This window comes from Trichosurus vulpecula, chromosome 1 (genome assembly GCF_011100635.1).
Source record: "Trichosurus vulpecula isolate mTriVul1 chromosome 1, mTriVul1.pri, whole genome shotgun sequence".
Lineage (NCBI taxonomy): Eukaryota > Metazoa > Chordata > Mammalia > Diprotodontia > Phalangeridae > Trichosurus > Trichosurus vulpecula.
In genome coordinates this window covers 471,494,338-471,782,695 of record NC_050573.1, presented here as the reverse complement: position 1 = coordinate 471,782,695, position 288,358 = coordinate 471,494,338, and the positions used below count along the sequence as shown (strand labels likewise).

Sequence of the window (288,358 nt, the reverse complement as noted above, 5' to 3'; positions counted from 1 at the left end):
TAGTATTTCTGATAAAGGCCTCATTTCTAAAATATACAGGGAACTGAGCCAAATATATAGGAATACAAGCCACTCCCCAATTGAGAAATGGTCAAAGGATATGAACAGGCAGTTTTCAGAGGAAGAAATTAAAGATATCTCTAGGCATATGAAAAAAATGCTCTAAATCGCTACTGATTAGAGAAATGCAAATCAAAACAACTCTTAGATACCACATTTCTCCTATCAGATTGGCTAAAATAACAAAACAGGAAAATGATAAATGCTAGAGAGGATGTGGGAAAATTGGAACATTGTTACATTGCTGGTGGAGTTGTGAGATGATCCAGCCATTTTGGAGAGTAATTTGGAACTACGCCCAAAGGGCTATAAAAATGTTCATACCCTTTGACCCAGCAATACCACTTCTAGGGTTGTATCCCAAAGAAATCACACAAGCAGAAAAAGGACCCGTATGTACAAAAATATTTATAGCAGCTCTTTTTGTGGTAGCTAAGAATTGGAAATCAAAAGGATGCCCATCAATTGGGGAATGGCTGAACAAGCTGTGGTATATGAAGGTAATGGAATACTATTGTGCCATAAGAAATGGGGATGATATGGACTTCCTAACAACCTGGAAAAACCTACATGACATAATGCTGAGGGAGTGGAGCAGAGCCAGGAGAACATTATACACAACCACAGATATATGGATTCTGTGAGGACCAACCCTGACAGACTTCGTTCTTCTCAGCAACACAAGGTACAAAGACAACTCCAAAGGACTCACGATGGAGAATGCTATCTATATCCAGGGAAAGAACTATGATGTATGAATGCAGATTGAGGCACACTTCATGATAGCTTTCCCCCCCCCCATTTTTTTTTACCTTTTCTCTCTTTTGTTTTTGTTTTTGGGTAGGTTATTTTTTTTTGGTCCTGTTTCTTCTCTCGCATGATTTATTTCATTGATCACAGTTCTTCTCCATAACTTGACTAGTGTGTAAATTAATTCAATGCGAAGTTATACATGGAAGCTATATGAGTTTCCATGCCATCTAGGGGAGGGAGGGGGGAGGGAGGGAAGAAAATCTGGAACTCAAAATTATGTAGAACCGAATGTTGTAAACTAAAAATAAAAATTATTAAAAAAAAAGAACCTAGATATCATCTTTCAAGAAATTATCCAGGAGAACTGCCCTGATATTCTAGAGCCAGAGGGTAAAATAGAAATTGAAAGAATCCACAGATCGCCTCCTCAAATAGATCCCAAAAAGAAAACTCCTAGGAATATTGTCACCAAATTCCAGAGCTCCCAGATCAAGGAGAAAATACTTCAAGCAGCCAGAAAGAAACAATTTGAGTATTGTGGAAAACACAATCAGGATAACCTAAAATCTAGCAGCTTCTACATTAAGGGATCGAAGGACTTGGAATACGATATTCCGGAGGTCAATGGAGCTAGGATTAAAACCAAGAATCACCTACCCAGCAAAACTGAGTATCATGCTCCAAGGCAAAATATGGATTTTCAATAAAATAGAGGACTTTCAAGCTTTCTCAGTGAAAAGACCAGAGCTGAATAGAAAATTTGACTTTCAAACACAAGAATCAAGAGAAGCATGAAAAGGTAAACAAGAAAGAGAAATCATAAGGGACTTACTCAAGTTGAACTGTTTTGTTCACATTCCTACATGGAAAGATGATGTGTATAATTTATGAGACCTCAGTATTAGGGTAGCTGAAGGGAATATGCATATATATGTGTGTGTGTGTGTGTGTGTGTGTGTGTGTGTATGTATGTATATATATTCATATGTATATGTGTGTGTATGTATATATGTATGTGTATACATATATATAGACAGAACGCACAGGGTGAGTTGAATATGAAGGGATGATATCTAAAAAAATAAAATCAAATTAAGGGATGAGAGAGGAATATATTGAGGGAGGGAGAAAGGGAGAGATAGAATAGGGTAAATTATCTTACATAAAAGTGGCAAGAAAAAGTGGTTCTATAGGAAGGGAAGAGGGGGCAGGTGAGGGGGAATGAGTGAATCTTGCTCTCATCAGATTTGACCTGAGGAGGGAATACCATACACACTCAATTGGGTATCTTACCCCACAGGAAAGAAGGAGGAGGAAGAAAAAAAAGGGGGGGACGATAGAAGGGAGGGCAGATGGGGGAGGAGGTAATCAAAACAAACACTTTTGAAAAGGGACAGGGTCAAGGGAGAAAATTCAATAAAGGGGGATAGGTTAGGAAGGAGCAAAATATAGTTAGTCTTTCACAACATGAGTATTGTGGAAGGGTTTTACATAATGTTATGCATGTAGCCTATGTTGAATTGCTGGCCTTCTTATGGAGGGTGGGTGGGGAGGGAAGAGGGGAGAGAATTTGGAACTCAAAGTTTTAAAAACAGACGCTCAAAAACAAAAAAGTTTTTGCATGCAACTAGGAAATAAGATACACAGGCAATGGGGTATAGAAATTTATCTTGCCCTACAAGAAAGTAAGGGAAAAGGGGATGAGAGGGGAGTGGGGTGACAGAAGGGAGGGCCAACTGGGGAATGGAGCAACCAGAATATATGCCATCTTGAAGTGGGCAGGAGGGTAGAAATGAGGAGAAAATTTGTAATTCAAACTCTTGTGAAAATCAATGCTGAAAACTAAATATATTAAATAAATTAATTAAAAATAAAAGAAAGAACCCTGATCAATGCAGTGTTAAAGTATGAGTCCAGAAGACTAGTGACAAAATGCACTACCTACTTCCTGACAGATGAGTCATCAATGAAAGATTCAGAATAAGACACATTTTCAGATGCAGCCAATGTGGAGAATTGTTTTTCTTTTAACTATGTCCATTCGATAGAAGAGTTTTGCTTTTGTTTCTTTTTCTTTTTTTTTCCAATTTTCAGGAAGTGGGTTATGGAATATGGGAGGACAGGGGTTAGTAACAAGGCTAGCAAAAATTTTTAAAGAAAAAATTAAGTAAGAAAATATTTTAAAAAGGTATAGAACAGAAAGTCAATCAAAAAAACAAACTGGACAACTTTGAAGAGAACATGTTGAATTTATTCTATACTACTGAAAAAGCATGTTGCATGTGAATTTGTAGTTTCACATATAATTCTCTTTTCTGTTCTGCTTTGCACATGGAAATATTTGCCTTATTTAACCTTCATTTAAGTTTAGAATATAGGATAAGAAGAAAAAACCCTTGGTATATGTTTGCTAAGTTGGATATCTTGCCAAGTTTTCCTCAAATTAATTTTATCCTCCATAGCATTTGTCTAATATATAAGATGATAGGGAAAGGACTTGAACCTATGATTTTCACCAATATGAGGAACTCACAGATGAAGAAACTCCCTCTAGCAATATAAGTTAGTATCTTATCTGCAATTTATACTCTTAAAGAACTGACTAAAGCGCTTAGAGATTAGGACATTTGCCTCATACTAACAGTACACGTTAGAGGGAAGACTTTCAAGGGCTTTCCTACCAGGTCTTCCTTGCTTTGAGGCTGGCTCTCTAGACACTAAGCAGTGCTGCCTACTTGGTACTATTCATGATCCCCTAACATCTTTCTCATTATTATTTGACAAAGAAGTGTATATTCTAACCTGTTGCTGCTATTAGCAGCTGTATCCCTCCATTTGGTAAGTCAGATGTTAACCTTTCTGGCCTCCTAGGGTATTCTTGTTGTAATTAATTTACATTCATTAAACACTTTTTATAACCCCACTTATTATAGCAAGCCATCCATTTATATCTTAAGGGGACACTAGATTAAAGAGTTTGAGAAGCACTCATAAAGGAAAGGTCCTCTTTGAGAACAAAGGACAAACAACAACAAGAAATTTTCTACCTAGTCCTTATTCAGTTCTGTTTCTCCAATAATTTATTTAATTCTCAAGGCTCTATAGTATAGGGTGGTTTATTTTGTTTTGTTTAAATGAGGGTTGAAAACTCCTTATATTCCATTAACCTTTGGTTTTTGCTTTTGATTGTTATTTAAAAGTACCAGAATTTCTAATATATCTTGTTTTCCCAAATTCTATTCTATTTGATTCATTATTGCTGTTGCCCCTAATTGAGTGATAGTTTTCTACTGATTGTACCAGCATTAATGTAGTCTTTTAATATCTTTCCAGAAGTCTTCATTAGTTTTCACAAGGCACTTGTGCCATGGTGGTATTCCTAGATAGCTCTACCTTTTCTCCTATGCTTCTCTCACCGTGGCAAGGGTTGTAGCACATCAATGTGCCATGCTGACATTTGTTGTGCAATTTTGCCTAGCTGCTACAGCACAGGGAAAGTTTTGGGCAGCTTTTGATCATGCCGAACAAAGAATTTTTAATCCAAATAGTTTGTGTTTGAGGATTTCTTGACTTTCTAATTCATTCCTCTCTCCAGTGATACAGATTGTAACCATCCAATTCTGGCCGTTTTTAAAAATTATAACTGTTTTTATTTATTATGAAGTTTCAGCACCATAAAGAGAAATTTCTATACATAAATAAAAACATGCAAAAATAATAGTAGTTTATATGAAACTATGAATTCTACCTCATACCACTTGCTTTGAATATATAATTCTATACTTTCATTTCAAAACAGTTCTGCTTGTCATGTTAGTAGTTGAATTTCCGTTCTGTGAATTTACACAAAATATTACAATGGCCCTTTAAGACATCATTTTTACTATTATCACATTGTCAGTAACTCCCACCACTTTTCATTAACCTCCCTTTTCTTGTTCCCAATTAAAATCACAAAAAGGAGGGGTGGGGTTGGGGGCGGGGGGAATAGGGCAGAAAGTTCAAACAATTAAATCCACGAAGTGGCTTGGTCTAAAAATGTATGCTTTTTCCATCTTGCATCCATCCCTTGTGTGAAGGAGGGTAACATCTCTAGAGTATTTTCGTGTCTTTGTGGAGACTCGGTTGTTCCAAGTTTCAAAAGTTGTTTCTCTCTGCATTGTTATTGTACCACTTTAAATTCTTCTGATTCTGCTTATTTCACTTTGTATCAGATAATACTACCCAAGATTCCATGAAATCACCTCTCATTTCCTTTCTAGATTTCTAGATCTATGGGAAGGGATTCAGGAAATCTAGGTTTTAATGTTGACTCTATTGCTAACTCTTCAAAGCGTTTAGTTTCCATGAAACTTTATTTGTCAAATCAAGTTAAGTTGGCAAACACCTCATTAAGTACCTCTATGTGCCAAGGCACTATGCTAAGAGCAAAGAATACAGAGAAAGGCAAAAGAAAGTCAAAGCGCTCACAGCTAATGGCAGGGACAACATGCAATCAACTACGTATAAACAAGATATATACAGGATAAATTGGAAATAATCAACAGATGGAAAGCACTAGCATTAAAGAGCATCAAGAAAGACTTCTTATAGAAGGAAGCCGGGGAAGCCAGAAAACAGAGATGAAGAGGGAGAATATCTCATACCTGGAGGACAGATAGAGAAAATGCTCCAATTCGGGAGATGCAATGTCTTATGCAAGGAGCAGCAAAGAGGGCAATGTCATTAGATAGTAGAAGAAGTAGAGAGGAGTAAGATGTAAGAATCTTGGAAAGGTAGGCAGGAATCAAGTTATGAAGAGCTTGAAAGCCACCCTCCCCCCACAAAAAAAAGATTTTATATTTAATCCTAGAAGTAACAGAGAGATATTGGAGTTCATTAAATGAGATGACGTGGCCAGACCTACATTTTAGGAAGATAGGAGGACAGACGGGAATTGGGAGAGACTTGAAGCAAGTAAACCAGACAATAATCCAGACATGAGGTGATGAGTGCTTCTACCAAGGCAATGAAAGTGTCAGGATAGAAAGAGCATATGCAAGAGATATAATGAAAACAAAATGGACAAGACTTGGCAACAGATTGGATATATGGGTTAGAAAAAATGAAGAGTTGAAGATGATACCAAGTTATGAGCATTGGTGACCAGAAGGATGGTGACACTTTCAATAATAATAGAAAAGTTAAGAAGAAGGAGGGAACAGCTAGATGGCGCAGTGAGTAGAGCACCAGCCCTGGAGTCAGGAGGACCTGAGTTCAAATCCAGCCTCAGATACTTGATACACTTATTGGCAGTGTGACCTTGAGCATGTCACTTAACCCCAATTGCCCCGCATTCCGCCCTCCAAAAATTAAAAAAAAAAGAAGAGGGGAGAGTTGGGATTGGGGAAATAATAAGTAATTCAGCTTTGGACTTGTTGAATTTAAGATGCCTATAGGATGTCCGGTTTGAGACATCCAATAGGCTAATAAATATGAAACTGGAGGTTATGAAAATGGTTAGAACTAGATAGGCAAACTTGAGAAACATCAGCATAGAGATGATAGTTGAATCCATGGGAGCTGATGAGATCACCAAGTGAAATAATTGAGAGGGGAAAGAAAAGAAGGACTAGAACAGTCATGGAAGACACTCATAATTTGTGAGCATGACCTGAATTAAGATCCAGCAAAGGAGGCTGAGAAGGAAGCTCAGATAAGTAGTGAGTCAGTCCACACATGTTTATTAAGCTCCTACTGCATGCCAGGCAATGTGTTAATTACTGGGGAAACAAAAGAAGCAAAGGTAGTCCTTGCGAGCTCACAGTCAAATGGTGGGGAAAATGCATAAACAAATATAAACAGATATGCACAGGATAGATAGGAAATGATTGAGAGGGAAGGCACTAGTATTAAGAGGGGTTGGAAAAGACTTCCTACAGAAGAAAAGATTTTAGTTGGGATTAAAAGGAATCCAGGGAAGTCAATAGGCAGATATGAATTGGGAGAGTGTTCCAGGAATGGGGGACAGCCAAAGAAATGCCTGGAGCCAAATAAAGGAATATCTTTATTCATTGAACAGCAGGGAGGGCAGTTTCACTGGTTCAAAGATTAGAGGTCAAAATGAGAATGAAGCAGCAAAGGTCACAAGAGAATGAAGAAGCAGAGGAGAGAGAGTATGAAAAGATAGGGGAATTTCAAAATTCATTAATATGAAAATGGCGCTTATGTGGGTGATGACAAGATCAAAGGTATGAACATCTTTGTACGTAACTTAGGTGGGATAGAGAAGTAGGTCATGGAAAAAAAAATAAGTTGAAGAACAGCTTAAGGGAATATAAATGTATATGTTGATGTCACCAGTGATAGTGCAAGTAGATTGAGCCCTGGCCTGGAGTCAAGAAGACCTTTGTTCAAATCTAGCCTCAGACATGTACTGGCTGTGTGACTTAACCTCTCTTAGTCTCCATTTCCTCAGCTATAAAATTGGGGTAATAACACCTCACAGAGTTGGTAAGAGGAGCAAATGAAATAATATTTGTAAAAACACTTAGCACAATGCATGGCACATGGTAAGCTCTATATAAATGCTTATTTCATTCCTTCTCTTGCCTTCCCTTCCTCAAGTATTAGAGCAGGCTCTGAGCCAGGCACTTTGCTCATTGAGGGAAGGACAGTATCCTGGAGATCTGCAGACAACAGCTTCCAGAATCTTAACTGGGTGGTAAGGATGGATTAAATCTCAAAGGAGAAGTTACCAAGCGATGGTGGTAGAAGCAAAGACTGAAAGGGGCAATAGGGAGCAAGGAGTATATTCCATCTCTCCCCCCTCAACCAGTAAGTTAGGAGATATGAGTGAAAGCACAACTGGTGCTTAAAAGTGTGGCCAGGGAATTGTATCCTCAGAGGGAGCCAGTCTCAGTAAGTGAGAGAAGATGGAAGGATGAAACAGGGAAAATTCTAAAATGAAAGGAAATTTGTTATCTAAGGAGCAAAGCAGAAGAGCAGATTAAGGGAGGCAATGGTTAGGAGCAAAATAAACTTCTGAAGAGGGACAGGATAAAAAGAGAGAGAGAGGAAGAAACAGAAGAAAATTAGATGGAGAGAAATGCACAGTAATCATAATTGTGAATGTAAATGTAAATGGGATGAGCTCACCGGTAAAACAGAAGTGGATAGCAGAATGGATTCGAATCTAATATGCTTCAGCTGGACTAAAAAAGGTAATACCACTACTAGGTCTATATCCCAAAAAGAGATGAAAGAAAAAGGGAAAGGACCTATATGTACAAAAATATTTATAGCAGCTTTTTTGTGGTGGCAAGGAATTGGACATTGAGAGGAAGATGGTCAATTGGGGAATGGCCGAACAAGTTGTGGCATATGATTGTGGTGGAGTGCCTTCGGGCTATAAGAAATGACAAGGGGCATGGTTTCAGAGAAACGTAGCAAGACCTATATCAACTGCTACAAAGTGAAGTGAGAAGAACCAGGAAATCATTGTGCACAGTAACAGCAAAGTTGTAATGAAGATCAACTATAAAAGGCTTGGCTACTCTGATCAATACAATGATCCAAGAAAATTCCAAAGCACTCATGATGAAAAAATGCTATTCACTTCCAGAGAGAGAACTGATGAATTCTGAATGCAAATCGAAGTATAATTTTATCACTCACTTTATTCTTCTTGCTTTTTAAAAAAAATATATAGTTAATATGGAAATACATTTTGCATTATTTCACATATATAATTGATATCATATTTCTGGCTTTCTCAGTAGGTGGCAGAAAGAAATGAGAGGGAAGGAAAGAATTTGGAACTCAAAATTTAAAAGGAATGTCAAAAATGAATAATAAATTAGAATTTTTTAAAAAAAAAAGAAAAAGAACAGAACTTGGAATCACTGGATCTGAGTTTCTATTCATGACTCCCTGTAAGATCTTGGCCAAGTCATTTCATTCCTTTGGGCCTTAGTTTCCTTATCTCTTCTAGACTGCCTTCCAGCTCTAGGTCTATGATCTTGTAATTATGTCTACCCTAAGTTTTCTCTTCTGTAGGATAACCATTCCCTATTTCCTTCAAAAGATCCTTAAATGGTACGAACTCAAGGCTCTTCACCATCGTAGTTAGCTTCCTCTGGAGACACTTCAGCTTATTAATGTCCATTCTAAAATGTGGTACTCAAACACAATACTCCATATGTGACTTGAATAGAACTAAGTACATTAAGACTATCACATCTTTATTCATGAATGCTAGAGATAACTTGTAATGATTTAGATGAAGGGTCCTCAAACTACAGCCCTTGCCAAGAGCCAAATACGGCTGTGGTCTGTTTTTGTGCAGCATGTGAGTTAAGAATGGTTTTCACGTTTTTAAATGTTTTATTAAATGCATTCTTAGCTTTGGGCCATATTAAAACAGTTTGTAGCCCTCAATTCAGAGGATCAGTTTTAGAATCAGAAAGTTATATATTCAAACTTTGCCTTTGATACACACTAGCTGTATGATGACTGAAAAATCACTTAACCTTTCAGTGTGCCTAGGCAACTCTCTAAGGCTACAAGTTACACATGCATAGGTGGAGGGAGCTGGTGTTTTGAATCCTGTCATTCACTGTTGGCTATCCCTCCAAACCTGTCATCTCCATACTTGACAAAGAATGTGTTTTGCTAGTGGCCTTAAAAGAGATGTCCACTTAGATTGCCTGAAGGGTATTAGCCTGGCCTTAATCACGGGACTGAGAGATTCTTGTTGCTGAGACATGTGGTTCGCACTCCAGCCCTGGTGAAGATAAGCTCTGTTCCTCCACAGGTCAAAGCCCTAGTCCCAACCTGGGTCAGCAGTTTATGCATCTAGTGGAATGAGGAGGTCCTCCCAGCCAAACCCTCACATTCAAGTACTAAACGCATCGCGCTCATCAGGATATTGGAGCAGCTAACTGGCTGAGTGATCTCTGTTCTGAACTGGGAGAGTGGAGGGGTGGGGAGAATGAGGGGCAGGTTCATGAGCTGAGGGGGAGAGGTACAGATCACTGGAGCATGTATTCAATGACTCTTGCTCTCCCCAAAAAGGATGGGAGGTAGCAGTGAGGCAGCCCGTCCTTCTCTGTCCATGGAGGTGTGGCAGGCAGGGCACTTAGTTACAGCTCTGGCCCCAGCTCGACCTGTTACCTAACCAGCTGGTTCATCTGGATTCTGCCAAGAAAGCATGACTGCAAGGGACATTCCAGGAGACACCAGCACTGACAGTGAGTGGGTAGACAGCAGTAGTTTCAGAAGCAGTCAGCAGTGCAGCAATAGTCAAACCTAACTGAGGACATGTAAGAGAAGGAGGGGCAGAGGCTAGGGGTGTCCTGTACAGGGGTCTAGGTGATTCCTGAAGGACAGGGAATCTCTGGGCATCAGCCAAGCATGGTAGACAACATAGCAGTCCAGAGACAGTCATTGATTGCTCCCCTGGCTAGGGGTTTCAGTGAGGTTTCTATAGGGTTTCTTTCTAGGTCATTGTGCACTTTGACTATCTGGATGGTAGTGGGGTGCTCCCTCTCACTTCAAAATGGGAAAGAGGGAGGGACGCTTCTTCTTGACCTCAAATCGAGGATGGAGCATTTTCTCCTGAACATCTGAGCCGCTAGAGAGAGGCCTTATCTCCAGATGCAGGGTGGTGAAGGGCCACCCAATGCCCCAGCTTTGTGGCAACCTTGGCAGAATTGGAAGACTATCAGAGTACACAGTCAAGGGAGGCCAAGGCACAAAGGGTTTCAGCAAGGCAGCTAATAAGTTTCTATAGCAAATTAAAACTTTCTCAAGCCAAAGTTAGAAGTCAGGTCCCAAGTAGTGAGATAAGATTTAGGAGACATTAGAAAATCATTCAGTTTAAGAAAGATCATACAGAGAAATCTATATTTTACTATAGCATGCTATTTACTTGGTTATTCAAGTCATAGACTGGGCAAGTCATTTAACTCCTCATCTGTATTAATTAACATTAACATCTCAGGTTTGGGCCTCATGTTTCTCATCTGTAAAATGGGGATGCCTTTCAGGGTTGTTATAAGACTCAAATGAGATGATATTCATAAAGTGTTTAACACAGTACCTGGCAATAGTAAGTAATATATGAAAGGTAGTGATGATGATGACGATGATGATGATGATGATGATGTAGTAAAAATCCTTAGGTCACCAATGGCAGCATTTGCATAACACTTTAAGGTTTGTAAAGTGCTTTGTAAATATCTCATTTGGTCCTCACAACCCTGGAAAGTAGGTGTTATCCCCATTTTGCAAATGCAGAAACTGAGGTGCGGAGAAGTAAAGCAACTTGCCCAGAGTCACAGCTAATTAAGTATCTGAGGTCAGATTTGAACTTAGGTTTTCTTAATTCTACATCCAGTACTCTATCTGCTCTGTCACCTACCTGTCTCCAGTACAGCAGATGCTATCTTCCAAATTGATGTCAAAACATTAATGAGTACTCCTTGGGTCCATCCATTCAACTATTTCCAAATCAATCTAAATATACTATTGTCTACTTTATGTCTCTCCATCTTTTCCACATTTTTTCCATGTCGTCTCAAATCCCAAGTAGAACTAGATACCATCAAATGTTTTTCTAAAATCTAGGTGAACTATTTCTACAGCATTCACATTATCTACCAGTTTAGATTTGGTCTTGATGAAATAGTCCCAGCTTTATGATTATTGCTTCCTTTTCTACATGCTCAGTAACTCTTCCTTTAATAAATATTCTCAAAATTTTCCAAGAAGCAAAGTTAATTTTGTTTGCTCATAATTAGCAGGCTCCATTCTCTTCCCTTAAAAAAATTTTTTTTAGCATTTTCCCTTTTCCAGTCCTGTGATAAGTCCTCCCGTTCCCCATGATATTTCAAAAAATACTGACAGTGATTCAGCAATCATATCTGCCAGTTCTCTCAGTACTCAGGGCTAACTGGGCCTGCTGACTCATTATAGATAGCTAGGTATTTGCCTATGTCCTTAACCGTCTTGGGTAAAAGCTCCCTCTTAGCTTTTTGTATTCGTTCCATCATTTCCTTGGCATAGAAAACAGAAACAAAATAATTGAGCAGCCCTTCTTTCTCTTTGTATTTAGTTATCATCATATTCATGTCAATTGGCAGCCTTACATCTCTTTTCATCCTCCTCTTTTCCCCAGTACACCTTAAAAAAACTATACATATCCCTTCCAGCCATGTGTCATCTGCACATTTGATAAATATGTCTTCTATGCCCTTATTTAACTTCCACACAAGAAAATTTAAAATCACAGAAGTGTGAGAACCAGAGAGGTGAGGTGTGGTCAGCAGTATTTAGGTGAAGACATGGCAGCCTAAAAAATAGAAGTAAAATAAAATTTAATTTATTTTACATTTCAAAAACAGAGCACTAATGACCTCCTAGTTAAACAGAACACAATCATATCAACAATATGTCTGTAATATTTATGTATCAGTAAAGCAATAGATGATAATTGTCAAAATGCCCATGTGGTTCTGTATCGCAAAGTATATGAGACTCTCCACATAGAAGGTAGAAGAAGTAAACCATTTATTCAGACATCAGAGAACCATAACCCACAAGCTATTTATCCAATCTATCAGAGCAGTAAAACATTCAATACACAATATCACAACATGGAGCCTCGCCACCCCAAAACCTGTCTGACTCCCTGGGGGGTCCTCCCCAAAACAAACTCACAGTGCAGCTAAGTCAGTCTGTTCGGCTCTAACTATCACAACAGCGGCCATTAGCAGTCCTTAGCAGCCATAACTGCTCTCTCACTCCCTCACTCTCACTCAATCTCTCTCTCTCTCTCTCTCTCTCTCTCTCTCTCTCCCTCTCTCTCTCTCCCTCTGCATTTCCTGTGACATAACTTCCTTTTCCTGCCAGGAAGCTCCTCCCACCACATGTGACTCAGGCTTCCTGTGATGTAAGCAGGTCACATGGCCTATTAATGACTGGGAAAGATCTTCAAATCTAAATTGCTATTACAATTTACTATGTCTATTTACTGTTATTAATCTGTAATAGTCAAAGCTCTGTGAGCTTAGTGGGGATTCAGAGCAGAGAAGTAAAGTTTGCTTGTGCTTATTAAATCTTCCAAGGGCAGTATTTGTCAAACTTGTTGATATTATTGTTACATATAGTTATGTATGGTTATTATATATTGTTATATATATTTGTAATATGTGGTATTATTGTTATATATGGTTAAACATGATTGTCTTTTTAAGTAAATAAAAATATTTAATTCATATTTAGCATTTAATTCATTCCATTGTTTCATAAATCATTGAGTGCTTAAGAACTGTTTAAAATGCTATCACTTTGGGGGGTCCCATAAAGAGATAGATGCTTTTTATAAATGTAAATGTGAATTGTGATTGAAGTTTCTTTGGTATTGATTGGGTTTCAAGAAAGCCTTAAAGTTAAATTAGTTAAATTAAATTAAATTAGTTAAATTAAAGTTAAATAGAAAAACTATTATAATTCTTGAAACCTGACAAGAGGAAATTGGTAAAATACCTCCTTATACATGAATTACCTGAGAATAGTAAGGCAGCACTGAATTAGTAGAAAAGGCCCTGACCTAGCTTTCAAATTTCTTTCCTATCCTGCTCACATTTATTACTCCTTGTGCCTTGGTTTCTGCCCATTAAAGAGTTAGTTTATTCACCTTCTGGAATTTAGACAATTCAAAAGAAAAATAACAAACATTCTTACAGTTTAAAACATGGTGATGAATTCTTCCTCTAGGGATTATACACACTTTGCATAAAGGTAGCAGTCACTCTTCTGATCTTCCAGAAAGTATGTTACTGAAGGACATACCCAAATAGTATATGGCAAAGCTGGGGTTTAAACCCAGATAGTCTATCTTCAAATTCAGTATTAATTGCAGAATCTTAGGGATGGTAAGAATCATGACACCATCCTAATCTAAATCATCTTTCTATTGTAGTTCTCATGTAATAAAAACCTAAACAGACAACTTTAAGGATGGTGTTTTGTTTGTGGGGTACTTTATTTATTTGGGGGGGTTTCAATTTTTCAATTTTGACTTCGTTTTATTCAATTTCATTTTTGATCCCTCTCTATGTCAAGCTGAAAGTCCTTGAGTACATAGGAATTTATTTGTTGGAAAGAAATCTGGTCTCTGGACTCTGGACTACTTCTCTGCTTTCCTAGAAGGAACAGAACCTCTTCTGCAGTCACTTCATTATGACTGAAAATTGAATTGGGGTGGAAACTTCCTTCTAAGCCTCTCCCCAAAATTCTGCCATCATCTCCCATTACATACTCCACTAGGAAGCCCACCCAGTTTAACCCCAAACTCCCTCTGTGATCACCCTGTAGGCAGAATTGGATGCTCTTTGGAAAGCATTTTTTAATTGCTTTGAGATAACAGATAACAAAATTTTGAGGAGTTCTCCTAAACATTTTGTTGTTGAAATCAGCCCCTGTGAGAACCTTATGTTGTGTCTATTTCACTGTCTATTGTCTCACATATATGCTGCAGTATCTGGAAAAAAATCATAAATGTAGGCTACCCAAACAAATTGATTATTTTTTTCTCCCATAATTAAATCAAGATTCTTCATCACTTAAAATCAAGTCAAATGTCAGGCAACTAGGTGATGTGGTAGATAGAGCCCAGGGCCTAGAGTCAGGAAGACACAATCTCAGATCTGGCTTAAAATACTTACTTAGTTGTGTGACCCTGGGCAAGTCATTTAACCCTTTTTGCTTCAGTTTCCTCATCTGTAAAATCAGCTGGAGAAGGAAATGACAAACCACTCTAGTATCTTTGTCAAGAAAACTCTAAATGGGGTCACAAAGAGTTGGGCACAACTGAACAACGTCTATGTTTATAAAATATGCATTCTTGTGGGTATGTGGGGTGTAGCTCTAGAATTCTCACTGAAGAAAACCATTCTACCAATGCGTTGCCACTTAGATGGAGAGAATTACTGGGGCATTGAGAGATTAAGTGACTGTAGTAAGCTAACACAACCATTACACATAAGAGTAAGAATTTGAATCCAGATGGTCTTGATTCTAAGGCCTGTTCTCTATGTGTGATTTAAAAGTTTCATTTTCTAGTCATTTCATTTTTGAATTAAGAGTATGAATCATGAAAGAATTCACATATTACTCTTAGTATCATGAAAACAAATTCCATGAATTTACATTAATAAATTATTTTTTAAGAAGAAGAAGAGGTAGGCAGAGAATTGTAACTCTAGTACCTAAATGACTTTCTGGCAGTCGTGAACTTTTCAGAACCAAAATCCCACTGAGAAAATTAGCTTTTATTTTTATATTCACATGGTTCTCTTTAAACTCATGAAGAGTGATATCTTCCTTTTTTTCTTGATAACTTCATGTACCACTGTACAGGCCTCCACAGGTGAATTCTTTGCCTTTAGCAAATCCTCAGTCCAGCAGACTGATTAAAGACAGCAACAGTTCACAGGGAACATTACCTGGGGTAGCAGCTTTGTACCATTTATCTAAGTCAGGATTTGAAAAGATGACTATTTTTTTTCAGTTTTTCTTCAAAGTTGAATGATGCAAAGAAGATCTGACATCAAGAATCTGATTCCTTTGTTTCTTTTTTTTTTAGGAAGAAGCTAGATGTATTCTCCTAAAGCATAGAAAGAGCATAAATGAGGCTTTAAATGCCTCAATGAGGAGGATGGTTATCACACTGCCATTCCTACTCCACAAAAGTGTCTCCATATAAAAATACCACTCTCTTTCAGTCCCTAGGCAGGATAGCCTTTTAGGTGTGATCTGTGTCCAATAAAATTGTGGACGCCACCTCAACAATAATTGCAAAGATTCTGTTATTCTTTAAGGTCACTCACCAAAGGAGATGTGGAACCTGCTTACTTTTTAAATTGTATAATATAGAGAGTTTTTTGTTTTGTTTTGTTTTGTTTTACACCCACAACTGTCTACTTTTAGAAGGATTAGCTACAAGCCAAGACCAAAGGAGAGGGAGTATTAGTGCATGATTTTTGTTTGCAGATGATTGTGCACTCAGTACAGCCTCTGAAGCTGAGATGCAACAAAGAGATGCATCACTTCTCAGCTGTTTGTGCTAATTTTGGCCTAACACCAAGAAAACACAGGTGTTCCATCAGCCACAACCACACCATCTACACGTGGAACCATTGGTTGCAGCAAATGGAGAAGTTTTGAATGCTGTGGATAAGTTCACTTACCTTGGTAGTGTACTTTCCAGGGATGTACACATTGATTGTGAGATTGACACATGCATTGCCAGAGCTAGCTCAGTGTTTGGGAGGCTCCAAGGGAAAGTGTGGGAGGGAAGAGGTATTAGACTGACTACCAAACTGAAGGTCTATAGAACCATTGTGCTGACCTCATTGTTGTATGCCTGTGAGACCTGAACAGTCTACCAGCTCCATGCCAGGAAACTGAATTGCTTCCATTTGAATTGTCTTAGGAAGTTTCTGAAGATCACCTGGTGGGATAAGGTACACTGAGGTCCTCACTTGAACTAAACTGCCAAGCTTGCAAACTCTGCTTCAGAGAGTGCAACTCCGATGAGCCGGTCACATTGTTCAAATGCAAAACGTACACTTGTCAAAAAGACTATTTTATGGAGAATTCACACAGGGCAAGAGTTCACATAATGGTCAGAGGAAGTGACAAGGACACTCTAAAGATCTCTCTTAAGAACTTTGGAATTGATCATGTAACATGGTAGACACTGGCACAGGACAACTCAACGTGGCACGCCCACATCAGAGAAGGTGCTCTGCTGTATGAGCAAAACAGAATTGAAACAGCTCAAAGGAAATGCAGGATGTGCAGATTTAGGGAATCCGCCCCAAATGTTCACACGGACTATTTGTGCCCAACCTATGGTAGAGCATTCTGAGCTCATATCGGTCTGATCAGCCACATTCCAAAACATTGAAACTTGACTCTAACATAGTGGTGTCATTTTGGTCCTCTTCGAGAATGAAGGACAACAACCAACCAGCTACTACAAAGTGCTCTTTAGTCTATCACAAGGGTGGGGAACCTGCAGCCTTGAGTGCACATGTGGCTCTCTAGGTCCTCAAGTGCAGCCCTTTAACCAAATCCAAACTTCACAAAACAACTGGATATGGTCAAAGGGCCACATTTGAGGACTTAGAGTGCCACATGTGGCCTGAAGGCTGCAGGTTCCCCACCTCTGGCCTATAGAAAGACAAAGACCAGGGGTTAATTTTCAGGGTAACTTATATTTCCATTACCCACAAAACTATGTAGCTTGCCTTCCTTTAATGCAAAGGAATTAACAAATTGGCTAACAAAAGCACATCTTTGGTTGCATGATAGAAGTGTACCTAATGCTCTAATTTTTTAAGAAAATGTCCTATAAGGAGTTCAATCTCTTCTCTGTAGTGCTCTTTCCACTACACTATGTTTCGTGCTATGATTATGCCTACCTTTCCTACTTCATTTCCAGTCTACCCTTCCTCTACCCTAATCCATACTGCATACCCTAGGAACAATAGATGCCAGTGATTAAGCAAAGACCCAGTCAGGAAATAAGCAATCTTTTTGAAGGATAGAGAAGTTGATCAGTGAAATATTGTAAAGAACAGAAATTGTACCACGGAACTGGAACGAGAGGCCAATAATTTTACTTTCATTTCTGGCAAAATTCTAAAACATATTTTCAAAGGGAATATTAATGAACATCTTAAAAATGAAATAGTAATCATAGTCAGAATGACTTTATCAAGACCAGATCATGCCAGACTAACTTAATTTTTGTTTTGGAGAATGTTTCTAGACTGCTGGTTTAAGAAATTACATAGATATAGTTTACCTAGATGTTTGCTTGTAGAAAGATTGAAGTGATTAGGATTAGATAAATGCAATTTGGAATTAGAACTGTTCAGATCAGTGGAGCCATACAGTAGTCTTAAAGTTTCTTTTTTTATTAAATTTTTTTCAGTCATCAAAAATCTTTCTTTCCTTCCCACTCCACCCCCATTGAGAGAGAAAGAAAAACACAAAACCCCTCACATAAACATGTACAGTCAAGCAAAGAAAAATTCTCACATTAGCCATGTCCAAAAATCAAAAGGTGAATAATATGTTTTATCATGAGTTCTCTGGAATCATGGCTGGTCATTGCATTGAACAGAGTTCTTAAGTCTTTCGAAGCTTTGTCTTTTTACAATACTGTTGTCACTGTATAAACCAAAATCCTCCTGATTCTCTTCACATGGCTCTACATCAATTCATACAAGTCTTGTTAGGTTTCTGCAAAGCCATTTCTTTCATCTCTTCTTACAATATAATAGTATGCCGTCTCATTTAGATACCACAACTTGTTTAGTCATTCCCCAGTTGGTGGGCTCCACTTCAGTTTCTAATCCCTTATGACCACAAAAAGAGCTGCTCTAAGTCCTTAGAGTTTGTTTTCTTTAGGACTTTTCCCTCCCTTAATCTATTCTCTTTATTTCCCTCTCCTTTCTCCCATTTTCCTCCTGTTTCCCTATTAAACGAATTATATTTCCGTACCCAACTGTGTGTGCTTTTCTCTGCTTTGGCCAGTGCAGATGACAGTGAGGTTCAAGTATCGACCACTCCCCCCACCCCTTCCTCCTTGTTTTGTATATACTTCTACTTGTAAATCCCAATAATATGAAACAATTTTCCCTACCCTTCCTCTCCTTTTTCCTCCATAGTGTATTTCTCTTCACTTCCTTTTTCATCCTTCTTTTTAAGATGATGAAATCATAATAGAATCATTTCCAAACCTACTGTCTAATTTAACTCCTTCCATGACCACTAGTGATGTTAGGGTTCTGATGGTACATATGTGTCATCTCCCCACGTTAAAATATGAATAATTTGTCTTCATTTAGTGCCCTAATAATGGATTTTGGCTATAATGTTCCTGAGAATTTTCGTTTCAGGGATTTCTTTTAGGACATGTCCAGGGGATTTTTTTTTCTATTTACACTTTGCCCTCCTCTTCTAAGAAGAGATCTAGGCTGTTTATTTTTATGATTTCTTGAAATACAATGTCTAAGCTTCTCTCTCTCTTTTTTTTTTTGGTCTCAGTTTTCAGGTAGTTATATGATTCTTAACTCTTTTCTCTTCAATGTGATTTCCAGATCAATTGTTTTTGCTATGAGGCACTTCACATTTTCTTCTTATTACAGTGGAAATAGCACTGAATATGGAGTTAGGGAACCTGAGTCAGTTCTCATATCTAGGCCTCAGTTCCTCATCTGTAAAATGAAGGGGTTGGAATAGATGGCTGCTAAGGTCGTTTTGGGCTCTAGATCTATGATCCTATAATACCACAGGTACAGAACATGAATAAAAAATATATTATCAAGTATCACATTTTTATATGCAAATGTTTTAGTTGCTTCAAGGGTGAGAAAATAAACTTTTGTATGAGAAAAGAGATGGAAGTTAAGTACCTCTCCTCTTATATGTAAACAGTTTGGTTACTGAAAGGAGGAGAAAAAGAACTTCTGTTCATGGAAAACAAATATCCACATGTGAAGAAACAGCTTTTCTGTTTAACAATGAGGAGAGACAGAGATTATTAAGAGGATTGAATAGCAAACTGTTTTTTACAGGAGCATCGCAATCCCTTGGATCACTTGCATAGGATTGTTTTAGAGTTTGGCAGGTTAAAAGTCACAAAGTGGTAAATCAAATAACTGTTTGGAGACTATAAGAAGATTAAATAAGTACTGTTGATTTCATGAGTGACAGAAAGTTGGGTTTTGTGAGTTTTACCTCCTAAGGAAAAGATGGCACTGGGAGGCTCTGATTTGGGTTATTAAAAGTGAGGAACCCAGCAGGAGAGGAGTTAATGGTATCACTGGGACTTTTTTTGTGTAAACTGGAAGCACAGCAGTGAAGGCTCAGGAGCTAGAGTGGTGATTAATAGGAATGCATGCTCCTGAACAACTGGTGTACCCCAGAATTCTGAGATAATTTGAATCTTAGCTGCAAGTTGGTGGTCCATTTCCAGGAACCTCAGATCTGCTGTTGTAGTGGTAGGTAGGTTGGGGTGAATAAACCAACAGAGAGAGAGAGAGAGAGAGGGAGGGAGGGAGGGAGAGAGCCATACTCAGAGTTTCACTATAAAGGATTATATTTGGATTCAAAAAAACAACTTTACAAATACAAGATTGGGGGGCAGGGGCATGGTTAGATCTGGGGAAGTAAATAAACTATGAGCTCAATATAAGTCAACCATGATATGGCAACCAAGAAAATGAATGTAAAAATAAAATGTTTTGAGGGAAGTATAGTGTCTGAAGATATAATATACTGCCCTGATTATACCACATCTTACTTATTATATTCTCTTCTAGGCTCCGCATTTTAAGAAAGACACTAATAAGTTAGAGAGAAGGGAAAACAAGATAGTGAAGGTCCATAAGTACATGATAATTTTACTATATTTTAAAAGGAATAGCAAGCAGTATGTAATAGATTTTCAGTTTCATGTGCAACCATCTTTTTTTTCTTTTCTACTATGTTATGGAAATGCTTGTTTTATTTAAGTTCAGAATAAATATTTAAAAAAAAAAAAGATAGCATGGTGTTCAAGAGGTTGCTATCCAGCTCATAGAGTGAATGGAATAGAATAAGGTATAAGAAGACTAGAAAAGTAGGAAGGGGCCACATTAAAGGCCAAAGAGAAGAATTTATATGTGATCCTAGAGGTAATAGGGAGCCACTGGAGATTATTGAAAAGAGGGGTCATATGGTTAGACATGCACTTCAGAAAAATCATGTTGGCAGCTGAGTGGAGAATAGACTAGAGTGGAGAAACACTGAGGCAGGGAGGCCAATTAGATTGTGATCTTCAGTAGTCCAGGTGAGAAGCGATAAGGGTCTCAACTAGAGTTGTGGCTATATGAGTAGAAAAGGGAAGCTATTCAAGGAGTGGCATGAAAATAAAAACAACGAGATTTGATGAAGCAACTGGATATTTGGAGTGAGAATGAGGAGTAAAAGATGGCAGTAAGATCTCAGGACTGGGTGACTGAGAGGGGGATGGCAGTGCTCTCAAAGATGATGGAGAATTTAGAAGGAGGTAGTTAGAGAGAAAGATGAGCTTGATGTGTTGTGAGCATGTTTTCCCTCAACATGTGTGCCCAGGCCACCAATATTTTACTACATGTTGTTATTGCTTGGTCATTTTTCAGTCATATCCAGCTCTCTGTGACCTCCCCCTCCCCTTTTGAGGTTTTCTTGGCAAAGATATTGAAGTGGTTTGCCATTTCTTTCTCTAGCTCATTTTACAGAAGACAAACTAAGGCAACTAGGGTTAACTGAGTTGCCCAAGGTCACACAGCTGGTTAAATGTCTGAGGTCAGATTTGAACCCAGGTTTTCCTGACTCCAGACCCAGCACTCTATTTACTGTGCCATCTAGCTGCCTTTTACTACATGCATATTCCTCTGAGTGTGCTTAGATCATTCATTTTCTCTATATTTGTGTTCCTCCACGTATGACTATATATGTTTACTATTTGTATGCCCTTCTAAAAATGTGCCTTGATCATGCATGTTCTCTAAGTGTAGGCTCCTCTTTCATAATCCCTAAACATTCTTTCTTTTCCTACTAGTGTGTATTCTTAGTGAGTGTCTATTTATAAAAATGTGTGCCCCACAATTGTGAGGAGAATGGTCTTTTGCTATTTTTCTTACTGTGCTATTTTGATAAGTGCCTTTGTTTTGAACTAATTGTTTCCCAAGGCTTGTTAAAAAAAAAAGTACATAAGTGAGAGCTTGTGAGCTTAGACTTTGAGTGGATATGAAGCTACACAGTACCTTGAAGCCACCACTATTGCTATTCTAGGGGTTCCATGTGTAAGCAGGGGATGGCTTATGTGTTACAGCTGTAGAGGAAAGAATTATTGAGTGACTTACTAGTCTACAAGATAGTCCCAAAGATCGGTCAGGGTCCTGCAAAGATAATCACTATTGTCTATTGGGAAATTATTTTAATTCCTTCATGAGTAAGAGGAAAGGAAGGGTAGAAAGAAAACAAGAGGACTTTAAGAAGAATCCCTTCCTCAATTATAATAAGGCTGTTGGAGATAAATAATGCCTCACACTATGACTCAGATGAGGAGGAAATTGGGTACTGGCATCACTAGAAAGACAGGAAAATCACCTGAGTCTGTCTGGCCCAAGCAAGTAGGTCTATCCAGACAAATGAGAGCTAACTCCAAAATAGATCCTTTCTTGTCTAATACTTCAATCATGGTGATACCTAGGGAACAGAGGGTACTTATCAAGTGTGGATAGAGTGTGTGAGCCTGAACCACCGAAAAGCTCAAGGCTATAGGGGCTATAGGGCAGTTATTCTGAAAACGTTCGTCTCTCACCTAGACCATTGCAACTGCCTCCTAACTTGGTCTCCCCATTTCAAGTTTCTCTCAGCCATCTTTCATCCAGATGCCAAAGTGATATTCTTAAAGCACAGGTCTGACCATGGCACTCTTTCCTTCAAAAAAACTGCAATGGCTCCCCTAGCTGGTGGCGCAGGGAACAGAGCATTGGGCATGGAGTCAGGAAGTCCTAAATTCAAATGTAGCCTCAGACACTTACTAGCTGTGTAACCCTGAGCAAGCCACTTAATTTCTATTTGCCTCAGTTTCATCAACTGTAAAAATGAGGATAATAATACCACCTATTGCTGTTGTGAGGATCAATGAGTTATTTGTTAAAAAAAAAAAAAAAAGCACTTAGCCCGGTGCCTGGCATGTAGTAAGCACTATGGAAATACTTATTCCCCTCCCCTTTCTTCTCTCTTCTTTCCTTTAGGATGAAATGCAGATTCCTGTGCTTGGTATTTAAAGCCTTCTACAATCTACCTTTCCAGGTTTTTTATACATTATTTTCCTTCACATACCATACTCTACATTCTCAACAAACTGGACTACCCGAAGCTCTTTACATACAACATTCTATTTCTCATGTCTATGCCTTTGCACAGGCTGACCCCTAGACCTAGAATTTACTCCCTCCTCACTTCTACTTTTAATATCTTGCTTCCTTCAAAGTTAAGTTCAAGTTCCATTCCTATATAGGGCCTTTCCTGATCATTCCAGTTGCTAGTGAGTTGCTCCAAAAGAAAATGCCTCATATTTATTCGATATTGTATATATGTATATCTATTATATTATATTGTATTTTCTTATATGGGTATTTTTATGGGTACAGCTATGTAGTGGAGTGGATAGAGTATTAAAAGAGTAATCAGGAAGACCTGAGTTCATATCTGTCCCTAAACACCAGTTGTGTGACCCTGGGAAAATAACCTAACCTCAATCTACTTCAGTTTCATCATTTGCAAAATAAGGATTATGATAATCCTTATTATAATACCTCCTGATGTTGCTGAAGGGAAAATGCTATACAAATATATAAAGTGCAATATAAATGCTAGCTATCATCATTATTATTATTATCCAATGCCTGTTGATTCATTTATTGGTTAGTAGTCCTTTAAGGAAACTTATATGGTGCAAGAAATCCTTTTGATATCTGAAAAAAAATTTTGTCTGAAATTTTTTTTACTTTGCCAATATATTCTGTATATATACATTTCTATTAATTAAGCTTTATACTATCTGCAACTAAAGTATAATTACAAAGAAAAATTTATAGGCTTTCCTCTGTATCAATAACAGTTCTCTGAATCTCAGTGACAAATGTAGTGAATCCTATTTTCTGGATGCAGAATTTTTACTTTGTGTTTCTTTGTTTCTACTACTTAAACTGTCTACTTTTATCTTTTCTTGTATGAGTTTCAATTGCTCCAGGGAATTTTCTTTTCAAACTCATCATATATTTATTTGTTCATCATGAAAGGATTTTTCTTTCACTTTTAAAAATGAGGGGAGATGAAAACTTTGGGACAATTAAATTAAATTTAGTTGTGGAAAATTTCAAATGATTATCTGCAACTGTTCTTGAGTTTTCCCATTAGAAACAGTTTAAAGGATTTTTTTTTTGTCAGTGGGGGGAAACCAGCTTATGTTATGTACTTATCAGAATGAATGATGTTGACATAGTAGATATTAGGGTACTTTTCACTTCTGCACAAGGATTCTAGTTTCTAGTTTACAGCCAATAAATGAAGTAAGTAGTGTGCTATGACACAATTCATGAGCCTCAGTTGATTAACAGTGATGGTGGCAGATCCCAACCAAGCGAAGACTTGAGGTAAGCTCACTCTAACTACTACTTTGCATCCATTGATTTAATTTTCCTTTTGTTAATTTTTATTTGTCCTTCAGTTTGACTGGAGGAAAAAAAAGTGGTTGTCTAAATATAGAAGTTGTACTCAAAAATATGCAGCAATTTTGGGCATTGTTTCATGCCTTCTAGCCTCTACCCCCTAAATGGGTTCATACTGCACAATTAAGAAAATTCCTTAAACTATCACAAGTTAGATTGGTTACTGGATTGATAGGTTTAGCCTTTCTACCATGATCTTTTGGGCCTATAATCATCTTCAAACCTGTTGGCCTGCAATCCCAATCTTGGAGGGCAGCCAAGTGGCATACAGTGCTAGGCCTGGAGTCCGGAAGACCTGAGTTCAAATCCAACCTCAGACACTTAGTAGCTATGTGATAGAAAGATAAATTAAAACAGTGAAGACAGAAACCTTACATTCTATCAGGCGAGCCAACATGTATATATAGATACAAAATAAATCAAATGTGTTTTAGAGGAAGAAGGCACTCATATTTTTTGGGAATCAAGAAAGGCTGCATGTAGAAAATGGCATTTGTGCCAGGCCTTGAAGGGAACAAGGGGATTATAAGAGACATAGTTGAGGAGATGATACATTCCAGGCATGTAGGACAGACAGGACTAAAACATGGAAATGAGATATGGAGTACTACATATGGAGACTATGTAAGAAGGTCAGTCTTACTGGACCATAGAGTACATAAGGGAGACTAATGTGTAATAAGGTTAGAAAAGTAGATTGAAACCAGGCCATGAAAATCTTTCACTGACAACCAATGGAGTTTATATTTGTTCATAGAGGACATTGGAAGTCATAAGTGTGAGAAACCTGATAAGAGAGGAAGAAACGAAATAAGTATTTGTTAAGTTCCTACTACGTAAAGACACTATGCTAAACTCTTTAAAATATTTCATTTGATCCTCACAACAATCCTGTGAGGTAAGTGTTATTATTATCTTCATTTTACAGTTGAGTAAACTGAGGCAGATAGAGGTTAAATGATTTGCCCAGGGTCACGCAGCAAGTGTCTGATGCTGGATTTGAACTTATATCTTCCTACTGCAGATCCAGCATTCTTTCCTACATCTAGGAGACACCACTTAGCTGCCTCTTAGAAGAAGCATTAATATATGGGCAACTATTAATGTAGTAAAAATTTTGCACAGTGAATCATATGCATGGGCAGCTATTAAAGGAGTAAAAATGTTGCATGGTTAATCATATGCAAAGCAGTTTCAAATGGTTCCACTTGTAGACAATATTATGGTAAAGAAAACTGTCTCCACATGTGGAGACCTTTGTCACCAACAAACTGAACAACAAATCTTCCTGTTTTGCTTTACAAGAGGATGAAGTAACAGATATAATTAAAATTGTTTATTTGATTCATATGTGTGGTATATCATTGAAACTGTTGCTAGAGATGATTTGTTACTTTGAAAACTTATGGATGGTAATGCTGAAGCAGGAGAAATTTTCAATAAAATTGACAGATCCATTAAATGAAATTACATAATTGACAGAATTGTATTCATTTTGCTCAGACAAAAGTTAATATCAGTATGAAACACCAGAACTATATAAAAATGTGGCCCTTAAGAAATTCTACGCATTGTTTGCTAAACAATCATTTGTATCTAGAAATAAGAATGTGGAGCTGCACGTGGCTTTTCAAGTGGTTATAACAGTCATCAACTTTATAAAAACAAAAACAGCCCTTTAAAAAAAGACTTTGCAAAATTGTGGGATGATATGGGAGCAAGATACTTCCCTGTTGTTACAGATGATACTAGCTTTCTCTTGCTGGAGATCTTCGAAATCTGAAAGAGCAAAAAGAATAAATCTCCAATTTTTTTAGTAAGAATGATAAAGATGAATAAGCTTATTTTGTATGAAAATATTCTACCTGAAACTTGCCTATTTGATATGTATTTTTTGAAAAGTGAAGTACTCTCTAAATAAATCATTGTGAGGCTGTCAAATCATACTCTGATCCAGAAAGGTAAAGTGATTTGCATTTATGAACATGTTAAGCTATAAATAATGGAGCAGCTAAGTGGTACAGTGAGTAGAGTGCCGGACTTGGAGTCAGGAAGTCATCTTTCCTAAGTTCAAATCTGGCCTCAGAAATTCACTAGCCGTGTGACTGTGGGCAACCCAATTAACTGTGTTTGTCTCAGTTCCTCATCTGTAAAATCTGTTGGAGAAGGAGATGGCAAATCATTCCAGTATCTTTGCCAAAAGCAACCCACAATGAGGTCATAGAGTCAGACACGAATGAACCAACTGAACAACAAACAAGCGATAGATTTACAAAATGATTTTTGTCATATTTTCTAATGTTAAAAACATTTACCCTATAAATTAATTAGGAAGAAAGCAAAGATGTGTTTATTAATCACTTGACCAATCTATAGATGTGTCTGATTTTATTTTAAAATAGTGGATATTGGGGCGGAGCCAAGATGGTGGCTGGAAAGTAGTGAACTCCCTGCCAAGTCCCTCCAAAAACCTATAAAAAATGGCTCTGAACCAATTCTAGAACTGCAGAACCCACAAAACAGCAGAGGGAAGCAGAGCTCCAGCCCAGGACAGCCTGGATGGTCTCTGGGTGAGGTCTATCCCACACGGAGCTGGGAGCTGGGAGCTGGGAGCTGGGAGCAGAGCAGAGCCCAGCGTGAGCTGCTCAGACCAACCAGACCAGGAGCCGGCTGGAGCGGGCCCTAGCACCCTGAATCAGTGAGCTGCGGCAGTTACCAGACTTCTCAACCCACAAACAACAAAGACAGCAGAGAAGGTTCGTGGGAAAAGTTGCAGGAGTGGAAGGAGTTCATGGTTTGGCCACTGCCCCCAGGGCAGCAGAGGTGGGGCAGCTACACCTGCTGCTGCTTCCGGCCCCAGGCCCACCTGGTGGGAGGAATTAAGTGGTGGATCAGAGCAGGAGTGCACAGCATGCTGAAGATCTAATCTCAGTCCAGGTTGGGGGTTTTTGGGGAAGGAGGAGTGCTGGTGTGGCAGAGCTGGCGCATCACCCCCAAACGTGGAACATAGAACTCTTTAGTCTACAAGCAGTCATACCCCGCTGAAAAACTGAAGGGTCAAGTTAGTTGGTTGGGAATATGGCCAGGCAGCGAAAATACACCCAGATTCAGTCTCAGACTTTGGATTCTATCTTTGGTGACAAAGAAGACCAAAACATACAGCCTAAAGAAGTCAACAAAGTGCAAGAGCCTACACCAAAATCTTCCAAGAAAAACATGAACTGGTCCCACGCCATGGAAGAGCTCAAAAAGGATTTGGAAAAGCAAGTTAGAGAAGTAGAGGAAAAATTGGGAAGAGAAATGAGAAGGATGCGAGAAAACCATGAAAAACAAGTCAATGACTTGCTAAAGGAGACCTAGAAAAATATGGAAAAATACACTGAAGAAAACAACACCTTAAAAAATAGACTAACTCAAATGGCAAAAGAGCTCCAAAAAGCCAATGAGGAGAAGAATGCCTTGAAAGGCAGAATTAGCCAAATGGAAAAGGAGGTCCAATGGACCACTGAAGAAAATACTACCTTAAAAATTAGATTGGAGCAAGTGGAAGCTAGTGACTTTATGAGAAATCAAGATATTATAAAGCAGAACCAAAGGAATGAAAAAATGGAAGACAATGTGAAATATCTCACTGGAGAAACCATTGACTTGGAAAATAGATCCAGGAGAAATAATTTAAAAATTATTGGACTACCTGAAAGCCATGATCAAAAAAAGAGCCTAGATATCATCTTTCAAGAAATTATCAAGGAGAACTGCCCTGATATTCTAGAGCCACAGGGCAAAATAGAAATTGAAAGAATCCACCGATCGCCTCCTCAAATAGATCCCAAAAAGAAATCTCCTAGGAATATTGTTGTCAAATTCCAGAGCTCCCAGATCAAGGGGAAAATACTGCAAATAGCCAGAAAGAAACAATTTGAGTATTGTGGAAACCCAATCAGAATAACCCAAGATCTGACAGCTTCTACATTAAGAGATCTAAGGGCTTGCAATACAATATTCCGGAGGTCAATGGAGCTAGGATTAAAACCTAGAATCACCTACCCAGCAAAACTGAGTATCATGCTCCAAGGCAAAATATGGATTTTCAATAAAACAGAGGATTTTCAAGCTTTCTCAGTGAAAAGACCAGAGCTGAATAGAAAATTTGACTTTCAAACACAAGAATCAAGAGAAGCATGAAAAGGTAAACAAGAGAGAGAAATCATAAGGGACTTACTCAAGTTGAACTGTTTTGTTGACATTCCTACATAGAAAGATGATGTGTATGATTCATGAGACCTCAATATCATAGTAGCTGAAAGGAATATGCATACATATATATATATATATAAATATATATATATATATATTTATATATATGTTTATGTATATATATATAAGTGAATGTGCATGTATGCATATATGTATGTGTGTATATATATATATATATATTAAGAGAGAGAGAGAGAGAGAGCAGACACAGGGTGAGTTGAAGATGAAGGGAAGATATCTAAAAGAAATAAAATCAAATTAAGGGATGAGAGAGGAACATATTGAGAGAGGGAGATAGGGAAAGATAGAAGGGGGTGGATTATCTCACATAAAGGTGGCAAGAGGAAGCAGTTCTGTGGGAGGAGGGGAGAGGGCAGGTGAGGGGGGAATGAATGAATCTTTCTCTCATCAAATTTGGCCTGAGGAGGGAATACCATACATACTCAATTGGGTATCTTACCCCACAGGAAAGAAGAGGGAAGAAGAGAAAAAAGGGGGGGGGGATGATGGAGGGGAGGGCAGATGGGGGTGGAGGTAATCCAAATCAAACACTTTGGAAAGGGGACAGGGTCAAGGGAGAAAATTCAATAAAGGGGGATGGGTTGGGAAGGAGCAAAATATAGTTAGTCTTTCACAACATGAGTATCGTGGAAGGGTTATACATAATGATACACATGTGGCTTATGTTGAATTGCTTGACTTCTTAGGGAGGGTGGGTGGGAAGGGAAGAGGGGAGAAAATTTGGAACTCAAAGTTTTAAAAACAGATGTTCAAAAACAAAAAAAAAAGTTTTTGCATGCAACTAGAAAATAAGATACACAGGCAATGGGGCGTAGAAATTTATCTTGCCCTATAAGAAAGGAAGGGAAAAGGGATGGAAAGGGAGTGGGATGACAGAAGGGAGGGCTGACTGGGGAACGGGGCAACCAGAATATACATCATCTTGGAGTGGGGGGGAGGGTAGAAATGGGGAGAAAATTTGTAGTTCAAACTCTTGTGTGCGAAAAACTAAATATGTTAAATAAATAAATTTTAAAAAATAAAAAAATAAAATAAAATAGTGGATATTTCTAAATATGAATGAATAAGGAGCCTATTTGCCATGGACAATTTTATATTTGGTACATTTGAACAAAAATAGCTAATATCTTTGTGATAGTGCTTTGAAATAAGTATTTGAATCTGAAAAATCTTATGTTTTGACTTCAAATAAATAAAAGAATTCATTGGTTAGCAATCAATCAACAAGCATTTATAAAGTTTCTAATATGTACCAGGGACTAATATGCATTAGGGACTAGGTATACAAAGACAAAATGAAATATTCCTTTCTTTCAAAAAAACTTATATTCTATCAAGGAGAAACCATATGTATTTATATAAGTATACTTCTACGATGTGAAATAAATACAAGGCAACCTAGGTAGGGTAGAAACTAGTGATTCAGAGGTTGAGAAAAGGCTTCAGGTGAAGGTGTCATTTGAGGTGAGTTTTGAAGGAAATGTGGGATTCTAAGAGGCAGATCTAAAGGCCATTTCTAGTATGGCTGACCACCAGCACAAAGTTAGAATCGGGAGATGGAATGTCATTTGCAAGGGATGTCAAGAAGACCAGTGTTGTCATACCCTGGAGTGTAGTAAGGGTAGTAGTGGATAGCAAGGTCAGGAGTTTAGGTAGAGTCCAGGTTGGGAAGGTCTTTAAAAGTCAAACAGGAAATATGTTGCCATTGAAACTTATTGAGTAGAAAAATGACTTGTTCCTTCTTTCACTTTAGGAAATCACTTCAACAGCCATCACAGGTTGGATTACAGTGAAGAAAGGAGTGAAATTGCACAAGAGCAATTAGAAGACTATTGCAATAATCTAATCATGAGAGGATGAGATCTGGCAGCCAGCCAAGTAGAGAGCCAGGGACTGATGTAAGACACCTTGCGGAGGTAATAAAGATTTAGCTATTGATTAGATGTTATGACAAGAGGGAGAGGGTGTGGTCAGGGATAACCCTGAGGCTACAAACCCATGTGACTGGAAGGATGATGGTGCCTTTGACAGAAACAGTGAAGTTCAAAAGACTTCTTTGGGTATGGGGAAAAGATAGTAAGTTCTGTTTTGAGCATGTATTTGAAATGCCTCTTGGGAATCCATTTTGAAATGTCCAATTTGGAGATGTATATACGGAATTCCAGAGAGAAACTAGGGCTAGGCATATTAATTTATTAGTCCTCTGAGTAAAGATGATCATTAAACCTGTGTTAGCTAATGAGAGAGAAGATTGAAACTATAGCAATGCTACCACCATCCATTATACTTTTTCATGTGAAACATTGTTCTCATGTAGATATTATAAAGACAAAATACTAACCTCAATGAGTGCTTAAAAAATAAGTAGGAGTTTTGTCAATAAAAATATTCCCTACATATGTGCCTTTCCTTAAATGTTTCCTGTTCACATATCTTTTCTAGGTGTATCTCCATCTATGCATGCTTCCTGGGCATTCCTGTTAATTCCATGTGTACTTCAACAATCAGGACCTTTGCTGACACATGTTCCCTATTTATGTACCCTTAATGAATGATAACTATATTTACTCGCTCTTCCCTGTGTGTGTGTGAGAGAGACAGACAGACAAACAGACAGAGACAGATAGAAAGACAGAGACAGAGACATAGATAGATAGAAAGACAGAGAAAGAGAGACATAGTCAGAGAGAGAGAAATAGAGAGATAGGGAGACAGAAAGCCCAATGTTTATGAACAGTATGTTCTAGTGTTACTTTTCTTACCATGCTATTTCACTGTATGTCTTAGCTTAAAATTATTTGGTCCTGGACTGGAGGCTAAAGAAAAAAAAATTAATACCTCAATGGGCACTCATTGGCTGTGGCTTCAAGTGTATGTGGTTCCATAGAGTGTTTGAACTTGTGGTAGGCATCCATGGATGCCTGTAGAGGAGAAGTAAATGACCCAGTTGTATAAACAAAACAGTCTTAATGCTAAAATTATCTTGAAAAAATATATTTTTGGATAGTTTAAAATGCACTTCTGAATTTTATAGGGTCTCAGGAATATCATCATGAATATCATTTATCACTGTACTGAAATTCACTAGAAATGTCAGCATTATTTTCCAAAACTCACAAGGTCATTCTTGAAATCCAGGGAAAAGATTTCCTAGATACAGGCAACTCAAAATCAAATAGTAGATACTTTGAGAGAAATAAGAAATTCAGAAAGGAACTGAATAAGGGAATGGTATTTGCTCTGAGGTCCTCAAAGTATTATTAAAGTGAGGCATAAGATAGGAATCAATGGGTTAGCATTAGAGTCATAAGTAGAGATTCTTACACTTAGGGCAAGAAGCAGAAAAGGCACCTTGAATTGGGGGTGGGGCAGAGACAAGACTCTGGGACACTGGAGCAAGGGAAAAGAAAACATCCCTGTAGATTGATAGTTGCTTCCAATCCAAGGCAGTATAATCTAATCAAACAAGCATTTATTAGGTGTCCACAATGTGCCAAGTACAATAGTAGCTAGGGATACAAGGACAAAATAAACAAACAAAAAAAACAGTTCCTACTCAAGGTATTATATTGTATTATTTTCTAATACAAATAAGTAAGTACACATAATAATTTGAGGAAATAGAGAGTACTAACAACTAAAGGATAGGAAAAGTTTCCCTAGGGAAATAGCACATAAACTGAGCCTTAAAGGAAGCTAAAGATTCTAAGAGGGGAAAGTGAGTGAGGCTTGCTTTCTAGGGATGGGAAAAGCCTATGCAAAACCATAAAGCCATAACATAGCATACCAAATTTGGGAAGAACATGAAGGCCAATTTGGTTGAAACATAGAATATATGAAAGGAAATGATGTAAAATAAGTCTATAGGTGGAGGTTGGAGGTAGATTTTAAAGGACTTTAAATGCTAAGCTGAGGTTTGTTTTTGGTTTTGTTTTTTATCTGTGAAGTAATAGGGAGCCAATGACAGTTCCTAAGCAGTAGAAGAAAAAGCTTTGAAGAGAGTTGGGAAAGCAGTGACATATTGAGTTTTGTTTTGGGCATGTTGAGTTTGAGATGTCTTTAGGATATTCACTTTGAAATATCCAATAGGCAATCAGTAATGTTGCTAATGTGGGGGACTGAAGCTCAGAGAAGAAACTGAGGCTGGAAATAAAGCCCTTTGTCATTTGCATAGAGGTGATAATCAAATCAATGAAAGCTGATGAGATCATCAAGAGAGTATAGCGACTGAAAAGGAAGCACCTTTAGGTGACACCCAAAATTAGGAGGTGAAATACAGATTGCTTATAAGCCAGCAAAGGAGAATGTGCAGGTAGAAGAGGAGGGAGATCGTTGTGTCACAAAAACCAGAGAGAAAAGATAAACCAGGAAGACGCAATGTTCAGCAATGCCAAATGCAGCAAATAGATTGAGAAGGATAAGGATGAAGAAACCATTAGATTTGAAGATTAAAAGATCTTTGGTAAACTATGAAAAAAACAGTTTCAGTTAAGTGATAAGATCAGAGGCCAGATTGCAAAGAGTTGAGTGAATAAGAGGAGAAAGTAGAAGTAATGAATATAGGAAGCTTCTTGATGGCGTTTGGCTGAAAAAAAATGACAGCTTAAGGGGATGGTAGGACCTAAAAGCCTTTTTAAAAATAGAAGCATGAGGGACAGCTAGGTGGCGTAGTGAGTAGAGCACTTGCCCTGGAGTCAGGAGGACCCGAGTTCAAATTCAACCTCAGACACTTGACACACTTACTAGCTGTGTGACCTTGGGCAAGTCACTTAACCCTGATTGCCCTTCCTTCCCTCCTCCAAAAAAAAAGTCTGTAATTAAAAATAGAAGCATGACTATATGAGACATCAAGAAATAATCAAAGTCAAAAAGAATGAAAAATAGAAAAATGTGAACTATTTCATATGAAAAATAACCAACTTGGAAAATAATTCAAGGAAAGATAATTTAAGAATAATGGGACTATCTGAAAGCCATGATTAAACAAGAGCCTAGATATCACATTTCAAGCAATTACAAAGGAAAATTGTCCAGACATCTTGTTCAGACATCAAAGAATTGGAAATTGAAGCAATAACCATCAATTGGGAAATGGCCAAACATGTTATGGTATATGATAAGAAATGACAAAGGGGGAATAGGTTAAGAAAAACTTGAGAAGACTTATACGAACTGATGCAAAATGAAGTGAGCAAAAACAAGGCAACAACCTTACAGCAATATCATAATCAACTGTGAAAGACTTAGCAGCTCTTTTCAATACAATGACTCATGGCAATTTCAAAGGACTCAGGGTGAAAAATGTTACCCTCTTCCTGAGAATTAATTAATTCTGAGTGCAGAAAGAAGAATAATTTTTTCTTTATTTTTCTTGATTTTTTTTGCAATATGGCTAATGTGGAAATATATTTTGCATGACTTCATATTTAAAATGAGTATTATATTTCTTGATTTCTTGATGGGTGGAAGAGGGGTGGAGAGAAGGAGAGAATTTAGAAATGAAAAAAAATTTCAATTCCAAAAAAAGAAAAAAAAATCACAATTGAAGGGATTTTAGAATCTAAGCCATTTATTTTATAAGAAAAATGAGGCCCATAACATTTAACTGATCAAAATTTATAATGAATAAATAAATTTTATCATGAAAACTATTCCTAAAATAGTACTTTTAATATTGTACAATATTATTCAGCTCTTATTAATTGCAAAATAAAGCATAATTACAGAAAAAATAGAGGAAATTTGGCCACATAAAGAAGAAACCACTAGATATAGGTTGAAAATTAGCAAAGGGTCATAATTGAGACTGCAATCTTCTAGAGAAGATGGAAGGGAATGTGATGAAGAACATATTAAAGGAGTTAGCCTTTACAGAAAAGGGTCACCTCATTATAAAAGAATGGGGAGAGGGGGAAGGAGGAGACTCTTGGGGGTTATGTCAAGACTCTGAGATGAAGAGAATAGAAGAAGAATTTAATGTCCAATACCCTCAATTTTCTCAGTAATGTATGTCAAGGTCCCCAGCTGAGAATGTGGCAAAGAGGGGAGGTGTGAGAGGCTTGGGAGTGAGAAAGGGAATCAATTAGGAAAGAATTAAAAAATACCATACTACTTTAAAAGTCCAGATGAAATTGTATAACACAAATTTAGAGTGTATCCAGGCAGCACAGTTGTGTGGCTTCCTGTGGGAATCATATTTTTTTTCTAGTTTCTCTTTCCCCACTTAACATTCATTATCTACTGCATTATTAGTATCACCATCTTCTTCAAAGAACATATTGCAATCAACATTCAACTTGTCTCCTAACAACTTTGTTTAAAATTGTAGTCCTGCCACTTACTACCCGAGACTCTTGGCAAGTTATTTTATTTTGGGTAACTTCAATTTGCCCCCCATGTAAAAGGAAGTAGCCAAACCATTAGAAATAACCTCTAAGGGTCTCTTCAGTTCTAAGGCTCTGAAAGTATGAATTGCTCAGACTTAGAGTCAGTTCAACAAGAGTTTATATTATACAAAAGACTCCCTGTAGAGCGAGGGTCTTCACCTCAGTCCATAAACCTGTTTTTAAAAATATATTTTTATAGCTCTATTTCAATATAACATTTCTTTTGCACTATTATGTATTTTATCTTATTTACTTAAAAATATTATTTTAAGATATGGTCCATGGTTTCACCATATTTCCAAAGTTGTCTCTGACACACAAAAAAGCTAAGAATCCCAGCTACAGAGAAACAATATATCTTAGGTATGAATTCTTCTATTATACACTTCACACCAATGGGCTCTATGCACGTAAAAAAGTGAAAAGAGCTGAAGCCAGCTTCTGTCCTTCAATGTATATTTTATGTCATTTCCTGAGTTGACTGAATTGATGAAGAGACCATGAATAAGCTAGCATTTGGCATGAGGGAACATACAGGAGAGGCAATGTACTTTAGAGCTATAGGGCAAAATTCCGCTTCTGACAACGAATAGCCGTATAACCAGAGACAAATCATTTAACCTTTATGAGCTTTAGCTTCTTCATGTGTAAAATGAATATAACAATATCCATAGTAGGTTCTTCAAAAATAAGTGTTGAAGATCAAATCAGATTCATCAGGTAAAGAGGTTTGCCTACTTAAAGTATTATGTAAATTTGTGTAAAGAGGAAAAGAGAAACATCAGGCCTCCTGGTCTGCTCTAGCTACAGCACACCAAGGGGACCTGTTGTTTATCTCCATTACATACAAACTATTATTAAATGATAAACTGAATAATATTAAAAGCTTATATTTATAAAGTAATATGTGGTTTGTACAAAGTGCTTTAAATATATGGTCTCATGGATTCTCATAAAAGCTACACAATGTAAGTGTTTTTATTATTCCCATTTGGCAGGAAAGAAAAAATGAGGTTTAGGTAAAGTGATTTGCCCAAGTTCACACAACTGCTGAGTGTTTGTTTGAGCCTAAGCTTTCTGACTCTAGGTTTGACAACACTCTATCAATTATGCCACAGCGTCCCGTTATAAGCCTAACCTATTTTGAGCAATAGGAAGTTGATCAGGAACAGACTTCCTGAAAATTGAGCTTCCTAGCCCTCTCACAAGATATTTCAAGAGATAAAAGTTCAAATCTCATTTCTAATACTTACATATTTGGATATGAGCAAGTCACTTAAGGCGTTTGACTCTCAGATTCCTTACCTGTAAAGTAGAGCTACAAAGATTTGTATTGTCTGTAGTATCTGTTTGGGTACTGTATTTGCTTCGTAAATCTTATAATATTATAAAAATTGATGTCATCATCATTATTACTATAAGAGCAGATTGCCTTCCAACAAAAAAATGTTTTCTCATTTGGATACCATGATTAGAAACAAAAAAGAGGAAAATTGCTATTTTAACAGCATTATAAATTGGGCTAAGAACAGTTTATTCCATCTGGCAAAAACAACAATTTATGGCAAATGTATTCAGATCAATGGAAACAATATCCACATGAACTGAAAATTATATATTGTAACAGAGCACCATTACATTAAAAAAGCAAAAGTCACTTTGTACAGATTAGAGGAAGTAATGGTCAAGTTCTTCAGGTTTCCCATATCATTCTACAATTTGGGTTGCAAGCAAACATTAAGAGCATTTCTCCACAAGAGGGAGCCAGAATCTAGAAAATAAACTTGTAACATGAGTGAAGGTTTCATCTGAATTCAGAGACTGTCAGAAAGAGACATTAAAAGGGTACAATACAGTCCTGACAAAAAAGGCTTGCCATTTCGAACCTAATTGTGTGATGCAATACAAGGATGCATCTACAAACAGAGGTAAGCATTCTATATTAGGGAGTTTTGGTGAAATCTTGGTTGCAGAAGACAGATGAGGGTTGACACTTCCTTCTCAATGACAGAGGAACTGCAGGTATAGAATGTTGCATAACGTCAGATGGCAATCGTTGTCAGTTTGTTTTGTGTCTTATCTGTTTTTATTTGTTTCAAGGAAGAGTTCGTGGGAGAGAGAGGAGAATCTATAAATAACTAAAAAAGGGAGGGGGATCAAAAAAACTTTTTAAAAGGAGATTTGATGGAGGAATAGGCCAGATGGCAGAGTAGATAATAATTATGATAACATCAATTTACATAATGCTTTAAGTAGGCAAACATCTTTACCTACTGGATCTAATTTGATCTTCAACACTTCTTTTTGAAGAACCTACTATGAATATTGTTATATTCATTTTACACATGAAGAAGCTAAAGCTCATAGAGGTTAAATGATTTGTCTCTGGTTATACGGCTATTCATTGTCAGAAGCAGAATTTTGCCCTATAGCTCTAGAGTACATTGCCTCTCCTGTATGTTCTCTCATGCCAAATACTAGCTTATTCATGGTCCCTTCATCAGTTCAGTCAACTCAGGTAATGACATCAAATATACATTGAGCTGAACTCTCCCAATATTCCCCTGCAAACAGCTTTAAAATAGTGCATCATTCTGTAGCAGCATAGCCAACAAAAGGTCAGAGTGAGACTCTTTCCAATCCAAGATTACTTAGGAGGTTGGAAGGAAAGGTCTGTGACATTAGGGTGGGGGCTGAAGCTGCGAGAAGCATAACAGCAATACCAACTGTGGAGACTGCAGCAGTGGTGATAACAGCAGCAACAGTGACAGCAACAGTCCTGGGAGCTCTCACCATCCAGAGACAGAGAAACAGTAAGGAGATTGGACAACTGGTCAGAAAAATATTATAAGAGGACGCCGTGTGAGCACTGGGCATAGGACCAGGTGTTACTTGGCAATTTCAGTGCCCTTTACCCATTTCCAAGTCCCTGTTCCAGGATGGAGAGGACTGCTTATGAACCCAAGGAAACAGGGACCCTAGTCTCATTTCCAGAACAGAGGGAAAGCAGGGTCCCTAGTTCCTGGTAGCAGTTCCAGGGCAGAAAGAGAAGCTCTAGTACTTATGGTATCAAGGGAGCTAGAGCCCTTCCTGGGTAAGGACCAGAATAGAACCTGGGTAAAGAACAGAGCCAGGGGAGCAATGACCACACCTTTCCCCAGATCAGAACACAACATGTTGACAGCACTGAAAATTTAACAGACACTGCTTCCTCCCCCCTCCCCCCAGAACTATCTGTGAAAACAACAGGGTAAAAAAACCTAATGTTTGGGTCAGTTACACCTCACCCCAGACATGAGCAGAGCCCAACTCTAATATAAAGTTCAAAGTCAAGAAATAGGCTAGAAGAAAATGAGACTAGACATCATATTTCAAGAAAATATGAAAGAAAACTGCCCTAATATTTTAGAACCAGAGAGTAAAATAGAAATGGAAAGAATCCACTGATCACCTACTGAAAGAGATCCCAAAATGAAAACTCCCAGGAATATTCTAGAATGTCCAGGTGGAGAAGAAAACATTGCAAGCGGCGGAAAGAAATCATTCAAATACCATGGTGTCATAGTCAGGATCACACAAGATTTAGTAGCTACCACAATAAAGCAGTGGATGGCTTAAAATATGATGTTCAAGAGGGCAAAGGAGTTAAGAATCACCTACCCAGCAAAACTGAGCATAATCCTTTATGGGGGGGGGGGGATGGATTTTAATGAAATAGAGGACTTTCATATATTACTGGTGAAAAAACAGAACATTTAACATTCAAACTCAAGAATCAAGAGAAGCATAAAACTGGTACAACTATTCTGGAGAACAACTTAAAACAATGCCAAAAGGGCTATAAAACTGTTCATACCTTCTGACCCAGCAATACCCCAAAGAGACTTAAAAAAAAAAAAAAGGAAAAGGACCTATGTACAAAAAATATTTATAGCAGTTCTTTTTGTCATGATAAAGAATTGGAAATTGATTGGATGCCCTTCAATTGAGGAATGGCTGAACAAGTTGTGGTATATGTTTGATAAGAAATGATGCAGGGGATGGTTTCAGAAAAATCTGGGGAATCTTAGACTAATGCAAAGTGAAGTGAGCAGAACCAGGAGAATATCGTACACAGTGACAGCAGTAGTGTAACAATGATCAGCTTTGAAAGACTTAATTATTCTGATCAATGAAGTGATCCATAACAATTCCAGGGGACTCATGATGAAAAATGCTATCTACCTCCAGAGAGAGAACTTATGAATTCCGAGTGCAGATTAATTTTTTTTCACTTTTTCTCGCCTTTTTTTTTTTTTAACAACATGGCTAATCTGGAAATGTTTTGCATGACTTCCTATGTATAATGGGTATCATATTTCTTTTCTTCTCAATGGGTGGGTAAGGACTTAGAGGGAAGGAGAAAATTTAGAAATAAAAAATTTTTAAAGATAAAATAAGAAAGGGGAATAAATTTTTTTTTTTACCTTTTAAAAAGGAGAATTATTGGTATGATAATTTTGGAAGCCATTGAACTAAAAGTCACATGTACTTCTAGACAACAGATAATTTGCAACATAGAACAGTATAATTTATAACCAGGTATTTCTTTATAATAACAGAAATGATTGTTGATTTGATGAAGAAGGGCAATTTTCAAATGTTGGTGTTTGATAAAGGGAAAGACAATTTTCAGCATTAAAATTACTTCTTCAGTGATAGTGTTATAGCCTTAAAGGTCTCTGTTAAAATATGAATATTTATAGGAGGCACAACATATTAAGCCATTATCCTCCATTAAAACATTAGTATGCATTAGCTTTTATTTTCATATTAATATTTTCATATAACATCTCATGCTTGTAAATATGCAGAAAGACTGCTTCTATGCTGGGCAAAAATAACCAAAGATAAGCATTTTTGTTGTTGGCACAATTGCTTAATAAAGGAAGGAATATTGCCCAGATACTTCACCTGTTTTTTGCTCTTGCTCTAAATTCATTTAAACACCAAAGAAAAGATGGGGATTGAATTATTTTTGTCACCCTGATGAGGGCACAGTCTCTGGGAATCCCTTGAACCCTTGAACTCTCCTTGAATCTTCCCACTCGACCTGGCCTTGGCCTGAGGCTATAACCCTTAAGCCCAAAGTCCAGCTGTTTCCCATCCTTAATCCTGATCAAAATATCTATACCCTAGCTCTGTTACCCTAGCCCTTTATGGTCTGCCATTTCCATATAGCCTTCAGCTATTTCCCCCACCCTGGAGTCTGACCTCATCCCAGTCCCTTCAAGCTCCTCCTTAGACTCCTCCTTAAGTCCCTCCCTAGACCCCTTCTCTGGTCACCCCAGACCACCCCTCAATCCCTCCCACAACCTTTGTGTATATAATCTCCATCTTGCCTCCATGAAGGGGTCAGATCCAATCTAGCTCAGATTGATCTGGCCCGCTTTCCTTACAGGCGTCGCAAGGGGTGGGATGTCTTGGGGCAGGCTTATTTGGCTAACTCTTAATAAACTTTATCTTTTCCCTTGGCTGAGAAAGCTTGAGTCGAATTCTTTCGGCAGGACCCGGTGCATCGGTACTTTGGGGTGTCGAGCACCTCTCACCCCAAACCCTCATCAACCCCAGCATCCACAGAGCTTCTTTGGATTTGGGGGAAGGTGGACAGGGCCCCCAAAATCAGTTGTTAGTTTAACACAAGCTTATAATCAGGCATGTTAACCAGGGTTAAATGGAATTTCCTAGCCCTAACTCATGTGGATGTCTACCATCATCAACTTTGTATCAGCACCAAAGGTATCTAAGAGAATAAATGTAATCTTAACCTGGGAACATACTGTGGCTTCCTCATCTAGTCTTTGCTATCAATTAAAGAAGCCTAAGCCTGCCCTTGCCAATGAGAAGCTTCATAGCAATTGGAACTTAGCAAACAGCAAAGAACCAAGTAAATGGCCCTGAAGAAGACGGTAGCGGAGAACAGCAGAATGATGCAGTAAAGAGTATACCCCTGAGAGGAATGATTATTAATAACCAATGATTTGGGAAGATGCAGAGTTCTCCCCCTTTTTCCAAAGTCCTCATTTGAAGGCTCAACCCCTGAAGGACAGACCTGATAATAGCAGATAACATTCTCCTCAATCTAGGTGTTGCTACCCCACCCAACCTTACTAGGAATTTAATCTAAGGTAAAACTCCAACTCATTGTTTCTATTCAGGCTTGGGTGGGGGATGTAGATCCTTTGTCTAGATTTCCCTGGAGGCTGGGAGTGATTTGGAAATAAATGACAGGATCAAAGTTACAGCCCCCAGCCCCTCTCAATATAATATTCATTCTCTTTCATTACTTGTTGACCAATAAGTCTATTGCCACCCTCAGGAATAACCACCCTTGAAAGGGCATATAATGGTGATTGAGTGGGTTCCATGAAGGTTCTTTGGAATTTGACTATGTCACTGACCCATTTCATTGGTAATACGTTATCATTATTAATAAAACTATTAATTACCCAGAAACTATTTCTCTCAAACTTGTAAATGTCACACCCCCTCTGGGCTTCCTTGGCTGATATGTATTCCTTCTGTGCGTGTGTGTGTGTGTGTGTGTGTGTGCCTGTGTGTGTGTGGTAGGTGGGTGTGTGTGTGTGTATGTGTGTGTCTGCGTACATGCATTTGCCCACTTCTTGCTAGTGGTATGGTGATTTGTAGGAGAACATACCTCAAGAGTGGAATAAGGAAAAAGCTTTTTCTTGGAACTTTGTTTGCTGTACTGTTTGATTAAAGTATCTTTTTTTGGAATTCATATGTCTCCTGTCTGAAAAGTAAAAGTAAGTGCATTGATGGAAGCTTTCAAGCTATAATGTTGAGTGGGTGCTGATGCACAGAATAGCTCAGGCTAAAAGTAGCTTTTCTGAGGACCCTTACGTGGGGCTGGGGAAAGTCATAACTACTTAAACATATCTGATTTCATCATCAACAGATTCAACAGCAAACACTGATTAAGCACCCATTACGTGCAAAGCTTGGAACTAGCACGAAGGACGGATAAGAAGATGAAATAAGAGGAAAAAATTGGTATATCCAAAACAGAATTCATCACATTTTCCCCAAAACCCACCCTTCTTTCATCCTTCCACTTACTTAGGTTCACAAACTTGGAGTCATTCTTGACGTATTGTTCTTCACCTCTCATAGCCAAATTTTGTCTGTTCTATTTCTAATACATCTCTCACCTTCAATTCTCTTCACTCTGATTCAAATAGCTTCACCATTAGTTTAGGCCCTTATCACCTATTATTCTTTAAAAGTTCAAATGTGACAATTCTATTTTTATGTGGAAAAGAAATTGTTATAAAGACTTACAGAGTTTTTCAATCTTCCATTTATTTGTGTTTTTTTTCTTTCCAGCCACATTCTGAAATATTCTCAGAATGCCTTTGCTTATTTGAGTTTCTTATGAGGCTTTAAAAGTTAGTTTTACACTCTACTATTTCTATGTTTATGAGACAATGCTACTTAATCCTCTAGCCTCTGCTCTAAGATTATATAGATGAGTTTGTAGTTTAAATCAGTGTAGACTTAAGCAACCATATCCCTCCATTTAAGAAACAAGTCAAATTTGCTGATTAAGGTGCTTTTTATACTCTTTTAAGTTCCTTATTATGACAATTGATTAATAATAGTTAATTATTACATGAATTATTATAATTGATGTCACTTCTTTCATCTATATTCTGTTTTTGTAATCAAAAAACTAATTAATAAGCATTTCTTCTTCCCAGACCATGCTTCATGTCTACCTACCCCACACATCTTGAGACAATTTGCCTTCCACCCTGTCACTATGTGCATTCCTCTATTCTTCAGTCTCCCCTCTCTCCCACTTAACATCTCTTGCTCCAGAAATAGTAATCTAATTAACGCTATTATTTTCCCTGACTGTCCCAGGTCTCCACTCACTTTTCCTGTAACTCCCTAGGAAAAACAAAAGAAAACAAAACTTCTTTCTCTGGACATTACTGAGGAGTGACTAAATAGACTGGAAGAAGACCAAAATGGAAGAGGAGCATAAAAACTCAGAGAAGAGATTGTATCAAGAAGAGGGTGGTCAGCAGTATCAAATGTTGCAGAAAATTCAAGAAGGAATTAAATTGAGAAAATGCTATCAAATTTGGCAACTAAGGGGTAACTGATAACTTTGGATAAAGAAGTTTCAGCTAAGTAATGAATCAAAAGCCAAATTATAAGGGATTGAGAAGTGAGTAACAGGTGAGGAAATGCCGGCAAAGCTATTTTAAAGAGTATGGCCAAGGAAGAAAAGAGATATATAAGATGATGGTTTGAAGGGCTCATAGAGTCAAATGATTTTTTTTTACCTAAATGTATTTAGGAATTTTGAGGATAATCTATAATATTTAGGAGGGAATGTAATCAAAGATTTAAATAGAGTTCTTTTTTTAGGAAAGGTACAACTACTTCATCAGAGCCTGGAGCAAAGGAGGAGAGAGTAGATTATCTCTAGGGGGGGGGGGGGGTTGATATATAATACTGGAGAAAAGAAGTTTTTGGGTAAATAGCTTCATTTTAAGTGGGAGGTAAGGTACTCATCTGAGAGGGTGGGGTTAGAGGTGGTGTGGAAGTCTTGAGGAGAGAAGTAGACATTTGGAACAACTTCAGTGAGGATTAAGATAAACAGTCAATTATTAAGGAAAAGGGATTGCCAGAGTACAGTGATGAGCCAAGTAGATTAGATAACCTAAATTAGTAGTATACTCCGTCACTTCCATGCCTTTCTCTAAAACCTTTCAACAGCTTGAGAGTTGGAACCAAAGGTGGTACCCAGGGTTGGGCTTTGGCAAAGAATGAGCTCTATTATGACAAGGGAGTAAGTTTTGAGAGTAGAGGACAGTGTGAGGTCGAACTGGCTAACTATAAAGGCAATATTGGAAAGACAAGAAAGTGAAGCCAGAGAAAAGGGGAAGGCCTAGGAGAGTACTGGAAAGTGGAGGAACTGAAAATCATGGTGAAAATGAAGGGTTTAGGGAGGACTGAGGCACAGGGAGAGATGGAACAAAAGGAGGTCGTGATTGGATGGAGGAATTTCAAAATTCTTCATCATGTAAATGGAACATTTATAGGTGATGGTGATTTGATCATCCTTGTGTGTACGTGTGTGGTTGCAGGGCTGACAGAGTAAGTAACGGAAGGTGAAGAGTTTGAGGAACTTTGATGACAGGATGTTTGAGGAAAGACCAACATTTATATTAAAAGTCCTTTCTAAAAGAACAGGTATTGTTGTGTAGAAGCAGACTGTGAGTCTACTGTGAGAGGAAATTGTCTCATGTGCTTCTAAGTTTGTCATCTTGACTTTCCTCTTAATGTTTCTTATCATGTCATTGTATTTTTTTATTTTTCCCTCTATTCTTTTTTTTTAGAGAGAGAGAACACTGTTTTGCTTAAGTTTCCCAGGTTTTATTCTAAGTTGTTTATTCCAATTTTTAACTTTGATTTTATTGGGCTTTCCAACTGGTCTCCAAGATCTTGTTCTCAATTCATTCTATTTTTAATTATTCTCTCTTTTAGCAGGTATATCCTAGAATTTGCTTAGACCATTTTATTCTCTCATCAGGAACAGTCTTTTGCCTCTTTCCATATCCCCAGTGCTTATCACAGTACCCAGCACATAGTAGGCACTTAATAAATGTTTATCAGTGGATCATATTAAGACTTTTCTTTTACTTACTCATTTCTTCAGTCTCTTGGCTATTACTTATGTCAACTTTTGAACCTCCCTCTGTTTAAGGACAAATTATTTTGGATGAATTGTTGGTGAGGGGACACTCTACTAAGTATGGCTAACAAAGGCCCTAATAATTATGTTCCCTAAGTGCTGTTACTTACAAATTTATCTTGATTTATCTTGCAGTTAGTGCAGCCTCTGCTATGTGGAGCCTACACTGTGGGGTCTGGAGTTGAGGTGGGGAGCCAATGGTACAGGCTTTTGCTGGTTTTAATTTTTATTTTTCATTGGCATTACCTTGCAGGAATTTCTTTTCTTTCCCCTATTTTAAGTATTGCTCTTATACTTCTGCAAAAGTGAAACTAAAACCACTGTATCCCATTTTAGACTGATACATTAACTAGATGAGACCACATCTCAATCAATCAATCAAAATGCTTTAGACTATGTTCAAAAAGTCTTCATAAGCCATCTGATGAAGTGAAATGATGCCAGAGAACAGATCTGTTCCAATTGGCTTTGGGTTTCATTACCTGTGTCCTGCATAAAAGCATCAAGTTATCTGGAACAAAAAGCTTTCCCAGAAACTGGACAAGTGTGGCTTTCCATCATACCAGTAAGGAAGAATCACTTGGAGTGGGGGAAGCCTTGGCTTCAAAGAGTCCAAAGGATGTTGGACTACCCATCTTCCCATCAATGTCCCAGATGCCATTTCTATATCAGCTGGTGGCAATATCAGCATCATGGGAAGCCAAGGACAGAATGGATTCATGACTCTACAGGGAGTCCAGCAAAAAGACTGCATGTTAGCTAAAAGGGAACACCTTGAGCACCCCAAGGGTGGGATAAAAGGACTTTTAGTAATCAGACATCATGAGTTACCCCTTCTGACTGTCACTGAGACCAAGCTCCTTCCTGATGAAATAACCTACCTGGTCATGCTGTCTAGCCCTGGTTGCACTTTCACCCCTTCCCCTGACTCAATGGTCAAGATGGGAGAGGTGGAAGACTCCTTGTTCCCCACTTCCACTTTCAAGCTCACCCTCTATGACTCATTAACCTCTCATATTTTGAGGTGTTCTCAATCCATATCTACTATTCTATCATAATTCTGATAGCTATTATCTACAGACCTCTAGGACAATCCCCTTCTTTCCTCAATGAATTCTGTGTCTTGCTCACATTCTTTCTCTCCTCCCCAACTTTTGCTTTCAGACTAGAGGACTTTGATAAATGTTTTAATACTCTTTCAAGCACATTAACCTCTGAGTTCCTCAATTTGATCATTTCCTCCAACCTGTTCCACCACCACACCTCAAAGATGGTTATATCCTTGATTTTGTTATCATCCACAAATGCACTACTTCCCTTGTTCATGAATTCTGAAATTCCATTGTTTCTGTTTAGTTATTTTTCAATTGTGTCTGACTCTTCGTGACCGCTTTTGCAGTTTTCTTGGCAAAGATACTGGAGTGGTTTGCCATTTCCTTCTCCAGCTCAGTTTACAGATAATGAAAAACTGAGGCAAACACGGTTAAACAACTTGCCCAGGGTCACACAGCTGGTAAGTGTCTGAGGCCGGATTTGAACACAAGAAGAAGAATCTTCCTGACTCCAGACCCAGCACTCTCTCCATGGTGCCACTTACCTGCTCAGTTCCCTTATCTGATCATAATCTATTGTCATTCCACCTCTCAGTCTCTTTTAGAACCACAAAATCTATTCTTTGTCCTCACTGTGACCTAAAATTTCTTCACACCTTAGTTCTTTCCCACATCAACACCTTCGCCCCGACTTACTCTCCAGCCTTCCAAATCCTGAATCATTGATGAACCAATTTCTCTTTACACTGTTCACTTTTCTTGAGTCCTTTGACCCCTTATCCTGATCTTGTACTGCCAACTCTCAGCCTTGAATTATTCCCATATCAACTGCCTTCACTTCTATTCACAAGCTGCTGATAGAGCTAGAGAAAATAACCTTGCCGACAGCACTAATTTACGTTATATAATCTCAACTGGGCCCTCACTGCAACAACGCAATCCTTTTACACCTACCTAATTGGCTCACTATTCCACTTACCACAATGGGTCTTCCAAATATTTTCATCCTTCCTCAAACCTCCTATAACTTATTCTCTCTTCACCCTCTCAGCTGAGAACCTTGCCTCATTTTTCACTGAATTGAGGCAATTTGCAGAGAGTTTCCTCCCCTCCCCCTTCCTCCTCTCAATTCCTCTACATGTACAAGTGACGCCGTCACATCCCATCTTCTCCAGCAAATTGCCACTTCTGCCATCCCTACTCTTTTACTTATCTTCATTCCCCCCTTGTCTACTGGCTGCCTTGCCCATATCTCCCTGTTTTTTTCCCCCAAAAAAACCCCTTACTTGATTCATTCATTCTAGCTAGCTTTTATTCTATCTTTTTCCTTCTTTTTTATGACCAAATTCCTTAAGAATGGGATCTACAATCAGTGCCTCCACATCTTTTCCTCTCACTTTTTAAAATCTTTACATTATGGGTTCCAACTGCATTCAACTGAAGCTGCTCCCTCCAAAGTTACCAGTGATCCCTTAATTGCCAAATCCCATAGTCCCTTCTTAATCTTCATCTTTTTTTAACCTTTTTTTTTTTACCTGCAGCCATTAAAACTCTTAATCATCTTCTTTGTGATACTGTTTTCTCTAGGTTTGACACCATTGTATCTTAGTTTTCCTCCTACCTATCTGACAGTCCCTTCTCAGGCTTCTTTGCTGGATCTTAACCCAGATCATGCCTGCTAGCCCACCCTTTTCTCTTCTCCTTCTGTCTTCACTTGGTAATCTCAACAACTCCCAAGGATTCAATTATCATCTCTATGCAGATGATCCTCATATCTAGTTATCTAGCTTACCTCCAAGCTCCCATCTCCAATTGTCTTTTGATCATTTCAAACTGGATGTCTTGCGGACATCATAAACTCAGCATTTTCAAACCTGAATGCTTTATGTTCCCCAGCCCCCAAAAAGCCCACTCTGCTTAACTTCCCTGTTGAGGGCACTACCATCATCCCAGTCATGCAGACTCACAAACTATGCATTATCTTTTATCCCTGTTTCTCACTCTCCATATCTAATCTGTTGCCAAGTCCTATTAATTCTCACTTCATAATGCCTCTTGGATATTTCCTCTTCTCTTCTGATACTATTACCATCACAATGGTGACAATTATCATCTCATACCTGGACTCTATCCTTCTGGTTAGACTGCCATCTCAAATCTTTCTCCATTCCAAGGTATCCTTTACTTGATTGATGAATCAGTCTTTCTAAAATGCAGGTTTGACCATGTCACTACCACCCCTACTCACTAAACTCCAGTGACTCCTGGATTAAACATAAAATCCATTGTTTGGTGTTCAAAGCCCTTCATAAACTCCCCCCTTCGCTTTTTTAGAATACTCACACCTTACTCCCCTCCACTTACTTTTTGGTCAGTGACACTAGACTTCTTGCTCTTCATCACACAAGACATCCAATCTCCCGACTCCAGAAATTTTTCATGGTTGTCCACCACGTCTCGAATTCCTTTTTTCCTCGTCTCTGTCTTGTGCCTTCCCTGACTTCCTTCAATTACCAGCTAAAATCTCACTTTATACAAGAAGCTTTGCTTTTGATTCCCCTTAAGCTAGTGCCTTCCCTTGGTTGATTATTTCCAATTTATCCTGAATATATCTCATTTGTAAATAATTATTTTATGTTGTCTCTTTCATTAGTTGTGAGATCTTTGGGAAGAGGGACTGTCTTTCACCTTTCCTCATAGTCCCAGTACTTGGCACAATGCCTAGTACACGGTAGGTACTTAGTAAATGTTTATGGATTGTCTGACTGGTGATCTTAAATGGAAAGCATATCAGTGGGGGCTCAAAGTAATGACAGTAGGGAATTATCCTTGACCTTCGAGGACCCCGAGAGAGAGTTATATATTGTCAAGATATTAGGAGAGACCCTGTTTTCCAGAGCTAAGGCACACCAAGCAAGCTGTACCCTGAGCTTGGAATAACAATAATCCTTTGCACTCACCTTCTGGAACTGATGGTCCCTGAGCTCAGGCGAGTACCAACAAGCCCAGATAGGAAACCCTGTTATGAACAGACTTTTTGTCACTAGACAACCTCTCCTCACTGCTGTTGTGTCTCACTATTGTCACTACACTATGACTGTTCGACTCTGTCTAGCCACAGGGATATAAATCAAAGTTGGACCACACTAAAGTGGGTCCCCCTGCTGGGGCGGGGCCCCAGCACAAGAGTCTAATCTGCCTCCTTGCTTCCAAGCTGTTTCTCTCACTTTGAAATTAAACCTCTATTTGATTCCCAACTCTCCTGTCTCTAGCCTGCTCTGTTCACCTCCAGCCATCTGCAGGTTAGAGGCCAGTTTGGTCCAGTTGACAACATATAGTCAATCTCTGAGAACTTGGCTTATCTGTGAAAGTGAGAATTGGAATAAGGCTCCTCAGACTCATGTGTGGTACATGTAGGGATTCATAGGGATATCTCTTCTATGTTTATTTGCTTTGTATTAGTATCCATGCACATATTGTATAATTTGGTAATTGTGATTAACTTGTTAAGTACACTTTAGTATAGTCTGGCTATTTTGCAATGTTTACCAATATTCTTTATGAGTGGATATAATAATCATTCCAGCGAGGCTGGGACTGGCTGCCTTGAAGGAAAAGCCTAAGTTATTAAAGACTCAGAGTTGTATTTCTTCCCAGCTCAAGAAGAGAGAAAATTATCTTGAAATCAGAACTGAAGGGAAATTGTTTTTTCCCCACTACAGCAAGGGTTTAAATCTTCTAGAGAGACAAAAAAAAAGTATATATTTACCAGATATAATTATTAACTCTGCCACAAAGACTTTTCTGATACCCTTTAGTATAAATACTGGGGAAGGTATTTAAAAAGAATGATGCAGAACCTTCCAAACTCACTAAAGAGCCATCTAGGATTTAGGACTATTAATTTTCCAAACATACTCTAGAAGATTTTCTGAACACAGCATATATTAAAACTGAAGACAGTGGTGGATAAGGCTCCATTAATTATCCCACCTCTATAAAAAGAATTATCATTATTAGGTGAATGGGGTGTGTCCCCCACTGATCTCCCTGAACCCTCAGTTTTAATATATGCTGGCCTCACCTAATCTATTAGGGCATATTTGGCAAAATCCATAATCCCAAATTCTAGATAGCTTTTTAGAATGCTTTCAAAACAAAACACTTTTTGATTGAATCAAGTAACCAAAAATAGGTGTAAACTGGGCCTGTGTTCCTTGAATCAATCAAAGCCATTATCTGAAAGACTTGGTCTTAAGAAATTTGTACAAAAGTGATAGAAAGATTCTGAGGGTCTAAAAGTGAAGAGTATAGAGCAACTGGGATATCCTAGCACATCTCTGAGGTACAAAGGTAGGACTGAACTGTGGCAGAGAAGGGAGATTTTGAGAAGCTTTATCAACTCCATAGGTATCTCAGGGCAAAAGATTTGAGGGAAGTCCCAAGAAAAGGTTAGGTGCCTGTGTATCCACAGACACTAGAATATAATCTGCTTGTTTGTTACCCAAATGTTTCCAGTAAATTGAATTTTACCTAAGCCACAAAGAAGCCTAGGATTAATTCTTGTCCTTTATGATAGAAGAGGACCAAAATGACATCACTACATCAGAGTCAAGGTATAATGTGTGTCCAGTTATGGCTGATCAGACCAATATGAGCTTGAAAGGTTCTACCACAGGTCAGGCACAAACAAGCTATATGAACATTTGGAATGGAGATGGGTCTAAATTTGTACATCTCATATTTCTTTTGTGCTACTGCAATTCTGTTTTGCTTATGGAGCACAGCACCTTTGATGCAGGCACACCATGCTAGGCAGTCTTGTGCCAGTGTCTCCCATGTCTCACAACTGATTCTAAAGTTCTTTGGAGAGACTTTGTCAGTGTTCTTGTATTGCTTCTTCTGACCTCTTTGTGAGTGCCTTCCTGGTGCAAGTTCTCTGTAAAAGAATCTTTTAGGCAAATTTAAGTTTGGCATTCAAACAACCTGGCTAGCCCATCAGAGTTCTGCTCTCTGCAGTAGAGTTTGAATGCTTAGAAGTTCAACTGAAGAAAGGACCTCAGTTTCTGGTACCTCATCTTGCCAGGGGACCTTCACAATCTTCCTAAGACAATTCCAATGGAATTCACTCAGTTTCTTGACATGGTGCTGGTATACTGTCCAAGTTTCACAGGCATCCCTATTCTGTTGTATCTCAGCCTCAGAGGCTAAATTGAATGCACAATTCTGAGAACAGAAAGTCTCACACTAACTCTCCCTCCACTTGAGTCTTGGTTTGTAGCCTGTTCAAGTTAAAAAGTTAAATAATTTACCATCAGTGTGGTAGCTGACCTTTATCCTGTTTTTGTCCTCATGAAAGGCGGCTGACAATGTTGTCGAAAACATCACCCTAAAAAGAATAAGAGCAAACATACAGCCCTGTTTCACTCCGTTGGTGTCTGGGAAAGCATGAGAGAATTGTCCATTGTCCAGAACCCATACAAGCATGAAACTGGACTACAATACTGATGAACTTCTCCAGGTAACCAAATTTTACAATAATTTTCCACAAGCCCTCGTGACTGACAGTATCAAAGGCCTTGGTCAATGAACATTGTGTACAGACCCCTGTTCTGCTCCTGGCATTTGTCCTGGAATTGTTGGGCAGCAAACACCATATCAACCTTTCCCCAACCCTTTCTGAAGCCACACTGGTTCTCCTGTAGATGACCATCTTCCAGGTGAAGGATCAGCCTAGTAAGGACTCTGGCAAAAATCTTGCCAGCGATGACTAAGAGAGAGATTCCCCTGTGATTGTCACAGGATAAGCTATTTCCTTTTCCTTTACAGAGATAGACAATGGAGGCATCCTTGAATACCTGGGAGATAACCTCTTTTTGTCATATAACCTGGAAGATTTCAGTCAGCTTTTGCTGAGCAGTGGACCCCCTGCCTTGTAAATCTCAGTGGGAACAGAATCAGTTATCAGGTGCTTTACCACATGAGGAGAGCTTAATGGCATTTAAAACCTCTTCTTCAGTTGGGAGTTTCACTAGAGAAAATATGAAGTTAGGCAGAGAGCCCAACCTCTGCCTAAATGTTGGGAATTTTCATTACTGAAGGATCAAAGCAATTATAATCAAATGTATATTTTTTTAAATCAAAAATGAACTCCATAAACCTAAAGAGGAAGGAACCATGTGGACTTTAGGGAGTCATGTGCCCCCTAGGCTTTAAATTAACTAATCATTATAACATGATGTTATACTTCATTTTGTGCATTTGTTACTATTTTTGAGGTAGTGGTAGGAAAAATACATTTTTAGTGAAAAACTTTCTCTCCACCATTATACCAGAAATACTTCTTCCATGAGTTGCTGTGGCTGGTGATGATGATGATGTAGCCAATTTTATCATAATGTCCAAATTTAGCTATACTAATCTTCAGATGATAGAGAATGTGAACTTTTATACAAAGCCTTTCTAGCTTCACAGGACCTTCAAAGTTGGCCGCTACTGGAAGAGCATTCAGGAAATTTGGTCACCTTCATGCCATAAAGAGGAATTTCAGGGTGATGTCAATGGAAGAATTTAACTGATTATTAAGTTCAAAATTTATTTAATTAACTGCTGACATCTGCCTTGATTGAGACTAGCTATTCACATTAATGACTAAAACTTTACATTTTTGGTCCTGACTTCTATTAATTGTTCTTTTACCCTGAACAGATAACTGAATTCCTCAGTACCTTATTTTTAGAATGTGTAGGGCAGAGATGCTTCATATCATAAATGTAGGATGGAGATACTAATAAGGATAAAATTAAAATCCCAGTTAAATCATTAGTTTTATTCATTTTGATTCAAAAATATGAATTATGACAGACTAAACCTGTGAGTTAAGGAATGCCTGGTAAGGGGAACCTCTATTAATGTAAATAGTCACTTGTTCTCCAAGTCGTGGTCCAAGAGTCATCCCGCTAGTCAACAAGTGTCAGAGATGGGACTTCTACCAATATCTTCTTGAGTCTAAGGTTAGCCTTCTATCCACTATACCAATCTGCATGAAGCTAGGACTAGAAAGACAAAAACAAAACAGTCTTTGCCATTGAGAAGCTTATATTATGTTGGAAGGAAACAATATGAACACAGATAAGTAAATACAGATTTTGGTATTTAATTTAAATCAAGAGTTTATTAATAGTCTATAATGGACCTGGTAATTTAAAACTACATTTATATCTTAAAAATGGAAAATGATTTTTCTTTCTCAACTTCCTGTATGCCTTTCCATTATTTTACTACTTTACAAGACACATAATTGAGAAAGAACTCTCTCCATTTCTAGACTAGTAAGAATGCAAATAGAATAATGGTAATTAGTATAGATACCCAAAAGACCCAGCTCATATTCAGCATTTAGTACATGATTAATGTCCCCTTATCTGCTATTCTGAAAGCATTGAGAACTAATCTTCATTTCCAATGAAGGCAGTAGAAGAATCTATTAACTAAATTTTAACTAATGGTAAATTAAAGAGAACCATCCAAAGAAATGTGTGTGAATATATGTGAATATCAAATATCATTAGGAAAAGTACCATTATAAAGAATACTAGATAAATCTCTAATAATGACAAATTTAAAGTAGAAATGATGCACTCATTTCTGTCACCTAAAGCTTGTTGAACACATCAATATTTTGGCACCTAGTATGTTTAAGAGGGTCAAGAATACTTTTCTATTCTATTTGTTCATATACTCTTTTTTTACTCCTACATAAGATGTGTATTAAGTAGGTACAAGCATAGCAAAAGAGGTGGATGTTGGCAAACACTATCAATAGTGAGGGATGAATTTAGTCTCTAATTGTAGATTTAACCATTTGTTCAATAAGAATTTATTAAGTCCCTACTATGTGCGTATGCCAGGTGCTGGTGAAAGGGAAAACAAAAATAAAATAGTCCCTTTGCTTAGAAAATTCACATTCTATTTGGGTGAACAACATAACTTCAGATAAGTAAGAACCATTTATATACAGAGTAAACACAAAAGAATTTCAGATGGGGGAGGGGAGGTACTAACAACTAAGGGAATCAGAATAGACCTCTTCTAGGAGGTGACATTTGTATTGAACCTTGAAATTATTAGGGAATGTAAAAGGTGGGAATAGCATATTCCAGGTACAGGGGATAACCTCTGTAACATCTTGGAGCAAAGAGATAGAATATTGAATGCCAGGAACATCAAATGGGCCAGTTTGTCTGGAATGTAGAGTATGGAATGTAGAAGAAAAGTAATGTGCAATGAGCCTGGAAAAGGAGATTGGAGCCAGTGGTATACTGGAGCCAGCTCATCCAGATCAATCATCCAGAGCTGATTGTTAAATTTTTTTTATTGTTTTGTTAATTATCTAGAGTAAAGAAATTGATGAAGAAAATGTTAATAATTCAAAGTGTGTCATATGTACATTTTTTCCCTAAGAGCTGAGTGCTAAACATTATCAATACACCCCTAAATGGCTCCATATTGTGAAAGAGTTTAAATGTCTAACAGAGAAGTTTACATTTGATCCTAGAGGTGAAAGGAAGCTACTAGAGTTTTCTGAGCCAGGGAGACATAGATTTGTGCTTTAAAAATTTCACTTTGGCAGCTATGTAAAAAAGTAACAGTAGAAAGGAACAACAAAGCAGTGACACCCATTAAAAGGCTATTGTGATAGTCTAAGCAAAAAAAAAAAGGTGATGAGAAGAGCAATTGTGTAAGTGGAGAGAAAAGGATGCATTTGACAGATGTAGTGAAAGAGAATCAACAAAACTTGATAATTTATTATATATGGTGGCAGGGAGTGAACAGCAGGGAAGAGTGGAGATGACTTGGAAGTTGTGAACCTAAGTGACTGGAAGAATGGTGGTGCCTTCAATACAAATATTCTTGTAGGAAGAAGGATAGGTTTAGAGGAAAGATAAATACTTTTTTGTTGTTGTTCAGTCATTTTTCAGTCATATCCAACTCTTCATGATCCCATTTGGGATTTTCTTCACAAGTAGTTTTCCATTTCCTTCTCCAGCTCATTTTGTAGTTGAGGAAAGGCAAACAAGGCAAACAAGGTTAAGAGACTTGCCCAGGGACACACAGCTAGTAAGTGTCTGAGGCCAGATTTGAATTTAGCAAGAAAAGTCTTCCTGACTCCAGGCCCAGAACTCTATCCCCTGCACCACCTAGCTGCCTCAAGTGCTTTATTTTTTCACAGATATTTTGGGTTTGAGATGTCTACAGGATATTCCATTATAAAAGTCCACTAAAAAAAAAAAAGCAGGGACTTCCTTGAGTTCTCCCCCAAAGCCCTCCAAATACCTGTAAAAAATGACTCTAAACAAATTCTAGAGCTGCAGAACCCACAAAATGACAGAATGAAACAAATTTCCAGCCCAAGACAACCTGGAAAGTCAATAGGAAAGGTCTTTTGCACCAGTCTGAGAGAAGAGTGCAGTCCAATATGGGATGTGCTGGCAGAGATGGGGCAGAGCAGACCTCAGGGGACTGAATCACTGGTAACTGTAAGAGTCCAGACTTCTCAACCCACAAATGCCAAAGACAGCTTAGAAGGTCCGTAGAAAAGGCTTGTGGGACCTGGGTGACAGAGGAGCAAAGTCTGGCCCTGGCCCCAGCCCTGGGGCAGTGGCAATGGTGGCAGCAGCAGTGGCTGCTTCTGGAGCTCTGAGTCCACAGATGGTGGGGGCATACAGTGGCTGATCAGAGGTGGATTGCAGGGATCTCTTTGGTGGTGCAGAGGCAAGATTCTCTTGCTTTGCCCTGCTTGGATCTGTGTCACAGTCCTGGGGTGAAGAGGAGCACTGGCATGGTGGAGCTTGTGGTGGAAGTGAAGAGGGAATCTTATAGTTCCAAGGCAGAAAAGAGTGCTTGTGATCACTCACAGACCAGACCACAGACCAGGAGAGGAGTAACCACCTCTCCTTTCATCATACAACCTTGGAAGAACTGAAAGTTTACAGGTCCCTAGAAATATCTCTGAAAACAGCTACACAAAACCCCTGAAGCTTGGGACAGTATACCCTCCACACTGGAAGCAGAGACCTACCTTAACAAAGAGCTAAAAAGTGAAGTAATCATCTGGGAAAATGAGCAAACAGCAGAAAAAAAATCAGACTATAGAATCTTGCTTTAGTGACAAGGAAGATTAAAACACACAATCAGAAGAAGACAATAGAGTCAAAGGTCCTACATCCAAAGCCTCCAAGAAAAATATGAATTGGTTGCAGGCCATGAAAAAGTTCAAAACAGATTTTCAAAATCAAGTAAGAGAAGCAGAGGAAAAATTGGGAAGAGAAATGAGAGTGATGCGAGAGAATCATGAAAAACAAGTCAAGAGCTTGCTAAATGAGACACAAAAAAATGCTGAAGAAAATAACATCTTAAAAAATAGACTAACCCAAATGGCAAAAGAGGTCCAAAAAGCCAATGAGAAGAAGGATGCCTTAAAAAGCAGAATTGGCCAAATGTAAAAGGGGGTCCAAAAGATCACTGAAAAAAATAATTCCTTAAAAATTAGACTGGAGCAAATGGAAGCTAATGACTTTATGAGAAATCAAGAAATTATAAAACAAAACCAAAAGAATGAAAAAATAGAAGACAATGTGATATATCTCATTGGAAAAACTAATGACCTGGAAAATAGACCCAGGAAAGACCTTTTAAAAATTATTGGACTACCTGAAAGCCGTGATCAAAAAAAAAGAGCCTAGACATCATCTTTAAAGAAATTATCAAGGAAAGGTACATTCTAGAACCAGAGGGGAAAATAGATATTGAAAGAATCCACCAATCACCTCCTGAAAGAGATCCCAAAAGGAAAACTCTTAGGAATATTGTAGCCAAATTCCAGAGTTCCCAGGTCAAGGAGGAAATATTGTAAGCAGCCAGAAAGAAACAATTTAAGTATTGTGGAAACACAATCAGGATAACACAAGATTTAGCAGCTTCTACATTAAAGGACTGGGGGACTTGGAATATGATATTCTAGACGTCAAAGGAGCTAGGATTAAAACCAAGAATCCCCTACCCATGAAAACTGAGTATAATACTTCAGAGGAAAAAAATGGCTTTTCAATGAAATAGAGGACTTTCAAGCATTCTTGATGAAAAGACCTGAGCTAACTAGAAAATTTGACTTTCAAAAACAAGATTCAAGAGAAGCATGAAAAGGTAAACAGGAAAGAGAAATCATAAGGGACCTATTAAAGTTGAACTGTTTATATTCCTACATGGAAAGATGATATTTGTAACTCATGAGACCTTACTCAGTATTAGGGTGTGTATATATATATATATATATATATATATATATATGCTAGGGTATATATACATACATACATACATACGTACACACACACACACACATATGTATATGTATACATAGACACAGAGGGCAGAGGGCACAGGGTGAGTTGAATGTGAAGGGATAATATCTAAAAAATAAAATTAAGGGGTGAGAGAAGAATGTACTGGGAGAAGAAAGGGAGAAGTAGAATGGGGTAAACTATGTCACATAAAAGAGGCAAGAAAAAGCTTTTACAATGGAGGGTAAGAGGGAGGATATGAGAGGGAATGAGTGAACCTGACTCTCATTGGATTTAGTTTAAGGAGGGTATAACATACACACTCAATTGGGTAGGGAAATCTATCTTACCCTACAGGAAAGTAGGAAGGAAGGGGATAAGAAAGGGGGGATGATAGAAAGGAGGGTAAATGGGAGGAGGGGGTAGCTTGCCTTCTCAATGAGGGTGGGTGGGGAGGGAGGAAGGGAGAGAATATGAACTCAAAGTTTTAAAAATGAATGTTGAGAATTGTTTTCACATGCAACTGGGAAATAAGATATACAAGCAATGAGGTATAGAAATCTATCTTGCCCTACAGGAAAATTGAAGGGAGGGGGATAAGAGAAGGGGGCAAGGGGCTTGATAGAAGGGAGAGCAGAATGGCAGAAGTGGTAATCAGAATGCATGCTGTCTTGGGGTGGGGGAGGGGAGAGATGGGGAGAAAATTTGGAACTCAAAATCTTGTGGAAGTGAGTGTTGAAAACTAAAAATAAATTTATTAATTAATAAAAAGAAAAATAGTCCACTAAGAAGTTGATGTTATGGTACTGGATCCCAGGAAGAAAGACTAAGATGGAATATATAAATCTGAAAGTCATATGCAGAGAGATAACATTTAGGGCACTAATATTCTGAAAGTAGTGAAGACTAATCTCATTTCCCGATTATAACAGTTGAAGAATACATTAACTAATTTTGAACTAACAGTTTTTAAAGGCAGTCATCCGATCAAATGAAGAGGACCCAAGATGGAGCCCTGAATTTCATAGTTCAGGGGGCTGGGGGAAAATATGAATGTTGATCCAGCAAGAGACTGAGGATGAGTGGCCATAGAGGCAAGAAAAGCAGTGTCACAAAAATCCACAGAGGGAAGAATATCCAGGAGAAGAGGAAGGTCAACAGTGTCCAGTGCATCAGAGAAGTCAAAAGGGATGACCAGTGAGAAAAGATAAACATCATCTTATCATAGAGTTCGTTATAATCAGCTTCAATGCATTCTTCAAAGCAAATAGAAATTGGTTTACAAACACTTATAATATTCGACATGGGTAGCCAGGCGGTGCAGTGAAGAGTACCTGGGAGTGGAGTCAGGAAGATATGAGTTCAAATCTGGACTCAGACACTTACTAGCTATGTGACCATGGGCAAATCACTTAACTCCATTTGCCTCAGTTCCTCAGATTGTTGTTGTTGTTGTTCATCCTTCATTCTCAAAGACAACTAATGATATCAGGAGGGTGATGTCTTGACTTACAAGTGAATTGGATTTAAGTGAGGCAGAGCTGTACAAAATCATCAGCCTGACTCTCTCCTCCAGAGACACTGGGGCCCAGTGGCAAGACATAGGTCAGGAGGACTGGCAACGGCTCCAGGCGCAGTAGGAAACCTTGGCCTTTTTAAGCTAATGTCTTTCCCAGGTCTCCATTTGTCTGAGGCAACACCCATTCAGTTGCTAAAGGCTAGGTAAGAATTGAGGCAAAATATGGCTTACTTTGCCTTCACAAAAGAGACTATCCAGGAAGGAAAGACACTCAGAGTTTCTGGCCTGTAAAATGGGGACCCACTGGAAAAGGAAATGGAAAATCATTCCAGTATCTTTGCCAAGAAAACCCCATGGACGAGAGTCCGTGGGATCACAAAGAGTCAGGCACAACTAAAGAACTGAACAACAGAAAAATGTTTAACAATAGTAAATATAGATCTTTCACGAACAATTTTTAAACCTTTTAAAAGCAACAGTAAGGTATGCTGTATTTGGAGTTATTGGACCTGGGCTGGAATCTCTCTTCTGGCCACTAACTACCTTCATTCTTTTGATCAAATCACTTAAACTATCTGCATGTACCTCATTTTCTTCATCTGTAAAATGAATAGATTAGATGCCCTCTAAGGACCTTCCTAACTCAAAATCTCTGTTGATTTATGTGGTTGCATGCATATAGATAAAACCTTAGATTCTTAAAGAACTAAAATATTCTTTTCTGCAGAACAAACCTGTAAAAGAAGAAATGAAAATTGGGACACTGCTTCATTGTTGGTGGAATTGTAAAATGATCCAACCATTTTGGAGAGCAATCTGGCATTATGCCCAAAGAGGTATTACACTACCTATATACTCTTTGACCCAGCAATACCATGACTTGGTCTGTTTCCAAAGGTGATTAAGGAAAAAGTAAAAGAACCTATATGTTCTAAAATATTTATAGCAGCTCTCTTTGTGGTGGCAAAGAACTGGAAATTGCAAGGATGTCCCATCAGTTAGGGAATGGCTGAACAAATTGTGGTATATGATTCTAGTGCAATACTACTGTGCTACAAGAAATGATGAGCTTGATGATTTTAGAAAAACATGGAAAGATTTGCATGAAATAATGAAGAGTGAAATGAGCAGAACCAAGAGAACATTGTATACAGTAACAGCAATATTGTTTTAAGAACAGCTTTGAGTGACTAAGTCATTTTGACTATTATAAATACCCAAATTAACTTTATTATAAAGGACATATGAAGAAAGATCTGCATCCAGGGAAAGAACTGATAAATAGAGGCATGTATAGAATAATTCATAAATGTATGTATACATTCATATATATATTTGTATCTAATGGTAGCTGTCTCTAGGGTGGGAGAGGGTAGGGAACGGGAAAAAAAAGAAAAAAGAAATTTCCGTGATAACTTTGTTGTATATTTGAAAGGAGTAGCAAATTGTGCGTAGTAGATTTGCAATGTCATGTAAATTCATATTTTTTATTGTACTATGTTATGGAAATGCTTGTTTTATTCCATAAATTAAAAATATTTTTTTCAAAGAAGAAGATATGAGCTTAGGACAGGGAGTGAGTACAACCTAAATTACCACATGATTCAGTAATTTTACTAGTTAGGTAAATTTCCTTAGAACCAGAACTAATAATACATGTTTTTTTAAAAAATTCATTAACCTAATAAAAGTTTGACCCCTTAAAAATTACATTACAGTAACCTAACCAAATTCTACTTTTCTATTAATAGACAGGTCTTGCTTAATTAAAACTATGAAAGATTTGAAAAAAAATACTCAATTTTTCTTTTAATTTTTACAAAAGACTACATTCAAATATATTTCCATTAGCTTCTATACTTGTTTATCTTCCATCCTGAGCTTAGTACTTTGTTAAAGATAAAAAGTTCTGTGAGCCAAAGAGCTTTATTTTGAATTTATTTTTTTAAGTTTGTACAATGCATATTTCCCAAAATCAACTTATATTCTCTGTTAAAAAATCAGAATCATATTTGTATTCATTCTTTGAAGATCATTATACAATATAGTAAAGATATTAGTCTCACTAAAAGGAAGAAAGAGTGTTTTAAATGATTGTGTTGAATATTATTAATCACGTGTGCAACATTCTTTTCCATTTACCAACTAGTTTAGAATGAGACTAAGGCTATAAATTGAATATCTTTTGTTTATAAAAAGCATTTCTACTTCCAAGTCTGGTCAAAGCAACCTTCAGATTTAAGAAAAGAAGTAGGAAAGTGGAGCTGCTCATTGCTATCTTACTCAGGAATGGATCCATTTGTAGAATAAGCAATACCCTAATAAGCAGAACCCAAAGGACAAAACTTTCTGAAAAAGGTAAGCGCTGGGTCAAGACTCTCTAACAAGAATTTGTGTGTTTTGATACATATCTTCTACTACTAACTCATGTCAAATCCTGGTTTAGAGCTATTTTAAAAATCTAAAAGTTAACTTTATATAGTTGAAAATATAGACAGATGTACTTTGTGGAACAGATGTCTCAAGATAATTCCACAACCAGGATAAAGTAGTTGACTTTGTCCTAGGGTGCCACATTTAGAGGACAATGATAGTCCTCTTAGACATAAAATAATAGATTTAGGTCTAGAAGGGAGAGTATGGGCCTTCTAATCCAAACTCTCCTTTTACAAATGAGGAAACTGAGTCCCAGAGAAAAGAAATGAATTGTCCAAGGGCATAAAACAGTAAGTAATGGGTGCCTAATTTAAACCCAGGTGCTTGACTAAATTCAGGGCTCTTTCCACTGCACCCTGCTGTCTTCAACAGTATGGAAACAGAAGAGCATGATATCTATTTAGTAAGAAGTTAGTTAACATGGAGAGTTAACAGAGGGTAGATGGGAGCAAATTCTTCCTTGCTTCACTCTTCTCATGCAAGTTTCTCCCCAGAAGCTTAGTACAAGCAATATTTGTGATACTTGCTCCAGAAACAAAGATTCCTGATTATAGCTCTGTTCATGAAAGTTATATGAAACTTTCAAAACCAAGGTTTTATAAATTATGTAAATTGTAAATGTCTCAGAATGTTAGTCAAAGGGATGCTATACAAAGTTAATTTATTAAGTGAAGTACATTCAAATGGATCTGTGATTTAACTGATATGACCATTCTCTGCAGTAATGCAGTCTAGAGGATTAGGCTGAAAGAAACAAGAAATTCAACAGGAATAAATGAAAAATCTTACACTTGGATTCAAAAACTCAACTTCACAATTATATAATTGAGGAGGCATTACTATGCAACAGTCTGAAAGATATCTGGAGTTTTTGGTGGATTGTAAGTTCAATATGAATCAGTGTTAAAAAAAAAAAAAAGCTAATGAGATCTTAGGCTGCATTAAGAGAAACAAGGCTTATACGGCTAAAGACACAATAGTTCCACTATGCTCTACCCTGGTCAGTATACAGTCATCCCTTCCATATCACAACTTTCCCCATCTCAGTTTTGATATGTCATGGGTTGGCATAAGAAATTAAATGGGAATTTGGGGAGAGTTTTGCAGAAGCACCAGACAATACACAAAGGCCATCAGAGGACACAGAAAAAGTTTAGAGACTCAGAAATGTGTAAAATACATTTATGGTATTGTAACCCAACCCAACCCAAATTTTACAACAAGGTACTGTAAAAACTCCATAAAAGAAAAAGATTTTCAGACTTTTTCTCTGGTACAAAGGGAAGGCCAAAAAATTTTATGTGGATTTTCCAGATCATGGGGGCTCTGTGTTCCTAATCCCCATGATGTAGAAGGGATAATTGTACATCTGGAAAAGTGAAATGGGCTGCTTCAGGATGTAGTTAACTTCCCCCATTAGAAGCCATCAAGCACGGAGAGGAGGACCATTTCTCTGGCATGTTATACTGGTGTACCTTTTGTGTATGAGTCAGTGTAGGAAGCCACTGAGGTACCTTCCAGTTCTCAAATTCCATGATTCCATGACCTTGAGTAAGTCATTTCATCTCACTGTGCTTCAGTTTTCTATTTTACAAAATTAGGGCTTTGAACTAAATGCTCTTTAAAGTCTTTCACATTTCTAATTGTATGTTCTTGTGATCTATTCCTCATGTATGGTACTGTGATCTCTTCTACTACCACTGCCCCACCACCACCAAAAAAAGAAATTTGGCTAAATTTTCATTCTATTGAAAAAGAAAAAAAAAACTAAATTTTAAGGACAAAAAATTGTTAAGCATCTATATGTAAGGGATGCAAATATAAAATAATAATATCAATATTAATAATGATATAGCTAGCATTTCTATAGCACATTAAGATTTGCAAAGGGCTTTACATATGGTATCTACTTTGATATCCTCAACAATCCTGTAAGATTGGTGTTGTTATTATCCTGATTTTATGGGTGAAGAAACTGAGGTTGAGAGAGCTTAAGTGACTTACCCAAAGTCATGAAGTTAGGTAAATGTCTAAGGCAGAATTTGAATTCTGGTCTTCCTAATTCCAAGTCTGGCTCACTATATATCACTGCACCTAGATGCCACTAGAATGAAACATTCTCCATCATCAAAGAATTTAAATCACTTTTTTCTCTCTCCAAGTATAAGACTAGGAGTCATTATGTTAGCATCATGGTCTAATGAAGCAAATTTAAAAGACCCAAATTCATAATGATTCTTCCCTTAGAAGTATAGTTATGAGCATATGATGCCTCCTGTTAGAGACAGAAAACTCTAACCATGGGCTGGTAGTTGGGATCCCAAACCTGTACTGGGAAAGATCACTCTCTCCTGTGTAACTCCCAGAAATACCCCACAGCATCCCTCATACCTCAAACAAAGAGAGAGAAGGAAATACAAAGGATGAGCTCATCCATAGGCAAGTTTATGATAAATTAGATCATGAGATACAATCTTTAACATAGGGGTTCTTGGTGAGGCCTATGAACCCCTTTTTGGAGTAATGTTTTTGAATGAGTAAAATAAAGTATATAGGAAACCAATTATCCTGAAATACAAGTATACATTTTTTAAAAGTTAACAAGCCCCCAGGTTAAGAACCCCTGCTTTAACAGAACAAAAGAATGTGCCTAAGAAGTGTATGTCAGTCACACCCATCTTAAGTAAAACCATAGAAGGTGACAAGGACAACCAGTTCCTGAATATCTCTCTTTTTCTCTCTGCTCTCCAGCCTCTCTGAGCAAGCACCAGAGAGTTTAAAAATAATAATTAAAACTGTCATATCTTGTCACTTTAGCTGTGGCTTTTCCAATCTCCCAGAACAAGGTTTGTTTCACGCCACCAGACTGCTGCTGTGGTCACACTGCTGTTGCATGTGCTGAGGAAGGCCAGATAACCCTTTTCTCTATGTTTGTTCTCTCCTCCCTCCCAAGAGCTTAAAACTAAGTAAGGGAAAACTCCACCCTCCACTCCTGATCTTCTATTAGGGCAAGTGGGGTGTCCAGGTGAGATTTCAGCAAAAGCTGGAGGTCTGCAAAAACTAAAAGTCATTGAAAGGTAAAGGGGAAAGCCTTCAGATGCAAAATACACATTTCTTACCCTAAAAAAGAGTGTATGGCTTGAATACCTTAATTTTATATGAAGAAAGAAGCTGACAAAACAATCAACCCATCTCCAAGGCCTAGAATGCATTGCCATAGTTGTCCCATACTCCAAAAAGGAGTATGGAAGTATTAATCCCCTTAAGAGATCATGGGGTTTCTGTAGGGAAGGAGCTTTTGAGCAGAAACAAAGTCTTCTCTCATTTCCCACCCAGAGGTAATTACAAATTCCATAGCTCAGGCTCTGAAAGAATCAAAAGGAAGTTTTCAAGCTACGGATCAGTGCCCTAACAAAAAAGCACTCCAGTATAAAAAAAGCAAAGCAACACTTTAGCTGAAGAAAAAGGTGGCTAAATGGCTCAGTGAATAGAGCACTGAACCTGCAATTAGGAAGACCTGAATTCAAATCCAGCCTCAGACACTTGCCCTGTCACCCTGGGCAAGTCACTTAACCACTCTGATCCACTGAACAAGGAAATGGCAAATCATTCCAGTATCTTTTCCAAGAAAATCCCATGGACGGTATGGTGCACGAGGTCATGAAGAGTGGGACAGGACTAAACAACAACAAAGGTTGCCTAACTCTCAGCCTAACCAATGCTGGACAGAGGGAAAAAAAAAACAAAACAAAACAAAACAAAACTACCTGCTGAAGAGCAAGCCCAAGAGCCCAGTGGATCAACCTGTCCAACAGAGACACCGTACCCTGAGAAGATCCCAGTGTCAGAATGCCTGTCTCTCCCATCCTGGCCTTGGCTGCAGAATGGCAAGACTCGTGACATCTCTCTAGCACATTATCTCCATCCCCATTTCTCTGTTGAGACAACCACCCTCCAATTCAGACCCTTATCACTTGTACTATTATAGTGGCCTCTTAATTAGTGCTCCCTGGCTCATCTCTCCCCTCTAAAATCTACCCTCCGCACAGATGCAAAATCGATATTCCCAAAACATAAATGTGAGCATGTCACTCCCTTGCTCAAAAAGTTTCAGTACTACTTAACCTCCTTCCTTTACATTTTTTTATTAGTTCCTTTGATACTCTTCACTTTTTGTTCTTCCAAATTAGTTCGGTTATTATTTTTTTCTAATTCAGCAAAATATTTTTTGTTAATTTAAGAGGAATGGCATTGAACATATAAATTAGTTTAGGTAAAATTGTCATTTTTATTATGTTGGTCCTACCTGCCCATGAACAATTTGAATCTGATTTTATTTGTATAAAAAGTTTTCTTATATATATAATTTTGTTTCTATGGTGCCTACGTTTGTTTGTTTTTTGTTGTTGGTTTTTTGGTTTTGTTTTGTTTTGTCTTTTGGCAAGTATACTCCCAGGTATTTTATACTGTCTAGAGTGGGAGTGGGGAACCTGCGGCCTCAAGGCCACATGTGGCCTTCTAGGTCCTTGGGTGTGGCCTTTTGACTGAGTCAGACTCAGTGGACTTGGTGGTTCCCCATGCCTGGCTTGGAGTTATTTTAAATGGGGTATTTCTTACTATCTCTTGTTTCAGGATTTGTTTGTAATATGTAGTACTGCTGATAACTTATGTAAATTTACTTTATATTCTGCTACTTTGCGACAATTATTGTTTCAACTAATTTTTTTTAGTTGGGTCTTTGGGATTTTCCAAATATATCACCATATCTACAAAAAGAGATACGTTTATTCCCTTGTTCCTTATTCTGATTCCTTCTATTTCTTTTTCTTCTCTTACTGCTATTTCTAGAATTTCCAATACAGTTTTGAATTATACTGCTGACAGTGGGCATCCTTCTTTCACACCTGACTTTACTGGGAAGGCTTCTAGCTTATTCCCATTACAAATAATGCTTGCTGATGGTCTTAGGTAAATGCTCAGTAGTTCCTTATTGCCTCTAGGATAAAATACAAATTCTTCTGTTTGACGTTTAAGCTCTTCAGACATGGTGTCTAGACTGCTTTTCTAGGCTCATAACACATCACCACCCTTTACTTAAACTGATGTGTTTGCTATTCCTGGTACACATCATTCCATCTATTGCCTCTGTGCCTATGGACTCTCCCTCAAGTCTATAATACTCTCTCTCCTCCTCTGCTCTTAGAATCCCTAGTTCTCCTTCTGAGAGTAGCCTAGGTGCCACATCACACATGAGGCCTTTCCTGATCCACTCAGCTGCTGGTGCCTCTCCACTTTGAATTTACTTTGTACTTCCTTCCATATGTTTTATGTTTGCTTATTTATGTACACGTTGTTACATATACATACATTGGTACATGTATGCCAATAGACTGTAAGGTCCCTCAGGTCAAGTAATGTCTTTTTTTTTTTTGATGCATAATATAGTGCCTGGTACATGGTAAACTCTTAATAAAAGCTTGCTTAATGAATGAATGAGAATGAAAGAATGGGTGAGTGAATGAATGAACTGACATGCTAAAATTTCTTTAACTTTGATAGTGACTGCATAGATAATAGAAAGAAAAAAAGAAAGCACTCAAAGCCTTTATACAGTCACTAAGCTCTATTTCTGTAACACCATGAAGATTTGGTTGACATCAAAAACAGTAAGAAAGCTCACTTTAGGATCTGAGTGAAAATTGTCTCTGTGGTTGATAGTCCACTCTCAGTAAGAAAACGAAAGTTTGTAGATGACACGCTCTACTGCTGCTATAAACAGACCTTAACAGAGTTTCTCTTCCTGTTTTGCTCTCTCTTTCTCTGAAATGATTCTAGCTTCCACTTTTGAATAAAACAGTAACTATTTCTGGTCCTTGATTCACTGCAGGATATTTGTTCTTGAGAGACAGGAAACAGCTTATTCTCATCACTTTGTCATCATTCACTGAGTAAATTTAGACATATCTTCTTCATCTCTTTATGTGTCACTAATTTAATCTTATGAGTATAGAATATTAGAGGGACCTTAGAGCTTATCAAATTTAACCTCATCATTTTATAAATGAAGAAACCAGTGTTGTAATAGCATTTAATTTTCTTAAATGTTACAAAAGTTTATAGCTAATGATTAGAAAGTATCTTAATATACTTAGAGGAAATGATTCTGTAGAATCATGGGAGTGCAAAGAACCTTGATAGCTCATGATGAGGTGCTTGGGTGCTTGTGCTTAGACCCCAATTCCAAGATCACATTTCTCCCTAGCTTCAAAACATTATCCCTGACAGTTTTCTCCCCAGCCCAAGGACACTATGGTTAGCAATAACTCATGAGTGGGCCCCAGTAAGACAAATTATCTTTCCCCATCACAAGAATAAGCTGACCTCTGAAGAAATTCTCTGGTAAAAACAGGACTATATTGTAACTACAGAATTATCATGTATTGATTTCCATATTCATATTCAATCCAGAGGTCAAGCTTTAGACATCAACTCTCAAAGCTATCTTGCTACAGACGTAACAGACCAAAAGCACACCCCTGAGAAACCCCTTAATCTGGTTTTCAGTAGTGAGTGACACTAGTGACTAAGGTTGTAAGTTATCACCTAATTAGCATATCTGCCAGATAATCCACTACTTTTCCTAGATAAGCTTTAGCATCATTCCTGTTAGGTTGCAGGTTCCTTAAGAATTCTTGACTGATGAAAAGCATAACAATAAACCTTCACCACCTTGATTTAAAGAATGCTTGAGCCTGTGAATTCATTCCAGACAACCTCTCCTATATTTCTGTCCTTGAGAGGTCCCTGAAATCCCCCTCAAACTGCATCAGCTCATATAGCTGATCCCTCTATAAATTTGGACACCAAGTAATCTCTATGGTCAGGAGTATGCTGGCAAGAGTTTAACAACTAGCTCTTTGGGGGGCAGGGGGGTGATAGTAGTTGGGGGGGGTGGAAGAAATTTTTCACAAGATAAACTTTTAAGTTTAATCTGTATTAACATTTTTTTCTATCACTTTCTTAAATCTAGACAATTGACAAAACAATGAGTGAAACCCTGATTTGTAGCATTTGCAGATTTCCAAGATGTAAACGTTCACGTTGAAAATTTAACAATTAGCTCTCTCAAGCCTTTCAGAGCTGGCTCCAATACACCTCTGCCTATGTTAAGTGATGTAATCACCTTGAGTTCTGAGGACCTTTTCCTGCTATAAACTCGTAGAAGAAGCCTTGTTTAATGTTTCTTTTTCTTTTTTTTTTAAAGAACTTGGTTTTTTTTTTTTATGAACATAAAGGGCCTGTATCTAGAAACACACAGACTTTTTTTCCCCCTTATCAACTACTTCCAGAAGGATTTGAAGCAAAGAGTACTTGATTTCTGAAAGTGATTTCCCAAGGATCAGAGGTCATTGTGTGTGAACTTTGTAAGTTCGAGATAAGATAAGAAATAAGAAAACCTTGCCATTGTAGACACAATGTTTTCCTCAGAGGTGAAAGAAGAGCATCAAATAGCTCCTGCTGTACCTTCAGTGATGAGTGGAGATGAGCCAGGCCCTGATATGGCAGTAGATACAAGAGTTGGATAAGTAATGAGCAATTTTCTGTAGCTATCTGAACCAAGATAAAGAATTTCAGCTCCTACCCAGTAGTGAATGACTGAATCATCCCTCCTTATGGAGTTCATTGCGGAAGTCAGACACTGCATTAAGCTCATAAACTGTTTCTTTCAACCTATAATTGGAGGAAGGAATAGAATCCCATCCTGAAAGGGGTGGGGTTCTATTATTTACATTTTACTAACCTTTTTACCTATTCCAATTACATGGCTTACTAAAGTAATGCCTCAGTGTGCAAAGGCTTGTTTTGATATAGAATTCTGGAAAAGAAAGTAACAAGCTCAAGTAGGCAGAGACAAGAGCCAGAGATTAAATTAGTCATACACCTAGATTTAAAAAAAAAAACCCAGGAATAATAATGAAGTTACAATATAAGGCTGAGTGCTGGTTGAAAGATATTCAGAACTGGGGTCTTGACAGCTGACAAGAGTCCAAACTGCTACCCCCTTTCGCCAGTCACACATAGGGATTGTTTACATGTGAGATATCACTGGCGTACCACACAATTCTCCTGAAGCATCTGGTGGACAGTAATAGACAGGATGGCACTATTTTTAAAAGTTGACAAGAGCAAGCACCTTTCTTATGCAAGCTCTGACACATGCCCCCAGATGCTTTCATTCATCACTGGTTGTCTCAATTCAACATAATTTTATTAAATGCATTCTATTTATAAGGCACTTTGGGAATGTAAAACAAATGTAAAGCACTATATACTCTTTCTTTTTTTTTTTTTGCATAGTCTGCACATTTAATCACTTAAAACCCTCTAACATCATCTCGAATTCATTAAATAGAACCCACCACACTGGGCCTGTTTAAATTACAAGAAAAATCACTGTGCACCAAGTCTGGTATCATACAAAACCAGCCCGGGCTGGCCATGGGAGGACAATGGAGAGGGAGATTCCAGGCATGTTCCTGGCAGGGAGAGATGACTGCCTCTCACCCTGGTGGCTGGTTAACTACTATATACTCATTCATATGTGAAAAGTTTGGTTGCTGGAAAAGGTAGAAAAATAACTTTGGTTTATTTTTTTTTAAATATCTTGTTTGTACATGGTTGGTTTCGTTTCGTCTCCACCATTAGACCATGAGCTCCTTGAGAGTAGACTTTTGTTTTGTTTGGTTGTTTTGTTTCGTTTTTGCATTTTTTGTATCCCCAGCACTTAGCACTTAATAAATGCTAGTTGACTGATTGACTGATAAAATTAACATGTGAAGGAATCAGTTTCTCTAAGAAAATATAGAGAGATACACAAACTATTAAAAAAGAACCACATAGAGAACTGCCCCTCAAATGCATGAACTGAGAGGACCTGTTTGACCTCAGAAAGTTGACGAAGCCTGTGACGTATTGTGATCCTTCATTTACATGTAACTTTTTCTTCTTAGTCTTTGAAAAGTTATGACTTTCAAAATGCTACATCAGATAATTACACAGCAACTGTAGGAAGATTAAATGAAGATGCTTGGCTTCATAACTGACAGAAAAAAAAATGAATTCCATGAGTTTTACCCCATGAGGGAAAGCAGGATCACTGACCACCAGGACCCCCTGATTTGAAGTATGGAGAGATGGAAAAGCCAGCTGTGAAAGAATTAAGAAATCAACCTCTAAGCTAAGCTAGCTGATAGAAAGGCTTCAGCTTCTGTGCAAAATGTTTCCTGATTGGTTGGGGGAAAGTTAGCTGTTTATTATAAGAGAGATCTCTTATTGTTGGAGATGTTACCCTGGGGCATTATCTACAGTTTGAAAGCAGTCAAGCCTTTCAGAGATACCTTGTTATTCTCTATTGCCTCTCAGGTTTTAGAAAGAAAAACACAAAGGAAAAGACTTTGTGTCTGTTTTTTTTTTCTATTTGTTTTTCTTTGAGAACATACTAGGAGGCAATTAGAATTCTGTCTAGGGAATAACTGACTGAGCACCTCTATAGGATCTAAGAACTAACCTGTAAAGCTGTGCAACTCTCTCACTTAAGGGAACTTCTTGCTGCTGAAAGAGCATAATATTTTCTCAGCACCCTGGTTAAGGATGATGGTGAGTTAAAGGAGTTTGTCCTTGCTTAATTAGTATGAATGTAAATAGAGGTGAATGCCCAACAAGACAGCAGTGAGGACCAAAAAGAGGGCAGTTCCCAGAGAAGTAGCTTTGTGCATTGTGTGTTGTTCCTGAAGGGACCAAGCTCTTTAAATCTTGCAGTTCAGAGTTATAAGTTGCTCTGAGACCATGGGTTTCACCACCCACATGCCTCCCTGTTGGGTTTCTATAAGTGTGTACATTTATGGGAGAGTGTGGCCCAGGTTTATTGATAGAGATTATTAGTTTTGTTTCCTTTATATTGAGTAACTATGACATTATTTTATATTTAAGATCTAATATTGTTATGGTGCCATGTAAATGGGAAGCAGAGCAGTGGGAGAATCAGGATATACACTGGTGAGTAGTAGTAGTAGTTCCTCCCACAACAAAGTTATTTCTAAGACTGAGAGAGTTTTCACTGGGGTTGTATGGTAGTGGCCTTTCTCTGGAAATCCCATACTAGTCAATGTGACAAAAGTTAAGGGGAAGTGAGTCAGCTCAGACTAAGAATGGCCATGTCTACACAGGTGTTACACAAAAATGAAAGTCCCTACCCTCAAGCTGACTTACATTCTACTTGTAAATACAATGTACCCGCAAGTAATATGAAGTAAAGGCAAGAGGAATGGAGTGGTAACGATTGGGGACCTCAGGAAAGGCCTCTTGAAGGAAGTAACACTAGAACTGTGCTTTGTAAAAAGGTAAGGATTCTACAAGGTGGAGGTGTGGAGGAAATGTATTTTATATGTGTGTGTGTGTGTGTGTGTGTATGTGTGTATGTGTATACATATTTAATAGCATAAGTGTCTAAAATAGCTAGCTCTTCTTTTTCAACATTCACTTTTATAAGATTTTGAGTTCTAAATTTTTCCTTCCTTGGCCTTCCACTCCCCAAGATAGCATGAAAACTGATATAGGCTATGCACATACAATCATATTAAACATATTTCCACCTTAGTCACATTGTGAAAGAAGAATCAGAACAAAAAGGGAAAACCATGAGAAAGAAAAAAAGAGAGAAAATAGTATGCTTTGCTCTGCATTCAGACTCCATAGTTCTGTTTCTGGATGTGGATAGCATTTTTCTATCATGAGCCTTTTGGAACTGTCTTAGATCATTGCATTGCTGAGATGAGCTAAGTCTATCATAGTTGGTCATCATGCAATGTTACTGTTACTGTGTACAATGTTCTCCTGGTTCTGCTCACTTCACTCAGCGTCAGTTCATGGAAGTCCAGGTTTTTCTGAAATCTACCTGCTCATCATTTCTTACGAAAAATAGTATTCCATTACATTCATATACCACAACTTGTTCAGTCATTCATTCCCCAATTGATGGGCATCCCCTCAATTTCCAATTCTTTGTGCAGATGATAAATTCTATCCATGATGAAGGGTGGGGAACACTTTGTAAAGATGCAAAGGCAGGAGATAGAATGTCATGTTAAAGAATAATGCCAGTTTGGTTGAAATGGAGAATTGTATAAAGAGAACTAATACACTAGAAAGATAAAGAGGAAGCAGATTTTGAAAGGCTGAGTCCGAGGATTTGGTAATTTTCGTAGAGGTAATGGGAAACTATTAAAATTTTTTGAGTAAGGAGTTACATGGTCAGATCTTTGTTATAGTAATATAAATTTGGCAACTGTGTCCAAACTGAATTGGAGAGAGAAGATCCTGGAAGCAAAGAGATCAATTAGAGACTATTCAGGGTCTGAAATTCTATGGGTTATCTTAAAGCTATGGTCCTGTTGAAATATCAATATCCCTAGAACAGGTAACTTAAAGTGTTGTTCATTAATACCTTTGTGCAATAGTCTCCAAACTTTTTTGATACTGAGTTATCAATAAAAAAAAATTGAGCATACTCCACCAACATACGTATAATGTGGGTTATACACATTCAGTGCCAATCTAATTGAACTGAATCTAATTATTCTGTTCAATTCATTCATCCTTTGATGCCTAGTATACCTTTTGTGTATAGAAATAAGTTATTTGTATCATACCTTATTTGTATTTTACATTAAGTTGTTTTGTTTACTTTCCCCCTCTTTTGAGGAAACTCCTGGAATTATAAGGCATAGTCTAATTTGCTATAATTAAAATTGTCCCTGGAGTAGCTAGAGAAGGGAAACTAAAGAGTCAATAAATTTGAAAAAAAAAAAGGGAGCCCCTTCTCCCCATAGGCTGGACTGTCTAGAAATGAACCTGCCCAAACCACATGGCTGGATAAAGACTAGGAGTGTGGAAGGTGGGGGAAGAACAAAGGGCCCCAGCCCTTATAGGCACTGCTGAGTGATGCCTCAATGCAAAATGTGGAAGGCATACATGTATTTATTTATAAATTACATGCAAGCTGCATCATACTAATAAATATGAATGTTTTATACAGATATACAAAATAGAAAATTTTAATGACATTGTTATGAAATATTATGAAATTTCCTTATTTTACTTATTAATCCTTTTAAAAAAGTTTTCCTTCTACTAAAAAATAGGATAGTTACAGAGAATATGTGTAGAGGTCCTCCATGTGAGAAACTCCCTCTACCAATGCAGGTCAGCAACTTCTCTACAATTTATAGCCTTAGAGTTGCCAAGAGCACTGTAAGTTTAAATCACTTACCCAGGGCAACACAACCAGTACATGACAGAGGTAGGACTGGAAGCTTTGAGACAGGTTCTATCGACTATTTTGTTCTTCCTCTCACTGAAATAATAATAATTATTATTTTATTTATGAGAGTAATTTAATTGAATATGCTTCATTACTTTTGAAAATATTCATTGGATATTTTGTGTTACAGAAATGTGAAAGTCTTGTTTAAAGTTTATTTTATACTTTCAATAATTGTCATAGCTGAGAGGGATGGGGTGAGGGGGACGGACAGAGGGAGAAAAAGAGTGAGAGAGAGGTCCTCTGATTTTGTAATTCATTCAAACATAGCTACAGAGACTGATAGAGAGATGAGCAATAACCCCTGAGAAGGAAGAAATGGCTACATTGGAGCAAATGCATAGAAGGATGGAATACAGCCATGAGGTGGAGGTAGCCCTCATTGGCCTCTGAATTACAATAGAAGCCACCCAATAGCAGCCTGCTACTAGAAACAGTCATTAAACTTAAGAACATACAAACTGTAAAAAGGGATTTAAGTAGTTCTACAACAAAGTCTTGTGTAAGGGCCACAGAAGTAAAGCAAGAAAGCCAACACTACAGACCCAGACATGAAGGCAAATGCATACAGAATACCTGTCCAGAGATAGAATTGTGGACATTATCCTCTTGGAAAGATGAAGTGCCAAGGGAATGGAAACCATACCAATCTAACGCTAGACCATCACCAAGAAAGCATAGCTATTTTCTGCTACACCGTGGCCTGGATGGATACATTAGTAATGCCTGAACCCAAAAAGAGAAATGTGGGACTTGTGCCTAAGAGGCTAAAAATTTATATGGAGCAGTGGGGGAAAGTCATTACGGGCTTCAAAACAATGTAATCTCATCTAATGAATTTATCCCATCTGGACCCTAACATGAGATGACTATGAAGATTGAGATTGCAGAATGCACTGCTGTCCTGGACAGTGGATCTCAGATGACGTTATATTGTAATCATTACTTTTGATAAAAAAATAATCTTTATAGACTTCTACAAATAGGTGACCTGAGTGACAAAAACTGCCCATATCTGGGATATATCAGAGTAAACTTGAAGTTGGCCATTCACAGAATCCATCTCAAAAATCCCCAAACATTCTTAGAGCAATCTAAGAACATTTCTTTATCTGAGATGGGAAGACTTCAGGAACTGTCTTGCAGAACTGTTGGTCAGTGACATAATCACATAATCTAGCAGCTTGTTTATACCGTATAAAGAATCATAGGATTATAGATATAGCACTGAAAGGGACTTTATAGAGCAATAAGGCCAACTCCATTTTACAGATGAGGACACTGAGGCCTAGATAAGTTAAATGGCTTGACCAGAGTCTTACAGCTACTATATTAAAGGTCTGAGTTGGGATTTAAAAATAGGTTTTACTGACTCTAAGTCCAACATTCTATTCACATTATGTTTCCTCTCTACCATAATGTTAATAGAGAAGAATTGGAAATTACATATATATGCATATATACATATACACACGTATAATATATATATATATGAGTACACACACACACACACACACACACACACACACACTGTCCATAGTAGGAATGAAATCTATTGCATGTAGGCTAGATGAATTTTTTTCCCCCTTAAAAGCAAGAAAATCATCCTTGAGACTTAACTGGTCCAAAGTTCCTGATGTCTTAAAGCATAACAAGCCAAGCCCCCATAGAGTAAGGTCTCCTCATATTACTGCCATATGAGTCAAAAAACCATTATGATCCAACGTACCCTTCTAAACAGATGGAATTCCACATGTCGGCAAGGGAAACTCTCTATCAGAACCATCCATCAGTTCTGTATCCTTTCCATGCTATTGTCGGGTAATATCACTTCGCACAGTTTTAAACGGTCTATGAGTATCTCCTCTATTGTCGGGTAATATCACTTCGCACAGTTTTAAACGGTCTATGAGTATCTCCTCTATTGTCGGGTAATATCACCTCGCACAATTTTAAACGGTCTATGAGTATCTCCTCTATTGTCGGGTAATATCACTTCGCACAATTTTATACGGTCTATGAGTATCTCCTCTATTGTCGGGTAATATCACTTCGCACAATTTTAAACGGTCTATGAGTATCTCCTCTCATTCTAGTTCCAAGCTTAAATCACCAGACTGATGCAAGTCACTCCTAGCCCACAACATTTAGCATTAGGTAATAGGATTGATTTGCAATGACCTCATGGCTAACTTTGGGACTAAAACTGGAAGACGATTCAAGGCAAGGCTAGCCTTGCCTAATCAAATGGTTGTATATGGCAGCCTGGTGTATTCTGTAGCTACACAACCATAGCTGTATGTGGAGAGTCCTCTCAATGGTCTCCAATGACCTAATAAGATTAGTCTTGTTGTTACTGTTCAGTCATGTCTGACTCTTCATAATTCTGTGGACCATACTGTCCATGGGATTTTCTTGGCAAAGATACTTGAGTGGTTTGCCATACCCTTCTCCAGTGGATTAAGGCAAACAGAGATTAAGTGACTTGCTCAGGGTCACACAGCTAGTAAATGTCTGAGTCTGGATTTGAACTAATGTCTTCCTGACTCAAGGCCTAGCACTCTATCCACTGAGCACCTAGCTACCTCCTAGGCAAAGAAAGATTAAGTGAATTGTCCAAGGTCACACAGCTAGTAAGTGGCAGAGGCCAGATCTGAATTTAGGTCTTCCTGACTCTACGCTCAACACTCTATCCACTGAGCCATCCAGCTGCCATCTTTGTCTCTAAGCAAAGAAAGTTGACACGGAGGATAAAAAAGATGGCCATGGTAAATATTCCCTGGCTATTGTTAATGGTAAAAAAAAAACAAAAAAAACCCTTGTTCACTAGCATAAGGAAAATAAAATGTGAATTGTCCCTGAACATTCCAGAACTCAAGAAAGCTCTTGGTTTTTAAGTCTGTTGCCCTGAAGGCACACGGGCAATACTGTGTAATAGCACAAATGAAAGGGCCTATACTAATGGGAGTGATGAGCTATAGGTAGGAAGTATATTCCTCATCCCAGAAATCTTAATGAAAAATGTGTTGGAATATACTTAGATGAGCAATATAAAGGAAGAGAATGGGAGTAAGAATGAGGATGAGAACTGGAAACTTACCCAAATAGCAAGGGACCTTTGGAACTCCTTATAAATAGCCCACCAAGGAGTGACTTCTTCCACAGAAGGGTTAGAGTGTGGTCATCTTTTCCCTACCAAGGAGGCCAGAAGCCTGCAGAAGAAATTTAAATAACACCTGATGAGTCATTGGAATAATAATTGGTGAGGATGTGGCCAAAGAGGCCATTGTAGAGCTCCTCAAAGTAAAAGAGTTCCTTCAACTTATATAATATTTACTTCTTCAGAGCCAGAGGTCCCATGTGGGGATCATCCTTCAAGTATTTTTAGGTTGCTAAGATAAGCGGTTAAACATATCTGGCTCCATAAAGATATGTTCTCATCACAGTTGGTTCCTTGATGATTCTCATCAAGGGAGAAGGTGAACTTCCCAAAAGGATCATATTGGTGGTACCCTGTACAGTTCCATTTCTGATCCTCCTATGCCCAAAGTAGTGGAAATAGGTATGTTAATTTAAGAAGAACAGCTTCATTTGGTTTTAAGTCTTCATTTTATAACTAAGTACTTGTTATATAATCTGGGCTTTTTTCCTCTGTAATAAGATAAGCACTTGAGTTATTGGTAAATAACAACTAAAGATGTGTGTGTCCCCAGACTCTAGTAAATAAAAAACACGCATGGTAATGCAATAGAATAAATAACAACTAAATAAATAACAACTAAAGATGTGTGTGTCCCCAGACTCTAGTAAATAAAAAACACACATGGTAATGCAATAGAATAACTAAGGAAACAATTCAAGCTATACAAAAACTAGCAAATAGCAAAACAGGCATACTGAATGGGTCAATGGACTCCCCAGTCAGTCCAAAGACAGAATATAGAATGAGACAGATTTTTATGCATTAAAAAAATTAATAAAATAAGACAACTAATTAAAAGAAAACAATGAACCAGGATATAAAATTAGGTAATCTGATTTCTAATTTTGGAAAGATTAGGGACTTTCCAAGTTGGGAGGGGTAGAGCAAACAGGTGCAGTTCCCTGAAATCAGAAAAAGAGGCAACTTATCCTCCTTGAGTGTCTGTATTCAATCGAAAGAATATGGAAACAATAACTGACTGACCAGTACAGGGCCAGTTTTCAGATGTGAGATATGGGTTGCTTGAGATGTATAATTTTGAGATAACTCATTGAATCAATCTTCAGATCTGACTGGGTTTCTGGTCAGCATAACTTAGTCCCTTAGTTAGGAGTCTCTAAGCGATGGGTAGAGGTGGTCTAGCTTCCCAGACACTCAGGGATAGGTTCAAACAATGTAATAAGGCTCTCTCTTAATTTCCGTAATTGAATAAAGTTTCCTCACAAGAAAAAAATTGGACTAGACCCATAACTGAATAGAAAGGGAACTGAGCCAGATGGAGTTGGTGTGGTTCACTCAATTCCCACAGTAATGGCATTAGGAAACTGAAGCTTTGATTGGTAGTTTCCTTTCATTATAAGCTTAGGTAATCAATCGTCAATCAGAACTTAAAAGTAACTTGTAAACACCCTTATCCAGAACCACAAAATGCTACCAGAGGGCCCAGTCATCAGTCTGCTTCTAGGTCATGATCAGGACAGACTCCTTCATTCCCCACACTTGGAAATTCAATCATTTCATGTTCTCTTGAGAGCATTGCTGATTGATGGAGCCTTTCCAGAATGCCACCTGGCAGGGAGGCACATGGCCTCTGGCTGGGCAGAAAAGGAAACACTGTCATGAGCACTGTATGACACATACTTACTGGAAACTTTGGGCCTCTGGTTGGTGTTTTGTTCCTAGAGGGGTTAATGTTTGCATCGTGGAATAGTCAATAAAGTTTGATTGTATTCTTTGATGAGTATGTCTTGTTAGCGCACCATCAGTCCTAATAAACTTGTGTAATAGTAAAATAGTTCTGTGTGTGTACTGTACATTATATTCTGTGAACATCTTGCAAAGGTAATAATTAGAGCCTGCCTTCTTAGCAGAGCCCCAGTTGAATAGTGTCAGGCTTTAAATATGTCCCTCCCAAACCACCAGAAGAGCATGGATTCTTCAGCTGGTGAAATTTGAGTGAAAGATCAGGACAGGTCTTTAGTAACATTCCAGGCAAATACAACTGTCCACACAAATAGACACTCTGGAGAAAGAGGCATAGCATCCAACATCTGGTTCCCTTGGCTGAAGGTGAGGACATCTTCTCCCATAAGGAACTTTATGTGTGGCTCCTGAAATACTGGACTGAGAAAAAGAAGACTGATCACCAGTCTAAGTGGATGCTAGTAAAACTATATCAGGAAATCTATGTTGATACCATAAGGCTCTATCTTGAGAGATTCACAAAAGCCTTTGTCCAACTAGACAGTCTTGAATCAGTCAACAATCTAGATCTAGACTTGAAGAACTTCTGGGCTGAGACCAATTTAAGGCTAATGGTGGGATTTCTCCAAGGCTCGTCTCATCCCAGCCATAGGAACAATAGGTAACCAAGGGTCATATGTTTGATTCATGGTTGCTCAGAAAGAGAGTGACTGTCAAATAAAAGGCAAGCACATGCTAGCATCCAGGTTACTATCATACAATAGGACCTCCAGTGGGCCTATAGGGGTATACAAGTTTTCATCCATGGTTTTAGGAGCAGGACCCAGGGGAAGGAGGCATCTTTTCTTAGGAGGACACAAGCAGAAGATCCCCACATGGTTGTGGTAATGGCTAATTGGGGTAGGTGTATTGTGAGAATGGAATTATAAATTCTTAGGAGTTAGTACTTATACAAGGCTTTACAGTGACTGGCTATTGTGCTAAGACCAAATGGAATTTCTTGGAGTTGCCTGAACCATCTCATGTATGCTTATCAAATTTGTATATGACACAAAGCTCAGAGGGATAGTTAATGAAGGCAGTAGATGACCATCAGTATTTAAAGCATGTTGATATACTAGAGTATTGAGCTGAATCTAATAAGATTAAATTCAGTTGGGATAAATATAAATTTTTGTACTTTGTAAAAAAAAAGTCAACTTTACAAGCATAAGATGGAGGAGGCACAGTTAGATTCTGAAAAGATCCAGAGGTTTTAGTGGTCTACAAGGTCAACATTAGTCAGCAGTGTGATATAGCAGTCCAAAAAACTAATGTAATCTTGGGCTACATCAAGAGAGACAAAGCTTCCAGGAATAGGGAGATAATGGTCCCTCTGTACTCTGCCCAATCAGAACTCATCTGGGGTATTAAATTAATATCTGGGCATTACAGTTTAAGGGCATTGATAAGCTGGAGACTGTCCAAGAACAGATAGCTGTCCAGGAAGATCTAAAGTGAACCATCCAACACCCTTCATCTGAAGTTATATTTTGAGTTGAGCAAGGCAAAATGGTCTCTCTAACAAAAGAGATATGGTACAGAATGCCTCCACTGTTAAATAGAAATGGTTTGAGATTTCTGGCCAAGATGACTTCTTGAACATAGCCATACACAGTTCCCACATACCTACTGAAGGAAAAACCCTAAATTCACCTTTCTTCCATGTGATAACTGCACACATGCACACACACACACACACACACACACACAAACGACCAGTCAGTATACCATAGACAATGAGTGAGGAAGGGGACTTCCAGATAAGCCACCACAGTGTAAGAAAAGAAGCCAGCAGCCTTTCCGTGCAACAAAAGACAGGCTGGAAACTAGTGTAGACTTTAAGGCTTTGTGTCTGAAGGTAGCTAGAGAAGAAGGCTCTCCTGAGAAAGCTTCAGGGTGGTAAGATAGCCTTAGGATTGAGAAAAGAGCTAGGATTCTCACAGCTAAAATTCAGAGTTCCCACATCAAAGAAGAAATGCTGCAATCACATAAAAAGTACCAAGGAAATGTAGTCTGGATCACATGAGACTTGACAGCTTCTATGTTTCATGAGAAGTAATCCTGGAATGTATTCCAAAAGGCAGAAGATATAGATTTACAACCAAAAAGAAAGGAAAGGAGAGGAGGAGAGAGGACAAGGGACATTTCAATGGGGGAACGGCTGAATAGATGAGGTATATGAATGTAATTGAATATTATTGTACTACAAGAAATGATCAAAAAGATGATTTCAGGGAATCATTGTTAGTATGAACTGATGTAGCAAGTGAGCATGACTATGAAAACAATTTATACAATAACAACATTATAAAGACAAACAACTGTGAAATACTTAATAACTCTAATCAAAGCAATGACTAGTCAGGTCACCAGAGGATCTATGATGAAGCATGTTACCCATGTCCCGTGTCCCATAGAGGACTCAAGGTGTAGAGACATACATTTTTGTACATGAACACCTTCTATATTTATATTGCTTAACTATGCTTATGGATCATAATGTTTTATTTTTCAACTGGAGTTGAGTGAGGAAGAGGAGAGGGTTAGCAATAGGTATTTCAAAAAAGAAGGCCATTGATACATTTTTAAATGCACAGAAGAAAGTTCAGAAGAAAGCACAGACAAGTAGAAGTCATCTCAAAGTAACATTTGGAATTTATTGGATATAATTTTTTTGAAGTTTTTACATAGTTTATTTATGCTCTGATGATAAATTATCTTTACGGATAAACATCATCCATAGTGCCTTTTAATCCTTCCTTTTGCCAGCACCGACATTTGCCTTTGCAGTACCCCTGACTTTCTTCATTCTGTTCTTGTGTTCCTTTCGCTGCTGTCTTGATGTCTTTTTCTTCTCATACAGGCCATGCCTTGCAAGTCTGTGCTTTGGTTCATTTTTCTTTGCATAGTCAACGGAACCATAAATCATGCCAAAGCCTGTAGTTTTGCCACCACCAAAATGGGTTCTGAATCCAAAGACAAAAATGACGTCTGGAGTTGTCTTGTACATCTCGGCCAGTTTTTCTCGAATTTCAGTCTTAGGCACTGTGGCCTTTCCAGGATGAAGGAAATCTATAACCATCTGTTTATGCTGAAGAAGTTTGTCATGAACTTCCTGGTTCTGATGGTTACAGTGTCATTCATGGTGGCGGCTGGCTCCTCGAGCAGCAGGAGAGGGAAAGGGCCATGAGAGGCAACAGCCAATAATATCAGAGCTCACTCAAAAATTGTATATTCTCTAAAAAACATATTTAATGGAGATCCATGGTTTCATATAGAATGGTCTTTTGTGGTTCTGCTGTGTATGTGGAAATGCTTATTAGTAGTAGTAATGGTGTTTAAGTTCAGAATTTTTAAAATAAAATTTTTATTTTTAAAATTCAACATCATGCTCACCTAGTTCTCTCAGGTGTTAATACCCTTCATGAACAGATTGTGACTCTGCAAAAGAGTAGGGCCACCAGTTCTATCCCCAATGCCTCGCCTTCTCTATTAACCCCATGGGCCCCTGCCTGTGAGGATCTGGCTCCTGAGAAATTCCATCTTGCCTGATTCATTGACAGTTCTACCCTCTGGAAGAGGGGCATATGCAACTGGACCTCATTGGTCATTTATCTGACAACAAGTGATGCCCTGAGAGATCCTGGCAATTCCTTCCAGTGGACTGTTGAGCTACATGGCTCCTTTTTGAGGCATGCTTGAGTAACAGAGTAGATAAGAGCTTCTACACTGATTCCTGAGCAGTGGTCATGGTCAAGAGATCTTTGGCCTGGAGAAAGCAGGACAAGACAGTCAAAGGCTCTCCCTTTGGGGATCAGGACCAGTTGAGAAATTTCACTAGTATCTCCCACATAGAATTTTGAAGACATGTCGGTGTACATCAGAGACATTTTATATTTTCTGCTGAATTTAATGACCGGATTGACACCCTTATAATAAAGACAGAGATTAGGAAATGGATCCATCACCAATCTGCATATGTTGCATGACACCACATTGTCATGGGTATTAGGTTATATGAACCTCTTAACTACCAACACAGCAACTACTTTTGCCCAGAATTGCTCCTTATACCAATTAGAGCACACAACTCTAAAAAATCAGAATGGCAAAATCCCATGTGTATCTTGACCTGAGTCTCACTAGAACATTGTCTATGTTGACTACTTCCCCCATCTCAGGACAATAAGTTTACTTTTCCTGCAAGTGAACACATATTCAGGCATTAGGGTGTCAGACAAGGCTACCATTGCAGAAGCCACCAGCAAAATTCTCAAAGAACATATCATTCTTTCTTATTCCTATCCCCCTGCCTTGCAGGATTGCCTCTGATCAGGGCTCCCAATTCCCCTCAAAGGAGGCCTGAGATTGGGCCCATAACCACCACATCAGGTCGATTTTCTATGTCCCATATAATCCTCAGACATAAAGTATTATCAAATGCTTGCCTGAATTTCTGAAATGAGTTTCATTTGTTATTCTTCTGACTACTGAAGATGGAAGTCCCTCTTCCTAAAGACCAATGCTCATGATAAATTCTTGTCACCTAGGAAGAGGAAAGGATCTTGGGTCCAGCAGTTTCTTTGATTCAACCTTCAGGAAAACTTGCCCAATGAGGAGGGACATTTTTAGATAAAGTCCTAGTTGACCTTCCTTATTCCATCCCCTAAGTGAAAATGGCTCAAGTGACTCTCAACTGCCAGGTCTCCTTTGTCCTAGGATTGTTCAGACAACTCCTTCCCAGAAAGGGCATGGAGGATCAAAAGGGTGGTATTATAAATGGATGCCTTGATTTCTAATGAGATGGAGGAAGAGAAATTCTCTGCATGACTATGATGAATGTGAATTTACCAGGAAAAAAAAAGAGATTCTTTAGCTAACTTGGTTACAATCCTAATTCCCTAGATGAAGGGAAGGGAAAAGCTTTATCCACCCACCAAGTCCCTAAGTAGAGGTCTAAAAAAGAGAAAAGATTTGATATTACCCTGGTGCTCCCCAGGTTTTGACTACTGAATAAGACAAGCTTCTGGTTATAGCACTCCCTGTTTTGTCCTCAAGTAAATCATTTGGAATCTCATTGCATTCTTGCTACTTTCTTATGGTGAAAAGACTAAATCAGAGTAAAAGTCTTGGGAAGGAAGGGATGAGGCCCAAAGATTATACTTGAGAAACAGCTTCCCATTAAGGCAGGATAGATTTATTCGATATCCTGTGGCTATGTAGCATCCCAGTGGGGAAGAATCTCATGGACAGTTCTGGTGATGACTACATCTCAGTACTTTACCAATCTTAGTAAAAGCTAGTAACAGTAACTCAAACTTACAAACTCAAAGGTTTGCAAAGCATTTTCCCTTCAACAATACTATAAGGGAAATGATGCAAATATTATTATCTCCATTTTATAGAACAAGAATCTATGGTTCATAAAGGTTAAATAACTTCTCCAAAGTCACACATAATATGTTTCATGCCATGTCTTCTCACTCCAAGTCCTATACCATGGGTGGGGAACCTGTGGCCTCAAGGCCTCAAATGTGGCCCTTTGACTGAATCCGAACTTCACAGAACAAATCCCCTTAATCAAAGGATTTGTTCTGTAAAGCTTGGACTCAGTCAAAAAGCCGTACTGGAGGGCTTAGAAGGCCACAGATTCCCCACCTCTGTCCTATACTCTTTCCACTATAGTAAACTTCTTCTTCAAGCCTCCAAATGTGCTTCCAGAGTAGCTTCCTACCAGAGAAGTCCCACCTTGACATCTCTGTAGAAACCTCAATGGACTTACTTTGGGCTTGAGCCTGAACTAGGTATCTAGAGTGGGGGGATGGGAATAAGACAGAACAAGTGTCCTTTACCTTCTAATAACCCCTTCACTATTGAACCGCCACTCATATTGCTCTTGTCTTGTTTCTGAACTGTTTCCTTTGTAAAAAATTAAATCAACATGTAAGATCACAAGGAGACTAGTCAGTAGGCTATTGTAACAAACAATTCCCAGTTCTCCTAACTCAATTCTTGCTCTAGAGTGACACATCACAAGTACTGAAAAAATATATTACCACTACAATCTATGTTCTAGGTACAAGTCTGACAGAATTTTTTTTAAAAATTAATTTATCATGATTTTAAATCCAAGCATTTCTAGCTTAAAGAAAGAAATGCCCAAACTGACGGCCCCCGCACCACCCCCATGTGCTTGGACAGCTCTCTTCTAAGACAAATTGAGTTAACATTTATCAGACTCTTGAACAAGGAAAGGGTTAAAATACAGTTTGGAGTTTAGCATTCCAGAAAAAATAGTCACTGAAACTTTAACTACTACTACTCAATTCCTTTCTTGTCCACCCAGCTGAAAGATTGATTTTTTTTTTTCTCCCTATGATCAATATCTTAATTCCTTGTGAATAGAGAAGAGGGAATCACAGTGCCATCTCTTCAGGGGATGGAGAAGAAGACAATGATCTTAACTAGGCAAGAGACATTTCTTTTTCTACCTAAGCCTTTGTCCTTAACCTTGTCTATATTTTCCTAAAGGGAAAAGTTTGAAAAAGATGTTAGACTGAGGGAAAGAAGAATTTTTAATATTTTCAGTTGAACTGAAAAGAAATTTTTAATATGTTCCCACACAAGGAATAGTTTTTCCAGCTCATTTGCAGAGATTTGAGAACTCTAGGAGTCTGAGAATATTTATGGGACAGGTTTCCCTTTCTGTTGTGGATTTGGCTTGCTACTGAATGAATACACAACCGAGAATACCTACCTTAATAAAATTTTAAGCTAAGAGGAAGTATCACAGTAATATAGTGGAAAGATCACAGGACAGGGAGCCAGAAAAAAAGTGGTTCAAGTCTTGGTTCACTAACTTGATGACCCTGGTCAAGTCATTAACTTCTCTCAACCTTTGTTTCCTCATAACTAAAATGTGAATCAGAATATTTCTGAGCAAAACACTTTGTCTTACCTAAAATTCTTTATAAATATAAGTTGCATTGCTATTATTATTAGACCAATTCTGCCACTATTCAATCCTTTAAAATGTTTATTGAAGTTCTTTTTTTTTTCCTACATCACTTTGACTTCATTATGACTCTACCCTCCCCCAAGGAACCCATCCTTCATAACAAATTAGTACAAGGAAGCAAAACAAATCAACAAGTTGAATGGATGAAAACATATACTTCATTCTGCACCTATTGTTCACTTCCTTTCTGCCTAAATGCAGGAAACATGCTTTACCATCAAGTCCTCTGAGGTCATAATTAATGACTATCTTAGTTATTTTGTCAGTTGTTCTCCTGGTTCTGCTTGCTTTGCCCTGGATCGGTTCATATGAGTCTCTCCAGGTTTCTACATGGGTGAATAAGACCTTTACCCTTAGACAAAACTGGAAAGAGAGAGAATAACTGTACCTCAATCAGGTAGATTTAAAGGCACAGCAATTCTGGCTATGCAGCTCATGGAAAGAGGCTATTCTCACCCATGTGGTAGGGGAATGAAGAATGTCTTCCACCAGAAGCAGATCCGTGCCATCTCCTATACAAGTGCCTCCATCTCAGGTGAATTGAGCATGCTCAAAACCTAGCTACATTTGCATCAATTCCCTATATATCTTGGGTATCAAACTTTTATTGGAGATATTTGCTAAAAGTCTTAACTAATTAACTGGTTCTCATTTCATTCTAACTTCAATGATTTTGTTCATGCAAAAAGCTTTTTAATTTTCTGCAATTAAAATCAGCCATTTTGTCTGGTATGATCACCTCTATCCCTTTTTTTAGCTAAGAATCCCCCCTCTAGACATGGTTATACAAGGTAACTCCTTCCATTCTACATTACTTTTAATGATATATCACCATTAACATTTCATGAATACAGACATGGGCTTAAAATTTAATGAATATGTGATAGATTTAATATGCACACCCCACTGTCATTTTTTGTATGTCATTTATACAGGGGATCTGGGACTATAGCACCCAACACACAGAATCTCTCTGCAAATAGAAGAAGATTCTTTGTACAACTGCCTACGTCCCCCAGCATTTTGTGACATTCTTAGTAATCTAAAATTTCAAAAGTAAATATATCAATGACTTGAAGATATTTTCTGCAAAGAAACACACCACCAAGCCACACTTTAATTAGTTTTATTTTGAAATTTAGGAGGAAGTTGAAAGCACATTTGACATCATCAGATGTATATGTAGCAGGGAGCTTAATTGTTTACAACTCCTTTTAAAGGAGATATGTTTACTATCAAACCTTTATAAAAACCTGGCAATGCACCTTGTAACTCACAAGTATGGACTTGCGCCCTGGAGTAAGGCTTTGTGAGTATAATTAGTTTGAGCTTGAAATGATATGACCTTGTTTTTAGAGGAATATATTACAAATTAAGATTAAACGCAAAAAAAAAATACACTGAATTAAAGATCATCCAGAAAACAGAAAGAATTTGTATTTGGAGGAGGAATGTGATGAGCGAAAAAGGATATTTCCTGATAGTGTTTTCGCTTTAGTAATAAAATAACTTGCCAAGGACCTATGACATGATTCCTAGCAATAAAGTTCATCATAACTTATATATGATGAGTCACTATAGTCAGCAGACACACTGGCACTATCTCAGAAAATCACAAAACTTTCTTTTTTTTTATGGCTAAGTGACCTTCCAGGGTTGCACTTTGTTGTTGTTGTTTTTTTAATTTAGATAAATACTAAAACTTAAATACATAATAAGAAAAGAAAAAAATATTATAAACTTAAATATAAAATAAGAAAAGAAAAGATGTCATGTGCAGAACATAGGAGAGGATTCAGAATATATAACAATAGTTTTTTATTTCAAGAAAGGCTATACATTAAATACTGTGCATTATGTTGAAAGCTGTTCATCTCTTCTTTGCGTCTTTGTAGGTTTTCTTTTGTTCTCTGCTGTACACTTTTTACTTTGTTCTTTTTTCCCTCTTCCTCCCTCCTACCTGCCACCCCAAGGCTACATTTGAGCATGGATATATTTATATATAGGTATTGATATATACATACACGTATACACATACATACATATATATGTATATAAACATATACTTTCCCTAAGAAATTCTATTCCTAATCTTTATTTTTATGTTTGTACATATCTCTTTTTTTCCTGTCTCTCCTAATTCCTCTACTTTATGTCTACCTGCTATCTCAGCCTCTTATTGTTTAACCTACCCCCACTCCAGCAATTTTTCCCTTTCCCTCCCATTCCCCTAAATCTAAACACCCTTTTGTACACCTCTTTGACCTATTCTGTCCCCCCTCTCTAAAGCTTCCTCCCTTTTCTTCTTATTCCCCTAATTCTAAACACCCTTTTATATCCCCCTTTTAAACTATTCCCTCACCCTCCCCTCTAAAGATCCCTCCTTTATCGTCTCTCCCCTCCCAATACTCTTAGAGTTTTATTTCTTTCCAAATTTAGAAGACTTTAGATGTATATGTATTTTCCCCTCTTAAACCCATTCCCAGTGAAACAAGGTTTACAGAACCAACAGCCCCTCTCCCCCATCTAATTCCTCTGTATTGGTTCTTCTTCTTGAACCTCATTTGTATAAGAAAATTGCTCTTTTAGCTATCCTTGAATGGTTTTACTTTTCGAAGTTATATCATACTCACATCCACCCCAATCTTTCTCATAAGCTACCTAATTACTAGTAACAATCTTAGACATAGGTTTTACATTTTCTATACATAAAAGGTAAACATTCTATCCTGAGTCCCTTGTAATTGGTCATTGGTATGTACCTTTTATTTCTCTTGGCTCTTGTATGTCAAATCTGCTATTGAGTTCAGGGCTTTGTTTGTTTGTTTGTTTTTAACAAAGTCCTGAAAGTCTGACAGGTGATCAAATGTCCATTTTTTTTTCGTTCAGAATTATACTTAGCTTTGTTGGGTATATTTTTGGCCAGAGGCCCAATTCTTTTGCTCTTCGATATATAGTGTTCCAAGACCTGTGATCTTTAATGTTGCCAACGCTAGGTCTTTGGGTGGTTCTAATTGTGGTACCATCAGTCATATATAAATTGTTTTTTTTCTTGTTGCTCATAATATTTTGTCCTTGATCTGGGGGTTTTGGAATTTGACTATAATATTCCTGTGAGTTTTCCTCGTAGAATCTCTTTCAGGTAATGATCGGTGGATTTTTTCTATTTCTACTTTTCCCTCTTGTTCCAATGTTTCAGGACAATTTTCTTTAATTATTTCTTGTATTATTATATCAAGATTCTTTTTTTGATCAGAACTTTCAGGTAGTCCAATTATTCTTGTTTTCTCTTCTTGATCTGTTCTCTAGATCCGTTGTTTTTCTTATGAGATGTTTCAATTCTCTTCTATTTTTTTCATTTGTTATGTTTTGGTTGTTACTATTTTTTAATTTCTTCATCTCTTATGACTTCACTGGCTTCTCCTTGCCCAATTCTGATTTTCAAGGAGTCATTTTCTCCCTCAAGATTCTAGATCTCCTTTTCTAATTGGTTGACTTTCTTGTCATAATCTTGTTTTTCTTGTATTATTATTTTTCTTTTTTGGCAGGGCAATTGGGGTTAAGTGACTTGCCCAAGGTCACACAGCTAGTAAATGTGTCAAGTGTCTGAGTTCACATTTGAACTCAGGTCCTCCTGACTCCAAGGCCGGTGTTCTACTCTCTGCGCCACCTAGCTGCCCCTTTATTTTTCTTTTTAATTTTTCCTCAATCTCTTTCATTTGATTTTTCAAGTCTTTTTTAAAGTTCTTCAATGAATTCTTTTTGAGCAAGTGACCATTTGACATTACTCTTTGGGATAGAAGAGGGTTTCTTTGCTTCAGTATCCTCCTCTGAAGATGAACTCGAGTCTTCTCTATTCCCACAGTAGCTCTCTATGGTTGGATTCTTAAATCTCTTTTGCCTGTGCATTTTTTTTTGTAATGATTTAGTTTTTACAATCATCTCTAATCCTGGGTTATGGGGGATGGTGCCTCTGGCCTGTAATCCTCTTTACTTCTCACTTCTGACCTTGAATTCAAACCAAGACCTTCAGGCTCCTGTAAGAGCCTACAGCCAGCATGTCCCACCCCAGTGCTTCTGCACTCACCAGGCTTGTGCTAGCTCCTTCTCACCCTGCTCCTCTCCAAAGCACAGCTGGCATTCCTTGTCAGCAAAGGTTCCCTACATCCTCCCCCAGTCAGATGCCCAACTCCCCTCAAGGTCCCCAGGGGGTAAAAGTTCCTGTGGCTGGGGCAAAGGCAGCCTCCCAACCTAGCTAACCCAGAACTTGCCACTTGTTTGAGGTTCCTAGCCTGGAGGTGTTTACTCTTCACAGGGAAGAAATCTGGTCCTGGGATTTTTCTTCAGATCTTCTCAGATTGTCCCAGGAGATCCCCAGTTCTGCCCTTACTCTTACTTGCTTTCAGGACTTTATGTTCTCCCAGAAGCACTATTTTATCTCTTTTTTGGAGGAAAATCTTGAGAGGTTGAAATTTTCTGATCTACTCCGCCATCTTCCCAGAATCCTCTCCCAAAACTTTCTAATAGAAGGGGATCCTAGAGATCATCTGATCCAACTCATTTTGCAAATTAAGAAATTGAAGAGCTTCATTCACCTCCCAAGCAAAGACAGGAAGTAGTAGGGGTGAGCCTAGAACCAAGTCTTCTGTGTCTTAATAAGTGCCTTTTTCTATTATCTTATGCTGCCTCTGCCTAAGTGCAATTTCTGAGTAGAATTTTCCACTTCCACAGAACATGTTTTATTGCCATGTGATGATTTTAACTTACATTCTGAGGTCAGAAGAATTACCCTGAGACAATTACTAGGAGAATTAGTTTGTTCCCTGAATAAGTTATGTGAGATCTGAAATCATCAATTGACACATAGAATCCTTCTCATGCATAATTCAACTTGGGGTTCAGTAATTGATCACAACTTTCATATGGAAGCTACTGAGACAGGTCAAAGGAGACTGCCCAATTATTGTTGTTTTCTGTATATGCTTTTTATTTACTTATCTATGAGAAGTAAGTTTTTAAATTATTATTTTTTAAAATTATTATTATTACTCACTTCTCTAGGATCCCAGGGTGATAGATGTAGAGCTAAAAGGGACCTCAGAAGCTGTCTAGTCCTACTTCCTTATTTTATAGATGAAGAAACTCAGTCCCAGGGAGGAGAAATTTGGCCAAGATCAAATAAATAGTAAACATCAGAAGCAGGATTTGAAGCCAGGTCCTCTGACTCCAGAGCAGGTGCTCTTTCTCCCAAGAAAAATGTAAGCTCCTTATAAGCTTATTTTTGTCTTTATGTCTCTAATTCTTAGTGAGGTACACAGCACATAATGGACACTCTGTGTTTGTTAAATTCAATTGAATTCTCAAGGGCTGTGTAAAACAGAGTGAGTCCATGATGGCAGTGGTGATAATGGCTAGATTCTAGGGTCATTTGTAAGGTCATCATGGGAACTGTTTCATGCATTTACCACATGTAGTAATTCTACCTACCAGATTTAACTAGAGTATTATTAACATCTTTTGTTGATTTACTGAAATATATAGAACAATGTGTTAGGTGTTTGGAATATTACACAGAAATATAAGATGCACTCTTAAGAATCTTACTGTCTAGTAGAGGAAAATGATATATACATAAAAATATTTTAAAAAAATAAAAGTTCCAGTATATCAAATGAGTGGTGTTGGTGCTATATGTATTAAGAGTTCAAAAGAGGGAAATATTTTCTTTTATATTGAACTTGACAAAAATCAACAAATACTTCCATATACAAAGAGCTGAAAAAGATTATATGTCAAAACATATATCTCCATTATGGTGTTGTTGTTGAGTTGTTTTTCAGTCATGTCCAACTTCTCTTAACAATATTTGGGGTTTCTTGGCAAGAAGTGGTTTGCCATTTTCCTTTTCCAGCTCATTTTACAGATGAGGAAACTGAGGCAAAGAGGGTTAAGTGACCTGCCCAGAATCATACAGTCTGAGGCCAGATTTGAACTCAGGAAGATGAGTCTTCCTGACTGCAGTCCCAGCACTTTATCCACTCTGCCACCTAGTTGGCCTACTCCACTATGTACAGCTTTTTAAAATTAAATTTAGTGGGAGTAAAATCATCAACACTGCTTTGCTTTTATTTACTTCCCCTTCTGAATTTCCTTCTGTTCTCTTCTGTATATTTTTAAATGTTTCATTCACACTTTCTTTTTTTTTTGCAACAATACAACTACAACTTCACTCTACACTACATTATAACACCAACTACTACTAACACCACAACACCAACTCTCCCCACCACCACCAGTGGTGATATCTTTTCGAACTTGGTTTTGGAGGCTTCTAAGAAGACAAAGTTGAAATATTTCCCATTTGAGTCACGAGACAGGAAGACTAGTAGACAGGATTGAGCAATGCATCTATTAAAGATATGTAATATTCCCTGTCCTCTATCTCTAACACATATTTTAATTTACTATTTCAGTATGGATTGAGGGGTACTAGCCAGATTGCCGAAAAATGCATGTATCAAACCAATATCTTGTTCTTTAATCTTTCTTTTTTCTAATGCAGGTGAGGGAGCAGACCCCTACCTCATCCGAGTTCCATCTCTTTTCAGTCCAGCAAAGTAAGAAATTGATTCCACCTTTGTAGCTGTCTCGTCCACTGCTAATTGTTCACTGTCTTTTTGTTGTTACAACTTTATTCCCCATTGAGAAAATGAAAATTAGGTATTAATCCTTGTTTTTGTGATTAATATTAATGTGAACAGACATTTGCAAATAGGTTTTGGTCCTTTTCAGGAGAGAAAAGCCCAGCTTCAGCATGAGTTGAAGTAATGGAAAAGGAAGGAACATCGATCCTGTTTCAAGTCTCAAAAGAAAAGCAGCTGTATATCATATCTCTGAGAAAATGCAAGTTTCTCAAAGGTGAGCCTGTACTCAGAAAGCCACAATGCATATACCCGGAGACCTAACATAGATAATCATCTGATGCAAACTAAAACCTAGATAGGACCAGGGGGTACTCATTTTCCATAGAACAATTCTCATATAAATACATTCAAGTTCTCTCTGGGCAGCTAGTGCACAGTGCACAGTCCACAGTGCACAGAGCACCGGGCCTGGAATCAAGACACATCTTCCGAGTTTAAATCTGGCTTCAGACACTTCCTTGCTGTGTGACCCTGGGCAAGTTACTCAACCCTCTTTTCCTCAATTTCCTCATCTGTAAAATGAGCTGGAAAAGGAAATGTCAAACGTCTCCAGTATCCTTGCCAAGAAAACCCCAAATGCATACATGAAGAGTTGGATACAACTAAAAAGAACTAAACGACAGCATTGGATTAAAATCATGCAGAGAAAATCTTCCTAATTGGGAAAGGAAACTATAAAGAATGGAATTCTAAATATACAAATGAAAAGAATTCCAACAAATTGGGAAAAGTTGTTTGAAGAAACTGATGTGAACTTACAGGAGATTCACCAACCAACTTAGATTTTAAAACGCTATATACATAAGATATAAGCAAGGGCAGAAAAGAGAGGATTACTCTGTGGTCATACTAGAGTCCTGAGAAAATAGTGCCAGAAAAAAATCAATGCCATTAGAATTAGAAGAGAAACAGCTAATAAAGGGGAACAAATTTTCTTTGGAACAAATTTCTCTGATACAGTCTGAAATCCACAATAGATAGAGAATTTGTACAAATAGAAAAATAAGAGCAGTCGTCCAATAGATAAGTTGTCAAAGGATATAAACAGGCAGATTTCAAATTAAGGAATGTAGGGTATCAGAAGTCATATGAAAAAGTGATTTAAATCACCAGTTATAAAGGAAATCTAAATTAAAGCTACTCTGCATTTCTACCTCATACCCATAAAATTGACAAATATGACAAAAGGTAGAATTTATAATTATTGGAAGGCCGTTGAACCTTGGGTACATTAATACACTGTTGGCAGAGCTCTGAATCATCCCAACCACTCTAGAAAACAATTTGTAATTATATCCAAAGCTTAGTAATATGTACATATCCTTCAGTCCCACAATTTCATCATTATGTGTATAACCCCTGCCAAAAAATAGTCAAGATGGAAGGAAAGGACCCACAAATACAAAAATATTAATAGAAATGCTTTCTCTTATAGGGCAAAGACTAGAAACAAAGTGAGTGCCTATCAATTGGAGAATGGCTTAATAAATTCAGATATGTAAATGGAATGGAACGGTGATTATGAAGGATTCAGAGAAAGTTGGAAAGACTTGCATGAAATGATGAAGAGTGAAGTGAGCATAACCAGAACCATTTTTTCACATTGATTACAATTATGTTAAAAAAAAAAGAACTTTGAAAGACTTCAGAACATTGATACATGCTGTGACCAATTGTAATTTAAGAAGACTGATGAAGCATGCCTCTCATTCCCTCAAGAGAGTGATGGATTATAGGCAAAAAATGAGACATATGTTTTCAGATACGGCTGAGAGGATGATGATTTTACTTAAACATATTTATCTATTTTGGGAGTATGTGGAAGGGTTAATGAGTAATGATAGAAATGTTAAAAAGAGCATCAACAAAATATTTATAATCCACAAAAGGAAAAAAGGACATTCAAAACAAACAACATTTTTTCAGGTTTTATATATACTTTAAAAAAACAACATAACAGAAGTTCATAGGTTCATATATATTCCTCCTTTTTATTGAAATGTTTGTGTTTGTTGATTATGGCCAACTTCATAGCAAAAAAAAGAAAATTTAATTTAAAAAAAGTGCCAAATACTAACTAAAGTATTAAACAAGTTAAAGTTGGTAATGAAAATAAAGTCATCAAAAGTTGGCTGGAAGGAGGGTGTGGGGGGAGAGGGGAAACACAGTCTTAGTGGAAGAAAGAAGAATACTTGAGGTAGATGTGATAACTGACAAGGAAGAAAAGATAGGATTACTCACTTTTGATTTTGTTTCTTTATAAAGATAGGACATATATGTGGTGTTTCTGGTAAATTCTGAACTGTTTAATTTTTCTGATTTGTCTTTGCTTCTTTACATGGATAAATAACTATTTGCTATTTGTTATTAGTGAGTCTTTTGTGTGACTAGCATTTGGTGAGAAGAATTCAGACTGGGGGAATATAAGCTAAGGACTAGTGACTAGGAAAGTAGCTTTTTTTTCCTGAACCAAAATTGTGCCTTTAGTCTAACAATATTGGTGAGTGTAGGGGATGGGGAAGGAGGAACAGTTAGATATAATTAGTCCATTATCTCTCTCAGAGCCTGAAGAATAAGGCAGCTAGCTAGCTTCCTGGCCCTTCTCTTGTTCCCCTGAAGGTGGGCAATCACAGTTTCTTTTAGAGAGGAGTGGGTAATATGCCAGAGATATTTATAAATTCCTCCTATAAGCTGTATTTAGACAACCCATGAAGCAATACATATCTTACATGGGAATACATAATATAAGTGCAAGATACTGTTGAGGATGGTGTGGTAGATAAAAAATGTATAAGACACAGTACTTGGCCTCAAAAACCTTATAATCTAATACAAAAAATAGAATTTGAAAGTTGACAAGGGCCTTAAGATTCATGTCCCATTTTACTATGAGAAAACAGCTTCAGGAAGCAAATGTGTAACCCACTTTGGGTCCATCTCCATACCACAATACCAGCAATTCAGAGTCTTCCCACCAGAACTTGAGGGCGCTCCTGAGACTCTGAGCTCTTATTGGTGAGTTTTTAGGCTATGTTGACCAGACCTTGTCCCATCAGGTCACTTCCTGGCCATTCCCATGCCACGTCACCAAGCTTGCAACCCCAATTCCAACTATGTGTTGTCTTCCATTACTAGGATGAAAGCTCCTTAAGGGTGAGTATTTTCATGCTTGTTTCTCTTTGTATTCCCACTGCTTAGCACAGTGCTTGGCACATAGTGTAACTGGTTTTTTTATTCATTCATTCATCAAAGGTCACACACATAATTAATGGTGATTCAAACCAAGTTCCAGGTCCATTGCTATGCTTGCTTGTTTTAACAACCCAGCTAGCAGCTTCGGTGGGGGCGTAAGATCCCTCCCCCACAGCTGGCACCCAGGATGCTGCCGGGGCCCAGGAGGCTGCCAGGATGCCGGGAAAGCACAGGTTCTTTTTATCTGCTTAAACAAGGAAAGCACGGTGAAGGGGTTGACCAGCTTACTTTAATCCAGCATTCAGTTAGCATACAGACAACATTCATTTAGTTCAGGGGAAAGAGCCAGCATTCAGTTAGCATTCAGTTAGTTCAGGCGAGCAAAGAGACAAGCATCAAGAGATATACCAAATACAGATTCATTCACGTACTTCAGGGGAAAAAACCGGCACCCTGAGGTTCAAAACACTCATTTAGTTTGGGGGAAAACAAACCAGCACCCCGAACCTCAAAACCAAAATACAAACAAGTTACAAATATCAACAGACAGACCCAATACAATTCATAGTTACCAACATCTAGGCTCAGCCCCAGAGCAAGGGCTGGCCCAGAGTCACGTTCCTCATTGCTCCCACACCAACCGAAAAAGGAAAGAGAGCTCTTCAAGCTGTCCTCTCCCCTCTTATAGAATTTTTAACATCATCAAGCCCCACCTGAATGACCAGGGCTGATTGGTTCCCTCCCCCTAGGGTAGATGTTAACACCTCCCCTCAGCCAGCCCCATGACTCATCACACAGGAAGTTCTCTGCTTCCTGGTATGCTCTCTGGGCTTCCTTTCCTGGAAGAACAAGCCACAGCGTCCAGAGGCTCAATGAGGTAAGCTGAGTCATTCAAAGAAAACAAAGGCCATTCTGGTTACATTGCTTATTCACAAATCATTTTCTTGAAAGACTCAGTGATATATTCTACAGTCATGAACAAAGCTCTGTAGGATTTAGAAGAGGGAAAGACCACTTCTGGCTGGAATGATCGAGGAATACTTTACCTAGAAAGGAGCATTTGAACAAAGCCTTCAAGGATGAATAAATTTTCAACAAGAAGGAAGGAAGAGTATTACAGTTGGAGGTAATTCAAGGGTTAAAAGCATGGTTAGGAGAGTGAGAGTATCCACTCTGGTTGCAGTATAGGGCTTATGTAGAAAAATAGGGAGTAGGAAATAAGCCTAGGTGATTCCATTAGAGAGATGTTGTGGAAGACCTTGAATATGAGGTTAAAGAATTTGTACTTTTTGCAGTAGGGAATTTGAGGATCCTGAAGTTGTTTAGGTCAGAAAGAGACAGGGTCAGACCTATACTTTAGAAAGATTAATGGGGTAGTGGTATACAGGTAGATTTGAATTGAACAAAAGAGAAGAGAAAGAGACTAATTGGGAACATGGACCAAATAATGGAAATAGAATGGAAGTTGAAGAGTAAGAGACATCATAATGGAAAAGCTACCTGGATTTGATGAATCATGAGATGTTTGGGGCAAGGAATCAATCAGCAAGTGTGCGTCCAGCACCTACTATGTGTCAGGCACTGTGCCAGGCACTGGTTATACAAAGACGTAAATAAAATAATCTTTTCCCTATGGGAGCTTACATTCTATCAGGAGAGACAACATATACACCTATAAGTATATAGAATGTGTGTGTGTATGTGTGTGTGTAGTATATACATACACAACAAATGCAAGGTTTGTTGTTGTTTTTAACTGGAAGTCACTAGCAGCTTAGGACATCAGAAAGGCATCATGTGAGAGGTAGCATTTAAACTGAACTTTGAAAAAATCTAGGGATTCCAAGAGCACAGTGGTGAGGACAGAGTGCTTAGCAGATATATGTAAAGACAGTGTTGTGAGTAAGGAATGGTAACCAAAGAGTGTGTGAAGAGGAGTAATGAATAATACGTCTGGAAAGGTAGGTCAGAGCAAGGATGTGAAGGGCTTTAAATGCCAGTCAGAGGAGTTTCAGAATAACATAGGCACATGATAAGATATAGAGTCAGAATTCATCTGGAACATCCTCTAATCCAAATACTTTTTGATTAATTGCTTCAAGTCTTTACTTCATTTTGCTTTTATAGACACAGAGTCAGTGTCTTCTTTAGTCAAACTAAATAGGAATTTGGCAAGACAATTGAATCCAAGCCCACAATTAGATAGAGAATGCTTACAAAGCATTTCCAAATTCTTCACATCATCCTGTCAAACTAGATTGACTAGTTGAGCAACTAAAACTCAGATTGAGATTGGACACACAAAAGGCCACAGATCAAAGTAGTGAAAAGAAAAAAAAACAACTACAGGAAACATTTCTTACACAAACACATAGAAGTGTTTATTGACTTTGTGACATATCTTTAGAACAGAATAAGTCACCCCAAGCTGCTGATTTGTGATCCTTTTTTTTTTTAAAGCTTCCTCATTCTAGCTTTCTCCTATACTCTTCTTTCTAAAAAATAAGAAAATAACTGTTCAGGTTTTCTTTCCAAATCACAGTTTTCTTTTAAAGATCAAATAAAAATGATTGGTAGAGTGGAAGGGGGTAACTATTAATACCTTGGAACAAATCTCTAGTAAAAGTTCCCTATTCTAAATAAATAAATAAAATATTTTTATATCAATAAGGTTTTTTTTTGTAAATAGATATGGTTTTTAAACAAATTAGAATAGAGGAAATCAAAAGTATGTGTGTGTATATGTGTCTGTGTCTATGACTAGCATTTAACCTGCCCAGATCTGATCTTCCTCGTATATGAACTAGGATAATAGTTTCTAACCCACTGAACTAAACAGGTAGATGGCATTAATTGTTTGCCACTGCCTTACTTCTGTGGATGAAAGGATCTACTATACTAAAGAGGAAATGATGGTGGGACACTATTTGTGCAGTAGCTGCACAAACCTGGTCCAACCTTGTCAAGTGAAAAAAGAGCCCCAGGGATGTTTGAAGAAGAATAAAGAGTGAGGTAAAGATAGAGTCAAAAAAAAATAGGGTGAGGTGCCGAGGCAGAAACAAGAGAGGTTAGAATAAATTTGTTTTCACCAATTCAAGTCTTGTCTACAGTGATGAGACAGAATTCTTCCCATGGGACTGAACTATGGCTCCTAAAAATACGGAAAGGAGAAAATCTTCCACACAAAACCCAAATCTTTGAGGTGGGTAAACACTTCCTAGGGAGCTAGTTTTCTGAACAACATTGTAAAGACAAACACCTTTGAAAGACTTAAGAATTCCGATCAAAGCAATAAACACCCATGTTTCCAAAGGACATATGATGAAGCATGTGACCCACTTCCTATCTTAGAGATGATGGACACAAGGTATAAAAAGGGATAAATTTTTGGACACAGCTAATTTGTAGATTCATTTTGCTTGACTATGCTTATCTGCTACAAGAGATTTTTTTTTCCTCTCTTTTTCTTGGTTTTTAATTGGGGGTGGTTTCAGAGAAAAGGTGTTACCAACATCGATGAAAAAGAGGGATCAGGTCATCATTCTCTCATCATTCTACCAATCTATAATCATGCTCTAAAAATATAAAGCAGCATAGTGCTACCCCTTCCCCACCAAGCTTGGTCGGTAATTGTGTTAAATCTATCTAATTATCCTAAAATTTGGACTGCTGTTGCCACTTTCCCACCCCAATTCATATTCCCCAAAAGGAAGCATTCAAATAGAGCAAACTACACAATACTGGATCAATCTTCAGCTTCACAAAAGAGAAAAATAACAGCAGGGTATTCCCTCCTCACATTAATATCCAAGTAAGATATTGTTGATGAAAGAGCCTCTTCCTTGCCCAGCTGGAGTGGCCCCTTCTAGCCTCAGCGTCTCAGCTGATGGGACAATCTGCACTTAACTGGGAGAAGTAGGTCACTAAGCCACTGCTCTGACTCCTCAACAAATTGAGCTGACACTGCTACCAGTTCCAATGGTCTTTTCGTAGAAAGTCTCACTGATGAAGGTCAGATATCCAGGATATGTATATATAATAACATGGACCAATAAATGTGCAAGGATATGAACAGGCAGTTCTCAATGGAAGAAAAACTAGATATCAACAACTGTGTGAAAACTCCAAATCACCAATAATAAGAAGAATTTACATTAAAACAACTCTGAGGTTCAACTCCATGCCCAGCAAATTGACAGAGATGACCTGTAAAAGGAATATGACCATTGTTAGAGGATTCAGAGGAAGATAGACACTCATTGATGCACCGGAGCTGTGAAATGCTCTAGTCTAGGGGTGGGGAACCTGTGGCCTTGAGGCCACATGTGGTCTAGGTTCTCAAATGCACCCCTCAGACTGAATCCAAAGTTCTTATGTGAACTTCCTCACCCCTGGTCTAGTCATTCTGAAGACCAGTTTTGAATTATATACCAAAAGTCACTTAACTGTACATAGTTTTTGACTATGAGCTAATGTTAGAACCTTGAAATCGATTGTGAGACATGGGAGACAGTAGAACAGGTCTGCTCTGCACAGTGTGCCCACATCAAAGAAGGTGCCATGCTCCAAAGCAGAACTGCAGTAAGTCAGAGGAAATGGGAGATGTGCAAATTTAGAGACATCTTCACTTCACTGCCTGACCTGTGGCAGAGCCTTTTGAGTTTGTGTTGGACTTATCAGCCACAGTTGGATACACCATACCAACATAGTGATATCATTTTGGTTCTCTTCAAGACCAAAGAACAACAACCAATCAACCAGTTGCTATGACGTTCATATTTCCCAAAGATATTGAAGAGAAAGAGCCCATGTGTTCAGAAGCAGTACGTTTTGCTCTGCTGAAGAACTGAACAACAAAAGGGTGTTCAATTGGAAAGTGGCCAGCTATATTATAGTAAACAATGATGCTGGTGATGATGATGATGATGATAGCATTTGTACAGCACATATTATGTGTCAGGCATTGTGCTAAATACTTTTCAAATATTACCTCATTTGATCCTCACAAAAATTCTGTAAGGGAGGTGCTATTATTATCCTCATTTTACAGTTCAGGAAACTGAGGCAAACAGAGATTCAGTGACTTGGCCAAGGTTATACCACTACTAAGTGTCTGCAGTCAAATTTGAACTCAGGCCTTCCTGACTCCAAGTCTAGTGCTCTGATATGTTGCACCACCTAGCTGCCCATGTTCATGAATATAATGTTATATTATTGAACTATAGGAATTGACTAAAGGGATGGATTCATAGAAACATGAGAAGAGTTTTCTGAACTGATGCAGAGTTAAGTGAGCAGAACCAGAACAATTTTTATGCTAACTACAACATTCTAAGGTAAAACAACTTTAAAAAATTGAAGAACTCTGATCAATGCAATGTCCAACTCCAAAGGACTAATAAGAAAGCATACTATCTACCTCCTGATGAGAAGTGATGGATTCAATATGTAGGATGAGACACATATTTTTGGACATGTCGTGTGTAGATTTGTTTTGCTTGACTATGGTTATTTATCACAGCAGGATTTTTTTTAATGCCAGGTAGGAATAATAAAAATAACAATAATAAAAATGATAATTTTATCCAAACTAATTTACATATTCAATGCCATCCCAATTAAATTGCCAAAAAAATTTTTACTGAATTAGAAAAAGTAATAACAAAATTCATTTGGAAAAATAAAAAAGTCAAGAATATCAAAGGAATAATGAAAAAATGTAAAGGAAGGAGGTTTAGCAGTACCATATCAACTATGGATGACTCAGCTCTTCTCAGAAACACAGTGATCCAAGACAAGTTCAAAGGACTCATGAAGGAAAATGCTATCCATATCCAGATAAAGAACTGATGAACTCTGAATGCAGATTGAAGCATACTTTTTTCACTTACTTTATTCTTTCTCATGTTTTTTTTCTTTTAATTCTGTTTCTTCTTTCACAACTGTGACTAATATGGAAATATTTTTACATGATAGCATGTATATGTACATATATATATATATATATATATATATATATATATATATATATGCTATTTCAAACTGCCTACCACTTTCCGGAGAGGGGAGGGAAGAGGAGGGAGGGAAGGAGAAAAATTTGGAATGCAAAATCTTGTAAAAATGAATGCTAAAAATTTTATTGACATGTAACTGGAGGAAAAATAAAATACTATTTTAAAAGAAAAAATAATTAGCATTTATTTTATTAAAGTGATGTTTACTGGAATGTTATTTTATAAAGGGTTGACTGAGAAGTTATAGCAAGAGCAGAAGTTACATAGAAACACCCCCAAAATTTGTAATAGCTCCATCCTTGGGGATAATGGGTTCAAACTAAAATGTTGGCCGCAAAACATTTGTCCCATTAAATTCACTTCCAAATGTGCATGGTCATTTGATGTATGAATTGTTCCCCTGCTGCAAGGCACATAGTAGAGTCACTTCTGGCCTAGATATCTCAGGTCACTCCTCAGGCACCTCACCCAGATTGTTTGCTGGCAAACTGGACTTCTGATCTTTTGAGATATCACAGGTCTTGTATCAAAGGAAAGAAGACACAAACAGGAGGCAGTTCCATTTCAGACATAGGCTTACTTAGAAGGCCATGTGCTCATGGTGTTTCTGGACAAGCAAAGAGCTAGGGCCCTTTTCCTACCTGTAGGACCACAGTAGTTCACTTGAACTCATCCAAGGGAAGAAAGAGTTTGAGATTGAATTATTGGAGCCTTTTGTATACATGCTTACTTCTGGCTTAGCAGCCATTCAAAAGGCACCTTATTGCCACAGAGAAGACATATATAAAATAATCATAGAATAACTCAGGTGCCCTGAAGTAGAGACCAGGTCCTTACATTATACATGTCCAGAAGGTTCAGCAAACATCTACTTGGAATTACATCAGACAGAGCATGAGGCTGACTATTAAGAGCTCCCTGTTATACTCATATGACATGGTTCCTTGATATTTGATATCTTCCTCACTGCCTACAGTACTTTTTATTTGACCTAGAAGTTATGAGGTTTGGCTATCCCAGTTTCTGGTTGCTAAATTTGAGTTTAAAATAAAGTGAAGGCAATGAGTGGTGAGAGTTTTTGTAAACAGATTAACTGGAGGAAAAAAGAGGAAAAATATAAAATCATAGCTTGAGAGAAGGGTAGAGGGTTTGACCCTGGCTAGGGAAAGGGCCACTTCTTTGTTAGAGAGTTCTGGTAAGGAGTAGAGAGTGAGAGATAACATCAGGGGGTTTTGAGATGAAGGGAATGGGAATTATAACCATTTGGCAATCAATGAAAGTCACTGCAGAATTCTACCTGCTCCCCATTTTTACTAGTAGTTTATACCTTTTTCTTACATCTTTATTTTTACTCTTTTTTATCACCTCTTTATGCCTTCACAAATCTTTATTCCCTTCATCTCACATTAGTAACATCCAACTTCCTTTTTTTCTCCCAACAAAAAGTTGATATCCATACTCAACTTATTTCCTTCTTTCTTTAAAATGTTTCTTTGTCTCACCAATTTGTTGTGCTTACTTTTTCTTGCTTACTTTGCCTATTTTCAAATGTCCAGAGTCATGTAATAATGTGTCCAGAAATAATGGACCAGAAAAAACAAAGGTCAAAATTAAAAATTATTTTTAAAACTACTGCTATGTAACAATAAATTTTAGTTCTTTCTTATCTCTATTTTGGTTTATCTAAGATTGCATTTCTTGTTATCTCAATAATATTATTTTTCAATCACAACAGCAAATTAAGATCTCAACCAAAATAAGAGAACTAAATTCTATTTTTATTTAATTAAAAAGCAATCACAAAATAAAACTTTCAGTTCACAAATATTCCAGTCATATAAATCATATACCTGTCATTAAAGGAAGTCATCATTTTCTGTTTGCATTGATATTAAGAGAAATTAATGCTTATGTTTACTATTCCAGTTAAGGGACTAAATGCTTTAAATGTAATTCTATAACATATCTGTAGAGATTTATTCTGAAAAAAGTTGTTGCAAAACATAAAATTTAACTTTTCCCTCTACTGCCAGACTCATAATGTACATAAAACATCATGAAGTCCTACAAGGATAATTAATTATAACTTCTAATCCACCCTCAATATCACATGCTTTTAAACTTGCCCCTTATTTCATACAATCAAAGATTCCAAGTGTTTAAGACTAATTAGTTGGGCATCTATAAGAATATTAGTGTCATCTTACATTTCCTAAAGAGAGCATAACATACTACTCCATAACTTGTGACATCATAACATTTGTTTTTAAATGAAACTATTACCTATGTTGAATGAAAACATAAATGAGCAACTCAGAGTAATTTGTATGGAAGGCAGTGTGGTAAAGTGTAAGTGTGTTGGGCTTTGAGTCAGAGAAATTACAGGAATTCTGCCACTTAATATCTATGTTACCTTGATAAAATCCCTTTATTTCTTTGTGGGTCACTTTCCTTATCTGTAAAATAAAGTGGTTGAACTAGATCTCCAAAATCACTCTCAGCGCTAATACTCTGAATCTGATACTATTTTGCTACTTAAGCTAATTTAATATACGATCTCAATCTTTTAATGACTGACACAACACTCTATTATTTAGTGATCACAGGTACCAATGAAAGCGATAGAAACTTTTAAAAAGTTCTTTCCTGTTCAAACACCTTATGATTTGTGCACTGGTGGTTAAGAGAGCCAGAAAAGAGGACAGACGATGTTAAGAATCATACCTACTGTTATATCGCTTTTAAAAAGCAGAAGCTATAAATGCATCCAACCACTGGGTTTGGTGGGGAGAAGGAAGGTGGGGGTGAGGGGGAAGAGAAAAATCTTTTTAAGAAAAAAAATCAAGTTATACCTTACAGTATCACTGTGTAATAAGAAACTATGTGTAGTAATAGCCCTGGTCTCCTGTATATAGCAATTGTTTCTGCACAAACTGTCCCCTGAGAAGTCAGCTACATTTTCCTTTGGGTTTTGAGGGTACTACTGAGGGGATGAGGACTATCACTTCCTGAGGCTCCATTCCAGTATAGTCCCCACACTTCACCACCAGTGGTTAGTGCCTTCTCTCAGAGTTCCATTTAACCCACTAATATCAATTAGCTTTTATAGAAGGCTATTTATTTCAGTTATAGCAAGCACAAAGTACAGTTATCCCTTCTACATTGTGATTTTCCCCATTTGCAGAAGCCGCAAGAAGACGACAGAAAGCCAGCAGACAGAACAGAACAAGTTTAGAAACTCAGAAACGTATAAAATATACATGTAGTATTCTAAATATAGCCTATGACCAAATACTTAATGCAAATTTTACAATAAATACAGTGCAGTAGTATAAGCACCCCATAAAAGAAAGGGAAAAAAAATCAGACTTCTCTGGCCCTCTGGAGGGCCAAAAAATTTTATGAAGATTTTCCGTATCATGAGGGCACAGCACCCTGGTCTCTGCAATGTGGAAGGGATAACTGCATAAACATTTCCAACCAACACCTGAGGACCACACTCTCCCTTCAGTCCCTGGGGAAAGAGGGATTGCACTTAACTCAGTTTTTATATAGCAATCACTCCGTCAAATTCATATCTAAACGAGGCAAAGCTGATTAATATCTGCGTCTCAGACTCCTGAGCTGGGTCCTGAAGGTCATTCCTTGGGGCATCAATATTGAATTTGGCTGGCTGCTAAAGCTGGCATGGACTCTGGTGCTAGAACTCCTCTCCTTAGAAAGAAAGAGTGTACACAACAGCAACAGAAGTATCAGCAGGGCTATGCACTCTCAACTGCATGCTGGTTCGGAGAGAGAGGAGGCTCCAGGACTCTCTCCCACCCAGAGGCTTTCAGTCCTCCTCCTCCTCCAACGCCAGCAAGTGGAGAAAGAACACATACCAACACTGTTCTTGATGACTAGTAACCTTTTGAACGCACTAAGTTCTGGGTATGCAGCCAATCAAAACGCCTCCTCTTCACCATGTGGTTAGTAGAATCAGTCACAAAATGTCAGCATGTGCTCCAAATCTCTCCAAAGCACTTTCATTGCATATCAGCACACCATTTCAGATGTATGTTTCCAGCCTTTTTCACATGGGGAATCCTCCCTCCTCCCCCATTACATATACGTATGCTAAATACAGAGAAGCATGGAAAGACTGATGTAAAGTGAAGCAAACAAAAACCAAAAGAATCAGAGCTAATGACCAAGCTTGTCCCCTTCCATGTGTATGTATATTATATATAATACATATACATATACACACACACACACATAGAGACAGACAGACAGAGACACAGAGACACAGAGAAAAAGAGAAAGACACAGAGAGAGAGACAGAGACAGAGACAGACAGAGAGACAGAATTGTTACCACTTCTCTGCAGGGATAGAGTTCCACAGGTATGGAATACTATATATAGCATTAGACTTTTTTGATATGATGGTTAGTTGTGCTGGACATTTTCTTAATTCTTTTTAAATACTTTATTACAAGGTATTTTTCTCTGGAAGGAGATGGAGAGAGTGAGAAATGTAGGTAATGAAAAAAATAAATCAATAAAAATTAATTTTTTAATGGAGCACCTGAAGTATGCTGAAACCTCATTACCATGCTATCCATCTCTAGAACCACTTTACAGGCAAGGTCTCCTTAAATATAAGAAGGCAGATTGAAATAGTAATAAAAAATAGTAAACTGGAAGTCAGAAGACCTGGGTTCTATTCCCAACAGAACCATAACTAGAAACTTTTGTGCCTGGGGCAGTACAAACTGAGACCAGGGAAATGAAAACAGCCTTAACATTTAAACCAGGACACCATGGGTTATGTTTGCAGGGTCATTCTGGGATGAAGCTGACAGGGGCAGGAAATGGGCCATCTGGTAGTTTCTTATTTTACATATTTTATCTTGCTAACTAGGTGCTAAACACTGTTGCTTCTACATTGCTGAAGAACTACAAATGCCTTGGGTACCCTTTAAATTCAGCTTCCTGGGCAAAGCTCTGATCACTTCATCCTACTAACAGCTGATTCTCAGTTATGTATGCCCTAATTAGTTAGGTGACCTTGGACAAGTGACTTAATTACCCTCAGCTTCATTTTCCTCATTTATAAAGTGAAAGTACTAGACCAGATGATCTCAAGAATATCCTCCAGTTCAAAACTTTATTATCATATGGGTGAGAATGATGACAAGAATTTAGAGCGGATACAAAATAAACCCATCTTATGCTGAATTCAACATTACAGCTGCATGTATTCTAAGCAGGCCTGAGTACACATCTCAATAATTATGGTCTCTGAATTTATGCTTGATAACACTGCTCTGAATAATATTCACATAAATATCTACATTACAGAGAAACTCACCCTCAGGGAAATCCTATCTTACAGAGATAGATGATCCCCTAAGAGTCAAAGAGCAAGCCAGAGCTGTGGTAGAATTTTGTAAAGTGTATTATTCTTCTTAAGTATTAGAGTTTTCATTCAATGAAATAACTCAGGATGTCTATTATTTAGTACAGGACAACTTTCAGTTTAGTTGGTTTTAAATTACTTATACTAAATAGACACGGAAACAGGGTACTTCAAAAAGAAACCATTTTGAAACAAATTCTCTCCAAATCCTCCTTTAAAATAAAAATCTGAGACTTTAATTTCATAATACAATAATCACAATTGATATTAAGGTTTACAAAGCATTTTCTCTGTGATGGCCTTTTAAAGTGATATGTTTAAGTATTACCAACCCGATCTTAAAGGTGAGTAAACTGAGGTTCAGAGAGGTTAAGTGACTTCTCCATGGTCATACAACTAAGAAAGGACTAGTCTCAGACTTGGACCCAGTATTCTGTCTCTAATCCCCACTCTTAGATATTTAATACTTTAATAAATAAATCTTATACCATTATAAAAATCTGGTAGGACATAAAGCAATGATAGATCTAAAAAGCCTAATTATTAAACACATCCTTTATAGGCCATAATTCAATAAAAATAGTCATTAATAAAAGGAAATCTAAATAAAAAATACAGACAAATGGTGATTAAGTAAAAGCATTCTGAATAAGTAGATTTTTTTTACAAGTCCAAATAGTAAATAACTGTTAAAGACAACGATAACAATTCAGTTCAACAAACTTTTATTGTCAACTATATGTAAGGCACTATAATAGGTGCTGTTTGTAAGACAAAAAGGAGACCACACTCACCCTCTGTTAACTTATATTATTCTAGACCCTAGTAACTCAGTGGATAACTATTATGGAACACAGCTAAAACTGTCCTCAGGGGGAAATTTAGATCACTCAAAATATGTTAACAAAATTGAAAAGGAGAGGATTAATAGACCTAGTATGCAATCAAAAAAACAACAGCTAAAAAGTAAGCAAAAAAAAATAATTTTGAGACGAGAACAAAAAAATCACGAGAATTAGAGAATAATAGGTGCAACTGAAAGATACATATAGACTATGGACTTTTTTTGAGTAGCTTTCTTAAAAAAGAAAGACTAAGAGTATCAATTGACCATCAGCTACATTTTATTTCAGGAGAATGGGAAAGTCAAATTAACAAAAAAAGTTATAAGGTGATATGACAATGGGGAAAGAAAAAGGATTATGAGAAACTGTTGTAAGTGATCGTATGACAAAAGTGAGCATTTAAAGAAAGTGGATGATTTTCTATATTAATACCTATAATCTTCATGAGGTAGTTCTAGGAATATAGACCTACAGAATACTTTGAATTTGAGATAGCCATCCATTGAGGGACCCGATCTGCAAGTATGAGGGGATGTGGAGGGAGCAGACTAGAATCAGTGCGTGTGTGTGTGTATTTATATTCATACATGTATGTATATGCATACATGGATATAAACATAAGTACATATATAAATCTATATGCCTATATAATCAATTATATGCTAATAACAATAGGCATAATGATCTATTTCTTTGAATCTTCAGTCCTGTTGGCACAAATTTGTGATATATAGAGATGACAGAGATAGCCATATGGATATATGTATAGATACCCCTTCTGGGCTACACCCACCCCCAACTCAATTCATATGTTGGGTGACTATCTCAGATTCAAGGTACTCTTTTCCTAGAACTGCTTCCTAGAACTATGCCTCATGAGCCCAGACTCATACACTTACCTTTACTCTAGTCAGCTAAAGAATACAGCCAGCTCAAGGTAGTTATTTACAATAATGGCATCATAAGAAAAGCAGCAATATAACATTTCCCCAGTTAACCTGGGGCATACTTTCCCACAAACACACACGTTAGTAGAAAGAGTAGAAACCCATAGCATTCACAAGTGGAGAGGCATATATGTAGGGTACACATGTGCCCCCAATGCACATTTAAGAAGGGTTAACTCATGTCTCTGATGCTGTAGGGCTGCGAGGCAACTGATGTCCTCAAACTGTTCCCATCAGCTTTGATCTTGAAGCTTATGCTGCAAGATGCTTCATTGTTTGGCCGTACTCAACACTGCCTCCAGCTTTGGGGTTAGCTGGTACCTTGTTCTATGATACTGTTATAAACTGTAGGAAAGAAAATAGATCCTAGCATGGATGGGTTACTCAACCATTACACCTTCCCTCTGTAGACATGATTCTACAGTCAGCATGATCCCTTGAGGCCTGATTTCCATAACATTTTACAACCAGAAGGAAAATTTGAAATAGCACCTAGGTACAGTTTATCTCTGTTTTGAGCATAGTTTCATTGGCCTTTAAAGGTTGGTTTTCCCCCTTTCAACCCTTCCACCATTACACCTATGCAAAAGGAAAGCCTGAGCTCTGCAACCTGAGCCAGCTTTCCACCACCTCCACTTTGAGCTTTCTTTCCTTGGGCATCAAAGCTGACTTTCCAACCTGTATTTCTGAACTCCCTCCTCCTACCCTGGTCAGTAATGAAAAGAGTTTCTGCAGGGTTGTCTTGAGTCAAGGTAATCTTCCATACCAGTCCCTTCTCAGTACCAGTGTAGTAATATTTGAAAATGGAGGAAAAGGTTTTGGGCCTACCACATAAGGCACATCCTATATACTTTCAGCTTCTGAAGAACACACTCTTTTCTCGACTCCTCCGAAGTATAATGATAATAATAATAATTAATAATAGCCAGCATTTAAATGGTGCTTTAGGGGTTGTAAAATGCTTTATATGCATTAAATCATTCGATCCATACAACAATTCTGTGAGATAGGTACTATTATTATGCCCATTTTATAGATAAGGAAACTGAGGCAGAGATGTTAAGTTACTTGCCCAAGGCCACACAGGCAGTAGTGACTGAAACAAGATTTCAACTCATATCTGGTCTTGGAGGTGTCAAACATGAGACTGGAGGCTTATATTACACCTGTCATATCCCCTAACCTGTAACACCCACCAAACAAAATAGAAATGTAATTAGGAAATATTTGACAAAATGAATACAAATACAATAGACTATTGATAATGTAATGTGTGGTTTTCTAAGTCACCATGCAGCCCCCAGGGATCTTTGGGCCTACCATACAAGGCACATCCTACAGACCTCCCATCATTTTTTATGAGTTTCATAATTCCAAGAAATCAAGAATTTTGTGTGGGTAGGATAGAGTTGGGAACATGGAGCAGACCTGTGATTTCACCGGCACTGGCAAGATCTGAGTGAGGAAGCCTTCTGGTAATGCAGGTCAGCACTTTCTCTGCAACCTATAGTTTTAGAGTGTTGTCTAAGGGCACATACAGGTTAAGTAACTTGCCTAACATCATACAGCCAATGGGTTAGAGTTAGGACCTAAACCCAGGTCTTGGCTTTGAGGCTACTTCTCTATTCACTATGCCATGCTGAAAATTGGACATTTCAAAATGGGTGCCCCAGAAACAACTTAAATTAAATATGTCTAAAATTGTACTCTTTATCATTCAACATTTACCTCTTCCAAATTTCTCTATTTCTAGTGAAAGAACCACCACCTTCCCATTTTCTTAGATTCATAATCTCTGCATTATCCTAGACACTTTTTTACCCTACATATTTAATCAGTTACCAAATGTTATTTTAAAACATCTCTCACATCCAAGACCTGAGTTCAAGTCCTGCCTCAGAGATTTACTAGCTGCATGACCCTGGGTAAGTCACTTAAGCTATGTCAGCCTCAGTTTCCTCATTTGTAAAATAAGTATAATAATAACACCTACTTCACAGAGCTGTTGTGAGGATCCAGTGAGATAATCCATTTAAAGTGCTTTGTAAACCTTAAAGTGCCATATAAATGTTAACTATTATGATTACTATAATTAATCATCATTTTTATTCTCAATGCCCTCATGGCTACCACCCTAATTCAGGCCTTCAGGCCTTCACTTATATTATTGTAACAAGTTCCTAGTTGTTCTTCCTCAACCTCTCACCATTCCAGTCCATCCTACATAATGGTTTGAAAGTAATTTTCCTTATGTGCAGATTTGACCATGTGATTCCCCTACTCAATCAAAGTCAATGCCTCACTATTAGTTCTTAAATCCCCAACCTATCTTTCTGCCTCATTGGATGTTACTCCCTCCTCACATGATATCATCCAGCCAATTTGTCCTTCTCTGTGTTCCTCACATATAGCAATCTATCTTCAGGTAAATGGTATGACTTGGTAGGACCTCATTTGAACACACAGAACATAAGTTGCATGCTTCCTGTAGGGTATTTGCTGCCATTTGGGACTAGTAGAGATCAAGTTGTCTATTAATCCAAGTATCCAATGTCATCCTACAGAGCTCTCATGACAGTAGAGAAGAAGGAATTGGGTAGAATGCTTCATTTCATACACATCTGTCATGTGCTCAACAGAAGGTATCCATTGAGGGATAAAGCTTGATTCTCTTAAACATCATGCAGTTCTTCCTCCTGCCAGTCATTCAAGAACAAAATGCCAGGAGGACTGGTTTAACACAGCAGTTTATGTCTTACATTTCTAAAGGCACATTCCTTTAGTGTTAGATCTAGACTAAAGTACAGTAAGAACGTTAGAAGATAAAGTAATAATTTATCAGCACTACCTTGCTTTATTCTTTTATTTTTTCTATCATCTGTGTCTAGTTGATTTCTGTGTTAGCTTGCAATCTCAGAGAATGATCCAAAAGTGAACCCCAAGATTGTTGAATGTTATATGTTAGGATCCTGATAAGGACTTTAGTTGGAAGGAAGTTGAAATGATTTTATTTACCTGTCCTATATCTTTGCATTTGTAGAGTCAGAGATTTAGGGCTGCAAGTGACTTTAGAGGCCATCATATCCAGCTTTGCTTTATTGATGAGAGAGAACTGAAGTTTGAGAGGTTAGTGACTTGTCCAGGGCCAGAAAGCTAGTAAGGGTCTGAGGCAGGATTTGAATATTTAATCAATCCATTAATCAAACAATGAGTATTTATTGAGCACAAGAAACTGGGGTACAGATTTAAAGAATGAAATAATCTCTATTCCCAAGGATTTTACATTTTAACATTGACATTACATTCCAGATATCATGCTGTACTTTTATTTAGGAAGGCAGGTTTGAATCCAGCTGTGTGCTACTGAGCAAATCAATTAACTCTTCTAAAGCTCAGTTTGGTAATAATAATAACAGCCAACTCACAAGGTTCTCATGGTGATCAAATAAGATAATGTAAGTAAAGTGATTTACAAACCTTAGAGCACTATATAAATGTGAGCTGGACTCATCTATTATACTATTTCACTTGAAAGCTAATAATGTACTATATAAATAGTGTACTATTTGCTCCAAGGAAGAAAAAAAGAAAACTAACGTTTGTGCAAATAATCGAATATGTGTCTTCAACCCAGTTGCACATATCTGATGGACTACATCAGCTGTGCCAGTAATAAAGCCTAAAGGTAAGATAAAATTTGACGATGATTACAAGTACATTTTAAGAAGGCACGTAAGAAGCCTTTATAAGCAAAGTTTGCAAAGTTTGAAGAACTTGCTGTTCTTCCTGGGGCAAGAGCTTTGAAAAAATTGATATTACCCAAGATTATCAACGACCATCCATGATGGTATTATTATATATATGCAATCATAACTTCTGTTTGGAATTTTTGTTGCCTCTGGAATTTTCCATTCATTCATGGAGATATGCTTTCTAGGATTCTACATGCAGTATCACATTTTTATAATTTGATGATGGGATGCAAAGACAATGAAGTTGAGTAAGATAAAGGAACATTTACCAAGTGCCTACTATGTACAAGTTATTGGTATGGGTGCTTAGGATTCACATATTCTGAAATGGAATCTCAATTTCATCAGTGTGGGTGCTTCCTTCAATGAAACTATGTTGCAATCAATCAATGCTTGCCTGTCCTATGATACTTATTCTTGGCTTCACATAAATTCGCCACAGGGGCTCACTAATATGTAGAGGGTCTTCTTTGGTTTCTCCTGCTATTACAAGTGTAACATCAATAAAAAAGAGTATGGTGTTACTAGGTCTAGAGATAATGTGAGATATAGACACTTTCAAAATATTACCTAAAATATATCTCTATCATTCCTCTTCTCACATGGCATGTCAAAATCTCACTTCTCTCTGGGTTTGGCTTTATGACTCTAACCTATGCTCACGCTTGCAGGTCTAAGTATCAAGAGATAAGAGTATAACACATGGTTATAATCAAATTCTCTCTGGGGGATAAAGAGAACCTATTATTACACTTAGCCTATTCAGCACTCTAGCTCTTAAGTTATTCTCCAGTATGGTTTTTAACCTACACAGCCATCCACTCACCAGTCAAAGCAACTGTGTGATATTTATATAACCAATGACTCAATTTTTTTCTGGGTAACTTAATCATTATTAATAAAGCAGCACATTATTAATAAGAGGATGGTCATTTGACAGTCTCCCTTAGACCAAAGACAATCATGGCAGTGGACTCACAGTTCACATCTCCTTCAAAGAGCTGGTGTTTCCAAGGTGTGGCAATCAACTCTGATTGGATAACATAAAGGAAGGTGAGCTATATTAAGATGAAGGTCTGAGAGTCACATCATGTCACCCTTGGACAGAGAAACTATCTCTATACCAGACCACCAACAATTTTGGGCTATCTGTTCAAAGAATACATTCAGCCACCACCACACCATCTGTATGTGGAACCATCGGTTAAAGCAAATGAAGAAGTTCTGAATGCTGTGGATAAGTTCACTTACCTTGGTAGTGTACTATCCAGGGATGTACACATTGATAATGAGGTTGATGCACCCATTGCCAGAGCTAGCTCAGTGTTTGGGAGGCTCTGAAGGAAAGTATAGGAGAGAAGAAGTCTTAGTCTGCCTAAGAAATTGAAGGTCTACAGAGCCATTGTGCTAACCTCATTGTTATATGCCTGCGAAACCTGGACAGTATACCAGCGCCATGCTAGGAAACTGAAATGCTTCCATTTGCATTGTCTTAGGAAGATTCTGAAGATCACATGGCAGGATAAGGCACCAGATATTGAGGGCCTTACTTGAACTAAACTGCCAAGCATTCAAACTCTGCTTCAGAGAGCACAGCTCTGACGGGCTGGTCATGTTGTTTGAATGCAAAATATATGCTTGCCAAAAAGACTATTTTATGGAGAACTCACACAGGGCAGTCGTTCACATGGTGGTCAGAAGATGTGATACAAGGACACTCTCAAGTTCTCTCTTAAGAACTTTGGAATTCTTTGTGTGATATGGGAGACACTGGCACAAGACTTCTCAGCATACAATGCCCACATCAAGAAGGTGCTGTGCTCTACGAGCAAAGCAGAATGGAAATACCTCAAAAGAAACATGAGATGCGCAGATTTAGAGAATCCACACCAAAGGTTCACGTGGACTATTTGTGCCTCACCTGTGGTAGAGCATTCCAAGTTTGTATTGGTCTGATCAGCCACAGTCAGACACACTGAAACTTGTCTCTAGCATAGTGATGTCATTTGTCTCAAAGATGTTTCTTTGAGAACGAAGGACAAATGACCAACTGACCAAGCCCATTCAAGCCTAAGCAAAATACAATATGCTCTACCAGGGTGAGGTCTTGAACAAGAAAGTTAGTTCAATCTCATTATCAGCAATGTCCTTCAAGAAACTGAACTTTTTTTAAAATTGGGACTTTGGGAGAAGGGGAGAGCCCTATATCTTCCCAAACTGTTGGTTATTAGTGGTCATTTCTCTCATTCCCCCATTTGATTCTATTGAGAGGTGTGGCCTTCTCAATGAATCATCAACTAATATGACAAATGCTTTATCATGGGTTTCTAACTGTGGGACTTATGAAGGGAGACAGTGTGAGGGGGGAAAGGGAAAGATGGATGGGGTGCTTTGAAATCAAAGTGGGCAATCTCCTTTGATAACATTTTGACAAAATCAAAGAGGATACTCCCCTTTGATAAGTAGACCTTACAGATAAAAGGTGCAAAGGGGAAAAGTAAACAGAAAATAAAATTGTCCATTCAAGGCTCAAAAGTCTCATCTCACACAGATGTCTGGTTCTTGAGACACCATCTGATGCAGTTCTGTGGTTTGGGTGCAGTCTCAGAGCAGTTCTTCTCTGGTTCAGGTCACTTGCAAAATTCTCTTCTCTGCTAAAAATTTCCTGCAAAATTGGTCTTAACATGATTTTAAATTTACCTTGCCAATAACCAGGTCAGATAATCAAATATAACTCAAACCTTATGTCTATTACCAGAAAAGCAAATTTGGCACCCATTAGACTAGGGAATTTACAATTTCAGGTTGGTCAACCGTCATGTTAATAGATATAGGAAACTCAGATACAGACAGAAAATTAGAACCCAATTTTTATACTTGGCATTGTTCATTTCCCCATTAGGAGGATGAGATTTCACTAAGGAATTAATAACAAAACACTTTTTATAAGAAGATAGACTCTAATACAAAAAAATGCATTCATTTAAAAGTTGCTAGATTAACTTCAGTTGTAACAAAAGGTTCTGAAATGGGAGATATAAATACATTGAGCAATCAGTTTTAAAACAGTGCATATGAAGCAAGTTATTAACATTTCTATCTTCTTGCCACCTTCAAATGAATAATCCCTAACAAAAGTGGATGTCTCTTTAAGGCATTTACAAGATAGACCACAGATCATTCTTCTTGTAAGATAACAATTATATTGATATTCCTTTCCTTAACACAGAACTGAGACATTCACTAAATAACAGAATCATATCCCGGTTTCACAAGTCTTCATATCATTTGCCCAATCATCCCTATTCCGTTGTAAAAAAATTAAAGGACCTTAACTTATACAGGAATATATAACTAGTAAGAGATGTCAAGGCTAAATAATTAGTTATTTGGAATAGAGAAACAACTGAAATTCTAGGCTAAATAGCTCAGATCTTATACCTGTATCTTACTATAGTAACTTGGATGTTCTCCAGCATTAGCCTATAAAGATTTAATTTCCCTTATCTTGATATCAATTCCAGGTAAAAGTTATATAGATGGTCAACTGTATTGAGTCAGGCTTAAAGTAAGCCAGGAGGAAATGTCATATTGGGGAAATTGAGTCAGGAGGCTACTGCCTCAGCCCAAGTCAAAAGTCATTCTCTCAGTCTTTTCCCATGAGAATTCTACCTGCAGTTCATGGATGTAAAACCCAATAGGGTTGCTGGCATCATTGATTCATTGGCTCAATAGAATTCCTTGTTGATCATAACCGGAGTCAGACTCAGAATAATGTCAGTTAACAGTCCCATAAGACCTTAAATAGCAAGTTTCAATAATCAGAGCTTCAGGTGGATTCAGCTTTCAAGGATCACATATCCTAGATGAAGTACTAATTATAATCTCAGATTGTAACAATAAAGGATTCATCAAAAAAATCACAACTTACTTTGCTTTAACTAGTACTCATGGTAAATAGATGCTTTGTCATCCAAGTTCAATGTTACACAAGCGATTTTACTTTAAGATGCTTAATAACAAACAGCAAAAGACTTATGATGGGGTGTATAAATATAATAATCCCAAATTATACACAGAGAACAGATTATATGAAACACTGTCTATAGTAAAATGTGTTAAGTTGTTAATGTGTTAAGCTGTCAATGTGTTAAGTTGTTTAAATGGACATAACATAGACTACTACTCTCAGAATCCCTTTAAACAATGGGAACGGCTTTAAGGTGACTCTTAAGTAGTTTAAGTGCATTTCTACACATGTTCTAATTCCAGATTAAATGACAAACATAAGTAAAATCAAATTTCCTGTTAAGGTGACACAAGATAGTTCATAAATTTGTACTCTTCACTAACTTAACTGACTGTACTGACATCCTATTCCTTAAACACAACCAAAAGAGGTTACTGCTCACAACTTAGTAGATGTACATCTTTGTTTCACAAGCTTATTTACATTTGTCTAATTATACTCATAACATTTCGAAAGACTTCAGGAACTAAATCTTAAACATATGACAAGTTCAAGCACTAATTTAACTCTTGCTTAAGCCATAGAATGACAACAAATTCAGATCAAAACAGCAAGATATTTGCCACTATCAGTTTATTACAGTAACTTAGATGCTTTAGTATTAATCTAATAACTAATAGATTCAATATTGCAATGGCAAACTTCCACTTTTTATCTACCCTGGTAATAGAAAATTGCTATGAGATTTAGAAGCAGGGACATGGTTCTAACAGCATCAAAACTAGTTCTCAAGGCTTACACCACTATAAATAGCCTAGCATATGGAACCAGGTGGACAGATTTCTAATATGGAATGTCCAACTTTTCCCAAGGTAACCTCCTTTCCTTATTCCCAGGGACATATATTTACTAGTCTGAGATCTCAGATGTTGCTTCCATTGAATTAATTGCCAACCACTGATGTTTTTCTTAGAGTGCTCATTTAAGGACAGTCCAAGGACACAACAAACCTAAGAATGATACTCAGAAAGAATATTCAGGGTCCCAAAGAAGCTTTCTCCTCAAACAATAAAGTCTCACTAATCATAGTAGGTTTGGACATAATTGTTAGCAATATCAAATTATTGCAATAAATTAGCTTACAAATAAAATTTAGTAGGCCTCCCAAAAATCACACAAAATATTTTTACAAAAGATTTTTTTTACTTAAACATTCCTTCCTAAAAGTATTTCCCTTTCTTGAAAACATCTTAAAATTTATCCTGGTGTTATAATGGATAATCATGATAGTAATCATGAAGTAAATTATTTGGAACCATCTAAAATGACAGAAATTTATCTCTTATTCAATCTTTAAGCAAAAAATAAATCTTTAAAATTAGAATTTATCAAAACTAAGTTGCTTAAAATGTCTTTAGGTAACATAAATAAATCCCCAAAGTGCCATAAAACTTAAATAAATTCCTAATTACCACCCCCCATCAAAAAGTATTTACAATGTATTTACAATTTACAAAAACTTATAATTTAGTTTTTATAAGCCAAATATATACACCCAATTAAATTAGCCTTACTACAATAACAAAGTTTACCAGGCCTTTAAAATTTACCCAATATTTTTTCTTCCCTTTGACTTTAAACATATCACTAGAAATTAAGAAAATAATTACATTCTGAAATCTCACACAGATAGTAATATTTGATAGTTCACTTAAACACCTAGAAAAACAACACTGGCCAATTGCTGTAAACCATCAAATTAACATACATACACATCTCTCTCTCTAAAGGTATTTTGTATTCACCTCTTAAAGTAAAATTAATCTTTAAGAGTGGAGTTTGTTAACTCAATGATTTTTTTTGAAGATCTCAAACAAACCATTGACTTAATAGTAATGGATTCAATAGAAATCTTAAACTCAACATGTCTAAAATTGAACTCATCATTTTTCTCCCCAAAACTTCCTCACCTCCTACCTTCCCTATTAATAGAGGGCAACATCATTTTCCCAGTCCCTCAGACTTGCAACCCAAGTGTCATCCACAACTCTGAACTATCTCTCATCCCCTTTAACCAATCTATTGCCAAAGCCTACCTGTCTCACCTTTCTAATTACTCTTGAATATGCACCCTTCTTTCCTCTGGTACTGCCACTGGTCTAGTGTAAACCTTATTACCTCATGCCTGGACTATTGCAATAACCTACTGGTGGGTCTGCCTGCCTCAAGTCTCTTTCCCATTCCAATCTGTCTTCTAGACAGCTACTAAAAAGTAGGGTTAATTATGTTACCACCCCACCCAGGCAATAAACTCCAGTGGCTCCCTATTGCCTCCAGGATCAAATACAAAATCCTCTGTTTGGTGTTCGAAGCCCATCATAACATAGACCCTTCCTGCCTTTCCAGTCCTCTTACACCTTACTCCCCAACATGTACTCTTTTGCTGTTCCGCAAAAACATTTCATTTCTGTTCTGGTCATTTTCTTGTCTGTTTCCCCAATGCCTGGGATGTTCTCTCTCTTCATCTCTGCCTGCTAGCTTCCCTGGATTCCTTCAAGTCCCAACTAAAATCCCATCTTCTACAGGAAGCTTTTCTCAATGTCTCTTAATTCTATTGCCTTCCTTCTCTTAATTATTTCCTATTTATTTTGTATGTAGCTTGTTGTACATATGTGTTTGCTTATCTTCCCATTAGATTGTGAGTTCCTTGAGATCAGGCACTATATTTTGCCTCTTTTTGTATCACCTGCACTTAGCACAGTGCATGGCATGTAGTAGGTGCTTAATAAATATTGATTGATTGACAATAAAACAAAAGAAACGATAACATTATAGACATGAATATATTAAAAACAAATGAATAAATAATAAAATGTATAATGTGTGAGTATATATGTATATGGTTTGTAAATAATTTTATCTACATTATCTCATTTGATCATCATATATGTATGCATTTGCATATACATACATGTATGTATAATAGCTAATGTTTATAGTGCTTACTTTGTGCCAGGCACTGTACTAAGTGCTTTACAATTATTATCTTAACTTATTCTCACAACAACTCTGGGAGGTAGGTGCTATTATTATCCCCATTTTACAGATAAGGAAACTGAACCAAACAAGTTAAATGACTTGCCCAGGTTCACACAGCTAGTAAGTGTCTGAGACCAGATTTGAAGTCATGTCTTTCTGACTTCAGGCCCAGTACTCTATTCACTGTATTAGATAGATAGATAGATAATATGTGCATGTATATTTATATATATGTACATACATGAGTTCATATATACACACATATACTTAGATCATGTTCTCTCTCTAATATAATCAGTATCTACGGTAAAGAGTAAGCACACATTTGCAGAAACCTGGCAGGGAAGCACACAAGGGAGAAATACTCATGTGCTTAGGGTAACTCACAACGCTGTATTACAGGTCTTAATGGATTCATCCATTAAAGAACATCTGAACACCACAAAACTGTTTGTCTGCTCATTGTTTGACTGTTAGTCCTCACCAAACTTCAGCTGGAGAAATCCTCTTCTCCTCTCTAGGGGAACATAGCCATTCTAAATTCTTTCAATTAACCATCACCCTGGATATGGCAATTAGAAAGTGTTAGTTCTCAATGTGACTAGCAGTTCTCTTAAAGCTAGTGAACACTAAAGTCATCAAATTGCCTATTTCTGGGGTCTACAGACTGCAGCAGTCAGTTATTCACTCATGCAGATGCCAGTTGTCTGCCAAAACAGAAGTCACAAGCAAGACAGTTCAGGCTGATGCTCACCAGGATGTCACAGCTTAGGATACCAAAGCAGCTGCAAAGCCAGACCTCAACTCTTCCTCTTCAAGCCAGAGGCAGCAGCAGAGAGCAACAAATCTTTACAAGAAGCTTTGCCTCTTATTTTGATGAAAAGCAGTAGATGTCTTGGCTAATAAAGTAATTTTTCTCTCCAAACAATCATCAGTTACTTAGCTGAAGGCTTCATCATCAGCTGACTGCTTTTAGCTATCCCATAGTAGTTTCCAGCCTCCCTACTATGCTTCTTCCAGGTTCTGGTTCCTCTCCCTTCCCTCTTCTTCCAGTTCTTTTGTCTTAAATGACAGTCTCCTCACTCTCGGAGGCTTTTGGTGTAGGCTCTTGCACTTTGTTGACTTCTCCTGGCTGTATGTTTTGGTCTTCTTTGTCACCAAAGAAAGAATCCAAAGTCTGAGACTGAATCTGGGTGAGTTTTCGCTGCCTGGCCATATTCCCAACCAGCTAACTTGACCCTTGAGTTTTTCAGCGGGGTATGACTGCTTGTAGACTAAAGAGTTCTATGTTCCACGTTTGGGGGTGATGTGCCAGCTCTGCCACACCAGCACTCCTCCTTCCCCAAGAACCCCCAACCCGGACTGGGCTTGTGCACTTCTGCTCTGATCCACCACTTAATTCCTCCCACCAGGTGGGCCTGGGGCCAGAAGCAACAGCAGCTGCAGCTGCCCCACCTCCACTGCCCTGGGGGCTGGTAGCCGAACCTCGAACCGCTTCCACTCCTGCAGCTTTTCCCACTAACCTTCTCCGCTGTCTTTGGTGTTTGTGGGTTGAGAAGTCTGGTAACTACCAAAGCTCACTGATTCAGGGCGCTAGGGCCCTCTCCTCCCGGCTCCTGGTCTGGTTGGTCCGAGCAGCTCACGCTGGGCTCTGCTCCACTCCGCTCCCAGCTCCCAGCTCTGTGTGGGATAGACCTCACCCAGAGACCATCCAGGCTGTCCTGGGCTGGAGCCCTGCTTCCCTCTGCTGTTTTGTGGGTTCTGCCGAATGACAGTCTCCTCACTCTCAATCACTTATCTTTTCCTTAAAAGGTCACAACTCCTTAAATTCCTCCTATCAAATTGAGAATTCCTTTTAAATCATTCTTCAGCCTCCAAAAGTTTATATGTGTAGTGACAATTGCTCCCACGTAACATGGAGGGTGTCATTGTGTGCCTCAAAGGGAAGCAGAATAGACATTTCTAACCTCTTCTCCCCTACTCCCATTCTACAAAGAAGAATTTAATTCCTGCCAGGAGGGGAAGCAGGAGATTTGGGCCAGAAGCTTAGCCACTCTGCTCTTCTTAGAGAGAGGGGTTACTGGCTAGAATTTTATCTATCTGTTCCCTTAAGTATTGTTAGTCTAGGGCATGTAGTTTTCAGGTTCAAGCTAAACTTCTGGTTGTTAGTCATTAATGGGGAAATGAGGACCCCAAGATCTTTATCCAAGACTTGACATCTTTCCCACCAAATATTAGTTCCACAATGATTGCACATATATCAACTAGCAAAAACAAAAAGCAAAACAAAACAAAAAAAACCATTTATTCAAGTCAATTGCAAAAGAGAAATCAGAGAAAGTCTATGTAGGAGAATATATACCAGACCATACATAGTGAAGGGGATTTCCCATTGGGAGTGAGGTAATTCAGCTCAACAGCGAGACAGAGAGAGAGAGAGAGAGAGAGAGAGAGAGAGAGAGAGAGAGAGAGGGGTGGGGTGTGGGGAGAGAGGCAAATGCAGAGCCTGAAGAAACTGAGGATACTCAAGAGGCCTGAAGAGACTTTTCTCCTGCTCTCTCCAACTCCACCCTGTCCCTCACCCAGCTACAGGATACACTGATCTCTACCATGAGGAAAGAGGTCTATTTCAGTGGGCTTTGGAACTTGGATTATGTATGATTTCTTATTTTTTTTTTGTTTAGGCATAAATTTAGTCTTTAGCCAAAAAATATTTATATATAAATTAGCTGATTTACCATATGCTTTGAGCTCTGAAGTCTTCAGCAAAATTGTCATGTCTTTGGAACCCTTGAAACTATGTTTCTTTATATTTACATTTCTCAAATTTTGAATAAATAAAAGATATGCTCTTGCCTCTTCATAACATTAAACTGTGGGCACAAATGAGGCATTATATGAAAAGGGAGATCCAGATTTTAGTATCTCCACATTGTTGACAAAGAGATCCAAGTTTTCATGTTTATACCACAGATCATGTTCTGTCCCAACTGTCCAAATCCTATCTGAAAACTATTTCTTTATACATATATATTAGCAGTGTGTATTAAAACAAAGATATTTTTCTATTCCTATTAAGATTTAAAGTATCCATCTGTAATAGCAGCAATATCTCACATCATTCAACAATCAATATATATCTCTTTCTTTATACAAAAACTTTTCTCTTCCCATTTAATCATTAACTGCTCCTTTTGAAAAGAGCCTTAACAAGACAGTATCTTATCCCAAGATTCCAAGGGAGAACAAAGGCTGTCTGTTGGCTATTTCCTCTCTTATCACTTAACCAGTTCATCTTCTTTTATGCTTTTTTTTTAGGAGGGGTGCAGCATGGCATACTTTATTCTAGTTCTCCATAACTTCTTATTAACTATTGCAGCCTGCATATACCCATCATTTATCTTTCTATTACTTTCTAGGTGCTATTCATTTTACATTCTTCAGAGACTATAATATTCTATGACTCACTGTCATATAGAATACTGGTATTAAATATCAGTAAAATATTGGAATAAAATAGGGGGGACTTCATCTTAGGGAAAAGTATAGAATCAACAAAGGAGCTTTTCAGTCTCTCTTATTCAATTCACCCTGCCTCCTCACTTACTCTTAACACTTGGGATACAAAGCAAAAATGAAATAATATTTGCCCTCAAGAAATTTATATTCAACTGAAGGAATCAAGCATGGACACACATGAGTAGATGCAAGGTGGTTTGAGGAGCAAAGGAGCACTTTCATCTGGGGGATGGAAGGAATCTGGGAAGGGTTCATGTAGGACATAGCACCCTTGGATCCAAATAGGAAAAGACTCTAAATGCCAGGCCATGTTTTTTCTTATCCTTTAAAAAACTGATATCATCTATTTTTATATCACCTACATTTCCCACTGTATCCCTCCTGTGCTGCCTCCCACAAAACTCTCTCTTATAAATTTGTTTGTGTAATCACAAATTACTTTCCAGAATGGCTGGATTAGCTCACAGATCTACCAGAGATATTCTAGTGGGCCCGTCTTTCGAAAATTCCTCCAACATTAACTATTCTCATTACCTTGTCAATTTCTAGGCTGTGAGGTTAAACCTCAAGGATGGTTTGATTTGTATTTTTATTATTAGTGATTTGGAACAACCTTTATTAGTAGTTTGCAATTGAGGAATAGTGTTTTCTCATAGATTTCTGCCAAATGTCTATGTATCTTGGATATGAAACCCTTATCAAAGAAATTTATATTTTATCCTAGAATACAAATTACCTTTTCTTATTACTGAACTCCCTAGCCTTCCTCTCTGTACTGACCAAGTCCTAGAAGTAACTATGAATTGACCCATATATAAGGGGTAGCCAGTACAGAAGGTGGCTAAAGAATTCAAGCCATTTGCAATCTGGAAATATGAATAATCTGTCCATGAAATAGGCTTTCTATGAATAGATCATGTCATTATTCCAGAAGGCAGTTATTCCCACTTTCATCACACTACATGTAATATATTCAGGAAATGTGAACATAAAATATCGTCTTTCTTTTGTGTTACAAAGGGGGATTCTATGGCAGGCCAGGGGGAAATGTTGTTGTGGCTTTTGGTGCTTTTAACCATTGATATTTTTTCTTCTTGACTTGCCTTTTTGAAAGCATTAGTTAGAAGTGCTGTCTAGTGGACTAAAATTATCTGATATTGGGGTAAAAAACCTATAAAGCAAGGATTCTTAGCCTGGAGTTCATGGACAGCCAAGGAGTCCATGAATAGATTTCAGGGGGCCTATGAACTTGGATGTAATATATATACATATATATATATATTCATTCATTTATTCATTCATTCATTCATTTTCACTAAGCTCTTACTGAAATTTAGCATTTATGTCAATTGTGAATTTTTTGAAAATTGTTCTTTGTACCCCACTTCCCCAGTCACCATAGGTTAGTTTTCCCTAAAAAGATGTGTCCTTTGCTATAACTTCCTAGGCACCTAAAGGCTTAACAGTTCCCATCCACATGGACTCCAGGCCTCTCAGACTTTCTGTGTACCTGAGACCAGCAAAGTCACCATACTCTGCTCTGTTTTGCCAGATGGGTTTAAAAAGAGTGTTCTACCAAATCTGAAGTTAAATACTACTGCATCTTTACTGATATATTTTCTATATTTTTGCTAAAGAAACCTTTTCTTAATTGGATTAGGAGAGTCTCATCATCCCAATACTGAAACTGAATCTAGCTGAGTACCAGCGTCAGGCATGCCCCAAATATGCCTATTACTAAACATTCATTTCTGACAGGGATGCATGTTTCTCTAGGGTTACTCATCATCAGTCTAAAATGATGGTGCATTGAAAGAAATTGCCAGTTTTCTTATCTGTCACTTAACATATTATTCCATCTTTAATAATAGTTGTCAATCATTTGCTTTGTCTTCATTTAGATTTGTATGAGAGGCAGCGTGTTGTGATAGGCATAGACGTTCACAGTTATAATACCAGCTACCAAGTCGAATTGAGTCAACAAGCATTTATTAAGAGCCTACTATGTGCCAGACACTGAGGAGACAAAGAAAAACATCAGTCTCTACTCTCAAGATGGTCATAATCTAATGGGGAAAACAATAAGTAATCAATTATGTATAAACAAGACAAATTGGAGATAATGTCAGAGGGAAGGCATTAAAGCCAAAGAGAATCAGGAAAGGCTTGTTGCACAAGGTGTGACTTATCTGAAACTTAAAGGAAGCCATGGAAGCCAAGAGGTAGTGATAAGAAGAGAGACTGTTCAGGAATGAGGGGGATAGCCATTACAATGCCCAGTCAGGAGATCATGTGTCACTGGAGACCAGTGTTACTGGATCAGAGACTAGATTGGAGATTGGGAAGGGAGTAAAGTCCAAGAAGATTGGGAATATAGGAAGAGGTTAAGTTATTATGGGTTTTAAAAGTCAAAGAGGGGATTTGATCCTAGAGGTAATAGAGAGCCATTAGTGTTGACTGAATAGGAGGGCGATATGGTTGAGGCTGGTGGATTGCTTGAGCTTGGGAGTCCTAAGCTGGAGTAGGGTTACAGACAATCAAGTATCTGCATTAAGTCCAGTACCAGGAAGCCCCCAGACAGCCTGAGGAGGATGAATGAGAGCAGTTCAAAGCTCCAGTGCAGTGGGATCAGGACAGTGAGTAACCATTGCATTTCTAACCCTGGGTGAGATAGGCAGATACAGTCTGAGAGAGAAAGGGAAAGGTTAAGGAGGGGGAAGAGGGAGAAAGAAAAGTAAGGAGAGTGGAAAGTGGGAAGGGAGGGCAGTATGACATAGAAAATAGTGTACTAAACCTAGAGTTAGTAAAACCTAGGTTAAAATGTTGTAGGTTCAAATTATACATACAAACATATATGCATGTGTCCACCAAATGAATTTTGTTATTAATTTTTCCAGCTCCATAAAGTAATACATACACATATTCTTTACAAGCATTACATAAATGTCAGTTATTATTATTAAAATATCTTCATTTTTAATTCAATTTTATTCAGTTCCAATCCTATCTCTCTCCAATCCCCATTCATCGAGAAGGCAAGAAAACTATAAAACATAACAAATATGTATAGACATGTAAAACAAGTTTCTGTGTTAGTCATGTCCCAAGGGGAAAAACAGAAGGAAATATACTTCAAATTTGCATTCTGAATCTTTTCATTTTCTTTCTGGAAGTGGATAGCATGTTTTATCACAAGTCCTTTAGAACTGTGGTTGGTCATTGTCTTGATCAGAAATGCTGTCTTTCAAGGTTGATCATATTATATTTATAAATATTGCATACTGTATAAATTGTTCTCCTGGTTCTGCTCACTTTACTTTATATTATTTCATGTAAGTCTCCCCAGATTTCTCCGAAACCATCAACTTAATCATTTCTTACAAGACTATAGTATTACATCACATTCATATACCACCGCGGTATTGTTAGGTCAAATGGCATGTACATTTTAATAGGTTTTTTGGGTAAAGTTCCAAATTGTTTTCCAGAATGGTTGGTTTAGTTTACAGCTCCACGGACAGTATGTTAATATATCTATTTCTCCACATTTTCTCTAGCATGTCATTTTCTTTTTTTCTTTTTGGTCATCTTAGCCAATTTTGGTTATGAAGTGGTACCTCCAAGTTATTTTAACTTACATTTCTCTATTTCTGATTTAGTGATTCTCTAATTATTAGTGATTTTTCATATTGCTATTGATACTTTTTATTTCATCCTCTAAAAACTGCATGTTCCTATCTTTTGGCCTCTTATCAGTTGGAGAATTGGTTTTATTCTTATAAATTTGATATATTTCCCTATATATCAGAGAGACTTGCTTCGAAGCTCCCCACCCCCTTCCCCAGTCTCCCATTTCTAATTGTAGCTGCATTAATTTGCTTGATTAAAAAAAAAATTTAGTTTTTGTAATTAAAATTATCCATTTTACTTCCTGTGAACTTTACCATTTCTTGTTTCTTTCATGAACTCTTTGCCATCTATAGATCGGTAATTTCTTTCATCCTCCACTAATTTGCTTAAGATATCCTTTATGTGCCCATTTTGAGCTTATTTTCTTAGTTTTCTTTATTTTCTTATTTTCTGCCAGACTGCTTTCCAGTTTTCCCAAAAATTTTGGTCAAATAATGAGTTATTGCCACAATAGCTGGGATCTTTGGTTTTATCAAACACTAAATTACTGTGCTCATTTGCTGCAATATACTGTAAATATCTGTTCCACCTTAACTTCTCTATTTCTTATCTAGACATTTTTTTCAATAATTATACCTTTGTAGTATAGTTTGAGATCTGTCCAATTAGGCCCCCTTCCTTCCCATTGAAAAAAAGCACCAATTCTTTGGTACTTTGGTATGATACTGAATTAGTAAACTAGTTTAGATAGTATTGTCATTTTTTGTTATATTAGCTCTGCCTACCCATTAGCAACTAGATCTGTATTTGTGCATAGTGTTTTGTAATTGTGTTCATGCAGTTCCTGTTTATGTCTTGGCAGGTATACTCCCAAGTATTTTGTACTGTGTTTATTTTAAATGGAATTTCTCTGCCTATCTCTGCTGAGCTAAAGTTAATTGTTTCAACTAGGTTTTTAGTTGACTGTCTAGGATACTCTAAGTAAATCATAATACCATCTGCAAAGAGTGATAGTTTTATTTCCTCATTGCCTATGCTTACTCCATTATCTTTTTCTCTCATCTTAATTGATATTCGTAGCATTTCTAGTATAATACTGAATAGAAAATGGTGATAAAGGACATCCTTGCTTCATCCCTAATCTCATTGGAAAAGGTTCTGACTTAACCCCATCCCAGCTAATGCTTGCTCTTGGTTTAAGATAGGTACTACTTTTAATTTAAGGAAAGCCCCATTTATTCCTGTGCTTTCTAGTGTTTTTTAATAGGGATGAAGGCTGTACTTTGTCAAAAACTTTTTCTGCATTTATTGAAATAATCATATGATTGTTGTTATTTTTAATATGGTCAACTATGCTCATAGTTTTCTTAATATTGAGCAAGCACTGCATTTCTGGTGAAATTTTACCTGGTCACATAATATGAGCTTTATATTACTGTAACTTCCTTGCTGGGAATTTCTTTTGCATTAATATTCATTAGGGAAATTGGTTTATAGTTTTGTTTTTTTCTGTTTTGACTCTCCATGGCTTAGATATCAAGACCATATTTGTGTCATAGGAGAAATTGGGTAGAATTGCTTCTTTATCTATTTTTTTAAAAGTTTACATAGAATTGAAATAAATTATTTTTTAAACATTTGTAACAAGATTTCAAAGCTAGTTTTATAGAGACTCCATCAAGTATATAGGTCACACCAGTGTCTCAACAGTATGAATCCTAAGAAGATAAAAGGACTTGCCACCTAATCATGTCCAAAGAATTTTTGAGAACTAAAAGCTTTTCTTGGATGTGCTGGCTCACTACTATTAAAAATGTGTAAGTACCTATAATATCATCATTAAACTGCTCAATGAATTCTTAGGAATATGGTTGAAAAGAACCAAAAGAAGCCAAGAAAGGTCAATCTGGTTTGGCCCCTTCTACCATATTTCAGATTGCTGGAATGAGAAATGTGAATAGCCTTTAAAACACTTGCTCAACTACCCCACACATGTTCTAGTGCCTACTTATGTAAATCCCAGTAAGCCCTTTGGTTACACACTGAAAATAACCTGCAAGGCTTGCGAGTATTGTTATTCCAAAAGAGTGATGACCATCAGAAACCTATGGCATTTCTCAATAGGGGACTTACAGTGAAACTTATTATCCCATACATAAATTAAAACTCCTGGATTAATCAGCTGTTGTTAGTAAATAAGTGTGTATAAAAATAATGGTGATAATAAAGTAGCTTACATTTATATATCACTTTAAATTTTGTCAAGCACTTTAAGTACACTGTCAGTCAATAAATGCATATTGACTAACTCAATTTGAATTGTGGACAAACAGCAACCAACTGACATGTTTGGACAAGTGTTAACTTGGATACTGCCTGTCAGACATGGGTATTAACACTAATCAATTATTCATTCATCATTCATTATTACTCTGGGAAGACTAATGTGAATACAGATACCCTATTCCATAGAACATGTTGATCCAAAGCTATAGTAATATTCATAGAATGGGTGAAGGCTATTTGTGATACAAAGATAATTGGGATTTTCTCATATAAAAATACAGCAGGGAGCCCAAGATCATAGAGTGTGCCATAGAGAGTGCCATCAGTAAATGTGAACTTCATTGTGTTGAACCAATCTTCCTTGCCTTTTTTGCCCCTTAGATGAGTAATAGGAGGAAGAACAGTATGGTGTACAAGGGAATCAAACTTTATTCCTCAATAGGTTACTATCTGTTGAATGGCAAGATAGAACTATGAAATAAAGTATTCTACCCATTGCAATTTTGTCCTTTCATGGCACTTTCATTGCCATGAAAACACTACAAGATGATATTGCATACTGTGGTTCGAAGACACAAATTGGCACAAATAGCATCAGATAGCTGGAAGTAAAAAGTAGTATTCTGTAGATTCAAATAAGGTGCTGTGTGTTCTGTATGTTCAAATAGGGTGCTACTGACCCATGCCACTCACCTAGAGAGTATAAGTATTAGCAAGCCTTTGGAACTTTTATATATAGGCATAGGAAAAACATATGCAACATGCTAGTGGTGGTCATAAAAAATGCATGGGCATCCAATCAGGAAAAAGTAAGTTGACAGGGGTGTAATATGAGTGAAGTTTTTGAGATTTTATATGGCTTCACTTCCAGTTTCTACTCTGATCATGAATGAGATTTTGAGAATAAACTACTTAAGGACATCATCACTTTGGGAGGTGTCAAGAAACCTAGAACTACTTCTTGCTACTCTTAGGGAAACCCACACCCTAAGCATCTTAAACACACTTACTAAAATGTTAAGACCTAGAGGCCTGAATAGAAGACTCAGGGTAATCAACATGTGGTATTTGCAATGCATAAATACAATTTTACCAAGAAGGATATCAAAGAATTTATTTCATACCTGTAGATATTTGGCCGAGCCACGTTAACCTACTGACTTGTGTTTTGGAGTTTCTAAAAATGGAAAACACATAGAGAGAGACTCCAGGTATAATCAGTATGTCTTGAGTGAAGCTTACCATTTACTTTAGCCTCATCTTAGACAAGCACCACTGATAGAAACAGCAGTGTTATACTCAAGTTAATTGTTGAGAATTTTAGCAAGGGGATAGAGTTCTGCTAAGAAATGTTGGGGTGCAAAGATCACATTAAACAGTGGAATTATATAAGTCATCTCATAGCAAAGTTTTGGGAAACTGGACTACTTGAGACTCTACAAAATAGCCCTAGAGAATGGCTGATTATGTAGATTGCAATATATCACAACAATTTCTTGCCTCTAGTGGAAGGAATTAGACATCATGAGGAATGGGGTGGGGGGAGGGTTAGAAATTCATTCAAATGTGTTCCAACAAGGGTTGTTAGAGTCAGACAGTGGCTGGTGTAGTGGGGACTCAGATTATGGTTCAGATGAGGACACCAGGTATTGGTACCCACCAGAGGTAAACAGGAAGTAAACTGTTTATCTCAGTCTGAGACAGACCTCTGTTCAGATGGTTGTGGGGATTACACCAAGAAGCACTCTCTTTCGGGCAAAAAATTCTACTGTTTGAAGCCTCTATATAAGGGAGGTCATTTACAGCAAGGTGGAGATACTGATAACCACGCTAAGCCATCCACAAGTTTAGGAGGTCACAGTAGAATTGATAGATCTATATGGCCAGTCACCAAGCCATTTTATGATGTCTCAGGAGCAATGGAAGTTGTTAGCTATGTAAGCCAGATGACTGTCACTGCCACAGTACATGAAATGACTACTTTTTGTTTTGTTATGTGATATATGACTTTGAAGTGCCAGAACTCTGAAGCTTTTAAAGATAGGGTTGAGAGAAGTGGAGTTAGCCCTCGGATGTGGAGGGGAAAAAAATGATTTTTGACAAGTACTATGTAAATAACTAGACAAAATGAAGCATGAGTTTAAAAAATGAAATACAAGTTCTGGGGAAAAGAATTGAAAGAACAGTGGTATGCTTCATCCAAGTAACAGGCTCCCTATAAACTAGAATAAAACAAACATAAACAAATACCTTCATGAGACAGTAAGAAATATAAGAATAAAGTCAAAAGACTGAAAAAAGTTGAGGTGGGGGAAATGCAAAGAAAGGACCTTTAATGGAACAGGGGAAAAAATAGAAATTTTTGTGATAAAAAGAGTAGAGCCAATAAAACTTTGAAATGCAAATACAAGTCAAGAGAAACCTATAAAGGTTTATCTATTTGAGCAATTGGGAAGGTTGTATGAAGTTGCATACTGACATTCTAATGGGGGAGAAGAAAAATGTCCCTTCAGAACCGTATCTTCAAAGGATTTTTAAGAAGCTAACAAGAAAAACAAAGGGCCTGAGAGGATTGGCTCTATTCTGAGGTTACGAGAGGAAAAAAGAATGGAAAGTAACAGGAACATGTAACATGATATTTCTCATAATTGTTGGAGAAAGGCCACAAGAGAGTAAACAAAATCTCTCTTCTTAACTTCCCTATTACTATAGAAGCACTACAACCCTCCCAGACAGGCTCACAACCCAGGTGTCATCCTCAAATCCTCTCATCACCTATCCAATCTATTACTCAGCACTGTCAATTCTAGACTCAAAACATTTCTTGTATATGCACCTTCTCTCCCTACACTGCTACCACAGCTTACTGGACTGTTGCAATAGCCTTCTGGTTGGTCTCCTTGCCTCACTTCTCTTTCCACTGAAGTCCAGTCTCCACTCCGCTACCAAAATGGTCTTCTTAAAGGACAGGTATGACCATGTTGTCCCATCTTTCTTCCTCCCTGACCTTTCCTCCACTAATCAACTCCAGTGGTTCCATATTACCTCTAGGATCAAATATGAAATCCTCTCTTTGGCTTTTAAAATCTTTCATAACCTGGAATTTTTAATCATCTTATACTTTATTCCTCTCCATTTCTGGAATTCTTCCCTTCCTCATCTCTGCCTTATAGATTCCTTCACATCTCACCTAAAATCTCACTTTCTACAAAAAGTATTTCCCATTCCCCTAAATGCTAGTGTCTTCCCTCATCAATTAGCTCCAATTTATCAAGTAATATATATTATAGAATATGTAGGCTCTACATAGGACAGACACATATAGGGTATATACATATATATATAGTATATGTATACACAAATAATTGTCCTATGTGTCTGTGAGTAGTTTGGACATGAGAACCGTTGGCATGTTATCTTCCCCATTAGATTGTGAGCTCAAAGGAAGGTACTTTTTGCCTTTCTCTGTATCCCCAGAACTTAGCATAATGTTTAACACATGATAGGCGTTTAATAAATGCTTCTGACTTGCTTTCATGGAGAAAGGTTTCCGGGGAATAGGCATCAGGTGAACTACTCTTATCTGGACAAGGGGAGATTGAAAATACTTATACACTTCACCCAGTTTTGTGTAGAAACTCAACAAACAAAAAGGGAGGAGTGGTTAAGAATACTGGGGGGGGGGGAGGCGGGGGGGGGATCCTGAATAGAGGATTAAAAGGAAAAAAGAAAAGCAATATTAAGGTGATCCTCATCAGTTAGGGCAAATGGTTGAACAGACTGTGGCATATGGATGCAATGGAATGTTGTGCTGTAAGAAGTTTTCAGAGACAATGCAGACAATGCTGGGAAGTATGAACTCCTTGAGAAAAGTGAGCAGAACCAGAACAACTTACAAAGTGACATCTTGAGGATATGTGATGAACATGTCCACCCACCTCTTGAAAGGTTAGACTCAATGTAAATAAAATCATAAATTTTTGGACACAGCCACTGTGTGGCTATTTTCATTTTCACTATGTTTTTAACAATTTTCTTTTCCCTCCTGTTTTCAATTGCGGAAGGGGTAAGAGTGAGCAGCACTGTTTGCAGGTTAAAAAAAATAAAGACAATGAAACACTTTTATAATATCACAGGTAACAGTAGGAAGTTTAGCAGGAAACACAAACAGGACAGTTTTTGAAATATTTATTAGTCTTTAAAAAGCAAATGTTATGAAATGAAGACTTATGGCTTAATATATCCCATGCATATAGAAATATTTTGGGGGTGTTTGAGAATTCTCAAAAAGGAAATAAAAAAGATTAAAAAAAGGTTATGTCTCATTTTGATAAATTAATGCTCAGAGTTGATTACACATTTTATTGCTATTACAAAGGGTATTTGTCAGGTATTTTCCCCCTTTCCTTCATCATTTACCCCTTTATTCTTGTTGTTAGAGTATGGAAATGTACACACATTTGAAATATTTTTTGGCTGGAAAGTTCTACTACTTTACTAATATTGTCTATTACCTCAATTTTTTTTTGTTGATTATCCTAGGTTTTCTGGGTATATAATTGCCATAGCAAAGATAGAAATTTTAAATTTATTCTGAATATTTACTCCTGTAATTTTTTTTCCACATCTTGTTACTTCTAGGAACCATAAATGCATATCAAACATAATGGGAAGAACAGATTCCTGTTTTACAGGGAACCTTTCTAGCATTTTATCATTGTACACATTAGTTACTGGTTTCTTATCATATTAAGCAAAGTTCCTTTAATTCATATTCTAATATTTTCCACGTTACTAATACTCATCCAAAAGAAGTTGCATAAAATATTTTTTTGTGGGGGGTGGAGATTTTATTGCTGTTCGGAATCCAGGGTGTGGAAACTCCCTCTACTATATAGGTCAGCACTCTTCGACAACTTATAGTCTTAGAATTGTCATGTGACTTACTCTTGGTTCCATAATCCCAGAACTTCATAGTTGGAAGGGACCTGAATAACCACATAGGTTATCTCATCCCCCCAAAATTATTCCATTAGGTTTGACAGACGGTTATTTAGTCTCTTTCTGAAGATCCCCGTGGGGGAATCCCATTCTCTCCTAAGAGAGCTCATTCCATACTTTTGGATAGATTTGTTAGGAAGCTTTCCCTGACAGGATGCCTAAATTTGCTTCTTTGCATACCTCTACCCATTGCTCCATAATGTACCCTTGAGGTTAAAAAGTATTGTTTCTTTCTCCCAATGAACTTCAAATACTTAGATGTGCTCCTTGAATTTTCTCTTCTCCAGGATAAACATCCCCAGATCTTCCAACCAATCCTCAATGGCATAGATTTCAAGCATTTCCTCATTCTGGTTCCCCTTGTCAGGACCCTCTATAATTTAGCAATCTCCTTTCTAATCTGTGGTACTCAGAATTGAAAATAATCCTCCAGGTTTGGCCTGACTAAACAGAATTTATGAGACTCTCATCTCTTTATTCCTGAAAGCTGTATTTCTCCTGCTGCAGTCCAAGGCCATAATTTTCTTGGCTAAAACACAGTATTATTTTTTTGACCTACATCAAATTCACAGTCCACTAAAAACCCCAGATCTTGTTCAAACTGCTAAGGATGCCTCCCCTATTATCTGTGAAGTGCATTTTCTAAATGTAAGCGTGAGAATTTATGTTTTAACTAACTTCATTTTATTAAATTCAGCCCAATATTTGTCTGTGAAGATTATTTTGCATCCTTGTTATCCAATGTGTCAACAATCCATTTTTTAACCTGTAAATTTGATAAACCATGCCATCTATTTCTTTATGCAAGTTACTGATGAAAATATTAAATGAAAGGGCCAAGCACTGATCTCTGTGGAACTCCACTGGCAACTTCCTTCCACGATGAACTGAACAATTAATGCCCTGGGTTTGGTCATTCAATTACTTCTGAAACCACCTAACTATACGTACTCCATCTTTTCCAAAAGAACGAAATACTGTATCAAACATTTCCCTAAAATCTTGGTAAAATAGATCTAACGCATTTCCAACCTAATGGTTTAGTGTTACCCTGTCAAAAAGAAAATGTTAACATGACATTACTTGTCCTTGATGTAGCCATGCTTGCTTTCAGTGATATACTTTTAATCTTTTTACCGGTATGGTCTAGATTTTAGATCATAATGTCTAGAATATATTATCTTTATACATACACAGCTGCCTCCCTTGAAAAAGAAAAATTGGACATTTGTCCTTTTCTAGTCCGGTGGTCGCTGTCTTGTTCTCCATCTTTGGAATGGCTGTTGATAGTGGCTGAGCAATGGGATCAAGTTAGAGCTTTGAACTGAGTCTGAATACAGCCCCCTTACTTTGTACATGAAGAAACTGAGGCAGTATCCAGTTCTTCTGGGATGTGACTTGAATTCAAAGATTTCTTCTAAATGCTTTCTTATTTTATTCTCTCATATGCCTTGGTACACTTTGCCTATTAGCAATTGTTTTCCTCTCCATCATTCAAGTCATTTTCATTCATAGAGAAAATATAAAAGAACTGAGCAGCTCTGCCTTCTTTTGGTCATACTGTTCCTTACTTTCATTGATCCAACAAAGCTAAAAAATGTGGCTTTTTTTTTTTTTGTCTTTAGCTATTCTAACCAACCTCCACTCATTTTAAGCATTCACCCTCCTGACACTCTTCTTTAATATCATGTCACATTTCGGTATTCTGGTTATCTGTCTTTGATCAAAACTTTTGTAAATATCTTTACAAAAAATGATTGTTTTCCAAAAAAACATTTTCTCTATGCATAATTTTCTCTACGTAGGTTTATTCTGACAACTTTCTTGTTTCCCCCTCTTCATTAGCAATCTCTATAGTTTTCGAAGACAGGACTTGAACTCATCTTCCTTACTTCAAAGTTGTCCTAGTCATGCCATGTATTTCATCTGTAAGAGACATCATCTACAAATTCATGACAAGATAGGGTTGGATTACTCATATAAGCAATAGTGATGGGCAACAGATAAACAGCCATAGCTAGCACTATGCAAAAGAATTAAGCCATGAATTAAGACTTCCGGTGAACTCAGTTGGTCATATATGAGAGGCTACTAAAAAAATCATACATGTTATATGTCCAATTGCTTAAAATCTCAGGATTAACTGAGAGCTTAAAATAAGGGGAAAAAAAGAGAAGCTTCTGTCCAAAATATTAAGTTTTGCTTCTCCAATCCAGAGTTGGTCTTAAGAATTGAGATTTTTCTAAATGTAAATTATCTAAAAAAATCATTCACGAAATTCAGCATTTTTGCTCTCTTTGTCCCTTTTCTTTCTCCTGTGAAGACTACTACTTCCTACCCAATGACCTACAGTCATATTAATGTTCATGTCTTTGATCTTAGAGAGGTGAGAGACGAAAAAATACATTCCAGCTTTCCCTCTGAAACTGGACTAATACTCCCCAGCCTCTAAATGATTTAAGAGTACCTGCAATGTGTCTAGCAGTTTACAAACCACTGCTCCTTAATGTTTTGAGTGTGACAATTCATAGTTTCCTATTAAGTAATTTTAACATGAAATGTATCTGTTGCAACCCATCTCCAGTGTTTTACTTTCTTAGTTCCTCAAAATTTGCATTGAGGAACCTATGTTACAGTCTATAAGCAGAGGTGATTCTAGGCAATATTGAGAAGTGTTTCTCTTCAGTCCTGTCAACTTCCCACTTTAGCATCACTTTTTCTCTCACCTCCATATCCCTTACGATCAGTCTTATGCTGCTGCTCTTCAAAAAATACTGAGGTCTGGCCTCCTCCCCTAAGAACTGTCCTAACTCTGGATTTGTCTGTCTATACTCTCTTATGAACTTAACAGGAAGTTATGTCATTCAAAAGCACAGTGATTAGCTAGCTGCCAAGTTAAAAAGGCTCAATATTAACTAATTAAAAATAAGGAATTAATGATTGGTAATTGTAATTTTTTTCTACTAGCTTTTTATTTATAAAGGAGACAACTGATCTTTAAACACTTCAAAGACATTATATAGTACATTATGAAAAGGATGATGACCTAGCCATACAATAAAAACGATAGGCAACAGATAACCAGTGTATTAGTTTTACAATTGAGATAGTAAAAAAGAAAAAAAAAGATGACTCTATAATGTTGAGGACATCTCTAAAGAGGATTTACAGGGAAGATGGACAATGGCATTATAAGGTATAGAAGGGGGCTTTAATCTGTATTCTTGTCATGTGGGATTCATTAAAACCACTAATGTCTTTGTCTAGGAATGGATTATTAATGAAATTTTAAGCAGAAATAGAAGCATATATATATATATATACACACACACACACATATATATATGCATAAGGCTGATGTTTTAGCACCAAGTTACCAACAAAACCATGTACTACAGCTATAAATAAGCCCATCCCACAAAAATTAAAAATCTATAAAGATGATTGTTAGGACTTTTTTTCTCAATTAGTAACCCCATTTTTTTCTATTTATTTTGATCTATTTTTATGTTTCATTTAATAGCTTTTCACTTGCAATTTCTAACAGCAAAGTCAATTTGACACAGGAAGGTATTATTAAGCTATGTTCCTCTAACCTCATGATACAGATTTTGTTTTTATTATTGTAAGATCATACAGTACTGAACTTGATACAACATGAACCTCTTTTAGACCTCACCCCAAGTAAGAGGGGGAAGAGAGATAGAAGTGCAGTACTGAACATAGGATCATCCATTTCAATGCTCCTTGGAATGGACCCTGAGGATGGTATCAAGGGGACTCAAGTGTTTATTTCCCTGTGTTGTTTCCTGTGGATGGGTATTCTTTTGGAAATAAGTATTCTGCAATAAATGTAAAAATATATAAGCCTTGTCTTTTTTTCTTTGCATCAAATTTTCAAGGAAAAATATTTACCTTTCTTCATCAAATAATTTGTGTCAGATTTATCTTTGGAAAGAATAACATCCCCCAAAATAAAACTGAGAAATCCACGTAGATTCAAACAGAAGAAAACCAATCCCACTAGATTTTCTCCACTAGTTTGAGTGTGCTTAATTTTAATTAAAACAAATCTAGGAGTATAAAAACAAGCTGGGTTACTTAGGGAAAGTGAAGTACAGGATTAAAATAATTGTCTAGATTATTAAGGATAAAAACACTTTTGTAACACAAGACCTAGCAGTCTCTACATTAAGGAACCGAAGGGCTTGGAATATGATATTCTAGAGGTCAAAGGACCTAGGATTAAAACCAAGAATCACCTACTCAGCAAAACTGAGTATAATGCTCCAAGGCAAAATACAGATTTTCAATAAAATAGAGGACTTCTATGCTTTCTTGATGAAAAGACCAGAAAATCTGATTTTCAAATACAAGAATCAAGAGAAGCATAAAAAGGTAAACAAGAAAGAGAAATGAAAAGGGACTTACTAAAGTTGAATGGTTTTGTTTACATTCCGACAAGGAAAGATGATGTTTGTAATTCATGAGACCTTTCTAAGTATTAGGGTAGTTGAAGGGAATAGATATATATATATATCTATATATATGTATCTATATATATATATGTATGTACACACACACACACACACACACATATATATGTAGAGAGAGAGAGGATGGCAGGGCACAGGGTGAGTTGAATATGAAGGGATGATATCTAAAAAATCAAATTAAGGGACGAGAGAGAAATATTTTGAGAGGGGGAGAAAGGGAGAGATAGAATGCAGTAAATTATCTCACATAAAAGTGGCAAGAAAAAGCAGTTCTGTTGGAAGGGAAGAGGGGGCAGGTGAGGGGAAATGAGTGAATCTTGCTTTCATCAGATTTGACTGGAGGAGGGAACAACATACACACTCAATTGGGCATCTTACCACACAAGAGAGGAGGAGGAAGGGGATAAGAAAGGGGGCATGATACAAGGGAGGGCAGATGCGGGGAGGAGGCAATCAAAAGCAAACACTTTTGAAAAGGGACAGGGTCAAGGGAGAAAACTGAATAAAGGGGACAGGATAGGACAGAGGGAAATATAGTCTTTCACAACATTATTATTGTGGAAGTGTTTTGCACACTGATACATGTGTGGCCAATTCACTTGCCTTTTTAGAGAGGGTAGGTGGGGAGGGAAGAGGGGAGAAAACTTGCAACTCAAAGTTCTAAAAGAGGATGCTCAAAAAAAAAAAGTTGTTTTTGCATGCAACTGGGAAATAAGATATACAAGTAATGGGGTATAGAAATCTATCTTGTCCTACAAGAAAGGTGAAAGGGGAATTTGGGGGGGGAGTGGGGTGACAGAAGGGAGGGCTGACAGGGGAACGGAGCAATCAGGATATATGCCATATTGGAGTGGGGGGGGCAGGGCAGAAATGGGGAGAAAATTTGTTACTCAAAATCTTGTGGAAATCAATGTTGAAAACTAAAATACATAAAAAAAACCAAACACTTTTATATTTTGGCTGTTTAAAAAAAAATAGAATCAAGACTATTGTTCCAATTTTCCTACTTACCTTGAATTTGTAGACAGAGCTTGAATCTTCCCACTTACTTGGTATATATTTTATATGTACCTAGCTATTTATGTGTGATTTTCCCTCTTTAGAATGCTTATTCCTAGGGCAGGGACTGCTTTAGTCTTTCCAGAATCCCTAGCATTTCATACAGTGCCTTGAGACATAGTAAATGCACACAGTAAAATGCTTGTTGATAGACTGAATGCCTGTTTTGCAAGTCTTGGGAATTAAAGTACTAGGATGGCAACCACAATCTTAAATGGGGAGTAGTTTATTGGACAAGACATGACTTGGGAAAGATCTTAACTTTATAAAATGCAACTGGGAAGCCCTCTATTTAACTCTTAACTTCCAACTGGCTGAATTATCAAGTCATAAAAAAATACAGAATGCTTAATTTCTTTTTTTAATGTACCTAAAGGCTAAGGCCATACAAAAGCTCATTTTCAGGATACACTTCGTTTACAGTCTGAGGTTGGAATTATACTGTTATTTTTTATGGCCAACATTTCCATTAACCTATTAATAATTGTTTTTGCAACTTAAGTATTTTCACTAAGTGTATTTTTGTTGTGATAGCTGTTGTCTCTGATCCCATATTACTTAATTCATATTCCAGTGATACAAATTAGAAGTCCATGAGAAAAAAAGGGTCTCTGAATTGAGGCATCTCTTGCTTGGTGCAACCATACTGCATTTTTAAAAAAATAAGCACTTGAGGGAATGTAACAAATTTATAATCTCATTAATCTTTATTACTTCTCTTTTAAAATGACTAGATATGTTCCCTTTTCGTAGCTGGGGCTAAGGTAGAAAATGGTGAGCTCAAAGTCACAGAGCAAGTAGCTAGCAGGGAGATTTTGAATTCACCTGTGTCTTTCCATCCAATGTTTCTTTTCTTCTACTACTACCTTAGTCTAAATTAAATTTTATACTAACATACTTCATCCAATTGTTGGACAGCCAAATTGGTGGGAGTTTTTTTCCTCCCTAACATTAAGCCAAATTTGCCTTCCTGTAACTTCATAAGTTCTATTCTATATCTACTCTCTGGGGCCAAAGAGAACATATCTAATCACTTTCCACATGGCATCTCTTAAATAATTGAAAACAGTGATCATGTTCCCCCTAATTCTTCTCCTCCAAGCTAAACATTCTCATAATCTTCAACTGTTCCTTGTAGGAACAGCTTCAAACTTCTTCACCTATCCTAGATATCCACCAGCTTATAAAAGTCTTTCAGAAAATATGGCACTGAGAACTGGACACTGTACTCCAGATGTGTTCTAACAAAGGCACTGTATTTACAGTGTGACAATTGCCTTTTATTCTTAACATTATATTTCTGGAAATACATTAGATGACAATCCTTTTGTCATATTACCTGACTCATGTAACCATAATTTGAGTTAATCACAAAAACTCCATGTCTTTTTCACATGAACTTTCCTGTATCATCTCTCCAGCCCATTCTGAGTCAACTGACTTTCTGGATCAAAATGGAGTCTGAACCAAAATGGAGGACTTAAAATTTTTTTAATATTAAATTTTATTTAATAGATTGGATATCTCATAAAAATCTGTCAAGATCTTTTGGGATCTCAATTCTGTCATCCAAATTATTAATTATCCCTCCCAAGTTGTAAACAAAAGCATGCCATTTTTGCCTTTATCCAAGTCACCGATAAAAATAACAAACTCAAGAGGCAAAGGACAGATCCCTGGGGCACTCCACTAGAGACTTCCATTCAATTAATAAACATTTATTGAGCATCTATAATTTTTAAAATGTGCTAGATGCTGGGAAAACAAATACAAAAATAAATTCTACATAAATTCTTATTTTCCATTTAAATTTATTTTTCCCTCAAGGACCTTACATTTCCTAAGGATTAAACATGTATGAGTCAAGATAAATTGAAGGTGGAGGGGCAGGGAGGAGAGTGAAGGATCAAGAAAGGCTTTAGTAGAAGCTGGCACCAGACCTGAGCCTGGAAAGCAGCTAGGGACTCCAAAAGATAGAGATAAGGAGAATACATTCCAAGCATTTAAAGTCCTTGGCAACCTGGTTGCTTCCTATCTTCCTAGTGTTCTTACACTTTATTCCCCTCCATGCATTGTATGATCAAGCTATGCTGGTCAACTTGTTTGTATACAATTGTGTGCATGTTACTTTCCCCATCAGATTCTGAGTTCCCTAACAGCAGAGACTGCCCATTGCCTTTCTTTGTATCCCAGTACTTAGTGGTATTAGCAAACAGTAAGCACTTAATAAATGTTTATATTTACCACCTTCCTAGCAGACAGTTCATTTCTATCTCTTTGCATTGGTGGTCCACCATTCCTGGTATGTTCTCCCTCTTAGTTTAGCTGGCTTCCTTTCAAGATTCAGCTCAAATTTCATCTCTGACAGGAGGCATTTCCCAATCATTTCTGCTGACAGGGCCTTCTGTATGAGATTACCTTTCATATAATCTTTATATCTGAGATGTTCAGAGTTATTTATATGCTATCTCACCTGTTAAAATGCGAACTCCTTGAAGGCAGATATAGTCTTTTTGCTTTTCTTTGTATCATAACCTCTACAGAGCAAGGATTCTTAAAAACGGTCGTTGACTGACTCCTACTTTAGGAAGATATTTTGGCAATTATGTAAAGAAGAAGATTATCAGGGGTTAAGAAGACACCGGAAACGTTAATAATCATTATTTGGATTTGGTCAAACAAAAAGTCTGAATCTATTTAAATGTATCGTTACATTTCTAACTGTTCAACCAGGGAATCATGAGAAACTATCACAAACACCTTGATGAAACTCGGTTATACGATGTTTTATGAAATTGCTTTGATCTACTAGTTTAAAATAACAAACTTTTTCCAGAAATATTTTAACATGAGAACGAAGCCACAATCCAGTTGTCTTAACATGTTAACAAAGAATTTAAAATACCTGTCTTAGAAAAGGAATCAAGTAGAGATGGCACATAATATAAAATTAGGCAGTTGTTAACCGACTGGGGGATGAGATATTATATAGCTTGCCTCACTCCACCTTCACCAGAACATAGAACATAAAACTAATCCACTGGGTCAGGATAAAAGAAAAATTACACAGCAATAAAAGTGGTGTGGTTCAAGATCACTGTCAGGAGGTTGGCAATTATGTCTCAATTGACGTCTTTACAGAAAGTCAACACGCATTTATTAAGTGCCTGTTAGATGCTTTTTTAGTTATTACGATTACCGATCAGTGTTAAGGGCAGGGGATACAAAGAAAGGCACCGCCCGCACCCTATCCCAATCCCAGCAAAGTGCTTTTCAACGGTAAACAAAATCAAACACAAAACTAAGTTTGAAAAGCAGGATGGAGCTACAGTACGGAAAGCGATGGGGTTTGAAGACGAGTAACAGTTCTACACGGGGAGAAAAGGTGTAACCAAGGCCTGACGTTGCAATCAAGGGGAAGAAGTACAACCCTAAGACTCGACACTGGAGCTCGAGTCCCTCAAGCTACGGCGGCTTCGCTGTAAGGACTCTGCGCGAATTGGGGAGCCCGGGAAAGGCCGGTTCCTCCAGCCTCGGTCCAGGGCCCACCCGCAGAAAAAACAAAAACAAAACAAAACAAAAGGCAGGACGTCGCCCCTCGGCCTCCACAGTCCCCGCCCACTGCCCAAACCAAGCCCGTACGAAACAAGCGCGAACCCAAACCAGGTCTTCTAAACGGGCCGCGGACGCACGGCGAGGTTCCCGGGCGACCGAGGCGAGGCGGCGAACCCGGCCCCTCAGACGCCGGCGGCCGCGACTTCTCCGAGAGCGTCCGAGACACAAGGCCGCGGCTCGGGCGCCGCTCCTCAGGGCTCCCCTCCGGCCCCTCGGCGGACTGCAGCCGCGTCCCCGGCGCCGCACCGCCTAACGCCGCGCGAGTTTCCACCTCTTTGAATCCGAGCGGAGGCCAAGGCCGAGGCCGCGGGGGCAGAGGAGGCCGCAGATCGCAGCCGCCCCGAGCGCCGCCACCGACCCCGCCCCCGCCCCACCGTGCGCAAACTCCGGGGTCCCGACGTGCGCGAACCCGCTGCGCTCTCGGAGAGGGGAGGGGTGGCGGGGAGTCGACGTCGCGCGGGAGGAGGCGACGCGGTGACCGAGGCGGAGCCGGGGGAGGAGTCGGAGGAGGTGGTTTCGCTTGGCGTCATGGCGGCTGCCGGGAGGCGATAAGCGGCGGGAGCGGGAGCGCGCGCGCTCGCGGAAGACTCGTTACTTATCTCTCCTCTCCTCTCTCTGTTTGTGTTTCAATAATGAATTGATTGTTGTAGCCACTACTGAGAATCGCCGGTTCGTGCCACGGGCCAGCGTTTCCCCTCCCCTCCTCCCCTTTTTCCCTCCCTTTCCGTACACACGCTCACACACACACGCGCGCACACACGCACACACGCTCACACACATACACACACACACGCGCGCGCGCGCGCGCGCGCACATACACAGACACTACCCGGACGACCGGGACCAGAGTCTCTCCACAGCGGCCGCAGCGCGGCCCGGGCTCCGGGAGGAGACCAGCAGAGTCCCACCGCCGGCCGGGGACACCCTTTCCACAGGTAAGGAAGGGGAACCGTCCATGGCGGGGCCCGGGGGCTGCTATTGCGGGGGGGAGGGAGGCCCTGCCCGGCCGGAGGCGGCTTCTCCGTGATGGCCGAGTGCAGCGGCCCAGCGGCCCTTGGGCGGGCGGGATGGGGGAGGGAAAACGGGCAGGGCTGCCAGCAGAGGCCCGGGGCTGTGCGGCCCAGCGGAGGAGATGGAGCCGGGGTCGGGGAGGGGGGTTACCGGGAGGCGGCGCGTGGGATAGGGAAGTGTGTGTATGTGTGTGTGCGCGCGTGTGCGTGTGTGTACGGGGAGAGGGTCGCTCAGGTAGCGAGGGGAATGTTCCCCCCCTCTCCTGCGGAGTCGCCATCGCTTAGGCCTCCCCGGTGCGGTGCCTCCGAAGGAGCTAGGAGGAAAGTGGAGAGAGGAGCCAGCACTTTCTGGCTTCCAGCCCCGCAGCATCCAGCACGTGGGGAGTCGTGGGGGGGGGACGGGGACGACTCGGCGGGCGGGGCCCCGAGTGCGGGAGTAGGCGCTTCGCGACCGGGCTGGAAGTGGTGCAGGAAAAGGGGGCACCTCGGGGAAGTTTGAGGCGGGAAAGGAGCGGATCCGGGGAAGCGCAGGGCAGCAGCCCCGCAGTATTATTAGACTTGGGGAGCAGGGGGAAAAGCTTCGCTGAGGGAGGAGGTTGATGGCACACTGATGAGGGAGAGCTGGGGGAGGCAGGACCCTTTTTGTAAAATACAAGGGTGGAGCAATTATAGAAGAGCCTTCTCATGAAGCTAGAGAAAGGCAGGGGACGGTGATGTTCTCTAGGAGGACGTGTAGGGGGAGGTCCTTGACAGAAGGGCTCTGTCTTAATAAGAAGGATTTATACTGAGAAAAGGGAGAGGATGTGAGAGAAAGAATGAGGCTGAAGGCTATGGCATAGTTGAGGCTATGCTGAGTGGCAGAAGGAACGAACAAGCAAAGTTCAAAACATAAGTGGAGTTCCTAAAGTGAAGAGAGTTTGGAAGAGGATTTAAATCAAGGAGTAAACTCTGGCATGTGGGATTTAGGGTAGAAGTAAAATTAATACAGGATGTCCCAAAAGTTTTAGTGCAGTTTTCAGCTTTTAAACTTAGCTCAGATTTTTGGGATACCCTTTATGCCACATGAGGAAAAATGCTGGTGGGAGGAATGAATGACCCTTAGGGAACAGTCCTTGCATAGAAGGACCCAGGACCCTATGGAGTTATTTAGTCCCTGTCTCTTTCTGGGATTTTATGTTTCCACTGAGCTAATATTTTTCCTTGCGTTTTGGCGAAAAGAAGTAATCTGTGAAATGGATTTCCCCTATGCCGAGCTACACACAACAGTTCTACTCTCAGCAGGCTGTCTTGTTACTTTTTGGCTGAGGAAGGATCTGCTGTCCCCGCCCCTGCTTCTTCCTTTCCCTTCGCTGCCAGAGATCTCCTTTGTTTATTCATTGATGGCTTGTAGGTGACTCTTCTGTTTTGTTCTGGGATCTTGTCTAAAAAGAGGTGGAGCTATTGTGGTATCTTAACCCCCATACTGGACATCCAAAATTACTGTCTTGAAATCAGTGTCCTTCTAAATTGAACAAAATAAGAATGTAAAGTGTATTCCCTCCCTATCAATAACTTTACTTCGGAGGAACACGTTTGCTCTGATTCATTTTTGTTTCCTTTTTCAGTAAATACACAACAGTTCTACTTTTCTCACTTATAATTTATTTTTAGTATATGGAATGGTTGCCTTTATTTTTATGGTTTTTTTGGTCTGGACCTGAGATTTTATAGATAAACTGAACTTAAAAGTTTGAAAGTACAGTACTCTCCACCCACTGAAAATTGGTTATTCTGAAAAAGTTATTTAGGGAAGAGGTTAAGGGACTTGGCCCCCCTGATCACAAGTCTTGAACCCTCATCTTCGGGCTCTAAGGTCATCGCTCCCTCCACTCTACAGCTAGGCCTTTGGATTTCATTTTAGTCATTAAATGTTTTATTATGTAAAGCATTTTATGCTTTATTAATCTTTACAATTGGACTAATTTTTGTGAATTGGTTTTAGATTGCTACTAAAAATTATCGATCCATAATTTTTTCACCGTTTTTGACAGAGGTATTATATGCAATACTGTATTTTGTCAATGAATATCAGTATTGATGGACTATGAATACTAGACATGCCAGTCATATTTTAAACAATTTTTCATATCTTTTTAAAACAATCTGATTATCATGTATCTAGGCAAATCCAAGATAACTTTTTAAGTGCCTAATTTGTGTGATTTCTATAAAATTTTTAAGTCTAATTAAAAAAAATATGATTCTTTGCCTTAGGTAATTTGAAAAGTGTCCGAAATAACTTGTGACCATTTGGAAGGAAGCAAGGAACAGTCTGAAGTAAACAATCCAGCTTGTAAACTGGGAAGATTTATATTTTATTTTAAACTTCTGAATATTTACAATGAATGGACACAGTGATGAAGAAAGTGTCAGAAACAGTAGTGGAGAATCAAGGTAAGCACATTTTAAAAATATTTTCTTTGCTGTGAGAATACTATGGAAAATACTGTTTTTTTGCCAAATTTCTTGAAAAAAGACAGTATCAACAGTTTAATTGCTTATAGGAGAAACTTTTGAACTTTTGGTTTCTTTGGGCTATTTAAATAATTCTGTCACTTTTCTATATTTGAGTAGGTAGAGAAGCATTGTACATATTTTGAAGTTTGTCCCATTCTGTTACATGGAGGAAAAACTTGATCAAAGAATAAAATTCTCTAAAGGCTTCATATCATTTGTTTTGATGACTCAAAATTTGCAAGTATAGTAAAGGGAAAGTTTTGTGATAGTTTTGACTAGGTGCTACCTCCTATGGTAATTTAATCCATTCATATGATTTCATTAATCACCTCAATGTAGTTAACTTCCAAAGCTATATTTGTCCCTAGCCCTTTCTTAGAACTTCAGTCGCACGTTTCCAGGTGCCTACTGGACATTTCCACTGGCACCTTAAATTCCATTTCTCTGTAACTAATTCCTCATCTTCCCCTTGCCCCCACTCCCCACCTACAAACCTGCCTTCCTCATAACTTTTATATAGATAACTCCAACATCTTTCCTGTCACTCAGGCTTGAAACTTCAGAACCATCTTTTGAGCCTTTCTTAATTCCTACTTCACCAGATCTACAATTTGTCTGTTCTTTAATCCATCATTCATTTCTGGCCATATCATACCTTCCTAATGATTTACTCTGATCATTTTAGTTGGCATTTATGGTGTCTGTTCATTTCCTTAACTCTTGGTGGATTCTCATTATCTACCAAATAAAATTTAAATTTTATATTTTGGTACTTGAGTGGAAGCTTAGAGTCTTGTAGAGGGGGCCAGCCTTTGTCTGGAAGGCCTAGTTTCCAGTTTTGTTACCCTGGGCAAGTCACTTAACCCCTAAGTGCCCTAGGCCATGCTCTTACAACTTTCAGTTTCTGAACAGTTGATGATTTGCATTCTGCATTGCTAAGGAAAGTTTTCTGTTCTGAAGCTCTCCATTCATATGAAATCAGTAGCCTAGACCAAAAACATAAAAAGCATAAAACAGTAGCCTAGATCAAATTAGTAGCTTAGACCAAAACCAAAAAAAATGTAAAATAGTAGCCTTGACCAAAAACATAAAAAACAACTCTTTAAATTTGTGTTCTTTTACTGTGTAACTCCTGCTACCTTTTAAAATTTACGTTGACTATGTGAAATCACAGTCCTAGATAAAAAAAAAATATATATATATCTATACTGACACAAAGGCTTCTCCACAATCTGTCTCCTACTACATTTTCAATCTTGTCTTACCTCACATACACTAGTTAACGCATACTCTTTATCTTTACACTAGTCCTTCATTTGAGCCAAACCAGATCACTAATTATTTCCCTTTCTTATCCTGCATCCTCTCATCTCAGTGCCATCTCAGACAGCAGTGTCCAGCTGTCCTGCATACTTAGCATGTATTCAGTACATCATCCCTATTAAAATCTTCTTTAAATTATCCTTTAAAGCCCAGCCGAGATGCAGCTTTCTTAATAGTTTCTCCTATCCGGTTGAAGTGAACTTTCCGTCAAAATTCATGACTTTTTTCCCCTTAAATGTACTCAATCTGCCTTGTATCATTGTTTCTATATATATCTTAATACATCTTACCTGTCTTAATTCATTCTTGTATTCTCATAATTTCATCCTTGTATTCTTATATCTTGTATTCATGCTTGTATTAGCACAGGGTTTTTTGTTTTGTTTTTATGTGTAGATGTTGAATTGAATATGGAGAGTAAATCTGCCCTCATTTTGTGGAGCCGTTGATGAAAATTATTGGTGTAGGGCTTTTTTGAATCTGATAATATTTTTATTACCAATAAGGTAACCAATAAAAGAAAAGAGAATGTAATACCTATGTTTTTGTCTGACACTTTGTGATTCTAACTTTTATTGCTGAAGTGTTGTTGTGGCCTTCCCATTTTGTAGAAGCCTGAGGTTTTCATTTGAGAAATGAGTGAGTGCACTGCTTATGAGTTCTTTCATGTGTGTACCTAAGCTGAAGATGATCAGTTGGTGCATATCTTTGCAAATAAGATGTGTAGGTTTTTATATAAGCATGGGGGAAAACAACAGGTTTTTTCTTTTTTTTCTTTTAGCAATTATTATCTACCATACCATATTTCTATACACTTGTACATATATATGTATATTTGTGTACTTACATACATACACTTTAAAAGTCCTTTGCACATTTGATAGCATTTGGAATGGCTAATTTTTTTTTGTTGTATTTTGCTATAGTTCCAAAAATTACTATTATTCTTACCTTGTCAGAGTGCAAGTAAAATTTATTTTATCAGTTTCCTGTGACTAATTTTTTAAATCCTCCATGTCCCACTCTCTCTGATTTAGCATTTTACCTTGTGTACTTCAAGGATCTGCAATTTCATTGGTATGGGTACTGCCTTCACTGACAGAACTGATCCCTGTATGTAACTCAGGAGATAGACTTGGAGAGTTGCTAAGTCCCCAGAATATATCATTATGCTACCAAGCTGATGCCAAGCCTCTCTGACCTTAAATATCTCTACAGCCTAACATTAGACTATTAGTATATCATTAATGAAAATTAGAAATAAATAAAAGGAACTTTCATCAGTCATATTTACATCAGGTTCATATATAGGTTAAAATTATATTTCAGTTGATTGTGTCATATGAGATTTAAAAATTGGTTGCAACAAATGAAACTCACTTATTGTCTAATATAGGATAGAAAATAATAGATAATATCTTTACCCAATGTGTACTAGTGGTGGAGAAACAGGAAAGGTGAGGATCAGGGAAATACTGGGCAGTCAGAAAGATGTCTAAAAAAGTCGTGGGTAGGAAACACAGATGTGGTGTAAATCTGTTCTGTGCCATGTAGCGAATGACAAAAACACATTCCCCCACCTACCCCCTCATTTACGTAAGAAAGCATGTTGTGCTAAAGACAATAAACTAGGTGTTAGCATAACTGGATTCTAGTTCCAGTTCTGTTTTATGCTAGCTTGAATAAGCCACTTATTTCTGAGCCATAGTTTCCTAATCTAAAAAAATTTGTGGGTTGGATGAAACAATCCCTAAATTCACATGTTTTTGTTTAGTATTTTTATGTTTTTACTTTGGAGTCAGATTATTGCTACTTAAAAATGGAAGTTTAATATTCCCAACTAATATTTTGTAATCTAATATAAATAGGCTGTAACATATGACTATTTATAAATGTAAAAAATTATTTCTGAAATATTTTAAAACAAATATAATATTTAATATCAAAACATTAATTTAAAAAATTCTCACAACTAAATTCTTATTTTTTCAGAGGTTAAAGAGTATACTAAATAGTATATAGAATTTTTTTCAACCTTCTTTAAAACAAAAAAAATATTGTTTCTCCTTTGCATTTCTTCTTCTCCTTTGCCATTTTGAAGATTTTTTTCTTGAAGTAAATTTGATTTTGAAAATCAAATCTTAGCTCCTATCAATTTTAAAATAAATTTCAGAGTAATCTAAATTTTGATTTCTTAAAGATTATTTTTAATAGAAATGTTCTCCTGGTAATAGTAGTGAATCTTAGAACACCACAGGCTTCAAAGAATCAAAGATGTAGTATATACATAGAATAATAGAGAGGTGCGTGAATGGGGAAAATAATCTGTAGCATATTTGCCTGATGACATAAGCGGAAGAGTTGATATAAAGTAGTGGTGTCAAACTCAGAAACAGGTGCCACTAAACCTGTTTTTAGAAAATTTTATTTTTATATATGTGTGTATGTTTGTGTGTGTGTGTATATATATGCACACACATATATATATGTATATGTATACACACATATATAAACATTATGTTCTATTGTATTTTTATCCATTTTGTTAAATATTTACCAATTTCATTTTAATCTGGTTAAGGCCACACTGGGAAGTGTTGCAGGCCTGGTATGTTTGACACCTCTGGTATAGAGTTATCATCGAGGAATTGTATGTTTGGAAAAGGAGAGTGGGCCAGTCATGTGTTAAGAGGAATGGCTAACAGATGGAGCCAGAGTGCTCCACTGGTACACATAAATTTTAGAACAATCCAGAAAGAAGCCTCTGACACCTTCGGTATATCTTCTTTGTAATATCTGTGGAGGGATAACACAGAATGAGAAGACATACTACACTGATGGCATTGTAGACCCGCATTCATGTGATCACTGATCCATTGAGTAGTGATGATTCCTTAGTTTAAGATCGCCATTCTATTCAACAAACATTTATTGAACACCTCAAGTCTATGCTAATTCGGGGGGGATATAAAAACAAAAACCGAAATATTCTCTTCCCTTAAGGAGCTTTTATACAGTTTAGAAGATACATCATGTATACAATATATACAAGATAATTTGAGTAGAGGTTGAACATTAACAGCTGATATTCCAAAAAATCTTCATGGTGTAAATAGCATCTAAACATAAGTAAACTAGAGTAGAGTAAAATAGAGTAGAGTTTAAGTAAACAAATGTACTAGAGTTGAAGTAAAATAAAGATCCTCAGAGGTAGAGATGAGGGACAAAATAGAATGCCTTTGTGATATGAGGGGCAACTTGTATGTGTATGAGGGGCAAAGATAGGAACATGGAATGTCAGATATAGAAACAACTACTAGTACAGTCCAGGTGTCTGGTAGCATGTGTGAAAGAGAATAATAGGAAATAAGTCTGGGAAGATAGGTGGCTGTGAAGTATCTTTGCTTGAACACTTGTGATCTTGTCTTTCTAACTATCACCACCACAGTCCTGCTTGTATCCCATCCAGTTTTTGATTATTTCTGTATTAATGAACATATGACATAATAAATAAATTAAATCCACAAGCTCTCTACAAATTTTATTTCAGCCATTAATTTTACTCCTCCAGTTTTTTTTTTTAAGAGAGCCTGTCTTCGATCCCGTAAGACCTCATTTCAAGTCCTTCCTTGACACATACTGGTTGTGTGATTTAGGAAAGTCATTTAATCTATCAGTACCCCAGGCAACTTTTTTTCTTCAATAAATTTTTATTCATGTCTTCTGTTTTGGCTGCACCTAAATTTTCCTGTTTATTCCTTTCTTTCTCCCAAAAAGCCATCTCTTACAACAAAAATTTAAAAGGGGGCAAGGGGACATTTCAGCAAGACAAACACACATCTAGAGTCTGACATTCCATATAGTGTTTCATATTTATAGTATCCCACCTCTGAAACTAAGGTACAGGAGAAGGTCCCTTCTCATCTCTCTTCTAGTAACAGTAATAATAACAATTAGCATTTATATAGTGCTTTAATTAAGATTTGCAAAGTGCTTTACAAATTATCTCTTTTTATCTGCACAACAATCCTGGAAGTTGGTGCTATTATCTCTACTGTAGCAACTAAGAAACTAAAGCAGGAAAATTATGTGGCCAGGATTATACTATATCTGAAGCTGGATTTGAACTTAGGTCTTCCTTGTTTTAGGTCCATCACCCTATCCTGTTTGTTAAGCTGCCTTTAGGGTCCACCTTGGTCACAGCATCACAGCATTCAGCTTCAGTTGTTTAGTTGGTCTTTTCATTGTTGTAGACTTTACTTTCATGATTTTCTTTACTTCACTTTTCATCATTCTCATACTAATATCTATCTTATTCTTAAGTGGTGTGTGGAGGTGTGGAATATATTCCTTCTGCCTATGATATTTCTACCCAAGGACAATGAAGCATGATCACAGAATACATCCTCTTTCTTTTGAAGCCACTATACCTTTGTAGAGAATATGATTTGAGTTTCATCACATTTCTATATGAGAAACATAGTAATGGACCCCTGTATGTTTAACTGGCACTTTCTATATGAGGGACTCAACGAACTACAATTCGAATAATAATATTATATTAAGAGGGTATTTTTTCATTTTTTTAGCCACTTGTTTGATTTTAAATCAGAGAAAAAAGTACTAGTTCTCTTTTATCTTTTACCTCCGGCCCTAGCCTATTTACAATGTATTATTGTCATGGAAATGGTCTGAAGCAAGAAAAACAAAAAACAAAAAGCATTCTAACTGGCTAGGTTCACATGCTTCTGAAATTATTCTGAGTTCTCCTAGGGCAAGGATTTTTCAACATTTTTGTGTCATAGACCCCTTTGGCATTTTGGCAGAACTTTTGAACTCTTCCTTAGGATGATATTTATTGCCTATATTCAGAAGTAAAGGAAATACTAAATTTCACTTTGAGGTTAGTGAAAATAAAGATATGTTTTTCCATCCAAATTGGCCCACAGACTCCTGATTAAGAACTGCTCCTTTGGATACACATGTGCACACATACACACATGTATGTGTGTCTCTATCTTATCTATATTATAAATTATATGTGTTATTCTACATAATGTATCATTATGTGTAATATATGTATTAGAATAACATACTCACCCCTAACCTGAAGCTTTTTTTACTATGTAATCTAGAAGCAAGTTCTCTTACTGTTTTGCTTCAGTTTTGTCCGTTTATGTGAGATACTTTCATTTTCCCTATATGTCTCTTAATATTAATATCTTCCAGCACCTCTATCTCTCTCAATTTTATGCCTTTTCTGGTGGTACAGGGTCCCAAACAAGATTATATCTAGCTAAGAAATTGAGATAACATTTCAAATATTTTTGTGAAGTATCTTGTTGCCTTAGATGTCAAATAGTAATAGAGAATAAATAATAATCCCATCTTTAAAAATTTATGCTTAATGTAAAAAAAATTAAGATAAACTTAAATTTTAGACTTGAGTTTTTGTATCTCTACTATCAAGCTGTTTGTGCCTCATAATTGCCATGTACATCTGTGTCAATATTTGCACTTTTATAATCCAGTAATTGAAATAAAAATTACTCTTTGAAAATTTTGGTAGATATAACATACAGTTAGATTACTTCTTGAAAGTGTCAGCTTGAGTTTTTCTGCATGGAGGAACAAACCAATTGACCGATAGGAGGGGAGATGATAAAGAGAAAGTAGGTAGTTAAATGGGTCACTTTCTGAGTGCTGTGGTTGCTTACTACATTGAAACATATCTTCTGGGAAATGTGTGTCAGGATGCACCTGCAACTGTTTCAGCACAACGCAAGGTTGTATATAACTGAAGAAGATACTCCTAAAGACAGTTCCTTCACCAGTAGCATTTCACAGCAACAGTTGCCCACTTGCATCTTAGGAATAATTTTTTTTTGTATCACAGTTTAATAGTGCTTCATACATATATACACTGTTGCTTGTGTTATGCAGATAAGGCATAGGTTCGATACTAAATGTTATTTATAGACATTTCACATTACCTTAAAAATTGTATCCGTTTATAAATAATCTTTACGACATGGTTATAATATGTATTAGAATGTAGCTCCTTGAGAGCAGGGACTATCTTGCATCTCCAATTGTATCTCTAGTGTTTTTCCGCACATAGCAAATGCTTATTAAATGCTTTTTCATTCATTCATTCATTCATTCATTCATAGTTTGTAGTTAAGCATTAAGAGAATCATGCAGTCTGTCAATTTGACATCTCCTGCTATGGTAGCAAATATTTCTTCCTGCTTTCTGGGGACCATTTAAATGTAAATCAAGAAATATTTAATAATCATTACCTTGGTACTTAGTATTTTAGTGGCACAGTATTTACTGAGTTTTGACACTCTTTGTATCTCTCCCTTCACAAAATTGATCAGCTTGCAAAGCATTAATTAACTACTATGTCTGTGTGTTGTTGTTGGCATCAAGAGTAAAAGACAGAAATGCCCCCAAGAAGCTTAATTCTATTGAGGAAGACAGCACGTACGTGTAATTATATATAAAATATACATAAGGCATTTTAGGAGGCTAAGAAAGGCTTCATTTAAATAGGTGATATTTGTAAATGAATTACTTTTTTAAAAAGTTCTAGGAAGTACCAAAAGTACTGTTTTCCAACGTTGGTTTTTCAGTTATCTTAAAAAGGCATACAATTTTGGGGAAGAATATTAATGGCATTTTAAAAAATCATCCGTCTCTTATATATGTACTTTACTTCATTTCCTTCTCAAATTATGTACATGGTGCTTAGCCCAAAATTAAACCTTCTTTTGTGAATCCCAGAGATATAGTTGGTGGTAGCACTAGTAACTAATTCTCCTGATGGATGAATTCACCAGATTCTAAAAATAAGAGATTACTTTGATGATCATAGTCAGTGGAGGATGCTACTAAATAGGATACTACTAAATACATAGTCCAGAGGAAAGCTCTAGTTTTAGCATCAAAGTACCTACCTGAATGTGAATACTGACCTCATTTACTGTTTGGTATTCTTTACTTCAAAGGTGCTTTATTGGATATAATTTTATTGCAATATGGTCAGAAAAAATGCATCTAACATTTTTTCCTGCATTTGTGAGGTATTTATGCCCCAATGAAGGTCAGTTTTGCGAAGCTTCTTAATGCCTTTCTTGTTTATTTTATGGTTAGATTTATCTAGCTCTGAGAGGGTTAAATTGAGATCTGCCACTAGTATAATTTTATTGTTTATTTCTTCCTATTACTCATTTAACTTTTCCTTCTAGAATTTTGATCCTATGACATTTGATGCATATATGTTCAGTATTGATATTAATTCATTGTTCCTAGTTCCTTTTAGCAAAAGTTTCCCTGATTACTTTTTACTAGGTCTGTTTTTACTTCTGCTTTGTCTGAGATTATAATGCTACTCCTGCCATTTTTTCTGTTTCAAGTGTTTTTCTTATAGACTACATGTTTCTAATCTATTCTGCTATCTTGCATTTACTAATGAATTCATCCTACTCACATTCATAGTTTTGATTGGTAATTGTATATTATTTCCTTCTATTTTTTCTTATACTTAACCTTTTTCTTTTACCCTGTCCCCTCTTCAAGACCATTTCTGATTACTGCTTCTCTTAATATACCCTACCTCTTACCCCATGGCCTTTACCTTTTTTTTTTTTGAGGGGGGGAAGGCAAGGCAATTGGGGTTAAGTGACTTGCCAAGGTCATACAGCTAGTAAGTGTGTCAAGTGTCTGAGTCTGGATTTGAACTCAGGTCCTTCTGACTCCAGGGCCAGTGCTGTAGTCACTGTACCACCACTCTTTCTCTTAATCTCATTCCCTCTACTTCCCTGTTGGGTATGAATTTTTGTACCCAACTGTGTCTATGCATTCTAACCTCCTTGAGCCAGTTCAGATGAAATCGATGTTCAAATTTTGTCTCCCCTTGACCTCCGTTGTATAAATTCTTCCTTGCTTTTTTTTTAATCTCTTTAATTCTTTCTTGGATAGCTCTCTTTTCTTCCCATTTTTCTACTGCTCTTATTTGGCTTTTAATTTTTTTTTCTTTTTATCTCTTTAACATCTAAGAATTTTAGTTGGGTTTATATCCAGTTTTCATTTTTCTTTGAGGCTTTGCTTGTAGGTGTTTTCATATCATTTGTCTTATATCTTTGGCTTAAGCTTCCTTGTTACTGTAATAGCTCTTTATGGTTAGGTTCTTTATTTATTTGCTTATTCTTCCATCATATTTCTTGACTTTGGACTCTATGTTAGTGTTGGGCTCTGCTCACTTTTGGCAGAGGTTATCTGGCCTGATCTTCTGTCTTTTTATGACCTTCTGCTATTTCCATAACTCAGTCTGGGGCATGCAAGTTTTTACTGTTCCCAGAACAGTGTGATCTGGGGAGAGGTTTGTTCACTGTCCACCTGGTATGAACTTTGCAACTTCTTGACCCAGGGTTGAATATATTTGATAATGTGTAGTTGAGTTTTCTTAGACTGCTACTAAACTCAATTACTGTTAGCCCATTAGGAGGTTCTGCAAGTTCAGAAGAACTAAAGTGCTTGACTCCTCTTTGATGTTGGTTATTTGCCCTGATTATTCCACTGCAGACTTATGTGTAGGGCTAAAGGTTAAAACTGACTCCCTCCTCTGTTCATACACTCAGAGCCACACAACTAAGTTTTTGGAACTTGTTATTTGCTCTTTACTCAGCTAGGGAATTTCTTGCTTACAGCCTCAGCCTCTGCTGTCTGCATTGGAACTGGGTAATAGACTACAGAGCTGCCATATGATACCTGTTCCTGTTCCCAGTGCTGGTTCAGGGGTACCCTGAAATCTCTACCTGCCCTGGTGATTCCAGTCCTGGTAGTCAGTCACAAGCCCCTTACCATTCTGGGGTACTTGATTGCTTCTCCCTGCTGCCTCCAGGACTGCTACCGTTGCCTTTGCTGCTGCTCTGTGTTCCTGGCCAGCTCCCAACCTAGTGTCTGAAGACCTCTCTTTCTTCCTAAGCTGCCATGGGCTGGAAAGATGACTCAGTGCAACTTTTTCTTGGCTTTCCTAATCATGATTTGCCATAGAATGTTTTTTAGGTTTTTGAGGAGGAATGTTGGGTAAATTGGGCAAAAATCCTATCTCTCACTCTGCCATCCTGACTCTGCCTCTGCTATTTGGTCTTGAGCAAGGGACTTAACCTCTGTAATCTTCAATTCCTACATCTCTAAAATGATGACTAGATGACCTTTAAAGTCTTTTGTAGTTCTTGATCTGTATGTAATCCTGTTATTTGAGTCCCATCTGACCTAAAATAATTTTTGACATTTCATGAGAGCAGTCACTTTTTTGGGGTATACTTTACAAGAACACATTCACTTAGCTAATAGGTATGATCCTTTTTTTGGTATTTCATTTCACCAAGTAATTAATTTTACTTTTTTTGTTTAAAAAAATTATTTGGCCCAATTATAAAAAAAAACATTGTGTGCTCTAAGCATTGAAGGAGATACTAAGATGGTAAAATGCCTCTACTGTCAAGAAGTTTATAATCTACTATATGTCATGTAAGTGGATTTGATTGAGTTGAGTAGTATTTTTCATATTTTATAACTGGAAAACAGATTTATATGAAGTACTTGACACAGTGCCTCATTTATAGTTGGAGCTTAAATTGATGTTCTCTTCTACTCCAAAGTTAAACAGTGGGTCAGGTGCTTGTGTGCTGCTTAGGTTATTATATTATGCTTTGAGTAACATTGCTGGCCTATATCTAGTGCCCTTTACATCATAGAGAAAACATTTCTTGATGTTAGAGAAATGGAGAGAAAAGGTAGAACTTAGCATATTAAAAATAATAACTAAAGTAAAAGATAACATCTGCTTTTTAGCTTTGTAAGTAACTGTTCATTTGGAGCCTATACAATATTCAGCACCAATTTTGTCATTGTTAGACATAGTAGTGAGTTACAAAGTTAAAAGATACTGACAATTAAATATGGATTTATTTTAAATTTAATTTATTTATTTGACATATTTAGTTTTCAGCATTGGTTTTCACAAGAGTTTGAATTACAAATTTTCTCCCCATTTCTACCCTCCCCCCCACTCCAAGATGGCGTATATTCTGGTTGCCCTGTTCCCCAGTCAGCCCTCCCTTCTGTCACCCCACTCCCTTCCCATCCCCTTTTCCCTTCCTTTCCCGTAGGGCAAGATAAATTTCCACGCCCCATTGCCCGTGTATCTTATTTTCTAGTTGCATGCAAAAACTTTTTATTTTTTATTTTTGAACGTCTGTTTTTAAAACTTTGAGTTCCAAATTCTCCCCCCTCCTCCCTTCCCACCCACCCTCCCTAAGAAGTCAAGCAATTCAACACAGGCCACATGTGTATCATTGTGTATAACCCTTCCATAATACTCATGTTGTGAAAGACTCACTGTATTTTGCTCCTTCCCAACCCATCCCCCTTTATTGAATTTTCTCCCTTGACCCTGTCCCCTTTCAAAAGTGTTTGTTTTTGATTACCTCCACCCACATCTGCCCTCCCCTCCATCATCCCCCCCCCTTTTTTTTCTTCTTCCCTCTTCTTTCCTGTGGGGTAAGATACCCAATTGAGTATGTATGGTATTCCCTCCTCAGGCCAAATCTGATGAGAGCAAGATTCACTCATTCTCCCCTCACCTGCTCTCTCCCCTCCTCCCCCAGAACTTCTTCCTCTTGCCACCTTTATGCGAGATAATCCACTCCATTTTATCTCTCCCTATCTCCCTCTCTCAATATATTCCTCTCTCATCCCTTAATTTGATTTTATTTCTTTTAGGTATCTTCCCTTCATCTTCAACTCACCCTGTGTCCACGCTCTCTCTCTCTCTGTATATATATATATATATACCCATACATATATGCATACATATACATTCACTTATATGTGTGTGTGTATATATATACACACACATAAACATATACATACATATATATATATATATATGCATATTCCCTTCAGCTACCCTAATACTGAGGTCTCATGAATCATACACGTCATCTTTCCATGTAGGAATGTAAACAAAACAGTTCAACTTTAGTAAGTCCCTTGCAATTTCTTTTTCTTGTTGTTTTTCTTGATTACCTTTTCATGCTTCTCTTGATTCTTTTGTTTGAAAGTCACATTTTCTATTCAGCTCTGGTCTTTTCACTGAGAAAGCTTGAAAGTCCTCTATTTTATTGAAAGTCCTCTATTTTATTGAAAGTCCATATTTTGCCTTGGACCATGATACTCAGTTTTGCTGGGTAGGTGATTCTAGGTTTTAATCCTAGCTCCATTGACCTCCGGAATATCGTATTCCAAGCCCTTTGATCTCTTAATGTAGAAGCTGCCAGATCTTGGGTTATTCTGATTGGGTTTCCACAATACTCAAATTGTTTCTTTCTGGCTGCTTGCAGTATTTTCTCCTTGATCTGGGAGCTCTGGAATTTGGTGACAATATTCCTGGGAGATTTCTTTTTGGGATCTATTTGAGGAAGTGATCAATGGATTCTTTCAATTTCTATTTTGCCCTGTGGCTCTAGAATATCAGGGCAGTTCTACTTGATTATTTCTTGAAAGATGATATCTAGGCTCTTTTTTTGATCATGGCTTTCAGGTAGTCCAATAATTTTTAAATTATCTCTCCTGGATCTATTTTCCAGGTCAGTGATTTTTCCAATGAGATATTTCACATTGTCTTCCATTTTTTCATTCCTTTGGTTCTGTTTTATAATATCTTGATTTCTCATAAAGTCACTAGCTTCCACTTGCTCCAGTCTAATTTTTAAGGTAGTATTTTCTTCAGTGGTCTTTTGGACCTCCTTTTCCATTTGGCTAATTCTGCCTTTCAAGGAATTCTTCTCCTCATTGGCTTTTTGGAGCTCTTTTGCCATTTGAGTTAGTCTATTTTTTAAGGTGTTGTTTTCTTCAGTGTATTTTTCAGTATTTTTTTGGGTCTCCTTTAGCAAGTCATTGACTTGTTTTTCATAGTTTTCTCGCATCCTTCTCATTTCTCTTCCCAATTTTTCCTCTACTTCTCTAACTTGCTTTTCCAAATCCTTTTCAAGCTCTTCCATGGCCTGGAACCAGTTCATGTTTTTCTTGGAGGCTTCTGTTGTAGGCTCTTTGACTTTGTTAACTTCTTCTGTCTGTATGTTTTGGTCTTCTTTGTCACCAAAGAAAGAATCCAAAGTCTGAGACTGAATCTGGGTGCGTTTTCGCTGCCTGGCCATATTCCCAACCAACTAACTTGACCATTGAGTTTTTCAGCAGGGTATGACTGCTTGTAGACTAGAGAGTTCTATGTTCCACGTTTGCGGGAGAGGTGCCAGCTCTGCCATACCAGCACTCCTCCTTCCCCAAGAACCCCCGACCCGGACTGGGCTTAAATCTTCAGCAGTCCTGCTCTGATCTGCTACTTAATGCCTCCCACCAGGTGTGCCTGGGGCCAGAAGCAACTGCAGCTGTAGTTGCCCCACATCTGCTGCCCCCGGGGCTCCTGGTCTGGTTGGTCTGCGGCTCACACTGGGCTCTGCTCTCTTCCCAGCTCCCAGCTCCCAGCTCCGTATGGGATAGACCTCACCCAGAGACCGTCCAGGCTGTCCTGGGCTAGAGCCCTGCTTCCCTCTGCTGTTTTTGTGGGTTCTGCCGTTCTAGAATTGCTTCAGAGCCGTTTTTTATGTGTTTTTGGAGGGACTCAGCAGGGAGCTCACACTAGTCTCTGGTTTCCTGCCGCCATCTTGGCTCCGCCCCCAAATATGGATATTTTAAAATGTGTTTGATATACATACTGATATTTAGTTAATGTGTGAAGAGAGAAGATAGTTTGGCAGATTACTGAAATGTGAAGTAGTTGAAAAAGGAATTATAGAGCTGACAATACTTTAACAAATTTTTGAAGGCAGAGAAGGATGTAGTTCAGAAATGATGGAAAATACTTTTAATTCAGAGGATGAGGAAATAGAACTTCTTGCAGATGACTAGCATTGATCTTGCATCCTTTCCTGTTTCTTCCAGACTCTAAAAGAAACCACCAATCTCTCAAAACAAATCCATTTGTTCCCTGGAGTCTTTTGGCCTCATCTTCTGCATCCACTGCTTATAGAAAGCCAGGAATTTGTTTTGTTTTCAAAGGTACAGAAGAATAGTAAAAATAGAGAGGATAGACACTAGGTTATGGAGACCCTTGAATACCTGGCAGCCCATAAAATTAGAAAGTCATGTGTTCCAAGCCTCTGACACATGCTGTGTGTTTCTACTGTGTACAAAGCATTGCGCTAGAGGTTAGGATAGAAAGATAGCTAAGACATGTTCTTTGTCATGAAGTAAGGATGAAGGAGAGTGAAGCAATGCTATTGCTACAATGCAAAATGCATTATGACAGGAGACTAACAGGTACAAACTGTTATGCATGGTCAAAGGAAAGATAATTTTTTATGGGAGATTGCGTGGAAGATTTTATGAAGAAGACATTTAAACTAGATTTTGAGGATAAGTTATTAAACAGATGGGGGGGATAACAGGAAGAAGTACAGGGAATGATGTGAACAAAGGTACAGATGAATAGTAAAAGTAAGGAGGGTCGACATTAGGTTATGGAGACCCTTGAATGTCTAGCTAAGGAATTTCACCACTTATTTGTACCCTTTTATTATCTGTCTTCTCTTACGTCTTACTTCTCTTATGTATCTGTCTTCTCTCTCCTACATTCTAAATTTCAAGAGAGTAAGAATGTAGAGCATTATATTTGGAGTCAAGGTGAGCTGTGTACAAATTATGGGCTTAACACTTTACTCCCTTTGTGACCTTGGGAAAATCACCTAACCGTGGCCTCAGTTTCCTCATCTATAAAAAGAAGAGCTTGTACTAGATGGACACTTAAGTCTCTTCTCAATTAAAACCTGTGATTGTATGATCCCATAATTACTTTTGTAACCCCTGTAGCACCTGACATTTAGAATACCTTTAATCATTGAATGAATGATTCATGAATCATAGCATGAATATAAATGCTATTGAATCAACTCATTTACACTGATGAAGCTCTGCCTTTGCACCAGGTTTGTATGTCAGGCATTGCATGGAGGTCTCATCTGATTTTGAGGTAATGGCCTCAAATGCAGATGGCACTTGTTATTTAGTGGCTCTATGTACTACCAGAAATGCCTCTACTTCCTCCCCAAGAAAAGTTTAGCTGGGCTTTTTTGCAAAACTTCCCCAAAGTTTCATCAAAAGATGCCTGATCAGTCTCTTCAGACAAACCTTCTGAATTATGTGATACTGATCAAAATATTCCTTCACCTTCTCATTTCAGTTAATAAGTCAGGATTTACAAAGAAGATAATACCTTTTTGACGTACATTATAATGCTTTTAAAGTGGTTTAATTTGTGTACCTACTCTTGCCACCAATAAAGACTGCAATCCATTGATGTCCTCTTATCTTTATAGTTCTTGTATATAGTATAGTTCTTGTTCATGTCCTTTTGTAACTTCTCCATAGAGTATCTATTCCTGTGCCTTTGGAGTTACTTCTTTTTAGTCTTCTGCTATTTTGTGGATATCAGTGTAAAACTTTAACTTTTACATTCTTTATCCTTAACTCTTGATATGTGACTTGGTCCACTTCCTTTTTCCTGTCATACATAGCCTTGATAATACTTTTTATCCCAATTCTTATACATAAATTATTATTAGTAACGTATACAGCCTACTTATACCCATTATGCATTCATTGCGCTTTGGGTAGCTAACAGTTTTGATTCTAATAAGATTATATTCCATGTTTTGCTATATATTTGATATAACATCAGTGAGAGAATATTAATATTAAAAAGATGGGCTTTGTTGACAGGAAGTAGCTTCAAAAACTTCACAGCTTTCCAAGTGCAATGCAGACCACTTTCATCCTATTCATTTCTTGGCTAATTAGAGCAAAGGTCAAAATATGAAATTTCAGAAAGCATTAAAATAAGAGATAATGTATGTAATTAGGAGAGCTCTTACTAAATAGGCTGCTGCTGCAAAACATTGATAATGGTTTCATATTAAATAATGTTTTGTTTGCTTTCTATATTCCCCTGTTTAATAATTTCTAACATGGATAATAATATGCATGTTAGAAAGTTTCTGAGGACCTTACAGGTGCATTGTTTGTATTTGATTTAATAGTTGATTGTTATATTTGTGGTTGTTTCTCTTGGATATCGGGCATCAATTTTAAGAATATAAAACTCTGTTAAACATTGGTTCTGTGGAAATTGTGGGGCCAATTAGAGCCCTCAACTTGAAATATGAAGAGCTTGAGTACATGTCCTCACTCTTTTATTAATTAGTTGTATGACTTTGGGACTCAGGGTCCTCATCTGTAAAATAAGAAGACTGGCTAGGTGATTCTTAAGGATGTTGATTTTAAAGGCTACGATTTTATAGAAACATTTGACTTACCATCATTTCAACTTTTTTTTAAAAATGATCCATTATTAGTATGAGAACTGCCTATTTTTTAAAAGAGTGGGGAGTAGGAAAATGATACTAGGAAAAACAGAAATATAAGGGCATTAAAATAATATTTTGAATTTTTAAGTTACTGATATGTTTAATGGCAATAATTGACAAGTTTGGTAGCAAAAAAAAAAAGATCTCTTTAATAAGTTGCATTTTTATTCCCCCATCTCCACACCATTTAACTTAATTATCAATATAAAGGCCTTCATTCAACACATTTGGGAAGCCTATATAAACTCCTTATTTTCTTAGCTTTTAAAAAACAGATTAAGTTAAAAAAAAACATACATTTTTAGTGTCTTGAAATGCTTTTAGTTTAAACTTTTTTAAATGGAACGCAATTAGATAACTCAGGAGGAACAACCCCCTATCCCTACCCAAATGAAGGAAAAAAAAGAATACAGAGAAAGGTAGAAAAATGAGAGAAGGAAAGGAGAGCTGGAAAAGAATATGTTTAGCGACTTAGGATTTAGGCTTATAGGTCTAAATCATATATTGAATGAAAAAAAGTATTATTATATACCCTAAAGAGTTTTGAGTCATTTGTAATTTGAATCTCAACTTGAAAAGTCATTACATACTGCCATTCTGTTTCAAGTCTGAACTTTTCAAATAGAGTTTTATTTTCAAAGTTTGGTAAATAGATTAATACTGTATGACCATGTCTGATTCTCTATGTAGAAATTAATATAAATAAAGAAGAATAGAATGAAGTGGGGGGAAAGTAGATACCTTAAGGAAAATTTTACAGTGTTATTTAATTTTTGTTTTTTAGTTCAATTTTATTTTCACTTCCTAATTTTCTCTAACGTACTGCCCATTTCCTTATCCATTGAGAAAGCAAAAATAAACAAAAAAAACCTAGTACAGTCAAGAAAAGCAAACATTCTGTACTTTGTGTCCATCTCTGTTTGGAGGTGAATAGCATGTTTCATCAGGAATCCTTTAGAGTTGTGGTCATTGGATTGATCAGAGTTCCTACCTCTTTCAGAGTTGTTTATCTTTACAATATTCTTGGTGCTGTATAATTTATTTTGTTTCTACTCACTTCACCTTGCACCTTCCCAGGGTTCTCTGAAATCATTCCCTTCACCATTTTTATAGCACAATCATATTCCATTACATCATATTCTATAACTTGTTCAGCCATTCCCCAGTTGATGGGTATCCCCTCAATTTCCAATTCTTTACCAGAAGAGCTATATTTTTGCATATGTGGTCCTTTTCCTCGTTCTTTGATCTCTGGGCTATAGACATTGTAGTTTCAAATTGTTTGGAATTTGGTCCAGTTTATTTACTATATATTTGGAGATTTCCAGTTACTCTGGACCAGAATATTTGGTCCAGTTTCACAGCTCCACCAACAGTGCATCGAAATACCTGTTTTCCTGTAGCCCATCTAGCATTTGTTATTTTTCTTTTTGTGAGCTTAGCCAATTAGATGGGTATGAGGTGCTTCCTCAGAGTTGTTTTAATTTGCATTTCTCTCATTAGTAGGGATTTAGAGCATTCTTTCACATGTCTGTTCATAGCCTAAATTTCTTCTTCTGAAAACTGTCCATTCAGTCCTTTGACCATTTAGTATCATTTGGGGATTGGCTTTTATTTTTATAAATTTGACTCATTTCCCTCTGTATTTTAGAAATGAGACTTTTATCAGAGAAACTTCTGCAACATTTTTTCTCCAATTTTACACAGTTAATGAACATAATGCCTACTATGTGCCGGGCATTGTCCTAAATATTTACAAAAAAAGGCAAAAGACAGTTCTTGCCCTCAGGGAGCTCACAGTTTAATGGGGGAGACAACAAGCAAACAAATATGTACAAACTAGCTATAAATAGGATAAATAAAAAATAATTAAGAGAAGGAAGGCAGTAGAACTAAGAGGGATTAGAAAAGGCTTCCTGTAGAAGATGGGATTTTAGTTGTGACTTAAAGGAATCTCTTCTGATCTCTTTTGGTTTTGTTTGTACTAAAAGTTTTTAATTTTATATAATCAATATTGTCCATTTTGCCTCCTGTGAACCTCTCTGTCTCATATTTGATAGAATTGATACAACAATGTAAATCAATAGTATAATGTACAGTGGTTGTTATGTTTGAGTAGGCTATTTGTGCCTTATTCCTCAACTTAGTTTGAACTACAGTGAAACCTTGGCACTCTAGAATCTTTGGAGAAATTCATCATTTCAGATGGATGAGATCTCCTTACTTAAATAATGGCATTTTTAAAAATTAAATTAATTTTTTAATAAACAAAAAGTTAATTTTCTTTCCTCACTCCCCTCACCATGAAAAAGAAAAAAAAGAAAAGAAAAGAAAACCGTTGTAACAAAAGTGCGTCATCTTGAAAAACTAATTCCCTTATTGGTCACATCCAAAAAATATATGCCTAATTCTGAGGATCTGAATCCATCACCTCTCTGTCAGAAGTTCAGTAACATCCTTTCATCGTGCATCCTTTGGTATCATCCAGCGAACCAGTAGTCACTGAGTTGATCAAAATTCTTAAGTCTTTGAAAGTTGTTTGTATTTACAATATTGTTACTGAAAAAATTGTTCTCATGCTTTTGCCCACTTCACCATTCATCGGTTCTTACAAGTATTCCCAGCTTTCTTTGAAAAGATCCCCTTCATCATTTCTTACAGCATAATAGTATTCTATTGTATTTATATGTACCATAATATTTTTAGCCATTCCCGAGTCGATGAGCACCTTCTTAGTTCCAGCTCTTTGCCACCACTAAAAGAGTTGCCATAAGTATTTTTGTACATATGGGTTCTTTTCTTCTGGAGATATAAGCTGAGTAGTGGTGTTTCTGGGTCAAAGGGTATGCACAGTTTAGTAACTTTGGGGCCATAGTTCCAAATTGCTTTCCAGACTTTCTGGACCATTTCTTTTTTTTTACGTTTCTATTTAAAATTTTGAGTTTCAAATTCTGTCCCTCCCTCTTTCCTCCCACCCTCATCCCATCTCCTCTCCTCCCCATTGCCTGTGATGGTTAGCAATCAGATATAGGTTATACATGTGCAGTTAGGTAAAACATTTCAATACTAGTCATTTTGTACAAGAAGACTCAAATTTAAAAAAAAGTGAAAAATAGCATGCTTTAGTCACTTTTCAAACAATTACTGTTCTTTCTCTGGAGGCAGATAGTATGCTTCATCATTAGTCCCTTGGTCATTGCATTGTATTTTTAATCAACTACTTCTAAGTACACATCATTAGTCCCCTAGTCATTGCATTGCTGAGAATAGCCCAAGTCATTCACAGTTCTTCATCAAACAATACTGCTATTACAGTAGACAACGTTCTCCTGGTTCTGTTCACTTGACTATACATCAGTTCATGTAAGTCTTCCCAGGTTTTTCTGAAATCATCCTGTTTGTTATTTCTTAAAACATAGTAATGCCACAGCTTGATCCACTCTCTCTCTTGTTTGGTCATGACACTTTCCCTTATCTATAGATCTGCAGGGTAATTTCTTCCTTGCTCTTTCTGATTTGTTTATGTTGACACACTTTATGTCTAAATCAACATATCTTTGTATATGTTGTCTATGTGTAGCTTGGTTTTTGCCAGATTACTTCCCTGTTTTCCCATCAGTTTTTATCAAGTAGTGTATTCTTTTACCTCAGTTGCTGAGATTGTTGGGTTTATCAAACACTAGGCTACTGAGCTCATATGCTTCTGTATATTGTTTACCATATCTGTTCCATTGATTGACCTATTTCTTAACCAGTGCCAAATTATTTTGATTATTACTGCTTTATAGTATAGTATTGCTAGGCTCCTTTTCCTCCCCTTGAGATTTGTGACCTTTTGTTCCTCCATGTGAATTGAAGTTAAAATGGGAATCAAATGCTCAGGATCAGGATTTGCAATTCCTCATTTGTCATTATGGGAATCAGCTTTATTTTTAAATTAAGGGTCCTTTTGCATTCTTTTCAATCAAGCAGTAGTCTTTCAGATTTTGATTTGTATGTTAAAAATCAACATACAGTATGCTGTGTAACTAACTTAGTAACTAACCCAAAGGGAGTTTCTTTCCCATTCTATCCCATAGTAAAGGGGAAATAAAAAGTTTCACTCCAGTCATTAGAGAGAGAAAAACATGTCAGTTTAGAGTTGATATTCTAGAAAGCAGATATCTTGAATACACTGCATTGAGAAAAGTTTTAAGAGCAGATCAACTCAATGATCGTTTCTACATGACCTAAAATATACTTTGTTTATGTATGCTGTATATTCAGCAGGGGGCTTTAAAGCTGGTATAGTATAATCACTTTCACTGCTTGGTCTTAAATATGTAATTGGAAATTCAAACCAACTTAAAAACAGACTCTAACTTTATTAATTCAGTGAGGTTTTTTGCTTTTAATTTTGTAAATCTCTTTTTTCAGGTTTTTTTTTTTAATTTGTTGGGTTTTTTGGTGTTTTTAAGTTGCATGCCCAATTTGTTGACATGTTTGTTTTCTCATTTGTTGATGAGAGTGTTTGGAAATGTAAATTTTCCCCTAAGGACTACTTTGGCTTCATCTTCCAAATTTTGGTATATGTTCTCATTGTTGCCATTATATTTAATGAAGTAATATAATATTTCAGTGATTTTTTTCTTTTGTCCACTCATTGTTTAGGATAAAGTTTACTTAGGATAAAGTTTACTTAAGTCTTCAGTTGATTTTTAATCTTTCTTCCATAATTCTTTATTAAGTGTAATTTTATTACATTGTATTCAATGAAAGATGTGTTTAATATTTCAGCTTTTATGCTTTTGTTGGTGAGGGTCTTATGCCCTAAAATGTGGTCAGTTTTTGTAAAGATACCATTTATAGTTGAGAAATATATCTACCCTTTTTTATACCCATTCAGTTACTGTCAGAAGTCTATATCTAACTTTTTTTTTTTTAACATTCTGTTCTATTTCTTAACTTCTTGGTTATTTTTTTTTTGGTTAGCTGTATCTGAGTATGAGAGATACCTCACTAATATAGTCTTACTATTTCTCTGTAATTCACTTTTTTTTCTTACGTATTTAGATGCTATGCCATTCAATGTGTATACGTTTCATATTGATGATACTTTTTTGTTTTATGGTACCTTTTAGAAAAGTGTAGTTTCCATATTTATCTCTTTTATTCAGGTCTGTTTTTGCTGTTGCCTTGTTTAAATCATGATCAGTACACCTGCCTTTTTTATTTCAGCTTCAGGATAACAGATTTTTTTTTCCAGCCTCTTGTTTTAACTGTGTGAATCATTATGTTTCCAATGAGTTTCTTATAAACATTTTTGGATTCTGCTTTCTTATCCATTCTGTTATCTTCTTTCATGTTATGAGTGAGTTCATTCCAGTAACAAGATTTCTCAAAAGTTATTTGGGATGAAAAAGTTTATAAAATGTGTTATATGCTTTCCTGACTTTTAAAACACTTTAAACATAGACTTTTTTTTTCCAAAATAATTCAAGATTATCATTATGATCATCAGCAATTGTTATGCAGTGATATATTGATGTCTTCAGGATCTCAAGTGTGTAAAACTGTAGCTGTGTGATGTCAACAGGCAATCATAACTTCACAAAATGTATGTGAAAACTAGATTTATTACGAGAGAAATGAACATGCATGTGGAACCCAAAGAGTTCACAATCCATACAGAAGTTTGCATTTTTATAACAGCAGGACAAAGGAAGGAGGAGGGTTATGGCATGGAAGGAAGAGAGGTGCAGTAAAGGTGGGAAAAGGACAAAACCCCTCCCAAATGGGAGGAACAAGGCTATGGCAAAAGCTGCATTTGTTTCCCTTGGGAACTACTAAACTATGAAGATAGGATGGTTTGCCTATCTACATGGGTCTCAGCTGCACATTCCTAGGTCAAACTGTCTGGTGCCTGTTGACTCCTGTTGACACGCAGGGAGTCCAGTTTGGGATGCAAACAACAAATTATATCAACTGGGGAGGCTTCAGCCTGGATGTATTCGGGGCCTCCTGCATTTTCTGGATCCAGTGTTTCTGGAAAATACGGCAACTCAAAAAGATAAGATCAAAGGACCTCTTAACAGTTATGAGGCCTACTTTAAATAACCTTAGACTGTTAGCACTTTTCTAATTCTCGTGTCTGGCTTCTTAGTTTTTCTTCCTCTTCCTTTAATGTTATTGTGCTTGTCTGTAGTGGCTCCTCTCTTTCCTTCTAATTTGCTTTGCATTGGGAAAGTGTAGGTGTGTTGGTAAGCAAAATGGGCTCTTAGCATTCAGTTCAACCAAGTGCCCTTGAAGAGTTTGGCTTTTGTTTCCTTTGAGTAATTCAGTGTATTTCATTGAGTCTTACTAGGTGCTAAGCCCCAGGCCCAAACCCTTATTAGTTGCTAAGCGTATGTCAGTGTGAAGCTCCCAGGGTACTAAGGGGAGGTGCTAACTCAAGAGCCAATCATAGGAGCCTAAGTTCTAGGTCATTCAGGTGACGTTTGATGACATCTGAAATGCTAAAAGAAGAGAAGACAGAGCCATTTGTGCAGGTCTCTCACTCTGGTGAGCTGATGCGGAGGCTCTGGCCAGCTGTAGCTAAGAGCCCTCCAGCTTGTAACCCAGATGTTGGGACTTTGTTAAACTCTGGTAACTATGTATTGGGATTTGAATCAGACAAAGTCTGTCTGTTGATGTTGGGAATTTGTTTGTATTTTGCTCTGAAGTTCATGGTGCTGGTTTTTTCCCCAGAACTAAGTGAGTGATATTTGTATGCTGGATTAAAGTAAGCTTGTCAACCCCTTAACGTTGCTTTTCTTAGTGAAGCAGATCAAAAGAACTTGGGCTTCTGCAGTGTGCTGGCAGCCTTCTTGTTGTTGGGCTTGTGTTGGTCTTTTACCCCCACAACAGCTGCTAGCCGGATTGTTGAAACAGTAGGTCACGTTGTTCGAATGGTATGTAACAATACAGCCTTAGTTATCCCTGTTTCAGTAAAAACATTTAACACTAAAGCACCTAAGATTTGCAGGGTGCTTTCCTTATAATATGTGATGCCAGTAATCGCAAGTATTATTCTACCCCCCACCCCCCATTTTTCAGGTTAGCAAACTGAGGCTCCAATGTTGAGACTTGCCTGTGTGCACATAGCTAATAGAAGTCAAAAGTGGGATTCAAAACCGGGTCTCTTCATATTCTCCATCACTTTTTCTACTGTACCATGCTAACTTACATGGAACTTTTGATCTGAGAGAGAGAGAGCTTGTTTTAGCAAATGTTCGATATTGTTTGGTTGAATGACTTTAGATAACATAATTTAGTTTAGAATTTTCTAAACTGATAGGTAAGGGGAGTGCTATAGGTACAGTTTATTTGGATTTTACAAAGCATTTGATAAAAGATTTTCTACTATTTATATGGGAAAAAAAGGACAAATGTAGAATATATGATAGTGCTATTCAATTTGGAATAGTTTGATCAGACCCAAGGAGTAGTGATTAATAGTTTGATTGTAAAAAGGAGGTAGCTATTGGAGTGACCCATAGATTTTTGTTTGGACCTATGCTGTTTAATGTTTTTATTAATATCTTAGATAAAAAGACCAAGATGGCATGGTTATTGGTTTTGTAAACAACATAAAGCTAGGAGGGATAACTAATGTACTGGTTGACAACCAAAAAGATCTGAAAAATTATGAGGTTGAATTGACTCTAATTAGATGAAGTTTCATAGGGATAGATGTAAAATCTTATATTTGAGGTCAAAGAAATGGGCTTTACAAAACCAAGATAGGGGAAGCATGCTTAGATAACAGTCTATGAAAGAAAAAAAGAGATCTAGGGATTTTAGTGGACTGTGAGCTTAATATGAGTTCATTTTGTGGTAGTTCAGCCACAAAAGATAAGTGAGTTTTGGCTGTTTTAAGAGAAGAATAGCTTTCAGGAATAAGTGGGTTTTACTTGTGTATTCTGCCACGTATTTAACAAGTATATCAACAAGTAATTAAGTTCCTACTATGTATACCAGGCACTGTGTTAGTAGGAGTCAAGGATACAAAGAATGAAACAATTCCTACTAAGAAAGAAGGTTTACATTCTAATTAGGGAGATAAGTACATATGAAAGTGCATATGTGTGCATGTACACATACATGCACATACACACATACACATGTTCTTGCGTGCACACTTCCCTCTGCAACATGCAAAACAAGTGGTCAGCCTTTGCTTGTAGATCTTCAGTGAGGGGGAACTTCTAATTTTTAGGAAGTTTTCCATTAAAGTAAACCTAAGTTTCCTTTTTGCAACTTCTACCTGTTGATTCTAATTTTTCCCCTTATGTTCATACAGAATAAAATATCTAGATACAAAGTTAGTAAATAGAAATCTGCAAAGTAATATTAAATACAAGGTAGGAGGGAGAGGGGGACCTAGCAGTTGGAGTGAATCAGAAAAAGCTTTGTCAAGAAGACAGTGCTTGAGCTGTTTCTAAAAGGAGAGGGACTCTACAAGGCAGAGTGCATTTCGGGCACATGAGACAGCCAGTATAAAGACACACAGATGAGAAATAGTGTCGTGTGTATGAAAGTAAGTTTGACTGGATCATATAGTGTGGAACAGGAGTAATGTCCAGTGAGGATGGACAGTTAGGTTGGGGCTGGATTGTGTAGAACTTTGAAAACTAAACAAGACTTTATATTTTATCTTAGAAGCAATAGGAAGTCATTAGAGATGACTGAGTAGAGGAATCACATGGTTATACCTGCATTTAAATTACTTGCCCTGCAGTATGTAGGATGGACTAGAGTGGGAAAAGACTTGAGGTGGGGAAACCATTTAGGAAGCTGTTGCAATTATCTGTAATAAGGTTGTAGGTATGTGAAAGGAGGGAAAGGTTCAGACATGAGAGACATGAAGGTAGAAATGGAAAGATCTCGCATCTGGGACTAATTTAAAGGGAGAGTGAGGAGTCCATGCTGAGGTTATGAGCTTGGGAGACTGGAAAGATGGAAATGCCTTCAACAGAATTAGGGATTTTTGGAAGAAAAGAGGGTTTAGCAGGAAAGATAATGGTTTCAGTTTTGGATATGTTGAGTTTACAGTATTTCAGGGACATCCCACTTTGAAGTGTCCAGTGGGTAGTGGGTGATGTCAAATGGTGAAGGGCCTCAAAATCATGCTATGTGGTTTGAGTAAGATAACTGGATATGTTTATCTTAGAGAAGAGAATACTCGGGGAACGTGAAAAGTATTTGAAGGACTGCCATGTAGAAGTGAGACTAGACTTATTATTTATGAACCTGGTGGGCAATGGATAGAAGTTACAATGAGGGAAATTTAAGTTTAATATAGGTGAAGATTTCCTGATGATTGGAGCTATTTGAGAGTAGAGTGAACTGCTGTCAGAAGTAGTAGGTTCTCACTCATTGGAGGTCTACAAGCAAAGGCTGGATGACCACCTGTTAAGTATATTGTAGAGGAAATTTGCGAACAAGTTTACATTCTAAAGGGGCAGCCAGCTGGTACAGTGGATATAGTGCTGGGTCTGCAGTCAGGAAGACTCCTCTTCCTGAGTTCAAATTTGACCACTTACTAGCTGTGTAACCCTGGACAAGTAACTTAACCCTGTTTGCTTCAGTTTCCTCATCTGTAAATTGATCTACAGAAGAAATTAGCAAACCACTTCAGTATCTTTGGGCTCATGAAGAGTCCTCTATGACTGAAAACTACTGAGTAGCAACTTATATTCTAAAGTGATGTTGTCCTTAAGTGTCAAAATACAGAATCATAGAATTTCAGAATTAGAAGATAACTCAGTGCTCATCTAGCCCAATCCATACCTTAGTCTGCCCAGACATTGTATCTTGTTGCATCATTTGCTTCTAAAACTGATGAGCTTTAGCCTCCCTAGTTCCTGGAAATTTGGGGCTCCATTTGTGGAGGCTCCATTGAAAGGAGCTATGGGTGTAGTTTCCCAGGCCCTTCCAAAGCCTTACTAGGCTCTCCTGGTCTAGAAAACTTATAACATCCTGTCAAAGCAGAACATAGGCTTATCTAAAATTATCTAAAATTATCTAAAATTGATTATCTAAAATTGAATTACTAGTTGTTAATTTGATTATTTCCGTTATTTCCTTTGTCTACCACATTTATTTTTCTGCCATCATTCTGCCTGAATATTTGTGGAGTACACAGTGTATAGCAGAGAATTTTTGGAATTGTTTTTGAATGATCAAAATCAGGGTTTTATAAAGTAGCTGATATGGTTCAGGCACTGTGGTAATCACTGGGGATACAGAGACAAAAATGAATCCTTCCCCTCAAGGAGATTACATTTTCCTGGGAGAAACAGCGTATTTGCATTTACACATATTTCTGTATAAGTTTATTTATATGTGTACACGTATAAATATACATAAAATAAATTTAAAATGATTTGGGGGAGGCAGTAGAATCTGGGGGGATCAGGAAAGGCCATACGTAGGATGTAACCCTTGAAAGAAGCTATAGTCTAAGAAGCAGAGCAAATGAGGGAATGTATTCTAGACATAGGAAATGTTTACAAACACAAAAATGGGAGATCTTGTGTGTGAGAACAGCAAGAGGGTCATTTTGGCTAGACAGTAGAATGCATAAAGGAGAATAATTTGTAATAAGGCTAGACATATAGATAGGATGGAATGAGGTTTGGGAGGGTTTTAAATATCCAGCAGAATTGTTTGTGTTTGATCCTGTAGATCAGTGATATCGAACTCAACTAGAAAAAGGATCCGTATGGGACCTGTATAGATTTAGAAAAGCCCAAATTTCCATCTTTGTTGTGTTTATATTTATTTTCTTCAACATTTCCTAATTATATTTTAATCTGGTTCCAGCTGCACTCTGGAGTTTTGAGTGGGTCAAGAGTTTACCACCTCTGCTGTAGATCAGCACTTCTTAAACAGATTGTGACTCCCAGTTTAAGCAGCACTGAAGGGGTCCTGACTGGAAAAAAATTTTAAAAGCCATGCTCTAGATAATAGGAAGCAGAATTGATTGGATATGGGATTTATATGGTAATATCTGAGCCTATCACTTTTACATCTGTGTGGATGATGCATTAGAGAGGCAAAATTTATTTTTATAGAATAATACCCACATTTTGTGATAATTACAGATATTGCTAATAAAGACTTGAAAGCTATGTTGCATCTTAGCAACTGCTCTGCCTATCACTTTTCGAAGGAAGAAACTTTTTGGTAGCTAAGTGATAATGTGGCTAGAAGAGTTCAAATTGGTCCCCTGACACTTACTACTTGTGTGGCCCTGGGCAAGTCACTTCTATCTACCTGTTTCCTCAAATATAACATGGGAATATTAAAAGCGTCTACCTTCTAGAGTTGTTGTGAGAATCAAATGAGATATTTGTAAAAGCACTTAGCAAAATTCCTGGGACATAGTAGGCACTTAATAAATGCTTATTTCCTTCCTTCCTTCCTTCCTTCCTTCCTTCCTTCCTTCCTTCCTTCCAATTCAACCAAATAAAAGATGCTCCAAATCATTCAAAATTAGAGGAATGCAAATTAACACAACTGAGAGGTTCCATTTCACACCTGTTAGGTTGTCAGAGTTGACAAAAATGAAGATGATAGATGTTGTCAGGGTTGTCAGCACATAGGCCAGTGTTCCATTCCATTGATGTTGGAGCTGGAAATTGGTTCAGCCATCCTGGAGAGGAGCTCAGAACCAGACTCCAAAAAGTCACAGAACCATGCATGCTCTGTGATCCATTGAAACTAAGCCTATATATTCCATAGATTTAATTTTTTTTAAAAAAAGGGGGAAAGTATCCATGTTTTAAAAATAGTTATAGCAATGAACTAGAAACTAAAGGGGTGATATAATGGAAGGTTAGTGCAATGATAAAAGGAATGGTTTCAAAAAAACCTGGGAAGACTTATATAAAATGATATAGGGTTAAGTGAATAGAGCCAGGAGAACAGTTTAATAATAGCAACAACACTATCAAGAAAAACAACCTTGAAGGACTTAAGAACTCTGATCAATACGATGACTAATCAGAGGACTAATGGTAAATCCTGCTACTCACCTTCCCTTTCCCATCCTTCCTCTGGCTTCCCTCACTACACACCTTTCTTTTCCCAAATTCAGACGGAGTGGAAGTATTAAAGCTTTTTTTATGCACAAAAGAAAATATAAAGAAGGTCAGAGAGAATCACAAATAAGCAGGGCAACCTTGAAAGTTATATTTTGAAATGATTACATATTTTAAAAGAAAAGCAAACTGTCCACAATGAAGATCTAGTTTTATAAATAATCCTAAATTCAGAATGAAAAACAAGTTTTTAAAAAATAGATCATATTACATAAGGGTCAATGATTCTATATACATATTTGAAAACTTTTAAATGTAAATAAGATTGGGATGGACCATGAAGTAACACAGTCTTTGAAGTAGGCTTTTGACATTACAGTTCTCATTTTCCCTAATTACTCACAGATTATGAATTAGTGGGACTCAAGTTAATGAGATTTTACTATGCATTTTCCTTCCATAAGTATTTTTAAAGCTTTTATTTTCTTTGTTACTGTGATGTTCAGGTGCCATATACAGCTGAGAAATAATTGTTCTCCTTTCTGTTCACATTCAGTATTTTCTAGAGGCTTATCATAGCTAACATTTTAAAAATTCCATTCATCTCTTTAACTTCTTTCTTGTTTATTTTATGGTTAGCTCCCTAGTTCTGAGAGAGTTAAAATGAGGTTTCCTGTTATAGTTTAGTTTTATTGTCTTATTTCTTCTTGTAAATCATTTAACTTTTCCTTTAAGAATTTGGATGCTATGCCATTTGGTACATACATGTTAATTATTGATAATAATTGTCTGTAGTATCTTTTAGCAAAATAAAGTTTCCCTGTTTATCTCTTTTAATTAAGACTATTTTGGGGTGCTTTATCTGAGATCATGTTTGCTACCCCTGCATTTTTTTACTTCAGCTAAAGCATAATAGATTCTGCTCCAGCCTCTTATTTTAATTCTGTGTATCTTCTGTTTCAAGTGGGTTTCTTGTAAACAACATATTGTTAGAATCTGATTTCTGATACATTCAGCTCTCCTCTTTTGTTTTATGGGTAAGTTCATCCTAATCCCATTCACAGTTATGATTGCTAACTGTATGTTATTACTTCCATCCTATTCTCATACGTAATCTTGTTTTTTCCTTTTTACCCTGTTCCCTCCTCAAGAGTCGCTTCTGCTTCTGACCACTGCCTCCTTATTTTACCTTCTCTCTTTTTCTTCCTGCCCTTCCCACTCAACCCTTTCTCTTAACCATTTTCCTTCCTACTTCTCTACTTGTTAAGATGAATATCTTTACCTAATTGAAGTATGTATGTGAATTCTTCTCCTTGAACCAGTTCACATGAGAATGAGGTTCAATGTTGTCTGCTACCCCATATACCAAATTATCCTCTCCGTTGTTTAAACTTTTGCTGCATGTCCAATTTGTACGAGATGATTCTCCCTTTTCTTCCTTTCCTCTGCCCTCTGTGCATCTGTCTTTCTCATCATTCCATTCTTCTTTTCAGATCATAACAGAATCGCATCCATGCTCTTTGCTCTTTGTCTAATTAGACAGCCTCTAAGAGCCTAGTGATGAAGTTCTGAAGGGTTACATGTGTTATCTTCCCATATAGAAATGTAAACAGTTTAACCTTGCTTGGTCCCTTGTGCTTTCTTCTTGTTGTTTATCTTTTTATACTTAAATCTTATGATTAAAAGTAAAATTTTCTGTTCTGCTGTTATCTTTTTTTATTAGGAATGCTTGGAAGTCCTGTATTTCATTAAGTGTCTATTTTTTTTTCCTCTGTAGGATTTTACTCGGTTTTACTAGGTTAGAAATATTACTCTTCATTGTAATCCAAGCTCCTTTCCCTCCTGGAATAACATTCCAAGCCTTCTGTTTCTTTATAGTGATGGCTGCTAAATCTTGTGATCCTGATTGTGCCTCTACAATATTTGAGTGCAGCAAACTCTTCCTGCCACCTCCCAAAGAACCACAAACAAATAAAAACTTCCAAACAGATTTAGAAAACACACCAGACCAAATCTTGATGGGGAAATCCAAGAAAAGGTTACAGTCACTTTTCCAGCCCAAGTTGACATAGGGAAATAGGTCTGTAAACACCAGAGAATGGAAATGTGCGAGACCCTGCTGTGTGAAGCTCAAGAAAGAGGCTATAAATGAGGGCAAGAGTCCTATAACCATACAGAACTCCTCAGTACACAAGACAGCAGCAATAGGACAAGCCCAAATCTTCCATCCTCTAGTACACAGAGCTGAGCATCAGGTATAAAGTCAGGAAGTAGGCTAGAAGAATGAACAAACAAAAAGTTACACCATCAAAAGCTGTAATGGTGAGATGGATGTTCAAATCCCATACCCAGAAGAAAACAATTCCAAAATATCTACAAGAAAAGCCTCAAAGTAAAATGCAGTGTGGGCACATATTCAGCAAAAATTCCTGGAAGAGATTAAGCAAGAGTTTGAAAAAAAAGTTTAAAATGGTTTTGTAAATGAAATGAGAGCAGTGGAGGGGAAAAAATGGAAAAGGAATGAGAGTTATGGAAGAAAGAATTGGAAAGAATTAATAGCTTGACACAAAAGTTATAACATTTTGCTGTAGTAGTAAACTCCCTGAAAATTAAAGTGGACCAAGTTGTAGCCAGTGACTCTATTGGACAAGAAGAAATATTAAAAACCAAGTCAAAAGACTGAAAAAAAATTGAAGAAAATTTAGAGTATCTTACAACAAAAGCAACTGGAAAACAGATTGGGAGTCTTTGAACTGATGATACCCCATAACATAACACCCCTACCTATCCTCCACCCCTAAAAAAGAGCCTTCACATAATATTTCAAGAGAATTTAAAAGGAAACTGCCTAGATTTCTTAGAACCAATAGCAAAGTGGAAATTGAAAGGATTCATTAGTCATCTCATAAAAGAATCCCTATTGTGAAAACTTCCAGGAGCATTATAGCCAAAACACTATAAGAAATCAGAAAGAAAGAATTTAAGTGATGAGGAGCCACAGTCAGAATTATAAACAATTGAACAGCCACTACTATAAAAGTCGTCAGTCATTAAACTTTTATTAAGTGATTATTGTGTTCCAGCCACTGTACTAAGCAGGGGTGTACTGTTAATGGGAATGGGAAGATCTTTCCCATCCATAAATAGGTCCATGTGACCTACTTCCAGCCTAGGTCACATGAAGCCTGTGATGGGAGGAGCTTGCCAAAAGAATGGAGCAGGAAGTGGGAATGAGGTAGAGCTGAGAGAGAGGGAGGCAGGCCTAGGTGGAGCAGCTAGCTTGAGTGAGAGAGGGAGTGATTTTCCAAAGGCAGTTTGTGGGGAGGACCTGAAGGAGGGAAGGCTTGGGGATGGAGGTGCTCTCGGCATTGGTAATGTATATCAACTTCTTTATTACTATGATGGATTTGGCTTTCTGGTGTTTGAACAAATGTCTTGGTTTCATTTTTGAGCAAGAGAGTGTGTTATATTTTGTGATTCAAACCTGGAGATACACCAGCATATTCATAGCATCCGCTGTGGGTATCACATTGGCCATATAAGCGGGGATCCAAATATGGAATAAGAAAAATGGTCCCTGCCCTCTAGTAGCTTAAACTCTAATTAGGGGGAAATAGTGACAAAAGGAAGTTGGAAAGGTGGGGGGAGGGAAAGGATGGGGGAAAGGGAAGGTGTTGATGAATAGGGTCTTGGTGAAGAAGTCTGGAGTAGTACAGCTAGGTGAGAAATGTTGTCTGGCCTGGGGGATCCTTCTTAAGTGGAGGTTTTAGGAGGAATTTAGGAGTTTTTCTCATTCCAGGCTTCATTCAGAGGAGTCCTGTGCAAACATGATGAGGTATGAGTACCAAGGCTGACTTGATCTTACAGGATGTTTGGGCATGATAAAGTCCAATGTAGTACAGTAAGGTGGGAAAAGAAAAGTGGATGTCCTGGAATACTGTATTCCTGAAGGCAAAGGATAGGCGTACAATAAAGAATAACTTATGTAAGAAAACTAAGTATGATGCTAAAGGGGGTGGAAATGGACCATTCATGAAATAGAAGTTTTTCCAAGCATTCCTAATGAAAGGAAAAAAGCTGCATAGAAACTTTGAAATTCAAACATAGGACTTATTAGAAACATAGAAGAGGAAACAGGAATGAACAGTAAGAAAAGATTAAGCAAGGATTAACTGCTTATATTCAGATATGGGGAGATAATACTTGTGTCCTCATTGAATCCTGGCATCATCAGGGGTCATCAAAGGAGTCTAATTAAATAGAATCCTGTGATTCTTTTATACTTTGGTCATCTTAAAAGAAGAATGGAAAGTGAAGAAAAAAAAAGCACTAAGTAGATAAAGAAATGGAATGTTAAGTGAAATTATCTTATCTCACATGGAGGGGTGGAGCAGCTGACACTTGTATCTCAATTTCATCTGAACTGGTCAAAGATAGAATATGCACGTTGGGTACAAAAATACATTTCATTCTACAAGGAAATAAGAGGGAAAGAAGAGAAGGGGAATTCCAGGAAGGGTATATATATTAAAGAAAGGCTTAATTACAAGCCAAACAAAATCGAAGGATGTACAAAAATGTTTTAACTCTTTTTGAAATGGCAAAGAATGGAATCTGAGAAGGTGCTCATAAATTGGGAAATTTATGAATAAGTTATGGTATATAAATTTTATAATAATTACTTTGCTTTAAGAAATGATAAACGATGTAGAATTGTTTGCCTTCTAAATGAGGTGGGGTGGCGAGTGAGGAAGGAAGAGAATTTGGAACACAGAGTTTTAAAAATGAATGTTAAGTATTATTTTTACATGTGACTGGGGAAAAATAAAATAATAATAATTAAGAAATCATGAAGGAGATGGTTTCAGAGAAATCTAGGAAGACTTCTATGAACTGATGCAGAATGAAGTAAACAGAACAAGAGAACAAGTTATGCCATGAAAACAATATGGTAAAGAAAAACTAGGGCAGCGAAGTGGCATAGTAGAGGGAGTGCTGGGCCTGTAGTTGAAAAGACTCACCTTCCTTAATTCAAATCTGGCCTCAGACACTTATTAGCTGTGTGACCCTTGGGAAGTCACTTATCCTTGTTTGCCTGGGTTCCTCACCTGTAGAATGAGTTGGAGAAGGAAATGACAAACCACTCCAGTCTTTGCCCAGAAAACTGCAAATGAGGCCATGAAGAGTCGACACAACTGAAACAACTGAAAAACAACAATAACAACAAAGACATTACTTTTAAAAAATTAGGAACTCTTGTCAATAGAATGACCAACCACAATTCCAGAGGACTACTAAGGAAGTACCTTTCATGATAGAGAGGTGAACAACTCATAGTATAAAATGAGAAATACATAATTTTTTGAACATGGGAAATGCAGAAATTTGTTACAGGAATCTTGGTTTTTATTTTGTCCTCAATTTTTCAGGGGTGGGGGAATGGTACAATGGGAAGAGAAGGCAAATTTTTGCTGATTGAAAAAATGTACTTAATTTTTTTTAAATCACAAATTTAGTTTACGATTTTAAATTACAGTTTTAATTACAAAATCAGTTGCACTCTTAGTTATGTCCTATCGTGGAGTGGATGTGTCCTGGGTTCTGTAGACTATTATAATAGAATACAACTCTGGCAGGTTATATTAAGCAAGAAAGGCTTCTAGTATGGACCTGGTAATAAAATGTGTTTTATCATCTAATGAGCAGCCTTCCTGAGTTAAAAGAAGATCCTTATCAGTTTGGCGTCAAGGTGACAAATTTTTTTGCCTTATCAATTTTGAAACCCTGCCTACCAATTTGCAATACTGTTGGAAGATGACATGATGGATTCTTGAAATGTTAACATATTCATATTATGAAGATGTTTGAGATTTTTTTCCCAAGTTGTCATTGAGGGTCATTAGTAGATGAGAATGTTGCTATCCTGAGCAAATCATTTAATTACTCTGCTTTAGTTCCCCAAAGAACAATCCTTTGTGAAATGAGATGTGGTGTTTTAGGAAATGTTTGTTCAACAAACTGTCATTTCAAGAAAGATTGCATTATGTTCCTGGTGAGTGGTTTAAAATTAATAGAAACTATTTAATTTAAAATTACAGCCAGTCAGATGATGATTCTGGATCAGCTTCTGGATCTGGTTCTGGATCAAGCTCTGGAAGCAGTAGTGATGGGAGCAGCAGTCAGTCGGGCAGCAGTGATTCTGACTCTGGGTCTGACTCAGGCAGTCATTCTGATTCTGAGTCAGATACTTCTAGAGAAAAGAAAGTACAATCAAAACCACCAAAAGTTGATAGCTCTGAGGTAAAAATCAAAACATTGTAATGTATGTGTCTTGCATTATTACAATTTTTTCTTAGTTATTCTTTAGGATTCTTTTGCTTTTAAAAATACATAAAATTTTAAAAAGTGCTAAACTTTCATTTAACCTTTACCTTTCCCCAGATATTTTGTTTTATGTATTTGGGAATTATTTTTGGCAGAAAAAAAATGGCAGGTGCCTAAAATAAAGCACCTTAGTCCATGCATTGCAAATATGGGGTCACAGGTCTTGCATATTTCAGAAACAAAACGTAACTGCCCCTTTTCTTCTGAACCTCTGTTCATTAATTTATTCTTAAGGAATAAGGGTTAGAAAATATTTTATAAGGTCATCTAATACATCTGCCTCAATATTATTCTCTTTCTATATTTAGATTCTTTAATCTCCAGGAAAATCTATGCAAACTCAGTTCCTCTAGAAATACTTGGTATAATGCTTTTTGATCAAAACAAGCTGCCATGTTAAAATGTTCAGATGATTCATGTTAAACAGTATTATATCACTTTATTCAACACATCTGTTATTTCAGTTTATTTCTTGACAATACATCATTCCTGTTTGTAATAGTTTCTTTTTTTGAAAGTTAACATACTGTTAGTATTTTTGCAAATATTACTAAAAGTTTAAGCATGTTTCTACAATTGTAGTGCAATTTGATAAACTGTCCTGTACCTATTATGTTCATGTTTTGAAGTAGACTAAGTATTTACAGTGGTGAATTCTATGAATGAAAATTCTTGTACTCATTCCCCTGCTTTATATTTAAATTTAACTCATTATCAATTATGCAACCCTTTTATACTTTGCTATTTAATATTTTTCTCTTTTTAGTTTTGGAAATCAAATCCTAGTATTCTGGCTGTCCAAAGATCTGCAATGCTTAGAAAGCAGCAGCAGCAGCAGCAGCAACAACAAACTTCCTCCAATAGTGGATCAGAAGAGGTGAACTTTTATAAGACAATATTTTATAATTTGACATTCTGTTTTATAGATTAAACTCTTAGGAAAGTGTATATATTTTGAAAGACTAATTAGGGGAAATGACTGCCCTTTAAAAAAAGTATTGGTCATATGTTTGCTCTAGGATAATTTGTATACTCTTGTATTTAAATTTCAAGGACCATGATTCATAGAATATACTCAGGACAGCATTGATTGGCTATCAAAGTGATGGTGTTGCTTTCTGGACCTTGACTACATTTGAAGAACAGAATAAACATTTTTGGAAATCTGATTCCTTCACTAAATACTTAACCCAGTTTTTGAGGCATCTTGGTGCTATTAAATAAATACCATATTTGGAGTAAGGGGGCTCTGATTTGACTACCTGTGTGACTGACCTTTGGCAAAATCATTTAACCTCAGTGGACCTCATTTTTCTCATTATTGAAGTGAAGCTGGAATAGATGGATCTCTAAAGTCCCTTCAGCTGTAAATCAGTGATCCTATGATTTAAGTATAATATTTTAAATTTAAGCAATAAAAGAAATAGAAACTAGCAATGCAGTACAAAGTTTTAGGATTTAGTATATGTGTTGCTTCCTTATATAAAGCTTATTTGGTTGTTAGCACACAAGAAATGCTAAGAAATTTAACTGCAGTATATTCTCATTTACAACTCACTTCATTTGTAAGATTGAATTAACCATAGCTTAACATGTTTAAGTTATCAATTGTCTTCCTTCATTTGGGAATTCATAAGGAAATGGAATTCCAGGTTTCCACTGCAGTTATTTCAGAAAATTCAGATGAGCTTTGAAGCTACAAACTTCTACTCTAAAGTAGGTTAGCAAATAAAAACAAGACATTTTTTGCAAACCAATTTAACTTTCATCTTTAAAACTAGTCATACACCTGTACATTTCTTGAAAATTAGATCCTTTTGATAACTAAGTAGTTTGTATTTCATTAAAAAATTTTGAATTTCTCATTTGATTGATTTGATACAAGCCCAAGTTCTCATCTTGGTTTTATTAAACAAACTTATAATGTGAATTCATTTTGTTTTTTAAAATCAGCATGATTGGAATCCAAAGAATGCATAAGAATGCTTATTTTCTGTTTATCACTTCTGGAATTCATTGTTCAGTTTTTAGAAGAATTACTTTAAACCACTCTGCTTTCCTTAAAATGCCTACAAATTTTTATTTGCATATATTCACATACACATATATACATGTTACATAATTATTTTGGTTTTTATTAGGCTTAGTTTTATGGAATAGCTCACTTGATAGATATATGCTAATTCTTTTATAACAACGGGGTCTAAGTATTAAATTAAAATTGTTAGGTAAGTAGATATTTTATGTCAGGAAAATTATAGGACATCAAAAAGTGAGCTGTTTACTCTTTTCACTAGAAAAGCAGGTCCATCATTTTATATTTTAATGTGATTCTTTGAACTAAATTAAATTTTGAACTAAATTAAAATATGACAGTAGAACTGAGCTAACACTTTTTAGAAATTCTTTTTATCACTGGAGTAGAGAGAGAAATCATCATTTAAATGATCCAAATTACTGAAGGCCATATTTTTAGGTCTATTTTAAGTATTTTCCCTACCCTGTACAGCTGACATTTTAAAATTTAGATTAGCTCAGAAGAAAGATAAAGGACTGACCAAGGTGTAGTAGCCAATTGTTAAACCACTTAACTTGCTTGTATAAAGATTTTTGATAGTATGTAATTAGTGAACTCTGATGGGGGAAGAAAAAGTAGTGTTAGGTGTTTGGCGTGTTCATACATGGGATCCCTAACCATGAGTATGTTTCTTCTACTAGCAAGGGGCCAAGAGGAAGACCACCAATAGTTTCAACAAAGTTATACTTTTGTATGGAAAAATAAAATTATATGCCTTGTTTTCCACTTATTTGAGCTGATAGTTTAAAATTTTTAAATTAGTTAATAAAAAAGGAGATCATTCCACTGCTGTTTAATAGGGGGAATAAAGTAGTAAAGAGGAAAAAGGGGGAAAAAAACTTTTCCTTGAAATACAATTTAGAGATTCAAACATTATTTAAAATTATAATTTCATGAGCGTTTTACACATATTACCACTTAGAACTAAGTATGTGACAACATATTAAACTTTAATTCTGGAATCTGTCACCACTTCTAAAATTTCTGCCATTAGACATTTAGAATTAGAATTACCATTAGAACTTAACCCCATGATACTAATTGTATGTTGTAATATTTATTTTTCTCTTTATAGGATTCCTCTAGCAGTGAAGATTCTGAAGATGAGTCATCCAGTGAGGTCAAGAGGAAAAAACATAAAGAGTAGGATGTCTTTTTAATCAACATAACTATATTTAACTTTACACCTAACAAATTCCACAAGGGGTGTGCGTGTGCGTGTGCGTGTGTGTGTGTGTGTAAGTCAGAAATAGCCTTTGATTCATATTGGCATTTATTTAGTTTAAGCAATTATTACTTCTGATATTTTTTTCTCCCATGGCTAACTGAAGGTTTCTGTAGCTCTCTCCATTTCATACCACCACCACCATCACCACCCACCTCAAACTAATAAAAGTTATGCATTCATTTTTTTGTTATACTATCCCAGGAATCTTAACAACTAGAGGGAAAGGAGTGTTATTTAGATGACATGAAGGTTTATTCCTTTCTGTTCATCTGTTTAGATAACTAACTTCCTGATCTCTGGAACCCCTTCAGAACTTCCTTACAGCCTTATGTGAGTCTCTACCTACAGTTTAAGAAATATTGCTCAACAACAGTGACAGTAATCATAATGGAAATTTATTTATATTGAATAACAAAATTGGAAGAAACCTTCAGGGCCATCTAGTATAACTCTTACCTGAGCAAGAACCAGGAAGTTTTCATCAAATCTTTGCTTGAGGACTTTCAGTGAAGAGGATCCTACTACCTATGAAGGTGGCCCATTTTATCTTTGGCTAGCTCTAAATGTTAGAAAGTTTTTCCTTGTATCCAGCCTAAATTTGCCTCTTTAGAACTTCTACCTTTTGTTCCTGATTTTAACCTCTAGGGCAAAGTAGAACAAGTCTAATCTTAAGAAATCTAACAAATGTCGTTCTACATGAAAGCCCTTCAGATACTGTTATGTACACCAGCATCCTTTTTTACTATACCACACTGCCTCATAAAGGTGATAAGGGCATGTCAGGTCATTAAGGTCGTTATTGTTTAGCTTATCTCTGGAGGAGATGGAGCTGTATTGTAGCTTCAGCCTGTTGGCAGAAAGGACCTTGGTGGTCATTTGAATAGTCTTTGAAATACAATGGTGGACTTATTTTAAGTTGTCCCACTTACACAGCATTATGTTTTCTTAGGCTTCTAACTATGAGTTAAAAGCAAAAAGCTCTAGAATAGTTCTTGCAACTTAGATTATTATTTAAGCATTTATTTTTGGTAGTTTCCACTTATTACCATATTCACTTCTTTCTGTAGCCCTTTTTTTTCTCTTTTTTTTACATTTCTTTTTTCTTACAAAACATACTTTTGGCCTATCAGTGGAAAATAGTAATATCAAAGAGTTATTTTTGTTACTTCATTACACCCATGACTAGAGAACTTACTGACTTTTGCCCCTAGCTAGGACAGGTAGGTGGCTCAGTAGGTAGAGTGCTGGGCATGGAATCAGGACCTGGGTTCAAATGTACCTTCAGACACTTATAAAGCTGTGTGATCCTAGGCAAGTCAGTTAATCTCTATTTACTTTAGTTTTTTCAACTATAAAATGGGGATAAGAACAACACTTACCTCTCAGAGTTGTTGTGAGTCTCAAACAAGAAAATATTTGTAAAGTGCTTAGTACAGTGCCTAAAACATTGTAGGTACTAAATGCTTATTCTTTTCCCTTTTCCTTTTCCCTTCCCTTCGAAAATATTGACAGTTTATTTTCACGTGAGAAACTATGCCCAACTTGTTGAGAAAATGATTAGCATTTAAGGCTGTTGTAGCACACAGCACAGTGTATTCACAAATGTATACGAAAAGGCATATAAATTTGATATTTTAGTTTGCTGATCCATAATAGTAGGACTACAAGAGAATTTAGGGTTCAGTTATTTTTTAGAAAAAAAATGTTGTGATGTGCTGCATTCCTAAGTGAGTTTCTTAATGGCTTACTTGAGAAAATAATATGAAGAGTAACTTAAGGGAAAATGTTAGGGGACAAGAAGGTGAATAATTATTGACAAATGGTACCTTTTTTTCTATGGTAATACAAGTTGAAAGTAGTGTACGTATTAAGTGATATCAGAGTTAGCCTAAAGATCATTTCCAAGATACCTTAATATGTCATTCACTCATTAGGGGAGATAACTAGTAAATGGAAAGTTAAAAAGAGACTATATTGTGATCAGGGCATTTCCTAGAATTGAATAGAACCACTAGTATCTTGGTAGACATGTTTCACTAACTTTTTAAATGCCTGTATACCTCTATATTTAGTAGAAATTTGTTTTACTCTATAAAGCAGCATTAGCACATATTAACTTTAAATCTAACTTATTAAAATGCCAATCAGGGAAACCCAAAATATTCAAATTCCAAATTAAATTGGAAAAATAAAAGCCACACATTGTAATCAGCTATAGTACATATATTTTGTTCATAGTTAAAAAAAAAAAAAAGAAAATCAAAATGTGTCTTTAGGTTAGTAAAATAAAAAATGAATGATTGATATAAATGCATAACTTGCCTTCAATATAAAATTATTTGGGAAATTCAGGAGAAAATATTAGCTACAGGAGCTTAAGTTCTATGCTCCTTGAGAAACAGGCTTTATATCATATCTGGTTTTATATCTCCAGTACCTTGTATAAAGTTGTAGTTAAACAGATGTTGGCAGAATTAAATTGTATGTTAGAATTTTTGGATGAAAGATATTTCTAATACTGAGTTAGTCTGGAAATAGTGGCATTTTATGTATCAATCTACTTGCTCTTTGGCTAATTTTATCAGTTTTGTATCTTATTTTTATGCTTCATTTTTAAAAAAGTTTCATAAGTTTAATTGAAATATATAAAATATATTTAAGACAAGTGTAGTTTATTACAGATAGTAACATATATATATTGTCATTTAAAAGTCTGAACACTAATGCTGATTGTTTCTTTAATGTATGCAGTGAAGATTGGCAGATGTCAGGGTCAGGATCTCCCTCCCAGACAGGTTCAGATTCTGAATCAGAAGAAAGAGAAAAAAGCAGTTGTGATGAAAGTGAATCTGACTATGAGCCAAAAAATAAAGTCAAAAGCAGGAAACCTCAAATCAGGTAAAAATCAATATTCTCTTATTTGATATCATATTAAGAATCTTCAGTTGTCAGGGATAGTGATTCCTCTGTACGTAGATATTTTACATTTAGGGTTAAGCCTTTTGGAGGGGGGGACGTTGCATCTGCACCTTTGATTCTTTGGTTTCATTGATTTGAGGAACTCCTGATGTGGAAACTCTCCTGTGGGGGCAAATTATCAATTCCTTTTAACTGTCCTAGTTTCATGGTCATCTAGCAAATATTTGTCAGATAGGATTTAGCCCAAGTTTCCTGACTCTTAAGACCTGCCCTTGTTCCTCTGTGTCAATGAAACCACTACCTTACGGTCCTTCAAAATATTTTTAAAGCATTTTGTTTTTCCTTTTATAGAACTAAAGCAAAAAATGGAAAGAAGATCTCTGGACAGAAGAAGAGACAGATTGATTCATCTGAAGAAGATGATGATGATTATGATAAAAGAGGTTCTCGTCGCCAGGCAACTGTCAATGTTAGTTATAAGGAAGATGAAGAAATGAAAACAGATTCAGATGATTTATTGGAGGTTTGTGGAGAAGATGTTCCTCAACCTGAAGAAGATGAATTTGAGACAATAGAAAGATTTATGGACAGTAGGATTGGAAGAAAAGGAGGTATTTTTACTTATTTGCTCAACTTTACCACAGACTATAAGGAAGAACAATTCAAATCTTGTTTTGTTGGATATAGTTGCTAGTATTACCCCAGTGAATAATTCAATATAGTCTTCACATTCTGTAGTTGAAATCACATTGACATATATCTTCCTGTCCTTACTGTTTAATGGTTTGCTATTTGCCTAAGGAAAGTACTTGATTTTATTGAGTATTATCTGTAAAAGAGAATACTTACCATCACACTCTGTACATTGAGTTTTAAAATTAGGAAATTATTTGAGTTTCTTGTAGTTATGAAATGCTATCAGGAAGGTAATGGTAATTTCAATATTGAGATTTCTTTCACCTGAATTTTTCTAAGATTTGGTTTATTGTTATTTTCCCTATACAAATGTAAGATATCAACAGTATTATTGTTATCTTAAGATATAGCTTTAACAACACTTCTCTTTTGTTGGTATTAAAAGCAAAAAATGTAAGAGTTCAGATACTTTGAAGCAGAACTCTAGAAGTACTGTTCGGTATTTATAAGTTGAGAAACTTTTTTTATTGTGATTTGGACTTTGTGAGATTTTATAACTGTCATTTGAAATGGCCTGAAAAGTTAAATAGTCACTGAAAAGTCATATTCTAGTTGATACTTGGAAAATGGAAGTTATCTTTTGATTTAAATAACTTGCTGCATACTTGCAATTGTCCATATCATCCTGATATAAACATTTGTGCTATAAAGGTTTAAAAATTATTTTCAGAGGTTAAATTTATATCATTTATTTTTATTCTATGTTATTGATATAATTGTCCTACTCACTTAAACAGTCTTTTTTAAATAAGGAAGTAAATATTTTTAAAATAAATTCTTGACTGAATTCTCAATTTGAATCCAAAATAGCTTTCTTAAACCATGAGAGGTTTACTTAGTCCTTTTGTTGTTATGTACTCATGAATGCATGTACACATGTATTCATATACACATGGGTAACAATATACTTAGTAGCACGGTAAAAACAATAAGAAAACTAACTTTATTTTTTTTGTTTTCAGCAACTGGTGCTACTACAACCATCTATGCAGTTGAAGCAGATGGTGATCCCAATGCTGGATATGAAAAAACTAAGGAACCAGGAGAGATCCAGTATTTAATTAAATGGAAAGGATGGTCCCATATCCATAACACTTGGGAGACTGAAGAAACCTTAAAACAACAGAATGTGAAAGGAATGAAAAAATTAGACAATTACAAGAAGAAAGATCAGGAAACCAAACGATGGTAAGTATGCTTTCGAATCTCACTTAAATGCACAGATCATATATACATGTACTAAGTGCTTTTGATAAAAATTATAGATGAAAAATAATAAAATGTCCTGTTAGCTCAAAATATATTATTGTAGGCTTATTATTATTTATTCAGTGAACTAAATAGTAAAAGAAATGAAGGTAGTGCAGTTCCATGTAGAAAGAGATACCATTAAGCTAACATTCTTGAATCTAGGATGTGACCTGCTTCCCATAAGAGTAATACAAATGAATATGGAAGCAGGTAGAAACCAAGCAGTCACTCTTCATCAGTGTAATAAAGCCATCTGAAAAGTTTCAGTTCACTGTACTGTATTTCTTAGGATTGTGGCCTAAAGCAAATTGTTTGCGGACATACATGCACAGGAATTGTGAACAGACTGTGTCAGCTTTGCTTTTGTATCCTCACAGTTGTTGGAATCTGCCATCTACTAGGTGATCTTGTACTTAGCAAGAATTTCTAGAGTAGAAAAGTCTTTAGAGATCCCCTATTGAATATCTCCAGAGATAGGGAATGTTCTGCCTCTAGGCTACATGTGGCCCTCCAAGTCCTCAAGTGCAGCCCTTAGACTGAGTCCAAGTTTCATAGAACACATGTTTTTATTAAGGGGATTTGTTCTGTGAAGTTTGGATTCAGCCAAAGGACCACACTTGAGGACCACCCTTGGAACTCATTGCCAAAGAGAATCCCTTCTATAACATTTGTGGTAAGTGATGCACCAGGATCTACTTGAATGTCTTCAGTGGCAGTAAGCTTTCATTTAGGAACTCATGACCTTTTTAGTGAATGGAAACTTTTAGTTAGTCCATCAATGTTATTTCAGCATCTATTATGTGCGAGGTACTCTGATGCAAAGATAAAAGTCCTTCCATGGAAATAATTCACAGTCTAATGTCCAGAGCTTAGTATGCCTGGAACATGGTAAGCACTTAATAAATGCTGACTAACTGGGAATAACTGTGTACAAATGAACTACGCACAGGATAAATTAAAATAAGCAGCCAAAAGAAGGCACTAAACTTAAGAGGGGTTCGAAAGGTTTCCTGTAGTAGATAGAGTTGTAGCAAGGGCTTACAGGAAGCCAGGGAAGCCAAGAGGTGGAAATGAGAGGAGAGAGCATTTCGTGGGGGATAGCCAGCAAAAATTACTGGAGTCAGTAGATGGAATGGTGATGAGTGTGTGAAGAGGTGTAAAGTGTAAGATGACTAGAAAGCTGAGAAATGAAGGAGCTAGTTATGAAGGGTTTAGAATGTCAGAGGATTTATATTTGATCTTGTAGGTGATATGGATCCTTTGGAATTTATTAAGTAGTGAATATGACATGTTCAGCTCTTCACTTTAAAAATCACTTTGATAGCTGAGTGAAGGATGGACTGGAGAAGGGAGAGACTTGTAGCAGGCAGACCAACCAGCAGATCTGACGACCAGTAGTCCAGGTACGAGGGAGTAAAGGCCTGTACCAGAGTGGTGGCAGTGTAAGAAAGGGGCATATGCAAAAGTTGCTACAAAAGTAAAATCAAGAGACCTTAGCAACAGATTAGATATGGGGGCAGGGGAGGGAAAGAGAAAAGAGCGACACACTCTATTGAACATCTAGTTCAGGATGTCCAGTAGGCAGTTGGAGATTTAATAGTGGAGGTCAGTGGAGGTATTATAGTTGAATAAGTTGATTTGACAGTCATCACCATAGAGATTATAATTGATTCCATGAGAACTGATGAAGTCACTAATGGGAAACTGTATAGAATTAAAAAGAGGGCTCAGGAAAGAGCAGGCTAGTGACTGACCCGGTTGAAGATCCAGCAAATAATACTAAGAAGGACCAGTCAGAGGTAGCAGGAAAATCAGGAGAGAGTAGTGTTATTGGAAATCTGCAGAAAAGAGAATATTAAAGAGAAGAGGGTGAATCACAGTGTCAAAGCCTGCTACGAAGTCAAGAAAGGTGAGAACTGAGGAAAAAAAGCCATTAGGTTTGGTGATTAGGAGATCACTACTAGTTTTGGAGATAACAGTTTCAGTGGTCAGTGGTCAGAATCTAGGCTATAGAAAGCTAAGGAGACAGTGAGAGAAGAGGTAATGGAGGCACCTTTTGTAGACTTCTTTCTTATGGAGTGGTGCTAACCACAAGATCTGTCATCAGTGCTTACTGGTGTAGTGATGGGAATGAGAGTAAAGTAGTTCTTTAATGTCCTGGCTCAGAATTCCCCTCAGTTTGCCCATCCTTAACTGAGAATTTCTTAAAAGGGCTACTCATGTTATCCATTAAGAATTAGTCCTCACAACTTAATTGATACCTTAGCAGTTCTCATTCATCAGTTTACCCAGGTTGAGGCTTGTCTCAGGAATCTGCTGCCTCTGCTCCAGTTATATTGGCCTACTTTGTGGTCTGCTCCATGGCTTCTTGCCATAGGGTCATCAGATATTCCAGGAAACCATGAATCTCAGGCCTAGTCATGGTTCATCCCAGATAATTGGATCTAATATGTTACAAAAGTGCAATTTCTGTACTTTGAACTGTATGGACACATTTCAGCTAACTATTTCAGTAAATGTCTTGGTTCTATAGGTAGTGGGAAAATGAGTAAAGTCCATTGGCAGAGGACCTCAAATAGACCTTTCTTAGGGCCACAGATCAATCAACAAGCATTTATTAAATACTGCATTCTAACACTATGCTAAGCATTGGTTATACAAAGGAAAATAAAACCAAAATATTCCCTGTTGTCAAGGAGATTATATTCTAATTGGTGTGATAAATTATACCTAAATTGGTACAAACTCTTAGAAGATTACAGACTAGATGGAAAATAAATAGCCTTAGAGGGATGTGGACTAGCAGCTGGAAAGACTGGGAAAGGCCTCCTGAGGTGTCACTTGAATTTTAAGGAAGCCAGAAATTCTAAGAAGCAGAGATGAGTATAACAAACACGGGAGACAGGCAGTGCAAAGTCTCCAAGACGTGAAGAGCAACAAGTAAGCTATTATGGCTGAACCATTGAGGTTGTGGAGGGTAATAAAGTGTAATAAGACTGGAAAGGTAGGAAGAGAAAAATTTCTGAAGAGCTTTAAATTCTGAAGAGAGAAATTTATATTTGATCCTAGAGTAGACAAGAAGCCATGGGAGTTCACTGAGTGAGGTCAGGAAGTAGGATGTTTGTGACATGGTCATATCTATACTTTGCAAAAATAGCTTTGGCGTCTGTGTTAGTATGGGGAAAGACTTGAGTCAGGGAGTACAATTAGAGAGCTGTTGCAGTAATCCAGGCAAGAGCTAATGAGGACCTGAATGAGAGGGTAGTGACTTTGTAAACAGAGAGGTATATTTGAGAGATGTTTTAGGGAAAGGAATCACAAGATTTGGCAAAAGTGGTTATGTCAGTTGAGTAGGAGAGGGAAGTTCAAGATGACACTAAGGTTCCAAACCTGGAAGGATGGTGGTATCCTTGACAATAAGCAATAAGGATGTTTGGAAGATAGGATTAATGGAAAGATAGTGAGTTGTGTAGGACTTTTTGATTTTGAGGTCGCTACAGGACACCGAATTTGAGAGATCCAAAAGGTAGCTAGGTAATATGGTACTAGAGTTTAGGAGAGGCTTGTACTGGATATACAGATCTGGTAGAGAAGACAACTGAATGATTGATGAGATGACCACGTGAGTGTGCAATGGGGATTGAAGAGATACTAGAGAAGAAATGAGAAGGTTTAGAACACCATCGTGGAGAGTAGCTGAGTATAACATTTGTCTCGTTCCTAGTGAGGGCTAAATTGAAGTTAGATAACAAATTTGTAGTGGTCCCAGTCAACACAGCTTTTCAATTTCCTTTAGCTTTGCTCACCAGCACATGAACGTACAGAGTTGAGCTAGTTCACCAAGAGGTCAACATAGGGAAGGGAAGGGAGAGTAGTTAGAGCAGGGTAGTGGCCTGGGGTAGTACTGAAGGATGGAGGGATTTGAAATCACAGTAAGATTGAATCATAAGTTTAAGATGAGTTAGGCATAGGGAGAGATGGAAAGATAAAAGATCTTGAACAAGGAATTGAATTGGAATACTTGTTTGGGCTGGGGAGGAGAGCGGGGATGGTAAGGTAAAGAAAGGTAAGACCATCTCCAAGTGTAGCAATTATGGAGTACAAGAATAGATAGTAGAATTAGAGTAGATTGAGGAACTGTGATAATAGGATGTGTGAGGGAACATAATTTGTATGCTGAAGTCACTGTGTATGGGGAAAGGGAGACTAAACCAGTCAGTGAACTCATTAAGAAATGAAGGAATATATCCAACCCTTGAAATTTGAGTTCCTATATCATTGCATGTTACATATCCTAGCCCTGAAAGATTACTTGCCTTCAAGAAATTTCTATGTGTAGCACTTGTGCAAGAGTGAAATGAATTTCCCTGCAGCCAGTAGATTTTCTTACATTGCTGGTACTCACCAAGGAGTTACTTCTGCAGGACAGACTCATGGTAGTGAATACCTTAGAGGGAGCATATACTGATCCCATTTCCCTGGATGTTAACTAACCTGTTCTGATTCTTTACTTTTAGAAATTAAATGACTGGTTTAATATAACTGGATCAGCAGTTGAGGTTCAAAGCATCACCTTACACTAAAGTAGCTGGGATGATGTAATGACCAGCAAACATTAGTTTCCCCATTGATAACTTTAAGACCATTGTCAGTTCAGGAGAGGCAAAAATACCACTTCTTCTCTGACCATTGTACTGTACCGTTGATCAAGCATTAGGTGCCCCTAGCCCAGCAGACCATATCTAAACTCTTATGGGTTTAGAAACTGATGCCCCCAGAATTCATAAAAGGAGATTTATGCAAAGGCACATCATCTGACATTTGACCTCCCCAACCTAAATCTCTGTCTTGTTTATATGGGGGGGGAGGGAGGGTAGTAGAGTCTTACGCTCTTGTCATGACTTCTGTCCTCTGAACACTGTCATCTTACGTGACTACCACCTCGATCATTAATTCCTATTGTCTTATCCCAATGAGTACAATTTACTTTATTACCTTGAGGGCATATAAACTGATGAGGATTTAGGAAGAAGATGAACAGAAAGTAGTCTTCTGTAAATGTAGAATGAGAGTATGGCATAATTTATGGAAACTATTCTTAGAGTCTTTCAGACTCTAGGTTCAAGTCTCTGCTTTGACTCATTCTGGCTGTGTTACTTAGAAAGTCACTTAATTTTCCAAGGAAATTATTTGCAATTCTAAGTTGCTTAACAGCTGCAGATTGGATTCATTGAGGGAGTTTGTTTAATATCCGTTCCCTATACTAATTAAATAGCAGATCTGCATTCCCACTCCTCCTAACTCTGTGACCCTTTAAAAAAAAAAAAGGCAGCCCAAAACTATATGCTCTCATGATTTTGGGGCCATGCAATGTAATTATGTTATCCCAGAGATATATGAACCACATTTTTCTATTTCTTTTTCTTTCTTTCTTTTCCTTTCCTTTGTTTTCTTTTTCTTTTTTTTTCCTTTTTTTTTTTTCTTTCTTTATTTCTTTCTTTTTTTTTTTTTTTTTGAGACTGGGTCTTCCTATCTCGCCCAGGCTGGAAGTGCAGCGACCACTCAGTGGCCTGATCCCACTGCTGATCGGCACGGAAGCTTTGACCTGCTCCGTTTCCGACCTGGGCCAGTGCACCCCTCCTTAAAAGCATCCTGGTGGTCCCTGTGCTCCTGGGGGTTCACCATAATGGTACTGGACTTAGTGCTAACTCCTGATCAGCCTTACCCCTACTGCAGTTCAGAACTCCGGAGCTCAAGTGGTCCACCAGCCTCAGCCCTCCCAGTAGCAGGGATTACAGGCCTGTGTCACCACACCCAGCTGAACCACATTTTTCAAGACCTGCTGGACCTCAGGGTAATGTGGTGTACTTTAATAGCATATTTTAATAGTATACCCAAATAGTCTGCATGGGGCTAGAGAGCATAGTTTACTTCTTGGAGAAGAAGATAAATATTGTCTCATCAATGGAAGTTATCTCAAAGTGGTGATATACCTGCTACTGTCAAGGATCTAAAGCAATTCCTAAGTTTTGTAATTCACTTAGATGTTAAATACAATGACAGTTTCCAAAGCACATTTCATTGAATGCTAGAGAAAGAGGCTGTCTTGACTAAATTCAGGCAGCAGTTTATATCAGTTGTGACCTGAACTTAGCCAAATTTCCACTAATCCTTTAAAAAAAATCAGCAAAAACTGCATTATCAAACTAAAATGCTAAGACCCATGGAAGCTTCTTTGCAGAAAAGAAAGTGTCAGAATTGACTCACCAGATAGCAAACAGGAAGGGAAAGGGCTACATGCATGTTAACATAAACAGAAATCTCTGCTTAACTGATGTCACTCACTTTACTCTTCCTGGTTTTTCTGACTCCATCAATGTCTTCAAATTCCTGCATCCATTTAGGTTAGCTTCCCTGAAACTCAGCTACCACCTGTCTCTAACATCATTTGTGGCTTTCTCTTTCATATTCTAATCTCTCTTCTGTTTGTACCTTTCTTCACCATCCCATACTCCCAGGAACAATCCATGGGCACTCAAGCTGGACCACTGGTCTTTTTAAGTGTTGATTAACCACCTAACTACAAGTATTAATTGGTGCTGCTCTCTTCTGTCACCATTTTGAGAAATTACCAGTTAATGCTTTTTGTTTAGAACAGTGGCCTAATCAGAACTATTGTTTAGGAAGATGTATCTGGCAATGGTGTGTAGTCTGGATTTGAGAATCTTCTAGAGGCAAGGAAGACAGTAATAATCTGCATAATTAGATAAATTAATGAAACTTTAGTCCTTAATAGACCTTTATATTTTGATCAAATCTTGGTTTTATTAGCATGAATATTCCTTCCACCACCAAGGTAGATCACAGTTCCTTCATGCATTATTCTGTACTGTGGTTTTTATCAGAATTGTATGTACATATACATACATGTCTATATATTCATACTTGATGATGCCATACTTACCAGTGACCTGTAAATGTGGTATAAAAGATACTGAAGATTTATATGACTGGTAAAGACTTTGTTTCTGCCAAAGTTTTTCCATTCACCCCCTGGAGATCTGATTATACATAGGTAATTCAGAAATTAATATCATGTTTGTAATAACAAGTTTGTTTTTTTGACTCAAAGTAGCAATTTTTTTCTTTGTCTTTTTTTAATGAACCATGATTACTTCTCTCTGATTCTTCATTTATTTATAAATACAAGCATGACATATGAGTAGTCTATAAACCTCATTTCTTGATCCCTAGTCGTATTTTCCACCATAGTTTTCACAGTTCTTCTATGTCAACTTTTGCACTATGATACTAAAGTATATAGAGCTTCTACTTTATCTTCCACAATGGACTTTGATGAGTCATTCAGTATTATCTTCCTATTGGTCTGTTTGCTTATGATCATCTTGAGAACTGATGTCTACTGCTAGTCATAACAAAGTGTCCTCATTCTATAGGATGAAGACCCATAGTATTATTTATTTAGGGTGATCATCTAGTTGAACCCTTACATTTTACAAATGAAGAAGCTGAGGCCCAGAAAGATTATGACCTGCTCAGGCTCACACAGGTAGCAAGTGAATGAGCCACTTTCCTCAGTCCTGTGTGGGTTTACTTCATCAGCAATTGTGGCAGCACAGCTAGTTTTATATTCCCAGATTTAAACAATGCTATAACTGAAAAGACAAAATAAATTTCTGTGGCCCTCTGATACTACTGTGGAACTTTAACCTTGATACTTTTTCTCTATTTCTGACTTACCAGTTCTTCTTCTACTGAAGATTCATTTCTTTCCTGCTGGATCTGTGTTATACAGTTTTTATTGCTGAAGCATATTGGCAAGATTTTTTTTTCTTGTCCTGGATGCTTGTTTGACTAAATCAGTATAGACTTTATCATTACTTGATGACTCCTTCTTAATAATAATAGCTAACATTTTTCTAGTGCATATTATGTGCCAGACTTGGGTGCTAAGTGCTTTACAAATACTATTTCGTTTGATCCTTACAGCAAGCCTTATCTCCTTAGGAGGTTAAATCACTTTCCCAGGGTTGGGTCATACAGCTAGTAAGTCTGAGGTAGAATTTGAACTCAGGTCTTCAGACTCCAAGCGCTGTAGTCTCTCTCCACTGCTATGTAGCTGCTTCTAATGCAGAACCACCCAGTCCTTTATCTTGGACCATTGCAAATTAAGTAACCATAGTCTTGGCTTTGTAGGTTCCCCCTGGAATGTGCCCTTCATTGTACAGGCTGAAATTTACCTCTGTTTAGTAGTACACGTTACTGTAGTAAAGGCCTCACCTTTAGAAGGTGAACCAGAGTGGATAAGTCATTTTAAGGCAAGATAACCAAGTGTGCCACAAAGTGTTTTCTTGTTAACCTTTGGCTATACAATGAAACCTCTTTTTTATTCATCTCTCCATGGTTAACCTGTGAGCTCTCATTCCATTTACCTGTTACTCATTTATACCATCTCTTTTTTATTTTTGATAGAATGTTAGTTCATACATATATGGTTTAATTCCTCTTGTAGTGATATAATTTATAGGTTGTTACAGATCTAGAACCCCAACAGGTAGTGTTGTTAGTTGATTTTAAATATGTTTTTGTTTGTACCTTCTGCCTCTTTTCCATGAGTCCACTGAGTTCTGGTACAATATTGGTAACAGAAGACAGCTACATAGGACTAAGGACCATTGTGCATTTTTTTTTCAACACGAGCAGTATTTATCATATAGGCTTTCTTGAAATGGAAATTTATTGATATTTACTTTGAATCCCCTCTAACATTCTGCTGTACACATAACATGACATGCTTTTTTTATCTTTCCTTATTTTGTACTTAAGCTTCAATAATTAAGTTTATAATATGTTTCTTTTTCTTTTTTTTCTTTTTTTAATGATTTTTTTATTTGATATTTTTGGTTTTCAGCATTGATTTCCACAAGATTTTGAGTTACAAATTTTCTTCCCATTTGTACCCTCCCCCCCCCCCCACTCCAAGATGGCATATAGTCTGATTGCCCTGTTCCCCAGTCAGCCTTCCCTTCTGTCACCACTTCTTCCCCTCCCCCCCATCCCTTTTCCCCTTACTTTCTTGTGGGGCATTGTATGCCCCATTTTCTGTATATCTTATTTCCCTGTTGCATGCAAAAACAACCCTTTTTTTTTTTGGACATCTGCTTTTAAAACTTTTGAGTTCCAGATTCTCTCCCCTCCTCCCTCCCCACCCACTGTCCTTAAGAAGGCAAGCAATTCAACATAGGCCACACATGTATCATTATGCAAAACACTCCCATAAATAGTCATGTTGTGAAAGACTTAACTATATTTCCCTCCCGCCTATCTTGTCCCCCTTTGTTCAGTTTTCTCCTTTGACCCTGTCCCTATTTCAAAAGTGTTTGCTTTTGATTACTTCTTCCTCCTATCTGCCCTTCCTTCTATTGTCCCCCTTTTTTATTCCCTTCCCCTACTTTCATGTGGGGTAAGATACCCAGTTGAATGTGTATGTTATTCTTTCCTCAAGTCAAATATGATGAGAGCAAGATTCACTCATTCCCCCTCACCTGCCCCCTCTTCCATTCCTACAGAATTGCTTTTTCTTGCCACTTTTATGTGAGATTGTTTACCCCATTCTATCTGTCCCCTTCTCCCTGTCTCACTGTATTCCTCTCTCATCCCTTAATTTTATTTTTCTTTTTAGATATCATCCCTTCATATTCAACTCATCTTGCGCCCTCTGTCTATGTATATGTATATTCCCTTCAACTACTGTAATACAGAGAAAGGTTTCATGAATTACACACATCATCTTTCCATGTAGGAATGTAAGCAAAACAGTTCAACTTTAGTAAGTCCCTTATGATTTCTCTTTCTTGTTTACCTTTTCATGCTTCTCTTAATTCTTGGGTTTGAAAGTCAGATTTTCTATTCACCTCTGGTCTTTTCACTGAGAATGCTTGAAAGTCCTCTATTTTATTGGAAATCCATATTTTGCCTCAGAGCATGATACTCAGTTTTGCTGGGTAGGTGATTCTTGGTTTCAATCCCAACTCCTTTGACCTCTGGAATATCATATTCCAAGCCCTTTGATCCCTTAATGTAGAAGCTGCTAGATCTTGTATTATCCTGATTGTGTTTCCACAATACTCAAATTGTTTCTTTCTGGCTGCTTGCAGTATTTTCTCCTTCACCTTGGAACTCTGGAATTTGGTGACAGTATTCCTAGGAGTTTTGTTTTTGGGATCTTTTTCAGGAGACGATCGGTAGATTCTTTCAATTTCTGTTTTACCCTCTGGCTCTAGAATATCAGGGCAGTTCTCCTTGATAATTTCTTGAAAGATGATGTCTAGGCTCTTTTTTTGATCATGGTTTGCAGGTAGTCCAGTAATTTTAAAATGATCTCTCCTGGATCTATTTTCTAGGTCAGTGGTTTTTCCAGTGAGATATTTCACATTGTCTTCCATTTTTTCATTCCTTTGGTTCTATTTTATAATATCTTCATTTCTCATAAAGTCACTAGCTTCCACTTGCTCCAATCTAATTTTTAAGGTGGTATTTTCTTCAGTGATCTTTTGGACCTCCTTTTCCATTTGGCTAATTCTGCCTTTCAAGGCATTCTTCTCTTCATTGGCTTTTTGGAGCTCTTTTGCCATTTGGGTTAGTTTATATTTTAAGGTGTTATTTTCTTCATTATATTTTTGGGTCACCTTTAGCAAGTCATTGACTTGTTGTTCATGGTTTTCTTGCATCCTTCTCATTTCTCTTCCCAGTTTTTCCTCTACTTCTCTAACTTGCTTTTCCAAATCCTTTTTGAGCTCTTCCATGGCCTGAGACCAATTCATGTTTTTCTTGGAGGCTTTTGATGTAGGCTCTTTGACTTTGTTGACTTCTTCCGGCTGTATGTTTTGGTCTTCTTTGTCACCCAGGAAAGATTCCAAAGTCTGATTCTGAATCTGGGTCTGTTTTTGCTGCTTGTCGATGTTCCCAGCCAACTACTTGACCCTTGAGCTTTTTGGAAAGGTATGACTGCTTGTAGAATAGAGAGTACTTTGTCCCAAGCTTTGGGGCCTTGTGCTGCTGTTTTCAGAGCTACTTCTACACAGCAAGCTCTGCTACACCAGCATTCCTCCTCCCCCAAGAACCACCAGCCGTCCTGGCCACTCAGATTCAAGCAGGCTCTGCACTCCCACTCTCACACTTAAATATTCTTGATATATTTGTAGATTCTTCTAAAAATTATATAAGTTATAAAGTGAGCTTTTAGATCGGTAGTTCCTGTTATTTTCGAGGTTCCCTTTTATTTTTTAATTATTTTCATTTTGTTAAATATTTCCCAGTTTCATGCAAAAATATTTTTAAGTTATTTTTAAAATTTTAAGTTCTAAATTCTCTTTTTCTCCTCCCCCCCATTCCTTGAAAAGGCAAGCAGTTTGATTTTAATTACACATGAGTTCATGCAAAACACATTTCCATATTAGCCAAGTTGCAAAATAAAGAAAATATTTTTGAAAGTATGTTTCTATTTGCATTCAAGTGTTTATCATTTTTCTTAGGAAGGAGGGTAACCTTTTTTTTTGGTGATAGGCTCTTTGAAATTGTCTTGAATCATTGCCTTGATCATAATTGCCAAGTCTTTCACAGTTGATGATGCTTATAATATTGCTGTTGCTGTGTACATTGTTCTCCTTGTTCTTCTAACTTCATTTTGCATCAGTTCATATAAATCTTCCCAGGTTTTTCTGAAACTTCCCACATCATTTCTTATAGGATAATAGTATTCCATCACAACCGTTTACCAGCTTATTCAGCCATTCCACAGCTGATGAGCATCCCCTCAATTTCTGATTCTTTGCCACCACAAAAGAGCTGCTATAAATGTTTTTTTGTACAAATACGTCATTTCCCCTTTTATTTGATCTTTTTGAGATATAGACCTAGTAATAATATTTCTGGATCAAAGGGTATGCACAGTTTGATTGCCCTTTAGGCATAGTTCCAAATTGATCTCCAGAATGGTCAGTTCAATTCACAACTCCACCAACAGTGCATTAGTATCCCAGTTTCTCCACATCTCCAACACTTGTTATTTTCTTTTTCTGTCATATTAGCCATCTGTTAGGTGTGAGGCGGTACCTCAGAGTTGTTCTAATTTGCATTTCTCTAATCAGTAGTGATTTAGAGCGTTTTTCATATGACTATAGATAGCTTTGATTTCTTTCTCTAAAAACTGCTTGTTCATATCGTTTTAACATTTATCAGCTGGAGAATGGCTCTTATTTTTACAAATTTCACTTAGTCCTTTATATATTTGAGAAATGAGGTCTTTATCAGAGAAATTTGTTGTAAAAAAGTTTTCCCAGTTTTCTTCCTTGCCTTTTAATCTTGGCTACATTCATTTTGTTTGTGCAAAAGCTTTTTAACTTCATGTAATCAAAAATGTCTTCAAAAACAAAAAGTAAACTTCATGTAATTCCTTCTTTCTTGTTTGGACAAAAACTTTTCCCTTATCCATAGATATGACAGGTACATTTTTCTCTGTTCCCTTAATTTATTCGTGCCATCACCCTTCATGTCTAAATCATTTCTCTATTTTGACCTTATATTGGCATATGGTGTGAGATGTTGGTCTAAGCCTCGTTTCTGCCAAACTGCTTTGTAGTTTTCCCAGCAGTTTTTGTCATATTTTGAGTTCTGATCCTAAAATCTTGGACTTTGGGTTTATCAAACACTGGATTACTATGGTCATTTCATTACTGTGTGTTTTATATCTCTTCCACTGATCCACCACTATTGTATTTGTGCTCCTTTTTTGAGGAGGACTATAACATCAGGAAAATGATGACATGATTTGCAGTTGACTTTGATTTGAGTGAGGGAGGGCTGTGCAAGGTAACCAAACTCACTTTCTCCTCCAAAGCCATCTAGGTCTAGTGGCCAGATATTCAACAGGATGACTGGAGATGGCCCGGCATGTAATGGGAGACCCTGGCCTGGCTAAGGCCTTTTCAGGTTCTCACTGGTCATAGTGTATGATCTTTTTGATATATTGCTGTAATCTCCATGCTAGTATTTTATTTAATTTTTTTGCATTGATTTTCATTAGGGAAATTGGTCTATAGTTTTCTGTCTCTGTTTTTGCTCTCTCTGGTTTTGGTCCCAAAGTTATATTTGTGTCATTAAAAGAATTTTATAGGACTTCTTCTTTGGCTATTTTTAAGAGTAATTTATATGGTGTTGGAATTAATTGTTCGTTAAATGTTTGGCAGAATTCCTATGTGAATCTGCCGGGTCCTGGGAAATTTTTTTTTTTTTTAGGGAATTCATTGATGGTTCAATTTCTTTTTCTGAAATAGTGTTATTTAAGTCTTCTATTTCCTCTTCTTTTAATTTAAACTTTAGGTTTTCATAAATACCCATCCATTTCACATAGATTGTCAGTTTTACTGGCTTAATAATTGGGCAAAATAATTCCTGATAATTGCTTTAGTTTCATCTTCATTGGTAGTGCATTCAGTTCACCCTTTTCATTTTTGATACTAGTAATTTGGATTTCTTCTCTTTTTTTTAAAATCAGATTAGCCCCAATGGTTTATGTATTTTATGTTTTTTTTTTGTTTGTTTTTTTAAAGAAAACTGGGTCCTGTTTTCTTTATTAGTTCTATGTTTGTTGTTGGTCTTTTTACTTTTAATTTTATTGGTCTTTCATTTGCATTTCAGGATTTCCATTTTAGTGTTTAATTGGGTATTTTTATTTTGTTCTTTTTCTCGTTCTTTTTAGTTACATGGCTAATTCATTGATCTACTCTCTCTCTATTTTATAGATGTCTGCTTTTAGAGATATATATTTTCCCCTAAGAACTGCTTTGTATCTTATAAATTTTGGAATGTTGTCTTGTGGTTGTTATTCTCTTTAACTAAATTATTGATTGTTTTGTGATTTGTTGTTTTCCCTACTCATGCCTTAGGATTACATTAGTTCCCAATTATTTTTAATCTGTATTTCCACAACTCTTTAGTGCAATTTTATTTTATTTTGATCTGAAAAAGATGCATTCAGTATTTCTTTTCACAGCATTTGACTGTGAGGTTTTTATGCTCTAATAAAAGGTCAGTTTTTGTGAAGGTGCCATGTACACCTGAGAAAAAAGGTACATTCTTGTCTGTTCTCATTCAGCTTTCTCTAGATATTTATCATATCTAACTTTTCTAAGATTCTATTCAACTCCTTGACTTCCTTATTTATTTTGTTTTAGATTTATGTACTTCTGAGAGGGGGAAGTTGAAATTCTTTACTAGTATAGTTTTAGTATCAGTTTCCTCTTGTAATTCATTTAACTTTTCCCTAAGAATCTGGATTCTATGTCATTTGGTGCATATGTTTAGTATTGATATTACTTCACTGTCTGTGGTTTCTTTTAGTAAGATGTAGTTTGCCTGTTTATCTCTTTTGGTTCAGTCTGTTCCTGCTTTTGCTTTGTCTGGCATCATGATTGCTACCCCTACCTTTTTTTACTTAAGCTAAAGCATAATAGATTTTTCTCCAGCCCCTTGTTTTTATCCTGCCTGTGCTTTTTGTTTCAAGTCTGTTTCTTATAAACAAAATATTGTTGGATTTTTCTTTCTAATCTATTCTGCAATCTCCTTCCATTTTATGGGTGAATTCATTCTATTCACATTTACAGTTATGGTTACTAACTGCATTTCCCTCCATCTTATTTTCTTCTGTTTATCACTCTGTGCTTCTCTCTCTCTCTCTCTCTCTCTCTCTCTCTCTCTCTCTCTCTCTCTCTCTCTCTCTCTCTCTCTCTTTTCTCTGATCCCTCCTCTAAAGTCTGCTTTGCTTCTGACCACTGCCTTTTATCAGGCCCCCTCCCCCCATTCCTCTTAATTTTCTTTACCTAATTTTTCCTTTACCACTCTTTTTGATTTACACACACACACACACACACACACACACCCCTCACACTCCCTCACACACCCTCCCACCATCTTCCAGGAATTCTTTTTGGGCTTATATTCAATTCAGTTTTTTTTTTCCTCTTGGATACTTCTTTGTTTAGAGGTGTTTTGACTTCATTGTCATCTGAGTTGGTGTCTTGATCTTCCCTGACACCATAGTAGCTCTTTATGGTCAGGTTCTTTTTTTGTTGTTTGCTTATTTTTTATCCCCTATTTCTTGATTTGGAACTTTATGCTAATGTTGGACTCTGATCCAGATGTGGAGGGGCAAGGAGAGCCTCTTTTCTCAAGTTTCTGACTTTATCCACACTATAATTTTCAGTGCTTACTCCAGGGGTTTCCAAGTTTTCCTTGCTTCCAAAGTATTGTAATCTGGGGAGAGGTTTGATCACTACCCTCTTGGTCTGCACTCTGGTCCTTATCCAGGAAGGCCTCTTGATTCCTTAGGATGGCAATTGATACTGCTCCTCAGGGCTCACCTCCCTTGGTACTTGAAGTGTTTCTGGCCCTCAGGATCTCTACTCACTCTTGACAGAAAGTGCTCCTTTCCACCTTTGAACTATATCTTAGCAGTGGATAGAAACAATAGAGTTGCCAAACAGTTGCCCCTCAGGGCACCCACGCCCTCTTGATTGAAAGTGCTCCTCACTCCCCTTGAACCATGACCCAGAAGAGGATATAGGCAATAGGTTCTGCATCCACTGCTAGCACAGAGGCATCTGTGATCTCTCTGACCAACTATTTGCCCAGTTCCCTTACCATCTCTGGCTTGAGATCTCCCAAAGCTGCTGCTTCTGTCACTACCACCTAGTTCCGCCACTGGTGTTTCATTTACATGGGCTCCAAGCCAACCTCCTCTTCAGTTTCACAGATCTCTCTTTCCAGCTTCCTTTGTTGTCTTGGGCTGGAAGGATGTCTCACTTTTATCTTTTGTTTGCACTGCCACTCTAGGCTTCAATTTCAGGCATTATTTTAAAGTTATGTCTAGGGGAATGTTGGGAGAGACTTTGGCTAAGTCCTTTTTCTATTCTGCCATCGTCACCAAGGTTCCTTTTTAAGAAAAGTTATAAGTTTTCAGATTTTTGTCATGCTTTCAGTATCCTCCCGTCTTTCAGGTATCTTGAGAAAGCCTTGAAAATTGTATTGCCTCCTTCATGAACCTGTTTATACTGTTTAGTCTTGCTGCTCTTCCCAGCTTTTTCTTCTGTGCCATTTCTTCTTCCTTATATAGCATGTCTAAGAATTAAGAAGAAAAATTGTTAAACTGTCAAATGAAAAATGTGAAATATTATTTGTTTCTTAGGTTGAAAAATGCTTCTCCAGAAGATGTGGAGTATTATAATTGCCAGCAAGAACTTACAGATGATCTACATAAGCAGTATCAAATAGTGGAGAGAATAATTGGTCAGTAGTCATATCATTTTCATTATATTTTCATGTCTCCTCTTTATGCTTTGTTAATTTTCAATGAGAAGTTTTCATCTCCATAGTTAATTATATTTTTGATTTATGGTTCTTCTAAGAGGAAATATACATATAAAAACTAACATAGTCTCTATATTTCACAGCTCATTCCAATCAAAAGTCAGCAGCTGGGTATCCTGATTATTATTGCAAATGGCAGGGTCTCCCATATTCAGAGTGTAGCTGGGAAGATGGGGCTCTTATTTCCAAAAAGTTTCAGCCACGCATAGATGAATATTTCAGCAGGAATCAATCCAAAACCACTCCTTTTAAAGATTGCAAAGTAAGTATAAATTGACATTTTCCAGTAGACTGAAATCATAATTATAATTACATTTCAGAGGCCCAACTACCTGGAATCATTTATAAAAGGTCTTTTGTTGGTTGATTAGCCCAGGTTTCAGATGTGCAAGCATGGGTGTATTTGTAGCTTGATAGTTCTGCAGGCTGCTAATCCAAATAAGGGATCTTACAGTTGCAGAAATTTAGGTAGAACAAACATGTAGAGTTAGATGTAGCAGGTGTGGTTGGAAAAGGTTGGACCATTCAGGAATGGCAGACAAAACTGATGGCAAAGTTTTTATAAGAAATAAAAATACCATTTATCTGAATATATGCCACCCTTCAAAAAGTGAGACCTATTTAAAAGGGGAAGGAAACAATGTGGAAATATATACTGAAAGCTTAATCTATTATAAACTACATTTAAGTTTTCTCAAATCAGGTTCAAAATGTAAATGTATGTTCCATATTTTGATTGATATCATAAATAAAAGGATATTGGCTTACAAAATAATGGGCTATTTGCTGTGAGAAAAAAGGGAACAAAAGAGTGAAAGAATTGATGAGGAAGAGAAAATAAAAAAAATTTCTGTGCAAGACAAGAATTTCTTCATGGAGGATATATACTGACAGTTTATTTTATTTGTTTCTTTATTGTCGCATGGGACTGAGAGCTTAATTTCAGTTCTGATTGAAAGTGTAATCAAATGATAATTTTAATTCTTAACTGGCAAGTTAGATTGCAAAGCCAAGATTTAAGTGGCAGTGACCATTCTTTCAAACTTGTCTTGCTATTTTTGTCTTGTTTTATTTTGTTTTGTTTTTAATCAGGTCAAAGACAGTTCATATGTATTGAGATGAGCTTGGCACTGTCATTGTTTGTGATTTTTAGCTACTTAATGTGTTATAAGTGTCAAGGGGAACTTCAAATGTTTCATTAATTCTTGTGATATTTGTCAGGAAAGACAATGTGTTCTGTTCTACATTGCATTTTTGCCTCTTGGACTAAATAAAGTCTTTTTTGACTGTATTGTGAACTATTTTTTGCAATCATGGAATCATTAAAGTTTTGTCTGTGATGACTGACATTATTAGGCCAGTTTGGAAATTTATGGTGATAACCAAGATTATCAATGTAACTGAAGTGTTGATTTTTAGTTTTGTATACTAATCCTTATTTTTCCCAAGGTATTAAAACAAAGGCCAAGGTTTGTTGCCCTGAAGAAGCAACCAGCCTATATTGGGGGACCAGAAGGCTTAGAATTAAGAGATTATCAGTTGAATGGTCTAAATTGGCTTGCTCATTCTTGGTGCAAGTGAGTATGCTATGAATATTCTTTTTCACATTCATAGAGGAGGTTTTGGATTTAGAACAGATATAAATATGATTTCCAAAGATTTACTTTTGACAATAAACAGTGGAATAACTCTAAGCCCGTATTAGAAAGGTAAAAAGCATTTATTAAGTGCCTTTTATGTGCCAGGTACTGTGCTAAGCTCTTTACAAATATCTCAGATATTGCCCTATAATGTCCCTGCTCTGTCCTTTGGAAATTACTTTTCAATAATTACTTTTCAGGTAATTTTAAGTGGCAGTATACTTGGAGGTAGAGGATATTCCTTTGAATTTGACTTCGCCTCTTTGGGACCCTTTTCATACTTACCTCTACTACTTCCCTTAATTCCACTAGCACTACCTCCAATTTACAGCCCGGTTCAAGGTGTTCTGTATCTTTGCTACTTTTTTTAAACTCTTCTCTGACTTTTCTCTTTGAGAGATAATTAATTATCATCTACTTACCACATCTTCAACCCTGATCCATTCTGAGTTTTCTATGCCACTCCTCTAACAATCACCCCCTTTTTTTTTTTTTTACCAATCTTTAGTTGCCATTGTCTTTGATTTACTTTTTTAAGATTAAAAGTTATTTAGAAGAGCTATGAAAATATTTTAGTTTTGTATGTTTTATATGTTTACGTGCTTATGTAAATCAAAAAATAGTTTTTCATTTAATCACATTCAGGATTTCCTTCTGTAGCCATTTATGCTCAGATTTTTTTTTTCAAATATTACAATACTAAAATGAAAACTTATTTTCTTATATTACAAGTTATATAGAGCAGAGATAAGCTAGAACAGTGGTTTCCAAACTTTTTGATCACTCACCTCACCAGTGAAATATTTTTGAGCACTCCTTTATTAAATGTATATTTCTTCATCAGTTATATACATAGCCTATTGTACTAATATATTCAGTGTAATTTGGGAAAAAATAGACATTTAAAAGTGTTACAAAAAGATGAAACAAGCCATATTTTAAAATTATTTAGAAGTGGTACAAAAACCCTTTTTCCTTTAACAAAAAAAAAATCAGTATTTCTAGCGAGGGTAGCATGTACTCAAATATTTATATTTAAGATAATCTTGATAATTTCACTTTTTTTGGCTGACTCATTAGATCTGTCATCATTTTTACTTTGTAATATGATGCACAAAGAGTTCAAACTACAAATAAGTTGTTAGCTCTGCTATTTTCTTGTGTCATTTGTAGTAGCATTCAATCCACGCTTTCATTGTAGGAAACTTTTTGGCCACTTTTTGCCTTACTAGTTTTTAAAAGAGTTAATTTAGTTAGTGTTAGAAAGCTTAATCCATAAATTCTATCTGAATTAGTTTGTGAGGGCATCAATGTCAAGCTGCATATTAAATATTAGTGCAGCTTAATTCGGATTAAAAAATAAATAGAAGTTCTAATAATTTCTTCCTGCATTGCCATGACCTGTTTTCCTCTTCCTCAGGTACACACAGAAATAGTACTGTCATTGATCTTATCATTACTCACAAGTGTTCCATTGCCATTTTAATGAACCTTCAGACTCTCTCACAGTTTCCTTCTACACGGGACTTTACCTTACATGCAGGATGACTAAAGTGTACAAGTTGATATTCTCTCACACATTCTAGCATCCTAGTTCCTCAATCTACTCAACTCCCATTACTAGTTCCTCCACTCCACAAACTAAATTTATTTTTTGTTTTGGAAAACATAGTTATTTTAAATTTTAGAATGTTATTCATGCATTATAAATGCAATTAAAACTTACAATTTTAATTTTTATATGGTAATGTCAGTAGTTGTCCCATATAAACAAAAGCTCTTTGGGGTCCTTAATAATTTTTAAGAGCGTAAACGGAGTTCTGAGACCAAAAAGTTTGAGAACTACTGATATAGATAATTCCTAGGTCCATATATCCAGCCTTAGTTTCTCCTGAGCTCTAGTCCTATATCACCCAGCTACATTTTGGATTTCTCAAACTTAGTGTCTTATAGCAGTCCCAAAATCAGCATGTCCACTGAAACTGTCACATCTCCCAGACCTCCTTATTACAATCAAGGGTACCATCATCCTTCTATGTTTGCAACCTTTGTGTCATCCTCAGCTTCTTCTTGCCTGGATTATTGCCACCCTCTTTTTAATTGTACTCATTTAGTGAAAGTATCTCCCCACCCTAGTCATGCCAAAGTAGTTTTCCAAAAGTGCAGCTCTAATCATATGTCACTCCAGCCCCCTCAATCAGTGAACTGCAGTGGTACCCAAGATAAAATATAAATCTCTCTTTTTGGCATCGAAAGTTCTTCATAAACTTTTCCCTTCCTACTTTTCCAGTCTTCTTACACTTTATGCCTTTCCTCACTCTCTGTGATTCAGCTATAGTAGGCCTACTTGTTCTTTGTCACATCTTGGTGCCTTTGCACAGGCAGTTTCCCACCCCACCCCCACCTACCAAGTCTGGAAAAGGAATTTTTGATTTCCTTAAAGCTCAGCTGAAATCCCACCTCCTGCTTGAGTCCTTTTGCCTTAAGCAACTAGTGCCTTCCCCTCTGAGGTTACCTTCTATTTACTCTGTTGATAGAGTCATCTAGAGCTTTGAGAAATTAAAGGAGTTATCTAGACCTTTGAGAGATTAAGTGAATCATTTAGTGAGGGTCTCATAGCCACTGTATGTATAAGCAGGATTTGAACCCCATCTCTCTTATGCAGGGTCTAGCTCTCTGTTAACTATTGCAAAGGTACTTCTCCATTTTAAAAAGGAAACTCTGTGTGTGTGTGTGTGTGTGTGTGTGTGTGTGTGTGTGTGTGTGTGTGTGTGTCTATCTATACACACACATATGTTATATACCATACACACACACATATATCTCAGATAGATATCTTTCTTAACTTGCTTTGGTCTAGTTTGTTACCTGTTAGTTTTCCTTGTATAACTTGGGTACAATTTTATGGGAATCTGTTTCTATTCAGTGGCTCAGAACCCATAATTCTTAATCTCTTCTTGCCACTATAACATATTCATTTCTTTTACCTTCTTGTTATTCTGTCTCTAAAACATCACCCTGAAAGCCAAATAGGTTAGTTAATCTTTTCAGATCCTTCTGTTTTAGTAATGATTATTTGATGGGGGAAAGTCTCCTTTTTTACTTCTATTTAATAAGTATAGGCAATTTCCATGCCTGTACTTTCTCTTATGGTCAAAAGAATGCTTTCCTTTGTAGAGTCCACCCTTGAAAAGAAGGCTGTTAAGTGTTCTAAATTAGATGTAGGCCCTTTTGTAGTAAAAATCTCAATTATTTGGCATGCAGGATAAGAAATAATAAAGACCATTTTCTCTCTTCTGTCCCTCTCTTTTTCCTTTTTCTTCTTTTCTCCTGTTTTTTTCCTACTTTGTCATTCTGGTTCATCATTCAGTGTTTTTGTCTTTGTTTTCCTTTTTTGTCTACAGGGGCTCTTAGAAGGGACCATGACATTTTTATATTGCTTTCAGCACTTATCGCACTGTCTTGTATATAATGGGTACTGAATAAATGTTTGTTGAATAATTGTTTGATATGTGGGAAAACACTTCTTTTCTTGTATTTTGTAGAGGAAATAGCTGTATACTTGCTGATGAAATGGGCCTTGGAAAAACAATACAGACGATCTCATTTCTTAACTATCTTTTCCACGAACACCAATTATATGGGCCCTTCTTGTTAGTAGTACCACTTTCCACACTCACTTCCTGGCAAAGAGAGATTCAGACATGGGCTCCCCAGATGAATGCTGTGGTCTATTTAGGGGATATTAATAGCAGAAATATGGTAAGTTGTTTCAGCATAATTATATTAAGGCACATCTCATTAGAAATGTGTAATTTTTAAAATTTGTTGCTATTTAACATATTTTGTTTGAGACTATTTTCTGATTTGTTTGCTTGGTAGATAAGAACACATGAATGGATGCATCTTCAAACCAAACGGTTAAAATTTAATATTCTTTTGACAACTTACGAAATTTTATTGAAAGATAAGGTATGTAATGACTGGTAATTAAATAGGTCCTTTTTTGTGTATGTTATATATATTTTGTAAGGTCATACATGTTGGCAAGATACTAGGAACCATTTCTATTAACATTTCTTATAATGTCCGTGATACAGTGTATTTGTAAGCTCTTAAAATTGGTTGCTGACTACTTTAATTTTTACTGTGCTGATATGATTTAAATACCTCAAGAAAAAAAATACTTTTTTTCTTTAGCTATAAAATGATGATATAAAATGAGAAGATAGGGACTTAAATGCTTTCTAGAGTACTTTCTAGGTATGAAATTATATTCCAGTGGACAGATTTCAGGACTTGAGAAGAGATCGAGTTCTAATCTTAGCTCTGCCACTTTTACTAGTTTGTGTTTATCAGTAAATCAGTATCTCCACGTGTGAAGTATCTTCATCTGTTAAAATGGGGATAAAGTGTTCACTGCTCACCTCATAGGGTCTTCGAAAAGAATATACTCTTGAGTTTATAATTATTATTGTTACTGCTATTTTTTAGAAGTGGTATAATGGATATAGGGCTTTACGATTAGGAAAAGTTGGTTTAAGTGATATCTACTTGCTCTGTGGTGATATGCAAGTCACTTGAACCTCTTAGTGTCAGTGGTAACATTCTAAGATTTTAATTACTCATGACTTGCCGATTTGCATTGAATTTCATTATCTGAAGTTCCCCATCTTGGTGAAATCATAGATCTTTACAAACAAACAAGACACTTAAAAAAACCCTCTTCTTTTTGTTGCTATGTCTTCAGCTTGATTAAATAACTAGTAATTAGTTTGTAAGAGGAATGGGTTAGTAGATCTGAATAGTTAGGCTGTATCAGTTCTTCCCTGCTTAATACTAGAAGGACCAAGTATGTCAAATTAACTTTGAAATAAAAGTAATTTTCCTTTGAAACAAAAATTTTCATCATATTATCTATTTTCTTTGCCTTATGTATTTTTTTAAATGCACTATATCAGTTGACAAAACTTGGTCCTTCAAGGTATTATTAATTTCTGGTCCTTCTAATGTTAAGCCTATATTAAAGTAGAATAAGAACATAAGAGAATAAAGCATAGTCTGCCACCACTACTTTACTTTATTCTATTGTCTGTGTCTAGTCCATCTCTGTGTTGACTTATAATCTCTAACAGAAAATGAGTCAGAGGTAAAACTCAAGATCAGTGAATGTCTTTAGTACTCAGTGAAGGAAGTTGAAATTGCTTCATTTACAGTATTTATAAGGTCAGATATTTAGACCTGTAAGAGACCTTAAAGGCTATCAAATTGAACTTCATTTTATAGATGGTGAAACTGAGGCTCCCAGACATTAGCCAACTTTTCCAGGGGCACACAACTATTAAATATCTGAGGCAGGATTTGAAATTAGTTCTTTTCAACTTCAGTCCATTCGTTCTACATATTTTGCCGTCTATCTGTCCTCATTATTAACAGTGCTATAGAGACAGTGAGGGTACTGGAATGGTAAAAGCACTCTTTGTTGTTCACCCCTCCCCCCAAAAAGAAAGGGTAAAACCTCATTATAACAAAAATAACACACCAATAACGATAAGGGGAAAAAACCTATTAAAAGTAATTAAGTGGCATAGTGAATCAAATGCCTAACTCCAAGTGAGGAAGACCTGAATTCAGATACCACCTCCAACACTGATTGTATGGATCTAGGCACGTCATCTAATGAGGATTTTAGTTCATCCTTTGATTTTCTTCATCTGTAAAGTGGAGATAATAATAGCACCTGCATCATTGATTTGTTGTGAGGATTAAATGAAACGGACGATATATGTATTGTGCTTTGCAGACCTTAAAGTGCTATAAAATGCTAGTTATGGTGGTGGTGTAGTGGTGGTTATTCATGGTTGGGAAAAATTTGAGGACCCCAATATCTACACGGGTAGGAAAAGGGGTAGAAAAAATATAACATAGTCTAATGTACCCATGAGTGTAGACCCTGCATCATATTCCCTAGCTTATACCCTCTACTAGTAGAATATAACTTTCCCAAGGAATCAGCATGGTATAGTGAAAATAGCACAGGTTCTAGAGTCAGGACACTGGTTAGAACCCTAGCTTCACTGCCTGCTAGTACATACCTGTGTTATTTTAGACAAATCACTTAACTTCTCTGGGCCTCAGTTTTACTCATGTAAAAGGACAATATTAGACTCCATGGCCTCTAAGATCCCTTCCAGTTATTGATCTAAGACAATCCTATGGTCACTAGTCTGTAGAAAATGTCTAGTGTAGTTAGTATTTAATTTTCCATTTCTTCATAATCATGTTATTCTGCCTTAGTTGTAAATTCTGGGAAAGTACTTAGCAAAATTAAATTTGTATTTTGTATTTAAAAGTTTAAGTAACATCTTCTAATTAAAATATGTAATTTCGTATTTAAGGCATTCCTTGGTGGCCTGAATTGGGCATTCATAGGTGTAGATGAAGCTCATCGATTAAAGAATGACGACTCACTTTTATATAAGACCTTAATAGACTTTAAATCTAATCATCGTCTTCTTATTACTGGAACCCCTCTACAAAATTCCCTTAAAGAGCTCTGGTCTTTGCTTCACTTCATCATGCCAGAAAAGTAAGCCAACTATGAGAATGAGATTTCATTCTCAATTTTAAACATTTTTTTCTATGAGGGAAATAAAAGGGGAAAAGGTTTAAACTTAATTATAGTACTTAATGTCGTGGCCCCAGAACTTATTTCTGCAAGAAAGATGTAAAGGGAAGTGTTTTAACTTAGTGATTAAAAACTGATTGAAGTCTCAAAATAGTGAAAACACTTTTAAAGCCTTTATAGTGAGTGCAACGTTGTTCAGATAGATTCCTTATTCTAAAAAAAAGACTTCCTGAAATTAATTAATAATTTAAATTCACCTTGACTCACAAGGTATTCCATATGGATTTCTTGGGGGTGGGAAGATTTTTCTAGAGTAGTAGAGAATTCAAAGTTTGAGATATGTTGGTATATATCTATTATGTCTATTACTTTTGTAAAAACTGTATTAATGACTTACTTTAAACCAAAGTTTTTATTACCTTCAATAATGAGTCCAATCATGTTTAAGATTTTCTTCCTGGGAAGATTTTGAAGAGGAACATGGCAAAGGGAGAGAATATGGGTATGCAAGTCTCCACAAGGAGCTTGAGCCTTTTCTGTTACGCCGAGTTAAGAAAGATGTAGAAAAGTCTCTGCCTGCCAAAGTTGAGCAGATTTTAAGAATGGAAATGAGTGCATTGCAGAAGCAATATTACAAGTAAGTTACATCACCCACAACACATTCTGAATGTTTCTTATGTAAAAACCAGTTTGATTCTTGAATTGTTTAAGTAGTGTATTGCTGCTGTTCACTCGTTTCAGTCATGTCCAACTCTTCATGACTCCATTTAGGATTTTTGTGGCAAACATACTAGAATCAATTGCCATTTCTTTCTCCTCCTTTTACAGATGAGGAACTGAGGCAAACAGGATTAAGTAACTTGCCCAGGATCACACCTATTAGGCTAGTAGGGTTTTAAGGCCAGATTTGAACTTAGGAGGATAAATCTTCTTGATTCCAAGCCTAGTGCTCTATCCACTGCACCACCTAGCTGCCCCAACAGTGTATAGTTATGGACTAGTAAAAAAGTTTTCTCTTGTGATGAATTTATTGAACATAAGGAATATTTTTTTGAACAGCAAATGTCACAATAATCAGAAATGTTTCACTAAGATATGTTTGAAACAGAGATCCTTAAGAAGAGTTTATTTGTCCTATTGTTTGGATTTAGTCCATTACTCTCCAGTTGTTATAACCTTCAGTAGTTTCCCATTGGTAGCATAAATTCAATCTCGATTTCTTAACTTGGGATTTTAAGCCTTATTATGACTTCAGCCTACCTTTCTAAGCCTTATTGCATCTCTTGATATACTTTGTGTTCTGGTCAAAATGTACTAACATCCATATTGTGGGAATAAAATAGTACCCTTAACAAACTATCTGCCCTCTAGTATAGTCATTAACTAGGTGATTTCTTGAGGTTCTGTGTAGTTTTATGAGGAATTTATCATTTACATCATAACTTAATTAAATATTTTTCAGCAGTGAGGTTTTTAAATTTCATTTTAGCAAGCTTTAATTAAATACCTATTATGTGCCAGAGCAAAGTCATTTTACAATCCCTGATTCAAGATATAGCACCAGAAACAATCCTATAAACATCAGGCTAGGCATAAAATAAGGAGAATGTATGTGTAGTGCATGTGTTCATTGTGATAGAGGAAATCCAGCTCAGGGTCTGAGTTGATAAAGGCTTCCCTATGAATGAGGAGGTCTCTTGTTGAGACTCTATATGCTCTTCTTTGAGGGAGACATTCTGTTGATTTTATTAAGTCCCACAATATCGAAGAGCTTCCTGGAAGAGATCTGTAGTCATTCAAAGGAGTTTGACCTTACCAAACTTACAGATGGAGAATATCTGTTTCCCATCTGGCAGCCTGCATTTGGCTGGTCCATCAGTATACATTTCTCAGACAGATTATAGATTGACAGCAAGTTGATACCAGAGTTGAATAGAAGGAGAATTGGCTGGATTGTCTTTAGAGATTGCTTCTGAGATCCTTTAGTGATCCCAGGCTTCCCATGAAGGCAAAGGTAGCCTATGTTTTTTATACAGGCATTCTACCAGTGAAGAACTAAAAATGAGTATCACATAGAAGGCAATAGAGAGGCATCTGAGGAGGCTGCAAAATATAACCAATGAAGAACCTCAGAGAACAGGAGTAAAAGATGTCACTAGGGAAAATTAAATTCTATAGAGATCGTGGCTCATTCACATAATGAGGACCAGGGTTAACAGTTGTCAGCCTTTGTGCTTCATTATTATCCTTGTTATATCCAGAGAAACTGAGGGAAGTCTTCAGCATAGTGGCTTTGATCTCCTATAGCTAACTTAACAAGAAGACATGGACAAGGTGTATGTGGGTAGGCATGAATGAATTGTAATGAATTTCAGTATTAATGAGATGAGAAATCTGTTTGAGTATTTTAGTATCTGCAAAGCACTTGCTAGGTGCTTTGCACCTAGCATATTCTTATATGGAGACAAAAATGAAACTCCTTTTGGTGAACAGACATACATATATGGAAAATTAAATGCAAAAAGTATACAAAATAATTTCCAGGTCAAGAGCATTAGTAATTAAGGAGATCATGATAGGAGTGTTATAGGACGCGGCATTTGAGTTGAGCTTTGAAGGAAAATGTGGTGTAGAGGCGAGGCGGCAGTGCATTCCGGAAATGGGGACAGCCTAAGTAAAAACAGAGAAGGGAGTTGGAATGTCTTATATGAGAAACAACACTAAGGCCAATTTGGCTGGTCTGTAGAGTGTGTGAAAGTGATTAGTTTTTCAATATATTTAAACCCCTTTAGAACTTAGGGTAGAAGATTAACTGGCTTTTTAGGCTTGCCATCTTTTAATGGGGTCCATGGTGTTTTGGGGAATATAATTTGATCTCTAATTAAGCAGAGAGATTTTCCCATAAGAGTTCTTTATACTGATGAAAGCATAAGTCCAGAATGAAAACAAAGAAACATAAAAGAGCACCATTGAGGAATGCTACTCTAGGAAGCTAGGTTGTGCTATGAGTTCAAGACTTAACAAATATATGTTTGTTTTCTAGTGAACATGCTACCTCTATGATTTTTGTTTTAGATGGATTTTAACCAGGAATTACAAAGCCCTTAGCAAAGGTTCAAAGGGCAGTACCTCAGGCTTTTTGAATATAATGATGGAGCTCAAAAAGTGTTGTAACCATTGCTACCTCATTAAACCACCTGATAATAATGAATTCTATAATAAGCAGGAGGCCTTACAGGTAAGATTTTGCAAATTGTTATTTTGTATTTCAGTAAAACATTTCATGAAGGATTTCCAGATGTTTATAATGAAAATTTTCATTTTTGGCAACAGCCCACTATCATTAGTTTGTTTTTAATATTTTATATTTGAATATACATAAGATATTTAAAGTTAAAAGTTTATAAAATTAGCAACTGTCTTAAATTGTTATGTAAATGTCAAAAATTATTCTTGTGTATAAAAATTAACATTTGTACCAAATTGCCTGAGGTATTACTGGATTTTTCTTACCATATGTCATGGTAAAGAAGTCATTCTTTAAATTAGAACATTGCCTTCATAAGATGGAGTCAACTTAGAACATCAGTATATAATCTAAAATTTAGCAATAAACAAAATCCTGACTTTAGAATTAGTTTTTCATTGGCAGAAAAAGAGACTAACCAGAGGTTAGAGCTAGTTGCTGTTGTTAAGCCATAAAAGAACATAACGTAAACATCAGCAGTAGTAAGCTGGTATGTTTGTTCTGTGTGTCTTCTGCATGCAAATTACAAGCAAAGTCTTAATTTTCTCAGAACCCTCATTATACGACTTTGTTTTTGGGATGGTGGTAGACGACTTCTTCTTCTTCTTTTTTTTCCTAACTTATCAGAAAAGGAGGGGAAATGGGGGCAAAAAACCACATCTGTTTTTTGACCTTCAGAGACCCTAGAAAAATTTGTATCTATAGTCATATGTAGGGCCTTTCCCCTTCCTTTTCAGTAATCATGTTAAAAATGACTCTGTTAGATAAACTTTCTTTGATGGGGTGAAAAATACATGAGGAGAAAGTACAATTCTCTTTATTCCATCATTTAGTAAGTACTAAGTCAGTTTTCTTTTAAAATATCTTTGGATTTTAAATCTGACATGAGAAATGTTCCGAGTAAATTCCTTTAGAATGACTTATGGTCAAATTGTGAATTCTAAGTCTAATTTCTTCCCTTACTACCAGATCATTTTGTTGAGTGGAATTTGCTGTGACTGTAGCATTTGACTCGATTTGGGAGGTTCTGTTTTCCAGTCATTTTTTAGTGCCCCTTCCCAAATGAACATGGCCTGAATTGAAAGGAGATCCAGTAGCATTTGCTGCTTTTTTGGAGAGGGGTGTGGAATTTCATTGCTATAGGGAAATCCTGGTAATTAAACTTAATCCGTCAATTCAAGCCAACAACTGATTTGTAATAAGAGTCCTGCTCACTTGCTTACTGGGGCACTACGCAGTTAAGTAACTTGTCCATAATTGTAGAACTGTGTATAAAACACAAACACTTGAATTCAGATCTTCCTGAATATAAAGCTGATTTTTTATTTACTATGCTGTTTCCTCTCATTTGTTATAACTTCAGAGGGAAAAAATGGTAATATCATAAAAATGCCTCTCTCTGTGTGTGTGTGTGTGTGTGTGTGTGTGTGTCTGTGATACTTTCCTTCAGGAAAAAGAAAGACAACTTGCATCTTATAATGGACATTATCACACAATCAGTAACAGATCAGTTGAGACCTGAGGAATTTTAGTGACATTGCAAACCAGGTGTTTTGACCTTATGAATAAGGTTTTATCAAAATTAAGATTTCATTTGAATTTTGAATGTAGTGGCAGGCGGATATTGGCTTGTTTTTTTGACTTCACTTCTAGTTTGTATTTTCTTGCTGGTGCAAGGTTGGTCAGAAGCAGAAATTGTTTCAAGGCTTGGCATTAAGTGGAAAGTATAAGGTAATACCTAAATTTTTGTGTAGGGAAAAAAAACCAATTCAATCTATAGCGACATATAGTAAATAAATTTCAACTGAAGAAAAATTGGGAAAGGCAGATTAAAAGATTTTTAAAGGAGCTTGAATATAATAACAGTCACTCACATTTATATAGGCCTTTAAGAGTTATAAATATGAACTAGAACTTCTTTTCAAAATAGCTAATTTTATTTTCATAGTGTCATTCTTTAACCTATATGTAACAAGTTTGCTATGAAAGATTACATTTCATCTTTTTTCATAATATATAATAATTATAACTGATTTCTTCTTTAGCATTTAATCCGAAGTAGTGGGAAATTAATTCTTCTTGATAAGTTGTTGATTCGGCTAAAAGAACGAGGCAACAGAGTTTTGATTTTCTCTCAAATGGTGCGGATGTTAGACATACTTGCAGAATATTTGAAGTATCGTCAATTCCCTTTTCAAGTAAGACTTTAACTTTAAACTTGAACTATCGTTATTATAGTTGATTCTTACATTTTACATCTTACATTTAGTTTACTTTCCAAGAAATTATACAAAATTATCTTTCAGATTTAAAAAAATGACATTAATATTCTGATCCTTTCAAAAGATCTCTTGCTTTTATCATGCTCCTTTTTTCTTTTTCTTTATCTTATTTCTGCTCTTTCTTTACCTTTAGCCAGAGAACCATTATGTTCCTCTTATAATTTTTCTACATGTTTTAAACCTCTGTGAATAACTTAAAGATATTCTGTAGGGATGGATTCAAATCCAAGGGACACTACTGAATGATAGGCATGTTCCAAGTAATAGTTTTAGATAAGAAAAGCAGAAAGGTAGAAAGGCTCAGGGCAAAATAAAAGTATTTTCTCTGTTTAGAGGTCAGTGTTTAGAGACGGTTATGGCATTCCTCATGAAGCTTATTATGCCAACATGATTGGGAAATAACATTCTCTTATAACCAAATTACACTCTGAAGTTCTTGAACCCCACTATAACACCATTTGGCTCATCTCACACATTTATATAATCGTTCCTGTGGAATTAGCTAAAGTCCCTTTGAAGCTATTCAGCAGTGGTAGGGTTGGTAACAATGTGATAGTTAACTAAATATAGACATTCTAGGAAAGGTACTAAGGTGTTTTAAGTGTTTTTTAAATGCCTTATATTTCAAGTTCATGAGTTTATAAGTCCCACAATGTAGTAGGGTAGTAGTATAGCAAAAGTAAACATAATCTTTCATGAAAGAGAATTTAATTCTGTAAATATTCATTTAGCACTTGTTTTGTGCAAAGTACCCTGGCCTTTGCTAATTAATGTGGGTCTAGTTTTGACCTACTATGTATGATCTTTAGATCTAAGAGATATTCCATAGTTGTAAACTTCTTGAATATAAAATTTCTTTCCTTGAGAAAAAGTCCAAATTATCCCTGCCATCTTACTCCCAATTGGTGTAGTGTAAAGAGTGTTGAACATGGAGTCATAGAATCTGCATTAAATATCAGACTTTGCTACTATGTGACCCTGGACAAATCAGTTTAATTCTATTGGCTTCCGTTTCCTTATCTGTAAGTGAGGAGGGTGGGCTAGATCAGAGACATCTAATAGTACCTGAACAAGATTAAAATGTAATTGTGATGTAAAATGTAATTTAACAAAATAAGTAAAAATTAAATAGAACATAATGTTAATATGTGATTTTCTAATTCACTATTATAAGGCAGGATCCTTATGTATGATATAGTTTCCCACCACATCTGCATTTGAGTTTGACACAGGATTAAATGACCTTTAAGGACCCTTCTGCCTCTTAATCTAAATCAGTGGTCAGTTGCTCATAAATTCAACTGAAAAGTTAGTATTTAGTGCTAACTGTGATAGTAAGTTGAGAGTAATGGGCAGAGTTAAAATCATGCAGAAAAATATTTGGCAATCTTTTAAATTATGTTAAAGAAGCTTGTTTCATCATTTATTTGACTTTCATATATGACTCTTCTAAAAGAAAGGATCATAGTACCTGCTCTCCTCTAAACCCACTGAGAGAAATTAGAACTACTTCAATTTTATTAATGAGCTTTATATTTTCATTCACATTTACTTTATGTTGCAGTTTTTTCACATAAGAGTTGTGACTTAATTGTTTTCCTGTTCATTATCTTAACTGATGTTTTTGTCATTCCAGAGATTAGATGGTTCAATCAAAGGAGAATTAAGAAAACAAGCATTAGATCATTTTAATGCTGAAGGATCTGAGGTGTGAATTTAATTATTTTCTCTCATTTAGTATATGAATGGCTCTTTAGTAACCATGATGATAAAACATACTATTATTCTAACTTTTTGAAAGCACTTGAAATGTCTATATGTTGGTAAGTTTGATTAAGAAAATTGCCAAACAGATTTCTCCATTAGTTTGACTCTTAAGGAATTTTTTTTATTCCTGTGTTAGAAAGAGACAACTGTGCATCAAAGTTTCTGTAGAATAAATTATGATGCAAAGTCATTTGCTGAAAGGTAAATTTGCCTTTGACATTTAAAATTTGCTAACTCCTTAATATCAATAGTTTCCACTCAGGGAATTAGTATTGTTACATCATCTGTTTGTAATGACATTCAACTGTGGTGGATTTAAAAGTGTCACTGTTTTCTTTTATTTCTATAGGACTTTTGTTTCTTACTTTCCACACGGGCTGGAGGACTAGGCATCAATTTAGCATCTGCTGACACTGTTGTTATATTTGATTCTGACTGGAACCCACAAAATGATCTTCAGGCACAAGCTAGAGCCCATAGAATTGGGCAGAAAAAACAGGTACAGATACATCACCAATCTGAAATCCAGTCTTCACTTAGGGCTTTTTAAATTGATATTTATTAATTCTTTAGTATCTTTTGTTTTTAGGAATATTGGTTAGATGGTCATGTCACAAATGTGAGGGGGTTCCTGACTCGAGATCCACAAATCCCAAAGGGCTATCTGGATAGATTTCAGGGAATCTGTGAAGTTGGATGTAAAAAAAATTGCATCTTTATTTCAGTATAATTGGTTTTCTTTATAATCCCTGTGTATTTTACTCAATGTATTTAATAATATTATACTAGAGGATATCCACTAATTTCACTTGTCTGTCAGAAGGGGTCTATGACTCCAAAAAAAAAAGAGGTTAAGAAACCCTGTTCTAATTGATATGTAACTGAATTCCCCCAAAGTTCAACCAGTGACTGAGAGTAAAGCTGGAATTGATATTTAAGAACATACCTTTAAAATAATTTAAGACATTTATTAGGATAAAATGATAAACTATGACATTTTTTAGCCCTTTTGTTTGTATATAAAAACTTGGGAATAATTTCACGCTTTGTTGATTTGGCAGGAAAGTGTTTGATATTGTATTGACTTAACATCTCAGACAATAGCATTCTTCCCCCATACTTTGAAAAGTTGTGCACTAAGAAGCCAATCCAATTTTTCATAAAATAACTTTTTATTTGTTTCTGTCAGATAGTTGATAATTAACTGTGTGACCTATCTCTATTATAGAAATGCATCACCTCCCTCTAGTTTTATATTTTTACTATATATTTATACTATCAGGATATTGGGAGACAGAACATCTAAATGTAACATTTGGGAATTCTTAATGAGTTTGTTGTCAACTTTGGAGGTGCTTTTGGCAGAGTTTATTCAATAAGCTAAGAAATTTGAAAGGAGACATTCAGTATCCTTATTTATTTAGAATTTTTTTTAAATGTTTTGTGTTTTTTTATTTGATACTTTTTAGTTTTCAACATTGATTTCCACAAGATTTTGAGTTATGAATTTTCTATGCCCCCACCTCCAAGATGGCATATATTCTGATTGCCCCATTCCCCAGTCAGCCCTCCCTTCTATCACTGCCCCCCACCCCGCCATTTCCCTCCCCCCCCCCACATCCCTTTTCTCCTTACTTTCTTGTAGGGCAGGATAGATTTCTATGCCCCATTGCCTGTATATCTTATTTCCCCGTTGCATGCAAAAACAACCCTTTTTTTTTGAGCATCTGCTTTTAAAACTTTGAGTTCCAAATTCTCTCCCCTCCTCCCTCCCCACCCACTGTCCCTAAGAAGGCAAGCAATTCAACATAGGCCACATATGTATCATTATGCAAAACACTCCCATAAATAGTCATGTTGTGAAAGACTAACTATATTTCCCTCCCTCTATCCTGTCCCCCTTATTTAATTTTCTCCTTTGACCCTGTCCCTATTTCAGAAGTTTTTGCTTTTGATTACTTCTTCCTCCTATCTGCCCTCCCTTCTATTGTCCCCCTTTTTTATCACCTTCCCCCTACTTTCATGTGGGGTGAGATACCCAGTTGAATGTGTATGTTATTCCCTTCTCAAGTCAAATCTGATGAGAGCAAGATTCACTCATTCCCCCCTCACCTGCCCCCTCTTCCCTTCCTACGGAACTGCTTTTTCTTGACACTTTTATGTGAGATAGTTTACCCCATTCTATCTCTCCCCTTCTCCCTATCTCACTATATTCCTCTCTCATCCCTTAATTTTATTTTATTTTTTTAGATATCATCCCTTCATATTCAACTCATCTTGCGCCCTCTGTCTATGTATATGTATATTCCCTTCAACTACCGTAATAGAGAAAGGTTTCATGAATTACACATATCATCTTTCCATGTAGGAATGTAAGCAAAACAGTTCAACTTTAGTAAGTCCCTTATGATTTCTCTTTCTTGTTTACTTTTTCATGCTTCTCTTGATTCTTGTGTTTGAAAGTCAAATTTTCTATTCACCTCTGGTCTTTTCACTGAGAATGCTTGAAATTCCTCTATTTTATTGAAAATCCATATTTTGCCTCAGAGCATGATACTCAGTTTTGCTGGGTAGGTGATTCTTGGTTTCAATCCCAACTCCTTTGACCTCTGGAATATCATATTCCAAGCCCTTTGATCCCTTAATGTAGAAGCTGCTAGATCTTGTGTTATCCTGATTGTGTTTCCACAATACTCAAATTGTTTCTTTCTGGTTGCTTGCAGTATTTTCTCCTTCACCTTGGAACTCTGGAATTTGGTGACAGTATTCCTAGGAGTTTTGTTTTTGGGATCTTTTTCAGGAGACGATCGGTAGATTCTTTCAATTTCTGTTTTACCCTCTGGCTCTAGAATATCAGGGCAGTTCTCCTTGATAATTTCTTGAAAGATGATGTCTAGGCTCTTTTTTTGATCATGGTTTGCAGGTAGTCCAGTAATTTTAAAATGATCTCTCCTGGATCTATTTTCCAGGTCAGTGGTTTTTCCAGTGAGATATTTCACATTGTCTTCCATTTTTTCATTCCTTTGGTTCTGTTTTATAATATCTTCATTTCTCATAAAGTCACTAGCTTCCACTTGCTCCAATCTAATTTTTAAGGTGGTATTTTCTTCAGTGGTCTTTCAGACCTCCTTTTCCATTTGGCTAATTCTGCCTTTCAAGGCATTCTTCTCATTGGCTTTTTGGAGCTCTTTTGCCATTTGGGTTAGTTTATGTTTTAAGGTGTTATTTTCTTCAGTATATTTTTGGGTCTCCTTTAGCAAGTCATTGACTTGTTGTTCATGGTTTTCTTGCATCCTTCTCATTTCTCTTCCCAGTTTTTCCTCTACTTCTCTAACTTGCTTTTCCAAATCTTTTTTGAGCTCTTCCATGGCCTGAGACCAATTCATGTTTTTCTTGGAGGCTTTTGATGTAGGCTCTTTGACTTTGTTGACTTCTTCCGGCTGTATGTTTTGGTCTTCTTTGTCACCCAGGAAAGATTCCAAAGTCTGATTCTGAATCTGGGTCTGTTTTTGCTGCTTGTCGATGTTCCCAGCCAACTACTTGACCCTTGAGCTTTTTGGAAAGGTATGACTGCTTGTAGAATAGAGAGTACTTTGTCCCAAGCTTTAGGGGCTTTGTGCTGCTGTTTTCAGAGCTACTTCTACACAGCAAGCTCTGCCACACCAGCATTCCTCCTCCCCCAAAAACCAACAGCCAGGATGGCCACTCAGATTCAAGCAGGCTCTGCACTCCCACTCTGATCTGCTGCTTAATTCCTCCCACAGGGTAGGCCTGTGGCCAAAAACAACTGCAGCTGGAAGCAGCCCCAGAGCGCTGCACCACCTCCACCACCCTTGGGGTGGTGGCCGACAGCGAACTCCTTTCACTCCCTTCTAGTAGTTCTACCCACTAACCTTCTCTGTTGTCTTTGGCGTTAGTGGTTTGAGAAGTCTGGTAACTGCCACAGCTCAATGATTCTGGGTGCTACATCTTTTCCACCCGGCTCCTGGTCTGGTTGGTCCTGGAGCCGCCACACTGGGCTCTGCTCTGCTCCACTCCCAGTTCTGTGCGATAGACCCTTCCCTGAAACCATCCGGGCTGTCCTGGGCTGGAGCCCTGCTTCTCTTTACTATTTCGTGGGTTCTGCAGCTCTAGAATTTGTTCAGAGCCATTTTTTATAGGTGTTTGGAGGGACCTGGGGGGTAGCTTATGCAAGTCCCTGCTTTCCAGCCACCATCTTGTCTCCCTGTTTAGAATTCTTGTCCTTAGTTTCTCTACACTGAACTTCCCCAGAGCACTTATGATTTAGTCCTTTGATCTCTTCATTAGTTCATATTCACTTCCCAGGCCATTAAGCTCTTCTTCCCTCTCTCACATATATTTTTATAACTTCAGCTGTGGTTTGAGAGGCAGCTTTGTTGTTCAGCCATTTTTTGTAATGTCTAATGTTTCTTGACACCATTTGGGGTTTTCTTGGAAGAGATACTGGAGTGGTTCTCCATTTCCTTCTCCAGCTCATTTTATAGATGAGGAACTAAGACATAATGGGGCAAGTGCCTTGCCTGGGGTCACATAACTAGTAAATGTCTGAGACCAGATTTGAAGTCAGGAAGATGAGTCTTTCTGATGTCAGGCTCAGCACTCTATCCACTGTTCTACCCAGGTGTCCTTAAGAGGCACAGCTGGACTGAAAATAAGGATATCAAGCTTAGCTCTTGGGAAAGCTTGGGCAAGTCACTTAACCTCTTTGAGTCTCAGTTTACTTCTGCATGATGTGAAGGGATTAGTTTAAATGGATTTCTGTGGATGTTCCCATTTCTAAAGTCCTTTAACTTTTTTTGTGGCTGACTTCAAAATCTTCATTTCTTGTTCCTTCTCTTCCAAGCTCCAGATTGGCATTTCCAACTACCTGCCAGACTTCTTCCTTTTACCTTAATCAACATGTCCAACAGTGATTTTATTCCCTTGTTTTCTATTAACAATAGAAAATGCCTATTCTCTTTGACATTCCTATTTTTGTAAATTTTATTGCCAATTTTCTATTCATAGGTTTGGAACCTTGAAATTAATATGTTCAGTTTAATATTTATTAAGTCCCTACTATGTACAAAGCATTGTGTGTCTTGAAAATCTAAACCTTTAATCTACCCTCCAGCCAGTCACCAAGTCTTGTTAATTATACTCTCCAACTCTTATGCACAGTGTGCCGCACACAGATTAAATGAATAAGTGAATGTTGAATGTAGTGTCCAACTTCTCCACTTTTTTTTTTTGTTTTTGGAGTGGGAAAGGCAGGGCATTTAAGTGACTTGCCCAAGGCCACACAACTAGCATCAAGTTTCAATCTGGATTTGAACCCAGGTCCTCCTGACTCCAGGGCCAGTGCTGTATTCACTATGCCACCTAGCTGCCCCTTATACCCTTCTTTTCATTTCTACAACAACCACCTAGTTCAGCCCTTTATTGCTTCTTATTTGGACCATTGGAATAGCTTATTAACTGGTCTCCAGTCTTCTGACCAGTTTCCCTCCAATACATTTTACACATTGGTGCCAAATCAATCTTTCTAAAGTCTCGCTTTAATCATGACAGCCCCTTTCTCCAGAAACTTTAATGGTTCCCTGCTTCTGTGCAGTAAAGTCTGTACTCTCTAAAATCTGGGGCCATAGACCACTACTGTCTCTGACATATCTTATCCTTTACTATAGCCAAACTGCCTTGAACCACACTTTTTGCATTTTGTTTTAGTTTATTCAGTTTTTCCATACCCATGATGCTGCAGTTCTCTCTTTCCATCACAATAATCCTACTCATCTTTCATGGCCCATCATAATTCCATCTCTTCTACCATCTTCTCCAATCTTCTTAACCCAAGTGATTTTTCCACTGTATTTCTATTGTATTTTGATACCTAACTGATTAATATTATACTATGGTTGTTTTTGTTTGTTGTATTTTTGCAACTAAATTAAAACCTCCTTCAAGAAAAGAAGCTTTTCATTTTTGTATCCCCATAATGGAAACTGTAGTGGTTTGCATGTATCAGTAAACTATATTGGTAGTTGTATTCCCCAGCATATTTCATTGTAACAACAGTAACTTTCTTCATTTTATCTTTTATATAAATTGAGGTGTACTTTTTTATATAGGTTAATATTTATCGTCTAGTTACAAAGGGATCAGTTGAAGAAGATATTCTTGAAAGAGCCAAAAAAAAGATGGTGCTTGATCATCTAGTAATTCAGAGAATGGACACAACTGGGAAGACTGTACTACACACAGGTTCTGCTCCTTCAAGGTAGATATTTTATAAGCAGAAAATGTAAAGTCTTGATAGCATCAAATAGTTGAGCTGGATTGTAATTTTTACATAAATTTTCATGGATGTTTATAGTTATGCACGTAAATATTTAAAGAAGTGTTTTTACATATTGAATTAATTTGTTTATATGTGATTCATGGTTCATTTTTTTCTGCTTTAGTTCTACACCTTTTAATAAGGAAGAGCTATCAGCAATTTTAAAGTTTGGTGCTGAAGAACTTTTTAAAGAACCTGAAGGAGAAGAACAAGAGCCTCAGGTAAAGAGAACTTAACATATAGATTTTATGTGGGAGAATGTATGGCCTCACTTAAATTCCCAAGATTAAAACATTCTTTCTAATTATAGGAAATGGATATTGATGAAATCCTGAAGAGGGCTGAAACTCATGAAAATGAACCAGGCCCATTAACTGTAGGAGATGAATTGCTTTCCCAGTTTAAGGTATGTTTCTTATTTTTGAAGCTTTTTTCTTTTTTAAAGAAAAAATTTACATGAAAATCGAGTGAGTATCATTTGGAATAGTGGTAAGAACACCATTACCAGAATTCAGGAGACCTGGATTTAGTTCTTAAGTGGCAGTGCTTATAAGGTGCCTACCGTGCTGATAGGAGATACATACCATACACTGGTCAAATTGAGAGGCCTAGTTTTCCTGGAGGAGGGGAAGGCTTAGTTGGGGCTAGGCACTTTGAATATTATATCCATCTTCAAGTATTTGAAGCTATCACGTGGAAGAAAAAGATATTTATTCTCTCTTGAAGCAAAGGATAGAATTAGTACCAATCGGTTTTGAGATGGAGAATTTGGCTTGGTGTTTAAAAAAAAAAGCAAGTTCCTATTATTAGAATTGTTAAACAGCAAAATGTTTTGCTTTAGAAAGCAGGGAGATATATGAATGAGATCTTCCAGCATAGAGATACTTTTTAGGTATAGGTTAGACTAAATGATCTTTGGAGACTTGCGATTCCATGATGTTGGGTAAATTATATAACATCAGGGGGCCTCATTTTCCTTATCAACTAATTGGCTGCTTAAATTCCCTGTCAAGTCTGCCATTTTGTGATTAAGATCCATAGTTTTTCCTTTGTCATATTTTTTAAGTATATTTTTTCTTTTCATCTTAGTGTGCCAGGAAGTAAAAGTATATAACCTTCTGAAAGTCTAAAAGTTTTCAAGTAAGAGATTCAGAGGTGTCACTTTTTTTTCTCAGAAATCTGAAATAAATCAGTCATGTAAAGTAGAAAATAGCTATTATTGTAGGCATATATCCCCTAAATGTCAATTGGTACAATATTGCAGGTTTTTATAGGGTAACATATGTACCTAACCTTAAAAGAAAGTTAAGTGTCATTCTTTATTTTTTTTAAAAATATTTTATTTTTTCATTCAGCAAAAATTCATCTTCTCACCCTCTCACCCCAATTGAAACAAAAGAAAAACAAAACCCTGTTACAGACATGTATTGTGAAGCAAAACAAATTTCCACATGGGCCATGTCCAAATATGGATGTACGTAGAAAAGAAAGACAGAGACTGAGAGGGAGAGAGTGTTTCTTTGGCTATTCACCTTTCCATCAGGAGATGGGTAGCTTGTTTCATTTAGTCCTCTGGAATCATAGATGATCATTTACATTTTTCAGAGTTCCTAATACTTTCACATTTGTTTGTCTTTTCTATATTTTTGTCCTAGTGTAACTTTTTCCCCTAGTTCTGATCACTTCACGTTAGTTCATACAAGTCTTCCCAGGTTTCTCTGAAAAACATACTCTTCATCATTTTTTAAAGCACAATAGTATTCCATCACATTTATTTACTATAACTTGCTTAGATATTTCCCAATTTGCAGGAACTCCTTAAATTCCTGTTTTTTGCCACATTGAAAAGAGCTATAAATATGTTTGAACATCTTTAGAGTCTGCTTTGCTTAGGACTCATTCTTTCTTTAATCTACCCTCCCTCTAATTCCTCCTTCTTTGTCTCCTATTAACCTGTTGAGTGAAATATTTTCTACACTCCATCCTGTGCGCATGTATTCTTCCCCCTTTCTACCAGTTCAGATGACACTGAGGTTCAAGTAAAAGTCATTTTTCTCAACCCATCTTATTGTTTGTCTATTTGTGTACCCCTGGTTATGTGAGACAATTTTCCCTAAACTTATTTTCCTCCCTCCCTTCCCTGTGTATTCCTCTTCCCCCTTTTTTCCCAGGCCTTCTGTCTATTTAGATTCCTTCTATTACCCCTGATGATGATAGGTTCAGGGGAATACATATATCATCTTCCCATATTTGAATGTAAGTAGTTTACCCTTGTTTTGGTCCCTTATGATTGTTATTTGAGTTTACCTGTTTATAAAAGTTACTCTTATCATCTGTGTTTGAGCTTCAAAGTTTTATATAGCTCTAGTATTTTCACCAGGAATGCCTGGAAGTCTATTTCATTTTACCCCCATATGATTATACTCAGTTTTGCAGGGAAAATTATTCTTGGTTGTAAGCCTATATCCTTTGCTTTCTAGATTATTGTATTCTAAGCTCTCCACTCCTTTACACTCCTGGCTGCTAAATCATGTGTAACTTTGATTGTGCCTCCTTAATACTTGGGTTTTTTTCTTTCTGGCTGCTTGCGCTATTTTTACTTTGACTTGAAAGCTCTGAATTTTCACTTTAATGTTGCTGCTAGTTTTCCTTTTGGGTTTGGTTTTGGTTTGTTGTTGTTGTTGTTGTTGAGAAAGTGACCAGTGGATTTCCTCCATTTATTCTTTGGTCTCTGGTTCTAAGAGATCTGGGTGGTTTTCTTTTAAGATTTCTTGAAAGATGATATGTAAGCTCATTTTTTTGTCATGATATATAATCTATTGATTCTTAAAATTATTTTCTACTTGATCTGTTGTTTTTGCTATGAAATATTTTATGTATTTTCAGTCGTGTGACTTTTTTTAATATTTCTTTTTGTTTCAGGGAGTCAGTGACTTCCATTTGGTCCATTTTAATTTTCAGGGAGTTGGTTGGTTATTTCAAGCTGTTATTTGCCTTTCCAATTCTTTTTTTTTCCATAGTTTTCAATTCTTTTCTGTTTTTCCCCTCAAACACTCATTTCTTTATTAAAAGAAGTGTTTTAAATTCCCCTTTTATCTGTGATTTCAGTTCTTCCAAAAATTCTAATTGACTTTGTGTCCAAGTGTGTTTTTCTTTGAAACTTTTCTGTAAATGTTTTCTTGGAACATTGACTCTTGTGTTGTTCGAGGACCTCAGGGAAAGTCAGGCTGGAGACTCAGAGGCTTTCATTGCTCCCAGGGCAAAGTGTAATTGCTGCCTCTTTGGTCTGATCTCTACAATTTGGATCTGAGCCACAGTGGACAGCTACTGGACTCAGACACTGTCAGGTAGTTGGGAAGCTGGGAAGGTTCAGAGTGACAGAATTATAAGTTTCTCTTTGGTCTGGGAATCCTGCCTTCGTTTTGCTCTGGCAGACTTCAGATAGGGCTAGAAGCTGAAACTAAAACCCTACTCTGATCCTAAGATCAGTTAAACCACTGTTACTGTCTTCTGAACTTGCTTCTGTCTTATATTTCCTAAAGAGGAACACAGGACCCTTCTTCAGTCCACCCTTCATCTGCAAACCAGAACTAAGCAGTGAGCAAAGCTGCCAAATGGCACCTGTTCCCATTTCAGTGCTCTGGTATTGGTCTGGGGTTGACCTAGAGTCCCCTCTTCTCCTGTGGCACAGCCTCTCCCTAGGTTGGACTTCTTGTGCATTGCTCTTAGCCAGACCCTACCTGTAGTCTCCACAGTGTTCTTTGTCTCACTCCCTATGTTCACCTGGGTTAGCAAAATGACTCTGATTTTTTTTTAATTTCTTCATTAAGATTTGATCTTGTGCATTTAGTAGATTTGTTTGGTGGAATTTGGAAGGACTTCAGTGAATTACTTTCTGCTACTCTGCTTCTTGGCTCTACCTCCCAAATGTTATTCTGTATAGACAAAGAAGCAGTGTTTTACTGTATATCAGAAATTTTAAGCACCCGATGAGCTTTAAATAGTAGCCTATGATAAGAGTCCTAATTTCTAGCTCTGCAAAATGCTGTAGTCCCAAAAAAGTATTTAACTACCATTTTCTTGATCTATAAAATTAAGATCCCATCACCCTTCAGCACTCCCCTCCATTCAAGATGTAAACTCCTTGAGAGAGGCAACTGTTTTTTTTTAACTTTTTTTTTATGTCCCTTCAGGTAATAGTGCCATGCACATAATTGATGCAAATAAATAAATTAATATTTTTTGAATTGAGAAATTACTTGACCCTGATTTCTAGATGATATTAGAAAGGTAGAACACTTCCTCTTGAGGTAGGAAGATGGGTCTAAAGCATACCTCATATACTATGTGGTTTTGGGCTTAACCTCTTTAATCTTGAATTCCATCACTTGTGAAATGCAAATTATTATCTGTAGCACTTAGCTCACAGGACAGTGGTGAGGATCAAATGAGATAATGTATGTAACGTGCTTTGCAAATAAAATAGTGTTTTGAGCACTCAGTTGGAGAGAGGGAGCATTTTATAAATGGTAGTTACTGTAAATCCACACTAAAATTAATATAGATTTTAATTCTCATACATAGAAGAAACTTTATCAGCAGTAGGTTTTTTAAGTTGTCTTAGTAAACATGTTGAATGGTGTTAATGTTAGTATCAAGGGTCTCTTTATTAAGTATACCTAACTAGCCCCCGATAGTTTAGGTTTAATATTGAAATGAAATATTTTCATTTAACATTTAATTAAAGAAAGTTAGCCAGAGCATAGAAAGCCTGTTCAGAAGGGAGACTTCTGCTTTTATTTTGCATCAGTTTCTGCCCTGCAGAAGTACATATAGTTAGTAAGGTAGGGTATAGTAACTCACCCAGATTTGGCTATTAACTATTCTAATCTACATACTGAGGGAAAAGCTGGTAGGTATTGATCCTATCATACCCCACTCCTCTGTTGCAAGTTTCAAAAGATCTTCTAAAGAAATTTCCACAATATAAAGGGCTTTAGGATTTTTACTGAACTTTCCTAGTCTTGCAAATGCAACAACCTGTCAAAGGCTGTCCCAGGGAGAGAGGAGAGAAACTAAACTAAAAAGATAGCAAAAACAAAACAAGACAAACAAAATTTTTACCCCTCCAAAGGAGTGACCACAAACATAGAAGAGAACAAAAACTAGGAATCTTAGACTTCACCTTTCCTCTTTAGAAGGATGAAGTTCTTGATATCAACAATCTGGTACCACATCTCTGCAGATGTAAGGCAGTGGCAATGAGTTGGAATAGCACCAGCAAAGTTTGACACCTTAGATGTCATCACCAGTTCTTTATGTAAAATATGGTCATTGGTTCAAAGTAGAAATATGCAATGAAAATTTTTAAAAATAACATTTTAAATCTGTTTATTAGTGTAATATGATAACAAAGGATAAGAAAAATATATTTCTGATTCAATTATAAAGCAATAAAGTATAGGAAAGCAAAATTTGTAAAATAAAAAAAATACTAAATACTGTACCTAAGGATAACCCTAAACTGACATAAGATGAAAAAACATCATTATGATTGTATAAATTTATCAGTGTAAACTTAAATGTCTTCTCTTTCTTTAAGACCCAACTTATACTGTCGGATGCAGAAAGTTTTGTTCATATCTCCACAAATTTGCATGTTCACATTCTCACACAATGAACCAAGTGATTATCTAAGTCAGTAATGCTTTAAGTGTGATATTGTTGTCCTTGCAATATTTTTCAATAGCTGGGCTAAAATAAGTTGAAAAGCAGTACTCAAAAAGAGCTTTAATCACCTATGCTTTCTTATTTGACCACCAGAAAACTAGAAGTGATCAATGATTTGTAGCCTCTATGAGCACAAGTATTGCAGAACCAACAAAGAAACATTGGTTTTACCTCCCTGTAGAAGTGTTAGATGAGGTGATGCTTAGACACTTTAAAATCAAGTTAATTTTTTTTTCTATTTTAGAAATTTAAGTTCTAGAAACATCCTTATCTAGAATAACCTCGTTTCATCCACAATAAAATTTTGTGGATCAGTGTATCCACTTTCTTGAGTTATTTTCATCAAAACACCATTTTAGTTTAGTTGTTACAACCTCATCTGTGTTGACCACCTCTCCAATAATTTTAATACTATCCAACTGAACTTAATTTTTAAAGTGATCAAACTAACAAAAGCTTTCAGTAAAAAAAAAAAAATTTCTTCACTATCCACTTGATTTCAGTTAGCATTCACTGTCTTATTTAAATGTTAAGCTTTTGTCTGAATGGCTGTCCTGCTAAAAGGAATGCTACTTTTGATTGTGATCTTCAATTCATACAGTTAATGGATTGCTACTACCAATCTAAGCACGTTATTTCTGTTATTGTAATACTTCTTTTATTTGCAAACCACAGAAAGCTAATGCAACTTTGCCTTTTCCTTTTATTTTACCTATGTGTTTTATAATATTTTGTATCATGAATTCAGGCTTTCAGACTGCATCTTATTTCAGAGTTACTATGACTGTTTTTCAAATGCATGCGAGTTTTTTTGTTCTAACATGATAACACACCTCTTCATTTTTGCACTGGCAGTATTTCCATTCACAGCATTCTTTTCTTGTCCATTTTTTAAAGGCTGCTTTAAAAAATATTAGCACAACCATTGGCAATATGGCATATAGCAGGACATTATGTCCACACTAGATAATAAGCAAGGGCAGGATGATGACCCATTAATTGAATTTTGGCTCTAATATATCCTGGTAACATTTTCTAATCCACATTAATTCCATTATTTTAATTAACATCATTTGTAACCTCACTATAGCTAAGAGGTCATAAGCCTCTTACATGCCACCTGTTCCAGTATCTGAGTTCATACATCTGGTGTTCCCCTTGCTTACCCACCAAAACCTCCCCTTCCTTGGGAGCTTTATCAAGGGGATGATTGATACCTGGCTTTGCCTCTTGAGTGGCCTCTGCAGAGGAACTGCCCCATTTCCCATAAGGGCTGGATAAACACCTTTCCTCACATTTTATCCAGGGCTAACAAGTTAAGTAGGGATCCCCTTTCTTCCAGGTACATATAGTAACAATTTTTACAGGTTCAGACATTCAGCATTGTCATATAGTGACAATTTGACTTCCCTCATGCTATTAGAAATCAAGACATCTTCTAAAAATACCTGGTCCTTCCCAGACCTGTTGTTGGAAAGCATTTTCTCAGTGAGAATGGAAGTCTGCTAGCAGAGGGAACCTGAACTATTTTTCCTGAATATACAAAGTCCTCAGAGGGGACGAGAGGTTTAATAAATGATTATTGAATTGAAATCAGCTAGTAATTTTTGTCTTGAGACTTGTTTTTTTAATTTAGAATTTTTACTCTAGTATATTGTGTAATATTTGTTAAGGAGATTAGAGAAAAATAGAATCTTAGACTTTGAAGGGGCTTTGGAGATTGCATAGTCAAGCCCCCTCATTTGATAGATTATAAAAGAGAAGCCCGGAGAAGATAAGGTCAATTTATGATTATACTCATGGGAAAAACAAACAAACAGTGCTTCCCTAATATTAAGTAGCTATAATTATTTTGTGAATTCCTCCAATGATCTTTAAAAACTTTTCATTTTTATCAGGTAGCCAATTTTTCAAACATGGATGAAGATGATATTGAATTAGAACCTGAAAGAAATTCAAGGAATTGGGAGGAAATCATTCCAGAAGATCAAAGAAGAAGGCTAGAAGAAGAAGAAAGACAAAAGGAACTTGAAGAAATATATATGCTGCCAAGGATGAGAAACTGTGCAAAACAGGTAATCTTTTCATGTAAAATATGTATATATTGGATATAGTAATAAACCATACTTGGAATATCTTTTTGTGACTTGGAAATATTTATGAATTTTATGATAACTAGATAAAAATGGAACATGTATGTATGTACATGTACATGCAGTTCTAAGAATATAATTATTTTGGTTACTTAGAAATATTTGCCACCTTGAAATTCCAGATTAGCTTCAATGGAAGTGAAGGCCGGCGCAGCAGAAGTAGAAGATACTCTGGATCCGATAGTGATTCAATATCTGAAAGAAAAAGGCCAAAGAAACGTGGAAGACCAAGGACTATCCCACGAGAGAATATTAAAGGATTTAGTGATGCAGAAATTAGGCGGTAAGATTAAATAAGACCGTTTTGATTCAACTTGACATTAATACAGGGTACACCTAAAATAACATCAGACTCTCCCATCTTTCCAAAGGTCAAGTTCAACTTATGCAGGAACTGAATTTGTTAACTAAGATTTGTTTCACAAGCAGTTTTGTGATTCTGCTTCTGTGTGGTACTGGCCTTGCATTTCATCCTATTTATGTACTATTAGGTTATTTAAAATGCGGAATACCTTACTTAATGTTTTTGGTCCCATAATGTAGCTAGCTTAAAAACTGTCACTATTTTGAGTAATAAAAGTATACATTGACACAATAGTTTTCTTCATCCTCTACTGCCTTTTTTGATAATCTATACCATTCTTGAGACATTAAAGAAGCCAGCACATCTTTATTTTTATGAAGGGATAAATTACTCTCATACTTTTTCTATAAACAATACAATGAATTTTTTTAAGAACCATGTTAATTAAGATATTTGAGTTGAGAGTAGCAATTGGGAAGTAATGTCAGATAGCTATGCAGTATACAGTGGAATATCCCTTCAAATATGTTCATGTATGTGCAAATGCATTTCTTTAATGGTAGTGGGGAAATAACTGTCATTTTCATTTATGTAATCTTCTTTGGATTTGAAGTTTGTAAAAATGTTTATTCGCTTCTGTATTTTCAGAGTTTCTATTTATTATTTCTATTAAAACCATTGTAACCTTTTTCTTTTAAATTATAGACATGACATAAAGTTCTCCATCAGAAAGCTAAAGTGCTGCAGCTATTATTAAAGATACTTTCATGACTATTTGAGTGGTTGGATCCTTTCTTTAGAAGAGGCATTTGACCCTTCTTCCTTTCCATAACCACTCATATGTTTTTGTTTTTAAATAAGATTTCCATTTTTCAGTATTGGTGTCACCTCATAACTTGGAATTCAAATCCTTGAGTAATTATCAGAATTCTTTCCTTTCATCTTGACTGTATCAAGGGAGTGTTAATATGCTTGTCACCCACCCTGAATTCATTGAAGCTTCCATTTCCTATGACTTAATGTCTAGCTCTGAAAATTTTTTTTTGTTTTGTGAAAATAATAAAATAATTTCTGAAATAAATTTTAGCTTCTATTGTTTTATTTGTACTGGTTTCTAAAATTAGTATAAGACTGGGTTTTTAAATATATATATATATGTATATATATATCCAACGTATTGGGGGGCCATTCTTTTTTTTTTTTTGCATTGTCCATTTAATTTGTTCATTCATGATAGCAATACTTTTATTTTTTCCATTAATAAGCATTTATGCCCACTGTTTCTATAATGATATATGTTTTTAATAATGAAGTTTAGTTGAGCACACATTTAAACAGCAATTATTTTCTGTTAGGTTTATCAAGAGTTACAAGAAATTTGGTGGTCCTCTGGAAAGGTAAATGCAATTATCCTTGAAGTAAAATTTACTGTTTCCAAATAGATGGTTATATTTGTTTTGTTCAGAAAATTTGTTTTTTTTTTGTTATAGATTTAGGGGTTTCATTTTGACTTATTTTGAAAAAAATAATCTTTAGAACCTTTTCCTCACCATTGGGAAGACTAAATGATGCATTTTAATTTCTAAAATTTATTCCAGCTCAAAATTCTGTGATTCTTTAGAAAATCTAGTACTATCCTTATTTGCATAAGTTTGCTATGCAAATCTTACCAACATTTCAAACTGAAAAGCCTTTGGTTTTTCTGAGCTGGCCTGTTGACTTCAGTAATAGTCAGTGATTTGAATATTCTTTTCCCTTTTCTTAGCCAACTACTGCTAAAAATTTAATTTTGGTCAAACTGTTCACTAAATGCAGGAAATTATATATTGTATTCTGATTACATTTCTTTGTTCAGGTAAAACATTGCATTTTAATAGTTAATTTTCATTTGATTCCAGAAAACCTACTTGAGTGTTATTCATTTGAACAAACTGTTTGCATAATATTTGTATTAATGTCTTGTCTATTCTTGGGAATCAAAAATGATATAAGCTGTCAGTTTATTTGATTATTAATTACCTTTTTAACTTTATCATATTTATCAGAAATGTTAACTGTTTCTTATCAGTTCATTTAAAATTGTCAGGTGGTTCATAATCTCCAGATGAGAAAAATGGCATTTTAACAAGTGACAAAAATCTTAACCACCCCTTTAACCTTGAAGATATTATACTATATTACTATGCTAGTGGGAGAACTATACTTCCCATTAAATATTCCTGTGGCTTATTTTATTCAGGTTGTGAAGACTAGAATTTATAGGATCTTAACCAGAGCTAGAATAGAGTGTTACTCTTCTCTACTCTTTCCTTGAGATCATTTATATAAAACTCCTGTATACTTTAAAGTTCAATATAAATGGCAGCTATTGGTGTCGCCTACAACCTATTATAATATACCTGATAAATCTTTTGCTGATATTTTATTGCAGATTAGATGCGATTGCTCGAGATGCTGAATTGGTTGATAAGTCAGAGACAGACCTCAGAAGACTAGGAGAGCTGGTGCATAATGGGTGTGTCAAAGCTTTAAAGGATAGTTCCTCTGGACAGGACCGAACAGGTATAATGTTAAAGAACTATTGGAAGTTTTTTTTTAAATGCAAAAAAAATTAGATATTTGATCATAATTCTTATTAAACTTTAATTAGAGTAATACTAAGTACTTAGCATGTTTTCTTTAGAAAAATTTTAAAATTCCATTGTTCATTAAATGCTTCTTGCCATCAGAAGAGAGTCATAGATTTTTGTTTCATTGATTAAATGAGTCATTTATTTCATTGAATTTTCACTGGTCTATACATACTATATTGCCTTGACCCTTATGAATGGCACACTTATGACATAACTACTTGAGATCCTGTAAAAGGGGGAAAAGGAGAAATGGATCACATTATGGGGATAACAAGGAATGATGTCATTTATTGATATTATTCATACCAAGTATTCAATTATGTTACAGGTGCCTCAAATTGCCCAACATGTGTTCTTCAGAGGCTAACTTTTGCTTTTATTTAAGTTAGTTTCATTGAGAGAACCAAGTTGATTTATGATCTCATTGATGAAATGTTCCCTTTGACAGTGCAGATAGCAACCCATCCAGACCTGTATATCCTGTGTAGTTCCTTTTCCATGTCATTCCTTAGGCTAGGGGTCCATCCATCATGCTAAGGTTCTTTTTTTCCTATCTCATGATATCAAAAGTATCTTAATGATACAGGTCATACAGCAGTTACCTTTAATTCCTACCACATGACCAGCCCTCCTTTTTTGTTTGTACATTGTTTTGATGACACCTACTTCTTTATAACTCTTTATTTGTTATATGTTGCAGCTTGATTACACCTACCATGTGCCTCTCCTTTGCCCTATGTGATACACATTTAATTCTTTGAAGACTACTATAATATAACCCACAACCATACAATAATAATTGTCAAATATTTATATTAAAAAGTTTGGCTTTAATTTCAGAAAGAAGTTTGGAGTCATTAAAGTTGAAAAGGACCCATCTTTTCAATATTGGATCAGTTTCATCTATTTGCAGTGTCTGTCCAAAGCAAATATGCGTATGAATGCCAGCTATACAGATTGTCCATTTAACTACATGTCATAGCCTTGACAATATGTATTCTCGATCTATTTGATTTTTCCTGTTTAGTAATTTCAGAACTTATCAAGGAGATCTTACAATGATGAAACCAGAAAAAAGTAATCTCCAAGTAGGAGCTTCTGCAAGGCCAGTAGGGAATTTATATAGATTTAAGATAACCAATTTTGAATTTATAAGTTTTCTTGTACTTTAGAAATTTACTGAGTTAAATAAGGTTCTATTATTGGGCTCTCCAGGGCTCAAAATTTTCCCCAACATATTTCCTAGATTCTTTCCATTGGTCTTAGCAAAAGAAAGAAGAGCTGCTCTTGGGTGGCATGAAAGACAGAAGCGCAGAGCATGAAGCAGGCTACATGGTGTTGAGAGAGAGTAGTTGATAAAAATGGCTTTAAGAAGTGCTAAATGTTGCATATTCTGACAGTTGTCATGTGCTAATAGATAAGGTTCCACTATGTGGTAGTTTTGCTTAATGATTTTTTTTTTGTTATAAGAGAAAGTCCTTTGGGTGGTGTTGGGAGTAATATACAGTTATGACTGTGGGGTTAAAAACAAAAGAAAAAACAATAGGCATCCAGAAAATTTAAAGAAAAGAAAATGGTTATAAAAATTATCCAAGTCTCTGTTCTCATCCTTTAGCATTGATGAAACTTGTTATCACTTACTTAAATATGTTGAAGATGGCTGGGAGTAAGTTAGCTTAGATTAGTTATTCATCTCATTCTATTTAAAGGATTTGAAATGTAAATCTACTGAATATTGAATGATTTTATTGCAAATTATATTTTTTTGAAGAATTCAAAAATGGCAGCATGAAACGAGGCTATTTTAATAGATATAATCCTGTCTTTTTTGGTGCATAAAATAATTTAAACAAATTTTTGAGTGACATGTATATTTTCTGTCTCTGTGAGGCAATTTGAATAAAATGGCAAATTAGTAGATGGTTAAATTAAATGAAATAAACTGTAAAATCTGTGAATTAAAAATAAAATATACAGGATTATTGCAAAACAACACAGCAGATCAGTTTGTGTTCTTTACTTTGTAACATTGTTTAATCAGAAAATGACTTCTTTGTGAAACTAATTAAATGAGGTTTTGAGAAATTTTTTTTCTCTGTATTACAGGACTCTTGCTATTTGAACACAGACCTTTTATGACAGAACCTTGTAAGGAAACGCCTACTGGTTCTTTTTTGTTGTTGTTGTTGTAACTTTATTTTATTCCATTAACAGGAATTTAATTTTCCTCTCTCCTCCTGTTGAAAAAAAAAAAGAAAGAAAACAAATCCCCATATTTGCCAAGTCTAAAAATATATGTCTCATTCTCAGTCAGTATTTAAGTGCCTGCTATGTGCCAGGCACTGTTCTAAGCACTGGGAATACAAAGAAAAGCAAAAAAAAAGTCTACCCTCAAGGGGCTGACAGTCAAATGGTACAAACAAAAAGCGAAACATATGTGCAAAGACACTATATACAGGATAAATAGAAAATAATGAATAAAGGCACTAGAATTAAGAGAGATTTGGGAAAGGCTTCCTGTAGAAAGTGGTATCTTAGTTGAGACTTGAAGGAAAGAAGCTAGGAGGTGACTTTGAATGCAAAACAAAGGATTTTGTATTTGATCCTGGAGATGATAGTGGCCACTGGACTTTATTGAGTATGAAGGTGATATGATCATACCTAAGTTTTAGAAAAATAACTTTGGGAGCTGAATGGAGGATAAACTAGACTGGAGAGAGACCAGTGGCAGGCAGACCCACCAGCAGGCTGTTCCAGTAGTCCAGGCCTTCAGGTGATGAGGGCCTGTATCATGGATCAGGAGGATAAAGAGGGATATCGTGGAGAGATGTAGCAGAGGTGAAATACAGTCTTTAGCAACAGATTGGATATTGAGGGAAGAGATAGTAAAGGACTAAGGATGATGTCTAGCTTGCAAGCCTGGGGACTAGGAGGATGGTGGTGCTGTCATTCTGTATCACCTCTCTGTTTATCATAGTTTTTATTATCAGTCCTCTGTAATTATGATTGGTCATTGAATTGAACAAAGTTCTTAAGTATTCCAAAGTTGTTTGTCCTTACGGTGTTGGTTTTGTGTGAGTTGTTTTCCCATTTCTTCTCACTTAATTTTACATCAGTTCATACATGTCTTCTGGTTTCTCTGAAATCATTCTTTTATAATTTGTATTGGTTTAATAGTACCTCATTATATTAATTTTGCCATAAATTGTTCTTTTGAGTATGTTATCTTTGTATTGATTGCTATACTTTGTATCCTATAAAATTATTATGTATCATCATATTATATATAATTATATCATAAAAATTTACTTTTTTTAAGGTGGTAGACTTGGAAAAGTGAAGGGTCCAACATTCCGAATATCAGGAGTACAAGTGAATGCCAAGCTAGTCATCTCTCATGAGGAAGAATTAGTACCATTGCACAAATCAATTCCTTCAGATCCAGAAGAAAGGAAGCAGTGAGTGTTTCCCTCAGTTTAAAATTTTTTTTAATAATTAATGGTTTGTATATGTATCATAATCTGTCTTTCATGATGATAGATCTTAGTTTTAAAATTGAAATAAAGCATATTTTTAATGGGGACCATAATCTTGAAAAAATTTCTCTTATATAAAAATAAAATAAAGTGACTTAATAAGAGTAATTAATTTTCTTGCTAGGTATACCATCCCATGCCACACAAAGGCAGCTCATTTTGATATAGATTGGGGCAAAGAAGATGATTCCAATCTACTAATTGGTATCTATGAATATGGGTATGGCAGCTGGGAAATGATTAAAATGGATCCTGATCTTAGTTTAACACACAAGGTATGTATGTTTCAACATTCTCAATTCACATTTTGAATTTTTCTTTGGTATTAATGTAACTCTTACCTCTTTGAATTGAAGCTTTAGATTAGGAGTCAGGATATCTACATTCTAGTCCTTTCGTTGTGAAGAATCTAGATGGTGTAGTGGGTAGAATGCTTAGACGCTTTCTGTTTGTGTATTCCTGGGAAAATTCCTTGACTTTTCTCAGCCTGAATTTCCTCATTTGTAAAATGGGGATAATTGAGCACCTACCTCCTAAAACAGGATATGGACCCAAGCAGGCCTTTTTGAATCCAAGGCCATTATAATGTCCTACTCTATGACATGTCTGATATCCAAGTTCTCTCCAGTTCAAAAATTTTCTTTTTTATAGCAAATTCAGGGCAGGAATACTTAACCTTTTTATAAGTTAGCAACCCCTTTGGCATTCCAATAAAGGCTATAGACTCCTCAGAATGTTTTTAAATGTGTGAAATTGAATACATGGTATTATAAAGAAACCAATTATTTAAATACAGTTATCAGATTTTTAAAAATTCTTCATGTCCCAAGAACCCCTTACTCTAAATACATTTTTAAAAATTTTAGATTACTAAACTTTAAAAATGGGCTTTTGGTAAATACTTTCCATTTTCTAATGCCAGAAAAAAATTGACTTTTTCTTCAAAAGTTCAGAATAATTATTTTAAAAATTAAGTGCTTTAAAATTTTAGGTTACTTGAATTTTCCTATGTACCAAGGGCTAGAAGCAAAATTGGTGCTAATGAAAGGAAGAAAATTTAATCTCACAGGTATCACTGATATTCATGGGATGAGACCTATGACTAAAATATGACTCTAAGAATGTATACACCATTAAAAAGAAACAGAATACTCAAAAAATGGGGCAACATAACATTATATGTTAGGAAGATTTATTTATGTGAGGAAAATCAGAAGCCAGAGCAGGGAACAGTATAGTGGAGAATATCTCAGGTAAAGATCAGTAAAGGCAAAAACAGAACCGATATTGTCATTAGAATAGACTTCTCTTTTCTCTGCCAATGATTTGGACAAAACATGGGTTGCATGTTTACCAGAAGTGCAAATGACGTAAATATGGGAAAATTAACTAACATCTTGGTTATCAGAGTTGGGATACAGAAATACTTTGCTGGGTTAGAATATTGGGTTGAGCTGAATAATATGTAATTTTAATGGAAATAAATGTAAAGTCTTCCTGTTGGGTTAAATTCATCTCACAAATATATAAGTTGAGGGAGACATGATTAGAAAGTAGTTTGAAAAAGATCAGAGAACATTAGTAGATTATAAACTCGATATGAGTCAATAGTGTGTAACTTGTCATGTAAAAAAAAAAAAAGAAAGAAATATGACTGAATTTCCTGCCTTGATTAAACACTTTCCTAACTTTCTAGTCACAGAGGATCAAAAACTAGGAAGTCAGAAACATAATACTCAGGAATAAGATGGTAGTACTAGTATGCTTTTTGGTGGTGTGACCACATCTGGAATATTGTGTTCAGTTTTGAGCATTTTGCATTTTAGGAAAAGAGGCAGGATGTTAGCTATATTCAGGTATTTAAAGAGCTGTCACCTTGAACCAGGGATTAGACTTGTTCTTACCTAGCCCCTAGGAGCAATAGATAGACATTAGGAAGAGTTAAGATTTATGTTGGGGATAAGGAAAAAGCTTTTTAATAGAACTATCTAATATAATTTCATTTTGAATTGTCAGAGAGGGAAAAACTTAAGGTTTTTAAATTTGTATTAAAATCAAAGAAAACAGACGTTCATAAAGTTATTTACTAAATCCCTGTTGTAAAGCTCTCTGCAAAGTTCATGCTGTGAGATCTCCATATAGGTGATATCATCTATTACTATGTTGAGGAGGCTATACATACATAGACACTGTGTATGGTCATTGCACAGTGTAATAATTAAACTTTTTTATATACAATCTGAAAATTTATAGTGAACTCTGCTTTATAGTATCACATCAAGGGTCCAGTTAAAAGTCCGTCCTTCTATGACTGAAAAAAATAAAGGAATTTTACACTAGTTCTCTCCTCTTCTGGTTTAATCTAGTGATCTCTTTTCTTTCCATTTTGAAGAGTCTTTAGAAGAGTAATATCATTGTATCTTTGAGGAAATTCTTTTTATTTGTTACGTTATTTAATGCTTTATATTCTTTGAGAGTTCATTCCCAGGAAACAGTCAGGAGCTTTCCTATCCTGTGGAGAAGTGCCAAAGCAGATTTTGCACACCATCTTTTTTTTTTTAACTTCTGTATAAGTGATGTTGCTGCGTAGAAAACCAAATGACACAATACATGTAAAGTTTTTTGTAATCATTAAGGAACTACATAAATGTTAGCAATTATTATTGCTGCTGTTATTATTCAAAAGTCAATATGATGAGACTTTTAAAAGTTAGTTACTTTTCAGATTCTACCAGATGATCCTGATAAAAAACCCCAAGCAAAGCAGTTGCAGACCCGAGCAGACTACCTCATTAAATTACTTAATAAAGATCTGGCAAAAAAAGAAGCCCAGAGACTTTCTGGTGCAGTAAGTACAATTTGTTTACATTGGGTTTCTACATATTTGATCAAAAGTTTTATCTCAAGTGTAATTTTTCTTGTTTTTCTCATTTTTGTCCTTTTATTTTTAATATCTCACTTCCATCATGAATCCTAGGACAGAGAATAGTAGAAATGGGATATCTTATAGCTGGCTTCTTTATAGGTGGGTGTTGTGGTAGCATGAGAAGGCAAGGGTTTACATTTAGAGAAACGATGGAGATTGGAAGAAGGTAGCTTGTGGGAGCACTGCAGAGGAAAATTTAGGCAAGAGGTCATGAAGATGTTAGTCTTGGGGAAGATGAAGTGCCTAGAGGTGGGATAGGATTATTAAAAGAGAGATAGGAAAATAAACTATGTAATTTTCAGTTTTGTCCAAGACTATAGTGGCAACAAAAGGAAATTCATGACACTTGGAATCATTTTCCCTGTTACTTTTGATACATGCCCAGGGGAAAAGTGGACCAAATTTCTTCACTCTTTGAGTATAGAAATAATTACTATTAGTATTTATAGTTTAGATTTGAGGAGTTATTAATTGAATTCCACATAATTTATTTCTCCATTATCTCTGTGGATTTGTTTTTATGATTTCTCGTTACTAAAAAAATTAAAAGTGGGTATAAATATTTGTGGTGTCTCACTATTTTGAGCTTAATAATGAATTAAGTTCTTCAAAATGGAATCTAGAGAATTGATTAATATAAAAGTGAAATCCTTATTTTTAGGGAAATTCAAAGAGGAGGAAAATAAGGACTAAGAAGAATAAAATGGTGAAGTCTGTTAAAACGAGAGAAGAAATAAGGAGTGATTCTTCTCCGTTGCCCTCAGACAAATCCGATGAGGATGATGACAAGGTGAGAATATTTTTTAAAATTACTGAACTTTTTATGCCCTTTTAAAGATATTTGATGAGTCTTGTATTGATTATTTAAATTAATAACCTGAGTTAAGGCACCTGCCATGGTTTTCCCACATGGGAATTCTCTTTATGACTCATATTTCATGGCTCAATTTATTCAAAGTTCTACTCTCATTAAAGTCTTTTCTTTCAAATATTTGCCGTTTGAATTCTTTTTCTTCCTAGTTCATTATGAATATTTGATGGAACTGCTTCATTTTATTACAAGAAAAGCTTGCATGTATCAACAGGATTTGAAGTCCTTTTTTATTCAGATTCCATATTCCTGCAAATGCCCTTTATTGTAGAAGGGATTATTAATTTTTAAATAGTTAGCTATTGCTGAGACTCGGTTAGTAATATGGTGCAAATTTTGCACTTTGCAGGATGAGATCACTTCTGTGAAACATCCAAATAGAAAAGTAAAAGCAGAAAAAGACAGTGAAGAAAAATCTGAGCCAGATGTTTGTGTAAAGAAGGAACAAGAAGAAAAAAGGGAAGCAAAAGAAAAGGAAAATAAGAGAGAACTTAAAAGGGAGAGAAAAGAAAAGGAGGATAAGAAAGATATAAAGGAAAAAGATATTAAAGAAAAAAGAGAAAGCAAAATAAAAGAAGCTATGCAGAAAGACAAAGACATAAAAGAAGAAAAGGTATGATAATCACATTATGGAACTTTAAAATATGGAAACTGAACAAAATATTCACATTCGGGGAAGAAATGCTGTCCAACAATTCCTCCAGTATTTTAGTTGTGGTGAAAACCTTTCCCTTAAAGATATTATTATTTCCACCTCCAGCAGAGAAGAAAAGCAGTTTGGAAACAAATTGATAATATGTCTTTAACAATATAAAAATAATACATGTGTAGTATTGTACAGTTAAAACACTTTGCATACATTGTCTCATTTTAATCTTCACAACAATCCTATTAGGTAATACAAGAATTACTAGCAAGTGCATTATTATCCTATTTTTACAGATGAGTCCATTTGAAACTTAGGTTATGTGACTTGCCAAAGGTCATTTAATATAGAACGTAATTATAGGAAGTTTACACATTTTCTTCATTTTAAATGTCCTCAATTAAATTTGGGGAAGGTAGGATTTTAAGAAATTTAATAAGGATAAGTACTATTGAGTCTAAAGTTTAAAAAGGTACATTTTTTGCTACAGTCAATTTTCTAGAATTATTTTTTTTCTCCTTAGCTCAGTGAAACCAAATCTGATAGCAAAGAAAAATCTAAGAAATCCACAATTTCAGATGCTCCAGTTCATATCACTGCAAGTGAACCAGTTCCTATATCTGAGGATTCTGAGGAGCTGGACCAGAAGACATTCAGTGTTGTAAGTACAGGCTTTCTATCAACATTGAGTTATTTTAATATTATTTCAGTTGAAACTGTATTTTTATAATTTAGGTCTCTGTAGTTTGAAGATTTAAAAAAACTATATTAGAGTTAAATTGAATAATGCTGTAGTTCAAATTTTTCCCCATCATAATGGCATTTATAACATTTACAAAAAGTTTTTTCATAGGTCACTTTCAGTAAGGACATGAAATATATTTTATTGAATTGTTCCCTAATTCTAAGATCTTATGTTTCTTAATTATATCATTTGTCATTTAAAATAGTCTTAACACGTCACTTAAAATATCATTTATTATAAATAGAATTCAAGATAAAAAAGAGTGCATCTTGGATTGCTCCCTAAGGGAATTTAGTTAGGCTGTGTAAAAGTTGCCTTACCTACAAGACAATCTGGGACGTAGACCCTAAAGATAGTTTTCATAAGGATTTGTTGTGCTCTGCTATCTAAATATGTACTATCATGTCAAACAAGACTGCTTTGACATAAATGTTGTGAAATGATAACATCATGAAGGAAACAAAAAAGGTCTAGATGCTGTAAAAAGCAAGGAACTGATGAACCTAAGGGTTTGATGAACATTGTCTTTCTTTGGTTCTATCAGCTCTTGTGTTCCACTATCATCTCTGGAACTCCCAAGTCTGGAGATCCATTTCCTTTCACTTATTTCAGCCAATATTTATTAAGTACCTGCTAGCCTCTGTATTTACAACCCTAGTTCAGGCTTCCTTCACTTCCTACTTGGACTGTTGCAATAGCCTCATAATTGGTCTCGCCAATTCAGTTTTCTTCCCTCTGAAATCCATTCTCCGTATAGCTCCCATAGTTAATATTCCTAAAGTGTCTGATTTTGTCACTCTGGATTAAGAAGCTTTAGTGTTCCCAGCCCTGCGCGCGTGTGTGCGCACGCGCACACACACAGTCTGCTAGGTATCCATGGCAGGTAGTATTTTATCTCCAGCCTCCATGTCTTTGCACAGGCTGCTGTGTATGCCTGGAAGGTACTCCCTCTTCACCTCTTAGAACCCCTCCATGTACCACTTCCTTCAAGAAATCTTTCTCAGTTTCCCCCAATTGTTATCACCCTTAACACTGTATTTATTAGACATATATCCTATATTTATTTATCTGTGAACATATTGTAACAACATCCCACTAGAATGCAAACTCTTTGAAGTCAGGAAATCACTTTCATATTTTTTTTTAGTATTAATAGAGATCATTAACTCATATAGTTCTTTCTACCAGCAAGAATTTGTAGCTGATATTTCCTGATGGTCAACAGAATTGATATCACCTCTAACTATAATAATTTTATCCAGAAGTTCATTCGGTGTAAATTAATTTCCAATACAAGAGTCCAAAAGAACCCAGAAAGCACCTTAGCTAGTAAACATTTAACTTTACTTGCTAAATAGAGAGAGATGCTACCGACCAACACTGGACTAAAATATAAATTTTTCTGTAAAATTTTTGAAGAAGAATGACTGATAATCATGAGCAGCAGCATGTCATCAAGTAGAGGAAAAGCAGTGGAGGATGACTTCAAGAGAGTAAGGCAAGATAGCTAACTAAGCAAAGTCATCCTATGGGGTTTCAAGAATGAACATGGAAGGGGGATGCCAAAACAGAAGAAAAATGGCAAAAGATTGTAAAAACCATTTCAACAAACTTTTTTCCATTAAGACACCTTTTTGGATTTTGACATCATGATGCTTATAGAAGAAGGGAAGTAGGAATGGCGCTAGGAGAACAAAGACCAAAAGAAAAAAAAATAGCCAGATTAGACCAAGTATATACAGAAGAAAGCTATACTGCCGGCAATATAACTCTGAAAATACTGAGGAACCAGCATACAAGGTTTCTGGAGGAGAAGATGCTAAAGGCATGAAAAAAGTCTCAGAATTTATTAATACTGAAAAAAGATGATCAAGAGAACATCAGTAGTGACCTGTATGCTTACTTTCTTGTTTTTATAGATTTGTCATAAGTCATCTATACATGAGTCTAGGGTCTCCTTGTTAAGGGTATTAGTAGGAAATAAGCAAGCATTTGCAAGCAGAGTAAACTAATGTCATGTCACATGGTAGTTGCCATATCACAACTGACTTCAAGATGTACAGAATATAAGATCCCATTATGCTTTTTAATTTATTGATTACCAAAAAAAAAAGCATTTTATCCTGCAAAAGAAAATACCACCTTACAAGAGTTTTTCCAGCAAGGTATCTTCTTTCCATACATTAAGATCACTGAAGACTCTTTGGAAAAGAATTCGCTATTTGATGACCTTTTGATAATAAATATCAGGCAAGGCATAAAACAAGGGATGTATACCACAGTGGATTTCAGTACAAAATCTGAGACAAGGAGGATTCACTGTGGATGGGGAGGTCTTCCAGATGTTCTTGTTTGCAGATGACATAGTGCTGATTACATCAAGCCCTAAGACATCGCAGAGTCTTTTGGAAGATACCTACATTCAAAGGACTTAGACATATTTCCACATAGGAGAGACCAAGAAGATGAAGAAAGTCTTCTGTTCAGATTTCAGTATTCATTTAGGCACACACTTTATAAAGCTTCCTTACAGCGTGCATGTATGTGTATGTGTGTGTGCATGTCTGTTTATATTTATATTTGGGATAGACCATGTAACTGGAGACTGAGGTTAGGCCATAGTTAAAAAAGGAATAGAATGGGCTGTCTTGCTTCCAGCAAATTAATGAATTTTTTACCAATCCTAAGCTTTCCATAAAAGCAAAGGTTTGTCCATCTATAGTAACATTTTATCAATGTTACTATATGATAGTGAGAATACTAGTGCCTCCTAGAAGTGAAGATGAATGTCACAATGAAGAGCCTTTTCCTGGAGGCTGCAACACATAACCACTGAGGAACTTTGAAGAACAAGACTAAAGAATATGATCAATGAATTGTATAGTAGGAAGAGAGGAGGTACTTCACAGATGGCTAAAAAGCTCTACTTATACCCTCATAATATCTTGAGAAATTGATGCAGGTCTCTAGTATGCTGGGTGGACCTCCTATAGTGAACTTTTGGACAAGAGTTACATAGGATGTGCAGGCATTGATGAGTTGTTATCCTCATTGTTGAAATTCACTCTCAAATTCATGGGATCATAGATCCATTTAAATATTTTCTAGTAGATTTTAGTGTTATCTGAAGCCAAAAGGGAAGAGGGGATGGAGAGGTACCTGCAATTTTTTTTCTTAGCAAAATTTAAGTTCATTTGACCAGCAATGCCATTCCCCAGGTGTATATCATTCATAGTCTACATCAGGGGTGGGGAACATGTGGCCTCGAGGCCATACGTAGCCTTGGTCCTTGAGTGCAGCTTTTTGACTGAATGCAAGTTTTACAGAACAAATCCTTTTATTAAGGGAATTTGTTCTGATAAGTTTGTATTGAGTCAAAGGGCTACACTTTAGGAGCTAGAGGGGCATATGTGGCCTGGAGGCCACAGGTTACCCACCGCTGGTCTGCTTCATAATCTACTTCCTGCTTTATTGATCTAGTTGCTTACAGGACACTGTTGAAGAAAAATGGAAAACAGGCATAGTCCTGTCTCACTGTGAATTCATATTGTCCAAATTCTTTTGGGTTCTGGTTCAAAGGATTTGTAGCTAGAAAGTACCTCAGGTGTCATCTAATCTCATTTTACAAACAGGAACTTGAGGCTCAGAGAAATTCAGTGACTTGCTCAAGGTCCTGAATTCGGGTAATTAGTAACAACTGAGATTTGAATCCACCTCTGACCTGAAATCCAGCATTGTTTCCACTGCGTCATAGTTGTTGCTACCTTACAACATTCTGTCTTCATCCCTATCATTCTTATCATAATACCTGCTACTGTTCTGAAATTTAAGAAACCCATTGTGAGTTATTGCCTCTCTGGCCTCCTTACTTCAGGTAGCTCTGTGTTTATACTTATGCTCTCTTCTTGTTTTCTCATCTCGTAAGGTGAGGTTGGCCACCTTCCTTTCACTTGTGCCTTAGATTTCATAATTTCCCCTCTTTTGCTCTTTCTCATTTGTTCTTTGGTGTTAATCTTTTAATTCTGATTTTTCTTCTTCTTTCCTTCACTATCAAGCATATTTAGGCAGTATTTTATTTCTCCTTCATTTTCTTATCAACCATTGATTAATTAACCCCCTAAAATCTATTTTCTTTTTTCTACCTTTTACTGATGCTTTTCTCTCAAAATTTAAATTTCTCCCTTTTTGCCAAATTTAATTCAACAAATATTCATTAAGTGCCCCTACTGTACAATGTGCTGGGCACCAAATCTAAGTGTCCATTAGTCCACACAAATGAAGATAGTATATTCCCTATCTTATCTTTGTTTTCTCAGTGGTTAATAATTTAGGGTTGTCCTCATCATCATTTTCAAATCCTATGCCTATTGACTTCTCATTAGCCACTTTCTTTATTCACATTTTGGTACAATAGAATAGACATAGATAATAGCCGGATGCCATACCATTTGTGAAACCACCAAAATATAATGATCATCTCCCTCACATAGAACTTTGCTCTGCTATTTTCTCAAATACTCATCTTTTAATATTGTCATATGCCCCTATTAAGCTATATGCTCCATGAGGACAGGGACTATGTCTTAGATAAATTGTGTATCTCCCTTAGTGAATAGTGCAGTGTGTTGCACAAAGTATGTACTTGATAAATTTTGATGAATGGCATTGAATGAAACTGGATAGGTTCAAAGGGCTAATTCTAAGGTTTGGAGAGGTAGTCAGACTTTACTACCCATTCCACCCCATTTAGCAGCCAGTGCTCTAAAAATGAATAAAGTTCATGCCAGCACCCATTACTGCCATGCCATTAAAAGGTGAAAGCAAAATCTAAGTTACAGTTCGTGTACATTCCAGTGGCTTTTTATGATTTTTTTTATGACTTTGATAGCTACACTTCCCAGTAACAGTCACCTACATTTTAGGAATCTAGTCTAAAAAAATCTGGTATCTGTCTTATATTGAACAACTTCAGTCCCTGTAACTGTACCATAAGTCTCCAGTGTGCCAAATGGTGTAGAGTTTGTGCCCCTAAGATAGCTCATACTTAAATTGGTGAACTCTCCATCGACCAGAAATTCTGCTGTGGTTGTAGTTTCAGTCAGTTATGGCATGAGGGCATTATTTACATGCTGAATCCTGGATTCACAGATACTATAGGCCAAGACATCATCTGAGTAGTTTTTTTTTTTTTCCTTGAAGTGGCTTGACAATTAGAGCAGCTTCAATGATTAGTACTAAAAGGTTAAGCACCTTATTAGGTCATTTCTTCATCTGGTGTACAATCTGGTGGATTGCACAAATAAGTGTAATTCTAGAAGAAAAAAATAATTACCAAGAGTATAATGCTATTTGACTCACTACCAAAATTATAAGAAGGAAAGTACTTTCTAGGTTGTCACCTAGAAAGAATCCCTTAAAGACCTTGACTCAGAGATCTTGGACAGTGACAGCAGCAGTTTCAGCACAATTAGGTAGCTTTTAATTGGCATTTTGCCATGGTAATTTTTGAGCAATATAGGTATTTATCCTATTTATTAATTACATATAGATTTTATGATAGGAATAGAAGCATTGTTTTCTAACATACATCATGATATGAATTTTTACCATTGATTTTCATTTCTTTGAAAGGATATATACTTTAATTATTGTAGAAAACTGAAGATCATTATATTGTAAAAACAAATTAGTCTCCTTTTATATCTAAGAGACTTTAAAGTTGTAGCCACTGGTATAAATTTTTTAAAAATTGTGTAAAGTATACAATTCAGTATTTTTACCATATTTAAATATAGTGATTTCAAACTATGTATAAATTATTACTTTTACAAAGAAAACCTGGAGTAAAACAGAGTTTTAAGGATTGTGAGGTGAGTTTTATTGTTTAATTTGGCTTTGATATATTTGTGCATCATTGAAAAGATGGTCTTAGACTCCACCTTTTTAACACATATTAAACTTTTTTTTTTCCATTGTACAGTGCAAAGAAAGAATGAGGCCTGTCAAAGCAGCCCTGAAACAGCTTGATAGACCTGAAAAAGGGCTTTCAGAGAGAGAACAGCTGGAACATACTAGACAGTGTTTAATCAAAATTGGTGATCATATCACTGAATGTCTAAAAGAATATACAAATCCTGAACAAATTAAGCAGTGGAGAAAGTAAGTGATATTTTCAGAGTCTTAATCTATAATTAGGTAATTATCCATTGCATATTGTGTGTTTCAATTTATCCCCTTCAGCTGTGTGAAGTTTTTGTAACTTTGTTAAGCTGTATGAATTGCTTTAAAAGTAACTTGAACTAATTTCAAAGCTGTATTTCTCTTTATATTGATACTGTAGTGTGGCATTATTGTATATCATTTTATGTTTTTTCATTAAACCACTAGGTGGCAGATGTACCTTTGAAAAAGCAAGTGACAAATAGCACTGTCATGTCAATTGCATTTTTAATCCACAAAATTAACAAAAATCTACATTTGAAATTACATTGGAGGTGATTCTACTAAATATTAATTCATCCTTTTTTTAACTCCTCCTTGAAGCAAAAGAAGTATAGAAAGTTACCTTGGAGCAAAGAAGTTTAATTAAGAAAACAAGCCCACACATTGACCATGTCTGAAAATTTATGCTTCATTTCACATCTCTAGTCCAGCATCCTTTTAAGAGAGAGGAAGAAGTATGTTTCACTATCATTCCTCTGCACTAATGATTGCTTGCTGCATTGATGCGAGTTTTGATGTTTTTCAGACTTATTTCCTTTACATTATTTTGTTTCTTGTGTAAATTGTTCTCTTGGCTCTTTTTACTTTGCTCTTTGTCAATTCATACAAGTCTTCCCAAGTTATACTGAATTTTAGCCCTTCTCCATTTAATGAACACTTAATTTTTAGTTGTTTGTTAATACAAAAAATGCTTTAATTTTTTTTTTGTATATATGGGACGTTTCCCATATGAATTCAAATCCAACTTCAGATACTTACTAGCTATGTGACCCTGGGCAAGTCACTTAACCTTTGTTGGCTTTGGTTTTCTCAACCGAGAAATGGAGATAATAATAGAACCTACTTTCCACAACATTGGTGTGAAGTTCAAATGAGATGATATTTGTGAAGGACTTAGCAGAGGGCCTGGCACATAGTAGGTGGTTTTCTGTTTGTTTACTTATTTTGATCATTAGGCATATAGCATGGACTGTGCAAAAGTATGACAGATAGAATATTGACTTTGAGGGGCAGTGAGTGGGGCAGTTTGGCTGGAACACCACAGTGTGTTGAAAAACAGTGGTGTGAGATAAATCTGAAAGGTAGCTAGCTGAAAGCAGACTGACAGGCCTTAAATAGGTCAAAAAGATGTCCTTTGAAATTTAAAAGTTTAAGGTATAATAACAATATCATCACTACTTTCCATCCATATAAGACATAGGAGTTCTTTTCAGAAGTCTACTGTGTGTCTTCTCAAATAATGTGCCTGAAGTTTGAGGGAGTCTATTTTCTATCGAATGAGGTGAAGAGAGCAAGAAACATGAATTTTTTTTTCTTAAGTTCTACCTAAAGATTAAGACTCTGTTTTTTCTCCTAGGAATTTGTGGATTTTTGTGTCCAAGTTTACAGAATTTGATGCAAGAAAACTACATAAATTGTATAAGCATGCAATTAAGAAACGACAAGACTCTCAGGTAATAGGTTATAATTTTTTCCAATAAACTTACTGGGTCATGAATTTCCAAAGCACAATCTGAGTAAAACTAAAGACATATTTTCTAGGAGCCCACATACAGATGCATTTATGGCCTGTTGAAAAGTATTAATTGGTTGTGAAAATGCAAGGGTTTGCAAAAGCATATTGTATGTGACAGTTAGCTTCCAGAGAAACTGTTCTGCCTCTCATCCTGACAAGGCAGTTGTATTTTGTAACATTATGGTGAGGTTTGCTCATAATATGCAAGTAGCATTCATAGGGTGTGTCTGAGATAGACTACGTATATCTCTCCTTTTTGTGTATGACACATTTTCTGTTTCATTACTTTTATTGATGCCTTCTGTCTTTCATGCTAGAGTTATTTCCCCAAATAAACCTTCCCTCTATTCATCTCTTCTATGTAAGAAAGATAAACCTTTAAATAAAACCAACTAACACAATAACTCCCATTAAATACCATGAGCAATATCTAGGAGCCCTGCTTTCCCCACCATTATAAAAAGGGAGGAAGTTGTCCTCTTTTTTTTAAGCCCAATCATTTGTCTTCTGAAATCAGTACTGGTCATTGCATTTATGCTGGGTTTTGGTGTGGTGTTCATTTATATCATTGTAATCTTTGTATGTAGTTTTCTTGTACTTTTGCTTTCTTTATGCTTTTTTAGTTCATACAAGTCTCCCCAAGTTTCTGAAAGCTTCATATTATATATTACTGTTTTAGTCATTGTGTATATTGTCTTTTCAGTTCTGCTTGCTTTTCTTCGCATCAATTCCTGTGCCTTCCCATGATTCGCTTAATATTTCATATTCTTTGTTACCACACATTGATTTTCTATCATATATATGTGTATATATGTGTGTGTGTGTGTGTGTGTGTGTGTATATATATATATATATATATGTATGTATATATATGTATATATGTATGTATGTATTATAGTTTGTTTTACCCATCCTTGAATTGATGGCTACATACTTTTTTTTCCCCTCTTCTTTGCTATTACAAAAAAGGATTATCATGAAATAGGAAACTGCATTCTGCCTGTGACCTCCTTGGATATGCACCTGGTAAAGGGCTCTCTTAGTCATACTATGAACATTTTAATCATTTGGCATAACTCCCAATTGCTTTCTAGAGTGAATGGACATAGCCACAACTCTAATTGTAATTGTCTTTCTACCTTTCCTTCAACATTGATTATTCCCATCTTTGCAATTTTTTGTATGTATTTATATGAGGCAAACCTCAGGTTAGTTTTAATGTGCATTTCTCATTATTACTGTTTTGGAGCATTTTTTCATGTGGTTTCTTATAGTTAGTAATTCTTCTTTAGAAAGGGACTTGCCAGTATCCTTTGACAACTTATCTCTTGGGGAATGGCTTTTAGATTTTTATATTTGTGCTAGTTTCTTTAACAGGGATATTTGATGCAGACTCCCCTCCCCACCACCACCTTTATCCTAGTCATATTGATTTTGTTTAGTGCAAAAGATTTTCAGTTGTAATCTCTAATCTTTATTTGGTTAAGAATTTTTCCTCAGCCATCTTTGCTGTTTAAGTTTTTTTTAATTGCATGGTATTTATTGTATAGGTCAGATATATTTTGAGCTTCTTATGGTGTATAAGATAAGATGTTGGACTAAACCTATTTTATATTAAATTCATTTCCAGTTTTCCCAACAGTCTCACAGATAGGGAGCACTTCCCTAAGCAATTTAATATTTCAGGGTTATTGAACACTTGAGTTATTTAGTTTGTGTTTCTGTTTCTCAGTTATCTAATCTATTCTACTGATCTACATTTCTTTTTTTTTTTTTTTAGCTAATACCAAATAGTTTTGATCATTACTACTGTGTAGTATAATTTCAGGTGTGCAAATGCTGTTCCTGATTTTTTTAATATCATTTCCCTTGAGATTCTAGACCTTTTATTTCTCCAAATGAATTTAAGTTAGTATTTTTTCTAGGTCTCTAAAGTATTCCCTTGGTAGGTTGATTGTTATTACACTAAATACGCACATTAATGTTGGAAGCATTATTACTTTTTTGGTACAGCCCAATAATGGGAAGTGAATATATGCCTTCAATTGTTTAACTCATTCTCTACTTTTTAAAGAATTTATTATATTTATTATATTTATGTCTTAAATGCATCTTGATAGACTGACTTCCAGATAATTTACTTTGTTGTTATTTTGGATGGAATTTCTATTATTTCCTTCTACACATTTTTATCACTATATAAAAATGCTATTGATTTTTGTGGGCATATTTTGTACCCTACTACTTTGTTGAATTTACTAATTATTTTAATCATCCAATTAATCACTAAACATTTACTAAGTGCTTACTATGTGCCAGGCACTGGGCTAAACGTTAGGGATACAAAAAGACAGCAAAAGACATCCCTGCCTTCAAGGATCTCAAAATCTAATCAGGCAGACCACATGCACAGAATACATACAAACAAGCTATATACAGGAGAGATAAAAACAGTAGAAATAAAGAGGGGTTGGGAAAAGCTTCCTGTAAGAGATAGGATTTTAGTTAGGATTTAAGGAAGCTAGGGAAGTCAGTATATAGACTTGAGGAGTGAAAGTGTTCCAAGAATGGGGGCCTAGAGCCAAGAGACAGAGTAGTGGAGTAGCTAGGAGGCCATTGTCACTTGATTGAAGAGTGTGTGGTAAGCAGTAAGAAGACTGGAAAGGTAGGAAGGGGCTGGGTTACAAAGGGGTTTAAATGTCAAACAGGATTTGGGATTTGGGGGAATCACTGGACTTTGAGAAGAGGGGGTGACATGGTCAGACCTGGGCTTTAAGAAAATCTCTTCCTTTGTTCACTGGTGGGTGGATTGGAGTGGGGAGAGATTTGAAGCAGGCAGACCTCTTCCCCCCCCAGCCCCCCCACCCCTTCCCCGCAGGATATTGCAGTAGTCCAGGCATGAGGTGTTGAGGGCCTATACTAAAGTGGTGATAGCATCAAAGGAGATGTTGCAAAGGTGAAATTGACAGGCCCTGTTAACCAAGTGGATATGGAGGGTGAAAGATGGTGAGGAATTGAGGATGATTTCTAAGTTGTGTGCTGAAGGACTGGGTCTTGCCTTCAACAGTAATAGGGAAGTTAGGAGGGGGAAGTGTTCAGGGGGAAAAATAATGAGGTCAGTTTTGGACACATTTAGTTTTAGATGTCTACTGGATACCCTGTTTCAGAAATCTCAAAAGCAATTGGAGAATTTAGGGCAGCATAGTTAGATTTGTGAATCACCTGCATCCAGATAGTAATTAAATCCATAGGAGCTGATGAGATTACCAAATGAAGGAGTATAGAGGGAAAAGAAAACACCTGTGGGTAGAGGGCATGATCTGGATGAAAATCCAACAAAGGAAACTGAGAAGGAGCAGTCAGGTAGGTAGGTAGGAGGAAGACCAAGATACAATCAGAGTGGTGTCCCAAAAACCTAGAGAGAAGAAAATGTCAAGGAGGTGATCAACAGTGTCAAAGGCTAAAGAAAAGTTAAAGGAGAATGACAATTGAGAAAAGGCCGTTGGATTTGGCCTCTAAGAGATCATTGGTAATTTTGGAGAGAAGTTTCATTGGAATGATAGAATCAAAACCTAGATTGTAAGAATTATAAGCAGTATTGTAAAAAGAGATTGAGGTAAGAAAAGGTAGAGTCATCTATTGTAGTAAGTCTTTTTGAATTTAGCTACAAAGGGCAGAAGAGATAGAGCATGATTGCAGTGGTGAAAGGATCAAGTGAAGGGTTTTGTTGTTGTTTTTAGGATAGGGGAATATGGTCATGTTTGTAGGCAGTAGGGAATGAGCCAGTAGACGGGGAGAAATTGAAAATAATTGATGAGAGTGGAATCATAGAAGGGGCAGTCTATTGGAGCAGACAGGATGGAATGAGATCCTGCTTGAACATGTAGAGGGGTTAGCCTTGGTAAGGTATAAGGCCACTTCTTTTCATGAAATAGTGAAAACAGTGGCAAAAGACATCCTAGTGATATGAAATGAGGAAGAGGGGAGAAGAGGGAGTTCATGCTGAATGGCCTTAATTTTTTCTGTAAAATATGAGGCAAATTTCTTAGTGGGGAGGGAGAGCTATGAGAGGTTTGAGGAGGGATGAAAAGGATCTTTTGTGTAGAGTTGATAAGGACGGTATAGAAGAATTGCCTAGCTGTAATGGACGCAGTCAAAATAGTTTCATGATTTTCTCCACCTTTATTCAGCAGCACATGTGTAGGAACAAAGATGGTGAATAATGGGAGTGATCCATGACTGAGGCTTGACAGAGTATAATTGTCAAAATTATAAGGAGACTAGGGATATAAGAGAGGAGGACAGTGTAGAATTAAATTGGTTCACTATAGAGTCAAAATGGGGAAAAGAGGAGAGAAAAAGTTCAGGGGAGATAGTAGGAGCGAGTAGCAGTTCAAGGGATGGAGGTCATGGTGTTTAGTTTCTTTGTATCCTTGGGTTTTCTAGTCTTGTCATCAGGGATCATTTATCTCCTTTTTGGTAGAGAGAGGAGAGAGAGTTTTGTTTTTCTTTAATTCTCAATTAGGATCAGAATTTGGGGTGAGAGGATAAAGAAAGGTGGATTTTTGCTGATTGAAACTGAATATTCTTTAAAATTTTTAGTATCCTTAGAACAGTTTCAAGAGAATGGTTAGGTCAGAAGTCAGACTAAAAAGAATTGAGTTGTTTGGGGTGGAAGGAAGAATGTTGGGGAGAGAATACAGAGCCAAAGAAAGAATTTGGATTTTTCTAGGAATTTGGCTGTGAAAGGGAGGAGAGATACAGGACAATATATTGAAAGAATGGTAGGGTCCAGTAAAAGTTTCATTTTTGTTCAAGGAGGAGCCCTTGTCATATTTGTAAAGAGCAGATTGAAGACTAAAAAGATAAAGAGTATATTTTCAAAGGTGACCTCTTGGAGAAGATGTGAGGGAGGAGGGCAGAAAGAAAGGAAGGAATAAGGGAAAAGGATTATTATTAAGCACCTTTTACATGCCAAACACTGTACTAAGTGCTTTGCAAATATGTTCTCCTTTGATCCTTACAGTAACCCTGAGCCATAGGTCCTACTATCTGCATTTTCCAGTTAAGGAAACAGGTATTCAGAGGTTAAGTGATTTGCGCAGAATCACACAGCTATTTAGTGACTGAGGCTGGATTTGAATTCAGCCTGACTTCAGGCACAGAGCTCTATGTACTTTATGTACCATGAGGCTGGTGCTGCTAGTGCATAAGAAAGTTTATCATTGGCTGGAAGGATGATCTATATCAAAGAATGAAACAAAGGAGAATGGTTAAAGGGATTAATATTGAGGGTTTTGAGGTGTGGAGCAGGAGAGAAGCAGCAACTCAGGGTGAACTCTTGTCTTAGAGGCATGATACATAGCTGAGAGAGAGAAAAAAAGGTGTTGCAGGAGGCTTGAAGAGCTTGACGGTTTGATAGAGTTGTTATTCATATTAGTGAAAAAGAAAAGGACATAAATTTGTGCATCTTTTTGGTAAAACTGTCCAACTTAACTAGATACAAACATTTGATTGCTGGTGTGTAGTGTAATAAACAGAGAAGGCAAATGGTTTAGGGTAACTCAGGGTTAAGATTTCACGCAGCATGAACAAAGGGGTCAAGATATTTGAAAGTTGAGGGAGAATGGGTAGTTGAACCAGTTTAATATAGGGTCAGTATTTTCCAGGTACACTTAAAAAAGAAGTCAAAACAGGATTGCTGGACTGTGCCAAGAGGAAGAAAGATCTGTAAAAGAGGCTGTTTTAAGTACCACCACCCCCTCAAAAAAAAAGAGGCTTTAAAGGGGGGTGAGTCACAGGGATACATAGAAGGTTAGGAACGGAGGGGTCAAATAGAATTTCAGATCATTAATGAAGATGCATTACAATATATAGTTGCAGTGTAGTGAAAGGACAGGTCATATTAGTTGAGGTTATTAGTTAGCTGAAATACCAGAATATTTGTGGGCACATCACCACCTAATTTAAGTTTCCAAGCTGAAACAAGGAATGGACTGGAGGCAAGGACCACATTCTGACTTTTATAAAAGGGGAAAATGACCTGAAGGAGCAGGTGCTAGTAGTAACAGCACCCAGGATCTGGGTAAAGTGATATAGATACATGGATTGTATCTCTAAAAGTTTGTTAGTGGGAAAGGAATGTCTGCAAGTGGCATTGAGAAGCAAAGAATATGTCTAATTCTCTTGGCTAGTGTGTTGGGTTTACTCTGTACTAGAAATAGTGGATAAGGATGCAGATGGGGCTTCAGGTGATAAAGGGAAAAGTTCTCCATGAATGTAGTAAGATTGAGTTGTTGTCAGAGGAAGAGGTTTAATAATGATAAAATAAACTTATGAGGTTCCAGAAGACAAAATGGAGAAGTAGGGGCATAAATAGGATAGGGACTTGGGAGTGATATAGAGCTGAGGTAGATAATCATATGGTAGCAGGTGAAAAGGATTTTTCTTAAGTAACTAGCAAATTTCTCTCATTGGGATTAGAGAAAGAGAGGTGGGAATTTCCTAGTGTGGTGTAGTAGAGAGGAGTGAAAACTATATTTTCCCTTTCTTGACAGGAGTTGTGCCATTTTAGAATACATTTCCATTTCATTGTAGAGTTACATCTAATCCCCATGTTTTCTGGTTCTTTACCTCATTTCTTGAGTAGATCTAACCAAAAGATAAGATTGCTACTCTGTCTTAGACTTCAAAGGCCGATGACAAACCAGTAGATTAAGAAGTCTTTCTCCTCCCCCAAAATGCAACAAATTCCTCCCAAGACCAATGACTGGTTTTGAACCCATCATGACTGTGCTTTCTATATATTCTAAATACTTGTGGAACATGACTCACAGAAGACATCCTTCTCTTTGAGCTAACTGATACTTCTTCTTTTTCTTAACTTGTTACTACAGACAAAATCAAACCTTTTCATGGTATGTATCCTAAAAAACAATGGGTTTTCTTTGCTTAGCACTAGCTGTAAGGTAGTGATCTAGAACCTTTTTATTGAGGTTCCTGTGCCTTGCCGGGTTCCGTGAAGGCAGAGAATAGAATCATTAAGTTTTCTTAAGCAACAGGGCAGAAGATAGATTTAAATGAGAGGCATTCGATTATAAATAAATTGTGATCCAGTAGGTTCCCCCAGGGCATGAATGAAATCCACATCTACCTTTACTTTCTGTACCTCACCTCAAGTTAACGCAAAACTAGATGATACTCTGAATATGGAGTCATATCTTGGGGTCTAGTGTTAGAAGTTTAACTCCTAAATGAGGTCCTTAAGGCAAGAGGTCTGATATTTCAGGTTCAGATACTGGGTAGTGCCGTGGAAGGTGAGATTTGGTATCTAGAACACAAATAATCCTGTAAAACTGAGAATTTAAAGGAAATGAATGAATATCTACAAAAATAATCTTAACCAAGTCTCAGAGAAATGGAATATGTCATAAATGGACTAAAAAAGAAAAAAATTCCTCATCTCTATGGATTTATAGGTGAGTATTATCAAATATTTAAAGAAAAATTAACATGCTACCCAAAAAAAATGTTCTCAAGAATAGAAAAATAAAATTCCATACCACTAAGATGCTCAATCCAGGAAAGAATAAAGCAGAGGAAGATAACTAGAGCAGAGCTTATGGAACTTTTTCTGCTCGTGACCCATAGTTTAAGAAGTGCTGCTGTAGAGCAGTCTCACTAATGAACAGTGATATGAAAATTCAAATAAAGTTTTAGGAGAGATAATAGCAACTTATGACAAAAATCAGTCATTATGATCTGACTATGTAAACTCCTTGAAAGGAGATACTGCTTCATATTTCTTTTGGTCTTTTGTGTCATTGGCGTCATACCTAGCATGTAATAGGCATTTGGTAAGTGCTTATTGAGTTGAATTTGTAAGGAATGCAAGTATACTTCAACATAAGGAAAATAATTAGCATAATTAATCATACAGATAGCAAAAACAACAATTATGTAAATAGATCAAGAATGCACCTTCAACAAAATTGCACCACGTCTAAAATGCAAATGTGTGGCATATATCTCAAATCAAAGGTAGCTTTGTTTATAATGAAGACATAGAGAAAGCTTTCTCAAAGAATTTAGAAGCAAAACAAGCATGCTCTTTTCCTTCACAATTATTTGACTTAGTATTAAAGTATTAGCTATAGCGGTAAGAGTAGAAAAAGAAATTGAGGTATTAAACATTGTCCAAGAAAAAAAAAAGCAAAATTATCCCTCTTCACAGATAATATGATGGCTTGATTTGATCACAGAAGTACCCATGAAGCTGCCTAGTTCAGTCCTCTTACGCATAAGAAAACTAAAGCCCAGAATGGTAAAGTGTCTGGCTGAAGCAGAAGTGTCAAGATTCATTTCCGGCTACCCTCTGACTCAAAACCTAGGGCTCTTTCTCTTGTACTCCACGGTGATCCTGAAAGAATCAGTGAAGAAACTAATTGACATGCTTTTGCAAAGCATCAGAATGATTGCACAAAAATTCATCAGCATTTCCCGATTTATTTTTCTAGGGAATTTTTGGAAAATATCTCAGAAATATTTTTTAATGATTTTTACATGTATATGTTTATTGCAGCAAAACAATGATCAGAACAGCAGCAGCATGAATACTCATATGATTAGGAATCCAGGTTAGTTTTATTTATTGTTGAAGAAACACAAATATTTTGTATACATTCTAAGACACTTTAGTTTTGCTCTGTAACTGTATATTTATCTCATTAATAAGTCTTATTGTTTTCATGTTGTTTTTTGTCATCCGAGTGTGTTTATATGTTAGAGCTAAATAGTTCTGTTTCCTCATGAATGCGTATTATACATCAGCTATATTTCCTAAGTCATTTCTAAGATTACTGAAAGTTATTTTATTTAGAACCACATGGTTAATAATTAAGGTAGCCTAATTAAATAAAAACTTGTAAAAATATTTTAGCTTAAATGTTACTTTCCCTAATTGCCAGGCTTCATAGACTACCCTTATGATATTAACCACAAATGAAATAATTTTGCCCAGTTTCCATATTTATGAATAGTTTTAAATGACACTATTTTATAGGAACTGTGCAAGTAGTGAAAAGAAATGCTACTGTTTCTTCTATTTATTTTCACATTCGATTAAAAAAGTAGTGCCCCCCTCCCCTCTACTACCAAACATTTATCTGGCTCTATTCAGGAGTTGAACTTTGCTTTTTGGGGGATGGGAATTGGAGGTGTCATTGTTTCAGTTAATTTTAATTCCTCTTAGTGTTCCTTAATGTTGTAAACACAAGTCAGACTTTTTTCTTTTTACATAGATGTGGAAAGACTAAAAGAGAATACAAACCATGATGACAGCAGCAGGGACAGTTATTCTTCTGATAGACATTTGTCTCAGTATCATGACCATAAAGATAGGCATCAGGGAGATGCTTACAAAAAGAATGAATCCAGGAAAAGATCGTATTCATCCTTTAGCAATGGTAAAGATCACCGGGAATGGGATCATTACAAACAAGAAAGCAGGTAAACTTTGCCAGTCATTTTGTAAAAGACATTTTGTGAGAAATAAATATGTTCAAATAAGCTTGTAAGTTAAAAAAAAAATTCAATATTGCATCTTTTGAATTACCCGGTTTAAAAAGATTCCTCTGCTTTTTTAAACAAGGTTACAATGGAATACAAAATTACTGAGTCAAATAACCTTTCCTGAAACTTTACTGAAAATTTCCTGAAATCAGTTTAAATAAATGTCTTCTGAAATAATGTATATTTTGTTCTCTCTACTAATGTTAGTGGGTTTTTGTTTTGCTTTTTTGGCAGGGCAGTTGGGGTTAAGTGACTTGCCCAAGGTCACACAGCTAGTACATGTGTCAAGTGTCTGAGGGCAAATTTGAACTCAGGTCTTCCTGACTCCAGGGCCAGTGCTCTACTCACTGCGCCACCTAGCTGCCCCTAGTGTTTCTTTTCTAAAAAGTTTTCTATAGCATTTTATTAAAATTCATCTTCTAGAACCTAAAAACCAATTGTAGCTGTAGACTTAATCTCACCAGGCCTTACTTTCCTCAGTCGTAAAATGAAGGTACTGGGCAACTTGATGTCTAAGGCCTGATTCCAGTTCTCAAGCCTATAATCTTAAGTATTTTTGTTATTAGAAGGTGATTCACTATTGTGAATAACCCTTACACTCCAACCAAAGTGGATTTACAAAGCTTACAATGAATGCACTGAAGAAGCAATACTTATTATACAAGGTTTCAGTGTCTTAAGAATTAAATATTATTTTCCCCAATTGTCGTTTCAGTTTTGCCTAATAAACACATAGTAAGTACTTGTTAGTTAATTACATAAAAAGCTATTTTTAAAATCTTTTTTTTTTTTTCAAAATTAGACTTTTGTTATAATTAAATATTTATTATTGGGCATTTATTAGATTATACCAAGAATTCATAGTTCTTGATATGAAATACTGAACCTATGCATTATTTAAAAGAGCAATGAGTAATTTTCCATGATAAGACTACATTAATAAAGTTTAATTTTAAATACTGTCCTTAATTTTGCTAATAGACTTATTTTCTCTCTCATCAGATATTACAATGATAGTAAACACAGAAAAATGGATGACCATAGGAGTAGGGATCACAGATCAGTTTTGGAAGGAAGTTTAAAAGACCGATCTCATTCTGACCACCGTTCGCATTCAGATCACCGGTTGCACTCAGACCATCGATCAAGTTCTGAATATTCACACCATAAAACTTCAAGGGATTATCGGTATCATTCAGATTGGCAGATGGACCACAGAGCTTCCAGTAGTGGCCCTAGGTCACCACTAGATCAGAGGTCTCCTTATGGCTCAAGATCACCTTTAGGTCATAGATCTCCATTTGAACATTCATCTGATCACAAAAGTACACCTGAGCATACTTGGAGTGGCCGGAAAACATAACAAATACTGACATTGCCCGTCTGACTTTCTTTTAGCCATATATCGTAAACTACCACAGTAATTGCCTTACATGACTTGAAAGATATGGACAGGATCCTCCATCAGTAGCAGTATTGTTACTTCTTTCCAGGATGCAAGGTCTATTATCCCAACAGAAGAAAAATATTTTTGTATTTAAGGATTATGCTGCACTGTGTTACAAAGTGTTGTAGCACTTTTTTTTTAAATAATGGAAGATGTTTACTTTTTACAGGGACCTCAACACTGCCCCATTTAGACTGGATAAAATTCTTTGTGTCAGTGATTTTAGGCTGAACTCCATTTAAATTATGTTTGTAAATGAACTTTACACACTGACTTGTAATCATGTTTCAGGAAGGAATGAAGAGTTTTGTTTTGTTTTGTTTTTCCTTAGCAAAGAACTCTCAAGGACTTTGTTCACTTTCCAAAGCTACTTGTTTACATTGTACACTGCGACCACCTTGCCGCTTCTCATCACAAGCTTGAATATTTAAATTCTGTACCTATGACTGTAAAATATCCAGGAATTCTTGTTTGTGATAAATTGTAATGCCTTTTTACAAAATAAAATAGCTGTAAATTATTGTAAATTAATTAAATGAGCTTTCCTTCCCTCCCCCTCTCAGGCTTTTTTTAACTGTTCCTTTCCCCACCAACTCAGGCCTTCTTGTCATAAAAAAGGACAAAAATCAATGTATTAACAACACTTTTTAATAAATCGTCTTGATGGAATCACTGTTTAGAATGTAAAAAGGGGGAAAGGGAACATTATTCCATTATACTATCCTTTAGGGTTCCTTTTATATTGGATATTTTATTAGATACACTTTTTTAAAAAGCCAGTGTTGTGACTGTTTGTAGTAATGACATGTACTATCTAAACTGCATGCTCTGAAAACTTTTTTTTTCAGATGCATTGGTTTAAAAAATACCTTTGTGAACACATCAGAACCCAAATCAGCCCAAATTTATTGTAAATCCATTTGTTTTCCTTTTTCATGTGGGCAATAATGTCAAATGTGCTATGCAGCCAGTTAATATTTTAGATGAACTGATTGATTGACTTTTAATAGAAACTGTTACAATGCACACTGATTGTATATAGGTACCTTCTACATATGACAAATTAAATTCAACAAAAAGGATATGTGGACTCCTGTACTTTTCTGCCTTTTTACTCCCTATGAGCTGCCAAAAGTATATATATTTTTTGATAGCCAATTAAGTATCAGTCGTCAACACTACAGTTAAATCTGATTTAAAGATACCTGGGCAAAAATTATAATAAACAGCTGACAGTTAAATTTAGGTCACTGTTTTAAACTGTTTTGGAACTCTGGCTTCTGCAAATATTTTTTATTTCCTTGAGGATATTTCATGTGAATATTTGGTTTCTTAGTGAAATTTTAGGCCATGCAAAATGTCAAAAGACAAATTCTTCAACTTCAAAGAACACAGGAGCTTTTTAATTATGGAAAAAATTTATTTTTATAAAAGATTATGGAATAAATTGATTTATAGGTGAAATATATTTTAAAATATTGTTTGACTGTTAGCTGATTAGTATCTCAAATTTATTTTACCTGTATAAAGTGATTGAAAATATATTGACTATACTTCCAAAAAAAAAAAAGCTTCATCTTTTCCATCAGGTAGCCCTGCCTGGCAAATCAGTAAGATTCCTCCTTCCTGTTAGGGAGAATCCAAAAGGAAGTGCTTCAAAATTTTCAGATCTGTTTTGCCTTATTAATCATCAGCAAGTGATAATACAGTATTTCTCACTCAATATGAAAAGTGCAGGTATGATTCTATGATTTTAATTTTTTCAATTTGTTCACATTCTGCTCTTGATAAACATGGTTTTATTGCACAAAATGATAAATGAAGATTTATCATAATGCCTAAGTGAAAAATCATAACATATTAAAATATGTTAGGGTTTTATCTTTTTCTTCATTATAACTGTAGATAGACCTCTTGATCTGTTATTGGATGTATTATGTTCAACCCATCACACATTATTGTTACTGTAGAATGGGCTAGATTTAAATCTTACTGTGCTACATTTAGTTAGAATATTTATGTAACATGAGAATTACTGTGAGAATTATTCCTTTTTTGGTAAGAATCCAAAACTTATGTGAAAAGGAAATAGCCATATACTCAGAATACGTGAGAGAGAGTTACCACATAGGTATTGTTAATGGAAAATTCTCTGCACAATGACCCTTTTTTTCATGTGTTCCACTTGCTTAGTCTTTATTTTAGTCCGTTTCTGTTTATTCGAGGATGAGAGAATCTTATGCACAGTACTGTATTAAACACCCACTTTACAATAATGATATATAATAAATAATTCTTATAAATGCAATGGCCTGTTTGCTTATATAAACAGATTGATCTTTTTTATTAGAAAATATTTTAAAGTATAAGCTTTTAGAAAGATGAGAGAAACTGTTCAGAATTTGACTGGAATCATTCTAGACTGAATTACCATTTTAATAAAATGGAATCCCTATCTTCACAAGTGATACTGTAGAGGTTTGCATAATTATACCAACATAGCTGAATAATTATAGAACTTAAATACGTTCTTTTATGTAATCTGCATTAGTTAGCTTACTACCATTTAGGTCCAGCAATTTTCTTTCATGATTGAAAGGTAGAAAGTGATGTACTATTTCTAGCTATATAGCAAATATCGTATCCTGTGAGTGGATCTTCTATGGTAAAAGCCATAAAGATTATTTCAAATGGAATCTTGTTTAAAATTGACAAACTTCATAAATGTTAGGGCTTTTAGGTATTTTGGGATGCAGGCATTTCTAGTGTTTCCATGGGTGTGTGAAATTTAACCATGAACTAATAAATGCGACTATATGCTTGTAAAAGGTCATATATTCTCCACACCAGTGTATTCCCTGTTGAATAACTATAAGTCAGTTTAAAGAAATATATTAATATTAGTGGATATTTTATATGAAGGCATTTAGCCTTCTACTTGACCTAATAATTCTGGAAGTTGTATACAATATTCCTTTGGGTTTTAAATTTGGGATCTCTTTCAGGAGATGATCGGTGGATGACTATTTTACCCTTTGGTTCTAGAACCTCAAGGCAGTTTTCCTTGATGATTTCTTGGAAGATATTGGCATGGCTCTTTTTTTTCATCATGGTGGACCAGTAATTTTTTAATTATCTCCCCTGGATCTGTTTTCCAGGTCAGTTGTTTTTCCAATGAGATATTTTATGTTTTCTTTTATTTTTTCATTCTTTTAATTTTGTTTGATTCTTGATGCCTCATAGTTATTAGCTTCTTCTTGCCCAATTCTAACTTTTAATGAATTGGTTTCAATCAGTTAGGTTTTGTACCTCCTTTTCCATTTGGCCAATTTTACTTTTTATGGAGTTGTTCTCTTTAGTGATTTTTTTTTCCATTTTGTCAATTATATTTTTAAAAGAATTGATCAATTTTTCTTCTGCCTCTCTAATTTGACTTTTGAAATCCTTCTTGAGCTCTTCCAAGAATGCTTTTTGTTCGTGAGTCCAGTTCATGTTGCCTTTTGAGGTTTCATATGTGGGTATAGTGTCAATGCTGTCCATTTCTGAATTTGTATTTTGATCTTTCCTGTCCCCATTGTGAGAATCTATGGTCTTTTCTAATTTGCTTTTTGCTCATTGTGATGGCCTTTTTTCCTGGCTTTTAAAGTGGATCTCTGCTTCTGGGGTACAGGGGACTGCGTCCCACGCTTTCCTGGGGGGGTAGGGGCCTGATTACTGGCTTTGTGTGCTTGTGGCTTCTAGTTCTGGCAGCTGGAAGCTATATAATGTTATAGCTTACCTGTTGCTGAGCTGGAGCTGGCTGGTGTGTGCTGAGGCCAGGTAGGGTCTTTCTACGTTTCCCTGGGGTTAGCTGGAAGTGTGAGGTGTGGGGGAGGGGTAGTCTGGTCCCTGGAGGTCTCTTCCCCTACGGCTGTGCTAGAGCACGAGTAGGATCAGCCACTGGTGGATGCCCATCCAAACTGGTGTCTGCCAATTGCCCTGGCTGTATGAAGGCATGCCTGGGGTCCTGGTGTTAGCACTGGCCAGCTCCACCACCCTGAGGCCCAGGGTCTCCCACTGGTCTGCTGAGGTGGGGCTTGCTGCTGGCTTGCTGGAACACCTCCTGTTCTGTACTGGTCCCCTTCAGCCACAGCAAGGGGGATCTTTGCCATTAATCCCCCTAGACTGAGGTCTTTCTGCTGGCTCCATAATTCCAGGATTTTTCCTGTGGCAAGATTTCTCTGGGGTTTTCAAGGTCAATAAGGGAGTATGAGAATGCGTTACTATTTACTCTGCCATCTTAGCTCCTTGAAGTTTTAAATAGGTGACTTTCAAACATTCAGTCTGTGGGCTGATAGCCCCAGGAGTAGCTGCTGCCGCTGCTGCTCTGTGGGCTGATAGCCCCAGGAGTAGCTGCTGCCGCTGCTGCTTCTGCTGTTGCTGCTGCTGCCACAGGCCCTGCACCCTAGTCTTATGCTTAAATGCAAGACTTTGAATTTTTTTTTAACATAGATTGTCAATAGAACAGAAAAAGATTGAGCAAAGGAAGTATAACTATGCATTGACTTGTAAACAAAGCTGAGCTTTTCCTTTTCTAGGTGAAGTTCTTGATTATTAAAAATGAATTCATCTATAGCAAAGGTTCTTAACTTGGAGGGGATGAACTTGTTTTGCTTTAACATTTTGATGACTTTCAACATAATTGATTTCCATTGTAATGCTATGTATTTTGTACATTTAGAAGCTCTATTCTGAGTTAGGCTTCACCAGACTGCCAAAAGAGTCCATGACAAAAAGGGTTAAGAACCCCTACTATGTAGACATCTTTTTAACTCCCTGGAAGATATAATGTCATTCAATAGTAACTAGGTTTACATAGCTTTTAAATGACCATATAATATCCCTATAAATTAGGCTCTTGATTCTATTTCCTACTTTGGAGTTCCTTTTGAAAGACTTTAGAATACAAAATTTGAAGACCTGATTTCAAGCCAAGCCTTTTACACACATCGACTTTATAACCCTGGGCACAGTTGCTTAACCTCTCAAATCTCCTAAGCAGCTGCAGAACAGTTGCCATTCAGCATTGGCAGAGTAACCAGTATATAAAGTATAAAGTGAGCAGAATAAGGACAGCAATGTATAGTGTAACAAAATCATTGTAAAAGAAAATAGCTTTGAACCATTTAACTCTGACCAATACAATCACCAGAATGCAACTCTAGAAGCCTGATGATGAAACATGCAGAGTATTTCTTGCTGAAGAAATGATGGACTAGAAATACAGATGAAAACATTTTCAGGCATGCGTGACAAATTGTGGATTTATTTTTCTTGATTATGTTTATTATACGCAGAGATTTTTTTTAATGGGGAGAGAAAGGAGAGTTGAAAGTGAGAAAACAGTGATAATGATGCCAAAAAAACAAAAAGGAAAAGCATTTTTAAAAAAGCAATTAAAAAACTATTAATGGAACTTTTTAATACATAAAATAAAACAGAAGAATGTCCAAAGGGAGACACAGGTAAAACAATACAGCTTTGGAACTATGTTGAATTTAATATATGCTTAAAAACAAGCTGTATTTAATAGATCTGCTGATTCATAGTTCAATAAGCTTTTTTCTGTTCATTGTATGTAACAATATTTATATTTCTTGATACTTTTCAAGTTCATAATAAATAAAAGATTAAAATTAAAATCCTGAAAAAACAATGGGACCAGATTTATCCATTGATCCAGTATTATACCTAGTCTGGTCTATTAGACAGAATTCCTATATATGATAATACCCATTTTTTCCAATTAATTTATTTTTAACTCCTCTCTATCCCTTCCAAATTCTTCAAATAAAAAAATAAACATAGTAAGCAAAACCAAAAATTCAAAGCATTTGCCACATTCAAAAATATATTTTTTATTCTGTGCCCTTTTATTTTACGTATGCTAAGCACTCGAATCCAAGACATTGCCACTGTAGCTGACCTGGAGTCAGGAAGATGAGTTCAAATTTGGCTTCAGACACTATTGGTTGTGTGAGCTGGGGCAAGGTTCTTATTGCTGTCAGCCTCAGTTTTCCTAGCTATAAAATGAGGATAATAATAGCCCCTATCTCTGAAGGCTGTTTGAGATATAATGTATTTGTAAAGGGCTTGAAAAACTTGAGGTACTGTTAATGCTAGTTATTATTATTATTATTATTTCTAATTTCTAATTCCCTGGGCTTATTCTCTTATTTTTTCTTATCTCTTTGTTATAGCATTTCTAACACTATATTTAGTAATAACAGCAAGCATGTATACTCCTGCTTTACCCCTTATCTTATTGGAAAAGTCTCTACTTTTTCCACGCTTTATATAAAATGCTCTCAGATTGAGATAGATGCTATTTACCATATATGAAAGAAAAGCCCATTTATTTATTCTTATGTTCCCGTAGTACATTTTTTAAATTTGTTTCCATGGTCTATTTGCTCATATTTATTTTAAAATTTTCTTTCAATATTCATTAGGGATATTAGTCTGTAGGTTTTTTTTCTCTGATTGTTATTTTCCTCATTTAGGTGTTATTTTTTTGTGTCATAGAAGAGTTTTAGTAGAATCCCTTATTTTTACATTTTTGCAAAAAAAAAAATAGAATATTGAATTAATTTGTATTTGATTATCTGATAAAATTAATTTATAAATTCATGTGTTCATTTTTCTGAAATTGGATTATTTAAATCATGTATATTTTCTTTTAATCTAGATATTTTATATTTTATAGATACTCATCCATTATTAAATGATCAAGTTTGTTGGTATATAGTTGGGCAAAATTGTTTCAGATAATTTCCTTTATTCTCCATTTCTTAATTCTGCCTTTTTATCTTTGAACTGACAGTTGAGTTTTTTTTCTGTTGTTTTTTTAATCAGGCTAATTAATGTTTTATCTATTAGGATTTAAAAAAAAAAGCCTTGACTACTACTTTTGTTCATCAGTTAATTCATTTGATTTTTATTTCAACTTTGTTGATATCTCCTTTGATTCTCAGAATTTCTATTTTGGGTGTTAAGTTGGGTTTTATAATGTGTTGGTTTCCTAGGCTGTTTTTATTTTTAAGTTGCTTGCCTAAGTCACTGACCTGTTCTTGATCTTTTCTGGTAATTTAAGTGTTTAGAGATAAAATTTAGCCTCATAACATCTTTGGTTCCCCCCCCTTTAAATTTACAATTTATTTTAAGTAATTTTTAAAATGTTTTTAGTTCCAAATTCTCTCCCTCCCTCCCACCTCTTGCTTACCCACTGAGAAGGCAAGCAATGTGATATCAATTATTTATGTGAAATCATGCAAAATATATTTCCGTATTAGCTGTATCACAAAACAAGAAAAATAAAGAGGTGAAAAAATTATAGTTCAATTTGCACTCAGAGTTTATTAGTTCTCTCTCTCTGAATGCAGATAGCATTTTTTCATCATGAGTCCTTTGAAATTGTCTTAGATCATTGTTATTAATGAGAGCAGCTAAGTCTTTCACAGTTGATCATCCTTACACTGTTGCTATTACTGTGCACAAAGATCTCCTGGTTTTCTCACTTTACTTTCTATACCCAACGAGAGAGAGAGAGGAGAGATTTTTTTTCTTCCTTCTTTGAACCAATTCTGATAAGAGTGATGTACATGCCTTACCTTACCTGACATCTTACCCCACCCACTTTTCCCTCCACTGTAAAAGCTCTTCCTTATGCACCTCTTTTGTGTGAGATAATTTTCTTCATCTACCTTTCCTCCTTCTCTCAGTGCATCCCTCTTTCTTACCCCTTCATTTTTTTTACACCATTCCAACATAATCCACTCACTCCTATGCCCTCTTTCTATGCAGATTCCTTCAAACTGCCCAAATAATGATAAAGTTCAGAGGAGTTAACATGTATCATCTTCCTATGTAGGAATATTAAGCAATTTAACTTTATTGATTCCCTTATAATTTCTCTTTCATGTTTTCCTTTTTATGCTTCTATTGAGTCTTTTTTAAATTTAATTTAATTTTAGACTCAAGGGCCAGAACACAAATACAGAATAGAGAAAAGGAACAAAACATATCATAAACTTAAATATTGAATTTAAATACAAAGTAAGAAAGAAAAAAAGCACACTGTGTGCATGCAGAACATAAAAGAGGATTCAAAATGTATAACAATAGATTTTCATTTCAAGAAAGCCTATATGATAAATAATACATGTTGTGTTGAGAACTGTCCATCTTTTCTTTGCTTCCTTGTGAGTTTTCTTTTGTTCTCTGCTGTGCACTTTTTTACAGTTCTTTTTTTCCCTCCCTCCCCCCAAAGGTTACAATAAAGTTTAAATATGTTTCTCTATAGCTATAGATATACATATATAGACATATACTTTTCCAAACATACTCTACTCCTGATCTTTCTTTTTATATTTGTGCATATCTCTTGTTTCCTATCCCTCCTGATTCCTCTACTTTACTTCTACCAACTACCTTGCCCTCTTATTAATTGCCTACCCCACTCCAAGGATCCCTCCCCTATCCTCCCATTCCCATAAATCTAAACACACTTCTATACCCCCCTTTTACCTATTCCTTCATTCTCCTCTCTAAAAATCCCTCCCTTGTCCTCTCCCCCCCTCTCTATACCCCTATCATTTTATTTCTTCTAAATTTAGAAGACTTTTGTACTCCTCTAAATATATATGTATTGTTCCCTCTTAAACCTATTCCCGATGAAAGTAGGTTACCAGAACTATCAGCCTTCTTCCCTCATTTAATTCCTCTGTACCTCATTTGTACAAAATAGTTACTCTTTTTAGCTGTTTCTAAATGGTTTTACTTTTTAAATTCATATCATAGTCAGGTTTACCTCCCTCTTTCTTATGACCTTGTCAATTATTAATAAGAATCTTAGACATACATTTTACATTATATAAAAGGTAAACATTCTGTCCTTATGAATCCCTTATCAACAGTCTTTGGTATGTACCTTGTGTTTCTCTTGGTTCTCATGTGTCAAATGTTCTATTAAGTTCAGGATTTTTTTAAACAAAGTCTTGAAAGTCTGAGAGTTTATCAAATGTCCACTTTTTTTTTCTGTTCAAGATAATACTTAAATTTGCAGGGTATGATATTTTCGGCTGGAAGCCCAGGTCTTTTGCTCTTTGATATACTGTGTCCCAAGACCTGTGGTCCTTTACTGTCTCTGCTGTTAGATCTTGTGTAATTCTGATTGTGGCACCATCATATTTAAATTGTTTTAAACTTGATGCTTTTAATATTTTATCCTTGAGCTGGGGGTTTCAGAATTTGACTATGATATTCCTATGAGTTTTCCTCATAGGATCTCTTTTAAGTGGTATTCGATGGATTTTTTCTATTTCTACCTCCCTGCCTTGTTCTAACGCTTCAGGACAATTTTCTTTAATTATTTCTTGTATTATTGTATCAAGATTCTTTAGTTGATCATGACTTTCAATTAGTCTGATTATTTTATATTTTCTCTTCTTGATCTATTCTCCAAATCTGTTTTTTTTCCTTACAAAATGTTTCACTTTCTCTTCCATTTTTTCATTATTCATGTTTTGTTTAATTATTTCTTGATCTCTTACAATTTCACTGGCTTCATTTTGCCCAATTCTAATTTTCAAGTTGTCATTTTGCTCCTTAAGATTCTGGATCGCCTTTTCTAATTGGTTGACTTTCCTTTCCCTTTATAACCTTTCTGTTTTTCTTGGATTATTTTTATTTATTTATTTTTATTTTTTCCTCCATCTCTGTCATTTGATTTTTAAAGTCTTTTTTAAGATCTTCTATAATTTTTTTTGGTCAGGTGACCATTTGAGATTACTCTTTTGAGGTTTCTTTACTTCAATATCCTCCTCTGAAGATGAACCCCAGTCATCTCTATTCCCATAATAGCTTTCTATGGTTGAATTCTTTCTCCTTTGCCTATACATTTTTTATGGTAATAATTTGATTTTTGTAATCACCTCTAGCCCTGTGGTATGGGAAATGGTGCCTCTTGCCCCAGATCTTCAGTTCTGCCCTCTAGCCTGGAACCAAAGCCAAACCTCCAACCTCCTGTAAGCACCCACAGCCAAGGGCTTTCTGCCCCACTGCTTCTGCACTCACCAGGCCTGTGCTGGTTCCTTCTTGCCCTCACTGCTCTGTACAGGTCTGTCATCAGCAGAGGTTCCCTCAATCTTCCTGGGCTCAAATGCCCAACTCCCCTCACTGTCTGGGGGTGAAAAATTCCTGTGGCTGAGGCCGAGGCAGCCTCTCAAACCAACTAAGCCCAGGACTTGCTGCTTGCTGTTAAAACAGAACCTAGCCTGGGGTGTTTATGCTTCACAGGTACCAAACCTTGTCCTGGAATTTTTCTTAGAATCTTCTCAAATTGTACCAGGAATATCCCAGTTGTGTCCCTATTCTTCTTTGTCTCCACCTACACTTTGTTCACCTAAGGTGCTATTTTAACTCTTTTGTGGGGAAAAATCTTGAGCTTGGAATTTTCTAGCCTACTCTACCATATTCCCAGAACGCTTCCCGCTTCTATAGAGTCTTGTTTTTGAATGACAAATTTTCTATTCAGCTATGGTGTTTCCATAGGAATGCTTAAAAGCCCTCTATTTCTTTAAATATCCATTTTCCCCTGAAAGATTACACTCAGTTTTGCTGAGTAGGTTATTCTTGGTTGTAATCCTAGTTCCTTTGCCTTCTCAAATATCAAATCTCAAGCCCTTTGCTCCTTTAACATAAAAGCTTCTAAATCTTGTGTAATTCTGATTGTGAGTCCACAATATTTAAATCTTTTCTTTCTGGATGCTTGCAGCATTTTCTCTTTGACTTGGGAGCTCTAGAATTTAATATTCTTGGGAGTTTTCATTTTGGGATCTCTTTGGAAAGTGATTGGCAGATTGAATTTCTATTTTACTCTCTTTTTAGGATATTGGAGCAGTTTTCCTTGGTACTTTCTTGAAATCTAGGATCTTTTTTTTATCATGGCTCTCAGTCCAATAATTCTTAAATTATCCCTCCCCAATCTATTTTCCAGGTCAGTTATTTATCTGATAATCTATTTCACATTTCTTCTCTTTTTTTTATTCTTTTGACTTTGTTTTATTGTTTCTAGATGTCTTAGGGAGTCACTAGTTTCCACTTGCCCAATTCTAATTTTCAAGGAATTATTTTTCTGAGAGAGCTTTTGTACCATTTGGTCAATTTTGCTTTTTAAGGAGTTTTTTCTTCAGTGAATTTTTGTACCTCCTTTCTCATTTGGCCTATTCTGCTTTTTAAGGTATTATTTTCTTCAATATGTTTTGTGCCTTTTTAAACAAGCTGTTAATTCTCTTTTCATAATTTTCTTACATCACTCTCATATCTTTCCCCAATTTTTCCTCTACCATTCTTATGTCTTCCATTAACTCTTCCGAGAATTCTTGTTAGCATTTTTCTTTGAGGCTTTGGTTGTAGCTGTTTTCACATTGTTGTCTTCTAAGTTTATGTCTTGGTCTTTCCTGCCTCCATAGTAGCTTTTAATGGTAAAGTACTTTTTTGGCTGTTTGCTCATTTTCCTGGCATTTTTCTTCACTTTGAAATTTATGTTTAAGTTGGACTCTACTCACCTGGAGATGGGGAAGCACCTTCCCAAGCTTTAGGCTTTTGGGGGATGCTATTTTCAGAATTAGTTATGGTGATCTGCAAGTTTTTTGTGCTTCGAAGGTGGTGTGATCCAGGGAGAGGTGTGATCACTGCTCTCCTGGTCTATTCTTTGTTCTTTACCTAGGAAGACCCCTCCATCCCCTGCAGCAGAAAGTGCTAGTTCTCTTTGCAGCCTTAGGACTGCAACCAGCTGCTCCCTTGTGACCAACCCCCAGCACTCTTCTTCACTCTGGAATTGCAAATCGAAACCTTGACCCAGAACCCCCTATGGGCAATAGAGTTTCCAATCTGTGTCAGCTGTGCCCAGTGCCAGCAAATGATCCTCTGTAGTCTCTTTTTGACCAGTTTCCAACCCTCTTACCAGCTCTGGATTGAGAGCTCCCAACACCACTGATGCTAGTGCTCTCACCTGGCTGCCTCCAAGACAGCTATGGCTGGTGCTGCTATAGGGTGTACTCCAGACCAGCCCCCACCCTGGTGTCACAGGACTTTCTTGTTGACTTAAATTGGCTTAGGATGGAAAAGTGTTTCATCTCAACCTTTTATTGGCTCTGCTGCTCCAAAAATTTATTTAAGGCACTATTTTAAAGTTGTTTAGAGAGGAATATTGGGAGAGTTCAGCTGGTTGCTGCCCCTACTGTGTCATCTTGGCTCCACCCCAACCCTTCCCCCACTCCATGATTACTTTGGCTGTATCTCCGAAGTTTAAGGATGATGTCTCAATGTCATTTTCTTGGATGAAATTTTTTATTCTTTCAATGATTTGTTCATTGACTCATGAATTTCTTTTTTTAGGATTAAGCCAATCTTCAATTAATGTTTTCTATAAAGGTCCTTTATTTTTATTGTGTAGTCAGTAAAGGATATGTTTATATATTTGTTTTTCTGTGGTTATGAACTTATTATGCCATAATGGTCAATTTTTGTAATGATACCATGAAGAATTGAGAAATACATAAACACACACACACATACATAGACACATACACTTTCTTAATTCCTATTCAATAATCTACAGAGAGCTATCATATCTAACTTCCCTAAAATTCTATTCTCATCCTTGCCTCCTTTTTATCTTTTAAGTACCTTGAGATTCTGTACTACTGCTAGATATTTTCCCCTTTAATTTAAATTTCCTTTTAAAAAAGTATTTAGATGTTATGCCATTCAGTGTAAGCATTAAGCATTTAAACTGATATATAGTGCTTTTAATCATAATATGGTTTCCCCATTTATTTCTTCCACCCATGTCTATTTTTACTATATTTATATCTGAGATCATGATCATTATCCCTGATTTTCAGATTTCACCTGAAGCATGAATTCTTGCACTAGTCTCTTGCTTTAACTCTGTGTGAAATTTAATTTCAAGTGTGTTTTTTGTAAATCTCATATTGTTGGATTCTGCTTTCTAATCCATTCTTCTATCCCTCTCTATTTTATAGGTCTGTTCTTTTCATACACACTCATGTTAATGATTGTTAATTGTATATTTCCCTTCCTCCTACCCTCTCATACTTTTTCTTCTCTTTGCTCCCCCCACCTTTTTTTTTTTTAACAAAGAAGAAGGTAGTAAGAGGGGGAAAAGTGTGCTCTTAACTAGCAATTTATCTGCTTTTACTTCTATTGCCCTTTCCCTTTAAGGGGTTCTTTTCTTCTGTGAATTTTTGTACCTCTAACCTAGACCAGGATAGCAGGTTTTCCTTGTTTCATCCTCCCTTCAGGATCCACCCTTCAAATTTAGTTAGTTTTGTTTATGCCACCCTTATTCTACCCTCCTTCTTATGCTCCCCACATCTCCACGTTCATACTTGTTTCTCTGTTGTATTTGATTTTTAAAAAGTTTACAACTTTATTATTGCTAGAGTCAAGATTAGAACCAGTTCTTATGACTCTGCTTTTATGACATATAGTTATTCATATCTGTGATTTACTCATGACTAATTATGAGTTCAAAAATACAAAGAATTATATAATGTGTCCCTTCAGGAAAATATTCACTTTATAATGGTCTCTAATTTATTAACAGGGATAACAGAAGAGATCTTCTTCTCCATTAGATGATAAATACGTCTTTATTGTATAGTCCCTTCCAGTTGCTCTAAAATGTTTACTTTTCTAGGTTTCTGTTGACTTCTATACTTACAATTTGAAGATTCTATTCCATTTTGATCTTTTCCTCAGCAATGCTTTGAAGTAATTTACTTCATTAAAAATTTATTTTTTTTCCTATAAGATTATATGCACCTTTTTTCTAGATAAGTTATTCCTGTTTGTAAATCTTTATCTTTTGAAATATAAAATTATGAACTCTTTTCTTCTTCATACTAGTCTTGTGTGATACTGATTGTGGTTCCTTGGAACTTGAACTTTTTCTGTCTGGCTTCTCACAGGTTTTTTGTTTGTTTGTTTTTAGTTTAGAAGCTCTGATCTTTGGTTATGACATTCCCAGTATTTTTCTTTTCTTTTGATTATTTTTTTTTTGGCAGTCCAAGGATTCTAAGACTTATCTTGGCCTATTTTGTAAGTCAGTTGTTATTTTCCTCTATTTTTTCAGACTTGATTTTGTTTAAAATTTCTTACTGTCTCATGGGGTTATTTGTTTTCTAATTTTCAAGGAGTTTGTTACTGCAATAAGATTTTGTACCACCTGTACTGAAGTATTTATTTTCTTTTCAATTCTTTTAAAGCTGTTATTTCATTTATAAAATTTCTTTTTTAGTTTCAATGTCACCTCTTAGGGGAATAGATTTTGCGGGTAAGCCAGGCTTTTATCTAAAGTTCTGCTCATAGTTGTTCTGGAGTTATTCTCTTCTTCTAGGCTTGTGTCCTGGACATCCTTGGAAGATAAACAGATAGAAAGATAGATAGATAGACATAGATAGATAGATAAATAGATAGATAGATAGATAGATAGATAGATAGATAGATAGATAGATAGATAAATAGAGGATATAGCCCATATGGCTCCATGGATATATTTCTATGTACATATCTATCTATTTTTGCATGTGCATATGGTACATATTTTTGCTTATACATATACATACGTAGATGATAAATAGATAGTTCCTATTCTCCTCCAAGTATAACCAAATCTGGAAGAAAGTACACTCAAGTTTTAAAGCATATCTGGCAAAGAGATAATAGCTCTTGGTTGCTGGAAGTTATTTTCTCTCCTTTTCTCTCCTGAGGTGCTCATGAACTTCCCTTTAGGCATGGTGTAGCTTTTCTACTGGACCCTTTATAGAGTCTTGAAACTAGTTTTCCTCAGTGTGTCTAGTTTTATCCCACTTGCCAATTCAAACACTGTCAGCTATTTAGGAGACATTTCCATAATTAGGGAAAAGTCCAAATCTTCTGGTCATCCAAAGCTATTAAATCCTCCTATGCTCAAAGTGGGGAAGGAGTCTGAGACAAAGAGAAAAGATTTCCTTCCCTTCCCCCAAGACATTCCTTCTCAGAGACTTTCCTGGAATGGCTCTCTTTTATCCTAGGTCTTTGGGTTCCAAATTAGCTGATTATTTTAGTATAATCAGTTTCCTTAGCCAATCAAAAACCACTTCCTATTTGGTGTCATTCCATCTCATTGAATGGAACTTGGAGATTGATAAAGAATTTTTTTTTTGCATTTAGTCTAAAGCCTATGATTGATTAACTAATTTACTGGCCTTGTTCATATCTAGTTCCCATCTCTGATTGATTATCCTCCCCTAAAAAAGATATCAGAATGTAACAGCTTGTCACTTGCTTTAAGTGGGACAGGGTAATTGATTGATTGACTTAATTGACACCCTAACTGCCCCCCCCCACCATCCTAAAATGCTGAATCATTGAATTTTATAACTCCTAGGAAAACTGCTCCAATTGAAACTGAGAAATTATTTAGAGACTGAGACTTATTTAAATTTATACAACTTTATTATTGCTAGAGTCAATATTAGAACCAGTTTTTCTGACTTTGATATTTTGACATACAGTTGTTCATATCTGTGATTTATTTACTACTGATTTTCTGTTTAAGAACACAAAGAATTATGTGGCATGTCTCTTCAGGAAAATATATATTCTCCAGGCCTCTCTGAAGAACTCTGAGATTCATTTCATGACATGGGAGGCATTGGCAAAGGACTACTCAGCATGGTGTGCCTGCGTCAATAGTCAATGTTGATAGGCATACTGGTGCACTGTTGTTGGAGCTATAAATTGGCACAACCATTTGGGAAAAACGATTTGGAATTATGCAAATAAATTGACTAAAATGTGAATACTCTTCAACCCAGAAGTTGTATTACAGGACTTATGCCCCAAGGATGACATTCATAAGAAGAAAGTCCCTCTATTCACCAAAATATTTATAGTAGAGCTTTTTATGATTGTAAAGAATTAGAAAAAAAGTAGATGCCCATCAACTGGGGAATGGCTAAACAGATTGTGGTATGTAAATGTAACAGAATATTACTTTACTGTAAGAAATAAGTTTGATGAATACGGAGAAGCACAAATCTACATGAATTGATGCAGACTGAAGTAAGCCAAGAAAATATACACAATGAGTACAACAATGTAAACAGAAAGCTTACCTGCCCCCCCACACACACAATCAAAAGTAAATGTTGTAAAATTATAAAGAACAAACATGACTCAAAACAAGTGATATGAAAAGACACTCCCAATTCACCCCTTTGCAGCAGTGAGAAGTCCACAGTTGTTGCACATTGCACGTACCTTCAGAATTTTTGGACGTATTGATCAGATATGTTGATTTTTTTCCTTTTCTTTTTTATCTTTTTAAAGCTTTTATTATTTGATTTTTCTCCAGTTATATGTAAAAAAGTTTTAATATTCATTTTTAAAACTTTGAGTTCCTCATTCTCTCTTTCCCTCCCCACCACCCTCATTGAGAAGGCAAGAAATTCCATATAGATTATATATGTGTAGTCATGCAAAACATATTCATACTAGTCATGTTGTGAAAGAAAACATAGACAAGAAAAAAACTCAAGAAAAATAAAGAAAGCTAAAAAAAAGTGCTTCAATCTATATTCAGACACTATCAGTTCTTTCTCTGGGGGTGGATAGCATTTTTCATCATAAGTCATTTAAAGTTGTCTTGGATCATTGTATTGCTGAGAATAGCCAAGTCATTCACAGCTGACATCTTACAACATTGCTGTTACTTTGTACGCAGTACATTTCCCTTTGTATCAGCCCATGCAAGTCTTTCCAGGCTTTTCAAAGAGCATCCTGTTCATCATTTCTTTTACTATAATAGTATTCCATCATAATCGCATACTACAACTTGTTCAGCCATTCCACAATTGATGGGCATCCCCTCAACTTCTAATTCTTTACCTCCAGAAAAGAGCTGCTATAAATATTTTTGTACATATAGGTCCCTTTGTTTTTTGTTTTTATCTCTTTTGGGATACATACCTAGTAGTGGTATTGCTAGGTCGAAGGGTATACATGGTATTATGGCCCTTTGGGCATAGTTCCAAATTTCTCTACAGAATGGTTGAATCAGTTCACAACTCCACCAACAATTCATTAAAGTCTCATTTTTCCCATGTTCCCTCCAACATTGGTCATTTACCTTTTCTTTCTTATTAGCCAATCTAATAGGTATGAGGTAGTACCTCAGAATTGTTTTAATTTGCATTTCTCCAATCAACAGTATTTTTTCATATGGCTATAGATAACTTTGATTACTTCACTTCTTTTAATCATTCATCAATTGGGGAATGGCTGTTTTTTTATATAAATTTGACCAGTTCTCTATATGTTCTAGAAATGAGACCTTTATGAGAGAAACTTGCTTCAAATTTTTTTCACATTTGCTATTGCTTACTGTATTTCCCTCTGTCCTATCCCTGCCTCTATTCTATTCTCTGTCTCCTTTTACCCTGTCCCTCCTCAAAAGTGTTTTGCTTCTCACTACCCACTTCCCTATTTCTGCCCTTTCTTTTATCACCCCCCCCCCCTTCTCTTATCTCCTTCATCTTCTACTTTTCTGTAGGGTAAGATACATTTCTATTCCCAATTGAATGTGTATGTTGTTGCCTCTTTGAGCCAATTTGATGAGAATAAAGTTCACTCACTCCCCATCACCTCCCCCTTCTCCCCCTCCAATGCAAAATTTTTTTATTGTCTCTTTTATGTGAGATAATTTACCCCATTCTATTTCTCCCTTTTTCTTTTTCTCTCACTCCTTAATTTTATTTTTTTTAGATATCATCCCTTCATATTCAATTCACACCTGTGGCTTCTGTCTATATATGTTCCTTCTACCTACCCTAATAATAAGAAAGGTCTTATGAGTTACAAATATCGTCTTTCCATGAAGGAATGTACAGTTTAAATTTATTAAGTCCCACATGATTTCCCTTTCCTGTTTACCTTTCTATGCTTTTCTTGAGTCTTGTACAGGGTGTCCCTAAAGTCAGGACATGTAGGCAAAATGCATATTTTGAAATATATGAATATTAATAGACCTTAGCCCCATTGACTTCTTTTTCTTGGGTATGCTAAAGGAGAAGGTGTACTGAGTGAAAATCACAGATGCAACACACTTGATTGAATGCATAAAGAATGGATGTGCTAAAATTGATGGCAATGAGGAGTTATTGCATTGAGTTCACGTGAATCTTGCAAAGTGCATCAAACTTTGCATCACAAATGATGGAAATCATATTGAAGATGTTATTTGTTAATATTCCAATTAAATAAAATGTTGAAAATTCCATTCATTTCATTTCTTGAAAATATGCATTTTTGCCTATGTGTCCAAATTTTAGGAACACCCTGTAGCTGAAAGTGAAATTTTCTATTCAGCTCTGGTTTTTTCATCAAGAATGCTTGAAAGTCCTTTATATCACTGAAGATCTATTTTTTTCCTCTAAGTGATTATATTCAGTTTTGCTGGGTAGGTGATTCTTGATGGTAATTCTAGCTCCTTTGCCCTACAAAATATCATATCCTAAGCCCTACAATCCTTTAATGTAGAAGCTGTAAAACCTTGTGTTATCTTGACTATGGCTCCACAATACTTGAATTGTTTCTTTTTGGTTGCTTCCAATATTTTCTCCTTGACCTGGAAACTCTGGCATCTGACTATAATATTACTGGGAGTTTTCATTTTGAGATGTCTTTCAGGAGGTGATCAGTAGATTCTTTCAATTTCTATTTTACCCTCTGGTTCTAGAATATCAGGGCAGTTTTCTTTGATAATTTCTTGAAAGATAATGTCTTGGCTCTTTTGTTTTTATCATGGTTTTCAGGTAGTCCAGTAATTTGTAAATTATCTCTCCTGCATCTATTTTCCAGGTCAGTTGTTTTTCCAATGAGATAGTTCACATTGTCTTCAATGTTTTCACTTTTGGTTTTGTTTTGATTTCTCATAAAGTAATTAGCTTCCATTTGCTTGTTTCTGATTGTTAAGGAATCATTTTCTTTTGTGAGCTTTTGTACCTCCTTTTTCATTTGGCCAATTCTGCTTCTGAAGGCATTCTTCTTTTTGGCTTTTTGGACCTCTTTTACCATTTGGCCTGGTCTGTTTTTAAAGGTGTTATTTTCTCCAGTATTTTTTGTGTCTCCTTCACCAAGCTATTGACTGGTTTTTCATGATTTTCTTGCAACACTCTCATTTCTCTTCCCAATTTTTCCTCTACCTCTTACTTGGTTTTCAAGATCCTTTTTGAGCACTTCCATGGCCTGCAACCAATTCATATTTTCCTTGGAGGCTTTGGATGTAGAAGCTTTGACTTCTACAGTATATGTTTTGATCCTTCATGTCACTATAGTAACTTTCAGTAGTTACAGTTTTTTTTCCTGTTCTTTGGACGTTTCCCCAGCCTATTAGTGGACTTTTAAGTCATTGTTAAAGTAGGTAGAGGGAGCACTGTCCCAAGCTTCAGGGGTTTTATACACCTGTTTTCAGAGATACTTCTAGGGATCTGTAAGTTTTCAGTTCTTGCAAGGTGGTACGATCTAGGAGAGGTGTTTACTCCTCTCCTGGCCTGTGCTCTGGTCTGTGAGCAACCACAAGTTCTCTTTTCTGCCCTGGAACTGTGAGGCAGTTTCCCCCCTCTGCTATGCCTGCAAGTTCTGGTATGTTAGTGTTCCTCCTCACCCTGGGACTTCATGCAGGGCTTACATCCAAGTATGGGCAAAGCAACAAAGTCTTGCCTCAGTGCTAGCCAACAGACCCCCGTACTCTCCTTCTAACCAGTTGTTCAACCCCCTTACTGTATGTGGGCTGAGAGCTCCAGAAGCATCTGCTGCTGCTGATTCAGTCACTCCCACAGCCTGCTCCTGGTTTGGCTGGGTTGGCGTAGCCTGCGCTGGCCTGTGCTTCTTTCTCACCCTGGTGCAACAGACCTTTCCTGTCCATCTTCCAAGTTGTCTTGGGCTGGAAAATTGTTTCACTCTGCCTTTTCATGGGTTCTGTTGCTCTAGAATTTGCTTATAGTAATTTTTTAAAGGTATTTGGAGGGGTTTGAGGGAGAGCTCAGGCTAGTACTTGCCTTTACTTCTCCATCTTGGCCCTACCTCTTCTCTTTTCTGTCTTTAAAAACACTATTTTTTCATATAGTCTAGTTCTCTTGGAGAGGAAGGGAGAAGAATGATGGGAGAAACTATAGTGATGTAAAAAACAAAAGATCGATTAAAAACTTATTTTAAAAAATTCATCCTGTTCATATCTTTTTGACATGCTTTGTAAACTCTTTGCTAATGTTTTATCTAATATTTTTTCATTGATATTCATTGAAAATATTGGCCTGTAGTTTTCTTTCTTTTCTTTTACCTGCTTCAGAATATCAGGTGATATTTGTCTCATAAGAGTATTTTGGTAGACTCCATTATTTCTCTATATTTTTGAAAACTTTTATATAACATTGGAATAATTTTTTCAATATCTGATAGAATTAACTTGTAAATTCATCTAGTTTGGGTATTTTTTCCTTTGAGATTTCCTTTATTTTCTATTAAAAAGATCAAGTACTTTTCTAAAATTGGATTATTTAAATTCATTTTCTTGTTTTGTTAATCTGTGTCTATGTTTTTGTCAGTATTCACCTCCTTCCTTTATCAGTTTTGGTGGCATTTAATTAGGAAAAATAGTTTCTAATCATTTACTTTATCACTTGTAGAGAATTCTCTGGTTTTAATTTTAATGTGACTTTTAAAAATCTGTTTGTTAGATTAGCTATTGGTTTATTAGTTTTTAAAATAAACCTCTAGTTCTATTTACCATTTTTTTAAAAATTTCAATTTAGTTTATCTTTGATTTTAAAATGTTAATTTTTCCCCTTCATTTGAAGTTTTTTATTTGTTACTTTTCTAAGGTTTATTTTATTTTTAGTTGTATGCCCAATTCATTGACATATTCCTTCTCTATTTTGTGGATGAATGTCTTTAGAGATAGACATTTTACCTCAGGGACAATTTTGGCTTCACAGGTATTTTGTCCCATAGATATATTATCATCATTTTCGTCTGTGAAATTATCTATTATTTCTATGTTTTGTTCTTTGCCCTACCTATTCCTTAGGATTTTTCATCTCTAAATTTAGGATCCTATAAACATTTTCTTTATGAACTCATAAGCTCACGTTCATACCTCTAGAGGGCAGTGTGTCTCTATAAATCAAGTACAGAGTATCTTCCTATGTATTTTTGAAGCATCTATTATCAAAATAGTTAGGATCACAGATTAGATCTGGAAAGGGCTTTAGAGATAATCCAATTCGATCTCCCTTTTTTACATATAAGGAAACTGAGGTCTGGAAGGGTCATACGAGTTTTAAGTGGCCAATTAAAATATCTCTATGATCTCTTACTGAAAAATCCAGGGAACTGCCATCCTCTAGGTCCAGATCCCCCACTTCTTCTCTCTTGTACTACACTGCTATGCTGATGGGAGACAAAAATAGTTGGTTTTCTCATACCTCTGTTCCTTTGAAACCAGCTATGCATGCAAATCCAAAATACTATGTAACTCCAACATAACCTGCCACAGCAAAATAACTCAAAAATAACAATCATTACTTTGATCAAGAAAGCTTTGCTCTATCATCATGTGTTCTTCACCCTGGGCAAAGGTATTAAATTAAGCAGAGCCAATCAATCGATCAATCAATAGGCGATTTTGTTGAGTCGTTTCAGCCGTGTCCAACTCTTTGTGACCCCATTGGGGGTTTTCTTGGCAAAGATACTGGTTTGCCATTTCCTTCTCCAGCTCATTTTAAAGATGAAGAACTGAGGCAAACAGGGTTAAGTGACTTGCCCAGGGTCACACAGCTAGTAATTATGCCTAATACGTACCAGGCACTGGGTATTTAAATATAAAGAATGAAACAATCCCTATTTTCAAGGATTTTACACTCTAT

General features: G+C 36.5%; 1 protein-coding gene and 1 pseudogene across 4 annotated transcripts; one reads left to right on the top strand and one right to left on the bottom strand.

Annotated features, from left to right (window-relative positions):
* Window positions 1-80,995: 80,995 nt before the first annotated feature.
* On the bottom strand, window positions 80,996-81,423 carry LOC118834301 (annotated as a pseudogene).
* Window positions 81,424-143,525: 62,102 nt separating this feature from the next.
* On the top strand, window positions 143,526-268,619 carry CHD1 (chromodomain helicase DNA binding protein 1). Of its 4 annotated transcripts, XM_036768285.1 has the most exons (38): window positions 143,526-143,670; window positions 145,999-146,178; window positions 181,222-181,423; window positions 182,274-182,384; window positions 184,660-184,727; window positions 187,564-187,710; window positions 188,083-188,342; window positions 189,390-189,615; window positions 205,943-206,043; window positions 206,208-206,386; window positions 207,574-207,701; window positions 211,310-211,526; window positions 211,647-211,736; window positions 214,163-214,353; window positions 214,841-215,029; window positions 217,468-217,630; window positions 219,685-219,837; window positions 221,558-221,629; window positions 222,038-222,187; window positions 227,817-227,965; window positions 228,150-228,246; window positions 228,336-228,431; window positions 235,654-235,830; window positions 236,031-236,191; window positions 237,568-237,609; window positions 238,644-238,774; window positions 240,952-240,993; window positions 242,165-242,303; window positions 242,506-242,656; window positions 245,107-245,229; window positions 245,969-246,097; window positions 246,528-246,791; window positions 247,348-247,485; window positions 253,550-253,728; window positions 255,149-255,245; window positions 263,889-263,943; window positions 264,607-264,814; window positions 265,880-268,619. In XM_036768285.1, the coding sequence occupies exons 2-38, from the start codon at window positions 146,126-146,128 to the stop codon at window positions 266,238-266,240; spliced, it is 5,439 nt and encodes a 1,812-aa protein (XP_036624180.1). In that variant the 5' UTR covers window positions 143,526-143,670; window positions 145,999-146,125; the 3' UTR covers window positions 266,241-268,619. The 4 variants fall into 4 exon arrangements, with proteins under 4 accessions (XP_036624180.1, XP_036624186.1, XP_036624189.1 ...); XM_036768291.1 differs by lacking the exon at window positions 240,952-240,993; XM_036768294.1 differs by lacking the exon at window positions 246,528-246,791.
* The last annotated feature ends 19,739 nt before the right edge of the window (window positions 268,620-288,358 follow it).

Bases quoted from the DNA above. Each gene is read 5' to 3' on its own strand.
- CHD1 (XM_036768285.1), top strand. From the start codon at position 146,126: ATGAATGGACACAGTGATGAAGAAAGTGTCAGAAACAGTAGTGGAGAA. The intron at 211,737-214,162 runs GTATGTAATGAC...TTCGTATTTAAG, and splicing joins AAATTTTATTGAAAGATAAG to GCATTCCTTGGTGGCCTGAA. The intron at 246,098-246,527 runs GTGAGAATATTT...TGCACTTTGCAG, and splicing joins CCGATGAGGATGATGACAAG to GATGAGATCACTTCTGTGAA.